Raw genomic sequence first — 288358 nt, 5'->3', positions numbered from 1 at the left:
CAGCCTGGAAACCATGATCAGAGACAATACCAGTTGACACAGTACTAAGATTATTATTTCTTTCTGCATTCGTGATGGGCAGTGTTGGTGAAGATGTCTCGATGGGCGCCAAAGATACTTGGGCTCCTCGACCGCCAGCATCAAGACTTAGAAGTGGCCACAGGCAGGACGGTTAGGACATTGGTACCCAACCTTCAATCATGGATTCTCAAATCTGGAACACTGTTAGAATGCCTTCTTCAGGCCATGTTGCTTAGTCCCAGGAGAACAGAAAATGCTGCAGGGGACTAAAAGAAATCCCTGCTCACATTATCTCACCTGGCCACAGAATTCAGCATGCCTTAAGTTTTGTAGAGTGGGTTGAAAGTCACGTTTCTCAGGCACAGAAAACCCAAGAAGCTTAACCTCACCATATCTGGCCCAGACACCAAACACTCTGAATGGAAGGCAAGGAGAACAACTGCAGAGAACGAGCCCCCAGGAGAGGGGACAGACACAACACAACTCTAGAAGGCAAGTCACACACACCTGAGACTCTCACAAATGCCAGCCTTTGGGCACTCCATGACCTCTTCATCCTACAGAAATTATCTTCAGGGTAGATAACTGAATGTACATTTCGAATTCAGAGAAGACAGAGACATTTGTAGATTCACGTTGTTTTCCTGAAACAGGCCCGAAAGACTTTTCTGATGATTTCCCATGAGGATTGGTTCTCTTACAACATGCTTCGTGCTTGCTTCTGTGAGTTCCAAACAGATTAGTCCATACTAGGCCTAAGAATCTAGGGTGTAGAGTCTGCCTTTTATGTTTGGTCAGCTACGAAAATTGGGAGCTATTTATGGCACGATTTCTGGAGATGCAAGAAGAACTCGTGTTCTCACTGTGGAAGACTCCAGACATGTCTTTGATTTGGTTGCGAGTGTTAACTCTGAGCTTTCCTCAGAGTAGGGGGGTGCTTTTCCTGGTCCGAAGAATCCTGATAGTGTGTTCGGACCATGATTATGTGTATAGGATGGACTTCCCCATGTGAGGCTGCTTATAACCCTGACTCTTTCTTGACCTTACATGGGTAAGATGAAATTGTGGATTCTTGCCATTCTCAGGAGTCCAGAGGGGTGATGGTGACAGTCACGGCCAAAAACTACAAATTCGGCCATGGAGAAGGTGACCCAAATCGCTTCACAAACTCTCTTGGGAAAATACCCAGGCAGCTTAGCAGTTTGTAGTGATTTGATACTCCTGGCTGACCCAGAACTACTCCAGCCAGCTGAAGTCATGAGGCGTGCTTTGGTGAGGAGTGATTGCTAGGACCACAGAGATTTGTGACGTCACAGAAGCTGATTCCACTGAAGCAGCAATCCCAGTCTCATGACATTTGAGTCCTATGGCTTTAGGTAGAAAGAACTGGGGACGAAAAAGGAAGAGCCCTGTTAGCCTGATCATGAACTCACGTGGTCTTTTCAGTTTCTTCCCCACTTCCACTTTCTATAGAAAGAGAAAAGAAAACAATGTTCTATATAACATTCTTTAGACCAACATTTGTCCAGAGAGATCAAGGTGTTCCTATTTCCACTGCAATTTCTAGAGATCTCAATCAACAGCGAGGCCTCTTGACTACCATTAGGTCTCTGGGAGGTTGGATATCTTGGGCTGAGAGGGTCCATTCTTAGCTTCTGTTCCCTATGGTTTCTCGGGTGTAACCAATCTTTGGTGATTGGTCAGCTTGGAAAGTAAGGGAAGGAAGAAGGGAAGTTAAGTCATAATTCCAGGGAAATTGCCAGGGCATGGATGCGCTGTGCTGTCCGTGTCCTTATCTGCTAATGTCCTGAAACAACAGTCCTAAGGTATGAAGGCTCTGTCAACCTGACATTACCTTAAACACCATTGCAAAGGCTTCAGGGAGAATGAAAAGCTGCATGATCCCTACCACTAAAGAAAGAGCCCTGGTCAGCACTCCTTTTCATCATTAGTTAATGCTACATGCCATAATCATGAGGAGAGCCATGTTGAGCAACGCTCTTTATTCAGATGATCACTTTTGTCTGGACAGAGGCAATAAAGCAATGCCTCTCTGCTCTACCCCCCCCCCCAACCACCCATGGAGCAGACTCTGCAGTTTCATTACCAGGTTGAGAATTGAAATAGTTTCTTGCACCAATATTGGCTAAGAAAAAATAAAATAAAATCAGATATACAAAAAAAAAAAAAAAAAAAAAAAAAAAAAATGAACGGCCAACATCGATGGCCTGCCATGTCCACACTAGTATAACTGTGAAGGAGCCGCGATACCCTTTAAGGGCTAGTGGATATAGGTGATTATGAAGATGATGATAATAAAGATGATTTCCAAATGAAAATTCAAGCAGACCAAGGGAAATATCCTATGGTATCACTCATATGTGGCCCATGAGTAATTCCATGGACATGAGTAGTAGTAAGGGAAAACGGAAGGAGAAGAAGCCAGACAGGGAGTCACACCAGGAGAGACTCAGGACTTGGGGACCAAGCTGTGGGTTACAGGAGGATAAGTCCTGCCATAAAGAGGGAACTGGTTAATGGGTATGGAGGTTGTGTGGCATTATATGAGGATGAGTACTTGGTGGTATATGCAATTAAAGAATTAGGGAACACTATGTCAAAAAACATAGGATGGACACCAGCAAGCAACCTGGTACTGACAGCCTGTAAACCACGATCAGAGACAATTCCTTTTCACACCGTGGTAAGATTATTATTTCTCTGTGTGCATTCATGATAGGCAGTGTTGGTGGAGATGCCTTGATGGGCGCCAAAGATACATGGGCTCTATGACCGCCAGTATCAAGACTGAGATGTGGCCACAGGCAGGACGCTGAGGACATTAGCTGCCCAACATGCAATCACGAATTCCCAAACCTGCAACACTGTAGCAACTGCCTTCTTCAGGCCATGATGCTTAGACCCAGGAGAACAGAAAATCATGCAGGGGACTAGAAGATAGCCCTGCCCAAATCCTCTCAAGTGGCCACAGAATTCAGCAGCACTTAAGTTTTGTGGAGTGGGTTTAAGATCACGTTTCACAGGCCCAACACACTCACGAAGCTTAACCTCAACATATTATCCCAGACACCAAACACTCTGAGTGGAAGGCAAGGAGAGCCTTTGCAGAGGACGAGCCCACAGGAGAGTTGACAGCCACAACACAACCCCAGAGGGCATGTCACATGCACGTGAGAATCTCTCAAGTGCCAGACCTTGGGCACTCCATAAGTTCTTCTTCCTAAAGGATTTATCTTCAGGGTAGATAACAGAATGCGCTTTTCGAATACTGAGAAGACAGAGACCTTTTGTAAATTCACGATGTATTCCTGAAACTGGCCCAAAAGCCATCTCCAGAAATCATGCCATAAATGACTCCCAATTTCGCGAGCTGACCAAACATTAATGGCAGACCCTACACCCTAGAAGCTTAGGCCCGGGACGGACTCATCTGTTTGGAGCTCTCAGGAGCAAGCACGGAGCATGTTGGAAGAGGACCAATCCCCATGTGAAGCCATCTGTAAAGGCTTTCAGGCCAGTGTCAGAAATGCAAAGTGAATCTAAAAAAGGTCTCTGTCTTCTCTGAATTCGAAATGCGCATATTGTTATCTACCCTGAAAATAAATTCTTTAGGATGTGGTACCCAATGCCTGACACTTCAGAGTGTCTCGGGTGTTTGGACATACCCCTGGGATTGTGTTGTGACTGTCCACTCTCCTGTGGGCTCGTCCTCTGCAGAGACCCTCCTTGCCTTCCATTGAGAGTGTGAGGTTTCTGGGCCTACTATGTTGTGCCTGTGAAACGTGACTTTCAACCCACTCCACAAAACTTAAGGCCTGCTGAATTCTGTGGCCAGGGGAGAGGATGTGGGCAGGGTTTTCTTCTAGTGCCCTGCAGGATTTTCTGTTCTCCTGGGACGAAGCAACGTGGCCTGAAGAAGGCATTCCCAAGAGTGTTCCAGGTTTGGTAATCCGTGGTTGCAGGTTGGACAGCTAATGTCCTCACTGTCCTGCCTGTGGCCACATCTCAGTCTTGATACTGGCGATTGTAAGCCCATGTACATTTGGTGACCATCGAGGCATCTCGACCAACACTGGCCATCATGAATGCACACAAAGAAATAATAATCTTACCACGGTGTGAAAAGGAATTGTCTCTGATCGTGGTTTATATGCTGTCAGTACCAGGTTGCTTGCTGTTGTCCTCTACAGGAGATACACAGTGTTCTCTGGAGTTTATGTCTGCTAAGCTTGCTGATCTGGAATCCCTGGGACTCAAGACCCTTGTGTTGCAAGAACTTGTGTCCTTCAGAGACTCTCCTTTTCTCCACCAACAGCTCTGGTTCAACATTCAAAGTGTGGGTTCTAAGTGTGCTCCTATCCCCTGGGCATTTGTCTTTGGCCATGGCTCCCTGCCCTCTGAAGCACCAACCATCCAATTCTGACATAAGACCTATCTACACCCTTCTCCCATGGTCTCTGTGACTTCTTCTCTCTTTCGCTGTGGAGTGTGATTTCTAGGCTTCTGGTCCATTTATGCCATGGTTACATTGATGTGGTCATCTTCTGGATGTGCTGATGGCTGAGGACAAGACTGGATCTCCCAGGAACTGCTACCATCTACCTGTCCTCCAAATCCACTGAGGAATCTTATGGAGCCATAAGCAATAAGGTATTCTTGCTCCCTGTGACATGTGGCGGAATGAGAAAAAGCATTGGGCTGTGTCATATCTGTCAGTCCCAGAAAGATTACTCCCATACAATTTCACTCACTAATGGAAGTAAAATAACATGTGAAAGAGCAAGAAAAAGGGAAAGAAAATTAGATTCTAACCAGGCACCCAAATTTGTTGTTTGTTCCAGGCAGGCTAGTCAGAATCTGCCTTTCTAAAAGTGGATCAAAAGGGACATTCCATGCAGGAAATGAGGCCAAACGGGATGTAACGTGAGTTTCCACCATGTTTGAAGTTGAATTGTGGTCTGGAATAGAACAGCTTCATATCTCTTAAAATATCATTATTAGCAAATTGTGAAAGACACACACATGCACACACACACACACACACACACACACACACACACACACTCTTAAAAGAGTCCCACAGAAGTTAGGGAGCAAGAGAGGAAAGCACTCATGGAAGCTAAATAAGAGGAAACACCATGAATAAAAAATCTAAGAGAATCAAAGAAACAAACCGTCCAAAATGGATAATTTAACTACTTAACTATCAAGAATTAATTAATTAAGTAAGTAAGTAATAAAACAACTTACCTGAAAGACCCCTCCACATATGTATGTCAGCAAATCCAATACCGGAGAGAAAAGGATAAATTCCAAGACACATACCCACTACCATGACAAGATCATGAGGCATACATATCTGACGTCTCAGGTAATGACTTTTGAGGCAGCTTTTCAGGCCTTTGAAGTAGTCCTCCAACATCTCCCAAGACACAGAAAGCCTGGATCAAATCAATTCCCTGGTCCACAATTCGAGACATTTAATGGTAATGTCGGTTTTTCTCATCTATTCCCAAAATGTAGCTAGAGGAAAGACTCTAATTTACAATGTCCAAAGACCCAATTCTGATAAGGACCTTATAGGAAACCAATTGCATACAATTTTAATCAGTAAGATAATAAACCTAGAATTCATTTCTTCACTTTCTTTCTTCATCTCCATGTGAAACGGCCTGTTTTGCTTTATATTCACTATTTTTTCTTATATTCAGCAAGCCAGCCTTTCATCCATCCTACGTTTTTTGACATAGTGTTCCCTGATTCTTTAATTGCATATACCACTAAGGGCTGATCTTTATATAATGCCACACCAACTCCATACCCATTAACCAGTACCCTCTTCATGGAAGGTCTTATCCTCCTGTAACCCTCAGTTTGGTGCCCAAAGTCCTGAGTCTCTCCTGGTGCGTCTCCCTGTTTAACTTCTTCTCCTTCCATTTTCCCTCACTACTACTCATGTCCGTGGTATGCCTCATGGGCCACATAGGAGTGAAGCCATAGGATATTTCCCTTGGTCGGCTTGCATTTTCATTTGGAAATCATCTTTATTATCATCTTCATAATCATCTTTATCCACCAGTCCTTAAAAGGGTATCTTGGCTCCTTCCACAGTGAAGCTAGAGTGGCCATGGCAGGCCATCGATGTTGGCCGTTCATTTTCATCTGAATAAAGAGCGTTGCTCAACATGGCTCTCCCCATGACTATCGCATGTAGCATTAACTAATGATGACAAGGAGTGCTGCCCAGGGCTCTTTCTTTAGGGGTAGCGATCATGCAGTTTCACTCTCCATGAAGCCTTTGCAACAGTGTTTAAGGTAATGTCAGGTAGACAGAGCCTTTATCCCTTAGGACTGGTGTTTCCGGACACTAGCAGATAAGAACACGGACAGCACAAAGCATCCATGCCCTTGCAATTTTCCCTGCAATTGTGATTTTTCTTCCCTTCTTCCTTCCATCACCTTCCAAGCTGACCAAGGTGCAAAGGCAGACCTTACATCCGAGAAACCATAGGGAAAATAAGCTAAGAATGGACCCTCTCACCCAAGGATATCAAACATCCCAGAGACATAATGGTAGCCTAGGGGCCTCGATGTTGATTGAGATCTTTAGAAATGGCATTGGAATTAGGAACCCCATGCACTCTGCGGTGAAAGGTTGTCCTAAAAAATGGTATACAGAACATCGTTTTTTTTCTCTTTGTATAGAAATTGAAAGTGGGAAAGAAACAGAAAAGATCACCTTAGTTCATGATCAGGCTAACAGGGCTCTTTCTTGCTCCTTCCCAGGTCTTTCTACTTTAAGCCTTAGGACTCATATGTCATGAGAATGGGATTGCTGTTTCCGTGAAGTCAGCTTCAGTGATGTCACAAAGCTCTGAGGTCCTAGAAACCACTCCTCAACAAAGCACGCCTCAACACTTCACCGGGCTGGAGTAGTTCTGGGTCAACCAGGAGTAACAAAATCAATCCAAACCGCTGGAGCCGTCTGGGTATTTCTCCAAGACTGTTTGTGGAGCGATTTGTGGTCACCTTCTCTGTGGCCGAATTTCAAGTATTTGGCCGTGACTGCCACCACCACTCCTCTGGACTCCTGAGAATGGCAGGAATACACAATTCCATCTTACCCAATTAAGGTCAAGAAAGAGTCAGGAGTACAAGCAACTTCACACCTGGAACTCCACACCATACAGATGTTCATGGTCCTCCCACCCTATCAGGATGCTTCTGACCAAGAAAAGCGCCACCAGCACTCTGAGGAAAGCTCAGAGTTAACACCTGCAAACATACATAAGACATGTCTGGAGTCTTCAACAGTGAGGACACGAGTCCTTCTTGCATCTCCAGAAATCGTGCCATAAATGCCTCCCAAATTTCCCAGCTGACCAAATATTAAAGGCAGACACGACACCCTAGGAGCTTAGACCTAGGACAGACTCATCTGTTTGGAGCTCACAGGAGCAAGTATGGAGCATGTTGAAGAAAACCAATCCCCATGTGAAGCCATGGGATAAGGCTTTCAGGCCAGTTTCAGGAATAAAACGTGAACATACAAAAGGTCTCTGTCTTCTCTATATTCAAAACGCTCATTTTGTTATCTACCATGAAGATAATTTCTTTAAGAAGAAGAGCTGCTTCTTCTTCTTCTTCTTCTTCTTCTTCTTCTTCTTCTTCTTCTTCTTCTTCTTCTTCTTCTTCTTCTCCTTCTTCTTCTTCTTCTTCTTCTTAAAGAAGAAGAGCTCAAGTAGTGCCCAAGGGCTGGCACTTGAGAGAGACTCAGGTGTGTATGATATGCCCTCTTGGGTAGGGTTGTGGCTGTCCACTCTCCTGTGGGCTGGTCCTCTGCAGAGGCTCTCCTTGCCTTCCATTTGGAATGTTTGGTGTCTGGGGGAATTATGGTGAGGTTAAGCTTCGTGGTTCTGGTTTGCCTGTGAAACGTAACCTTCAACCCACTCCACAAAAGTTAAGGCTTGCTGAATTCTGTGGCCAGGTGAGAGGATGAGGGCAGGCCTTTCTTCTTGTCCACTGCAGGATTTCCTCCTCTCCTGGGACTAAGCAACGTGGACTGAAGAAGGCAGTCCCAAGAGTGTTCCAGGTTTGGGAATCCGTGATTGCAGGTTGGTCAAATAATGTCCTCAACGTCCTGCCTGTGGCCACTTCTCAGTCTTGATGCTGGCGGTCATAGAGCCCAAGTATCTGTGGCGCCAACAGATGCATCTCCAATAAAACTACCCATGATGAATGTACACAAAGAAATAATAATCTTACCACGGTGTCAACAGGGATTGTCTCTGATCATGGTTTCCAAGCTGTCTGTACCTGGTTCCTTGGTGTTGCCCTCTCCAGGAGATACATAGTGTTCTCTGGAGTCTATGTCTGCAATGCTTGCTGATCTGGAATCCCTGGGCCTCAAGAACATTGGGTTGCAGGAACTCGTGTCACTCAGACACTCTCCTTTTCTCCACCAACAGCTAGGGGCCAACGTCCAAATTTTGGGTTCTAAGTGTGCTTCTCTCCCCTGGTCCTTTGTCCTTGGCCATGGCTCCCTGCCCTCTGAAGCACCAACTGTCCATTTGTCCCATAAGTCCTATCTACAACCTTCTCCCATGGTCTATGTAACTTATTCTCTCCTTCGCTGTGGAGTGTGATTTCTAGGCTTCAGGTCCATTTATGCCATGTTTGCATTGATGTGGTCAACTTCTGGTTGTGCTGATGGCTGAAGACAAACCTGGAACTCCCAGACACTTCTACCATCTCCCTGTCCTTCAAATGCACTGCGGACTCTTATGGAGCCAGAAGCAAGAAGGCATTCTCGCTCTTTGTGACATGTGGCAGAGGGAGAGAGCCTTATGCTGTGTCATATATATCAGTCACAGCAAGACAACTACCATACAATTTCACTAACTCATGGAAGTAAAGAAACATGTGAAAAAGCAAGAAAAAGGGACAGGCAATGAGATTCTAACAAGCACAGAAAATTTGGTGTTTGTTCCAGGCTGGCTAGTCAGAATCTGCGTTTCTAAAAGTGGATCAAATGGGACGTTCAATGCAGGAAATGCGGCCAAACAGGATGTACCGTGAGTTTCCACTGTGTTTGAAGGTGAATTGTGATCTGGAATAGAGCAGCTTCATATCTCTTAAAATATTATTTTTACTGTTTTTTGGAACACACACACACACACATATTTAAAAGAGTCCCAAAGAGTTAGGGAACAAGTGAGGAATAGCACTCAGGGAAGCAAAATTCAGAGAAAATACCATAAAAAACAGAAGCTTAGAGAATCAAAGTAACAAACAGTCGAAACTGGATAAGTTAACTCCATACCCATCAAGAATTAATTAATTAATTAATTAATTAATTAATTAATTAATTAAAAAACCTTACCTAAAATACTCCTACAAAGAAGTCTGCCAGCAAATCAAATACCAGAGAGAAAAGGATAATTTCCAAGACACATACGCACTACCATTACAAGATCATGAGTCATACATATCTGACGTCTCAGGTAATGACTTTTGAAGCAGATTTTGAGGCTTTTGAAGCAGTTCTCAAACACCTCCCAACGCACAGGAAGCCAAGTTCAAATCAATTCCCTGGTCCAAAATTCAAGACATTTATTGGTAGTGTCGGGATTTCTCATCTATTCCCAAAATGTAGGAAGAGGGAAGACTCTAACTGTCAATGTCCAAAGACCCAATTCATATAAGGACCTTATATGAAACCAATTGCATACCATTTTAATCATTACGATAATAAAACTAGAATTCATTTCTCTTCTTTCTTTCTTCTTCTCCACGTGAAACGACCTGTTTTGCTTTCTATTCACTATTTTTTCTTATATTCAGCAAACCAGCCTTTCACCCATCCTACGTTCTTTGACATATTGTTCCCTGATTCTTTATTTGCATATACCACCAAGAGCTCATCCTCATATAATGTCACAACAACTCCATACCCATTAACTAGTTCCCTCTTTGTGGCATGTCCTATCCTCCTGATACCCTCAATGTGCTCCCCAGAGCCTGAGTCTCATGTGGTGCATCTCCCTGTCTGACTTCTTCTCCTTCTGTTTTCCCTTACTAATACTCATGTCCATCATATTCCTCATTGGCCACATATGAGTGAAGTCATAGGATATTTCCCTTGGTCTGCTTGCATTTTCATTTGGAAATCATCTTTATCATCATCTTCATAATCATCTTTATGCACTAGATCTTAGAAGGGTATCACGGCTCCTTCCACAATGATGCTAGAGTGGGCATGGCAGGCCATCGATGTTGGTCGATCATTTTCATCTGAATAAAGAGAATTGCTCAACATGGCTCTCCCCATGACTATGGTATGTAGCATTAACTAATGATGACAAGGAGTGCTGACCAGGGCTCTTTCTTTAGTGGTAGCGATCATACAGATTTTCACTCTCCATGAAGCCTTTACAATGGTGTTTAAGGTAGTGTCAGGTAGACAGAGCCTTCATCCCTTAGGACTGGTGTTTCAGGACACTAGCAAATAAGGACACGAACAGTACAACGCATCCCTGCCCTGGCAGTTTTCCTAGAAATGTGACTTTCCTTCCCTTCTTCTTTCGCTCATCTTCCAAGCTGACCAAGGTTCAAAGGCAGACCTTACACCTGGGAACCATAGGGAACAGAAGCTCAGAATGGACCCTCTCACCCAAGGATATCCAACCTCCCAGAGATCTAATGGTAGCCAAGAGGCCTCGCTCTTGATTGAGATCTCTAGAAATTGCAGTGGAAATAGGAACGCCTTGCTCTCTCTGGAGATGTCTTGGTCTAAAGAATGGTACACAGAACATCGTTTTCTTTTCTCTTTGTATAGAAAGTGGAAGTGGGAAAGAAACAGAAAAGACCACCTGAGTTCATGATTAGGCCAACAGGGCTCTTTCTTGTTCCTTCCCAGGTCTTTCTATTTAAAGACATAGGACTCATATGTCATGAGAATGAGATTGCTGCTTCAGTGCAGTCAGTTTCTGTGGCGTCTTAAGCTCTGAGGTCCTAGCAACCACACCTCACCAAACCATGCCTCATCACTTCACCTGGCTGCAGTAGTTCTGGGTCAGCCAGGAGTATCGAAATCACTCCAAACTTCTGTAGCCGCCTGTGTATTTCCCCAAGACAGTTTGTGAAGCGATTTGGGGTCACCTTCCACATGGCCGTATTTGTAGTCTTTGGCCTTGTCTATCACCACCACCACTCTGGACTCCTGAGAAGGACAAGAATCCACAATTCCATCTTACCAATATAAGGTCAAGAAAGTGTCAGGAGTACAAAGAGCCTCACATGGGAATCTCCATGCCATACACATATTCATGGTCCTCACTCCCTATAAGGATGCTTCTGACCAGGAAAAGCGGCCCCACCCTCTGAAGAAAGCTCAGAGTTATCACCTGAAACCATAACAAACACATATCTGGAGTCTTCAACAGTGAGGACACGAGTTCTTCTTGCATCTCCAGAAAACGTGCCGTAAATGACTCCCAATGTTCCTAGCTGACCAAACATTAAAGGCAGCCCTACACCCTAGAAGTTTAGGCCCAGGACAGACTCATCTATGTGGATCTCACAGGAGCAAGCACGGAGCATGTTGGAAGTGGTCCAATGCCATTGTGAAGCCATCGGAAAAGGCTTTCGGGCCCATTTTATGAATACAACGTCTTCTCTGTATTCAAAACGTGCATTTTGTTATCTACCCTGAAGATAATTTCTTTAGGTAGATGAGCTCATGGAGTGCCCAAGGGCTGGCCCTTGAGAGAGTCTCAGGTGTGTGTGGCATGCACTCTGGGGTTGTGTTGTGGTTGTCCACTCTCCTGTAGGCTCCTCTTTTGCAGAAGATCTCCTTGCCTTCCATTCAGAGTGTTTGGTGTCTGGGACAAATATGGTGTGCCTGTGTATATGTGCTGCCGAAGCAAGCACTATGGTGTGCCTGTGTATGTGCTGCCAAAGCGAGCACACAATGGTGTGCCTATGAAATGTTACTTTCAACCAGTGCACAAATCGTAAAGCCTGCTGAATTCTGTGACAGGGTGAGAGGATGTGGGCACGGATTTCTTCTAGTCCTCTGCAGGATTTTCTGTTCTCCTGGGACTAAGCATGGTGGCCTGAAGAAGGCAGTCCCAACAGTTTTCCAGGTTTGGGTATCCGTGATTGCAGGTTGGCAGCTAATGTCTTCACCTTCCTGCCTGTGGCCAATTCTAAGTCTTGATGCTGGCGGTCATAGAGCCCAATATCTTTGGCGCCCATCGAGGCATCTCCACCAACACTGCCCATCATGAATACACACAAAGAAAGAATAATCTTATCATGGTGTCAACAGGTATTGTCTCTGATCATGGTTTCCAGGCTCCTGGTTGCTTGCTGGTGTCCTCTCCAGGAGGTACATAGTGATCCCTCGAGTCTATGTCTGCAAAGCATGCTGATCTGGAATCCCCGGTCCTCATGACCCTTGTGTTGCAAGAAGTCGTGTCCTTCAGATTCTCTCCTTTTCTCCGAGAACAGCTATGGTTCAACATTCAAATTGTGGTTTCTATGTGCGCCCCTCTCCCCTGGGGCTTTGCCTTTTTTCCATTTCTCCCTGCCCTCTGAAGCACCAACCGTCCAATTATCCCATAGGCCCTGTGTACACCCTTCTCCCATGGTCTCTGTGACTTCTTCTCTCTTTCACTGTGGAGTGTAATTTCTAAGGTTCAGGTCCATTTATGCCATGTTTACATTGATGTGGACATCTTCTGCTTGTGCTGATGGCTGAAGACTAGCCTGAGATCGCATACACATCTACCATCTCCCTGACTTCCAGATGCACTGCGGACTCTTGTAGAGCCATAAGCAAGAAGGCATTCCTGTTCCTTGTGACGTGGCAGAATGGTAGAGAGCATTGAGCTGTGTCATATCTGTCAGTTACAGAAAGACAACTACCATACGATTTCACTCACTCATGGAAGACACGTGTGAAAAAGCAAGGAAAAGGGACAGGCAATGAGAATCTAACCAGGCACACAAAATTTGGTGTTTGTTCCAGACAGGCTAGTCTGAAACTGCCTTTCTAAAAGTGGATCAAATGGGACATTCAATGCATTATTTGTGGCCAAATGTGTTGTAACTGAGTTTCCACTGTGTTTGAAGGTGAATTGTGATCTGGAATAGAGCAACTTCATATCACATAAAATCACTTTTAGCATTTTCTGAAACACACACTAACGCACACACACACTTAAAAGAGTTTCACAGAATTAGGGAGCAAATGAGGAATAGCACTCATGGAAGCAAAATTCAGAAAAAAATATCATAAAAACAAACAGAGAATAAAATAAAAAAAACCGTCAAACTGGATAAGTGAACCCTTTACCTTCCAAGAATTAATTAATTAAACAACCTTACCTAAAAGACCCCTCCACACAAGTATGCCAGCAATTCTAATACCGGAGATAAAAGGATTAATTCCAAGACACATTCACACTACCATGACAAGATCAAGAATCATACATATCTGACGTCTCAGGTAATGACTTTTGATGCAGCTTTTGAGGCTTTTGAAGCAGTCCTCAAATTTCTCCCAACACACAGAAAGCCAGGTTCAAATCAATTCCCTGGTCCACAATTCGAGACTTTTAATGGTAATGTTGGCTTATCTCATCTAATCCCAAAATGTAGGAAGAGGGAAGACTCTAATTGACAATGTACAAAGACCCAATTCAGATAAAGACCTTATCGGAAACCAATTGCATACCATTTTAATCAGTAAGATACTAAAACTAGAATTCATCTCTCTTCTCTTTCTTTCTTCATCTCCATGTGAAACGGCCTGTTTTGCTTTCTATTCACTATTTTTTCTTATATTTGGCAAGCAAGCCTTTCATGCATCCTACATTTTTTGACGTAGTGTTCCCTGATTCTTTAATTGCATACACCAACATGTGTTCATCCTCATATAATGCCACACCAACTCCATACCCATAAACCAGTTCTCTTTTTATGGCAGGCCTTATCCTCCTGTAACCCTCAGCTTGGTCCCCAAATACCTGAGTCTCTCCTGCTGCGTCTCCCTGTCTGACTTCTTCTCCTTTCGTTTTCCCTTACTACTACTCATGTCCATGGTATTCCTCATGGGGCACATAGGAGTGAAGACATAGGATATTTCCCTTGGTCTGCTTGCATTTTCATTTGTAAGTCATCTTCTTTATCATCATCTTCATAATCATCTTTATCCACTAGCCCTTAAAAGGGTACCTCAGCTCCTTCCACATTTATGCGAGTGGGCATAGCAGGCCATCGCTGTTGGCCGTTCATTTTCCTCTGAATAAAGAGAGTTGCTCAACATGGCTCTCCCATGACAATGGCATGTAACATTAACTAATGATGACAGGAAGTGCTGCCCAGAACTCTTTTTTTTAATAATCATATAATATATTTTTATCCCCAAGGTACAGGTCTGTGAATCGCCAAGTTTACACACTTCACAGAACTCATGATAGTACATTCCTCCCCAATGTCCATAACCCCCTCCCCTCTCCCAACCCCACCTCCCCCACAACCCCCAGTTTGTTTTGTGATATTAAGAGTCATTTATGGTTTGTCTCCCTCCCAATCCCATCTTCTTTCTTTTATTCTTTCCTGTCCTCCTAACCCCCCATGTTGCATCTCCACGTCCTGAAATCAGGGAGATCATATGATAGTTGTCTTTCTCCGATTGACTTATTTCACTAAGCATGATACCCTCTAGTTCCATCCACATCATCGCAAATGGCAAGATTTCATTTTTGATGGCTGCATAGTATTCCATTGTGTATATATACCACTTCTTTATCCATTCATCTGTTGATGGACATCTAGGTTCTTTCCATAGTTTGGCTATTGTAGACATTGCTGCTATAAACATTCGGGTACACGTGCCCCTTCGGATCACTATGTTCGTATCTTTAGGGTAAATACCCAGTAGTGCAATTGCTGCGTCATAGGGTAGTTCTATTTTCAACATTTTGAGGAACCTCCATGCTGTTTTCCAGAGTGGTTGCACCAGCTTGCATTCCCACCAACAGTGGAGGAGGGTTTATCTTTCTCCGCATCCTCGCCAGCATCTGTCATTTCCTGACTTGTTAATTTTAGCCATTCTGATTGGTGTGAGGTGATATCTCATTGTGGTTTTGATTTGAATTTCCCTGATGCCGAGTGACGTGAAGCACGTTTTCATGTGTCTGTTGGTCATCTGGATGTCTTCTTTGCAGAAATGTCTGTTCATGTCCTCTGCCCATTTCTTGATTGGATTGTTTGTTCTTTGGGTGTTGAGTTTGTTAAGTTCCTAATAGATTTTGGACACTAGCCCTTTATCTGATATGTCGTTTGCAAATATCTCCTCCCATTCTGTCAGTTGTATTTTGGTTTTGTTCACTGTTTACTTTGCTGTACAAAAGATTTTGATCTTGATGAAATCCCAATAGTTCATTTTTGCCCTTGCTTCCCTTGCCTGTGCCAATGTTCCTAGGAAGATGTTGCTGTGGCTGAGGTCAAAGGGGTTGCTGCCTGCGTTCTCCTCAAGGATTTTGATGGATTCCTTTCTCACATTGAGGTGTGGTGTAAGGAAGTGGTCCAATTTCATTTTTCTGCATGTGGCTGTCCAATTTTCCCAGCACCATTTATTGAAGAGGCTGTCTTTTTTCCATTGGATATTCTTTCCTGCTTTGTCAAAGATTAGTTGACCATAGAGTTGAGGGTCGATTTCTGAGCTCTCTATTCCGTTCCACTGATCTATGTGTCTGTTCTTATGCCAGTACCATGTTGTCTTGATGATGACAGAATTGTAATAGTGCTTGAAGTCCGGAATTGTGATGCCACCAACTTTGGCTTTCTTTTTCAATATTCCTTTGGTTATTTGAGGTCTTTTCTGGTTCCATATAAATTTTAGGATTATTTGTTCCATTTCTTTGAAAAAAATGGAAGTTATTTTGATAGGGATTGCATTAAATGTGTAGATTGCTTTAGGTAGAATAGACATTTTCACAATATTTATTCTTCCAATCCAGGAGCATGGAACATTTTTCCAATTGTTTGTGTCTTCCTCCATTTCTTTCATGAGTACTTTATAGTTTCCTGCGTATAGATTCTTAGCCTCTTTGGTTAGGTTTATTCCTAGGTATCTTATAGTTTTGGGTGCAATTGTAAATGGGATTCACTCCTTAATTTCTATTTCTTCTGTCTTGTTTTTGGTGTACAGAAATGCCACTGATTTCTGTGCATTGATTTTATATCCTGACACTTTACTGAATTCCTGTACAAGTTCTAGCAGTTTTGGAGTGGAGTCTTTTGGGTTTTCCACATATAGTATCATATCATCTGCAAAGTGTGATAGTTTGACTTCTTCTTTGCCTGTTTGGATGACTTTAATCTCCTTTTGTTGTCTGATTGCTGAGGGTAGGATTTCTAGTACTATGTTGAATAGCAGTGGTGATAACGGACAGCCCTGTCATGTTCCTGACCTTAGCGAAAAAGCTTTCAGTTTTTCTCCATTGAGAATGATATTTTCGGTGGGTTTTACATAGATGGCTTGGATAATATTGAGGTATGTGCCCTCTATCCCTACACTTTGAAGAGTTTTAATCAGGAAGGGATGCTGTACTTTGTCAAATGCTTTTTCAGCACCTATTGAGAGTATCATTTGGTTCTTGTTCTTTCTTTTATTAATGTGTTTTTTCACATTGATTGATTTGTGGATGTTGAACCAATCCTGCAGCTCTGGAATAAACCCCACTTGATCGTGGTGAATAATCCTTTTAAGGTATTGTTGAATCCTATTGGCTAGTATTTTGGCGAGAATTTTTGCATCTGTGTCCATCAAGGATATTGGTCTGTAGTTTTTTTTTTTTGGTGGGATCCTTGTCTGGTTTTGGGATCAAGGTGATCCTGGCCTCATAAAATGAGTTTGGAAGTTTTCCTTCCATTTCTATTTTTTGGAATAGTTTCAGGAGAATAGGAATTAGTTCTTCTTTAATTGTTTGTTAGAATTCCCCTGGGAAGCCGTCTCGCCCTTGGCTTTTATTTGTTTGGAGATTTTTGATGACTGTTTCAATCTCCTTACTGGTTATGGGCCTGTTCAGGGTTTCTATTTCTTCCTGGTTCAGTTGTGATAGTTTATACGTCTCTAGGAATGCATCCATTTCTTCCAGATTGTCATATTTGTTGGCGTAGAGTTGCTCATAGTATGTTCTTATAATTGTCTGTATTTCTTTGGTGTGAGTTGTGATCTCTCCTCTTTCATTCATGATTTTATTGATTTGGGTCCTTTCTCTTTTCTTTTTGATGAGTCTGGCCAGGGGGTTATCAATCTTATTGATTCTTTCAAAGAACCAGCTCTTAGTTTCATTGATTTTTCCTATTTTTTTTTTGTTGTTGTTGTTTCTATTTCATTGATTTCTGCTCTGATCTTTATGATTTCTCTTCTCCTACTGGGTTAGGGTTTCTTTCTTGTTCTTTCTTCAGCTCCTTTACGTGTAGGGTTAGGTTGTGTACTTGAGACCTTTCTTGTTTCTTGAGAAAGGCTTGAACCACTATATATTTTCCTCTCAGGACGGCCTTGGCTGTGTCCCACAGATTTTGAACTGTTGTGTTTTCATTATCATTTGTTTCCATGAATTTTTTTCAATTCTTCTTTAATTTCCTGGTTGACCCTTTCATTCTTTATTAGGATGCTGCTTAGTATTCTATTTGGGTTCTTTCAATCTTTCCTCTTGTGATTGAGTTCTAGCTTCAGAGCATTGTGGTCTGAAAATATGCAGGGAATTATCCTAATCTTTTGATACCGGTTGAGACCTGATTTTTGACCCAGGATGTGATCTATTCTGGAGAGGGTTCCATGTGCACTAGAGAAGACTGTGTATTCTGTTGCTTTGGGATGATATGTTTTGAATATATCTGTGATGTCCATCTGGTCCAGTGTGTCATTTTAGGCCTTTATTTCTTTGTTGATCTTTTGCTTGGATGATCTATCCATTTCAGTGAGGGGAGTGTTAAAGTCCCCTAATATTATTGTATTATTATTGATGTGTTTCTTTGATTTTGTTATTAATTAGTTGATATAGTTAGCTTCTCCCACGTTAGGGGCATAGATATTTAAAATTGTTAGATCTTCTTGTTGGACAGACCCTTTGAGTAGGATATAGTGTCCTTCCTCATCTCTTATTATAGTCTTTGGCTTGAAATCTAATTGATCTGATATAAGGATCACCACCCCAGCTTTCTTCTGATGCCCATTAGCATGGTAAATTGTTTTCCACCCCCTCACTTTAAATCGGGAGGTGTCTTCGTGTCTAAAATGAGTTTCTTGTAGGCAACATACTGATGGGTTTTGTTTTTTTATCCATTCTGATACCCGGTGTCTGTTGATTGGGGCATTTAGCCCATTAACATTCAGGGTAACTATTGAGAGATATGAATTTAGTGCCATTATTAGCCTGTAAGGTGTCTGTTACTGTATATTGTCTCTGACCTTTCTGATCTACTACTTTTTGGCTCTCTCTTTGCTTAGAGGACCCCTTTCAATATTTCCAGTAGAGTTGGCTTGGTGTTTGCGAATTCTTTCAGGTTTTGTTTGTCCTGGAAGCTTTTTATCTCTCCTTCTATTTTCAATGATAGCCTAGCCGGATAGAGTATTCTTGGCTGCATGTTTTTCTCGTTTAGTGCTCTGAATATATCATGCCAGCTCTTTCTGGCCTGCCAGGTTTCTGTGGATAAGTCTGCTGCCAATCTAATATTTTTACCATTGTATGTTACACACTTCTTTTCCCGGGCTGCTTTCAGGAATTTCTCTTTTTCACTAAGACTTGTAAATTTTCCTATTTGGTGACGGGGTGTGGACCTATTCTTGTTGCCTTTGAGGGGGGTTCTCTGCATCTCCTGAATTTTTTTTATATTATTTATTTATTTATTTGACAAAGAGAGGTCACAGTAGGCAGAGAGGCAGACAGAGAGAGAGGGAGAAACAGGCTCCCTAATTAGCAGAGAGCCCGATGCGGGCTCGATCCCAGGACACTGAGAGCATGACCTGAGCTGAAGGCAGAGGCTTAAACCACTGAGACCCCCAGGAGCCCCTCTCCTGGATTTTGATGCTTGTTCCCATTGCCATATTGGGGAAATTCTCTCCAATATGTCTCTCCAATAGACTTTCTGCTCCCCTCTCTCTTTCTTCTTCTTCTGGAATCCCAATATTCTAATGTTGTTTCATCTTAAGGTGTCAATTATCTCTCGAATTCTCCCCTCGTGATCCAGTAGCTGTTTGTCCCTCTTTTGCTCGGCTTCTTTATTCTCTGTCATTTGGTCTTCTATATCACTAATTCTTTATTCTGTCTCATTTATCCTAGCAGTGAGAGCCTCCATATTTGATTGCACCTCATTAATAGCTTTTTTTTTATTTCAACTTGGTTAGATTTTAGTTCTTTAATTTCTCCAGAAAGGGATTTTATATTTCCAGAGAGGGTTACTCTAATATCTTCCATGCCTTTTTCAAGCCCGGCTAGAATGTTCAGAATCGTCATTCTGAACTCTTGATCTGACATATTACCAATGTCTGTGTTGATTAGGTCCCTAGCCTTCAGTATTGCCTATTGTTCTTTTGTTTGTGGTGATTTTTTCCTTCTTATCCTTTTGTCCAGATAAGAGGAAATGAAGGATCAAATAAAATACTAAAAGGGTGGGAAAGACCCCCAAAAAATGCGCTGTAACCAAATCAGAGGAGACCCCAAATTGTGAGGGGTAAAAGGGGATAAAAAGAGGTTCAGAAAAAAAAGAAAAAAAATTAAAATATAAAGCAAATAAAGAAAAAATATAAAAAAGAAAGAATATATATATTTAGATAAACTAGTCAAAAAACGTTAAAAAAAAGAAAGGATAAAAGTTTTTAAAAATTTAGGAGAACAAAGAAAGAAAAAAAATTGAAAAAAAGAAAAAAAAATTGAATTAACCACAAGACTAAGAATCATGGGGAGAAAGCCATGAGTTCCGTACTTTGCTATCTCCTCCTCTGGATTTCTGCTGCTGTCTTAGGATTTGAACCTGCTTTCCTTGATAGATGAACTTCGTCCTGGCTGTATATTTTGTATATCTTCTGGGAGAGGGGCCTGTTGTAGTGACTCTCAAGTGTCTTTGCCCAAGGATGGATTGCACTGCCCTTACTGGGGGCTGGACTAAGTAATCAGTTCGGATTCGCTTTTGGGAGCTTCTGTTCTCTGAACGCTTTCTGTGGAGTTCTGGAGGACGGGAATGAAAATAGACTCCTCCCAGTCTCCAGCCCGGAGGAGCTGAGAGCCCGGGGCCCCACTCCTCAGTGCCCCCCCCCCAGACGACAACACCCAATCACTAACGTATCCCCAGCCTCTAGCTGCACTCCGAGCTCACCCAGCACGCGACCAGTTCAAGGTAACCCGGAGCTAAGAGTTCAGTCCTCGGCTCTGTCTCTGTAGCCGGCTTCTCTGTTCTAATACCTGCGAGCTCTGTGACACTCTGACACCCCCGATCCTTCTGTGACCCTGCGGGACCTGGGGCCAAGCAGACCCCGCGTGGGATTCACCCCAGTTTAGCCCCTGGAGCAATGTCTCTCAGTGAAACAGACTTTTAAAAGTCCTGATTTTGTGCTCCGTTGGTGTGCCGCTTGCTGGCACCTCCCCCTGCGGTCTATCTTCCTGTCATTTTAGATTCACTTCTCCGCCAGTCCTACCTTTCAGAAAGTGGTTGATTTTCTGTTTCTAGAATTGCTGTTCTTCTTTTCTTCAATCCCCCATTGGATTTTTAGGTGTTTGCAATGTTTAGATAAGCTATTGAGCTGATCTCCTGCTAGCCTGCTACTTCTCCACCATCGTGACTCCTCTCCCCAGGGCACTTTCTTTACAGGTAGCGATCATGGAGAGTTTCACTCTCCATGAAGCATTTGCAACGGTGTTTAAGTTAATGTCAGGTAGACCGAGCCTTCATCCCTTAGGACTGGTGTTTCATGACCCTAGCAGATAAGGACACGGACAGCACAATGCATCCCTACCCTGACAATTTTCCTGGAATTGTGACTTTCCTTCCCTTCTTCCTACACTCACCTTCAAAGCTGACCAAGCACAAAAGGCAGACCTTACACCCGAGAAACCATAGAGAACAGAAGCTAAGAAAGGACCTTCTCACCCAAGGATATCAAACCTCCCAGAGACATAACGGTAGCCAAGAGTCCTTGCTGTTGATTGAAATCTCCAGAAATTGCAGTGGAAATAGGAACACCGGCTTTCTCTGGAGAAATGTTGGTCTAAAGAACGGTAGACATACCATCATTTTCTTTTCTCTTTGAATAGAAAGTGGAAGTGGGAAAGAAACAGAAAAGACCACCTGAGTTCATGATCAGGCTAACAGGGCTCTTTCTCGTTCCTTCCCAGGTCTTTCTACTTAAAGGCATAGGACTCATATGTCATGAGAATGGGATTGCTGCCTCTGTGAAGTCAGCTTCTGTTATGTGACAAAGCTCTGAGGTCCTAGCAACCATGCCTCACCAAACCATGCCTCATCACTTCACCTGGCTGCAGTAGTTCTGGGTCAGCCAGGAGTATCAAATTCACTCCAAACCACTGGAGCCGCCTGGGTATTATCCCAAGACTGTTTGTGAAGCATTTGGGGTCACCTTCTCCATGGCCGAATTTGTAGTTTTGGCCGTGACTGTCAACAACACACCTATGGACTCCTGAGAAAGGCAAGAATCCACAATTCCATCTTACCGTCATAAGGTCAAGAAAGAGTCAAGTGCACACAACCTTACACGGGGAACTCCACGCCATACACATGTTCATGGTCCTCACACCATATTAGGATGCTTCTGACCAGGAAATACGACCCCCGCCCTCCAAGGTAAGCTCAGAGTGAACAACCGCAACCATACCAAAGTCATATCTGGAGTCTTCCACAATGAGGACACGAGTCCTTATTGCATCTACAGACATCGTGCCATAAATGCCTCCCAAATTTCCCAGCTGACCAAACATTACAGGATGACCCTAAACCCTAGAAGCTTAGGCCCAGGACGGACTCATCTGTTTGGAGCTCAAAGGAGCAAGCACGGAGCATGTTGGAAGAGAACCAATACCCTTGTGAAGCCATCCCATTGTGAATGCCTTGTGAAGACAATCCCCTTGTGAAGCCAGAGGTGAATCCCCTTGTGAAGCCATTGTGGCCTGAAGAAGGCAGTTCCAACAGTGTTCCAGGTTTGGAAATCCGTGATTGCAGTTTGGGTAGCTTATGTCTTCACCATTGTGCCTGTGGCCACTTCTCATTCTTGATGCTGGCGGTCATAGTGCCCAAGTATCTGGCATGGATTTCCCTGTGTGAGGCTGCTTGTACTCCTCTTTCTTGACCTTACGTGGGCAAGATGGAATTGTGGATTCTTACCTTTCTCCGGAGTCCACCAGGGTGGTGGTGACAGTCCTGGCCAAACACTAGAAATTCGTCCATTGAGAAGGTGACCCCAAATCGCTTCACAAACTGTCTTGGGGAAATACACAGGTGGCTCCAGCGGTTTGGAGTGATTTTGATACTCCTGGCTGACCCAGAACTACTCCTTCCAGGTGAAGTGAGGAGGCATGGTTTGGTGAGACGTGGTTGTTAGGACCTCAGAGCTTTGAACTAATTAATTAATTAATTCTTGATAGGAAAGGAGTTAACTTATCCAAATTGGATGGTTTGTTACTCTAAGCTTTTGTTTTTCATGGTATTTTCTCTAAATTTTGCTTCCATGAGTGCTTTACCACACTTGCTCCATAATTTCTGTGACACTCTTTTGTGTGTGTGTGTGTGTGTGTGTGTGTATATGTTTCACAAAATGCTAAAAATCATATTTTAAGAGATATGAACCTGCTGTATTCCAGATCACAATTCATATTCAAACACAGTGGAAAATCACGTTACAGCACGTTCAGCCAAATCTCCTGCATTGAATGTCCAATTTGATCCACTTTTAGAAACGAAGATTCTGACTAGTCCACATGGAACAAATACCAAATTTTGTGTGCCTGGTTAGAGTCTAATTGCCTCTCCCTTATTCTTGCTTTTCCACATTTTTCTTTACTTCCAAGAGTGAGTGAAATCGTATGTTAGTTGTCTTTCTGTGACTGACAGATCTGATACAGCCCAATGCTCTCTCACTTTCTACCACATGTGACAAGGACAATAATGCCTTCTTGCTTATGGCTCATAAGAGTCCACAGTGCACTTGGAGGACAGGGAGATGGGAGAAGTGTCTCTGAGCTCCAGACTTGTCTCAGCCTTCAGCACAGCCAGAGGAAGACCACATCAATGGAAACATGGCAAAAATGGACCTGAAGCCTAGAAATCACACTCCACAGTGAAAGAGAGAAGAAGTAACAGAGACCATGGAGAAGGGAGTAGAGAGGGCTTATGGGAGAATTGGATGGTTGGTGCTTTAGAGGGCAGGGAGCCATGGCCAAAGACAAAGGCCCAGGGGAGAGGAGCACACTTAGAACCCACAATTTGAATGTTGACCCATAGCTGCTGGTGGAGAAAAGGAGAGTGTCTGAACGACACGCATTCTTGCAACCCAAGGGTCTTGAAGAACGGGAATTCCATATCAGCATGCTTTGCAGACATATACTCCAGAGAACACTGTCTATCTCCTGGAGAGGACACCAGGAAGCAACCAGGTGCAGACAGATTGGAAACCATGATCAGAGATAATACCTGTTGACACCGTGGTAAGATCATTATTTCTTTGTGTTATTGGTGATGGGCAGTGTTGGTGGAGATGCCTCGAAAAGCGCCATACAACCTTGGGCTCTATGACGGCCAGCAACAAGACTGAGAAGTGGCCACAGGCATTACAGTGAGGACATTAGCTGCCCAAACTGCAATCACAGATTCCCAAACCTGCAACACTGTTGGGACTGCCTTCTTCAGGCCATGTTGCTTAGTCCCAGGAGAACAGAAAATCCTGCAGTGGACTAGAAAAAAGCCCTGCCCACATCCTCTCACCTGGTCACCGAATTGAGGATGCCTTAAGTTTTGTGGAGTGGGTAGGAAGTCTCATTTCACAGGCACACCAGACCACAAAGATTATCCTCACCATATTTTGCCCAGACACCACACACTGTGATTGGAAGGCAAGGAGAGCCTCTGAAGAGGACGAGCCCACAAGAAAGTGGACAGCCACAACACAACCTCAGATGTCATATCACACACACGTGAGACTCTCTCAAGTGCCAGCCCTTGGGCACTTCATAAGCTCTTCTTTCTAAAGAAATTATCTTCAGTGTGATAACAGAATGCACATTTGGAATACCGAGAAGACAGCGACCTTTTGTAAATTCACGTTGTATTCCTGAAACTGCGCCGAAAGCCTTTTCCGGTGGCTTCACATGGGGATTGGTTCTCTTCCAACATGCTCCGAGCTTGCTCCTCTGATCTCCAAACAGATGAGTCCGTCCTGGGCCTAAGCTTCTAGGGTGTAGCGTCTGCCTTTAATGTTTGGCCAGCTGGTAAAATTGGGAGGCATTTATAGCACGATTTCTGAAGATTCAAGAAGAACTCGTGTCCTCACTGTTGAAGACACCAGACATGTCTTTGGTATGGTTGCGGGTGTTAACTCGGAGCTTTCCTGAACGGCGGGGGGCGTATTTCCTGGTCAGAAGCATCCTGATAGGGTGTGAGGACCATGAACATGTGTATGGCGTGGAGTTCCCTGTGTGACGCCGCTTGTACTCTTGATTCTCTCTTGACCTTATGTGGGTAAGTTGGAAATGTGGATTCTTGCTCTTCTCAGGTGTCCAGAGGGGTTTTGGTGACAGTCCTGACCAAAGACTACACATTCGGCCATGGAGAAGGTGACCCCAAATCGCTTCCCAAACTGTCTTATGGAAATACCCAGGCAGATCCAGCATTTTGGAGTGATTTTGATACTCCTGGCTGACCTAGAACTACTGCAGCCAGGTGAAGTGATGAGGCATGGTTTTGTGAGGAGCGGTTGCTAGGACCTCAGAACTTCGTGACATCACAGAAGCTGACTTCACTGAAGCAGCAATCCCATTCTCAAGACATATGAGTCCTATGGCTTTAAGTAGAAAGACGTGGGAGGGAACAAGAAATAGCCCTGTTGACCTGATCATGAACTCAGGTGGTCTTTTCTGTTTCTTTCCCATTTACACTTTCTATACAAAGAGAAAAGAAAAGATGTTCTGTATACCATTCCTTAGACCAACATTTCTCCAGAGAGATCAAGGTCTCCCTATTTCCACTACAATTTCTAGAGATCTCCATCAACAGTGAGGCCTCTTGGCTACCATTAGGTATCTGGCAGTTTGGATATTCTCGGGTGAGAGGTTCAATTCTTAGCTTCTGTTCCCTATGGTTTCTTGGGTGTAAGGTCGGCCATTGGTGCTTTTTCAGCTTGGAAGTTGAGGAAAGGAAGAAGGGAAGGAAAGTCATATTCCAGGAAAATTGCCATTGCAGGGATGTGTTGTTCTGTCCGTGTCCTTATCTGCTAGTGTCCTGAAACACCAGTCCAAAGGGATTTAGGCTCTGTCTACCTGACATTATCTTACACACCATTGGAAATGTTTCATGGAAAGTGAAATGCTGCATGATCGCTACCCCTAAAGAAAGAGCCCTAGTCAGCACTCATGGTCATCATTAGTTAATGCTACATGCCATATTCATGGGGAGAGCCATGTTGAGCAACTCTCTTTATTCAGAGGAAAATGAATGGCCAACATCGATGCCCTCCATGCCTACTCTAGTATCACTGTGGAAGGACCCGAGATACCCTTTTAAGGGCTAGTGGATAAAAGTGTTTATGAAGATGGTGATAAAGAAGATGATTTCCAAATGAAAATGCAAGCAGACCAAGGGAAATATCCTATGGCTTCACTCATATGTGGCCCATGAGGAATACCATGGACATGAGTAAGGGAAAACAGAAAGAGAAGAAGTCAGACAGGGAGACGCACCAGGATAGACTGAGGCCTTTGGGAACCAAGCTGAGTGTCACAGGAGGATAAGACATGCCATAAAGTGAGAAATGGTTAATGGGTATGGAGGTGTGTGGCATTATATGAGGATTAGCACTTGGTGGTTTATTCAATTAAAGAATCAGGGAATACTATGTCAACAAACGTAGGATGGATGAAAGGCTGGCTTGCCGAATATCAGAAAAAAATATTGAATAGAAAGCAAAACAGGCCGTTTCACATGGAGTTGAATAAAGACAGTGAAGAGAAATGAATTCCAGTTTTATTATCTTACTGACTAAAATGGTATGCAATTGGTTTCCTATAAGGTCCTTATGTGAATTGTGTCCTTGAACATTGTAAATTAGAACCTTGCCACTGCCTACATTTTGGGAATAGATGAGAAAAGCTGATATAATCATTAAATGTCTCAAATTTTGGACCAGGGGATTGATTTGACCCTCGCTCTCAGTGTGTTGGAAGCTGTTTGAGGACTGCTTCAAAAGCATCAAAAGCTGCTTCAAAAGTCATTACCTGAGACGTCAGATATGTATGATTCATGATCTTGTCATGGTAGTGTGCATGTGTCTTCGAATTTATCCTTTTCTCTCCTGTATTGGATTTGCTGGCATATTTCTTTGTAAGGATTTTTAGGTAAGGTCTTTTAATAAATTAATTCATTAATCAATTAATTAAGTCTTGATAGGTAAGGAGTTAACTTATCCAGTTTGGATGGTTTGTTACTTTGATTTTCCAAGATTTTGTTTTTTAAGTTATTTCTCTGAATTTTGCTCCCATGAGTGATATTCCTCACTTGCTCCCTAATTTCTGTGGGACTCTTTTAAGGGTGTGTGTGTGTGTGTGTTTCACAAAACGCTAAAAATGATATTTTAAGAGATGTGAAGCTGCTCTACTCCAGATCACTCTTCAACTTCAAACACAGTGGAGACTCACGTTACATCCCGTTCGACCTCGCTGCCCTGAACTGTAGCTCCAACACGACCAGCCTCGCCACCCCCAGCTGCAACACCGCTGCCAGTGGCCTCGCCGCTTTGAGCCACGACCAGTGCTGGAGTGGCCTGGTCTGGAGCAGCCTCACCAGAGCGGCATCATTCCAGGGAGTGGCCTCGTTGGCATGCGGCCCCGTCCTTGAGCAGCCTCGTCCAGAGCGGCCTCTTCATCGCTGGAAGCGGCCTCGTCTGGTGTGTGGCCTCGTCCAGGGAGTGGCCTCCTTGGAGTGGCATCATGGGGAGCAGTGTCTGTGTCGTCGGGGTTGTCGTCCTTGTCATCCTCGCCCAGAGTAGCAGCAGCAGCAGTGGCGCCACCTCAAGTGGCACCACCCGGTGCACTGCCCAGAGCAGCAGTGGCAGCGGCGTCACTGCGAGCAGCACAAGGTGACCCCATTTGAAATAATGTTTGGGAGATCCCCCCTCTCTGTCCTTGACTACTAGAGGTTGACCTAGCAGAAATGACTGATCAGTCTGTACTTGAGTCACTGCAGGCATTAGTCTGTCTTTAAAAAAGCCCACACAGGGATCCTGACTGCCCACACTGGGATGGAGATGGAGGTGGAACCACATCCTTAGCAAACTGGGGACTAGGTTTGGGTACGTTGCTATCAAGGGGGAAACTGGGAGCCTCGCTGGAAGGGACCATTTACTGTTATCCTGACCAACTTCTAAAAGTAGAAGGCATCAGTGCCTGGATTCACGCGGGTCACGTCAAACGAGCCGAGGACGAGGACGTCCCCCAGAGATGGAAGCTGCAGTCGACAGACTCTGCTGACCATGGACTAAAGCTAAGACTAAAAAAACTGTGAGTTTATTGTTGCTCCTATTTTACCTGTTTATGTGAAGTATAGGTGGGAAATTAGATGAATGGAATTAGAACAAATGCAAAAGGTTATACAAAGCGTTGAATGGCTAACTCATCAGCCGACTGTGCACTACTGTTACATTTTGTCCCCTGTATTATAAACACCCTAATGTCATTTGTACCAAAGAAAGTTAGAGTTATAAAAATATTAGTCTTACATGCTCAATATAACCCCCTTACAACAGGAGAACATAGAACTGTCTGAAAAGTCAAGGATTTGACTGATTTCCAAAGATAAAGGGGGAATGTAGGGGCCTGATTAGCCAGAGGAACTGTAAACCCTGGATATTGGGGTGGGTCAGGCCAGATAGTTGTATTCAATTAGTGGGTTGCGCATATATTAACTGTGGTGAGTTGAAATCTCATTGGCCACCTGTGTGTGGCCCGGGTTCAACCACCTCTATAAAGGTTAGTCTGTGAGGCTGGGTGGAGGGAGAAGTAGGAGGAGTTAGAATAGCCATTGGAGAAGTAGGAGGAGTTAAAATAGCGGTTGGAGAAGTAGTAAGAGTTAGAATGACAGTTAGAATAGCAGTTAGAATAGCCATTAGGATAGCCTTTGGGAGCCATTAGGGTAGTCATAGGAGTGATAGCATCCGGGTCATCGGGAGCAGCGCTGCCCAAAGCCGTGGCCCCGCCGCCGGTGGCCTCGCCACCCCCAGCTGCAGCCCCGCCACCAGGGACCTCGCCACCCTGAGCTGCATCCCTACCATGACCAGCCTCGCCGCCTCCAGCAGCCTCGCCGCCCCAGCTGCGGCCCCACTGCCAGCGGCCTTGCTGCTCCAAGCCGTGACCAGTGCTGAAGTGGACTGGTCTGGAGTGGCCTCACCAGAGCAGCGTCATTCCAGGGAGCGGCCTCATTGGCATGCAGCCCCTTCTTGAGCAGGCTCGTCAAGAGCGGCCTCTTCATCATCAGAAACGGCCTCATCCGGTGTGTGGCTTCATCTGGGGAGTGGCCTTGTTGGAGTGGCATCATGGGGAGCAGAGTCTGTGTCGTCGGGGTTGTCGTCCTTGCCATCCTCACCTAGAGCACCAGCGGAAGCAGCGCCGCCTCAAGCTGTAACAGGAGCGGCGCCGCCCCGTGCACCACCCAGAGCAGCAGCAGCATCCGCGCCACCGCCAGCAGAACCACCCCATGCACCAGAGCAACAGTGGCAGCAGCGCCGCCTGGAGATGTAACACGAGCGGGACCCCCCCGTGCACCGCCCAGTACAGCAGCGGCAGCGGTGCCGCCATGGGCAGCACCACAAAGGGCAGCAGCAGCAGCGGCGCCACCACCAGCAGAATCACCACCTGCACCAGAGCAGGAGCTGCAGTGGTGCCGCCTTGAGCTGTAATACGAGTGGTGGCGCCCCGTGCAAGGCCCAGAGCAGCAGCGGCCGCAGCACCACCACGACCGGCACCGCCCAGAGTACCAGCGGCAGTAGCGCGCTGCCGAGAGCGATGCCACCCTGAGCCAGAGTATCAGCAGCAGCGCTGCCCCAAGCAGCCACGCCACCTCAGGTAGTGCTGCCATCATGAGCAGCCCCTCAGGAGCCTAAGATGAAGCAATGCCAGGAGTGGGTCTCTGGTACGGTGAGGATGAGGCAGGGTGCCTCCAGGAGGGACCACAACAACTGGGAGGCGGTGGTCCCCAGCAAAACTTGGGCACTTGCCGGTCAGTTTGGTTTCTAATGCAGTTTGGTTTCTGATGCAGTTTGGTTTCTGATGCAGTTTGGTTTCTGATGCATGGCGTGAAATAAAACTTTGCTTGATATTTGTTTGTGTCTGTCTCGTACCTTTGATCATGGACCCTAACACCATGAAGCTTAAATTCACCATATTTGGCACAGACACCACACACTTGGAATGGAAGGCAAGAAGAGCCTCTGCAGAGGACGAGCCCACAGGAGAGTCGACAGCCACAACACAACCCCAGAGGGCATGTCAGACACACCTGAGCCTCTATCAGGCGCCACCCTTTGGGCACTTCATGATTTCTTCTTCCTAAAGAAATTATATTCAGGGTAGATAACAGAATGCATATTTTGAATACCGAGAAGACAGAGACCTTTTGTAGATTCACGTTGTATTACTGAAACAGGACCGAAACCTTTTTAGATGGCTTCACATAGGGATTGGTTCTCTTAAAAATGCTCTGAGCTTGCTCCTGTGAGCTCCAAACAGAAGAGTCCTTCCTGGGCCTAAGATTCTAGAGTGTAGGGTCTGCCTTTTAATGTTTGGTCAGCTGGCAAAATTGGGAAGCATTTATGGCAAGATTTCTGGAGATGCAAGAAGAACTCGTGTCCTCCCTGTGGAAGACTCCAGACATGTCTTTGGTATGGTTACTGGTGTTAACTCTGCGCTTTCCTCGGAGGGCAGGGGGTGCTTTTCCTGGTCAGAAGCATCCTGATAGGATGTGAGGACCATGAACATGTGTATGGCGTGGAGTTCCCCGTGTGAGGCTGCTTTTACTCCTTACTCTTTCTTCACCATACATGGGTAAGATGGAATTCTGGATTCTTGCCATTCTCAGGAGTCCAGAGGGGTGGTTGTGACAGTCCCAGCCAAAGACTACAAATTCGGCCACGGAGAAGTTGACCCCAAATCGTTTGACAAACTGTCTTGGGGAAATACCCAGGCGGCTCCAGCGGTTTGGAGTGATTTTGATACTCCTGGCTGAACCAGAACTCCTGCAGCCAGGTGAAGTGATGAGGCGTAGTTTGGTGAGAAGTGGTTGCTAGGACCTCAGAGCTTTGTGACATCACAGAAGCTGACTTCACAGAAGCAGCAATCCCATTCTCATGACATATAAGTCCTAAGGCTTTAAGTAGAAAGAACTGGGAAGGAGCAAGAAAGAGCCCTGTTAGCCTGATCATGAACGGAGGTGGTCTTTTTGTTTCTTTCCAACTACCACTTTCAATAAAAAGAGAAAAGAAAACGATGTTCTCTATACCATTCTTTAGATCAACATTTCTCCAGAGAGAGCAAGGTGTACCAGTTTCAACTGCAATTTCACGAGATCTCAATCAACAGCGAGGCCTCTTGGCTACCATTAGGTCTCTGGGAGGTTGGATATCCTTGGGTGAGAGGGTCCATTCTTAGCTTCTGTTCCCTATGGTTTCTCATGTGTAAGGTCTGCCTTTGGTGCCTGGTCAGCTTGGAAGGCGAGGGAAGGTAGAAGGGAAGGAAATTCACAATTCCAGAAACACCAGTCCCAAGGGATGAAGGCTCTGTCTACCTGATATTACCTTAAACACCGTTGCAAAGGCTTCATGAGAGTGAAAATCTGCATGATCGCCACCCCGAAAGAAAGAGCCCTGATCAGCACTCCTGGTCATCATTAGTTAATGCTGCATGCCATAGTCATGGGTAGAGCAATGTTGAGCAACTCTCTTTATTCAGATGAAAATGAATGGCCAACGTCCATGGCCTGCCATGCCCCATTTAGCATCACTGTGGACGGAGCGGAGATACCCTTTTAAGGGCTAGTGGATAAAGATGATTAAGAATATGATGATAAAGAAGGTGATTTCCAAACGAAAATGCAAGCAGACCAAGGGAAATATACTATGGTTTCACTCTTATGTGGCCCATGAGGAATACCTTGGACATGAGTAGTAGTTAGGGAAAACGAAAGGAGAAGAAGTCAGACAGGGAGAAGCACCAGGAGAGACTCAGGACTTTGAGGACCAAGCTGAGGGATACAAGAGGAGAAGACCTGCCATAAAGAGGGAACTGGTTAATGGGTATAGAGGTGGTGTGGAATTATATGATGAGCAATTAATGGTATGCAATTAAAGAATCAGGGAACACTATGTCAAAAAACATATGATGGATGAAAAGCTAGCTTGCCGAATATAAGGAAAAATAGTGAATAGAAAACAAAGAGGCCGTTTCACATGGAGGTGAAGAAAGAAAGTGAAGAGAAATGAATTCTAGTTTTATTATCTTACTGATTAAAATTGTATGCCATTGCTTTCCTATAAGGTCCTTATCTGAATTGGGTCTTTGGACATTGTAAATTAGAGTCTTTCCTCTTCCTACTTTTTAGGAATAGAGGAGAAAAGCCGACATTACCATTAAATGTCTCGAATTGTGGACCAAGGAATTAACTTGAACCTTGCTTTCTGTGTGTTGAGAGATGTTGGAGGACTGCTTCTAAAGCCGCAAAAACTGCTTCAAAATCATTACCTGAGACGTCAGATATGTATGACTCATGACCTTGTCATGGTAGTGAGTATGTGTCTTGGAATTTATCCTTTTCTCTCTGGTATTGGATTTGCTGGCATACTTTTGTGGAGGACATTTTTAGGTAAGGTTGCTGAATTCATTCATTCATTCATTCATTCATTCATTCATTCATTCATTCTTGATAGGTAAGGAGTTAACTTATCCAGTTTGGACTGTTTGTTACCTTGATTCTCTAAGCTTCTGTTTTTTATGGTATTTTCTCTGAATTTTGCTTTCATGAGTGCTATTCCTCACTTGCTCTCTAATTTCTGTGGGACTCTTTTAAGTGTGTGTGCATTTGTGTGTGTGTTTCACAAAATGCTAAAAATGATATTTTAAGAGATATGAAGCTGCTCCATTCCAGATCACAATTCACCTTCAAATACGGTCGAAACTCACGTTACATCCCGTTCGGCCACATTTCCTGTATTGAATGTCCCATTTGATCCACTTTTAATTTATTTACTTTTTCAGTGTAACAGTATTCATTGTTTTTGCACAACACCCAGTGATCCATGCAAAACGTGCCCTCCCTATTACCCACCACCTGTTCCCCCAACCTCCCACCTCTGACCCTTCAAAACCCTCAGGTTGTTTTTCAGAGTCCATAGACTCTTATGGTTAGCATCCCCTTCCAAATTTTTTTATAAACATGTAATGTATTTTAATCCCCAGGGTTACAGGTCTGTGAATCCCCATGTTTACACACTTCACAGCACTCACCTACCAAATATCCATAACTCCCTCCCCAAGTCCCAAACCCACATCCCTCCAGCAACCCTCAGTTTGATTTGTGAGGTTAAGAGTCATTTATGGTTTGTATCCCTCCCAATCCCATCTTGTTTCATTTATTCTTCTCCTATCCCCCTAACCCCCCATGTTGTATCTGCACGTCCTCATATCAGAAAGATCATTTGATAATTGTATTTCTCCGATAGACTTATTTCACTAAGCATGATACCCTCTAGTTCCATCCACGTCATCGCAAATGGCAAGATTTCATTTCTTTTGATGGCTGCATAGTATTCCATTGTGTATATATACCACTTCTTCTTTATCCATTCATCTGTTGATGGACATCTATGTTCTTTCCATAGTTTGGCTATTGTAGACATTGCTGCTATAAACATTCGGGTACACGTGCCCCTTCGGATCACTACGTTTGTATCTTTAGGGTAAATACCCAGTAGTGCAATTGCTGGGTTATAGGGTAGTTCTATTTTCAACATTTTGAGGAACCTCCATGCTGTTTTCCAGAGTGGTTGCACCAGCTTGCATTCCCACCAACAGTGGAGGAGGGTTCCCCTTTCTCCACATCCTCTCCAGCATCTGTCATTCCCTGACTTGTTAATTTTAGCCATTCTGACTGGTGTGAGGTGATATCTCATTGTGGTTTTGATTTGTATTTCCCTGATGCCGAGTGACGTGGAGCACTTTTTCATGTGTCTGTTGGCCATCTGGATGTCTTCTTTGCAGAAATGTCTGTTCATGTCCTCTGCCCATTTCTTGATTGGATTGTTTGTTCTTTGGGTGTTGAGTTTGCTAAGATCCTTATAGATTTTGGATACTAGCCCTTTATCTGATATGTCATTTGCAAATATCTACTCCCATTCTGTCAGTTGTCTTTTGGTTTTGTTAACTGTTTCCTTTGCTGTGCAAAAGCTTTTTGATCCACTTTTAGAAATGCAGATTCTGACTAGCTTCCCTGGGACAAACAGCAAATTTTGTTTGCCTGGTTAGAGTCTAATTGCCTGTGCTTTTTCTTGCTTTTTCATATGTTTCTTTACTTCCATGATTGAGTGAAATCGTATGGTAGTTGTCTTTCTGTGACTGACAGATATGACACAGCCCAATGCTCTCTCCCTTTCTGCCACATGTCACAAGGAGCAAGAATGCCTTCTTGCATATGGCTCCATAAGAGTCTGCAGTGCATTTGGAGGACAGGGAGATGGTAGAAGTGTCTGATAGCTCCAGGATTGTCTTCATCCATCAGCACAACCAGAAGATGTCCACATGAATAGAAACATGGCATAAATGGACCTGAAGCCTAGAAATCACACTCCACAGCGAAAGAGAGAAGAAGTAACAGAGACCATGGGAGAAGGGTTTAGACAGGGCTTATTGGTGAATTATAGGGTTGCTGCTTCTGAGAGTAGGGTGCCCTGGCCAAAGACAAAGGCCCAGGGGAGAGGAACACACTTAGAACCCACAATTTGAATGTTGTCCCATAGCTGTTGGCGGAGAAAAGGAGAGAGTGTGAAGGACACGTGTTCTTGAAACCCAAGGTTCTTTATGCCCTGGGATTTCAGATCAGCATGCTTTGCAGACATAGACTCCATAGATCACTGTGTACCTCCTGGAGAGGACACCAGCAAGCAAACAGGGGCAGACAGCATGGAAACCATGATCAGAGACAATACCTGTTGACACCGTGGTAAGATTATTATTTCTTTGTGTGCATTCGTGATGGGCAGTGTGGTGGAGATGCCTCTATGGGCGCCAAAGATACTTGGGCTCTCAACTGTATGGTCAAATAATCTTCGACAAAACAGGAATAAATATACAATGGAAAAAAGACAGTCTCTTCAATAAATGGTGCTGGGAAAACTGGACAGCGATATGTACAAGAATGAAACTCGACCATTCTCTTACACCGTACACAAAGATAAACTCGACATGGATAAAAGACTTCAATGTGAGACAGGAATCCATCAGAATCCTAGAGGAGAACATAGGCAGTAACCTCTTCGGTATCAGCCACAGCAACTTCTTTCAAGATATGTCTCCAAAGGCCAAGGAAACAAAAGCGAAAATGAACTTTTGGGACTTCATCAAGATCAAAAGCTTCTGCACAGCAAAGGAAACAGTGAACAAAACAAAAAAGCAACCCACGGAATGGGAGAAGATATTTGCAAATGACAGTACAGACAAAAGGTTGATATCCAGGATCTATAAAGAACTCCTCCAACTCAAAACACACAAAACAGATAATCATATCAAAAAATGGGCAGAAGATATGAACAGACACTTCTCCAATGAAGACATACAAATGGTTATCAGACACATGAAAAAAATGTTCATCATCACCAGCCATCAGGGATATTCAAATTAAAACCACATTGAGATACCACCTGACACCAGTTTGAATGGCCAAATTTAGCAAGACAGGAAACAACGTGTGTTGGAGAGGTAGTGGAGAAAGGGGAACCCTCTTACACTGTTGGTGGGAACGCAAGTTAGTGCAGCCAATTTGGATAACAGTGTAGAGATTCCTGAAGAAATTAAGAATAGAGTTTCCCTATGACCCTGCAATTGCACTGCTGGGTGTTTACCCCAAAGATACATATGTAGTGAAAAGAAGGGCCATCTGAACCCCAATGTTTATTGCAGCAATGGCTATGGTCGCCAACTGTGGAAAGAACCAAGATGCCCTTCAAAGGATGAATGGATAAGGAAGACGTGGTACATATACACAATGGAATATTATGCCTCATTCAGAAAGTATGAATACCTAACTTTTGTAGCAACATGGACGGGACTGGAATAGATTATGCTGAGCGAAATAAGTCAAGCAGAGAGAGTCAAGTATCATATGGTCTCACTTATTTGTGGAGGATAACAAATAATATGGAGGACATGGGGAGATGGAGAGGAGAGGGAGTTGAGGGAAACTGGAAGGGGAGATGAACCATGAGAGACTATGGGCTCTGAAAAACAAACAGATGGTTTTGAAGGGGCAGGGATGTGGGAGGTTGAGAAAAGTTGGTGGGTAATAGGGAGGGTACGTACTGCATGGAGCACTGGGTGTGATAGCAAAACAAAGAACACTGTTATGCTGTAAATAAACAAATAAAAAAAATTTAAAGCAAAAAAAATAAAGAAAAGATACTTGGGATCTACAACTGCCAGCATAAAGACTGAGAAGTGGCCACAGGCAGGACAGTGAGGACATTAGCTGTCCAACCGGCAATCAGGGATTCCCAAACCTGGAACACAGTTGGGACTGCTTTCTTCAGGCCAGGTTCCTTAGTCGCAGAAGAAGAGAAAATCCTGCATGCGACTAGAAGAAAGCCCGCCCACATCCTCTCACCTGTCCACAGAATTCAGCAGGCCTACAGTTTTCTGGAGTGGGTTGAAAGTCATGTTTCACAGGCACACCAGACACACGAAGCTTAAACTCAGCATATTTGGCCCAGACACCACACACTCTGAATGGAAGGCAAGGAGAGTCTCTGCAGAGGATGAGCCCACAGGAGAGTGGACAGCCACAACACAACACCAGAGGGCATGGCACACACACCTGAGACTCTCTCAAGTGCCAGCCCTTGGGCACTCCATGAGCTCTTATTCCTAAATAAATTATGTTCAGGGTAGATAACAGAATGCGCGTCTTGAATACAGAATAGACAGAGACATTTTGTAGATTCACATTGCGTTCCTGAAACTGGCCCTAAAGACTTTCCCGATGGCTTCACATGGGGAATGGTTCTCTTCCAACATGCTCCGTTCTTGCTCCTGTGAGCTCCAAACAGATGAGTCCTTCCTGGGCCTAAGATTCTAGAGTGTAGGGTCTGCCTTTAATGTTTGGTCAGTTGGCAAAATTAGGAGGCATTTATGGGAGGTTTACTGGAGATGCAAGAGGAACTCCTGTCCTCACTGTTGAAGACTCCAGACATGTCTTTGGTGTGGTTGCGGGTGTTAACTCTGAGCATTCCTCAGAGGGCAGGGGGCCTTTTCCTGGTCAGAAGCATCCTGATAGTGTGTGAGGACCATGAATATGTGTATGGAGTGGAGTGCCCAGTGTGAGGCTGCTTCTACTCCTGACTCTTTCTTGGCCTTATGTTGGTAAGATGGAATTATGGATGCTTGCCCTACTCAGGAGTCCATAGGGGTGGTGGTGGCAGTCAGGACAGAGACTACAAATTCGGCCATGGAGAAGGGGACCCCAAATCGCTTCACAAACTCTCTTGGGGAAATACACAGGAGGCTCCACGGGTTTGGAGTGATTTGGATACTCTTGGCTGACCTAGACCTACTCCAGCCAGGTGAAGTGATGAGACGTGGTTTGGTGAGGAGTGGTTGCTTGGACCTCAGAGCTTTGTGACGTCACAGAAGCTGACTTCACTGAAGCAGCAATCCCATTCTCATGACATAGGAGTCCTATGGCTTTAAGTAGAAAGACCTGGAAAGGAACAAGAAAGAGCTCTGTTAGCCTGAACATGAACTCAGGTGGTCATTTATGTTTCCTTCCCACTTACACTTTCTATACAAAGAGATAAGAAAACGATGTTCTGTCTACCATTCTTTAGACCAACATTTGTCCAGAGAGAGCAAGGTGTTCCTATTTCCACTGCAATTTCTAGAGATCTCAATCAACAGCGAGGCCTCTTGACTACCATTAGGTGTCTGAGAGGATTGATATCCTTGCGTGAGAGGGTCCATTCATCGCTTCTGTTCCCTATGGTTTCTCAGGTGTAAGGTTGGCCTTTGGTGCTTGGTCAGCTTGGAAGGCGAGGGAAGGAAGAAGGGAAGGAATGTCACAATTCCAGGAACATTGCCAGGGCAGGGATGCATTGTGCTGTCTGTGTCCTTATCTGCTAGTGTCCTGAAACACGAGTCCTAATGGATGAAGGCTCTGTCTACCTGACATTACCTTAGAAACAGTTGCAAAGGCTTCATGGAGAGTGAAATGCTGCATGATCTCTACCCCTTAAGAAAGAGCACCATTCAGGACTCCTTGTCATCATTAGTTATTGCAACATACCATAGTCATGGGGAGATCCATGTTGAACAACGCTCTTTATTCAGATGAAAATGAATGGCCAACATCGATGGCCTGACATGCCCACACTAGCATCACTGTGGAAGGAGCTGAGATACCCTTTTATGGGCTAGTGGATAAAGACGATTATGAAGAAGATGATAAAGAAGATGATTTCCAAATGAAAATTCAAGCAGACCAATTGAAATATCTTATGGCTTCACTCATATGTGGCCCACGAGGAATACCGTGGACATCAGTTGTAGTAAGGGGAAATGGAAGGAGTACTAGTCAGACAGGGAAATGGACCAGGAGAGACTCAGGATTTTTGGGACCAAGCTGAAGGTTACAGGAGGGGAAGACATGCCATAAAAAGGGAAATGGTTAATGGGTATGGATGTGGTGTGGCATTATATGAGGATGAGCACTTGGTGGTATATGCAATTAAAGAATCAGGGAACACTATGTCAAAAAACGTATAATGTATGAAAGCCTGGCTTGCCGAATATAAGAAAAAATAGTGAATAGAAAGCAAAAGAGGCCGTTTCACTTGGAGATGAAGAAAGAGAAGAGTAATGAATTCTAGTTTTATTATCTTACTGATTAACATGGTATGCAATGGTTTCCTATAAGGTCCTTATCAGAATTGAGTCTTTGTAAATGGTACATTAGAGTCTTTCCTCTTCATACCTTTTGGGAATAGATGAGAAAAGCCGACATTACCATTAAATGGCTCAAATTGTGGAGCAGAGAATTGATTTGAACGTGGATTTCTGTGTGTTGGGAGATGTTTGAGGACTGCTTCAAAAGCTTTCGTCATTACCTGAGATGTCAGATATATATGACTCATGATCTTGTCATGGTAGTGTGTATGTGTCTAGGAATTTATCCTTTTCTCTCCGGTATTGGATTTGCTGGCATTCTTTTCTGTAGGGGTCTTTTAGGTAAGGTTGCTTAATTAATTAATTAATTAATTAATTAATTCTTGATAGGTAAGGAGATAACTTATCCAGTTTAGACGGTTTGTTTCTTTGATTCAATAAGCTTTTGTTTTTTATGCTGTTTTCTCTGAATTTTGCTTCCATGAGTGCTATTCCTCACTTGCTCTCTAACTTCTGTGGGACTCATTTGACTGTGTGTGTGTGTGTGTGTGTGTGTCTGTGTGTGTGTGTGGTCACAAAATGTTAAAATGATATTTTAAGAGATATGAAGCTGCTCTATTCCAGATCACAATTCAACTTCAAACACAGTGGAAACTAACATTACATCCCGTTCGGCCACATTTCCTGCATTGAATGTCCCATTTGATCCACTTTTAGAAAGGAATATTCTGCCTAGCCTGCCTGGAGCTAACAACAAATTTTGTGTGCCTGATTAGAGTCTAATTGCCTGTCCAATTTTCTTGTTTTCTCACATGTGTCTTTTCTTCCATGAGTGAGTGAAATCGTATGGGAGTTGTCTTTCTGTGACTGACAGATATGACACAGCCCAATGCTCTCTCCCATTCTGCCACATGTCACAAGGAGCTAAATGCCTTCTTACCTATGGCTCCATAAGAGTTTGCAGTGCATTTGGAGGACAGGGAGATGGGAGAAGTGTCTGGGAACTCCAGCTTGTCTTCAGCCATCAGCACAACCAGAAGATGACCACATCAATGACAACATGGCATAAATGCACCTGAAGCCTAGAAAACACACTCCATAACGAAAAAGAGAAGAAGTCACAGAGTCCATGGGAGAAGGGTGTAGACAGGGCTTATGGGAGAATTGGACGGTTGGTGCTTCAGAGGGAAGTGAGCCCTGGCCAAAGACAAAGGGCAAGAATGCACAATTCCATCTTACCGACGTAAGGTCAAGAAAGAGTCAGGGGTACAACCGGCCTCACCTGGGGAACTGCACGCCATACACATGTTCTTGGTCCTCACACCTTATCAGGATGCTTCTGTCCAGGAAAAGCGCCCCCAACGCTAAGAGGAAAGCTCATAGTTAACACCCACAACCATACCACAGACATTTCTGGAGTCTTCAACTGTGAGGACACTAGATCTTGCATCTCCAGAAATCGTGCCATCAATGTCTCCCAAATTCCCCCCTGACCAAATATTAAAGGCAGACCCTACACCCTAGAAGTTTAGGCCCAGATCGCACTCATCTGTTTGGAGCTCACAGGAGCAAGCATGGAGCATGTTGAAAGAGAACCATTCTCCACGTGAAGCCATTGCAACAGGCTTTCGGACCAGTTTCAGGAATACAACCTGAATCTATAAAAGGTCTCTGTCTTCTCTGTATTCGAAACACGCATTCTGTTAAGTACCCTGAATATAATTCCTTTAGAAAGTAGAGCTCATGGATTGCCCAAGGGCTGGCACTTGAGAAAATGTCAGATGTGTGTGGATGTCCTCAGGTGTTGTGTTGTGGCTGTCCACTCTCTTGTCGGCTCGTCCTATGCTCTCCTTGCCTTCCATTCAGAGTGTGTGGTATCTGGGCCAAATATGTTGAGTTTAAGATTCATGGGTCTGGTGTGCCTGTGAAACGTGAACTTAAACCCACTCCACAAAACATAAGGCCTGCTGAACTCTGTGGCCAGGTGAGGGGATGTGGGCCAGGATTTTTCAGGTCCCCTGCAGGATTTTCTGTTCTCCTGGGACTAGCAAGGTGGCCTAAAGAAGGCAGTCCCAACAGTGTTCCAGGATTGGGATTCCATAATTGCAGGTTGGGGAGCTAATATGCTTACCATCCTGCCTGTGGTCACTTCTCAGTCTTGATGCTGGCGGTTGTAGAGCCCAAGTATCTTTTGTGCCCATCGAGGCATCTCCACCAACATTGCCCTTCATGAATGCACACAAAGAATTCATAATCTTACCACGGTGTCAACAGGTATTGTCTCTGATCATGGTTTCCAGGCTGTCTGCACCTGGTTGCCCGCTGGTGTCCTCAACAGGAGATACACAGTATTCTCTGGAGTCTAAGGTTGCAAAGCATGCTGATCTGGAATCCCCCGGCCTCAAGACCCTTAGGTTGCAAGAACTCGTGTCCTTCAGACACTCTCCGTTTCTCTGCCTACTGCTATGGGTCAACATTCAAATTGTGGGTTCTAAGGTGCTCCTCTCCAGTGGGCCTTTGTCTTTCACCAGGGCTCCCTGCCCTCTGAAGCACCAATCGTCCAGTCCTCCCATAATCCCTGTCTCCGCAATTCTCCCATGGTCTCTGTGACTTCTTCTGTCTTTCACTGTGGAGTGTGATTTCTAGGCTTCAGGTCCATTTATACCATGTTTTCACTGATGTGGTCAATTTCTGGTGGTGCTGATGGCAAAAGATAAGCCTAGAGCTCGCAGACAATTCTAGAGTCTCCCTGTCCTCCAGATGCACTGCAGACACTTATGGAGCCATAAGCAAGTAGGCATTCTTGCGTCTTGTGACATATGGTGGAAAGCGAGAGAGGATTGGGCTGTGTCCTATCTGTTAGTCACAGAAAGACAACGACCATACTCATGGCAGTAAAACATGAGAAAATGCAAGAAAAAGGGACAGGCAATTAGACTCCATCAAGGCACACAAAATATGGTGTTTGTTCCAGGCAGGCTAGTCAGAATCTGCCTTTCTAAAAGTGGATCAAATGGGACATTCAATGCAGGAAAGGTGGCCGAACAGGATGTAACGTGAGTTTCCACTGTGTCTTAAGGTGAAGTGTGATCTGGAATAGAGCACCTTCATATCTACTAAAATATCATTTTTTGCGTTTTGTGAAACACACACACACACACACACACACACACTTAAAAGAATCCCACTGAAGTTAGGATTCATGGAAGCAAATTCAGAGAAAGTACCATAAAAAACAAAAAGCTTAGAGAATCAGAGGAGTCAGGATGGCGGAGAAGTAGCAGCCTGAGACTACATCAGGTAGCAGGAGATCAGCTCGATAGCTTATCTAAACTATGCAAACACCTACAAATCCAACGGGAGAGCAAAGAGAAGAAGAACAGCAACTCTAGAAACAGAAAATCAACCACTTTCTGAAAGGTAGGACTGGCGGAGAAGTGAATCTAAAACGACGGGAAGATAGACCCCCGGGGGGAGGGGCCGGCTCCCGGCAAGTGGTGGAGGAACGGCGCACAAAATGAGGACTTTTAAAAGTCTGTTCCACTGAGGGACATTGCTCCAGAGGCTAAACCAGGGTGAAGCCCACGCGGGGTCAGCGTGGCCCCAGTCCCCACAGGGTCACAGAAGGATCGGGGGTGTCAGAGCGTCGGAGAGCTCACAGGTATTAGAATGGAGAAGCCGGCTACAGAGACAGAGCCGAGGACTGAACTCTCAGCTCGGGGTTACCTTGAACTGTTCGCAGGCTGGATGAGCTCGGAGCGCGGCTTGAGGCTGGGGATACGGGAGTGACTGGGTGCTGTCCTCTGGGGGCGCACTGAGGAGTGGGGCCCCAGGCTCTTGGCTCCTCCGGGCCGGAGACTGGGAGGCCGCCATATTCCCCACCTCCAGATTTTACTCACTCATGGGAGTAAAAAACAGGTGAAAAAGCAATGCCATGCCCACTCTAGCATTGCTGTGGAAGGAGCTGAGATATCCTTTTAAGAGCTAGTGGATAAAGATAATTATGAAGATGATGATAAAGAAGATGAATTCCAAATGAAAATGCAAGCCGATCAAGGGAAATATCCTATGGTGTCAGTCATATATGGCCCATGAGGAATATCATGGACATGAGTAGTAGTAAGTGAAAACAGAAGGAGAAGAAGTCAGACAGGGAGACACACCAGGAGAGACTCAGGAGTTTGGGGACAAAGCTGAGGGTTAGGAGGATAAGTCCTGCCATAAGGAGGGAACTGGTTCATGGGTATGGAGGTGGTGTAGCATTATATGAGGATGAGTACTTGATGGTATATGCAATTAAAGAATCAGGGAACACTACGTCAAAAAACGTAGGATGGATGAAAGTCTGGCTTGCTGAATGTCAGGAAAAAATAGTGAATAGAAAGCAAAACACGCTGTTTCACAGGGAGATGAAGAAAGAAAGAGAAGAGAAATGAATTCTAGTTTTATTATCTTACAGATTAAAATGGTATGCAATTGGATTCCTATAAGTTCCTTATCAGAATTGGGTCTTTGGACATTGTCAATTCGAGTTTCCTCTTTCTACATTTTGGGAATCGATGAGAAAAGCCGACATTACCATTAAAGGTCTCGAATTGTGGGCCAGGGAATTGATTTGAACCTGGCTTTCTGTGTGTTGGGAGATATTTGAGGACTGCTTCAAAAGTTTCGTCAACACCTAAGACGTCAGATATGTATGATTCCTGATCTTGTCATAGTAGTGCATATGTGTCTTGGAATTTATCCTTTTCTCTCCGGTCTTGGATTTTCTGGCAGAGTTGTGTGTAGGTGTCTTTAGGTAAGGTTATCTAATTAATTAATAGTTAATTAATTAATTCTTGATAGGTAAGGGGTTAACATATCCAGATTGGACGGATTCATACTTTGATTCTCTAAGCTTTTTGTTTGTTATGGTACTTTCTCTGAATTTGCTTCCATGAGTCCTATTCCTCACTTACTCCCTGACTTCTGTGGGACTCTTTTAAGTGTGTGTGTCTGTGTGTGTGTTTGTGTGTGTCTTTCACAAAACGCAAAACATGAAAATTTAGGAGATATGAAGCTGCTCTATTCCAGATCACCATTCACCTTCAAACACTGTGGAAACTCATGTTACATCCCGTTTGACGACATTTCCTGCATTGAATGTCCCATTTGATCCACTTTTACAAAGGCAGATTCTGACTAGCCTGCCTGGAACAAACATCATATTTTGTGTGCCTTGTTGGAGTCTAATGGCCTGTCCCTTTTTCTTGCGTTCTCACATGTTTTTTACTCCCATGAGTGAGAAAAATCATATGGTTGTTGTCTTTCTGTGACTGACAGATAGGACACAGCTCAATCCTCTCTCACTTTCCGCCACATGTCACAAGGAGCAAGAATGCCTTCTTGCTTATGGCTCCATAAGAGTCCGCAGTGCATCTGGAGGACAGGGAGATTCTAGAAGAATCAGGGAGCTCTAGGCTTATCTTCTGCCATCAGCACCACCAGAAATTGACCACATCAGTGAAAACATGATATAAATGGACCTGAAGCCTAGAAATCACACTCCACAGCGAAAGAGAGAAGAAGTCACAGAGACCATGGGAGAATTGCGTAGACAGGGATTATGGGAGAATTGGACAGTTGGCGCTTCAGAGGGCAGGGAGTCATGGCCAAAGACAAAGGCCCAGGAGAGAGGAGCACCTTAGAACACACAATTTGAATGTTGACCCATAGCTGTAGGCAGAGAAACGGAGAGTGTCTGAAGGACACGAGTTCTTGCACCTAAGGGTCTTGAGGCCGGGGGATTCCAGATCAGCATGCTTTGCAGACATAGACTCCAGAGAACACTGTGTATCTGCTGGAGAGGACATCAGCAAGAAACCAGGTGCAGACAGCCTGGAAACCATGATCAGAGACAATACCTGTTGACACCATGGTAAGATTATGAATTCTTTGTGTGCATTCATGAAGGGCAGTGTTGGTGGAGATGCCTCAATGGGTGTGAAAGATACTTGGGCTCTACAACCGCCAGCATCGAGACTGAGAAGTGACCACAGGAAGGACAGTGAGCACATTAGCTGCCCAACCTGCAATCACGGAATCCCAAACCTGGAACACCATTGGGACTGCCTCCTTCAGGCCACATTGCTTAGTCCAGGAGAAGAGAAAATCCTGCAGGGGACCTGAAAAAGCCCTGCCCACATCCTCTCACCTGGCCACAGAGTTCAGCAGGCCTTATGTTTTGTGGAGTGGGTTTAAGTTCACGTTTCACAGGCACACCAGACCCACGGAGCTTAAACTCAACATGTTTGGCCCAGACACCACACACTCTGAATGGAAGGCAAGGAGAGCCTCTGCAGAGGACGAACTCACAGGAGAGTGGACAGCCACAACACAACACCAGAGGGCATGACACACACACCTGAGACTCTCTCAAGTGCCAGCCTTTGGCACTCCATGAGCTCTCCTTCCCAAGGAAATTATCTTCAGTGTAGATAACACAATGCTCCTTTCGAATACAGAGAAGACAGAGACCTTTTGTAGATTCACGTTGTATTCCTGAAACTGGGCCGAAAGCCTGTTGCGATGGCTTCTCGTGGGGAATGGTTCTCTTCCAACATGCTCCGTGCTTGCTCCTGTGAGCTCCAAACAGATGAGTCCGTCCTGGGCCCAAGCTTCTTGGGTGTAGGGTCTGCCTTTAATATTTGGTCAGGTGGGAAATTTGGGAGGCATTTATGGCACGATTTCTGGAGATGCAAGAAGAACTCATGTCCTCGCAGTTGAAGACTCCAGAAATGGAGTCTTTGGCATGGTTGCGGGTGTTAACTCTGAGCTTTCCTCTTAGGGTTGGGGCGCTTTTCCTGGACAGAAGCATCCTGATAAGGTGTGAGGCCCATGAACATGTGTATGGCGTGGAGTTCCCCGTGTGAGGCTGCTTGTACTCCTGACTCTTTCTTGACCTTCCGTTGGTAAGATGAAAATGTGGATTCTGGCCCCTCTCAGGTGTCCAGAGGGTTGGTGGTGACAGTCCCGGCCAAAGACTACAAATTCGGCCATGGAGAAGGTGACGCCAAATCGCTTCACAAACTGTCTTGGGGAAACACCCAGGTGGCTCCAGCAGTTTGGAGTGATTTGGATGCTCCTGGCTGACCCAGAACTACTCCATCCAGGTGAAGTGATGAGGCGTGGTTTGATGAGGAGTGGTTGCTAGTACCTCAGAGCTTTGTGACATCACAGTAGCTGACTGCACTGAAGCAGCAATCCCATTCTCATGACATATGAGTTCTATGGCTTTAAGTAGAAAGACCTGGGAAGGAACAAGAAAGAGCCCTGTTAGTCTGATCATGAACTCAGGTGGACTGTTATGTTTTTTTTCCCCCCACTTCCACTTTCTATACAAAGAGAAAAGAAAACGATGTTCTGTCTACCATTCTTTAGACCAACATTTCTCCAGAGGGAGCAATGTGTTCCATTTTCCACTGCAATTTCTAGAGATTTCAATCAACAGCAAGGCCTCTTGGCTCCCATTAGGTCTCTGGGAGGTTGGATATCCTTGGATGAGAGGGTCCATTCTTAGCTTCTGTTCTGTATGTTTTTTCGTGTGTAAGGTCTGCCTTTGGTGCTTGGTCAGCTTGGAAGGTGATGGAAGGAAGAAGGGAAGGAAAGTCACCATTTCAGGAAAATTGCCAGGGTAGGGATGCGTTGTGCTCTCTGTGTCCTTATCTGCTGTTGTCCTGAAACATCAGTCCTAAGGGATGAAGGCTTGTCGACCTGACATTCCCTTAAACAGCGTGGCAAAGCTCCATGGAGAGTGAAATTCTGCATGATTGCTACCCGGAATGAAAGAGCCCTGGTCAGCAATCGTTGTCATCATTAGTTAAAGCTACATGCCATAGTAATGGGGAGAGAAATGTTGAGAAACTCTCTTTATTTGGATGAAAATGAATGTCGAACATCAATGGCCTGCCATGCCCACTCTAGCATCACTGTGGAAGGAACCGAGATAACCTTTAAGGGCTAGTGGATAAAGGCGATTATGAAGATGATGATAAAGAAGATGAATTTAAATGTAAATTCAAGCCTACCAAGGGATATATCCTATGGCTTCACCCATATGTGGCCCATGAAGAATATCATGGACATGAGTAGTAGTAAGGAAAAACGGAAGGAGAAGAAGTCAGACAGGGAGACACCACAGGAGAGACTCAGGAGTTTGGGGACCAAGCTGAGGGTTACAGGAGGATAAGTCCTGCCATAAAGAGGGAACTGGTTCATGGGTATGGATGTGGTGTGGCATTATAAGAGGATGAGTACTTCGTGGTATATGCAATTAAAGAATCAGGGAACACTATTTCAAAAAACGTAGGATGGATGAAAGGCTGGCTTGCTGAATATCAGAAAAAAATAGTGAGCAGAAAGCAAAACAGGCTGTTTCACATGGAGATGAAGAAAGAAAGTGAAAAGAAATGAATTCTAGTTTTATTATCTCACTGATTAAAATGGTATGCAATTGGTTTCCTATAAGGTCCATATCTGAATTGGGTCTTTGGACATTGTCAATTAGAGTCTTTCCTCTTCCTACATTTTGTGAATAAATTAGAAAAGCCGACATTACCATTAAAGGTCTCGAATTTTGGACCAGGGAATTGATTTGAACCTGGCTTTCTGTGTGTTGGTAGAAGTTTGAGGACTGCTTCAAAAACTTTCGTCAACACCTAAGACGTGAGATATGTATGACTCATAATCTTGTCATGGTAGTGCGTATGCATCTTGGAATTTATCCTTTTCTCTCCGGTCTTGGATATTCTGGCAGAGTTGTGTGTAGGTGTCTTTAGGTAACGTTAATTAATTAATTCTTGATAGGTAAGGAGTTAATGTATCCTGATTGGATGGTTTGATACTTTGATTCTCTAAGCTTTGTTTTTTATGGTACTTTCTCTGAATTTTGCTTCTTTGAGTCCTATTCCTCACTTGCTCCCTAACTTATGTGGGACCCTTTTAAGTGTGTGTGTGTGTGTGTGTGTGTGTGTGTGTTTCACGAAATGAAAAAAATGATATTTTAGGAGATATGAAGCTGCTCTATTCCAGATCACTATTCACTTTCAAACACTTTGGAAACTCAAGTTACATGCCATTTAGCCACAATTCTCACATTGAATGTTCCATTTTATCCACTTTTAGAAAGGCGGATTCTGAGTAGCCTGCCTGGAACAAACACCAAATTTTGTGTGCCTTGTTGGAGTCTAATTGCCTGTCCCTTTTTCTTGCATTTTCACCTGTTTTTTTACTCCCATGAGTGAGTAAAATCGTATGGTCATTGTCTTTCTGAGACTGACAGATATGATACAGCCCAACCCTCTCTCGCTTTCTGCCACCTGTCACAAGGAGCAAGAATGCCTTCTTGCTTAGGGCTCCATTTGTGTCCGCAGTACATGGCGAGGACAGGGGGTCTCTAGAAGTGTCTGGGAGATCTAGGCTTGTCTTCAGCCATCAGCACAACCAGAAGATGCGCACATCCATGGAAACATGTCATAAATGGTCCTGAAGCCTAGAAATCACACTCCACAGTGAAAGAGAGAATAAGTCACAGAGACCATGGGAGAATTGTGTATAAAGGGCTTATGGGAGAATTGGACAGTTAGTGCTTCAGAGGGCAGGGAGCCCTGGCCAAAGACAAAGGCCCAGGGGAGAGGAGCACACGTAGATCCCACAATTTGAATGTTAACCCATAGGTGTTGGCGGAGAAAAGGAGAGTGTCTGAAGGATACGAGTTCTTGCAACCTAAGGGTCTTGAGGCCGGGGGATTCCAGATCAGCATGCTTTGCAGACATAGACTCCAGGGAACACTCTGTATCTCCTGGAGAGGAAACCAGCAAGCAAACATGTGCAGACTGCCTGGAAACCATGATCAGAGACAATACCTGTTGACTCTGAGGTAAGATTATTATATCTTTTTGTGCATTCTTGATGGGCAGTGTCGGTGGAGATGCCTCGATGTGGGTGAAAGATACTTGGGCTCTACAACCGCCAGCATCAAGACTAATAAGTGGCCACAGGCAGGACGGTGAGCACATTAGCTGCCCAACCAGCAATCACGGAATCCCAAACCTGGAATTCTGTTGGGACTGCCTTCTTCAGGCCACGTTGCTTAGTCCCAGGAGAACAGAAAATCCTGCAGGGGATTAGAAGAAAGCACTGCCCACATCCTCTCACCTGGCCACAGAGTTCAGCAGGCCTTAAGTTTCATGGAGTGGGTTTAAGTTCCAGTTTCACAGGCACACCAGACCGACGAAGCTTACACTCAACATATTTGGCCACTCTGAATGGAAGGAAAGGAGAGCCTCTGTGGAGGACGAGTCCACAGGAGAGTGGACAGCCACAACAAAAACCAGAGGGCATTGCACACACACCTGAGACTCTCTCAAGTGCCCGCCCTTGTGCACTCCATAAGCTCTTCCCCTAAAGAAATTATCTTCAGGGTAGATAACAGAATGCGTGTTTTGAATACAGAGAAGAGAGAGACATTTTGTAGATTGACATTGTATTCCTGAAACTCGCCCGAAAGCCTGTTCTGATGGCTTCACGTGGGGAATGGTTCTCTTCCAACATGCTCCGGGCTTGCCCTGTGAGCTGCAAAGAGATGAGTCCATCCTGGGCCTAAGCTTCTAGGGTGTAGGGTCTGCCTTTAGTATTTGTTCAGGTGGGAATTTTGAGAGGCCTTTATGGTACGATTTCTGGAGATGCAAGAAGAACTCATGTCCTTGCATTTGAAGACTCCAGAAATGTCTTTGGCATGGTTGCAGGTGTTAACTCCGAGCTATCCTCTTAGGGTTTAGGGCGCTTTTCCTGGACAGAAGCATCCTGATAAGGTGTGAGGACCATGAACATGAGTATGGTGTGGAGTTCCCCGTGTGAGGCTGCTTGTACTCCTGAATCCTTCTTGACCTTACATGGGTAAGATGGAATTGTGCATTCTTGCCCTTCCCCGGAGTCCAGAGGGGTGATGCTGACAGTCATGTCCAAAGACTACAAATTCGGCCATGGAGAAGCTGACCCCAATACGATTCAAAAACTTTCTTCGGGAAATACCCAGGCGGCTCCAAGGGTTTGGAGTGATTTTAATACTCCTGGCTGACGCAGAACTACTCCAGCTAGGTGAAGTGATGAGGCATGGTTTGGAGAGGAGTGGTTTCTAGGACCTCAGAGCTTTGTGACATTAGAGAAGCTGACTGCACTGATGCAGCAATCCCATTCTCATGACATACGAATCCTATGGCTTTAAGTAGAAAGACCTGGGAAGGAACAAGAAAGAGCCTTGTTAGCCTGATCATGTACTCAGGTGGTCTTTTCTGTTTCTTTCCCACTTCCACTTTCTATACAAAGAGAAAAGAAAACGATGTTCTGTCTACCATACTTTAGACCAACATTTCTCCAGAGAGAGCAAGGTGTTCCTATTTCCACTGCCATTTCTAGAGATCTCAATCAACAGCGAGGCCTCTTGGCTACCATTAGGTCTCTGGGAGGTTGGATATCCTTGGGTAAGCGGGTCCATTCTTAGCTTCTGTTCTCTATGGTTTCTCGGGTGTAAGGTCTGCCTTTGGTGCTTGGTCAGCCTGGAAGGTGATGGAGGAAGAACGGAAGGAAAGTCACCATTCCAGGAAAATTGCCAGGGCAGGGATGCGTTGTGCTCTCCATGTCCTTATCTGCTATTGTCCTGAAACAGCAGTCCCAAGGGTTGAAGGCTTGTCAACCGGACATTACCTTATACACCATTGCAAAGGTTTCATGGAGAGTGAAATTCTGCATGATCTCTTACCGAAAGAAAGAGCCCTGGTCAGCACTCCTGGTCATCATTAGTTAATGCTACATGCCATAGTCATGGGGAGAGCCATGTTGAGAAACTCTCTTTATTCGGATGAAAATGAACGGCCAACATCAATGGCCTGCCATGCCCACTCTAGCATCACTGTGGAAGGAGCCGAGATACCCTTTTGAGGGCTAGTGGAGAAAGATGATTATGAAGATGATGATAAAGAAGATGATTTATAAATGAAAATGCAAGCCGACCATTGGAAATATCCTATGGCTTCACTCATATGTGGCCCATGAGGAATATCATGGATTTTGGACATTGTCAATAAGAGTCTTTCCATTTCCTACATTTTGGGAATAGATGAGAAAAGCCGACATTACCATAAATGGTCTCGAATTGTGGACCAGGGAATTGATTTGAACCTGGTTTTCTGTGTGTTGGGAGATGCTTGAGGTCTGCTTCAAAAGCTTTCGTCAACACCTAAGAGGTCAGAAATGTATGACTCATGATCTTGTCATGGTAGTGCCTATGTGCCTTCTAATTTATCCTTTTCTCTCAGGTCTTGGATTATCTGGCAGAGTTGTGTGTAGGTGTCTGTAGGTAAGGTTGTTTAATTAATTAATTAATTCTTGATATGTAAGGAGTTAACGTGTCCAGATTGGACGGTTTGATACTTTGCTTCTCTAAGCTTTTTGTTTTTTATGGTACTTTCTCTGAATTTTGCTTCCATGAGTCCTATTCCTCACTTGCTCACTAACTTCTGTGGGACTCTTTTAAGTGTTTGTGTGTGTGTGTGTTTGTGTGTTTCACGAAACGCAAAAAATGATATTTTAGGAGATATGAGGCTGCTCTATTCCAGATCACAATTCACCTTCAAACATTGTGGAAAGTCACGTTACATCCCTTTCGGCCTTATTTCCTGCATTGAATGTCCCATTTGATCCACTTTTAGAAAGGCAGATTCCGACTAGCCTGCCTGCAACAAACACCAAATTTTGTGTGCCTTGTTGGTGTCTAATTGCCTGTCCCTTTTTCTTGCTTTTTCACTTGATTTTTACTCCCATGAGTGAGTAAAATCGTATGGTAGTTGTCTTTCTTTGACTGACAGATATGACACAGCCCAATGCTCTCTCGCTTTCCACCACATGTCACAAGAAGCAAGAATGCCTTCTTGCTTAGGGCTCCATAAGAGTCCGCAGTGCATCTATAGGGCAGGGAGACACTATAAGTGTCTTCTTTCTTTCCACAGTTGGCGACTGTAGCCATTGCTGCAATAAACATTGGGGTACAGTTGGCCCTTCTTTTCACTACATCAGTATCTTTTGGGTAAATACCCAGAAGTGCAATTGCAGGGTCATAGGGAAGCTCTATTCTTAATTTCTTTAGGAATCTCCACACTGTTCTCCAAAGTGGCTGCAATAACTTGCATTCCCACCAACAGTGTAAGAGGGTTCCCCTTTCTCTGCATCCTCTCCAACACACGATGTTTCCTGTCTTGCTAATTTTGGCCATTCGAACGGGTGTCAGGTGGTATCTCAATGTGGTTTTAACTTGAATCTCCCTGATGGCAAGTGATGATGAACGTTTTTTCATGTGTCTGATAACCATTTGTATGTCTTCGTTGGAGAAGTGTCTGTTCATATCTTCTGCCCATTTTTCGATATGATTATCTGTTTTGTGTGTGTTGAGTTTGAGAAGTTCTTTATAGATCCTGGATATCAACCTTTTGTCTGTACTGTCATTTGAAAATTTCTTCTCCCATTCCGTGGGTTGCCTTTTTGTTTTGTTGACTGTTTACTTTGCTCTGCATAAGCTTTTCATCTTGATGAAGTCCCAAATGTTCATTTTCGCTTTTGTTTCCTTGGCCTTTGGAGACATATCTTGAAAGAAGTTGCTGTGGCTGATATCGAAGAGGTTACTGCCTATGTTCTCCTCTAGGATTCTGATGGATTCCTGTCTCACGTTGAAGTCTTTTATCCATTTCGAGTTTATCTTTGTGTATGGTGTAAGAGAATGTTCGAGTTTCATTCTTGTACATATCGCTGTCCAGTTTTCCCAGCACCATTTATTGAAGAGACTGTCTTTTTTCCATTGTATATTTTTCCTGTTTTGTCGAAGATTATTTGACCATAGAGTTGAGGGTCCATATTCGGGCTCTCCACTCTGTTCCACTGGTCTATGTGTCTGTTTTTATGCCTGTACCACACTGCCTTGTTGATCACAGCTTTGTAGTAAAGCTTGAAATCGGGTAATGTGATGCCGCCAGTTTTGTATTTGTTTTTCAACATTTCCTTACCAATTCGGGGTCTCTTCTGATTCCATACAAATTTTAGGATTATTTGCTCCTGCTCTTTGAAAAATACCGGTGGAATTTTGATCTAATGGCATTAAAAGTATAGATTGCTCTAGGCAATATAGCCATTTTAACAATGTTTATTCTTCCAATCCAAGAGCATGGAACAGTCTTCCATCTTTTTGTGTCTTCTTCAATTTCTTTCATGAGTGTTCTGTTGTTCCTTGAGTACAGGTCCTCTTTGGTTAGGTTTATTCCCAGGCATCTTATGGTTCTTGGTGCTATAGTAAATGGAATTGATTCTCTAATTTCCCTTTCTATATTTTCATTGATAGTGTATAAGAAAGCCACTGATTTCTATACATTGACTTTGTATTCTGCCACGTTACTGAATTGTTGCATGAGTTCTAGTAGTTTGGGGGTGGAGTCTTTGGGGTTTTCCATATAAAGAATCATGTCATCTGTGAAGAGAGAGTTTGACTTCTTCCTTACCAATTTGGATACATTTTATTTCTCTTTGTTGTCTGATTGCTGTTGCTAGAACTTCTAATACTATGTTGAACAAGAGTGGTGAGAGTGGGCATCCTTGTGTTCCTGATCTCAATGGGAAGGCTGCAAGCTTTTTCCCATTGAGGATGATATTTGCTGTGGGTCTTTCAAAGATGGATTTTATGAAGTTCATGAATGTTCCCTCCATTCGTATACTTTGAAGCGTTTTCCTCAGAAACGGTTGCTGGATTTTGTCAAATGCTTTTTTCTACATCAATTGAGAGGACCATGTGGTTCTTCTCTCTTCTCTTATTGATTTGTTCTATCACATTGATTGACTTGCGAATGTTGAACCAACCTTGCAACCCAGGGATGAATCCCACATGGTCATGGTGGATAATCTTTTTAATGTGCTGCTGGATCCTGTTTGCTAGGATCTTGTTGAGCATCTTTGCATGCATATTCATCAGTGATATTGGTCTGAAATTTTCCTTTTTGGTAGGGTCTTTGCCTGGTTTGGGGATCAGGGTAATGCTGGCTTCATAAAAAGGGTCTGGAAGTTTTCCTTCCTCTTCAAATTTTTGGAACAGCTTCCGGAGAATTGGGGTTATTTCTTCTTTGAAAGTTTGGTAGAATTCCCCAGGGACTCCGTCAGGTCCTGGGCTCTTGTTTTTTGGGAGGTTTTTGATCACTGCTTCAATCTCGGTACTAGATATTGGTCTATTCAGGTTGTCAATTTCTTCCTGGTTCAGTTTTGGGAGTTTGTAGTTTTCCAGGAATGCATCCATTTCATCTAGGTTGCTTAGCTTATTGGCATATAACTATTGGTAATAATTTCTGATGATTGTTTCTATTTCCTTGGTGTTAGTTGTGATCTCTCCCTTTTCATTCATAATTTTATTAGTTTGGGATTTCTCTCTTTTCTTTTGGATTAGTGTGGCCAATGGTTTGTCGATCATATTGATTCTTTCCAAAAACCAGGTTCTAGTTTCATTGATACATTCTACTGTATCTCTGGTTTCTACCTCATTGATCTGTGCTCTAATCTTGGTTATTTCCCTTCTTGCATGTGGAGTTGGTTTGATTTGTTGTTGATTCTCCATTTCTTTAAGGTGTAGAGACAGCTGGTGTATTCTGGATTTTTCTTTTTTTTTTTTTTTTTTTTTTGAGGGAGGCTTGGATGGCTATGTATTTCCCCTTAGAACCACCTTTGCTGTATCCCATATGTTTTCGACCAAAGTGTATTCATTCTTATTGGTTTCCATGAATTGCTTAAGTTCATCTTTGATCTCCTGGTTGATCCAAGCATTCTTAAGCAAGGTGGCCTTTAGGTTCCAGGTGTTTGAGTTCCTTCTGAACTTTTCCTTGTGATTGAGTTCCAGTTTCAAAGCATTGTCATCTGAGAATATGCAGGGAATGATGTCAGTCTTTTGGTATCGGTTGAGTCCTGCTTTGTGACCCAGTATGTGGTCTATTCTGGAGAAGGTTTCATGTGCACTTGAGAAGATGAGTATTCTGTTGTTTTAGGGTGAAATGTTCTGTATATGTCTATGAGGTCCATCTGGTCCAATGTTTCATTCAATGCTCTTATTTCTTTATTAATTTCTGCTTCGATGGTCTGTCTATTTCTGAGAGAGGCGAATTAAAATTTCCGACTATTATTGTATTCATATCAATATGACTCTTTATCTTGATTAATAGTTTTCTTATGTAATTGGGTGCTCCCATATAGGGGACATAGATATTCACAATTGTTAGATCATCTTGGCGGATAGTCCCTTTAAGAATTATGTAGTGTCCTTCTGTATCTCTAACTACAGTCTTTAGTTTAAAATCTAATTTATCTGATATGAGAATCACTACCCCGGCCTTCTTTTGAGGCCCATTGGCATGAAAGATGCTTCCCCATCCCTTCACTTTTAGTCTGGGTGTATCCTTAGGTTCAAAATGGGTTTCTTGTAGACAATATAAGGATGGGTCCTGTCGTTTTATCCAATCTGCAATCCTGTGTCGTTTTATGGGTGCATTTAGGCCATTCACCTTTAGACTGATTATTGAGAGATAGGTTTTTACTGACATCGTGTTGCCTTTGAAGTCTTTCTGTCTGTAGATTGTTTCTATTTTTCTGTTCAATGATATTCTTGGGATTTTTTCTCTTTTCTAGGACCCCCCTTAATATCTCCTGCAGTGTCGGCTTGGTGGTTGCATAGTCTTTTAAGCCTAGCCGGTCTTGGAAACTCTTTATCTCTCCATCCATTTTAAATGTCAGTCTTGCTGGATAGAGTATTCTTGGTTGCATGCTCTTCTCATTTAGTACTCTGAATATATTTTTCCAGCCCTTCCTGGCTTGCCAGATCTCTGTGGAAAGGTCTGACGTTATTCTAAGGGGCTTTCCTCTGTATGTAAGGAGCTTCTTTGTCCTAGCTGCTTTTAAGAGGGTCTGTCGTGAAACATAATTCCTCATTTTAACTATAAGGTGTCCTGAGGACTTTCAAAAATTTAAAATCTTGGGAGGAAATCTCTCTGCCTCTAGTACATGAACGTTGTTACCATTCGTGAGATTGGGAAAATTTTCATAGGCAACTTCTTGCACTATATCTTCTAGACTTCTTTCTTTTTCCTCCCCTTCGGGGATTACATTAACTCTGACGTTCCAACATTTCATGGCATCATTTATTTCCCGGATTCTGTTTTCGTGGCTTCTGAGCTGTTTGTTCCAGGCTTCCTCCTGATCCTTTCTCTCTATCTGTTTGTCCTCCAGATCACTAATTCTATCTTATGTCTCACCTACCCTAGCTTTTAGAGAATTTAGATTAGATTGGAACTCATTGAGAGCATTTTGAACATCATCCCTGGTGGCTTTCAGTTCTTCCCTAATGTTGTGAACATCATCCCTGGTGGCTTTCAGTTCTGCCCTAATCAATTCTGTTTGGTCATCCATGGCTTTCTCCAACCTAGCTATTGCCTGGATAATTGTTAGTCTCAATTCCTTTTCTGACATATTGTCTATGTCGATAGACATTAGCTCTGTTGCAGGAGGCCCATCCTCTGTATTTTTCTTCTGTTGGGTATTCCTCCTCCTAGTCATTTTGGTAAGAGTTGACTGAACAGATGCAGCTGGACTTATCGATTGTGGTACAGTCAATGTGCACCCTGGAACGCTTCTGTGCAATCAGGATTCCCCACCTAAATGAGAGAAAAAAGAAAAGAAAAAGAAATAGAGAAGAAGAAAGAAAAAAGGAAAAAAAGAGAGAGAGAGATAGGAAAAAAAGGGAAGATCAAAGAGAAGGCTCAGCCCAAATGGGCCACAAGGTAAGATTCGTGAAGTATACAAACAAAAACAGACAAATAAAAAGACTGATAAATGTATATTACAAGAGAAATATATATATATATATATATATATATATATGTATATATATATATATATATATATGCAAAAAAAGGAAAGAACCTCATCAGAAAGAACCCCAAGTATAACATTTATATATTATCAGAACAAACACAAATTCACAGAAACACTGACAGAAGGAAAAATTTGGAGAGTGGTTATAAATTCTCAGTGTGGGTGAGGAAGGTTATTTTGATTCTTCCTGAATGTATCTTGAGGTTTTGTTAAGGGACTCAACTTTCCTAAGTTACAGGGGGATTAGAAACTTGTTTGTCTATAGGGGTAGCATTGATGGGGGAAAGGGGATTACCTTGAAGTTTAACTCTATATGTATAGTAGAAAATAAAATAAAATAAATAGTAAAAAATAAAATAAAATAATATAATATAATATAATATATTATATTATATATATAATTATATATATAAAATATATTATATTATATTATTATATTATATTATTATTATTATTATTATTATATTATTATTATATTATATTATTTATATATATAATATATATATATATATATTATATATATATATATAATATTATATATATATTATATTATATTATTTATATATATAATATATAATTATATAATTATATATATATAATATATAATATATTATATTATATTATTTTATTTTATTTTTTACTATTTATTTTATTTTATTTTCTCCTATATATAATATAATATAATAAAAGAAATAGTAAAAAATAAATTTTTCATATTTTTCATATAGTAGAAAATAAAAGTTAGAAAAGAATAAACTAGACTAAACTAAGTTAAAATTAAAAAAAGAATTAAAAAAATAGAAAAGCAAAAGAAAAACACCGGTGTATGTATCAAAAAGTTCAGGTTAGAAGGTTATTAAAGAATTTGATGTACTGGAAATCTCAGTGTGGTGGTAAATAGGTTAAAAAATTATCTGTATGTATTTAAAAAAAGAACCAGAATATTGGTAAAGAGTTAAAAATAAAAGTTGTATTTATGAAGTAGTGGTGGTTGTTCTCTTGTAGTCTTTTTTTTTTTTTTTTCTTCCTTCCTGGTTGGTTTTCTGGGGAGGAGCCTGCCACGTGGGTTTTCAGAAGATGATGTTCCCTGAGTTAGGTCCTCCCACTCCCCTCAAGAGGGTGGGCTCGGAGGAAACTGTTTTTTTCAGGCTTTTGATCTCTGGGGGGTTTTTATGTTCTTTGATCTGTTTTCTCTAGCCTTGACAGCTTTTGATGGTTTTTGGAGGTTTAGAGGAGAGCAAACTGCACCCTGACCTCCCTCTCAGAGGGAAGCCTCAGAATGTTTTGCAAGAGCTGCTGGCAGAGTCTGTTCTGAGTCACTGTCCCTGGGGATGCAGGAGCTCCTCTTTGTACCCAAAACCAGGGCAGCCGTGGCTCTCTGGGCAGCTCCAGACCACCAGAGAGGCTCCGAGCAGAGATCGCACACTGAGATTTTCCCGCTGTCCCGGGCTGGGAATGTCTGGTTTTTCTGGATGCCAGAGCTCCAGACTAGCACCTATGAGCACCTATCCCAAGGGAGGGTGTGGGACACGCGCATTTCAGGATTGCCATCTGGCCAGGCTCCCAGCCTCTCACGGGAGCCAGACCTCACTCGTTCTTGGCACTCTGCAGGCTCAGGGATGGAGACCTGATTTCTCCGCTGTACTCTCTCTGGCTCAGCGCCAGGAGAGGCTGTCCTGGGTCCAGGAACTTAGGTCCCTGACTCTAACCACCCAGGTTCCCACTATTTCCCCCCGCGATCCTTTGCTCTTTGTTTTTTGAGTGATTTCATCCACACTCCAAGTTAATACTGCTTCCCAGAGGCAGGGCACTCTCATATTGGGGTATTACTTTCCAAACGGTCACCTCTGGAGGCTCCCTCCACCTTTTGTTTATGTTCTGATATCAGTCCGATGCTCCGAGTCTGCTTTACCTGCCACTGGCATCTTCTGCTCCTGTAGAGATCCAGACGTGTATAATTCTGATCTCAGGCTGATTTCATCGGTGGTCGGAGTTCTTTGGTAGGTAATCAGGTCACTTTAGAGTACAGGTTCCAATGGTGCCTCCCCCTACTTCCCAGGCATCTTGACTCCTCTGGAAATCATCTTGTTTATCACCATCTTCATAATCATCTTTAACCACTAGCCCTTACTAGATACTAGGGTATCTCGGCTCCTTCCACAGTGATGCTAGTGTGGGCATGGCAGGCCATCGATGTTGGCCGTCCATTTTCATCTGCATAAAGTGAGTTCCTCAACATGGCTCTCCCCATGACTATGGCATGTAGCATTAACTACTGATGAAAAGGAGTGCTGACCAGGGCTCTTTCTTTAGGGGTAGCGATCATGAGGCATTTCACTCTCCATGAAGCTTTTGCAACGGTGTTTAAGGTAATGTCAGGTAGACAGAGCCTTCATCCCTTAGGACTGGTGTTTCAGGACACTAGCAGATAAGGACACGGACAGCACAATGCATCCCTGCCCTGGCAATGTTCCGGGAATTGTGACTTTCTTTCCCTTCTTGCTTCCCTCGCCTTCAAAGCTGTCCAAGAAACAAAGGAAGTCCTTACACCCGAGAATCCATAGGGAACAGAAGCTAAGAATGGACCCTCTCACCCAAAGATATCCAACCTCCCAGAGACCTAAAGTTAGCCAAGAGGCCTCGGTGTTGATAGAGATCTCTAGAAATTGCAGTGGAATTAGGATCACCTTGCTCTCTCTGGACAAATGTTGGTCTAAAGAAGGGTATACAGAACATCGTTTTATTTTCTCTTTGTATAGAAAGTGTAAGTGGGAAAGAAACATAAATGACCACCTGAGTTCATGTTCAGGCTAACAGGGCTCTTTCTTGTTCCTTCCCAGGTCTTTCTACTTAAAGCCATAGGACTGCTATGTCATGAGAATGGTATTGCTGCTTCAGTGAAATCAGCTTCTGTTATGTCACAAAGCTCTGAGGTCCTAGCAACCACTCCTCACCAAATCACGCCTCATCACTTCACCTAGCTGGAGAAGTTATGGGTCAGGCAGGTTTATCAAAATCACTTCAAAGCTCTTCAGCAGCCGTGGTATTTCTCCAAGACAGTTTGTGAAACGATTTGGGGTCATCTTCTCAATGGCCGACTTTGTAGTCATTGGCCGTGACTGCCACCACCACCCCTCTGGACTCCTGAGAAGGGCAAGAATCCACAATTCCATCTTACCAACAGAAGGCCAAGAACTATTCAGGATTACAAGCAGCCTAACACGGGGAACTCCACGCTAAAAACAAGTTCATTGTCCTCACACCCTATCAGGATGCTTCTGACCAGAAAATGGGCCCCCTGCCTTCCGAGGAAAGCTAAGAGTTAACAACCGCAACCATAACAGAGACATGTCTGGAGTCTTCAACAGAGAGGACACGAGTTCTTCTTGCATCTCCAGAAATCGTGCAATAAATGCCTCCCAAATTTCCCAGCTGACCAAACACTAAAGGCAGACCCTACACCCTAGAAGCTTAGGCCCAGGACGGACTCATCTGTTTGTAGCTCACAGGACCAAGCACGGAGCATGTTGGAAGAGAACCAATCCCCATGGGAAGACATCAGAAAAGGCTTTTGGTCCAAATTCAGGAATATAATGTGAATCTACAAAAGGTCTCTGTCTTCTCTGTATTCGAAACACGCATTCTGTTATCTACCATGAAGATAATTTCTTTAGGAATAAGAGCTCATGGAGAGCCCATGGGCTGGAACTTGAGAGAGTCTCAGGTGTGTGTGCCATGCGCTCTGGTGTTGTGTTGTGGTTGTCTACTCTCCTGTGGGCTCGTCCTCTGCAGAGGCTCTCCTTGCCTTCCATTCAGAGTGTGTGGTGTCTGGGCCAAATATGTTGAGTTTAAGCTTCGTAGGTCTGTTGTGCCTGTGAAGCTTAACTTTCAACCCACTCCACAAAACTTAATGCCTGCTGAATTCTTTGGCCAGGTGAGAGGATGAGGGCAGGGCTTTCCTCTAGGCCCCTGCCAGATTTTCTGTTCTCCTGGGACTAAGCAAAGTGGTCTGAAGAAGGCAGTCCCAAGAGTGTTCCAGGTTTGGGAATCCGTGATTGCAGGTCGGGCAGCTAATGTGCTCACTATACTGCCTGTGGCCACTTCTCAGTCTTGATGCTGGCGGCCGTAGAGCTCAAGTATCTTTGGCGCCCTTCGAGGCATCTCCACCAACACTGCCAATCACGAATGTTCACAAAGAAATAATAATTTTACCAGGGTGTCAACAGGTATTGTCTCTGATCATGGTTTCCAGGCTGTCTGCACCTAGTTGCTTGCTGGTGTCCTCTCCAGGAGATACACAGTGTTCTTTGGAGTCTATGTCTGCAAACCATGCTGATCTGGAATCCCCAGGCCTCAAGTCCCTAGGTTTGCGAGAACTTGTGTCCATCAGACACTCTCCTTTTCTCCGCCAACAGCTGTTGGTTAACATTCAAGTTGTGGGTTCTAAGTGTGCTCCTCTCCCCCTTGGCCTTTGTCTTTGGCCATGGCCCGCTGCCCTCTGAAGCACCAATCGTCCAATTCTCCCATAAGGCCTCTCTACAGACTTCTCCCATTGTCTCTGTGACTTCTTCTCTCTTTTGCTGTGGAGTGTGATTTCTAGGTTTCAGGTCCATTTATGCCATGGTTCCATTGATGTGGTCATCTTCTGGTTGTGCTGTTGGCTGAAGACAAGCCTGCAGCTGCCAGACACTTCTACCATATCCCTCTCCTCCATATGCACTGCAGTCCCTTATGGTGGCATAAGGAAGAAGGCATTCTTGCTCCTTGTGACATGTGGCAGAAAGGGAGAGAGCATTGGGCTGTGTCATATCTGTCAGTCACAGAAAGACAAATACCATACGATTTCACTCACTCATGGAGTAAAGAAACATGGGAAAAAGCAAGAAAAAGGGACAGGCAATTAGACTCTAACCAGGAACACAAAATTTGGTGTTGGTTCCAGGCAGGCTAGTCAGAAACTTCCTTTCTAAAAATGGATCAAATGGGACATTCAATGCAGGAATTGTGGCTGAATGGGTTGTAACGTGAGTTTCCACTGTGTTTGAAGGTGAATTATGATATGGAAGAGAACAGCTTCATATCTCTTAAAATATCAATTTAAGCATTTTGTGAAATTTACAATGTCCAAAGACCCAATTTAGATAAGGAATTTATAAGAAACCAATGGCATACAATTTTAATCAGTAAGTTAGTAAAACTAAAATTCGTTTCTCTTCTCTTTCTTTCTTCATCTCTATGTAATACGGCCTGTTTTGCTTTCTATTCACTATTTTTACTTATAATCGGCAAGCCAGACTCTCATCCATCCTACGTTTTTTGACACAGTGTTCCCTGATCCTTTAATTGCATATACCACCATTGCTCATCCTCATGTAATGCCACACCACCTCCATACCCAATAACCAGTTCCCACTTTATAGAAGGACTTATCCTCCTGAAACCCTCAGCTTGGTCCCCAAAGTCCTGAGTCTCTCCTCGTGCGTCTCCCTGTCTGACTTCTTCTCCTTACGTTTTCCCTTACTACTACTCATGTCCATGGTAGTCCTCATGGGCCACGTAAGAGTGAAGCCATAGGATATTTCCCTTGGTCTGCTTGCATTTTCATTTGGAAATCATCTTTTTTATCATTATCTTCATAATCACGTTTATCCACTAGCCCTTAAAGGGTATCTCAGCTCCTTCTATAGTGATGTTAGATTGGGAATGGCAAGCCATCAATGTTGGCCGTTATTTTCATTTAACAAAGAGAGTTGCTCAACATGGCTCTCCCCGTGAATATGGGATGTAGCATTAACTAATGCTGACCATGAGTGCTGACCAGGGCTCTTTCTTTAAGGGTAGCGATCATGTAGAATTTCACTCTCCATGAGGCCTTTGCAATGGTGTTTATGGTAATGGTAGTGAGACAGAGCCTTCATCCCTTGGGATTGGTGTTTCAGGACACTAGCAGAATTGTGACTTCCCTTACCTTCTTCCTTCCCTCGCCTTCCAAGCTGACCAACTACCAAATTCAGTACTTACACCCGAGAAACCATAGGGAACAGAAGCGATGAATGGACCCTCTCACGCAAGGATATCAAACCTCCCAGAGACCTAAAGGTAGCCAAGAGGCATCGCTATTGATTGAGATCTCTAGAAATTGCAGTGGAAATAGGAACACATTGGTCTCTCTGGAGAATACTTGGTCTAAAGATTGGTATACAGAACATCGTTTTCTTTTCTCTTTGTATAGAAAGTGGAAGTGGGAAAGAACAGAAAAGACCACCAGGGTTAATAATCAGGGTAACAAGGCTCTTTCTTGTTACTTCCCAGGACTTTCTACTTAATGATATAGGACTCATGTCATGAGAATGGTATTTCTGCTTCAGTGAAGTCAGCTTATGTGACGGCACAATGTTCTGAGGTCCTAGCAACCACTCTTCACCAAAAATACCCCTCATCAGTTCACATGGCTGGAGTAGTTCTGGGTCAGCCAGGAGTATCAAAATCACTCAAAACCGCTTTAGCCACCTGGGCATTGTAACAAGACAGTGTAAAGCGAATTGGGGTCCCCTTCTTCATGGCTGAATTTGTTGTCTTTGTCCATGACTGCCCTCACCACCTCTCTGGACTCCAGAGAAGGGCAAGAATCCGCAGTTCCATCTTACCCACTTAAGGTAAAGAAAGAGTCAGGAGTACAAGCAGACTCATACGTGGAAATCCATGCCATACACATGTTCATGGTCCTCACACCCTATTAGGAGGCTTCAGACCAGGAAAAGCGCCCCCCACCATCCGAGTAATGCTCACAGTTTAAACCCGCAACCCTACCAAAGACATGTCTTCAGTCTTCAAAAGTGAGGACAAGAATTCTTCTTGCATCTCCAGAAATCGTGACATAAATGCCTCCCAATTTTCTCAGCTGAACATACATTAAATGCAGACCCTACACCCTAGAAGCTTAGGCCCAGGATGGACTCATCTGTTTGGAGCTCCCAGGAGCATTCACGGAGCATGTTGGAAGAGAAACAATCCCCATGTGGAGCCAACTGAAAAGGCATTTGGGTCAGTTTCAGGAATACACCGTGAATCTACAAAAGGTCTCTTTCTTCTCTGTATTCAAAACGTGCATTCTGTTATCTACCCTGAAGATAATTTCTTTAGGAACAAGAACTTATGGAGTGCCCAAGTGCTGGCACTTGAAAGAGTCTCAGGTGTGTGTGACATGCCTTCTGGGGTTGTGTTGTGGCTGTCCACTCTCTTGTGGGCTCGTCCTCTGAAGAGGCTCTACTTGCCTTCCATTCAGAGTGTATGGGGTCAAATATGATGAGTTTAAGCTTCATGGGTGTGTTGTGCCTGTGAAACGTGATTTTCAACCTACTCCACAAAACTTAAGGCCTGCTGAATACTTTGCCCAGGTGAGAGGATGTGGGCAGGGCTTTCTTCTAGTCCCCTGCAGGATTTTCTATTATTCTAAGCATTGTGTTCAGAAAAAGGCAGTCCCAACAGTGTTCCCGGTTTGGGAATCCGTGGCTGCAGGTTGGGAAGTTAATGTCCTCACCTTTCTGCCTGTGGCCACTTCTCAGTCTTGATACGGGCGGTCACAGAGCCCAAGTATCCTTGGCGCCCATCGAGGCATCTCCACCAACACTGCCCATCACGAATGCACACAAAGAAATAATAATCTTATGACGGTGTCAATAGGTATTGTCTCTGATCATGGTTTCCAGGCTGTCTGCAACTGGTTGCTTGCTGATGTCCTCTCCAAGAGATACAAAGTGTTCTCTGGAGTCTATGTCTAAAAGCATGCTGATGTGGAATCCCCGGGCCTCAAGACCCTTGGGTTGCAAGAACTCATGTCATTCAGACACTCCATTTTCTCCGCCAACACCTAAGGGTCAACATTCATATTGTGGGTTCTAAGTGTGCTCCTCTCCCCTGGGCCTTTGTCTTTGGCCATTTCTCCCAGTCCTCTGAATCACCAACCGGCCATATCTCCCAGGATCCCTGTCTACACTCTTGTCCCATTATCTCTGTGACTTCTTCTGTCTTTCTCAGTGGAGTGTGATTTCTAGGAAGCCTGAGGCTCCCAGACACTTCTACCATCTCCCTGTCCTCAAAATGCACTGAGGACTCTTATGGAGCCATAAGTAAGAAGGCATTCTTGCTCCTTGTGACATGTGACAGAACCGAAGAGAGCATTGTGCTCTGTCATATCTGTCAGTCACAGAAAGACAACAACCATACGTTTTCACTCACTCATGGAATTAAAGAAACATGTGAAAAAGCAAGAAAAGGACAGGAAATGAGAATCTAACCGGCACACAAAATTTGGTATTTTTCTCAGACAGGCTAGTCAGAATCTGCCTTTCTAAAAGTGGATCAAATGGGACATTCAATGCAGGAAATGTGGCCGAACGGGTTGTAACGTGAGTTTCCACTGTGCTTGAAGGTGAATTGTGATCTGGAATCAAGCAGCTTCAGATATCTTAAAATATACTTTTTAGCGTTTTGTGAAACATAGACAAAAACACACACACACATAAACACACACTACATACACACACCTTTAAAAGGGTCCTACAGAAGTTAGGGAGAAAATGGGGAATAGCACTCATGGAAGCAAAATTCAGAGTAAATATCATAAAAAACAAAAGCATAGAGAATCAAAGTAACAAACCATCAAAATTGGATAGGTTAACCCCTTACCTACCAAGAATTAATTAATTTTAATTAATTTATTTAATTAATTTTAATTTAATGTTTAATTAATTAATTGATTAAACAACCTTACCTAAAAGATCCCTACACGCAAGTCTCCCAGCAAATCTAATACTGGAGTGGAAAGGATAAATTCCAAGACACAAACGCACTACCATGACAAGGCCATGAGTCATACACATATGACGTATCAGGTAATGACTTTTGAAGCAGCTTTTGAGGCTTTTGAAGTGGTCCTCAAACATCTCCCAACACACAGAAAGCCAGGTTCAAATCAATTCCCTGATCCACAATTCGAGACATTTAATGGTAATCTCGGCTTTTCTCATCTATTCCCAAAATGTAGGAAGAGGGAAGACTCTAATTGACAATGTCCAAAGACCCAATTCACATAAGGACCTTATAGGAAACGAATTGCATACCATTTTAAACTGTAAGATAATAAAACTAGAAATCATTTCTCTTCTCTTTCTTTCCTCACCTCTATGTGAAAGGGCCTGTTTTTCTTTCTGCTCACTATTTTTTCTTATATTCGGCAAACCAGCCTTTCATTCATCCTACATTTTTTGACATAGTGTTCCCTGATTCTTTAATTGCATATAGCACCTTGTTCTCATCATCATATAATGTCACATCACCTCCTACCCAATACCCAGTTCCCTCTTTATGGCATGTCTATCCTCCTGTAACCCTCAGCTTGGTTCCCAAAGTCCTGAGTCTCTCCTGGTGTGTCTCCCTGTCTGACTTCTTCTCCTTCCGTTTTCACTTACTACTACTCATGTCCATGATACTCCTCATGGGCCACATATGAGTGAAGCCATAGGATATTTGCCTTGGAGGTCTTGCATTTTCATTTGAAAATCATCTTCTTTATCATCATCTTCATAATCATCTTTAGACCTCGAATAGCCAAAGGAATATTGAAAAAGAAAGCTAAAGTTGGTGGCATCACAATTCCGGACTTCAAGCTCTATTACAAAGCTGTCATCATCAAGACAGCATGGTACTGGCACAAAAACAGACACATAGATCAGTGGAACAGAATAGAGAGCCCAGAAATCGACCCTCAACTCTATGGTCAACTAATCTTCGACAAAGCAGGAAAGAATGTCCAATGGAAAAAAGACAGCCTCTTCAATAAATGGTGCTGGGAAAATTGGACAGCCACATGCAGAAAAATGAAATTGGACCACTTCCTTACACCACACACGAAAATAGACTCCAAATGGATGAAGGACCTCAATGTGAGAAAGGAATCCATCAAAATCCTTGAGGAGAATGCAGGCAGCAACCTCTTCGACTTCAGCCGTAGCAACATCTTCCTAGGAACAATGGCAAAGGCAAGGGAAGCAAGGGCAAAAATGAACTATTGGGATTTCATCAAGATCAAAAGCTTTTGCACAGCAAAGGAACCAGTGAACAAAACCAAAAGACAACTGACAGAATGGGAGAAGATATTTGCAAACGACATATCAGATAAAGGGCTAGTATCCAAAATCTATAAGGAACTTAGCAAACTCAACACCCAAAGAACAAATCATCCAATCAAGAAATGGGCAGAGGACATGAACAGACATTTCTGCAAAGAAGACATCCAGATGGCCAACAGACGCATGAAAAAGTGCTCCACGTCACTCGGCATCAGGGAAATACAAATGAAAACCACAATGAGATATCACCTCACACTAGCCAGTAGCCCTTAAAAGATTATCTCGGCTCCTTCCACAGTGATGCTAGATTGGGCATGGCAAACCATCGATTTTGGCCGGTCATTTTCATCTGAATAAAGAGAGTTGTTTTGTGTCTGGGCCAAATAGAGTATGCCTGTGAAACGTGACTTTCAATCCACTCCACAAAACTTAAGGCCTGCTGAATTCTATGGCCAGGTGAGCGGATATGGGCAGGTATTTCTCATAGTCCCCTGCAGGTTTTTCTGTTCTCCTATGACTCAGCAACGTGGCCTGAAGAAGACAGTCCCAACACGGTTTCCAGCTTTGGGAATCCGTGATTGCAGGTTGGGCAGCTAATATCCTCACCTTCCTGCCTGTGGCCACTTTGCAGTCTTATGCTGGCGGTCGTCGAGCCCAAGTACCTTAGGCGCCCATTGAGCCATCTCCACCAACACTGACCATCAGCAATGCACACAAAGAAATAATAATCTTACCACGGTGTCAACAGGTATTGTCTCTGATCATGGTTACCAGGCTGTCTGCACCTGGTTGCTTGCTGGTGTCATCTCCAGGAGATACACAGTGTTCTTTGGATTCTATGACTGCAAAACATGCTGATCTGGGGTCCTTGGGCCTCAAGATACTTATGTTGCAAGAATTGGTGTCTTTCACACACTCTCTACTCCACCAACTTCTATGGGTCAACATTCAAATTGTGGGTTCTAACTGTGCTCCTTTCCAATGGGCCTTTGTCTTTGCCAAGGCTCCCTGCCCTCTGAAGCACCAACCGTCCAATTCTCCCATAAGCCCTGTCTACACCCTCCTCACATGGTCTCTTTGACTTCTTCTTTCTTTCATTATGGAGTGTGTTTTCTAGGCTTCAGGTGCATTTATGCCATGTTGTCATTGATGTGGTCATCTTCTGGTTGTGCTGATGGCTGAAGACAAGCCTGGAGTTCCCAGACACTTCTCCCATCTCCCTGTCCTCCAAATGCACTGCGAAATCCTATGGAGCCATAGGTAAGAAGGCATTTAGCTCCTTGTGACATGTGGCAGAATGGGAGAGAGCATTGGGCTGTGTCATATCTGTCAGTCACAGAAAGACAACTCCCATACGATTTCACTCACTCATGGAAGAAAAGACACATGTGAGAAAACAAGAAAATTGGACAGGCAATTAGACTCTAATCAGGCACACAAAATTTGTTGTTAGCTCCAGGCAGGCTAGGCAGAATATTCCTTTCTAACAGTGGATCAAATGGGACATTCAATGCAGGAAATGTGGCCGAACGGGATGTAATGTTAGTTTCCACTGTGTTTGAAGTTGAATTGTGATCTGGAATAGAGCAGCTTCATATCTCTTAAAATATCATTTTAACATTTTGTGACCCCCCCCCCCACACACACACACACAGACACACACACACACACACACACACACACACACAGTCAAATGAGTCCCACAGAAGTTAGGGAGCAAGTGAGGAATAGCACTCATGGAAGCAAAATTCAGAGAAAACAGCATAAAAAACAAAAGCTTATTGAATCAAAGAAACAAACCGTCTAAACTGGATAAGTTATCTCCTTACCTATCAAGAATTAATTAATTAATTAATTAAGCAACCTTACCTAAAAGACCCCTACAGAAAAGAATGCCAGCAAATCTAATACCGGAGAGAAAAGGATAAATTCCTAGACACATACACACTACCATGACAAGATCATGAGTCATATATATCTGACATCTCAGGTAATGATGAAAGCTTTTGAAGCAGTCCTCAAACATCTCCCAAAACACAGAAATCCATGTTCAAATCTATTCTCTGCTCCACAATTTGAGCCATTTAATGGTAATGTCAGCTTTTCTCATCTATTCCCAAAAGGTATGAAGATGAAAGTCTCTAATGTACCATTTACAAAGCCTCAATTCTGATAAGGACCTTATAGGAAACCATTGCATACCATGTTAATCAGTAAGATAATAAAACTAGAATTCATTACTCTTCTCTTTCTTTCTTCATCTCCAAGTGAAACGGCCTATTTTGCTTTCTAGTCACTATTTTTTCTTATATTCGGCAAGCTAGGCTTTCATCCATTCTACGTTTTTTGACATAGTGTGTCCTGATTCTTTAATTGCATATACCACCAAGTTCTCATCCTCATATAATGCCACACCACATCCATACCCATTAACCGTTTCCCTTTTTTTGGCATGTCTTACCCTCCTGTAACCCTCAGCTTGGTCCCAAAAATCCCGAGTCTCTCCTGGTGCATTTCGCTGTCTGACTACTACTCCTTCCATTTCCCCTTACTACAACTGATGTCCATGGTATTCCTCATGGGCCACATATGAGTGAAGGCATAGGATATTTCAATTGGTCTCCTTGAATTTTCAATTGGAAAACTTCTTCTTTATCATCTTCTTCATAATCATCTTTATCCACTAACCCATAAAATGGTATCTCAGCTCTTCCACAGTGATGCTAATGTGGGCATGGCAGGCCATCGATGTTGGCCATTCATTTTCATCTGAATAAAGAGTGTTATTCAACATGGATCTCCCCATGACTATGGCATGTAACAATAACTAATGATGACAAGTTGTCCTGACTGGTGCTCTTTCTTAAGGGGTAGAGATCATGCAGAATTTCACGCTCCATGAAGCCTTTGCAATGGTGTTTAAGGTAATGCAGGTAGACAGAGCCTTCATCCCTTAGGACTCGTGTTTCAGGACACTAGCAGATAAGGACACGGACAGCACAACACTTCCCTGCCCTGGCAATGTTCCTGGCATTGTGACTTTCCTTCCCTTCTTCCTTCCCTCGCTTTCCAAGCTGACCAAGCACCAAAGGCCGACCTTGCACCTGAGAAACCATAGGGAACAGAGGCGACGAATGGACCCTCTCACGCAAGGATATCAAACCTCCCAGATACCTAATGGTAGCCAAGAGGCCTCGCTGTTGATTGAGATCTCTAGAAATTGCAGTGGAAACAGGAACACCTTGCTCTCTCTGGAGAAATGTTGGTCTAAAGAATGGTAGGCAGAACATCGTTTTCTTATCTCTTTGTATAGAATGTGTAAGTGGGAAAGAAACATAAATGACCAACTGAGTTCGTGTTCAGGTTAACAGGGCTCTTTCTTGTTCCTTCCCAGGTCTTTCTACTTAAAGTCATAGGACTCCTATGTCATGAGAATGGGATTGCTGCTTCAGTGAAGTCAGCTTCTGTGATGTCACAAAGCTCTGAGGTCCAAGAAACCACTCCTCACCAAACCACGCCGCATCACTTCACCTGGCTGGAGTACGTCAAGGTCAGCCAGGAGTATCAAAATCACTCCAATCCCGTGGAGCCTACTGGGTATTTCCCCAAGACAGTTTGTGAAGCTATTTGGGGTCCCCCCGAATTTGTAGTCTCTGTCCTAACTGCCACCACCACCCCTATGGACTCCTGAGTAGGGCAAGAATCCATAATTCCATCTTACCAACATAAGGCCAAGAAAGAGTCAGGAGTAGAAGCAGCCTCACACTGGTCACTCCACTCCATACATATATTCATGGTCCTCACACACTATCAGGATGCTTCTGACCAGGAAAAGGCCCCCCGCCCTCTGAGGAAAGCTAAGAGGTAACACCCACAACCATACCAAATACATATCTCGAGTCTTCAAGAATGAGGACACGAGTTCTTCTTGCATCTCCAGAAATCGTGCCATAAATGCCTCCCCATTTTTCCAGCTGACCAAACATTAAAGTCAGCCCCTACACCCTGGAAGCTTAGGCCCAGGATGGAATCATCTGTTTGGAGCTCACAGGAGCAAGCACGGAGCATGATGGAAGAGAACCACCCCACGGGAAGCCATCGGAAAAGGCTTTGGGGCCATTCTCAGGAATACATTGTGAATCTACAAAAGGTCTGAATCTTCTCTGTATTTAAAACGCGCATTCTCTTACCTAGCCTGAAGCTAATTTCTTAGGAAGAAGAGATCATGGAGTGCACAAGTTCTGACACTTGAGAGAGTCTCGGGTGTGTGTGACAAGCCTTCTGGGGTTGTGTTGTGGCTGTCCACTCTCCTGTGGGCTCGTCCTCTGCAAAGCCTCTCCTTGCCTTCCATTCACAGTGTGTGGTGTCTGTGCCAACTATGGTGAGGTTAAGCTTCGTGGGTCTGGTGTGCCTGGAAACGGGACTTTCAACCCACTCCAAAAATTTAAGGTCTGCTGAATTCTGTGGCTAGGTGAGAGGATGTGGGCAGGGCATTCTTCTTGTCCCCTGCAGGATTTTCTGTTCTCCCGGGATGAAGCAACGTGGCCTGAAGAAGGCCATCCCAACAGTGTTCCAGATTTGGGAACCCGTGATTGCTGGTTGGGCAGCCAATGTCCTCACCTTCCTGCCTATGGCCACTTTTCACTCTTGATGCTGGCGGTCGTAGAGCCCAAGTTACTTTGGCGCCAATCGAGGCATCTCTACCAACACTGCCCATCAGGAATGCACAGAAGGAAATAAGAATCGTACCACGGTGTCAACAGGTATTGACTCTGATCATGGTTTCCAGGCTGTCTGCACCTGGTTGCTTGCTGCTGTCCTCTCCAGGAGATACAGAATGTTATGTGGAGACTATGTCGGTAAAGCATGCTGATCTGGAATCGCCAGGCCTGAAGAACCTTGGGTTGCAAGAACTCGTGCCCTTTAGACACTCTCCATTTCTCCGCCAACAGCTATGGGTCAGCATTCAAATGGTGGGTTCTAAGTGTGCTCCTCTCCAATGGGCCTTTGTCTTTGGCCAGGGCTCCCTGCCCTCTAAAGCACCAACCGTCCAACTCTCCCATAAGCCCTGTCTACACCCTTCTCCCCTGGTCTCTGTGACTTCTTCTCTCTTTCTTTGTGGAGTGTGATATCTAGGCTTCAGATCCATTTATGCCATGTTTGCATTGATGGGGTAATCTTCTGGTGGTGCTGATGGCTAAAGACAAGCCTGGAGTTCCTAGACACTTCTCCAATCTCCCTGTCCTCCGAATGCACTGCAGCCTCTTATGGAGCCATAAGCAAGAAGGCATTCTTGCTCCTTCTGTCATGTGGCAGAAAGGGAAAGAGCATTGGGCTGTGTCATATCTGTCAGTCACAGAAAGACAATTACCATACGATTTCACTCACTCGTGGAGTAAAGAAACATGGGAAAAAGCAAGAAAAAGGGACAGGCAATTAGACTCTAACAAGGCACACAAAATTTGGTGTTTGTTCCAGGCAGGCTAGTCAGAATCTGTGTTTTTAAAAGTGGATCAAATGGGACATACAATGAAGGAATTTTGCCGAATAGGGTGTAACGTGAGTTTCCACTGTGTTTGAAGATGAATTGTGATCTGGAATTGAAAAGCTTAATATCACTTAAAATATCATTTTTAGCGTTTTGAGAAACACACACACACACACACACACACACACACACACACACACACACAGACTTAAAGAGTCCCACAGAAGTTAGGGAGAAAGTGAGGAATGACACTCATGGAAGCAAAATTCAGAGAAAATACCATAAAAAAACAAAAGCTTAGACAATCAAAGTAACAAACTGTCCAAACTGAATAATGTAACTCCTTACATATCAAGAATTAATTAATTAATTAATTAGGAAACAACCTTACCTAAATGATCCCTACAGAGAAGTCTGCCAGCAAATCCAATACTGGAGAGAAAAGGATAAATTCCAGGACACATACACACTTCCATGACAAGATGATGAGTCATACATATACATCTCAGGTAATGACTTTTGAAGCATTTAATGGTAATGTCGGCTTTTCTCATCTATTCCCAATATGTAGGAAGAGGAAGACTCTAATTAACAATGTCAAAAGACCCAATTCACATAAGGACCTTATAGGAAACAAAATTGAATACAATTTTTATCAGTAAGATAATAAAACTAGAATTAATTTCTCTTCACTTTCTTTCCTCTCATGCTTTCTATTCACTATATTTTCTTATATTTGGCAAGCCAGCCTTTCATCCATCCAACGTTTTTTGACATAGTGTTCCCTGATTCTTTAATGGCGTATACCACCAAGTGCTCATCCTCACATAATGCCACACTACCTCCAAACCCATTATCCAGTTCCCTCTTTATGGCATGACTTATCCTCCTGTAACCCTAGGCTTGGTCCACAAAGTCCTGAGTCTCTCCTGATGCATCTCCCTGTCTGACTTCTTCTCCTTCCATTTTCCTTTACTACGACTCATGTCCATGGTATGCCTCATGGGCCACATAGGAGTGAAGCCATAGGATATTTCCCTTGGTCGGCTTGCATTTTCATTTGGAAATCATCTTCTTTATTATCATCTTCATAATCATCTTTATCCACGAGCCCTTAAAAGGGTATCTCGGCTCCTTCCACAGTGAAGCTAGAGTGGCCATGGCAGGCCATCGATGTTGGCCGTTCAATTTCATCTGAATAAAGAGCGTTGCTCAACATGGCTCTCCCCATGACTATCGCATGTTGCATTAACTAATGATGACAAGGAGTGCTGCCCAGGGCTCTTTCTTTAGGGGGAGCGATCATGCAGAGTTTCACTCTCCGTGAAGCGTTTGCAACGGTGTTAAAGGTAACGTCAGGTAGACAGAGCCTTCATCCCTTAGGACTAGTGTTTCAGGACACTGGCTGATAAGGATATGGACAGCACAATGCTTCCCTGCCCTGGCAATTTTCCGGGAATTGTGACTTTCCGTCCCTTCTTCCTTCCCTCCACTTCCAAGCTAACCAAGCACCAAAGGCTGACCTTACACCTGAGACACCATAGGGAAGAGAAGCTAAGAATGGACCCTTCACCCAAGGATATCGAAGCTCCCAGAGTCATAATTGTACCCAAGAGGCCGCGCTGTTGATTGAGATCGCTAGAAATTGCAGTGGAAATAGGAACACCTTGCTCTCTCTGGAGAAATGTGAGTCTAAAGAATGGTATACAGAACATCGTTTTCTTTTCTCTTTGTACAGAAAGCGGAGTGGGAAAGAAACAGAAAAGACCACCTGGGTTCATGACCAGGCTAACAGGGCTCTTTCTTGTTCCTTCCCAAGGCATTCTACTTAAAGCCAGAGGACTCATATGTCATGAGAATGGGATTGCTGCTTCAGTGAAGTCAGCTTCTGTGACGTCACAAATCTCTGAGGTCCTAGAAACCACTCCTCACCAAACCACGCCTCATCACTTCACCTGGCTGGAGTAGTTCTGGGTCAGCCAGGAGTATCAAAATCACTCCAAACCGCTGGAGCTGCCTGGGGATTTCCCCAAGACAGTTTGTGAAGCGATTTGGGGTCACCTTCTCCATGGCTGAATTGGTGGTAGATTTGACCATGACTGTCACCACCACCCCTCTGGACTCCTGAGAAGGGCAAGAATCCACAATTCCATCTTACACACGTAAGGTCAATAAAGAGTCAGGAGTACAAGCAGCCTCACACGGGAACTGCACGCCAAACACATGTTCATGGTCCTCATAGCCTATCAGGATGCTTCTGACCAGGAAAAGTGACCCCCGCCCTGTGAGGAAAGCTAAGAGGTAACACCCACCACCATACCAAATACATATCTCGGGTCTTCAAGAATGAGGACACGAGTTCTTCTTGCATCTCCAGAAATCGTGCCATAAATGCCTCCCCATTTTTCCAGCTGACCAAACATTAAAGGCAGCCCCTACACCCTGGAAGCTTAGTCCCAGGATGGACTCATCTGTTTGGCGCTCACAAGAGCAAGCACGGAGCATGATGGAAGAGAACCAATCCCCATGGGAAGCCATCGGAAAAAGCTTTTGGGCCATTCTCAGGAATACAACGTGAATCTACAAAAGGTCTCTATCTTCTCTGTATTCGAAACGCGCATTCTCTTATCTAGCCTGAAGCTAATTTCTTTAGGAAGAAGAGATCATGGAGTGCACAAGTTCTGACACTTGAGAGAGTCTCAGGTGTGTGTGACATGCCCTCTGGGGTTGTGCTGTGGCTGTCCACTCTCCTGTGGGCTCATCCTCTGCAGAGGCTCTCCTTGCCTTCCATTCACAGTGTGTGGTGTCTGTGCCAACTATGATGAGGTTAAGCTTCCTGGGTCTGGTGTGCCTGGAAATGTGACTTTCAACCCACTCCAAAAAATTTAAGGCCTGCTGAATTCTGTGGCTAGGTGATAGGATGTGGGCAGGGCATTCTTCTTGTCCCCTGCAGGATTTTCTCTTCTCCTAGGACGAAGCAATGTGGCCTGAAGAAGGCCGTCCCAACAGTGTTCCATATTTGGGAATCTGTGATGGCTGGTTGGGCAGCCAATGTCCTCACCTTCCTGCCTGTGGCCACTTCTCAGTCTTGATGCTGGAGGTCTAGAGCCCAACTATCTGTGGCGCCATCAAGGCACCTCCACCAACACTGCCCATCAGGAATGCACAGAAAGAAATAAGAATCGTACCAAGGTGTCAACAGGTATTGTCTCTGAGCATGGTTTCCAGGCTGTCTGCACCTGGTTGCTTGCTGCTGTCCTCTCCAGGAGATACAGAATGTTATGTGGAGACTATGTTGGCAAAGCATGCTGATCTGGAATCGCCAGGCCTCAAGAACCTTGGGTTGCAAGAACTCGTGCCCTTTAGACACTCTCCGTTTCTCCGCCAACAGCTATGGGTCAGCATTCAAATGGTGGGTTCTAAGTGTGCTCCTCTCCAATTGGCCTTTGTCTTTGGCCAGGGCTCCCTACCGTCTAAAGCACCAAACGTCCCACTCTCCCATAAGCCCTGTCTACACCCTTCTCCCCTGGTCTCTGTGACTTCTTCTCTATTTCACTGTGGAGTGTGATTTCTAGGCTTCAGGTCCATTTATGCCATGTTTGCATTGATGTGGTCATCTTCTGGTTGTGCTTTTGGCTGAAGACAAGCCTGCATTTCCTAGACACTTCTACCATCTCCCTTTCCTCCAAAGGCACTGTGGAGCCTTACGGAGCCATAAGCACGAAGGCATTCTAGCTCCTTGTGACAATGGCAGAAAGGAGAGAGCATTCGGCTGTGTCATATCTGTTAGTCATAGAAAGACAACTACCATACGATATCACTCACTCATGGAAGTAAAGAAACGTGGGAAAAAGCAAGAAAAAGGGACAGGCAATGAGACTCGAACCAGGCACACAAAATTTGCTGTTGGTTCCAGGCAGGCCAGTCAGATTCTGCCTTTCCAAAAGTGGATCAAATGGGACATTCAATGCCGGAAATGTGGCTGAATGGGATGTAACGTGAGTTTCCACTTGTTTGTAGGTGAATTGTGATCTGGAATAGAGCAGCTTAATATCTCTTAAAATATCATTTTAACATTTGGTACAAATCACACACACACACACACAGACACACACACACACACACACACACACTTAAAAGGTTCCCAGAGAAGTTAGGGAGTTTGTGAGGAATAGCACTAATGGAAGCAAAATTCAGAGAAAATACCATAAAAAAACAAAAGCTTTGAGAATCAAAGTAACAAACCGTCCAAACTGGATAAGTTAACTCCTTACTTATCAAGAATTAATTAATTAATAAACAACCTTACTTAAAAGACCCCTACACAGAAGTCTGCCAGCAAATCCAATACCGGAGAGAAAAGGATAAATTCCAAGACACATACGAACTACCATGACAAGATCATGAGTCATACATCTCGGACACTCATGTAAAGACTTTTGACTTTGCAGGCTTTTGAAACAGTCCTCCAACATCTCCCAACACACAGAAAGCCAGGTTCAAATCAATTCCCTGGTCAACAATTCGAGACATTTAATGGTAATGTCAGCTTTTCTCATCTATTCCCAAAATATAGGAAGAGGGAAGACTAATTTACAATGCCCAAAGACCCAATTCATATAAGGACCTTACAGGAAACCAATTGCATACAATTTCAATCAGTAAGATAATAAAACTAGAATTCATTTCTATTCTCTTTCTTTCTTGATCTCCACGTGTAACGACCTGTTTTGCTTTCTATTTACTATATTTTCTTATATTCGACAAGCCAGCCTTTCATCCATCCTACGTTTTTTGACATAGTGTTCCCTGATTCTTTAATGGCGTATACCACCAAGTGCTCATCCTCACATAATGCCACACTACCTCCAAACCCATTATCCAGTTCCCTCTTTATGGCATGACTTATCCTCCTGTAACCCTAGGCTTGGTCCCCAAAGTCCAGAGTGTCTCCTGGTGCATCTCCCTGTCTGACTCCTTCTCCTTCCGTTTTCCCTTACTACGACTCATGTCCATGGTATGCATCATGGGCCACATAGGAGTGAAGCCATAGGATATTTCCCTTGGTCGGCTTGCATTTTCATTTGGAAATCATCTTCTTTATTATCACTTCATAATCATCTTTATCCACGAGCCCTTAAAAGGCTATCTCGGCTCCTTCCACAGTGAAGCTAGAGTGGCCATGGCAGGCAATCGATGTTGGCCGTTCAATTTCATCTGAATAAAGAGCGTTGCTCAACATGGCTCTCCCCATGACTATCGCATGTTGCATTAACTAATGATGACAAGGAATGCTGCCCAGGGCTCTTTCTTTAGGGGGAGCGATCATGCAGAGTTTCACTCTCCGTGAAGCGTTTGCAACGGTGTTAATGGTAATGTCAGGTAGACAGAGCCTTCATCCCTTAGAACTGGTGTTTCAGGACACTGGCTGATAAGGATATGGACAGCACAATGCTTCCCTGCCCTGGCAATTTTCCGGGAATTGTGACTTTCCGTCCCTTCTTCCTTCCCTCCACTTCCAAGCTAACCAAGCACCAAAGGCAGACCTTACACCTGAGACACCATAGGGAAGAGAAGCTAAGAATGGACCCTTCACCCAAGGATATCGAAGCTCCCAGAGTCATAATTGTACCCACGAGGCCGCGCTGTTGATTGAGATCGCTAGAAATTGCAGTGGAAATAGGAACACCTTGCTCTCTCTGGAGAAATGTGAGTCTAAAGAATGGTATACAGAACATCGTTTTCTTTTCTCTTTGTACAGAAAGCGGAGTGGGAAAGAAACAGAAAAGACCACCTGGGTTCATGACCAGGCTAACAGGGCTCTTTCTTGTTCCTTCCCAAGGCATTCTACTTAAAGCCAGAGGACTCATATGTCATGAGAATGGGATTGCTGCTTCAGTGAAGTCAGCTTCTGTGACGTCACAAATCTCTGAGGTCCTAGAAACCACTCCTCACCAAACCACGCCTCATCACTTCACCTGGCTGGAGTAGTTCTGGGTCAGCCAGGAGTATCAAAATCACTCCAAACCGCTGGAGCTGCCTGGGGATTTCCCCAAGACAGTTTGTGAAGCGATTTGGGGTCACCTTCTCCATGGCCGAATTGGTGGTAGATTTGACCATGACTGTCACCACCACCCCTCTGGACTCCTGAGAAGGGCAAGAATCCACAATTCCATCTTACACACATAAGGTCAAGAAAGAGTCAGGAGTACAAGCAGCCTCACACGGGGAACTGCACGCCAAACACATGTTCATGGTCCTCATAGCCTATCAGGATGCTTCTGAGCAGGAAAAGTGACCCCCGCCCTGTGAGGAAAGCTAAGAGGTAACACCCACAACCATACCTAATACATATCTCGGGTCTTCAAGAATGAGGACACGAGTTCTTCTTGCATCTCCAGAAATCGTGCCATAAATGCCTCCCCATTTTCCCAGCTGACCAAACATTAAAGGCAGCCCCTACACCCTGGAAGCTTAGGCCCAGGATGGACTCATCTGTTTGGAGCTCACAGGAGCAAGCACGGAGCATGATGGAAGAGAACCAATCCCCATTGGATGCCATCGGAAAAGGCTTTTGGACCAGTTTCAGGAATACAACGTGAATCTACAAAAGGTCTCTATCTTCTCTGTATTTGAAACGTGCATTCTCTTATCTACCCTGAAGCTAGTTTCTTTAGGAAGAAGAGATCATGGAGTGTGCAAGTTCTGACACTTGAGAGAGTCTCAGGTGTGTGTGACATGCCCTCTGGGGTTGTGTTGTCGCTGTCCACTCTCCTGTGGGCTCGTCCTCTGCAGAGGCTCTCCTTGCCTTCCATTCAGAGTGTGTGGTGTCTGGCTTAAATATGGTGTTCCTGTGAAACATGACTTTCAACCCACTCCACAAAACTTAAGGTCTGCTGAATTCTGTGGCCAAGTGAGAGGATGTGGGCAGGGCGTTCTTCTAATCTCCTGCACGACTTTCTCTTCTCCTGGGACCAAGGTACTTGGCCTGAAGAAGGTATTCCCAACAGTTACAGGTTTGGGAATCCGTGATTGCAAGTTGGGCAGCTAATGTCCTCACCGTCCTGCCTGTGTATGCCTCATGGGCCACATAGGAGTGAAGACATAGGATATTTCCCTTGGTCTGCTTGCATTATCATTTGGAAATCATCTTTATCATCATCTTCATAATCATATTATCCTCTAGCCCTTAAAAGGGTATCTCAGCTCCTTCCACATTGATGCCTCTGTGGGCAATGCAGACCTTCGATGTTGGCCGTTCAATATCATCTGAATAAAGTCAGTTGCTCAACATGGCGCTCCCCGTGACTATGGCATGTAGCATTAACTAATGATGACAAGGAGTGCTGATTGGGGCACTTTCTTTAGGGGTAGCGATCATGCAGAATTTCATTCTCCATGAAGCCTTTGAAATGCTGTTTAAGGTAATGTGAGGATGATAGAGCCTTCTTCCCTTAGGACTGGTGTTCCAGGACACTAGTAGATAAGAACACGTACAGCACAACACATCCCTGCCCTGACAATTTTCCTAGAATTGTGACTTTCCTTCCCTTCTTCCTTCCTTCACCTTCCAAGCTGACCAAGCACTAAAGGCAGACCTTACACCCGAGAAACCATAGGGAAAGATGCTAAGAATGTATCCTCTCACTCAAGGATATGCAACCTCCCAGAGACCTAATGGTAGCCAAGAGGCCTCGCTGTAGATTGAGAATTCTAGAAATTGCAGTGGAAAAAGGAACCCCTTGCTCTCTCTGGAGAAATGTTGGTCTATAAATGGTATACAAAACATCGTTTTCTATTCTCTTTGTGTACAAATTGGAAATGGGAAAGGAACAGAAAAAAGCACCTGAGTTCATGATCAGGCTAACAGGGCTCTTTCTTGTTCCTTCTCAGGTCTTTCTACTTAAAGCCATAGGACTCATATGTCATGAGAATGGGATGGCTGCTTCAGTGAAGACAGCTTCTGGACGTCACAGATCTCTGACTTCCTAGCAACCACTCCTCACCAAACCATGCCTCATCACTTCACCAAGCTGGAGTAATTCTGGGTCAGCCAGGAGTATCAAAATCACTCCAAACCACTGGAGCCGCCTGGGTATTTCCCCAAGAGTGTTTGTGAAGCGATTTGGGGTCACCTTCTCCATGCCCAAATTTCTAGTCTCTGGCTGTGACTGTTACCACCACCCCACTGGACTGGTGAGAAGGGCAAGAATCCACATTTCCAGCTTAACCACTTAAGGTCAAGAAAGTGTCAGGAGTACAAGCAGCCTCATATGGGAAACTCCACGCCGTACACATGTTCATGGACCTCACACCCTATCAGGATGCTTCTGATCAGGAAAAGCGCCCCCCGCCCTCCAAGAAAGTTCAGAGTTAACACCCACAACCAAACCAAAGACATGTCTGGAGACTTTAGCTGTGAGGACATGAATTCTTCTTGCAACTCCAGATTCGTGCCATAAATGCCACCAATTTTCCCAGCTGACCAAGCATTAAAGTCAGACACTACAGCCTAGAAACTTAGGCCCAGGGTGGACTCATCTGTTTGGTGTTCACAGGAGCAAGCACAGAGCATGATGGAAGAGAAGCAGTCTCCATGTGATTTCATCCGAAAAGGTTTTCAGGAAAGATTCAGGAATACAACTTGAATCTAGAAAAGGTCTCGGTCTTCTCGGTATTCAAAATCAGCATTCTGTTATCTACACTGAAGATAATTTCTTTAGGAAGAAGAGCTCATGGAAGTGCCAAAGGGCTGGCACTTGAGAGAGTCTCAGGTGTGTGTGACATGCCCTCTGGGGTTGTGTTGTGGCTGTCCACTCTCCTTGGGACTCGTCCTCTGTGGCGGTTCTCCTTGCCTTCCATTCAGAATGTTTGGTGACTGGGCCAAATATTGTGAGGTTAAGCTTCATGCGTCTGGTGTGCCTGTGAAACGTGACTTTCAACACACTCCACAAAACTTAAGGCCTGTTGTATTCTGTGACCAGGTGAGAGGATGTGGGCAGGGCTTTCTTCTAGTCCCCTGCAGGATTTTCTGTTCCTGTGGACCTAAGAAATGTGGCCTGAAGAAGGCAGTCCCAACAGTGTTCCAGGTTTGGGAATCCATGATTGCAGTTTTGGCAGCAATATCCTAACCGTCCGGCCTGTGGCCACTTCTCAGTCTTTATGCTGGCGGTCGTAGAACCCAAGTATCTTTGGCGCCCATCAAGGCATCTCCACCAAAACTGCCCATCATGAATGCACACATAGAAATACTAATCTTAATACGGTGTCAACAGGTATTGTCTCTGATCATGGTTTCCAGGCTGTCTGCCCTTGGTTTCTTGCTGGTGTCCTCTCCAGGGGATATGCAGTGTTCTCTGGAGTCTATGTCTGCAAAGCATGCTGATCTGGAATCCCCGGGCCTCGAGACCCTTGGTTTGGAAGAACTCGTGTCGTTCAGACACTCTCCTTTTCTCTGCCAAAAGCTATGTGTCAAACATTCATATTGTGGGTTCTAAGTGTGCTCCTCTCCCTGGCCCTTTGTCTTTCTCCATGACTCCCTGACCTCTGACACACCAACCATCCAATTCTCCCATAAGCCCTGTCTACACCCTTCTCCCATGGCCTCTGTGACTTCTTCTCTCTTTCGCTGTGGAGTGTGATTTCTAGGCTTTAAGTCCATTTATGCCATGTATACAATGATGTGGTCATCAATGGTTGTGCTGATGTCTGAAGACAAGCCTGGAGCTCGCGGCCACTTCTACCATCTCCCTCTCCTCCAAATGCATTGTGGATTCTTATGGAGCCATAAGCAAGAAGGCATTATTGCTCCTTGTGACATGTGGCAGAAAGGGAGATCGCATTGCTCTGTGTCGTATCTGTCAGTCACAGAAAGATATCTACCATATGATTTCACTCACTCATGGGAGTAAAGAAACATGTGAATAAACAAGAAAATGGGACAGGCAATTAGACTCTCTGGGCACACAAAATTTGGTGTTGGTTCCAGGCAGGCTAGTCAGAATCTGCGTTTCTCAAAGTGGATCAAATGGGACAGTCAATGCAGGAAATGTGGCCGAACGGGATGTAACTTGAGTTTCCTCTGTGTTTAAAGGTGAATTGTGATCTGGAATAGAGCAGCTTCATATCTCTTAAAATATCATTTTTAGTGTTTTGAAACACACACACACAAACACACACACACACACACACACACACACACACACACACACACACACAAAATTAAAAGCGTCCCAGAGAATTTAGGGAGAAAGTGAGGAATAGCACTCACTGAAACAAAATTCAGAGAAAATACCATAAAAAACAAAAGTTTAGAGAATCTAAATAACAAACCGTCCAAACTGGATAAGATAACTCTTTACCTATCAAGAATTAATTAATTAATTAATTAGTTAGTTAATTCAACAACGTTACCTAAGAAACACGTCCACATAAGTATGCCATCATACCCAATACTGGGGAGAAAAGAATGGATTCCAAGACACATACGCACTACCATGAAAAGATCATGAGTCATACATATCTGATGTCTCAGGTAATGACGAAAGCTATTGAAGCAGTCCTCAAACATCTACCAACACATAGAAAGCCAGGTTCAAATCAATTCCGTGGTCCACAATTCGAGACCTTTAATGGTAATGTTGGCTTTTCTCATCTATTCCCAAAATGTAGTAAGAGGGAAGACTCTAATTTACAATGTCCAAAGACCCAATTCACATAAGGACCTTATAGTAAATCAATTGTATACAATTATAATCAGTAAGATAATAAAACTAGAATTCATTTCTCTTGTCTTTCTTTCTTTTTCTCCATGTGAAACAGCCGGTTTTCCTTTTATTCACTATTTTTTCTTATATTCGGCAAGGCAGCCTTTCATCCATCCTACGTTTTTGACATAGTGTTCCCTGATGCTTTAATTGCATATATCATCAAGTGCTCATCCTCATATAATGCCACATCAACTCCATACCCATTAACTTGTTCCCTCTTTAAGGCAAGTCTTATCCTCCTGTAACCTTCAGATTGTTCCCCAAAGTCCTGAGTCTCTCCTGGTGCGGCTCCCTGTCTGACTTCTTCTCCTTCCGTTTTTCCTTACTACTACTCATGTCCATGGTATTCCTCATGGACCACATATCAGTGAAACTATAGGATATTTCCCTTGTTCTGCTTGCATTTTCATTTGGAAATCATCTTCTTTATCATCAACTTCATAATCATCTTTATCCACTAGCCCGTGAAAGGTTATCTTGTCTCCTTCCACAGTGATGCTAGAGTCGGCATGGCAGGCCATCCATGGTGGCCATTCATTTTCATCTGAATAAAGAGCGTTGCTCCACATGGCTCTCTGCATGACTATGGCATGTAGCATTAACTAATGATGACAAGAGGTGCTGACCAGGTCTCTTTCTTTAGGGGTAGCGATCATGCAGCATTTCACTCTCCATGAAGCGTCTGCAACGGTATTTAAGGTAGTGTCAGCTAGACAGAGCCTTCATCCCTTAGGACTGGTGTTTTAGGACACTAGCAGATAATATCAAGGACAGCACAACGCATCCCTGCCCTGGCAATTTTCCTGGCATTGTGACTTTCCTTCCCTTCTTCCTTCCCTCACCTTCCAAGCTGACCAAACACCAAAGGCAGACCTTACACCCGAGAAACCATGGGGACCAGAAGCTAAGAATGGACCCTTCATCCAAGGATATCGAAGCTCCCAGAGACATATTTGTACCCAAGAGGCCACACTGTTGATTGAGATCTCTAGAAATTTCAGTGGAAATAGGAACACCTTGCTCTCTCTGGAGAAATGTTGGTCCAAAGAATGGTATACAAAACATCGTTTTCTATTCTCTTTGTGTAGAAAATGGAACTGGGAAAGATACAGAAAAGACCAACTGAGTTCATGATCAGGCTAACATGGCTCTTTCTTGTTCCTTTCCCGGTCTTTCTACTTAAAGCCATTGGACTCATATGTCATGAGAGTGGGATAGCTGCTTCACTGAAGTCAGCTTCTGGACGTCACAAAGCTCTGAGATCCTAGCAACCTCACCAAAGCATGCCTCATCACTTCACCTGGCTGGAGTAGTTCTGGGTCAGCCAGGAGTATCAAAAACACTCCAAACCGCTGGAGCTGCCTGGGTATTTCACCAAGAGACTTTGTGAAATTATTTGGGGTCACCTTCTCCATGGCCGAATTTGTAGTCTTTGGCCGTGACTGTCACCACCACCCCTCTGGACTCAGGGGAAGGGCAAGAATCCACAATTCCATCGTAGCCACGTAAGGTCATGAAAGAATATGTAGTGTTAGGGTCCGTGATCTAAGGAAAGAGACTGACACAAAGCAAAATCAAGCAACATTTTATTTCACGCTATTCATCAGAATCCAAACTCAATCAGAAACCAAACTGCATCAGTAACCAAACTGCATTAGAAACCAAACTGACCATTAGGTGCCCGATTCTTGCTGGGCACCACCGCCTTCCAGTCGCTGGTGTCCCTCCTGGAGGCTCCCTGCCTTACCCTCACTGTACCACAGACCCACTCCCAGCGTGGCTGCACCTTGGCTCCTGAGAGGGTGCTCCTGATGGCGGCACTGCCCGAGGTGGCCTGGCTGCTTGCGGGGGCGCTGCTGCTGATACTCTGGCTCAGGGTGGTGTTGCTCTTGGCAGTGCCACTGCCGCTGCTGCTCTGGGCAATGCTGCTTGGGGTGCGCTGCTGCCTGCTGCTGGTCTGGGTGGTGCTGCTCTCGGTGGAGCCACTGCTGCTGCTGCTCTGGGTGGTGCATGGGATGGTGCTGTATGTGTTACAGCTCGAGGCAGAGCCGCCGCCGCTGCTGCTCTGGGCGGTGCTGCTTGAGGTGGCGCTGCTGCCTGCTGCTGCTCTGGGTGTTGCTGCTCACGGTGGAGCCACTGCTGCTGCTGCTCTAGGCGGTTCACGGGGTGGTGCTGCACGTGTTACAGCTCGAGGTGGCGCCGCTGCCACTGCTGCTCTGGGCGGTGCACAGGGAAATGACCCTTGAGGTGGCGCCGCTGCCTCTGTTGCTCTGGGTGGTGCCCGGGGCGGCGCTGCTCGTGGAGGCACCGCTGCCGCTGCTGTTCTGGGTGGTGCTGCTTGCGGTGGAGCCCTTGCCCCTGTTGCTCTGGGCGGTGCACGGGGCGGTGCCTCTCGTGTTACAGCCCAAGGCAGCGCCGCCGCTGCTTCTGCTGCTGCTCTGGTGCACAGGGTGGTGCTGCTGGTGGTGGCGCTGCCGACGCTGCTGCTCTGGGTGGTGCACGGGGTGATGCCGATTGAGGTGGCGCCGCTGCTGCTGCTGCTCTGGTCGGTGCACGGGGTGGCGCAGCTTGTGTTACAGCTTGAGGTGGCACTGCTGCCGCTGTTGTTCTGGCTAATCAGGCCCTTACATTCCTCCTTTATCTTTGGAAATCAGTCAAATCCTTGACTTTTCAGCCAGTTCTATGTTCTCCTGTTGTAAGGGGGTTATATTGAGCATGTAAGACTAACATTTTTATCGCACCAATTTTCTTTGTTACAAATGACATTAGGGTGTTTATAATCCAGGGGCCAAAAAGTAACAGTAGTGCACAGTCGGATGATGAGTTAGCAATTCAACGCTTTGTATAACCTTTTCCATTTTTTTTCTAATTCCATTCATCTAATTTCCCACATATACTTTACATAAACAGGTAAAATAGGAGCAACAATAAACTCACAGTTTTTTTAGTCTTAGCTTTAGTCCATGGTCAGCGGGGTCTGTCCACTGCAGCTTCCATCTCTGGGGGCATCCTTGTCCTTGGCTCGTTTGAAGTGACCCACGTGAATCCAGTCCCTGATTCCTTCTACTTTTACTTACATGGGGGTGGTCAGGATAACAGTAAATGGTCCCTTCCAGCGAGGCTCCAAGTTTCCCCCTTGATAGCAACGTATCCATACCTAGCCCCCAAGTTGCTAAGGATGTGGTTCCACCTCCATCTCTATCCCAGTGTGGGCAGTCAGGATCCCTGAGTGGGTTTGTTTTTTTTTTTTTTTAAGACAGACTAATACCTTCAGTGACTCGAGTACAGACTGATCAGTCATTTCTTCTAGCTCAACCTCTAGTAGTCAAGGACAGAGAGGGGGGATCTCCCAAACATTATTTCAAATGGGGTCACCTTGCTTAAATAGGGTGTACATTGTGCCCTGAGGAGGGCGAAAGGAAGGAGATCCACCCATCCACAGCTAGTCACCAGAATTAGATTTGTCAAGATCCCTATAAGAGTCCGATTCATTCTCTCTACTTTCCCAGAACTCTGAGGCCGGTAGGCACAATGTAGTTTCCAATTAGTGCCCACGGCCTTTGCCAATGCCTATGAGACTGAACTCACAAATGCAGGGTCATTGTCTGATCCAATTGCAAGAGGCAGCCCAAACCTAGGAATTATTTCTTCTAGTAGCTTTTTTGGCTACCACTCCTGCCGTCTCATGTTTGGCGGGAAAAGCCTCTATCCAGCCTGAAAATGTATCTACAAAAACTAACATGGAAATGTATCTACAAAAACTAGCATGTATTTGTGCCCATATTTTCCAGGTTTCATTTCTGTAAAATTTATTTCCCAATAAATTCCTGGCTCCTTACCAATTTCTCTTTTCCCTCTTCCCATTTTCGTTCTTCCCACATTAACTGCCTGGCATTGAGCACATCTATCGACTACATCCTGTACCATATGCCCTAATTTAGAAACCTGGAACTGCTTGCCTATAAGTTCCATGAGTTTGCGTATCCCCAAATGAGTACCCTGATGTATTTGGTGTACTAACTTCTTATCTAGTCTTCGAGGAAGAATTATTTTCCCTGCTTCAGTCTTAGCCCAGTTCCCTTCATAGTTCAATTTAACCCATTTCTGTAAATACTTTAAAGCTTCTTCTGAAGAGTTCGGTTTTTCTGGTAGGGCTGGAGCTGGGAGTGTAACAAGTTCTTGCTCTGTTTCTCAGGCTGCTTGTTTTGTGGCTTGATCTGCTAATTCGTTTCCTTTTGACATCAGATCAGTCCCCTTTTGGTGTCCTGGGCAATGCATAATGGCCACCTCTTTTGGGGTCCCAAATAGCCTGGAGGAGAGCCAATATTTCTCCTCTGTTTTTAATTCCTTTTCCTTCTGCTCTTAATAGGCCCCTTTCTTAATAAATAGCCCCATGTATATGAAGAGTAGCAAAGGCATACTTGCTGTCTGTATAGATGTTGGCGGTTTTACCTTTGGCCATCTGCAGTGCCTTAGTGAGAGCAATCAGCGCCGCTTTTTGTGCCATAGTTCCATGTGGCAGGGCAGCTGTCCAGAGTCTCTGCCCGGGAGAAACTACCACAGCCCCCACATACCTCTTTCCATTGACCATGTAGCTACTCCCATCTGTGAACAGAGTCATCTCAGCATCTGGGAGGGCAATGTCTCTGAGATCCAGCTTTATTCCTGCAACTTGGGTTACGACTTCTCCACAATCATGTGAATGGTCAGCCAGCTCCTCTGGCAGCAGTGTGGCTGCATTTAGCACTGCCAGGGCTGGATGGTCACTCTTGGTTTGTTGAAGAGGAGGGCCTGATACCCCATCACTCAGGCGTTTGTCATCCATCGGTCTGGTGGAGTCCGGAGAAGGCCCTCGATGGCGTGTGGTGGTCAAAATGAGATTTTGAACCAGAGTCAATTTACATGCATCCTTTACCAGGAGGGTCATGGCAGCAATTATGCATAGGCAAGAGGGGAACCCAGATGCTACTGGATTTAGTTTCTTGCTAAGATAGGCTAATGGCCTTTGCCAAGGCCCAAGAGTCTGAAAACTCCTTTGGCCACCCCTGCTTTTTCATCGACATACAAGTGGCATCTGGGATGGCCAATGCTTTGGCACTCAGTACAACTGTTTGTAATTCCCAAAATGCTCCTTCTGCCTCAGCTGTCTACTCTATCATACTGAACCCCCCCTTTTTCCAGTTCGTATGGAGGTTGGGCAATCTCCACAAACTGCAGTGTGCATAGCCTACAGTAGCCCACCGTCCAAGAAACTTTCTCAGATGTCGGGACATGATGGGGCAGGTGTATCCAGTGATCACCTGTTTCCTGGACTCAGACAGTGAATGCACTCCCTCATGCAGATCGGAACCTAGATAAGTGGCATGGCTCTGACAGAGCTATGCTTTCTTTGCTGACACCCAATACTCTTTTTCCTGCAGAGTCTGTAAAAGTGCTCTTGGCCCCCACAAACATGACTCATAGTCCTCAGCGGCTACTAGCAAGTCATCAACGTACTGTAGCAGAGTGACTCCTGGGTTGGAGGTTGTGTGCTCACGCAAATCCTCACATAGGGCCTCGTCAAAAAAAAAAAAAAAAAATGGTGGGTGAATTATTGAATCCTTGAGGAAGTCTTGTCCAGGTGAGCTGGCCTTGGAATCCTTCCTGTGGGTCGGACCACTCAAAAGCAAAAAGGGTTGAGATTTCCTTGCTAAAGATATGCAGAAAGATGCATCCTTGAGATCTAAGACAGTATACACAGTTCTTTGGGGGCCCAGGAGGGAGAGTAGGGTATAGGGATTAGGCACCATTGGGTAGATATCTTCAACCTGTTTATTAACTTCCCACAAATCCTGAACGGGTCTGTACTCCCCAGTCTAGGCCTTTTTGACAGGCAGCAAAGGTGTGTTCCATGGAGATTTGCAAGGAACTAGGATCCCTTCTCCTCGGAGGTGGTTAATGTGTTTTCTGATCCCTTCCTTTGCTTCCCGGGGAAGGGTGTGCTGCCGATTGTGAACAGCCATAGCCATCGCCTTTAATTTTACCACCACTGGAGGTTGTCCCCTGACCAGGCCAGGGGTCTTCCCTTCTGCCCAGACCTCGGGAAACTTGACATGGAGGATTTGGAGAAGGCTCCCCGCCTTTGTCTCCTCTGGTTTTGAGACTGGCTTGTAAAGGAGGTATTCATCTACTGCTTCCATACGCACCTGTACAGTGGGTTGTCTCAAGGTTACAGTCATGTCTCCTTCCGAGAACTGAATGCCAGCTCATAACTTGTGGAGGAGATCTCTTCCCATCAAGTTATATGGGGCATTAGGGAGGACCAAAAATCGATGTTTAACTACTCCCGAGGCCAATTTTAAAGTCCTTTCTGTTGTCCATTTATGTCTCTCTGTGCTATTTGCTCCTTGTACCCAAACTTCCTCTCCAGATAGTTTTCCCATAGGTTCAAGTAATGATGAAAACTGGGCCCCCGTGTCCACCAAAAAAATCAATTGATTTCCCCTCCACTTCAATTTTTACTCTGGGGCCAGCACTGTTGTCTTCCTTTTGGGGCATTCCGTGGCCCAGTCTCCTTTTTCCTTACAGTAAGTGCACTGATCTGAACCTAAGTCTTCCCACCTGCCTTCTCTGTGCTTAGGCTTTTCCTTCCACTTACTATCCCATACCTATCTCATGTAATGCCAGAACCTTAACCAGCTTTTTGTCTGTTTTTCATCCTCCTATGCATCCCTGTTGTTAAACATCCTTTCTCCTATTCCCAATAACTCAGATTCTTCCCTTCACATCCTTCAATTTCCTTAAGTTTCCTCCTTGTATCCAGGACTGACTGACTGGCAAAAGCAAGATTCACTGCCCCCTGATTTTCTGGTTCCTCAGGAACGATCAGGCTATACATTTTATAGGCTTTAATAAGCCTTTCTAGTAATGCTCCTGGAGACTCATTCTCACTTTAAGTCACTATACTAATTCTGGTTTAGTCTGATGGTTTAGTCTGAGTGCAACTTTTACTTCTGGAAATTCAGTTCCAGGATTTCAACGTATCAAACACCTGTATTTGTTCTGAAAGACTCCCATATGAATTTCATTTAAGGCGGAATTCATCTTACAAGAGAATTAAAACAATTACAAATGACAAAAATCCTCAGAATAGTTATGGTTAAATATCAAATGATGACCCTTATCAATACATTAAAGCTTTAGGAAATGTATAGAAACTCTGGAGTTGTTACAGCATTTACCCAAATGTAACCCAAGGTTTATCATTGATTTAGCAGTACTTCCTGAGTAACTTAGCACATCAGGGAAAAGCCTTATGAGTCAAAGAGGTCTCATTTACAATTCTCGGTGGGCAAAGAGAAAACCATTCACATTTTAGCCACTTGTGAAGTGTTATGACAGCCGTTAAGCACAAAACTTGTTTACTAACAGCTTTCAAAAGCACAAACCCAGTTCCAGCAACCAGCACCCTAGCACTTCATCCCATTTGTCATCAAGCTAAACTTCAAAGCTTCAGGATGCCAAAGACTCTGAAAGCTACTTTAACAATTACCCATTAAAACCCTGAGACAGACAATTAACCATCAGTTCAGTCATCACTTTGCTAACAGATTTCATGTTCCATCTGGGCCCATTCCACTTCAGACGCCATGTTTGCCGCCAGCAAGGGGGAGGGCCTAGGCAGTCCACGTCGGTCGAGAGAAGGCAAGGAATTCCCTGAAACAAAGGGAGTTTCGGCAGCTGCTTGGGAATATTAATTAAAGTCTCTGTCCTGAGTTAGACTAACCCCATTTGGCTCTAGTGATACCCCTTAACAGACAAAATGAGTGAGGGAGAACCCCACATCTATTATGAGGAACAGAGGGATGAACGTCAGAGTCTCCTTACTCTTTGCTTGTCCCATGCCTTCAAACAAAACAACACAGCAGACAACAAAAAGAGAAGACAAAGACAACCACAGGCCCAGCGGTCCTGCCACCAGTGGGGATTTCCTAGGGGGACTCAAACCCCATGACCGGAAAGGGGGACTCGAACCCCTGATGACCACCCCGGGGACTCGAACCCCCGATGACCACCTTGGAGGACTCGAACCCCTGATGACCGCCTAGGGGGACTCGAACTCCCTGAACATCTAGGGGGATCGAACCCCCCGACCACCCAGGGGGACTCAAACCCCCTGTGGGTCTACCATCAGAGGGATGGGGTATCCTCGCATCCACTCCAGCCCTGGGGAGCATGGCTGCGTCCAGCTTCTCCCGGTGGGCCATACCCTGGAGCTCCAACCAGACAGAGAGATAAAATCATAACACTTCTGGGGGCTTTTCCCATAAGTTCAGATGCTGGCTCAGTTCTTGTTGTTTGATCCCGGACGAACCACCAATGTTAGGATCCGTGATCAAAGGAACGAGACTGACACAAAACAAAAATCAAGCAAAGTTTTATTTCACGCCATGCATCAGAAACCAAATTGCATCAGAAACCAAACTGCATCAGAACTAAACTGCATTAGAAACCAAACTGCATTAGAAACCAAACTGACCGTTAGGTGCCCGAGTCTTGCTGGGGACCACCGCCTCCCAGTCACTGGGGTCCCTCCTGGAGCCTCCCTGACTCACCCTCACCGTACCACAGACCCACTCCCGGCGTGGCTGCACCGTTGGCTCCTGAGAGGCTGCTCCTGATGGCGGCACTGCCTGAGGCGGCATGGATGCTTGCGGCGGAGCTGCTGCTGATACTCTGGCTCAGGGTGGCATCGCTCGCAGCAGCTCCGCTACTGCTTCTGCTCTGGGCAGTGCTGCTTGCGGTGGAGCCGCTGCCGCTGGTGCCCTGGGCAGTGCACGGGTCAATGCCACTCGTGTTACAGCTCCAGGTGGCACCACTTCCACTGCTGCTCTGGGCGAGGAAGAAAAGGACGACAACCCCGATGACACAGACTCTGTTCCCCATGATGCCACTGCAACATGGCCACTCCCCGGACGAGGCCACACACCGGACAAGGCCGCTTCCTCGATGAAGAGGCCTCTCTGGATAAGGACGCTCAAGGACAGGGCTGCAAACCAAGGAGGCCGCACCCTGGAATGATGCCACTCTGGCATGGCCACTCTAGAACAGGCCACTCCAGCCCTTGGCTTGGGGTGGCTCTGCTCCTGATGACCCTGACGCTATCATTCCTATGACTACCCTAATGTCTCCCAAAGGCTATCCTAATGACTATTCTAACTGCCATTCTAACTCCTCCTACTTCTCCAATGGATATTCTAACTCCTCCTATTCCCCAACCGCTATTCTAAGTCCTCTTACTCCTCCAATGGCTATTCTAACATCACCTACTTTTCCAATGGCTATTCTAACTACTCATACTTCTCCCCCCACACAGCCTCACAGACTAACCTTTATAGAGATGGTTGAGAACGGTCAACACACAGGTGGCCAATGAGATTACAACTCACCAAGGTTAATATATGTGCCCCCACTAATTGGAAACGGCTATCTGGCCTGACCCTCCCCTATATCCGGGGTTTACATTTCCTCTGGCTAATCAGGCCCCTACAAGGAGTACAAGCAGCCTCAGACGGGGATTCAAGCCATACACATGTTCGTGGTCCTCACACCCTAACAGGAGGCCTCTGACCAGGAAAAGTGACCCCCGCCTTCCGAGGAAAGCTAAGAATTAACACCCGCAACCATACAATAGACATGTCTGGAGACGTCAACAGTGAGGACAAGAGTTCTTGCATCTTAGAAATCGTGCCATAAATGCTTCCCAATTTTCCCAGCTGACCAAAGATTAAAGGCAGACCCTACACCCTAAAAGCTTAGGCCCAGGACAGACTCATCTGTTTGGAGCTCACAGGAGCAAGCACGGAGCATTTTGGAAGAGAACTAATACCCATGTGAAGCAATCTGAAAAGGCTTTCGGGTGAGTTTCAGAAATACAATGTGAATCTACAAAAGGTCTCTGTCTTCTCTGGATTCGAAATGTGCATTCTGTTATCTACACTGAAGATAATTTCTTTAGGAGGAAGAGCTCATGGAGTGCCCAAAGGCTGGCACTTGAGAGAGTCTCAGATGTGTGTGACATGCCCTCTGGGGTTGTGTTGTGGCTGTCCACTCTCCTGTGGGCTCATCCTCTGCAGAGGCTCTCCTTAGCTTCCATTCAGAATGTTTGGTGTGTGGGCCAAATATGCTGAGGTTAAGCTTCGTGGGTCTGGTGTGCCTGTGAAACTTGATTTTCAAGCCCCTCCAGAAGACTTAAGGCCTGATCAATTCTGTGGCTAGGTGAGAGGATGTGTGCAGGGCTTTTTTCTAGTCCCCTGCAGGATTTTCTGTTCTCCAGGGGCTAAGCAACGTGGCCAGAAGAAGGCAACCCAACGGTGTTCCTGGTTTAAGATTCCGTGATTGCAGGTTGGGAAGCTAATGTCCTCACATCCTACTGTGGCCACTTTTCAGTCTTAATACTGGCAGTAGTATAACCCAAGTATCTTTGACAGCCATCGATCATCTCCCCCAACACTGTCCATCAAAAATGCACACAACAAAATAATAATCTTACCACGGTATCACCAGGTATTGTCTCTGATCATGGTTTCCAGGCTGTCTGCAACGGTTTGCTTCCTGGTGTCCTCTCCAGGAGATACACAGTGTTCTGAGTTCTGGAATGTTTGTCTGCAAAGCATGCTGATCTAGAATCCCTGGGCCTCAAGATTATTGGATTGCAAGAACTCGTGTCATTCAGACACTCTTCTTTTCTACGGCAACAGCTTTGGTCAACATTCAAATTGTGGGTTCTAAGTGTGCTCCGCTCCCCTGGGCCTTTGTTTTTTGCCATGGCTCCCTGCCCTCTGAAGCAACAACCATCCAATTCTCCTATAAGGCCCCTCTACACCCTTCTCCCATGGTCTCTGTGACTTCTTCTCTCTTTCGCTGTGGACTGGGATTTCTAGGCTTCAGGTCCTTTTATGCCATGTTTACATTGACGTGGTCATCTTCTGGTTGTGCTGATGGGTGAAAACAAGCCTAGAGCTCCCAGACACTTCTACCATCTCCCTATCTTCCAATTGCACTGCAGACTCTTATGGAGCCATCAGCAAGAAGGCATTCTTCCTCTTTATGACATGTGGCAGAAAGGGAGAGAGCATTGGGATGTATCGTATCTATCAATCAAAGAAAGACAACTACCATACGATTTCACTCACTCATGGAAGTAAAGAAACATGTGAAAAAGCAAGAAAAAAGGACTGGTCATTAGACTCTAACCAGGCACACAAAATTTGGTGTTTGTTCCAGGAAGGCTAGTCAGAATCTGCGTTTCTCAAAGTGGATCAAATGGGACATTCAATGCAGGAAATGTGGCTGAACGGAATGTAACGTAAGATTCCACTGTGTTTGAATGTGAATTGTGATGTGGAAAGAGCAGCAGAGCAGCTTCATATCTCTTAAAATAACATTTTTAGCATTTTCTGAAACACACACACAGACACACACACACACACACACACACACACACACACACACACACTTAAAAGAGTCCCACAGAATTTAGGGAGCAAGTGAGGAATAGCACTGATGGAAGCAAAATTCAGAGAAAATACCATAAAAAATTTTAGAGAATCAAAATAACAAACCGTCCAAACTGCATAAGTTAAATCCTTACTAATTAAACAACCATAACTAAAAGACCCCTACACAGAAGTCTGCCAGCAAATCCAACACTGGAGTGAAAAGGAAAAATTCCAAGACACATACGCACTACCATGACAGGATCATGAGTCAGACATACCTGACTTTTGAAGCAACTTTGGAGGATATTAAAGCAGTTCTAAAACATTTCTCATCACACAGAAAAGCAGGTTCAAATCAATTCCCTGGGCCACGATTCGAGACATTTAATGGTAATGTCGGCTTTTCTCATCTACTCCCAAAATGTAGGAAGAGGGAAGACTCTAATGTACAATGTCCAAAGACCCAATTCAGATAAGGACCTTATAGGAAACCAATTGCATTCCATTTAATCAGTAAGATAATAAAAAGAGAATTCATTTCTCTTCTCTTTCTTTCTTCATCTCAATGGGAAATGGCCTGTTTTCTTTCTAATCAATATTTTTTCTTATATTCGGCAAGCCAGCCTTTCATCCATCCTATGTTTTTTGACATAGTGTTCCCTAAATCTTTAATTGGATATACCACCAAGAGCGCATCCTCATATAATGCCACACCAGCTCCATACCCATTAACCAGTTCACACTTTATGGCAGGTATTATTCTCCTGTAACACTCAGCTTGGTCCCAAGAGCCTAAGTCTCTCCTGTTGAGTCTCTCTGTCTGATTTTTTCTACTTCCGTTTTCCATTTCTGCTGCTCATGTCCATGTTATTCTTCATGGACCACATATGAGTGACGTCATAGGATATTTCCCATGGTCTGCTTGCATTTACATTTGGAAATCATCTTCTTTATCATCATCTTCATATTCATCTTTATCCACTAGGCCTTAAAATTGTACCTCACCTCCTTCCACTGTGATGCTAGTGCGGCATGGCAAGCCATTGATGTTGGACCTTCATTTTCATCTGAATAAAGAGAGTTGCTCAACATGGATCTCCCCATGACTATGGCAGGTAGCATTAACTAATGAGGACAAGGAGTGCTGACATTGCTCTTTCTTTCGGGGTAGCGATCATGCAGAGATTCACTGTCCATGAAGCCTTTGCAACGGTGTTTAAGGTTATATCAGGTAGACAGAGCCTTCATCCCTTAGGACTTGTGTTGCAGGACACTAGCAGATTAAGACAAGGACAGCACAATGCATTTCTGCCCTGGGAATTTTCCTGGAATGGTGACTTTCCTTCCCTTCTTCCTTCACTCACCTTCCAAGCTGACCAAGCACCAAAGGCAGACCTTACAGCCAAGAAACCATGGAGAAGCGATAATAAAAATGGACCATCTCAGCCAAGGATATCAAACATCCCCAAGACCTAATTGTAGCCAAGAGGCCTCGCCGTTGATTGAGATTTCTAAAAATTGCAGTGGAAATAGGAACACCTTGCTCTCTCTGGAGAAATGTTGGTCTAAAGAATGGAATGCAGAACATCGTTTTCTTTTCTCTTTGTATAGAAAATGGAAGTGGGAAAGGAACTGAAAAGACCCCCTGAGTTCATGATCAGGCTAACAGGGGTCTTTCTTGCTCCTTCCCAGGTCTTTCTATTTAAAGCCATAGGACTCATATGTCATGAGAATGGGATTGCTGCTTCAGTGAAGTCAGCTTCTGTTATGTCACAAAGCTCTGAATTCTTAGCAACCACTCCTCACCAAAGTACGACTCATCACTTCACCTGGCTGGATTAGTTCTGGGTCAGCCAGGAGTATTAAAATCACTCCACACCACTGGAGCCGCCTGGGTATTTCCCCAAGACATTTTGTGGAGCGATTTGAGGTCACTTTCTCCATGACCGAATTTGTAGTCATTTGCAATGACTGTCACCACCAACCCTCTGGACTCCTGAGAAGGGCAAGAAACCACAATTCTCCGTGCTTACTCCTGTGAGATCCAAACAGATGAGTCCGTCTTGGGCCTCAGCTTCTAGGTTATAGGGTCTGCAATTAATGTTTCTACAGCTAGGAAAATTGGACGCATTTATGGCACGATTTCTGGATATGGAAGAAGAACTTGTGTCCTCACTGTTGAAGACTCCATATATGTCTTTTGTATGGTTTCGGGTGTTAATTCGGAGCTTCCCTCGGAGGGCGAGGGTCGCTTCCTGGTCAGAAGCATCCTGATGGTGTGTGAGGACCATGAACATGTGTATGGCATGGAGTTCTCAGTGTGAGGCTGCTTGTACCCTGACCCTTTCTGATGTTACGTCAGTAAGACGGAATTGTGGATTCTTGCAATTCTCAGGAGTCCAGAGGGGTGGTGGTGACAATCACGGCCAAAGACTACAAATTCGGTCATAGAAACGGTGACCGCAAATCTCTTCACAAACTGTCTTGGGGAAGTACCCAGGTGGCTCAAGCGGTTTGGACAGATTTTGATATTCCTGGCTGACCCAGAACTACTCCAGCCAGGTGAAGTGATGAGGCATGGTTTGGTGAGGAGTGGTTGCTAGGACATCAGAGCTCTGTGACAGCACAGAAGCTGACTTCACTGAAGCAGCAATCCCATTCTATTGACATATGATTGCTATGGGTTTAAATAGAAAGACTTGGGAAGGAACAAGAAAGAGCCCTGTTAGCTTGATCATGAACTCAGGTGGTCTTCTCTATTTCTTTCCCACTTCCACTTTCTGTACAAAGAGAAAAGAAAACGATGTTCTGTATATCATTCTTTAGACAAACATTTCTCCAGAGAGACCAAGGTGTTTCTATTTTCACTGCAATTTCTAGAGATCTAAATCAACAGCGAGGCTTCTTGGCTACCATTAGGATAGCCTTGGGTGAGAGTGTCCATTCTGAGCTTTGGTTCAATATTGCTTCTGGGGTATAAGGTCTGCCTTTGGTGCTTGGTCAGCTTGGAAGGTGATGGAAGGAAGAAGGGAAGGAAAGTCACAATTCCAGGAAAATTTCCAGGGCAGGGATGCATTGTGCTGTCCACGTCCTTTTCTGCTAGTGTCCTGAAACACCATTCCTAAGGGATGAAGCCTCTGTCTACCTGACATTACCTTAAACACCGTTGCGAAGGCTTCATGGAGAGTGAAATGCTGCATGATCGCTAAACCTAAAGAAAGAGCCCTGGTCAGCACTCCTTGTCATCAGTAGTTAATGCTACGTGCCATAGTCATGGGGAGAGACATGTTGATCAACTCTCTTTATTCAGATGAAATGAATGGCCAACATCGATGGCTTGCCATGCCCACTCTAGCATCACTGTGTAATGAGGCAAGATATCCTTTTAGGGGCTAGTTGATAAATATGATTATGAAGATGGTGTTAAATAAGATGATTTGCAAATGAAAATGCAAGCAGAACAAGGGAAATATCTGATGGCTTCACTCATATGTGGTCCATGAGGAATACCATGGACATGAGTAGTAGTAAGTTAAAACGGAAGGAGAAGATGTCAGACAGGGAGACGCACCAGGAGAGACTCAGGACTTTGGGGACAAAGCTGAGGGTTACAGGAGGATAAGACCTGCCATAAAGAGGGAACTGGTTAATGGGTATGGATGTGGTGTGGCATTATATGAGGATGAGCCCTTGGTAGTATATGCAATTAAAGAATCAGGGAACATTATGTCAAAAAATGTAGGATGGATGAAAGGCTGGCATGCCGAATATAAGAAAATATAGTGAATAGAAAGAAAAACAGGTCGTTTCACATGGAGATGAAGAAAGAAAGTGAAGAGAAATGAATTCTTGTTTTATTATCTTACTGATTAAAATTGTATGCAATTGGTTTCCTATAGGTTCCTTATCTGAATTGGGTCTGTGGACATTGTAAATCAGAGTCTGCCCTCCTCCTATATTTTGCGAATAGATGAGATAAGCCGACATTACCATTAAATGTCTCAAATTGTGGACCAGGGGATTGATTTGAACCTGGCTTTCTGTGTGTTGGGAGATGTTTGAAGACTCCTTCAAAAGCCTCAAAGCCTGCTTCAAAGTCATTACCTGAGATGACAGATATATATGACTCATGATCTTGTCATGGTAGTGCATAAGTGTCTTGGAATTTTTACTTTTCTCTCCGGTATTGGATTTGCTGGCAGACTTCTGTGTAGTGGTCTTTTAAGTATGGTTGTTTAATTAAGTAAGTAAGTAAGTAAGTAAGTAAGTAATTCTTGATAGGTTAGGAGTTAACTAATCAAGTTTGGGCAGTATGTTATTTTACTCTCTAAGCTTTTGTTTTTTATGGTATTTTCTCTGAATTTTGATTCCTTGAGTGCTATTCCTAACTTGCTCCCTAACTTTTGTGGGACTCTTTTAACTGTGTGTGTGTGTTTGTGTTTTTATGTGTGTGTGTTTCTCAATACGCTAAAAATGATATTTTAATAGATATGAAGCTGCTCTATTCCAAATCACAATTCACCTTAAAACACAGTGGAAACTCACTTTACATCCCATTCGGCCACATTTCCCACATTGAATGTCGAATTTGAACACTTTTAGAAAGGCAGATTCTGACGAACCTGCCTGGAACAAACACCAAATTTTGTGTGCCTGCTTAGAGTTTATATGCTTGTCCCTTTTTCTTGCTTTTTCACATATTTCTTTACTCCCATGACTGAGTGAAATTGTATTGTAGTTTTCTTTCTGTGACTGACTGATATGACATAGCTCAATGCGCTCTCCCATTCTGCCACCTGTCACAAGGAACAGGAACGCCTTCCTGCTTATAGCTCCATAAGAGTCCACAGTGCATTTGGAGAACAGGGAGATGGTAGAAGTGTCTGGGGGCTCCAGGCTTGTCTTCAGCCATCAGCAAAACTAGAAGATGACCATATCAATGGAAATATGGCATAAATGGACCTGAAGCCTAGAAATCACACTCCACAGCGAAAGAGAGAAGAAGTCACAGAGACCATGGGAGAAGGCTGTAGAGAGGGCTTATGGGAGAATTGGACGGTTGGTGCTTCAGAGTGTAGGGAGCCATGATCAAAGTCAAAGGTGCAGGGGTGAGTAGCACACTTAGAACACAAAGTATGAATGTTGACCCATAGCTCTTGGTGGAGAAAAGGAGAGTGTCTGTATGACATTAGATCTTGCAACACAAGGGTCCTGAGGACCAGGGTTTCCAGATCAGCATGCTTTGCAGACAGAGACTCCAGAGAACACTGTGTAACTCCTGGAGAGGTCACCAGCAAGTAACCAGGTGCAGACATCCTGGAAACCATGATCAGAGACAATATCTTTTGACACCGTGGTAAGATTATTATTTCTTTGTGTGCATTGGTGACGGGCAGTGTTGGTGGAGATGTTTCGATGGTCACAAAAGATACTTGCGCTCTACAACCGCCAGCATCAAGACTGAGAAGTGGCCACAGGCAGGAGAGTGAGGACATTAGCTGCACAACTTGCAATCATGGATACACAAACCTGGAACACTGTTGGGACTGCCTTCTTCAGGCCACGTTGCTTAGTCCCAGGAGAACAGAAAATCCTGCAGGGGACTAGAAGAAACACCGACCACATCTTCTCACCTGGCCACAGATAAGTTTTGTGGAGAGGGTTGAAAGTCAGGTTTCACAGGCACACCATATATGGCCCAGACAACAATCACTCTTAATGGAAGGCCAAGGGAGCCTTTACAGACGACAAGCAGGAAGAGAATGGACAGCCAACACACAACCCCAGAGGGCATGTCACACACACCTGAGACTCTCTCAATGGTCAGCCTTTCGGCACTCCATGAGCTCCTCTTCCTAAAGAAATTATCTTCAGGGTAGATAAAAGAAATCGCGTTTTGAATACAGAGAAGACAGAGACTTTTTTAGATTCACGTTGAATTCCTGAAACGGGCATGAAAGCCTTTTCCGATGGCTTCACATGGGGATTGGTTATCTTCCAAAATTCTCCGTGCTTCCTCCTGTGACCTCCAAACAGATGATTCCATCCTGGTCCTAAGCTTCTAGGGTGTAGGGTCTGCCTTTAATGTTTGCTCAGTTGCAAAAATTGGGAGGCATTTATGGCACGATTTCTGGAGACGTAAGACAAACTCGTGTCCTCACTTTAGAAGACTCCAGACAGGTCTTTGGTGTGGTTGCGGGTGTTAACTCGGAGCTTTCCTCCGAGGGCGGGGGGGCGTTTTTCCTGGTCAGAAGCATCCTGATAGGGTGTGAGGAACATGAACATGTGTATGGCGTGGAGTTCCCCGTGTGAGGCTGCTTGTACTCCTGACACTTTCTTGACCGTCCGTGAGTAAGGTGGAATTGTGGATTCTTGCATTTCTCAGGAGTCCAGAGGGGTGGTGGTGACAGTCACGGCCAAAGACTACAAATTCGGCCATGGAGACGGTGACCCCAAATCGCTCCATAAACTGTCTTGGGAAATACCCAGGAGGCTCCAGTGGTTTGGAGTAATTTTGATACCCATGGCTGACCCAGAACTACTCCAGCCAGGTGAAGTGATGAGGCATGGTTTGGTGAGGAGTGGTTTCTAGGACCTCAGAGATTTGTGACGCCACAGAAGCTGACTTCACTGAAGCAGCAATCACATTCTCAAGACATATGAGTCCTGTGGCTTTAAGTAGAAAGACCTGGGAAGGAACAGAAAAGAGCCCTGTTAGCCTGATCATGAACCCTGGTGGCCTTTTCTGTTTCATTCCCACTTCCACGTTCTAGACAAAGAGAAAAGAAAACAATGTTCTCTATACCATTCTTTAGACCAACATTTCTCCAGAGAGAGCAAGGTGTTCTTATTTCCACTGTAATTTCTAGACATCTCAATCAACAGCGAGGCCTCTTGGCTACCATTAGGTCTCGGGTAGGTTGGATATCCTTGGGTGAGAGGGTCCATTCTTAGTTTCTGTTCCCTATGTTTTCTCGGGTGTACGGTCTGTCTTTGGTGCTTGGTCAGCTTGGAAGGGGAGGGAATGAAGAAGGGAAGGAAAGTCGCAATTCCAGGAAAATTTCCAGGGCAGGGATGCATTGTGCTGTCCGTGTCCTTATCTGCTAGTGTCCTGAATCACCAGTCCCAAGGGATGAAGGCTCTCTCTACCTCACATTACATTAACACCATTGCAAAGGTTTAATGGAGAATAAAATTCTGCATGATCGCTACACCTAAAGAGCCCTGGTCAGCACTAGTTGTCATTATTAGTTAATGCTACATGCCATAGTCATGGGGAGAGCCATGTTGAGCAACTCTCTTTATTCAGATGAAATGAATGGCGAACATCGATGGCCTGCTATGACCACTCTAGCATCACTGTGGAAGGAGCCGAGATACCTTTTTAAGGCCTAGTGGTTAAAGATGATTATGGAGATGATGATAAAGAAGATGATTTCCAAATGAAAATTCAAGCAGAACAAGGGAAATATCCTATGGCTTCACTCCTATGTCGCCCATGAGGAATACCATGGACATGAGTAGTAGTAAGGGAAAACAGAAGGAGAGAAAGTCAGACAGGGAGACGCACCAGGACAGACTCAGGACTTTGGGGACCAAGCTGAGGGTTACAGGAGGATAAGTCATGCCATAAAGAGGGAACTGGATAATGGGTATGGATGTGGTGAGGCATTATATGAGGATGAGCACTTGTTGATATACACAATTAAAGAATCAAGGAATACTATGTCAAAAAACGTAGGATGGATGAAAGGCTCACTTGCCGAATATAAGTAAATATATTGAATAGTAAGCAAACAGGTCGTTTCACGTGGAGATGAAGAAAGAAAGAGAAGAGAAATGAATTCTAGTTTTATTATCTTACTGATTAAAATGGTATGCAATTGGTTTCCTATAAGGTCCTTATGTGAATTGGGTCTCTGGACATTGTAAATTAGAGTGTTCCCTCTTCCTACATTTTGGGAATAGATGAGAAAAGCCGACATTACCATTAAATGTCTCACATTGTGGACCAGGGAACCTGGCTTTCTGTGTGTTGGGAGATGTTTTAGGACTACTTCAAAAGCCTCAAAAACTGATTCAAAAGCCATTGCCTGAGACGTCAGACCATTGATCTTGTCATGGTAGTGCGTATGTGTCTTGGAATTTGTCCTTTTCTCTCCGCTATTGTATTTGCTGGCAGACTTCTCTGTAGGGGTCTTTTAGGTAAAGTTGTTTAAATAATTAGTTAAATATTTAACTAATTCGTGATAGGTAAGGAGGTAACTTATCCAATTTAGATGATTTGTTACATTGCTTCTGTAAGCTTTTGTTTTTCATGGTATTTTCTCTTAATTTTGATTCTATGAGTGCTATTCCTCACTTGCACCCTAACTTCTGTGGGATTCCTTTAACAGATAGAGAGAGAGAGAGTGTGTGTGTTTGTGTGTGTGTGTGTGTGTGTGTGTGTGTGTGTGTGCCTGTTTCAGAAAACGCTAACAATGATATTTTAAGAGATATGAAGCTGCACTATTCCAGATCACATTTCACCTACTAAAACAGTGGAAACTCACGTTACATACTGATCGGCCAAATTTCCTGCATTGAATGTCCCATTCGATCCACTTTTTGAAAGGCAGATCCTGACTACCCTGCCTGGAACAAACACCAAATTTTGTGTGCCTGGTTAGAGTCGAATTGCCTGTCCCTTTTTCTTGCTTTTTCCCATGTTTCTTTACTTCCATGAGTGAGTGAAATCGTATGCTAGTTGTCTTTCTATAACTAACAGATATGACACAGCCCAATGCTCTCTCCTTTCTGCGATTGTCACAAGGAGCAAGAAGGCCTTCGTGCTTATGGCTCCATACAGGTCCGCAGTGCATTTGGAGGAAAGGGAGATGGTAGAAGTGTCTAGGAACTCCAGGCTTGACTTCAGCCATCAGCACAACCAGAAGATGACCACATCAATGCAAACATGACATAAATGGACCTGACCCTAGAAATCACACTCCACAGCGAAAGAGAGAAGAAGTCACAGAGAACATGGGAGATGGGTGTAGACAGGGCTTATGGGAGAATTGGACGTTTGGTGTTTCAGAGGGCAGAGAGCCATGGCCAAAGACAAAGGCCCAGGGGAGTGGAGCACACTTAGACCCCACAGTTTGAATGTTGACCCATAGCTGTTGGCGGAGAAAAGTAGAGTTTCTGAAGGACATGATTTCTTGCAATCCAAGTGACTTGGGGCTGGCGGATTCCAGATAAGAATGATTTGCGGACATAGCCTCCAAAGAACACTGTGTATCTCCTGAAGAGGACACCAGCAAGCAACCAGGGGCAGACAGCCTGTAACCATGATCAGAGACAATACCTTTTGACACCGTGGTAAGATTATGATTTCTTTGGGTGCATTGTTGAAGGGCAGTTTTGGTGGAGGTGCCTCGATGGGCGCCAAAGATACTTGGGCACTACCACCGCCAGCATCAAGACTGAGAAGTGGCCACAGGCAGGACGGTGAGGACATTAGCTGCCCAACCTGCAATCACGGATTCCCAAACTTGGAACACTGTTGGGACTGCCTTCTTCAGGCCATGTTGCTTCGTCCCAGGAGAACAGAAATTCCTGCATGGGGCTAGTAGAAAGCCCTGCCACATCTTCTCATCGTGGCCACAGAATTCAGCAGGCCTTAAGTTTTGTGGAGTGGTTGAAAATCACGTTTCACAGGCACAGAAGACCCACAAAGCTTAACCTCAACATTTTTGTCCCAGACACAACACACTCTGAATGGAAGGCAAGGAGAGCCTCCACAGAGGACGAGCCCACAGGAGAGTGGACAGCCAGAAAACAACCCCAGAGCACATGTCACAGCACCAGGGCCTCTCTCAAGTGCCAGCCCTGGGCACTCCATGAGCTCTTCTTCCTAAGAAATTATCTTCAGGGTATATAACAGAAGGCGCATTTCAAATACCGAGAAGACAGAGACCTTTTGTAGATTCACGTTGTATTCCTGAAACTGGCCCAAAATCCTTTTCAGATGGCTTCACATGGGGATTGGTTCTGTTCCAAGATGCTCCGTGCTGCTCCTGTGAGCTCCAAACCGATGAGTCCGTCCTGGGCTTAATCTTCTAGGGTGTAGGTTCTGCCTTTAATGTTTGGTGAGCTGGGAATATTGGGAGATATTTATGGCACGATTTCTGGAGATGCAAGAAGAACTCGTGTCCTTACTGTTGAAGACCCAGACATGTGTTTGGTATGGTTGCCGGTGTTAACTCGGAGCTTTCCTCGGAGGGCTTAGGGCGCTTTTCCTGGTCAGAAGCATCTTGATAGGGTGTGAGGAACATGAACATGTGTATGACGTGGTGTTCCCCGTGTGAGGCTGATTGTACTCCTGACTGTTTCTTGACATTACGTGGGTATGATGGAATTGTAGGTTCTTGCCACTCTAAGGAGTCCAGAGGGGTGGTGGTGACAGTCCCGGCCAAAGACTACAAATTCGACCATGGAGAAGGTGACCCCGAATCGCTTCACACACTGTCTTGGGGAAATACCCAAGTGGCTCCAGCAGATTGGCCTGATTTTGATACTCCTGGCTGACCCAGAACTACTCCAGCCAGGTGAAGTGATGAGGTGTGGTTTGGTGAGGAGTGGTTTCTAGGATCTCAGAACTTTGTGACGTCACAGAAGCTGACTTCACTGAAGCAGCAATCCCATTCTCATGACATATGAGTCCTAAGGCTTTAAATAGAAAGACCTGGGAAGGAGCAAGAACGAGCCCTTTTAGCCTGATCATGAACTCATGTGGACTTTTATGTTTCTTTCCTACTTCCACATTCTATACAAAGAGAAAAGAAAACGATGTTCTGTAAACCATTCTTAGGCCAATATTTCTCCAGGGAGAGCAAGGTATTCCTATTTCCACTGCAATTTCTAAAGATCTCAATCAACCGAGAGGCCTCTTAGCTACCATTAGGTCTCTTGGAGTTTTGATTTCCTTGGGTGAGAGTGTCCATTCTTAGCTTCTGGTCCCTATGGTTTCTCGGGTGTTAGGTCTGCCATTGGTGCTTGGTCAGCTTTTAAGTTGAGGGAAGGAAGAAGGTAAGGAAATTCACAATTCCAGGAAATTTGCCATTGAAGGGATGGTTTGTGCTGTCCGTTTCCTTATCTGCTGGTGTCCTGAAACACCAGTCCCAAGGGATGAGGGCTCTCTCTATCTGACATTACCATAAACACACTTGCAAGTGCTTCATGGAGAGTGAAACTCTGCATGATCGCTATCCCTAAAGAGCGAGCCCTGGGCAGCACTCCTTGTCATCATTAGTTAATGCTACATGCCGTAGACATGGGGAGAGCCATGTAGAGGAACGCTCTTTATTCAGATGAAAATGTACGGTCAACATCGATGGCCTGCCAACCCACTCGAGCATCACTGTGGAAGGATTCAAGATTCCATTTTAAGGGCTAGTCGATAAAATGATTATGAAAATGATGATAAAGAAGATTATTTCCAAATGAAAATGCAAGCAGACCAAAGGATATATCCTATGGCTTCACTCCTATGTGGCCCATGTGGAATACCATGGACATGAGTATTAGTAATGGAAAATGAAAGGAGCAGAATTCAGACAGTGAGACGCACCATAGGAGACTCAGGATCTGGGGACAAAGCTGAGGGTTAGAGGAAGATAGGACATGACGTAAAGAGGTAACTGTTTAATGGATAGTGAGGTGGTGTGGCATTATATGAGCCCGTGGTGGTATATTCAATTAAAGAATCAGGGAATACTCTGCCAAAAAACGTTAGATGGATGAAAGATTGGCTTGCCGAATATAAGAAAAAAAAAAATCAAGGGAAAGCAAAACAGGCCGTTTCACATGTAGGTGAAGAAAGAAAGAGAAGAGAAATGAATTCTAGTTTTATTATCTTACTTATTAAAATGGTATGCAATTGGTTTCCTAAAAGGTCCTTATGTGAATTGGATTCAGACATTGTCAATTAAAGTCTTCCCTCTTCCTACATTTTGGGAATAGATGAGAAAAGTCGACATTACCATTAAATGTCTCGAATTGTGGACCAATGAATTGATTTGAACCTGGCATTCTGTGTGTTGGGAGATGTTGGAGGACTGCTTCAAAAGCCTCTAAAGCTGCTTCAAAAGTTATTACCTGAGACGTCAGATATGTATGACTCATGATCTTGTCATGGTAGTGCGTATGTGTTTTGGATTTTATCCTTTTCTCTCCGGTATTGGATATGCTGGTATACTTATGTGGAGGGGTCTTTTAGGTAAGGTTGTTTAATTCATTAATTAATTCTTGATAGGTAAGGAATTAACTTATCCAGTTTGGACTGTTTGTTTCTTTGATTCTCTAAGCTTTTGTTTTTTTATGGTATTTTCTCTGAATTTTGCTTCCATGATTGCTATTCCTCACTTGCTCCCTATCTTCTCTGGGACTCTTTTAAATGTGTGCGTGTATTATGTGTGTGTGTGTGTGTGTGTGTGTGTGTGTGTGTGTGTGTGTGTTTCACAAAATGCTGAAAATGATATTTTAAGAGATATGAAGCTGCTCTATTCCAGATCACAATTCACCTTCAAACACAGTGGATACTCACGTTACACCCCATTCGGCCACAATTCCTGCATTGAATGTACATTTGATCCCCTTATAGAAATTCAGATTCTGACTAGTCTGCCTGGACCAAACACCAAACTTTGGGTCCCTGGTGGGAGTCTAATTGCCTGTCCCTTTTACTTGCTTTTTCACGTGTTTCTAAAATCCTATGAGTGAGTGTAATCATATGGTAGTTGTCTTTCTGTGACTGACAGATACAATACAGCCCAGTTCTCTCTACCTTTCTGTCACATGTCACAAGGAGCAAGAATGCCTTCTTGTTTATGGCTTCATAATACTCCACAGTGCATTTGGAGCATAGGGAGATCTTAGAATTCCTGGGAGCTCCAGGCTTGTCTTCAGCCATCAGCACAAGTGGAAGATGACCAAATCAATGTAAACATGGCATAAATGGACCTGAAGCCTAGAACTCATACTCCACAGCGAAAGAGAGAAGAAGTCACGAGACCATGGGACAATGTAGACAGGGATTATGGGAGAATTGGATGGTTGGTGCTTCAGAGGGCAGGGATCCATGGCCAAATACAAAGGCCCAGGGGAGAGGAGCACACTTAGAACCCACAATTTGAATGTTGAGCCAGAGCTGTTGGCGGAGAAATGGAGAGTGTCTTAATGACATGAGTACTTGCAACCTAAGGGTTGAGGCCCAGGGATTCCACATCAGCATGATCTGCAGACATAGACTCCAGAACTTCAGAACACTCTTTATCTCGTGGATAGGTCACCAGCCATTAACCAGGTGCAGACAGCCTGGAAACGATGATCAGAGACAATAACTGTTGACACCGTGGTAAGATTATTATTTCTTTGTGTGCATTGGTGATGGGCAGTTTTGGTGGAGGTGCCTCGATGGGCGCCAAAGAACTTGGGCACTATGACTGCCAACATCAAGACTGTGAAGTGGCCAGAGGCAGGACAGTGAGGACATTAGCTGCCCAACCTGCAATCACGGATTCCAATACCTAGAAAACTGTTGGGACTGCCTTTTCAGGCCACGTTGCTTAGTCCCAGGAAAACAGAAAATCCTGCAGTGGACTAGAAGAAAGCCGTACCAACATCCTCTCACCTGGCTACAGAGTTCAGCAGGCCTTAAGTTTTGTGGAGTGGGTTGAAAGTCACGTTCCTAGGCACACCAGACATACGAAGCTTAACATCACCATGTTTGGCCCAGACACCACACACTCTGAATGGAAGGCAAGGAGAGCCTCTGCAGCGGCCGAGCCCACAATAGAGTGGACAGCCACAACACAAACCCAGAGGGCATGTCACAAACACCTGAGACTCTCAAGTGCCAGCCTTTGGGCACTCCATGAGCTATACTTCCTAAGGAAATTATCTTCAGGGTAGATAACAGAAGGCAGGTTTCGAATACAGAATAGACGGAGACCTTTTGTAGATTCATGTTGTATTCCTGAAACTTGACCAAAAGCCTTTTCCGAAGGCTTCCCATGTTAATTGGTTCTCTTCCAACAGGCTCCGTGCTTGCTCCTGAGAGCTCCAATCAGATGAGTCCATCCTGGGCCTAAGCTTCTAGGGTGTAGGGTCTGCCTTTAATGTTTGGTGAGCTGGGAATATTGGGAGGCATTTATGGCCCGATTTCTGGAGATGCAAGAAGAACTCGTGTCCTCACTGTTGAGGACTCCAGACAAGTCTTTGCTATGGTTGCGGGTGTTTACTCTGAGCTTACCTCGGTGGGCGGGGGGCGCTTTTACTGGTCAGAAGCATCCTGAAAAGGTCTGAGGAATGTAGGGGCCTGATTAGGCAGAGGAACTGTAAACCCTGGATATAGGGGCGGGCCAGGCCAGATAGCCATATCTAATCAGTGGGGTACGCATATATTAACTGTGGTGAGTTGAAATCTCATTGGCCACCTGTCTTGGGCCAGGCTCAACCACCTCTATAAAGGTCAGTCTGTGAGGCTGGGGGGGGGGGGGTGGGAGTAGGAGGTGTTAGAATAGCCGTTGGAGAAGTGAGAGGAGTTAGAATGGCAGTTAGAATGGCAGTTTGAATAGCAGTTAGAATAGCAGTTAGAGTAGCCGTTAGGGTAGCCTTTGGGAGCCATTAGGGTAGTCATAGGAGTGATAGCGTCGGGGTCATTGGGAGCAGCGCTGCCCCAAGCCACGGCCCCGTGGCCTGTGGCCTCGCTGTCCCCAGCTGCAGACCCGCGGCCAGGGGCCTCACTGCTCCAAGCCACAGCCCCACTGCCAGGGGGCTCCCTGCCCTGAGCCACAGCCCCACCGCGACCAGCCTCACCACCTCCAGCAGCCTCGCGGCCCCCAGCTGCGGCCCCGCTGCCGGCGGCCTCACCGCTCCGAGCTGTGACCTTGCTGGAGTGGCCTGGTCCAGAGCGGCCTTGCCAGAACAGCGTCATTCCGAAGAGTGGCCTCGTTGACATGCGGCCTCGTCTAGAGCGGCCTCTTCATCGTTGGAAGCGGCCTCGTCCAGTGTGTGGCCTCGTCCGGGGAGTGGCCTTGCTGGAGTGGCATCATGGGGAGCAGAGTCTGTGTCATCAGGGTTGTCATCCTCATCATCCTCCTCATCCTCGCCTCTTTGTCATTGGGAGTGGCATCCTTGTCGTTGTCGCCTCTGCGTAAGAGATGGCCCCGTCCAGTCGGTTTGATTCTCGAGCGGCATCGCCCCGGGCACCGCCCAGAGCAGCAGGGGCTGCGGCACCACCACGAGCGCCACCACCCCGTGCACCAGAGCAGCAGCAGCAGTGGTGCTTTGCGAGTGGCACCGTCCAGAGCAGCAGCAGGCAGCGGCACCACCGCAAGCATCACCGCCCAGAGCAGCAGCGGCAGAGGTGCTGCCGTGAGTGATGTCACCCTGAGCCAGAGTATCAGCTGCAGCGCCGCCACAAGCAGCCACACCGCCTCGGGCAGTGCCACCATCAGGAGCATACTCTCAGGAGCCAACAGTGCAGCCACACCGGGAGTGGGTCTGTGGTACTGTGAGCGTGAGGCAGGGAGCCTCCAGGAACTGGGAGCGAATAGGAGACGGTGGTCCCCAGCAAGACTCAGGCACCTACTGGTCAGTTTGGTTTCTAATGCAGTTTGGTTTCTGAAGCAGTTTGGTTTCTAATGCAGTTTGGTTTCTGATGCAGTTTGGTTTCTAATGCAGTTTGGTTTCTGATGCATGGCGCGAAATAAAACTTTGCTTGATTTTCGCTTTGTGTCAGTCTCATTCCTTTGATCACGGACCCTAACATTGGGGGCTCGTCTGGGATCAAACAACAAGAACTGAGCCAGCATCGGAACTTATGAGAAAAGCCTCCGAAGGTGTTAGGATTTTATCTGTCTTTCTGGTTGGAGCTCCAGGGTATGGCCCACCGGGGAGAAGCTGGATGCAGCCATGCTCCCCAGGGCTGGAGTGGATGCGGGGATGCCCCATCCCTCTGCTGGTAGATCGACAGGGGGTTTGAGTCTCCCTGGATGGTCACCAGGGGGTTCGAGTCCCCCTTGATGGTCAGGGGGTTTGAGTCCCCCTAGGCAGTCATTGGGGGTTCGAGTCCCCCAAGATGGTCAGGGGGTTCGAGTCTCCCTGGATGGTCAGGGGGTTCGAGTCCCCCTAGGCGGTCATCGGGGGTTCGAGTCCCCCAAGATGGTCATCGGGGGTTCGAGTCCCCCGAGGTGGTCATTGGGGTTTGACTCCCCCTGGACGGTCACCAGGGGGTTCGAGTCTCCCTGGATGGTCAGGGGGTTCGAGTCCCCCTAGGCGGTCATCGGGCGTTCGAGTCCCCCAAGATGGTCATCGTGGGTTCGAGTCCCCTGAGGTGGTCATTGGGGGTTTGAGTCTCCCTGGACAGTCACTAAGAGGTTCGAGTATCACTGGATGGTCAGGGGGTTCGAGTCCCCCTAGGCGGTCATCGGAGGTTCGAGTCCCCCAAGATGGTCTTCGGAGGTTCGAGTCCCCCGAGGTGGTGATTGGGGGTTTGAGTCCCCCTGGACGGTCACCAGGGGGTTTGAGTCTCCCTGGATGGTCAGGGGGTTCGAGTCCCCCTAGGCAGTCATCGGGGGTTTGAGTTGCCTGAGGTGGTCATCGGGGGTTTGAGTCCCCCTAGGAAATCCCCACTGGTGGCAGGACCGCTGGGCCTGTGGTTGTCTTTGTCTTCTCTTTTTGTTGTCTGCTGTGTTGTTTTGTTTGAAGGCATGGGACAAGCAAAGAGTAAGGAGACTCTGACGTTCATCCCTCTGTTCCTCATAATAGATGTGGGGTTCTCCCTCACTCATTTTGTCTGTTAAGGGGTATCACTAGAGCCAAATGGGGTTAGTCTAACTCAGGACAGAGACTTTAATTAATATTCCCAAGCAGCTGCCGAAACTCCCTTTGTTTCAGGGAATTCCTTGCCTTCTCTCGACCGACGTGGACTGCCTAGGCCCTCCCCCTTGCTGGCGGCAAACATGGCGTCTGAAGTGGAATGGGCCCAGATGGAACATGAAATCTGTTAGCAAAGTGATGACTGAACTGATGGTTAATTGTCTGTCTCAGGGTTTTAATGGGTAATTGTTAAAGTAGCTTTCAGAGTCTTTGGCAACCTGAAGCTTTGAAGTTTAGCTTGGATGACAAATGGGATGAAGTGCTAGGGTGCTGGTTGCTGGAATTGGGTTTGTGCTTTTGAAATCTGTTAGCAAACAAGTTTTGTGCTTAACGGCTGTCGTAAGAGTTCACAAGTGGCTAAAATGTGAATGGTTTTCTCTTTGCCCACCTAGAATTGTAAATGAGATCTCTTTGACTCATAAGGCTTTTCCCTGATGTGCTAAGTTACTCAGGAAGTACTGCTAAATCAATGATAAACTTTGGGTTACATTTGGGTAAATGCTGTAACAACTCCAGAGTTTCTATACATTTCCTAAAGCTTTAATGTTTTGATAAGGGTCATCATTTGATATTTAACCATAATTATTCTGAGTTTTTTTGTCATTTGTAATTGTTTTAATTCTCTTGTAAGATGAATTCCGCCTTAAAAGAAATACATATGGGAGACTTTCAGAACAAATACAGGTCTTTGATATGTTGAAATCCTGGAACTGAATTTCCAGAAGTAAAAGTTGCGCTCAGACTAAACCATCAGACTAAACCAGAATTAGTACAGTGACTTAAGGTAAGAATGAATCTCCAGGAGCTTTCCTAGAAAGGCTTATTAAAGCCTATAAAATGTATAGCCTGATTGACCCCGAGGAACCCGAAAATCAGGGGGCAGTGAATCTTGATTTTGCCAGTCAGTCAGTCCCGGATACAAGGAGGAAACTTCAGGAAATTGAAGGATTTGAAGGGAAGAATCTGATTGATTTATTGGGAATAGGAGAAAGGATGTTTAACATCAGGGATGCACAGGAGAATGAAAAACAGACAAAAAGCTGGTTAAGGTTTTGGCATTACATGTGATAGGTAGGGGTACTAAATGGAAGGAAAAGCCTAAGCACAGAGAAGGCAGGTGGGAAGACTTAGGTTCAGATCAGTGTGCTTACTGTAAGGAAAAAGGACACTGGGCCAGGGAGTGCCCCAAAAGGAAGACGGCAATGCTGGCCCCCAGAGTAAAAATTGAAGTGGAGGGGAAATCAATTGATTTTTTTGGAGGACACGGGAGCCCAGTTTTCATCATTACTTGAACCTATGGGAAAACTATCTGGAGAGGAAGTTTGGGTACAAGGAGCAAACGGCACAGAGAGACATAAATGGACAATAGAAAGGATTTTAAAATTGGCCTCGGGAGTAGTTAAACATCGATTTTTGGTCCTCCCTAATGCCCCATATAACTTGATGGGAAGAGATCTCCTCCACAAGTTATGAGCTGGCATTCAGTTCTCGGAAGGAGACATGACTGTAACCTTGAGACAACCCACAGTACAGGTGCTTATGGAAGCAGTAGATGAATACCTCCTTTACAAGCCAGTCTCAAAACCAGAGGAGACAAAGGTGGGGAGCCTTCTCCAAATCCTACACGTCAAGTTTCCCAAGGTCTGGGCAGAAGGGAAGACCCCTGGCCTGGTCAGGGGACAACCTCCAGTGGTGGTAAAATTAAAGGCGATGGCTATGGCTGTTCACAATCGGCAGCACACTCTTCCCCGGAAAGCAAAGGAAGGGATCAGAAAACACATTAACCACCTCCGAGGAGAAGGGATCCTAGTTCCTTGCAAATCTCCATGGAACACACCTTTGCTGCCCGTCAAAAAGGCCAAGACTGGGGAGTACAGACCCGTTCAGGACTTGTGGGAAGTTAATAAACAGGTTGAAGATATCTACCCGATGGTGCCTAACCCCTATACCCTACTCTCCCTCCTGGGCCCCCAAAGAACTGTGTATACTGTCTTAGATCTCAAAGATGCATTTTTCTGCATATCTTTAGCAAGGGAATCTCAACCACTTTTTGCTTTTGAGTGGTCCAACCCACAGGAAGGATTCCACGGCCAGCTCACCTGGACAAGACTTCCTCAAGGATTCAATAATTCACCCACATTTTTTTTTTGACGAGGCCCTACGTGAGGATTTGCGTGAGCACACAACCTCCAACCCAGGAGTCACTCTGCTACAGTATGTTGATGACTTGCTAGTAGCCGCTAAGAACTATGAGTCATGTTTGTGGGGGCCAAGAGCTCTTTTACAGACTCTGCAGGGAAAAGGGTATTGGGTGTCAGCAAAGAAAGCATAGCTCTGTCAGAGCCATGCCACTTATCTAGGTTCTGATCTTCATGAGGGAATGCATTCACTGTCTGAGTCCAGGAAACAGGTGATCACCGGATACCCCCGCCCCATCACGTCCCGACAGCTGAGGAAGTTTCTTGGATGGTGGGCTACTGTAGGCTGTGGATACTGCAGGTTGTGGAGATTGCCCAACCTCTGTATGAACTGGTAAAAGGGGGGGGGGCTCACTATGATAGAGTAGACAGCTGAGGCAGAAGGAGCATTTTGGGAATTGCAAACAGTTGTACTGAGTGCTCCAGCACTGGCCATCCCAGATGTTACCAAAGCCCTTCCATTTGTATGTGGATGAAAAGCAGGGGTGGCCAAAGGAGTTTTGACTCAGACTCTGGGGCCTTGGCAAAGGCCAGTAGCCTATCTTAGCAAGAAACTAGATCCAGTAGCGGCTGGGTTCCCCTCTTGCCTCTGCATAATTGCTGCCATGGCCCTCCTGGTCAAGGATGCAAGTAAATTGACTTTGGGTCAAAATCTCATTTTGACCACCACACACGCCATCAAGGGCCTTCTTCGGACTCCACCAGACCGATGGATGACAAACACATGAGTTATGGGGTATCAGGCCCTCCTCTTCAACAAACCAAGAGTGACCATCTGACCCCTGGCAGTGCTAAATCCAACCACGCTGCTGCCAGAGGAGCTGGCTGACCATCCACATGTCTGTGGGGAGGTCCTAACCCAAGTTTCAGGTATAAGGCCGGATCTCAGAGACATTCCCCTGCCGGATGCCGAGATGACTCTGTTCACAGATGGGAGTAGCTACATGGTCAATGGAAAAGGTTATACAAAGCATTGAATGGCTAACTCATCAGCCAACTGTGCACTACTGTTACTTTTTGGCCCCTGGATTATAAACACCCTAATGTCATTTGTACCAAAGAAAATTGGAGCGATAAAAATGTTAGTCTTACATGCTCAATATACCCCCTTACAACAGGAGAACATAGAACTGGCTGAAAAGTCAAGGATTTGACTGAGTTCCAAAGAAAAGGGGGGAATGTAGGGACCTGATTTGTCAGAGGAACTGTAAACCCTGGATATAGGTGTGGGCCAGGACAGATAGCCATATCCATTCAGTGGGGTAAGCATATATTAACTGTGGTGAGTTGAAATCTCATTGGCCACCTGTCTTGGGCCGGGCTCAACCACCTCTATAAAGGTCAGTCTGTGAGGCTGGGTGGGGGGGGAAGCAGGAGGTGTTAGAATAGCCGTTGGATTTGTTAACTGTTTCCTTTGCAACCACTCTGGAAAACAGCATGGAGGTTCCTCAAAATGTTGAAGATAGAACTACCCTATGACCCAGCAATTGCACTACTGGGTATTTACCCTAAAGATACAAACATAGTGATCCGAAGGGGCACGTGTACCCGAATGTTTATAGCAGCAATGTCTACAATAGCCAGACTATGGAAAGAACCTAGATGTCCATCAACAGATGAATGGATAAAGAAGATGTGGTATATATACACAATGGAATACTATGCAGCCATCAAAAGAAATGAAATCTTGCCATTTGCGACGACGTGGATGGAACTAGAGGGTATCATGCTTAGTGAAATAAGTCAATCGGAGAAAGACAACTATCATATGATCTCCCTGATATGAGGACATGGAGAAGCAACATGGGGGGGGTAGGAGATAGGAGAAGAATAAATGAAACAAGATGGGATTGGGAGGGAGACAAACCATAAATGACTCTTAATCTCACAAAACAAACTGGGGGTTGCTGGGGGGAGGCGGGATTGGGGGAGGGGGAGCGGGCTATGGACATTGGGGAGGGGAAGCGAACCATAAGAGACTATGGACTCTGAAAAACAACCTGAGGGTTTTGAAGGGTCAGGGGTGGGAGGTTGGGGCAACCTAAGGGTTTTGAAGGGTCAGGGGTGGGAGGTTGGGGGAACAGGTGGTGGGTAATGGAGAGGGCACGTTTTGCATGGAGCACTGGGTGTTGTGCAAAAAGAACGAATACTGTTACGCTGAAAAAATAAATAAAATGAGAAAAAAAAAAAAGAATAGCCGTTGGAGAAGTGGGAGGAGTTAGAATGGCAGTTAGAATAGCAGTTAGAGTAGCCGTTAGGGTAGCCTTTGGGAGCCATTAGGGTAGTCATAGGAGTGATAGCGTCTGGGTCATCGGGAGCAGCGCCGTCCCGAGCCGCGGCCCCGCGGCCGGCGGCCTCGCCGCCCCCAGCTTCAGCCCCGCTGCCAGGGGCATTGCTGCCCTAAGCCACAGCCCCGCCGCCAGGGGCCTCGCCGTGAGCCGCAGCCCCACCACTACCAGCCTTGCCGCCTCCAGCAGCCTCGCTGCCCCAAGCCACAGCCCCGCCGCCAGGGGCCTCGCTGCCCTGAGCCGAAGCCCCACTGTGACCAGCCTCGCCACCTCCAGCAGCCTCGCTGCGCCCAGCTGCAGCCCCACTGTCAACGGCCTCACCGCTCTGAGCCGTGACCTTGCTGGAGTGGCCTGGTCCAGAGCGGCCTCGCCAGAACGGCGTCATTCCGGGGAGTGGCCTCGTTGGCATGCGGCCCCGTCCTTGAACGGCCTTGTCTAGAGCGGCCTCTTCATCGTCGGAAGCGGCCTCGTCCAGTGTGTGGCCACATCCGGGGAGTGGCCTTGCTGGAGTGGCATCATGGGGAGCCGAGTCTGTGTCATCAGGGTTGTCATCCTCATCGTCCTCCTCATCCTCGCCTCTTTGTCATCGGGAGTGGCATCCTTGTCATTGTTGCCTCTGCATAAGAGATGGCCCCGAACGGTCGGTTTGATTCTCAAGCAGCATTGCCCCGGGCACCGCCCAGAGCAGCAGGGGCAGTGGCGCCACCACGAGCGGCACCACCCCCTGCACCAGAGCAGCAGTGGCAGCAGTGCCATGCGAGTGGTAGTCACACCAGACTCACAAAGCTTAACAGCACCATACTTGGCCCAGACACCACACACTCTGAATGGGAGGCAAGGAGAGGCTCTGCAAACGACGAGCCCACAGCAGATTGGACAGCCACAACACAATGTCAGAAGGCATATCACACACACCTGAGACTCTCTCAAGTGAGAGCATTTGTGCACTCCATGAGCTATTCTTCCTAAAGAAATTAACTGCAGGGTAGATAACAGAAGGCGCGTTTCGAATACAGAGAAGACAGAGACCTTTTGAAGATTCATGTTGTATTCCTGAAACTTGCCTGAAAGCCTTTTCAGATGGCTTCCCATGGGTACTGGTTGTCTTCCAACATGCTCCTTGCTTGCTCCTGTGAGCTCCAAACAGATGAGTCCATCCTGGGCCTAAGCTTCTGGGTGTAGGGTCTGCCTTTAATGTTTGGTCACCTGGGAAAATAGGGAGGCATTTTTGTCACGAATTCTGGAGATGCAAGAAGACTCGTGTCCTCACAGTTGACGACGCCAGCCAGGTTCTGGTAAGGTTGCGGGTGTTAACTTTGAACTTTCTTTGGGGGGCGGGGGGCGCTTTTCCTGGTCAGAAGCATCCTGATAGGGTGTGAGGCCCATGAACATGTGTTTGACGTTGAGTTCCCCGTGTGAGGCTGATTGTACTCCTCTTTCTTGACCTTCCATGGGTAAGATGGAATTGTGGATTCTTGCCCTTCTCAGGAGTCCAGAGGTGTGGTGGTGACAGTCCCGGCCAAAGACTACAAATTCAGACATGGAGAAGATGACCCAAAATCGCTTCACAAACTGTCTTGGGGAAATAACCAGGCGACTCCAGTGGTGGAGTGATTTTTATACTCCTGGCTGACCCAGAACTACTCCAGCCAGGTGAAGTGATGAGGCGTGGTTTGGTGAGGAGTGGTTGCTAGGACCTCAGAGTTTTGTGACGTCACAGAAGCTGACTGCACTGAAGCAGCAATCCCATTCTCATGACATATGAGTCCTATGGCTTTAAGTAGAAAGACCTGGGAAGGAACAAGAAAGAGCCCTGTTAGCCTGATCATGAACTCAGGTGGTCTTTTCTGTTTCTTTCCCACTTCCACGTACTATAAAAAGAGAAAAGAAAATGATGTTCTGTATACCATTTTTTAGACCAATATTTCTCCAGGGAGAGCAAGGTGTTCCTATTTCCACTGCAATTTCTAGAGATCTCAATGAACAGCGGGGCCTCTTCCTACCATTAGGTCTCTCGGGGGTTTTATGTCCTTGGGTGAGATGGTGCATTCTTAGCTTCTGTTCCCTATGGTTTCTGGGTGTAATGTTTGCCTTTGGTGCTTGGTCAGCTTTAAAGTTGAGGGAAGGAAGAAGGGAAGGAAAGTCACAATTCCAGGAAAATTGCCAGGGCAAGGATGCGTTGTGCTGTCCGTGTCCTTATCTGTTAGTGTCCTGAAACACCAGTCCTAGGTATGAAGGATCTGTCTACCTGACATTACCTTAAACACCGTTGCAAAGGCTTCATGGAGAGTGAAATTCTGCATGGTCGCTACCCCTCAAGAAAGAGCCCTGGTCAGCACTCCTTGTCATCATTAGTTAATGCTACATGCCATACTCATGGGGAGAGCCATGTTGAGCAACGCTCATTATTCATATGAAAATGGACGGCCAACATCGATATCCTGCCATGCCCACTCTAGCGTCACTGTGGAAGGAGCCGAGATACCCTTTTAAGGGCTAGTGGATAAAGATGATTATGAATAGGATGATAAAGAAGAGGATATCCAAATGAAAATGCAAGCAGACCAAAAGAAATATCCTATGGCTTCACTGATATGTGTCCCATGAGGTATAGCATGGTCATGAGTAGATGGAAGTGAAAAAAAGTAGAAGAATTCAGACAGGGAGACGCACCAGGAGAGACTCAGGCTCTGGGGACAATCTGAGCGTTATAGGAGGATAGGGCATGCCATAAAGAGGGAACTGGATAATGGGTTTGGAGGTGGTGTGGCATTATATGAGGATGAGCCCTTGGTGGTATATGCAATTAAAGAATCAGGGAACACTATGTCAAAATACATTAGATGAATGAAAGACTGGCTTTCCGAATATAAGAAAAAATAGTGAAGAGAAAGCAAGACACTCCGTTTCACATGTAGGTGAAGAAAGAAATAGAAGAGAAATGAATTCTAGTTTTATTATACTACTGATTAAAATGGAATGCAATTGGTTTCCTATAAGGTCCTTATGTGAATTGGGTCTTTGGACATTGTAATTTAGAGTCTTCCCTCTTCCTACATTTTGGGAATAGATGAGAAAAGCTGACATTACATGTCTCGAATTGTGGACCAGGGGATTGATTTGAAGATGGCTTTCTCTGTGTTGGGAGATCTTTAAGGACTGCTTCTCAAGCCTCAAAATCTGCTTCAAAAGTCATTACCTGAGACGTCAGATATGTACGACTCATGATCTTCTCATGGTAGTGCATATGTGTTTTGGAATTTATACTTTCTCTCCGGTATTGGATTTGCTGGCATACTTCTGTGGAGAGGTCTTTTAGGTAAGGTTGTTTAATATTTAATTAATTAATTCTTGATAGGTAAGGACTTAACATATTCAGTTTTGATGGTTTGTTACTTTGATTCTTGAAGCTTTTGTATTTTATGGTATTTTCTCTGAATTTTGCTTCCATGAGTGCTATACCTCACTTGCTCCCTAACTTCTTGGGAACCTTTTAAGTGTGTGGGGTGCGTGTGTGTGTGTGTGTGTGTTTTTCACAAAATGCTGAAAATGATATTTTAAGAGATATTAAGCTGCTCTATTCCAGATCACAATTCACCTTCAAACACAGTGGAAACTCACGTTACACCCCATTCGGCTATACTTCCTGCATTGAATGTCCCATTTGATCCACTTTTAGAAAGGCAGTTTCTGACTAGCCTGCCTGGAACAAACACCAAATTTTGAGTGTCTTCTTAGTGTCTCATTGCCTGTCCCTTTTTCTTGCTTTTTCACATGTTTCTTTACTTCCATGAGGGAGTGAAATCGTATTGTAGTTGTCTTTCTGTAACTGACAGATATGACACAGCCCAATGCTCTCTCCCCTTCTGTCTCATGTCACATGGAACAAGAATGACTTCTTTTTTTATTTGTTTATTTGTTTATTTGTTTATTTACAGCATAACATTGTTCATTGTTTTCACATCACACCCAGTGCTCCATGCAGTAGGTGCCCTCCCTATTACCCACCACCTGGTTCCTCAACCTCCCAGACCACTCCCCCCCGCCCCTTCAAAACCCTCTAGTTGTTTTTCAGATTCCATAGTCTCTCATGGTTCAACTCCCCTTCCAGTTTCCCTCAATTCCCTCTCCGCTCCATCTCCCCATGTTCTCCATGTTATTTGTTATGCTCCACAATTAAGTAAGACCATATGATACTTGACTCTCTGCTTGACTTATTTCGCTCAGCATAATTTCTTCCAGTCCCTTCCATGTTGCTACAAAAGTTGGGTATTCATCCTTTCTGATGGAGGCATAATACTCCATTGTGTATATGTACCACATCTTCCTTATCTATTCATCCCTTAAAGGGCTACTTGGTTCTTTCCACAGTTTGGTGAACATAGCCATTGCTGCAATAAATATTGGGGTACAGATGACCCTTCTTTTAATTACATCTGTATCTTTACGGTAAATACCCAGCAGTGCAATTGCAGGGTCATAGGGAAGCTCTATTCTTAATTTCTTCAGGAGTCTCCACACTGTTCTCCAAAGTGGCTGCACTAACTTGCATTCCCACCAATAGTGGAAGAGGGTTCCCCTTTCTCCACATCCTCTCCAACACACGTTGTTTCCTGTCAGGCTAATTTTGGCCATTCTAACTGGTGTCAGGTAATATCTCAATGTGGTTTTAATTTGAATCTTCCTGATGGATAGTGATGATGAACATTTTTCATGTGTCTGATAGCCATTTGTATGTCTTTGTTGAAGTGTCTGTTCATATACTCTGCCCATTTTTTGATATGATTATCTGTTTTGTGTGTGTTGAGTTTGAGAAGTTCTTTATAGATCCTGGATATCAACCTTTTGTCTGTACTGTCATTTGCAAATATCTTCTCGAATCCGTGGGTTGCCTTTTAGTTTTGTTGATTGTTTCCTTTCCTGTGCAGAAGTTTTGATCTTGATGAAATCCCAAATGTTCATTTTCGCTTTTGTTTCCTTGGACTTTGGAGACATATCGTGAAAGAAGTTGCTGTGACTGATATCGAAGAGGTTACTGCCTATGTTCTCCTCTAGGATTCTGATGGATTCCTGTCTCACGTTGAGGTCTTTTATCCATTTCAAGTTTATCTTTGTGTACGGTGTAAGAGAATGGTCGAGTTTCATTCTTCCACATATCGCTGTCCAGTTTCCCAGCACCATTTATTGAAGAGACTGTCTTTTTTCCATTGTATATTTTTTCCTGTTTTGTCGAAGATTATTTCACCATAGAGTTGAGGGTCCATATCTGGGCTCTCCACTCTGTTCCACTGGTCTATGTGTCTGTTTTTATGCCAGTACCATGCTGTCTTGGTGATCACAGCTTTGTTGTAAAGCTTGAAATCGGGTAACGTGATGCCGCCAGTTTTGTTTTTGTTTTTCAACATTTCCTTAGCAATTTGGGGTCTCTTCTGATTCCATACAAATTTTAGGATTATTTACTCCAGCTCTTTGCAAAACACTGGTGGAATTTTGATCGGAATGGCATTAAAAGTATAGATTGCTCTAGGCAGTATAGACATTTTAACAATGTTTATTCTTCCAATCCAAGAGCATGGAACAGTCTTCCATCTTTTTGTGTCTTCTTCAATTTCTTTCATGAGTGTTCTGTAGTTCCTCGAGTACAGGTCCTTTTCCTCTTTGGTTAGCTTTATTCCCAGGTCTCTTATGGTTCTTGGTGCTCTAGTAAATGGAATCGATTCTCTAATTTCCCTTTCTGTATTTTCATTGTTAGTGTATAAGAAAGCCACTAATTTCTGTACATTGACTTTGTATCCTGCCACGTTCCTGAATTGCTGTATGAGTTCTAGTAGTTTGGGGGTGGAGTTTTTGGGGTTTTCCATAGAAAGAATCATGTCATCTGTGAAGAGAGAGAGTTTGACTTCTTCCTTACCAATTTGGATACCTTTTATTTCTCTTTGTTGTCTGATTGCCATTGCTAGATCTTCTAATACTATGTTGAACAAGAGTGGTGAGTGTGGGCATCCTTGTCTTGTTCCTGATCTCAACGGGAAGGCTGCAAGCTTTTTCCCATTGCGGATGATATTTGCTGTTTGTCTTTCATAGATAGATTTTACGAAGTTCAGGAATGTTCCCTCTATCCCTATACTTTGAAGCGTTTTCATCAGGAGTGGATGCTGGATTTTGTCAAATGCTTTTTCTGCATCAATTGAGAGGACCATTTTAGATTTTGTTTGCTAGGATCTTGTTGAGAATCTTAGCATCCATATTCATCAGTGATATTGGTCTGAAATTCTCCTTTTTGGTAGGGTCTTTGCCTGGTTTGGGGATCAGGGTAATGCTGGCTCAATAAAAAGAGTCTGGAAGTTTTCCTTCTGCTTCAATTTTTTGGAACAGCTTCAGGAGAATTAGTGTTATTTCTTCTTTGAAAGTTTGGTAGAATTCCCCAGGGAATGCGTCAGGTCCTGGGCTCTTGTTTTTTGGGAGGTTTTTGATCACTGCTTCAGTCTCATTACTAGATATTGGTCTATTCAGGTTGTCAATTTCTTCCTGGTTCAATTTTGGGAGTTTGTAGTTTTTCAGGAATGCATCCATTTCCTCTAATTTGCTTAGCTTATTGGCATATAACTGTTGGTAATAATTTCTGATGATTGTTTCTATTTCCTTGGTGTTAGTTGTGATTGCTTCTTTTCATTCATAATTTTATTAATTTCGGCTTTCTCTCTTTTCTTTTGGATTAGTGTGGCCAATGGTTTATTGATCTTATTGATTCTTTCAAAAAACCAGCTTCTAGTTTCATTGATACGTTCTACTGTATCTCTCGTTTCTACCTCATTGATCTCTGCTCTAATCTTGATTATTTCCCTTCTTGCGTGTGGAGTTGGTTTGACATGTTTTTGATTCTCCAGTCTTTAAGGTGTAGAGACAGCTGGTGTATTCTGGATTTTTCATTTTTTTTTTGAGGGAGGCTTGGATGGCTATGTATTTCCCCCTTAGAACCATCTTTGTTCTATCCCATAGGTTTTGGACTGAAGTGTCTTCATTCTCATTGGTTTCCATGAATTGCTTAGGTTCATCTTTGATCTCCTGGTTGATCCAAGCATTCTTAAGCAAGGTGGTCATTAGCTTCCAGGTGTTTGAGTTCTTTCTGAACTTTTAATTGTGATTGATTTCCAGTTTCAAAGCATTGTGATCTGAGAATATGCAGGGATTAATGTCAGTCTTTTGGTTTCGGTTGAGTCCTGCTTTGTGACACATTATGTGGTCTATTCTGGAGAAGGTTCCTTGTGCACTTGAGAAGAATGAGTATTCTGTTGTTTTAGGGTGGAATGTTCTGTATATGTGAATGTTTTAGGGTGGAATGTCTATGAGGTCCATCTGGTCCAATGTTTCATTCAATGCTCTTATTTCTTTATTAATTTTCTGCTTCGATGATCTGTCTATTTCTGAGAGAGGCGTATTAAGATCTCCTACTATTATTGTGTTCATATCAAAATGACTCTTTATCTTGATGAATAGTTTTCTTATGTAATTTGGTGCTCCCATACGGGGAACATAGATATTCACAATTGTTAGATCATCTTGGCAGATAGTTCCTTTAAGAATTATGTAGTGTCCTTCTGTATCTCTGACTACAGTCTTTAGTTTAAAATCTAATTTATCTGATATGATAATCGTTACCCCGGCCTTCTTTTGAGGCCCATTGGCATGAAAGATGCTTCTCCATCCCTTAACTTTCAGTCTGTGTGTATCCTTAGGTTCAAAATGGGTTTCTTGTAGACAACATATGGATGGGTCCTGTCGTTTTATCCAATCTGCAACCCTGTGTTGTTTTATGGGGGCATTTAGGCCATTCACCTTGAGAGTGATTATTGAGGGATAGGTTTTTATTGACATCGTGTTGCCTTTGAAGTCTTTCTGTCTCTAGATTGTTTCTATTTTTCTGTTCAATGATATTCTTAGGATTTTTTCTCTTTTATAGGACCCCCCCTTAATATTTCCTACAGTGTCGGCGTGGTTGTATAGTCTTTTAAGCCTTGCTGGTCTTGGAAACTTTTTATCTCTCCATCCATTTTAAATGTAAGTCTTGCTGGATAGAGTATTCTTAGTTCCATGTTCTTCTCATTTAGTACTCTGAATATATTTTGCCAGCCCTTCCTGGCTTGCCAGGTCTCTGTGGAAAGTTCTGACTTTATTCTAATGGGCTTTCCTCTGTATGTAAGGAGCTTCTTTGTCCTAGCTGCTTTTAAGAGGGTCTCTCTTGAACCATAATTCCTCATTCTAACTATAAGGTGTCATGAGGATTTTCGAGAATCTAAAATCGTGGGAGGAAATCTCTTTGCCTCTAGCACATGAATGTTGTTTCCATTCGCGAGATTGGGAAAATTTTCATAGACATCTTGTTCCACTATATTTTCTAGACTTCTTTCCTTTTCCTCCCCTTCAGGGATTCCAATAATTCTGACGTTGGAATGTTTCATGGTATCGTTTATTTCCCTGATTCTGTTTTCGTGGCTTCTGAGCTGTTTGTTCCAGGCTTCCTCCTGATCCTTTCTCTCTATCTTTTTGTCCTCCAGATCACTAATTCTATCTTCTGTCTCAGTTACCCTAGGTTTTAGAGAATTTAGATTAGATTGGAACTCATTGAGAGCATTTTGAACATCATCCCTGGTGGCTTTCAGTTCTGCCCTAATAAATTCCATTTGGTCATCCATGGCTTTCTCCAACCTAGCTATTGCCTTGATAATTGTTAGTCTGAGTTCCTTTTCTGACATATTGTCTATGTCGATAGCCATTAACTCTGTGGCAGAAGGCCCATCCTCTGTATTTTTCTTCTGTTGGGTATTCCTCCTCCTCGTCATTTTGGCAAGAGATGACCAAACAGATGCAGCTTGACTTATCGATTGTGGTGCAGTCAATGTGTACCCTGGAATACTTCTGTGCAATCACGATTCCCCACCCAAATGAGAGAAAAAAGAAAAGAAAAAGAAATAGATAAGAAGACAGAAAAAAAGGGGAAAGAAAAAAGGAAAAAAAGAGAGAGAGAGAGAGATAGGAAAAAAAGGGAAGATAAAAAAGAAGGCTCAGCCCAAATGGGCCACAAGGTAAGATTTATGAAGTATACAAACAAAAACAGACAAACAAAAAGACTGATAAAAGTATATGACAGGAGATTATATATATATATCCAGAAAAAAAGGGAAGAACCTCATCAGAAAGAACCCCAAGTATAAGATTTATATATTATCAGGACAAACACAAATTCACAGAAACACTGAGAGAAGGAAAAATTGGGAGGGTGGTTATAAATTCTCAGTATGGGTGAGGAAGTTTATTTTGATTCTTCCTGAAGTATCTTGATGTTTTTGTTAAGGGACTCAACCTTCCTAAGTTACAGGGGGAATAGAAACTGTTTTGCCTATAGGGGTAGCATTGATTGGGGAAATTGGATTACCTCGAAGTTTAACTCTATATGTATAGTAGAAAATAAAAATTAAAAAAGAATAAACTAGACTAAACTAAGTTAAAATTAAAAAAGAATTAAAAAAATAGAAAAGCAAAAGAAAAACACGGGTGTATGTATCAAAAAGTTCAGGTTAGAAGGTTATTAAAGAATTTGATGTACTGGACATCTCAGTGTGGTGTTAAATAGGTTAAAAAATTATATGTATGTATAAAAAAAAGAACCGGAATATTGGTAAAGAGTTAAAAATAAAAGTAGTATTTATGAAGTAGTGGTGGTTGTTCTCTTGTAGTCTTTTTTTTTCTTCCTTCCTGGTTGGTTTTCTGGGGGAGGGGCCTGCCACGTGAGTTTTCAGACAATGATGTTCCCTGAGTTAGGTCCTCCCACTCCCCTCAAGGGGGTGAGCTCTGAGGAAACTGTTTTTTTCAGCCTTTTGTCCTCTGGGGGTTTTTATGTTCTTGCATCTGCTTTCTCTTGCCTTGACAGCTTTTGATGGTTTTTGGAGGTTTAGAGGAGAGTAAACTGCTCCCTGACCCCATCTCAGAGAGAAGCATCAGAATGTTTTGCAAAGGCTGCTGGGAGAGTCGGTTCTGAGTCACTGTCCCTGGGGATGCAGGAGCTCCTCGTTGTACCCAAAACCAGGGCAGCGATGGCTGTCTGAGCAGCTCCAGACCGCCAGGAGGTTCCGAACAGAGATCGCACACTGAGATTTTCCCGCTGTCCCGGGCTGGGAATGTCTAGTTTTTCCGGATGCCAGAGCTCCAGGCTAGCGCCTATGAACACCTATCCCAAGGGAGGGTGTGGGACGCTCACGTTTCAGAATTTCCACTGGCCAGGCTCCCAGCCCTTCATGGGAGCCAGACCCCACTCCTTCTCGGGTGCGCTGGCGTTCAGGCCCACTGGTGGCTCAAGGACAGAGGCCTGATTTCTGTGCCAAAGTCTCTCTGGCTCAGTGCCAGGGGAGGCCATCCTGGGTCCGGGGACTTAGGTCCCTGACCCTAACCACCCAGGTTACCACTATTACCACCCGCAATCCTTTGCTCTTTGTTATTTGAGTGCTTTCAACCAGACTCCAAGTTAATGCTGGTCCCCAGATGCAGAGCACTCTCATGTTGTGATATTACTTTCCAATCAGTCACCTCTGGTGGCTCCCACCCCTTTTGTTTATCTTCGGATATCAATCCGAAGCTCCCAGTCTGCTTTACCTGAGACTGATGTCTTCTGCTCCTGTAGAGATCCAGATGTGTATAATACTGATCACAGGCTGATTTCATGAGTGGTTGGAGTTCTTTGGTAGGTAATCAGTTCACTTTATGGTACAGGTTGAAATGGTGCCTCCTCCTATTTCCCCGCCACCTTGGCTCCTCAAGAATGCCTTCTTAATTATGGCTCCATAAGAGACCGCAGTGCATCTGGAAGAGAGTGAGAGAGTAGAAGTGTTTGCGAGCTCAGGCATGTCTTCAGCCATCAGCACAAACAGAAGATGACCACATCAATGTAAACAAGGCATAAATGGACTGAAGCATAGAAATAACAACCCACAGCAAAAGAGAGAAGAAGTCACAGAGACCATGGGAGAATTGTGTAGACAGGTCTTATGGGAGAATTGGACGGTTGGTGGGTCAGAGGGCAAGAAGCCAGGCCAAAGACAAAGGCCCATTGGAGAGGAGCACATTTAGAACCCACAATTTGAATGTTGACCCATAGCTGTTGTGGGAGAAAAGGAGAGTGTCTGAATGATATTAGTTCCTGCAACCCAAGGGTCTTGAGGCACAGGGATTCCAGATCAGCATGCTTTGCAGACAAAGACTCCAGAACTGCAGAACACTGTGTATCCCCTGGAGAGGACACCAGCAAGCAACAGGTGCAGACATGCAAGAAACCATGATCATAGACAATACCTGTTGACACCGTGGTAAGATTATTTCTTTGTGTGCATTCATGATGGGCAGTGTTGGTGGATATGCCTCGATGAGCACAAAAGAAACTTGGACTCTACAATCCAGGGCATTCAGACTGAGAAGTGGCCACAGGCAGGACGGTGAGGACATTAGCTGCCCACCTTGCAATCACGGATTCCCAAACCTGTAACTGTTGGGAATACCTTCTTCAGGCCAAGTACCTTAGTCCCAGGAGAACAGAAAATCATGCAGGGGATTAGAATAAAGCCCTGCCTACATCTTCTCACTTGGCCACAGAATTCAGCAGACCTTAAGTTTTGTGGAGTGGGTTGAAAGTCATGTTTCACAGACACACCATATTTAGGCCAACACCACACACTCTGAATGGAAGGGAAGGAGAGCCTCTGCAGAGGACGAGCCCACAGGAGAGTGGACAGCCACAAAACAACCGCAGAGGGCATGTCACACACACCTGAGACTCTCTCAAGTGCCAGAACTTGCGCACTCCATGATCTCTTCTTCCTAAAGAAATTAGCTTCAGGCTAGATAAGAGAATGCGCGTTTCGAATACAGAGAAGATAGAGACCTTTTGTAGATTCACGTTGTATTCCTGAAACTGGTCCAAAAGCCTTTTCCGATGGCTTCCAATGGGGATCGGTTCTCTTCCATCATGCTCCGTGCTTGCTCCTGTGAGCTCCAAACAGATGAGTCCATCCTGGGCCTAAGCTTCCAGGGTGTAGGGGCTGCCTTTAATGTTTGGTCAGCTGGGAAAATGGGGAGGCATTTATGGCACGATTTCTGGAGATGCAAGAAGAACTCGTGTCCTCATTCTTGAAGACCCGAGATATGTATTAGGTATGGTTGTGGGTGTTAACTCTTAGTTTTCCTCAGAGGGCGGGGGTCACTTTTCCTAGTCAGAAGCATCCTGATAGGCTATGAGGACCATGAACATGTGTTTGGCGTGCAGATCCCCGTGTGAGGCTGCTTGTACTCCTGACTCTTGACCTTACGTGTGTAAGATGGAATTGTGGATTCTTGCCCTTCTCAGGAGTACTGAGGGGTGGTGGTGACAGTCACGGTCAAAGACTACCACCAATTCAGCCATGGAGAAGGTGACCCCAAATCGCTTCACAAACTGTCTTGGGGAAAACCCCAGGCAGCTCCAGCGGTTTGGAGTGATTTTGATACTCCTGGCTGACCCAAAACTACTCCAGCCAGGTGAAGTGATGAGGCGTGGTTTGGTGAGGAGTAGTTTCTAGGACCTCAGAGATTTGTGACGTCACAGAAGCTGACTTCACTGAAGCAGCAATCCCATTCTCATGACATATGAGTCCTCTGGCTTTAAGTAGAATGCCTTGGGAAGGAACAAGAAAGAGCCCTGTTAGCCTGGTCATGAACCCAGGTGGTCTTTTCTGTTTCTTTCCCACTTCCGCTTTCTGTACAAAGAGAAAAGAAAACGATGTTCTGTGTTTGTATACCATTCTTTAGACTCACATTTCTCCAGAGAGAGCAAGGTGTTCCTATTTCCACTGCAATTTCTAGCGATCTCAATCAACAGCACGGCATCTTGGGTACAATTATGACTCTGGGAGCTTCGATATCCTTGGGTGAAGGGTCCATTCTTAGCTTCTCTTCCCTATGGTGTCTCAGGTGTAAGGTCTGCCTTTGGTGCTTGGTTAGCTTGGAAGTGGAGGGAAAGAAGAAGGGAAGGAAAGTCACAATTCCCGGAAAATTGCCAGGGCAGGGAAGCATTGTGCTGTCCATATCCTTATCTGCCAGTGTCCTGAAACACCAGTCCTAAGGGATGAAGGCTCTGTCTACCTGACATTACCTTTAACACCGTTGCAAAGGCTTCATGGAGAGTGAAACTCTGCATGATCGCTCCCCCTAAAGAAAGAGCCCTGGGCAGCACTCCTTGTCATCATTAGTTAATGCAACATGCGTTAGTCATGGGGAGAGCCATGTTGAGCAACGCTCTTTATTCAGATGAAATTGAACGGCCAACATCGATGGCCTGCCATGGCCACTCTAGCTTCACTGAGGAATGAGCCGAGATACCCTTTTAAGGGCTGGTGGATAAAGATGATTATGAAGATGATAATAAAGAAGATGATTTCCAAATGAAAATGCAAGCCGACCAAGGGAAATATCCTATGGCTTCACTCCTATGTGGCCCATGATGCATACCATGGACATGAGTCATAGTAAGGGAAAACGGAAGGAGAAGGAGTCAGACAGGGAGATGCACCAGGAGACACTCCGGACTTTGGGGACCAAGCTGAGGGTTACAGGAGGATAAATCATGCCATAAAGAGGGAACTGGATAATGGGTTTGGAGGTAGTGTGGCATTATATGAGTATGAGCACTTGGTGGTATACGCCATTAAAGAATCAGGGAACACTATGTCAAAAAACGTAGGATGGATGAAAGGCTGGCTTGTCGAATATAAGCAAATATAGTAAATAGAAAGCAAAACAGGTCGTTACACGTGGAGATCAAGAAAGAAAGAGAAGAGAAATGAATTCTAGTTTTATTATCTTACTGATTGAAATTGTATGCAATTGGTTTCCTGTAAGGTCCTTATATGAATTGGGTCTTTGGGCATTGTAAATTAATCTTCCCTCTTCCTATATTTTGGGAATAGATGAGAAAAGCTGACATTACCATTAAATGTCTCGAATTGTTGACCAGGGAATTGATTTGAACCTGGCTTTCTGTGTGTTGGGAGATGTTGGAGGACTGCTTCAAAAGCCTGCAAAGTCAAAAGTCTTTACATGAGTGTCCGAGATGTATGACTCATGATCTTGTCATGATAGTTCATATGTGTCTTGGAATTTATCCTTTTCTCTCCGGTATTGGATTTGCTGGCAGACTTCTGTGTAGGGGTCTTTTAAGTAAGGTTGTTTATTAATTAATTAATTCTTGATAAGTAAGGAGTTAACTTATCCAGTTTGGACGGTTTGTTACTTTGATTCTCAAAGCTTTTGTTTTTTTTATGGTATTTTCTCTGAATTTTGCTTCCATTAGTGCTATTCCTCACAAACTCCCTAACTTCTCTGGGAACCTTTTAAGTGAGTGTGTGTGTGTGTGTGTGTGTGTGTGTGTGTGTGTGTGTGTGTGTTTTGTACCAAATGGTAAAATGATATTTTAAGAGATATTAAGCTGCTCTATTCCAGATCACAATTCACCTACAAACAAGTGGAAACTCACGTTACATCCCGTTCAGCCACATTTCTGGCATTGAATGTCCCATTTGATCCACTTTTGGAAAGGCAGAATCTGACTGGCCTGCCTTGAACCAACACCAAATTTTGTGTGCCTGGTTCGAGTCTCATTGCCTGTCCCTTTTTCTTGCTTTTTCCCACGTTTCTTTACTTCCATGAGTGAGTGATATCGTATGGTAGTTGTCTTTCTATGACTAACAGATATGACACAGCCGAATGCTCTCTCCTTTCTGCCATTGTCACAAGGAGCTAGAATGCCTCGTGCTTATGGCTCCGTAAGGGTCCACAGTGCCTTTGGAGGAAAGGGAGATGGTAGAAGTGTCTAGGAAATGCAGGCTTGTCTTCAGCCAACAGCACAACCAGAAGATGACCACATCAATGCAAACATGGCATAAATGGACCTGAAGCCTAGAAATCACACTCCACAGTGAAATAGAGAAGAAGTCACAGAGACCAGGGGAGAAGGGTGTAGACAGGGCTTATGGGAGAGTGGGACGTTTGGTGCTTTAGACGGTAGGGAGCCCTGGCCAAAGACAAAGGCCCATTGGAGAGGAGCACACTTAGAACCCACCATTTGAATGCTGACCCATAGCTGTTGGCGGAGAAACGGAGAGTGTCTGAAGGACACGAGTTCTTGCAACCCAAGGTTCTTGAGGCCTGGCGATTCCAGATCAGCATGCTTTGCCGACATAGTCTCCAGATAACATTCTGTATCTCCTGGAGAGGTCACCAGCAAGCAACCAGGTGCAGACAGCCTGGAAACCATGCTCAGAGATAATACCTGTTGACACCTTGGTACGATTCTTATTTCTTTCTGTGCATTCCTGATGGGCAGTGTTGGTGGAGATGCCTCGATGGATGCCAAAGTAACTTGGGCTCTACGAACGCCAGCATCAAGACTGAGAAGTGGCCACAGGCAGGAAGGTGAGGACATTGGCTGCCCAACCAGCCATCACGGATTCCCAAAGATGGAACGCTGCTGGGACGGCCTTCTTAAGGCCACGTTGCTCATCCCAGGAGAACAGAAAATCCTGCAAGGGACAAGAAGAATGCCCTGATTACATCCTCTCACCTAGCCACAGAATTCAGCAGGCCCTCCATTTTTTGGAGTGGGTTGAAAGTCATGTTTCCAGGCATACCAGATCCACGAAGCTTAACCTCACCATAGCTGGCACAGACACCACTCACAGTGAATGGAAGGCAAAGAGAGCCTCTGCAGAGGACGAGCCCACAGGAGAGTGGACAGCCACAACACAACCCCAGAGGGCATGTCACACACACCTGAGACTCTCTCAAGTGCCAGAACTTGCGCACTCCATGATCTCTTCCTCCTAAAGAAATTAGCTTCAGGGTAGATAAGAGAATGCGCGTTTCAAATACAGAGAAGATAGAGACCTTGGTAGATTCACGTTGTATTCCTGAGACTGGCCCAAAAGCCTTTTCCGATGGCTTCCCATGGAGATTGGTTCTCTTCCATCATGCTCCGTGCTTGCTCCTGTGAGCTCCAAACAGATGAGTCCATCCTGGGCCTAAGCTTCCAGGGTTTAGGGACAGCCATTCATGTTTGGTCAGCTGGGAATATTGGAAGGCATTTATGGCACGATTTCTGGAGATGCAAGAAGAACTCGTGCCCTCATTCTTGAAGACTCGAGATATGTATTTGGTTTGGTTGTGGGTGTTACTTCTTAGATTTCCTCGGAGGGCGGGGGGCACTTTTCCTGGTCAGAAGCATCCTAATCGGGTATGAGGAGTATGGACATGTTTTTGGCGTGGAGTTCCCCGTGTGAGGCTGCTTGTACTCCTGACACTTTTTGACCTTACGTGTGTAAGATGGAATTGTGGATTCTTGCTCTTCTCAGGAGTCCAGAGGGGTGGTGGTGACAGTCACGGCCAAAGACTACCAATTCGGCCATGGAGAAGGCGACCCCATATCGCTTCACAAACTGTCTTGGGGAAATCCCCCGGCGGCTCCAGCGGTTTGGAGTGATTTTGATACTGCTGGCTGACCAAGAACTACACCAGCCAGTTGAAGTGATGAGGCGCGGTTTGGTGAGGAGTGGTTTTTATGTCCACAGAGATTTGTGACGTCACAGAAGCTGACTTCACTGAAGCAGCAATCCCATTCTCATGACAAATGAGTCCTATGGCTTTATGTAGAATGACTTGGGAAGGAACATGAAAGAGCCCTGTTAGCCTCATCATGAGCTCAGGTGGTCTTTTCTGTTTCTTTCCCACATCCCCTTTCTGTACAAAGAGAAAAGAAAATGATGTTCTGTATACCATTCTTTAGACGAACATTTCTCCAGAGAGAGCAAGGTGTTCCTATTTCCACTGCAATTTCTAGAGATCTCAATCAACAGCGCCGCCTCTTGGGTAGAATTTTGTCTCTGGGAGCTTCGATATCCTTGGGTGAAGTGTCCATTCTTAGCTTCTCTTCCCTATGGTTTCTCAGGTGAAAGATCTGCCGTTGGTGCTTGGTTAGGTTGGAAGTGTAGGGATGGAAGAAGGGAAGGAAAGTCACAATTCCAGGAAAATTGCCAGGGCAGGGAAGCGTTGTGCTGTCCATGTCCTTATCTACTAGTGTCCTGAAACACCAGTCCTAAGGAATGAAGGCTCTGTCTACCTGACATTACCTTAAACACTGTTGCAAACTCTTCGTGGAGAGTAAAACTCTGCATGATCTCTACCCCTAAAGAAAGAGCCCTGGGCAGCAGTACTTGTCGTCATTAGTTAATACTACATGCCATAGTCATGGGTAGAGCCAAGTTGAGCAACGCTCTTTATTCAGATGAAAAGGAACGGCCAACATCGATGGCCTGCCATGTCCACTGTAGCATCACTGTGGAAGGAGCCTAGATTCTTTTTTAATGGCTAGTGGAGTAAGATGATTATGAAGATGATAAAAAGAAGATGATTTCCAAATGAAAATGCAAGCTGACCAAGGGAAATATCCTATGGCTTCACTCATAAGTGGCCCATGAGGAATACCACAGACATGAGTCGTAGTAAGGGAAAACGGAAGGAGAAGAAGTCAGACAGGGAGATGCACCAGGAGACACTCAGGACTTTGGGGACCAAGCTGAGGGTTACAGGAGGATAAGTCAAGCCATAAAGAGGGAACTGGATAATGGGTTTGGAGGTAGTGTAGCATTATATGAGGATGAGCACTTGGTGGTATATGCAATTAAAGCATCGGGGAACACTATGTCAAAAACGGTAGGATGGATAAAATGCTGGCTTGCCGAATATAAGCAAATATAGTAAATAGAAAGCAAAACAGGTCGTAACACGTGGAGATCAAGAAAGAAAGAGAAGAGAAATGAATTCTAGTTTTATTATCTTACTGATTGAAATTGTATGCAATTGGTTTCCTGTAAGGTCCTTATATGAATTGGGTCTTTGGGCATTGTAAATTACACTTCCCTCTTCCTACATTTTGGGAATAGATGAGAAAAGCTGACATTACCATTAAATGTCTCAAATTATTAACCAGGGAATTGATTTGAACCTGGCTTTCTGTGTGTTGGGAGATGTTGGAGGACTGCTTCAAAAGCCTCCAAAGCTGCGTCAAAAGTCTTTACATGAGATGTCAGAGATGTATGACTCATGATCTTGTCAGAGTAGTGCATATGTGCCTTGGAATTCATCCTTTTCTCTCCGGTATTGGATTTGCTGTCAGACTTTTGTGTAAGGTCTTTTAAGTAAGGTTGTTTATTAATTAATTAATTCTTGGTAGGTAAGGAGTTAACTTATCCAGTTTGGACGGTTTGTTACTTTGATTCTCTAAGCTATTGTTTTTTTATTGTATTTTCTCTGAATTTTGCTTCCATGAGTGCTATTCCTCACAAGCTCCCTAAATTCTGTGGAACCCTTTAAGAGTGTGTGTGTGTGTGTGTGTGTATGTGTGTGTGTGTGTGTGTGTGTGTATGAGTGTGTGTGCTGTACCAAACGCTAAAAATGATATTTTAAGAGATCTGACGCTGCTCTATTCCAGATCACAATTCACCTACAAACACAGTGGAAACTCACGTTACATCCCGTTCAGCCACATTTCCTGCATTGAATGTCTCATATTATCCACTTTAGAAATGCAGATTCTGACTAGCCTGTCTGGCACAAATACCAAATTTTATGTGCCTTGTTGGAGTTTCATTGCCTGTCCCTTTTTCTTGCTTTTTCACATGTTTTTTACTCCAATGTGTGAGTAAAATCGTATGGTAGTTGTCTTTCCCTGACTGACAGATATGACACAGCCCAATCCTCTCTCACTTTCTTCCACATGTCACAAGGAGCTAGAATACCTTCTTGCTTATGGTTCCATAAGAGTCCGCAGAGCATCTGGAGGACAGGGAGACTCTAGAAATGTCTGGGAGCTCTAGGCTTGTCTTCAGCCATCAGCACCACCAGAAGATGACTACATCAATGGAAACATGGCATAAATGGGCCTGAAGCCTATACATCACACTCCACAGCGAAAGAGAGAAGTCACAGAGACCAAGAGCGAAGGGTGTAGAGAGGGCTTATGGGAGAATGGGTGGGTTGGTGTTCAGGAGGCAGGGATCCATGGCCAGAGACAAAGGCCCAGGGGAGAGGAGCCAATTAGAACCCACAATTTGTTTCTTGACCCATAGTTGTCGGCGGAGAAAGGGAGACTGTCTGAATGACACGAGTTCTTGCAACACAAGGGTCTTGAGGTCAGGGGATTCCAGGTCAGCATGCTTTGCAGACATACACTCCAGAACTGCAGAACACTGTGTATCTCCTGGAGAGGACACTAGCAAGCAACCATGTGCAGAGAGCCTGGAAACCAGGATCAGAGACAATACCTGTTGACACCGTGGTACTCTTCTTATTTCTTTCTGTGCATTCCTGATGGGCAGTGTTGGTGGAGATGCCCCGATGGGAGCCAAAGGAACTTGGGTTCTACGAACGCCAGCATCAAGACTGAGAAGTGGCCACAGGCAGGAAGGTGAGGACATTGGCTGCCCAAACAGCAATCACGGATTCCCAAACCTGGAACACTGTTGGGATGGCCTTCTTCAGGCCACGTTGCTTCGTCCCAGGAGAACAGAAAATCCTGCAGGGGACAAGAAGAATGCCCTGCCCACATCCTCTCACCTAGACAGAGAATTCAGCAGGCTTTAAATTTTTTGGAGTGGGTTGAAAGTCACGTTTCCAGGCACACCAGACACAGAAAGATTAACCTCACCATATTTGGCACAGACACCACACACTCTGAATGGAAATTCAGATTAAAATTATATGCAATTTGTTTCCTTCAAGGTCCTTATCTGAATTGGGTCTTTGGACATTGTTAATTAGTTTTCCCTCTTTCTGCATTTTGGGAATAGATGAGAAATGCCGACATTACCTTTAAATGTCTCGAATTGTGTACCAGGGAATTGATTTGATCCTTCCTTTCTGTGTGTTGGGAGATATATGGGGACTGCTTCAAAAGCTTTCATCATTATCTGAGACGTCAGATATGTATGACTCATGATCTTGTCATGGTAGAGTGTATGTGTCTTGGAATTTATCCTTTACACTCGGGTATTGGATTTGATGGCAAACTTGTGTAGAGGAGTCTTTTAGGTAAGGTTGTTTAATTCATTCATTAATTAATTAATTCTTGATAGCTAAGGAGTTAACTTATCCAGTTTGGACGGTTTGTTACCTTGATTCTCTTAGCTTTTGTTTTTTTATGGTATTTTTCTGAATTTTGCTTCCATGATTGATAATCTTCACTTGCTCCCTTACTTCTGTGGTACTCTTTTAAGGGTGTGTGTGTGTGTGTGTGTTTCACAAAATGCTAAAAATTATATTTTAAGAGATATGAAGCTGCTCTATTCCAGATCACAATTCACCTACAAACACAGTGGAAACTCACGTTACATCCCGTTTGGCCCCATTTCCTGCATTGAATGTCTCATATTATCCACTTTAGAAATGCAGATTCTGACTAGCCTGCCTGGCACAAACACCAAATTTTGTGTGCCTGGTTAGAGTCTAATTGCCTGTCCATTTTTCTTGTTTTTTCACCGGTCTTTACGACCATGAATGTGAAATCATATGGTAGTTGCCTTTCTGTGACTGACAGATATGACACAGCACAATGCTCTCTCCCTTTCTGCCACATGTCACAAGGAGCAATAATGCGTTCTTGCATATGGCTCCATAGGAGTCCACAGTGCATGTTGAGAACAGGGAGATGGGAGAAGTGTCTGGGAGCTCCAGCATTGTTTTCAGCCATCAGCACAACCAGAAGATGACCACATCAATGTAAACATGGCATAAATGGACCTGAAGCCTAGAAATCACACTCCACAGTGAAAGAGAGAAGAAGTCACAGAAACCATCTGAGAAGGGCGTAGGCAGGGCTTATGGGAGAATTGGATGGTTGGTGCTTCAGTGGGCACGGGGCCTTGGCTAAAGACAAAGGCTCAGGGGAGAAGAGCACATTTAGAAACCACAATTTGAATGTTGACCCATAGATGTTGGCGGAGAAAAGGAGAGTGTCTGAATGACATGAGTTCTTGCAACCAAAGGGTCTTGTGGCACAGGGATTCCAGATCAGTATGTTTGCAGACATAGACTCCAGACACCACTGCATATGTCCCAGAGAGGACACCAGCAAACAACCAGGTGCAGAGAGCCTGGAAACCATGATCAGTGACAATACCTGTGGACACCGTGGTAAGATGATTATTTCTTTTCTTTTTTTTTTAACTTTTTTTTAAATTTATTTATTAAAAAAATAAGACTAGTTCTGCATCAGCCAGGTGTATCAAAATCACTCCAAAACGCTGGATCCGCCTGGGAATGTCCCCAAGACAGTTTGTGAACCGATTTGGGGTCACCTTCTCCATGGCCAAATTTGTAGTCTTTGTCCATGACTGTCACCACCACCCCTCTGGAATCCTGAGAAGGGCAAGAATGCACAATTCCATCCTACCGACGTAATGTCAAGATATAGTCAGGAGTACAAGCAGCCTCACACGGAGAACTCCACGCCATACACATGTTCATGGTCCTCACATCTTATCCGGATGCTTCTGTCCAGGAAAAGCGCCCCCAACCCTAAGAGGGAAGCTCAGAGTTAACACCCCCAACCCTACCAAAGACATTTCTGGAGTCTTCAACGGTGAGGACACTAGTTCTTCTTGCATCTCCAGAAATCGTGCCATAAATGCCTCCCAAATTTCCCACCTGACCAAATATTAAAGGCAGACCCTACAACCTAGAAGCTTAGGCCCAGGACGGACTCATCTGTTTGGAGCTCACAGGAACAAGCACGTAGCATGATGGAAGAGAACCAATCCCCATGGGAAGTCATCAGAAAAGGCTTTTGGGCCAGTCTCAGGAATACAACGTGAATCTACCAAGGTCTCTCTCTTCTCTGTATTTGAAATGCTCATTCTCTTATCTACACTGAAGCTAATTTCTTTAGGAGGAAGAGATCATAGAGTGCGAAAGTTCTGGCACTTGAGAGAGTCTCAGGTGTGTGTGACATGCCCTCTGGTGTTGTGTTGTGGCTGTCCACTCTCCTGTGGGCTCGTCCTCTGCAGAGGCTCTCCTTGCCTTCCATTCACAGTGTGTGGTGTCTGTGCCAGCTATGGTGAGGTTAAGCTTCGTGGATCTGGTATGCCTGGAAACACGACTTTCAACCCACTGCAAAAAATGTAAGGCCTGCTGAATTCTGTGGCTAGCTGAGAGGATGTGGGCAGGGCATTCTTCTTGTCCCCTGCAGGATTTCTGTTCTCCTGGGATGAAGCAATGTGGCCTGAAGAAGGCCGTACCAACAGTGTTCCATAATTGGGAATCCGTGATTGCTGTTTGAGCAGCCAATGCCCTCACCTTCCTGCCTGTGGCCACTTCTCAGTCTTGATGCTGGCGGTCGTAGAGCCCAAGTTACTTTGGCTCCCATCGAGGCTTCTCCACCAACACTGCCCATCAGGTATGCACAGAAAGAAATAAGAATCATACCATGGTGTCAACAGGTATTGTCTCTGATCATGGTTTCCAGGCTGTCTGCACCTGGTTGCTTGCTGGTGACCTCTCCAGGAGATACAGAATGTTATCTGGAGTCTATGTCTGCAAAGCAAGCTGATCTGGAATTGCCATGCCTCAAGAACCATGGGTTGCAAGAACTCGTGTCCTTCAGACACTCTGTTTCTCCGCCAACAGCTATGGGTCAGCATTCAAATTATGGGTTCTAAGAGTGCTCCTCTCCAAGGGACTTTGTCTTTGGCCAGGGCTCCCTGCCCTCTAAAGCACCAAGCGTCCAACTCTCCCATAAGCCCTGTCTACACCCTTCTTCCATGGTCTCTGTGACTTCTTCTCTCTTTCGCTGTGGAGTGTGATTTCTAGGCTTCAGGTCCATTTATGCCATGTTTGCATTGATGTGGTCATCTTCTGGTTGTGCTGTTGGCTGAAGGCATGCCTGGAGGTCCTAGACACTTCTACAATCTCCCTTTCCTCCAAATGCACTGCGGACCCTTATGGAGCCATAAGCACTAATGCGTTCTTGCTCCTTGTGACAATGGCAGAAAGGAGAGAGCATTGGGCTGTGTCATATCGGTCAGTCACAGAAAGACAACTACCATACGATTTCTCTCACTCATGGAAGTAAAGAAACATGTGAAAAAGTAAGAAAAAGGGACAGGCAATGAGACTCTAACCACGCACACAAAATTTGGTGTTTGTTCCAGGCAGGTTAACATGAGCGGCACCGCCCCGTGCACTGCCCAGAGCAGCAGCAGCAGCAGCAGCAGCGGGCCTCGGCCAGCAACACCACCCGTGCATCAGGGCAGAGGCGGCAGTGGCTTCGGCGCTGCCTTGAGCTGTAACACGAGCGGCGCCACGCCGTGCACTGACCAGAGCAGCAGCAGCAGTTGCGACACCATGACTGGCACCGTCCCGAGCACCAGAGCAGCAGCGGCAGTGGTGCCACCACGAGGGGCACTGCCCAGAGGAGCAGAGTCAGCGGTGCTGCCATGAGCGACACCACCCTGAGCCAGAGTATCAGCAGCAGTGCCGCTGCAAGCAGCCAGGCCACCTCGGGCAGTGCCGCCATCAGGAGCATCCTCTCAGGAGCCAACGGCGCAGCCCGCTGGGAGTGGGTCTGTGGTACAGTGAGAGTGAGGCAGGGAGCCTCCAAGAGGGACCCCAGCAACTGGGAGGCGGTGGTCCCAGTAAGACTCGGGCACCTACCAATCAGTTTGGTTTCTAAAGCAGTTTGGTTTCTAAAGCAGTTTGGTTTCTGATGCAGTTTGGTTTCGATGCATGGTGTGAAATAAAACTTTGCTTGATTTTGCCTTTTGTCAGACTCGTTCCTTTGATCATGGACCCTAACACCACGAAGCTTAAATTCACCATATTTGGCGCAGACACCAAAACCTCTAAATGGAAGGCAAGGAGAGCCTCTGCAGAGGACGAGTTCACAGGAGATTGGACAGACAAAACAAAACCCTAGATGGAATGTCACACACACCTGAGACTCTCTCAAGTGCCAGCCTTCGGGCACTCCATGAGCTCTAAATCCTAAAGATATTATCTTCAGGTTAGATAACAGAATGCGCGTTTCAAATACACAGAAGACAGAGACCTTTTGTAGATTCACTTTGTATTCCTGAAAATGGACTGAAAGCCTTTTCCGATGGATTCACATGGGGATTGGTTCTCTTCCAACATGCTCCCTGCTTGCTGCTGTGAGCACCAAACAGATGAGTCCGTGCTGGGCCTAAGTTTCTAGGGTGTAGGGTCTGCATTTTATGTTTGGTCAGCTGGGAAAATGGGAGGCATTTATGGCACAATTTCTGGAGATGCAAGAGAATTCATGTCCTCACTGTTGAAGACTCCAAACATGTCTTTGGTATGCCTGCAGGTGTTAACTCTGAGCATTCCTCGGAGGGCGGGGGCGCTTTTCCTGGTCAGAAGCATCCTGATAGGGTATGAGGACCATGAACATGTGTTTGGCGTGGAGTTACCCATGTGAGGCTGCTTATACTCCTGAATCTTCCTTGATCTTACATGGGTAAGATGGAATTGTGGATTCTTGCCCTTCCCAGGAGACCAATGGGGAGTCGTGACAGTCACGGCCAAAGACTAGAAATTTGGCCATGGAGAAGGTGACCCAAATCATTTCAAAAACTGTCTTGGTGAAATCCCAAGGCGACTCCAGATGTTGGAGTGATTATGTTACTCCTGGCTGACCCAGAACAAATCAGCCAGGTGAAGTGATGAGGTGTGGATTGGTGAGGAGTGGTTGCTGGGACCTCAGAGCTTTGTGATGTCACAGAAGCTGACTTCACTGAAGCAGCAATCCCATTCTCATGACATAAAGTCCTATGGCTTTAAGTAGAAAGACCTGGGAAGGAACAAGAAAGAGCCCTGTTACTCTGACCATGAACTCAGGTGGTCTTTTCTGTTTCTTTCCCACTTACACTTTCTATACAAAGAGAAAAGTAAATGATGTTCTGTATACCATTCTTTAGACAATCATTTCTCCAGAGAGAGCAAGGTGTTCCTATTTCCACTGCAATTTCTAGAGATCTCAATCAACAGCGAGGCCTCTTGGCTCCCATTAGGTCTCTGGGAGGTTGGATATCTTTGGGTGAGAGGGTCCATTCTAAGCTTCTGTTCCCTATGGTTTCTCAGGTGTAAGGTCTGCCTTTGGTGCTTGTTCAGCTTGGAAGGTGAGGGAAGGAAAAGGGAAGGAAAGTCACAATTCCAGGAAAATAGGAGAGTGATGTATTGTGCTGTCCATGTCATTGTCTGCTAGTGCCTGAAACACCGGTCCTAAGGGATGAGGCTCTGTCTAACTGACATTACCTTAAAAACCGTTGCAAAGACTTCATGGAGAGTGAAATTCTGCCAGATCGCTACCCCGAAAGAAAGAGCCCTGGTCAGCACTCCTTGTCATCTTTAGTTAATGCTGCATGACATAGTCATGGGGAGAGCCATGTTGAGCAATTCTCTTTATTCAGATGAAAATGAATGGCCAACATCGATGGCCTGACATGCCCACTCTAGCATCACTGTGGAAGGAGCCGAGATACACTTTTAAGGGCTAGGGGATAAAGATGATTATGAACATGATGATAAAGAACATGATTTCCAAATGAAAATGCAAGCTGACCAAGGGACATATCCTATGGCTTCACTCTTATATAGTGCAGGAGGTATACCTTGGACATGAGTATTAGTAAGGGAAAACGGATGGAGAAAAGTCAGACTGGGAGATGCACGAAAGAGGCTCAGGACTTTGGGACCAAGCTGAGGGTAGCAGGAAGATAACACCTGTCATAAAGAGGGAACTGGTTAATGGGTATGGAGGAAATTTGGCAGTATATGAGGATGAGCACTTGGTGGTATATGCAATTAAAGAATCAGGGAGCACGATGTAAAAAACGTAGGATGGATGAAAGGCTGGCTTGCCAAATATCAGAAAAAATAGTTAATAGAAAGCAAAAGAGGTCTTTTAACGTGGAGGTGAAGAAAGAAAGAGAGGAGAAATGAATTCAAGCTTTATTATCTTACTGATTAAAATTGTATGCAATTGGTTTCCTATCAGGTCCTTATCTGAATTGGGTCTTTGGACATTGTCAGTTAGAGACTTCCCTCTTCCTACATTTTAAAAATAGATGAGAAAAGCCGACATTATCATTAAATGTTTCGAATTGTGGACTAGGGAATTGATTTGAACCTGGCTTTCTGTGTGTGGGGTATGTTTGTGGATTGCTTCCAAAGCCTCAAAACTGCTTCAAAAGTCATTACCTGAGACGTCAAATATGTATGACTCATGATCTTGTCATTTTATTGCGTACGTTTCTTGGAATTTATCTTTTTCTCTATGGTTTTGGATTTGTGGCATACTTGTGTGGAGGTTTTTTTTAGGTAACATTGCTTAATTAATTAATTAATTAATTAATGAGTTAATTCTTGATAGGTAAGGAGTTACCTTATTCAGTTTGGACGGGTTGATACATTGATTCCCTAAGCTTTTGTTTTTTATGGTATTTTCCCTGAATTTTGCTTCCATGAGTGCTATTCCTCACTTGCTCCCTACCTTCTGTAGGACACTTTTAAGTGTGTGTGTGTGTGTGTGTGTGTGTGTGTGTGTGTGTGTGTGTGTGTGTGTTTGTGTGTGTGTGTATGTGTGATTCACCAAACGCTAAAAATGATATTTGAAGAAGAATGAACCTGCTCTATTCCAGGTCACAATTCACCTTCAAACACAATGGAAACTCACGTTACATCCTGTTTTCCCACATTTTTCATTGAATGTCCCATTGATCCACTTTTAGAAATGCAGATTCTGACTTGCCTGCCTGGAACACACAACAAATTATGTGTGCCTGGTTAGAGTCTAATGGTCTGCCCCTTTTTCTTGCTTCTTCACATGTTTCTTTACTTCCATGATTGAGTGAATTCGTACGGTAGTTGTCTTTCTGTGACTGACAAATATGACAAAACACAATGCTCTCTCCCTTTCTGCAACATGTGCAAGGAGCAAGAATGCCTTCTTGCTTATGGCTCCATAAGAGTCCGCAGTGCCTTTGGACGACAGGGAGATGGTAGATGTGTCTGGGAGCTCCAGGCTAGTCTTAGCCATCAGCACCACCAGAAGATGAGCACATCAAAGGAAACACGGCATAAATGGACCTGAAACCTAGAAATCACACTCCACAGCGAAAGAGAGACGAAGTCACAGAGACCATGGGAGAAGGGTGTAGACAGGGCTTATGGGAGAAAGGACGGTTGGTGCTTCAGAGGGCAGGGAGCCTTTGCAAAACAAAGGCCCGGGTGAGAGGAGCACACTTAGAACCCACAATTTGAATGTTGAACCATAGCTGTTGGCGGAGAAAAGGAGAGAGTGTGAAGGACACGAGTTCTTGCAACACAAGGGTCTTGAGGCCCTGGCATTCCAGATCAGCTTGCTTTGCAGACATAGACTCCAGAGAATACTGTGTATCTCCTGGAGAGGACACCAACAAGCAATCAGGTGGAGACAGCCTGGAAACCATGATCAGAGACAATACCTGTTGACACCGTGGTAAGATTATTATTTCTTTGTGTGCATTCTTGATGGGCAGTGCTGGTGGAGATGCCTCGATGGGAGCCATAGATACTTGGTCTCTCAACTCTATGGTCAAATAATCTTCGATAAATCAGGAAAAAATATACAATGGAAAAAAGACAGTCTCTTCAAAAAATGGTGCTGGGAAAATTGGACATGTATATGTAGAAGAATGAAACTCGGCCATTCTCTTTCCCCATACACAAAGATAAGCTCAACATGGATAAAAGACCTCAACATGAGACAGGAATCCATCAGAATCCTAGAGGAGAACTTAGGCAGTAACCTCTTCGATATCAGCCAGATCAAAAGCTTTTGCACAGCAAAGGAAACAGTTAACAAAACCAAAAGACAGCTGACAGAATGGGAGAAGATATTTGCAAACGACATATCAGATAAAGGGCTAGTATCCAAAATCTATAAGGAACTTAGCAAACTCAACACCCAAAGAACAAACAATCCAATCAAGAAATGGGCAGAGGACATGAACAGACATTTCTGCAAAGAAGACATCCAGATGGCCAACAGACACATGAAAAAGTGCTCCACGTCACTCGGCATCAGGGAAATACAAATCAAAACCACAATGAGATATCACCTCACACCAGTCAGAATGGCTAAAATTAACAAGTCAGGAAATGACAGATGCTGGAGAGGATGTGGAGAAAGGGGAACCCTCCTCCACTGTTGGTGGGAATGCAAGCTGGTGCAACCACTCTGGAAAACAGCATGGAGGTTCCTCAAAATGTTGAAAATAGAACTACCCTATGACCCAGCCATTGCACTACTGGGTATTTACCCTAAAGATACAAACATAGTGATCCGAAGGGGCACGTGTACCCGAATGTTTATAGCAGCAATGTCTACAATAGCCAGACTATGGAAAGAACCTAGATGTCCATCAACAGATGAATGGATCAAGAAGATGTGGTATATATACACAATGGAATACTATGCAGCCATCAAAAGAAATGAAATCTTGCCATTTGCGACGACGTGGATGGAACTAGAGCGTATCATGCTTAGTGAAATAAGTCAATCGGAGAAAGACAACTATCATATGATCTCCCTGATATGAGGACATGGAGAAGCAACATGGGGGGGTAGGGGGATAGGAGAAGAATAAATGAAACAAGATGGGATTGGGAGGGAGACAAACCATAAATGACTCTTAATCTCACAAAACAAACTGGGGGTTGCTGGGGGGAGGTGGGATTGGGGAGGGGGAGCGGGCTATGGACATTGGGGAGGGGAGGCGAACCATAAGAGACTATGGACTCTGAAAAACAACCTGAGGGTTTTGAAGGGTCAGGGGTGGGAGGTTGGGGGAACAGGTGGTGGGTGATGGGGAGGGCACGTTTTGCATGGAGCACTGGGTGTTGTGCAAAAAGAATGAATACTGTTACGCTGAAAAAATTAATAAAAAGGGAAAAAGAAAAAAAAAGATATGTCTCTAAAGGCTGAGGAAATAAAAGCGAAAATGAACTTTTGGGACTTCATCTAGATCAAAAGCTTCTGCACAGCAAAGAAACAGTCAACCATACAAAAAGGCAACCCACGGAATGGGAGAAGATATTTGCAAATGACAGTACAGACAAAAGGTTGATATCCAGGATCTATAAAGAACTTCTAAAACTCAACACACACAAAACAGATAATCATATCAAAAATGGGCAGAAGATATGAACAGACACTTCTCCAACGAAGACATACAAATGGCTGTCAGACACATGAAAAAATATTCATCATCACCAGCTATCAGGCAGATTCAAATTAAAACAAAATTGAGATACCACCTGACACCAGGTAGAATCTCCAAAATTAGCAAGACAGGAAACATCGTGTGTTGGAAAGGATGTGGAGAAAGGGGAACCCTCTTACACTATTGGTGGGAATGCAAGTTAGTGCAGCCACTTTGCAGAACAGTGTGGAGATTCCTGAAGAAATTAAGAATAGAGCTTCCCTATGACCCTGCAATTGCACTGCTGGGTATTTACCCCAAAGATACAGATGTAGTGAAAAGAAGGGTCATCTCTACCCCAATGTTTATTGTAGCAATGGCTACGGTCGCCAAACTGTGGAAAGAACCAAGATGCCCTTCAACGGATGAATGGATAAGGAAGATGTGGTCCATATACACAATGGATTATCATGCCTCCATCAGAAAGGATGAATACCCAACTTTTGTAGCAACATGGACGGGACTGGAAGAAATTATGCTGAGCGAAATAAGTCAAGCAGAGAGACACAAGTATCATATGGTTTCACTTATTTGTGAAGGATAACAAAGAACATGGAGGACATGGAGAGATGGAGAGGAGATGGAGTTGAGGGAAACTGGAAGTGAAGATGAACCATGAGAGACTATGGACTCTGAAAAACAACCAGAGGGTTTTGAAGGGGCGTGGTGTGGGAGGTTGAGAAACCTTGTGGTGGGTAATAGGGAGGGTGCGTACTGCATGGGGCACTGGGTGTGATGTCAAAACAATGAACACTGTTATGCTGTAAAAAAAAAAAAAATTAAGGCAAAAAAAAAAAAGATACTTGGGCTCTACGACCGCTAGCATCAAGACTGAGAAGAGGCCACCGGCAGGATGGTGAGGACATTAGCTGCACAACCTGCAATCACGGAATCCCAAACCTGGAACACTGTTGCGACTGCCTTCTTCAGGGCATGTTGCTTAGTCCCTGGAGAACAGAAAATCCTTCAGGGGACTAGAAGAAAGCCCTGACCACATCATCTCACATGGCTACAGAATTCAGTAGGCTTTAAGTTTTGGGAATTGGGTTGAAAGTCACATTTCACAGGCACACCAGACCCACGAAGATTAACCTCACCGTATTTGGCCCAGACACCAAACACTCTGAATGGAAGGCAAGGAGAGCCTCTGCAGAAGACGAGCCCACAGGAGAGTGGACAGCCACAACACAACACCAGAGGGCATGGCACACACACCTGAGACTCTCTCAAGTGCCAGCACTTGGGCACTCCATGAGCTCTTCTTCCTAAAGAAATTATCTTCAGGGTAGATAACAGAATGCTTGTTTCGAATTCAGAGAAAACAGAGACCTTTTGTAGATTCATTTTGTATTCCTGAAACTGGCCAAAAGCCTTTTCCGATGGCTTCCAAAGGGGATTGGTTCTCTTCCAACATGCTCCGTGCTTGCTCCTGTGTGCTCCAAACAGACGAGTCCATCCTGGGCCTAAGCTTCTAGGGTGTAGGATCTGCCTTTAATGTTTGGTCAGCTGGGAAAATGGGGAGGCATTTATGGCACGATTTCTGGAGATGCAAGAAGAACTCGTGTCCTTACTCTTGAAGACTCCAGACATGTCTTTGGTATGGTTGCGGGTCTTAACTCTTTGCTTTCTTTGGAGGGCAGGGGGCCCATTTCCTGATAGGGTGTAAGGACCATCAACATGTGTATTGCCTGGAGTTCCCCATGTGAGGCTGCTTGTACTCCTGACTCTTTCTTGATGTTACATGGGTAAGATGGAATTGTGGATTCTTGCCCTTCCCAGGAGTCCAGAGGTGTTTGTGGCAGTCTTGACCAAAGACTACAAAGTCGGCCATGGAGAAGGTGACCCCAAATCGTTTCACAAACCGTCTTGGGGAAATACCCAAGTGGCTCCTGCAGTTTGAAATATTTTGATAAACCTGGCTTACCCAGGACTACTCCAGCCAGGTGGAAGTGATGAGTCATGGTTTGGTGAGGAGTGGTTGCTGGGACCTCAGAGCTTTGTGACGTCACAGAAGCTGACTTCACTGAAGCAGCAACCCCATTCTCAAGACATATGAGTCCTATGGCTTTAATTAGAAAGAGCTGGGATGGAACAAGAAAGAGCCCTGTTAGCCTGATCATGAACTCAGGTGGTCTTTTCTGTTTCTTTCCCATTTCCACTTTCTATACAAAGAGAAAATAAAATGATGTTTTGTATACCCATCATTAGGCCAACATTTCTCCAGAGAGAGCAAGGTGTTCCTATTTCCACTGCAATTTCTAGAGATCTCAATCAACAGCGAGGCCTCTTGGCTACCATTAGGGCTCTGGGAGGTTGGATAGCCTTGGTTGAGAGGGTACATTCTTAGCTTCTGTTCCCTATGGATTCTCGGGTGTAAGGCCTTCCATTGTTGCTTGGTCAGCTTGGAAGGTGAGGGAAGGAAGAAGGGAAGGAAAGTCACAATTCCAGGAATATTGCCAGTGCAGGGAAGCATTGTGCTGTCCGTGTCCTTATCTGGTAGTGTAGGACAAAGAAGCTCCTTACATACAGAGGAAAGCCCATTAGACTAACGTCAGACCTTTCCACAGAGACCTGGCAAGCCAGGAAGGGCTGGCAAAATATATTCGGAGTACTAAATGAGAAGAACATGAAACCAAGAATACTCTATCCTGAAAGACTGACATTTAAAATGGATGGAGAGATAAAGAGTTTCCAAGACTGGCAAGGCTTAAAAGACTATGCAACCACCAAGCCGACACTGCAGAAAATATTAAGGGGGGTCCTATAAAAGAGAAAAAAATCCTAAGAATATCATTGAACAGAAATATTGAAACAATCTAAAGACAGAAAGACTTCAAAGGCAACACGATGTCAATAAAAACCTATCTCTCAATAATCACTCTCAATGTGAATGGCCTAAATTTGCCCATAAAACAACACAGGATTGCATATTGGATAAAACGACAGGACGCATCCATATTCTGTCTACAAGAGACCCATTTTGAACCTAAAGATACACCCAGACTGAAAGTGAAGGGATAGAGAAGCATCTTTCATGCCAATGGGCCTCAAAAGAAGGCCAGGGTAGCGATTCTCATATCAGATAAATTAGATTTTAATCTAAAGACTGTAGTCAGAGATACAGAAGGACACTACATAATTCTTAAAGGGACTATCCGCCAAGATGATCTAACAATTGTGAAGATCTATGTCCCCTATATGGGAGAACCCAATGACATAAGAAAACTATTAATCAAGATAATGAGTCTATTGATATGAATACAATAATAGTAGGAGATTAACATGCCTCTCTCAGAAATAGACAGAACATCGAAGCAGAAAATTAATAAAGAAATAAGAGCATTGAATGAAACATTGGACCAGATGGACCTCATAGACATATACAGAACATCCCACCCTAAAACTACAGAATACTCATCTTCTCAAGTGCACATGGAACCTTCTCCAGAATAGACCACAGAATGGGTCACAAAGCAGGACTCAACGGATACCAAAAGAATGACATTATTCTCTGTATATTCTCAGATCACAATGCTTTGAAACTGGAACTCAATCACAAGGAAAATTTCAGAAGAAACTCAAACACCTGGAAGCTAAGGACCACCTTGCTTAAGAATGCTTGGATCAAACAGGAGATCAAAGATGAACTTATGCAATTCCTGGAAACCAATGAGAATGAAGACACTTCGGTCCAAAACCTATGGGATACAGCAAAGGTGGTTCTAAGGGGGAAATACATAGCCATCCAAACCTCCCTCAAAAAAATTGAAAAATCCAGAATACACCAGCTGTCTCTACACCTTAAAGAAATGGAGAATCAACAACAAATCAAACAAACTCCACACGCAAGAAGGGAAATAATCAAGATTAGAGCAAAGATCAATGAGGTAGAAATGAGAGATACAGTAAAATGTATTAAAGAAACTAGAAGCTGTTTTTTTGAAAGAATCAATAAGATCGATAAACCATTGGCCACCCTAATCCAAAAGAAAAGAGAAAAAACCCAAATTAATAAAATTATGAATGAAAAGGGAGAGATCACAACTAACACCAAGGAAATAGAAACAATCATCAGAAATTATTACCAACAGTTATATGCCAATAAGCTAAGAAACCTAGATGAAATGGATGCATTCCTGGAAAACTACAAACTCCCAAAATTGAACCAGGAAGAAATTGACAACCTGAATAGACCGATATCTAGAAACGAGATTGAAGCAGTGATCACAAATCTCCAAAAAACAAGAGCCCAGGACCTGATGGATTGCCTGGGGAATTCTACCAAACTTTCAAAGAAGAAATAACACCAATTCTCCGGAAGCTGTTCCAAAAAACTTAAGCAGAAGGAAAATTTCCAGACTCTTTTTATGAAGCCAGCATAACCCTGATCCCCAAACCAGGCAAAGACCCTACCAAAAAGGAGAATTTCGGACCAATATCACTGATGAATATGGATGCAAAGATTCTCAACAAGATCCTAGCAAACAGGATCCAGCAGCACATTAAAAAGATTATCCACCATGACCATGTGGGATTCATCCCTGGGTTTCAAGGTTGGCTCAACATTCGCAAATAAATCAATGTGATAGGACAAATCAATAAGAGAAGAGAGAAGAACCACATGGTCTTCTCCATTGATGCAGCAAAAGCATTTGACAAAATCCAGCATCCGTTCCTGATGAAAACGCTTCAAAGTATAGGGATAGAGGGAACATTCCTGAACTTCATAAAATCTATCTATGAAAGAACCACAGCAAATACAATCCTAAATGGCAAAAAACTTGCAGCTTTCCCGTTGAGATCAGGAACACGACAAGGATGCCCACTCTCACCAATCTTGTTCAACATAGTATTAGAAGTTCTAGCAATGGCAATCAGGCAACAAAGAGAAAAAAATATATCCAAATTGGCAAGGAAGAAGTCAAACTCTTTCTCTTCGCAGATGACATAATTCTTTATATGGAAAACCACAAAGACTCCACCCCCAAAATACTAGAACTCATACAGCAATTCAGTAAGGTGGCAGGAAACAAAGTCGATGTACAGAAATCAGTGGCTTTCTTATACACTAACAATGAAAATACAGAAAGGGAAATTAGAGAATCACTTCCATTTACTATAGCACCAAGAACCATAAGATACCTGGGCATAAACGTAACTAAAGAGGTAAAGGACCTGTACTCGAGGAACTACAGAACACTCATGAAAGAAATTGAAGAAGACAGAAAAAGATGGAAGACTGTTCCATGCTCTTGGATTGGAAGAATAAACATTGTTAAAATGTCTATACTGCCTAGAGCAATCTATACTTTTAATGCCATTCCGATCAAAATTCCACCGGTAATTTTCAAAGAGCTGGAGCAAATAATCCTATAATTTGTATGGAATCAGAAGAGACTCCAAATTGCTAAGCAAATGCTGAAAACAAAAACAAAACTGGCGGCATCACGTTACCCGATTTCAATCTTTACTACAAAGCTATGATCACCAAGACAGCGTGGTACTAGCATAAAAACAGACACATAGACCAGTGGAACAGAGTGGAGAGCCCAGATATGGACCCTCAACTCTATGGTGAAATAATCTTTGACAAAACAGGAAAAATATTCAATGGAAAAAAGACAGTCTCTTCAATAAATGGTGCTGGGAAAACTGGACAGCGATATGTAGAAGAATGAAACCATTCTCTTACACCGTACACAAAGATAAACTCGAAATGGATAAAAGACCTCAACATGAGACAGGAATCCATCAGAATCATAGAGGAGAACATAGGCAGTAACCTCTTTGATATCAGCCACAGCAACTTATTTCACGATATGTCTCCAAAGGCCAAGGAAACAAAAGCGAAAATGAACTTTTGGGACTTCATCAAGATCAAAAGCTTCTGCACAGCAAAGGAAACAGTCAACCATACAAAAAGGCAAGCCACGGAATGGGAGAAGAAATTGGCAAATCACAGTACAGACAAAAGGTTGATATCAAGGATCTATAAAGAACTTCTCAAATTCAACACACACAAAACAGATAATCATATCGAAAAATGGGCAGAAGATATGAACAGAAACTTCTCCAACAAAGACATACAAATGGCTATCAGACACATGAAAAATGTTCATCATCACTAGCCATCAGGGAGATTCAAATTAAAACCACATTGAGATACCACCTGACACCAGTTAGAAAGGCCAAAATTAGCAAGAAAGGAAACATCTTGTGTTGGAGAGGATGTGGAGAAAGGGGAACCCTCTTACACTGTTGGTGGGAATGCAAGTTAGTGCAGCCACTTTGGAGAACAGTGTAGAGATTCCTAAAGAAATTAAGAATAGATCCTCCCTATGACCCTGCAGTTGCACTGCTGTGTATTTACCCCAAAGATACAGATGTAGTGAAAAGAAGGGCCATCTGTACCCCAATGATTATTGCAGCAATGGCTACGGTAGCCAAACTGTGTAAAGAACCAAGATGCCATTCAATGGATGAATGGATAAGGAAGATGTGGTACATATACACAATGGAGTATTATGCCTGCATTAGAAAGGATGAATACCCAACTTTTGTAGCAACATGGACGGGACTGGATTAGATTATGCTAAGTGAAATAAGTCAAGCAGAGAGAGTCAAGAATCATATGGTCTGACTTATTTGTGGAGGATAACAAATAACATGGAGGACATGGGGAGATGGAGAGGAGAGGAAGTTGACGGAAACTGGAAGGGGAGATGAACCATGAGTGACTATGGACTCTGAAAAACAACCAGAGGGTATTGCAGGAGCGAGGGGTGGGAGGTTGAGGAACGAGGTTATGGGTAATAGAGAGGGCACGTACTGCATTGAGCACTGGATGTGATGCCAAAACAATGAACACTGTTAATGCTGTAAATAAAAAAAATAAAATATAAAAAAAGAAGATAATTTCCAAATGAAAAACAAGCAGACCAAGGGAAATATCTCATGGCTTCACTCGTATGTGGCCCATGAGGAATACCATGGACATTAGTAGTAGTAAGGGAAAACGAAAGGAGTAGAAGTCAGATAGGGAGACACACCAGGAGAGACTCAGGACATTGGGGACCAAGCTGAGGGTTACAGGAGGATAAGACATGCCATAAAGAGTGAAATGGTTAATGGGTATGGAGGTGGTGTGGCATTATATGAGGATGAGCACTTGGTGGTATATGCAATTAAAGATCAGGGCACACTATGTCAAAAAACGTAGGATGGATGAAAGGCTGGCTTGTCGAATATAAAAGAAAAAATAGTGAATAGAAAGCAAAACAGGCCGTTTCTCATGGAGATGAAGAAGGAAAGAAAAGAAATGAATTCTAGTTTTATTATCTTACTGATTAAAATTGTATGCAATTGGTTTCCTATAAGGTTCTTATCTGAATTGGGTCTTTGTAGATTGGAAATTAGAGACTTCCCTCTTCCTACAATTTGGGAATATATGAGAAAAGCCGATATGACCATTAAATGTCTCGAATTGTGGACCAGAGAACTGATTTGAACTTGGCTTTCTGTGTGTTGAGAGATGTTTGAGGACTGTTTTAAAGCTTTCGTCATTACCTGAGATGTCAGATATGTATGACTCATGATCTTGATAGTGCATATCAAGTGATAGATATCAAGTGCATATCAAGTGATAGATATCAAGTGTGTATCATGTGATAGATACATCTTGGTAGTGCATATGTGTCTTGGAATTTATCCTTTCCTCTCCAGTATTGGATTTTCTGGCATACTTGTGTGTAGGCGTCTTTAGGTATGGTTGTTTAATTAATTAATTAATTCTTGAAAGGTAAGTAGTTAATTTATCCAGTTTGGATGATTTGCTACTTTGATTCTCTAAGTATTTTTTTTTTTTGGCATTTTCTCTGAATTTTGCTTCCAAGAGTGCTATTCCTCACTTGGTCCCTAACTTCTGTGGGACTCTTTTAAGTGTGTGTGTGTGTGGGTGTTTCTGTGTGTGTGTGTGTGTGTGTGTGTGTGTTTCACAAAACACTAAAAATGATATTTATTTATTTATTTTCCATTTTATTTATTTTTCTCAGCGTAACAGTGTTCATTGTTTTTGCACAACAACCGGTGCTCCATGCAAAACGTGCCCTCCATATTACCCACCACCTGTTCCCCCAACCTCCCACCCCTGACCCTTCAAAACCCTCAGGTTGTTTTTCAGAGTCCATAGTCTCTTATGGTTCGCCTCCCCTCCCCAATGTCCATAGCCCCCTACCGCCTCCCAATACTACTTCCCAGCAACCCCCAGTTTGTTTTGTGAGATGAAGAGTCATTTATGGTTTGTCTCCCTCCCAATCCCATCTTGTTTCATTTATTCTTCTCCTATCTCCTACCCCCCCCATGTTGCTTCTCCATGTCCTCATATCAGGGAGATCATATGATAATTGTCTTTCTCTGATTGACTTATTTCACTAAGCATGATACGCTCTAGTGCCATCCACGTCGTCGCAAATGGCAAGATTTCATTTCTTTTGATGGCTGCATAGTATTCCATTGTGTATATATACCACTTCTTCTTTATCCATTCATCTGTTGATGGACATCTAGGTTCTTTCCATAGTTTGGCTATTGTAGACATTGCTGCTATAAACATTCGGGTACACGTGCCCCTTCGGATCACTATGTTTGTATCTTTAGGGTAAATACCCAGTAGTGCAATGGCTGGGTCATAGGGTAGTTCTATTTTCAACATTTTGAGGAACCTCCATGCTATTTTCCAGAGTGGTTGCACCAGCTTGCATTCCCACCAACAGTGTAGAAACATTCCCCTTTCTCCGCATCCTCGCCAGCATCTGTCACTTCCTGACTTGTTAATTTTAGCCATTCTGACTGGTGTGAGGTGATATCTCATTGTGGTTTTGATTTGTATTTCCCTGATGCCGAGTGACGTGGAGCACTTTTTCATGTGTCTGTTGGCCATCTGGATGTCTTCTTTGCAGAAATGTCTGTTCATGTCCTCTGCCCATTTCTTGATTGGATTGTTTGTTTTTTGGGTGTTGAGTTTGCTAAGTTCCTTATAGATTTTGGATCCTAGCCCTTTGTCTGATATGTCGTTTGCAAATATCTTCTCCCATTCTGTCAGTTGTCTTTTGGTTTTGTTAACTGTTTCCTTTGCTGTGCAAAAGCTTTTGATCTTGATGAAATCTCAATAGTTCATTTTTGCCCTTGCTTCCCTTGCCTTTGCCGTTGTCCCTAGGAAGATGTTGCTGCGGCTGAGGTCGAAGAGGTTGCTGCCTGCATTCTTCTCAAGGATTTTGATGGATTCCTTTCTCACATTGAGGTCCTTCATCCATTTGGAGTCTATTTTTGTGTGTGGTGTAAGGAAGTGGTCCAATTTCATTTTTATGCATGTGGCTGTCCAATTTTCCCAGCACCATTTATTGAAGAGGCTGTCTTTTTTCCATTGGACATTCTTTCCTGCTTTGTCGAAGATTAGTTGACCATAGAGTTGAGGGTCGATTTCTGGGCTCTCTATTCTGTTCCACTGATCTATGTGTCTGTTTTTGTGCCAGTACCATGCTGTCTTGATGATGACAGCTTTGTAATAGAGCTTGAAGTCCGGAATTGTGATGCCACCAACCTTGGCTTTCTTTTTCAATATTCCTTTGGCTGTTCGAGGTCTTTTCTGGTTCCATATGAATTTGGGGATTATTTGTTCCATTTCTTTGAAAAAAATGGATGGTATTTTGATAGGGGTTGCATTAAATGTGTAGATTGCTTTAGGTAGCATGTACATTTTCACAATATTTATTCTTCCAATCCAGGAGCATGGAACATTTTTCCATTTGTTTGTGTCTTCCTTAATTTATTTCATGAGTACTTTATAATTTTCTGTGTATAGATTCTTAGCCTCTTTGGTTAGGTTTATTCCTAGGTATCTTGTAGTTTGGGGTACAATTGTAAATGGGATTGACTCCTTAAATTCTCTTTCTTCTGTCTTGTTGTTGGTGTACAGAAATGAAACTGATTTCTGTGCATTGATTTCGTATCCTGACACTTTACTGAATTCCTGTAAAAGTTCTAGCAGTTTTGGAGTGGAGTCTTTTGGGTTTTCCACATATAGTATCATATCATCTGCGAAGAGTGATAGTTTGACTTCTTCTTTACCAATTTGGATGCCTTTAATTTCTTTTTGTTTTCTGATTGCTGAGGCTAGGACTTCTAGTACTATGTTGAATAGCAGGGGTGATAATGGGTGATAATGGACATCCCTGCCGTGTTCCTGACCTTAGCGGAAAAGCTTTCAGTTTTTCTCCATTGAGAATGATATTTGCGGTGGGTTATTCATAGATGGCTTTGATAATATTGAGGTATGTGCCCCTATCCCTACACTTTGAAGAGTTTTGATCAGGAAGGGATGCTGTACTTTGTCAAATGCTTTTTCAGCATCTATTGAGAGTATCATATGGTTCTTCTTCTTTCTTTTATTAATGTGTTGTATCACATTGATTGATTTGCGGATGTTGAACCAACCCTGCAGCCCTGGAATAAATCCCACTTGATCGTGGTGAATAATCCTTTTAATGTACTGTTGAATCCTATTGGCTAGTATTTTGGCGAGAATTTTTGCACCTGTGTTGATCAAGGATATTGGTCTGTAGTTCTCTTTTTTGGTGGGATCCTTGTCTGGTTTTGGGATCAAGGTGATGCTGGCCTCATAAAATGAGTTTGGAAGTTTTCCTTCCGTTTCTATTTTTTGGAACAGTTTCAGGAGAATAGGAATGAGTTCTTCTTTAAATGTTTGGTAGAATTCCCCTGGGAAGCCGTCTGGCCCTGGGCTTTTGTTTGTTTGGAGATTTTGGATGACTGTTTCAATCTCCTTACTGGTTATGGGCCTGTTCAGGTTTTCTATTTCTTCCTGGTTCAGTTGTGGTAGTTTATATGTCTCTAGGAATGCATCTATTTCTTCCAGATTGTCAAATTTGTTGGCGTAGAGTTCCTCATAGTATGTTCTTATAATTGTCTGTATTTCTTTGGTGTTAGTTGTGATCTCTCCTCTTTCATTCATGATTTTATTGATTTGGGTCCTTTCTCTTTTCTTTTGGATGAGTCTGGGCAGGGGTTTATCAATCTTATTGATTCTTTCAAAGAACCAGCTCCTAGTTTCATTGATTTTTTCTATTGTTTTTTTGGTTTCTATTTCATTGATTTCTTCTCTGATCTTTATGATTTCTCTTCTCCTGCTGGGTTTAGGGTTTCTTTCTTGTTCTTTCTCCAGCTCCTTTACATGTAGGGTTAAGTTGTGTACTTGAGACCTTTCTTGTTTCTTGAGAAAGGATTGTACCGCTATATATTTTCCTCTCAGGACTGCTAAAAATGATATTTTAAGAGATTTGAAGCTGCTTTATTCCAGATCACAATTCACCTTCAAAAACAGGGGAAACTCACGTTACATCCCGTTCTTCCACATTTCCTGCATTGGTTGTCCCATTTGAACCACATTTAGAAACGCAGATTCGGACTAGTCTGCCTGGCACAAACACCAAATTTTGGGTACCTGTTTAGTGTCTAATTTCCAGTCCCTTTTTCATGCTTTTTCACATGTTTCTTTACTTCCATGAGTGAGTGAAATCGTATGGTAGTTGTCTTTCTGTGACTGACAGATATGACACAGACCAATGTTCTCTCCCTGTCCACCACATGTCACAAGGAGCAAGAATGCCTTCTTCCTTATGGCTCCATACGAATCTGTAGTGCATTTGGAGGACAGAGAGATGGTAGAAATGTCTGGGAGCTCCAGGCTTTTCTTCAGCCATCAGCAAAACCAGAAGATGACCACATCAATGGAAACATGGCATAAATGGACCTGAATTATAGAAATCACACTCTACAACGAAAGAGAGAAGAAGTCACAGAGACCATGGGAGAATTGTGTAGACAGGGCTTATGGGAGAATTGGACGGTTGGTGTTTCAGAGGACAGGGAGCCATGGCCAAAGACAAAGGACCAGGGGAGAGGAGCACACTTAGAAACGACAATTTGTATGTTTACCCATAGCTGTTGGCGGAGAAAAGGAGAGAGTCTCTAGGACATGAGTTCTTTCAACCCAAGGGTCTTGAGGACCAGGGATTCAACATAAATATGCTTTGCTGACATAGACTCCAGAGAACACTGTGTATCTCCTGGAGAGGACACCAGCAAGCAACCAGGTGCAGAAAGCCTGGAAACCATGATTAGAGACAATACCTGTTGACACCGGGGAACGATTATTATTTCTATGTGTGCATTGATGGGCAGTGTTGTTGGAAATGCCTCAATGGGCGCCAAAGATACTTGGGCTCTATGACCGCCTGCATCAAGACTGAGAAGTGGCCACAGGCAGGACGGTGAAGACATTAACTGCCCAACATGCAATCACGGAATCCCAAACCTGAAACACTATTGGGACTGCCTTCTTCAGGCCATGTTGCTTTGTCCCAGGAAAACAGAAAATCCTGCAGGGGACTAGAATAAAGCCCTGCTCACAGTCTCTCACCTGTCCACAGATTTCAGCAGGCCTTAAGTTCTGGGGAGTGGGTTGAAAGTCACGTTACACAGGCACAGCAGACCCACGAAGCTTAACCTCACAATATTTGGCACAGACACCACACACTCGGAATGGAAGGCAAGGAGAGACTGTGCAGAAAACAAGCCCACAGGAGAGTGGACAGCCACCACACAAACCCAGAGGGCATATAACACACCCCTGAGATTCTCACAAGTGCCAGACTTGGGTCTTGAGGCCGGTGGAGTCCATAGCAGATTGCTTTGAAGACATAGACTCCAGAGAACACTGTGTATCTCCTGGAGAGGACACCAGCAAGCAACCAGGTGCAGACATCCTGGAAACCATGATCAGAGACAATACCTGTTGACACCATGGTAAGATTATTATTTCTTTGTGTGCATTTATGATGGGCAGTGTTGGTGCAGTTGCCTCGATGGGCGCGAAAGATACTTGGGTTCCACAACCGCCAGCATCAGGACTGAGAAATGGCCACAGGCAGGACGGTGAGGATATTAGCTGCCCAACCTGCAATCTGGAATCCCAAACCTGAAAGACTGTTGGGACTGCCTTCTTCACGCCACGTTGCTTAGTTCCAGGAGAACAGAAAATCCTGCAGGGGACAAGAAGAATGCCCTGCCCACATCCTCTCACCTGGCCACAGAATTTAGTAGGCCTTAAGTATTGTGGAGTGGATTAAATTTCACGTTTCACAGGCACACCAGACCCACGAAACTTAAGCTCAACATATTTGGCCCAGACACCACACACTCTGAATGGAAGGCAAGGAGAGCCTCTGCAGAGGATGAGCCCACAGGAGAGCAGACAGCCACAACACAACCACAGAAGGCATGTCATACACACCTGAGACTCTCTCAAGTGCCAGCCCTTGGGCACTCCATGAGCTCTACTTCGTAAAGAAATTATCTTCAGGGTAGATAACAGAAGGCTCGTTTCAAATACAGAGAAGACAGAGACCTTTTGTAGATTCACGTTGAATTTCTGAAACTGGCCCCAAAGCCTGTTCCGATGGCTCCACTTGGGGAATGGTTCTCTTCCAACATGCTCCGTGCTTGCTCCTGTGAGCTCCAAACAGATGAGTCAGTCCTGGGCCTAAGCTCTAGGGTGTAGGGTCTGCCTTTCATATTTGGTCAAGTGGGAAATTTGGGAGACATTTATGGCACGATTTCTGGAGATGCAAGAAGAACTCGTGTCCTCACAGTTGAAGACTCCAGAAATATCTTTGGTATGGTTGCGGGTGTTAACTCTGAGCTTTCCTCTTAGGGTTGGGGGCGCCTCTCCTGGACAGAAGCATCATGATAAGGTGTGAGGAATAGGAACATGTGTATGACATGGAGTTCCCAGTGTGAGGGTGCTTGTACTCATGGGTCTTTCTTGACTTTACGTGGGTAAGATGGAATTGTGGATTCTTGCCCTTCCCCAGAGTCCAGAGGCGTGGTGGTGACAGTCACCTCCAAAGACTACAAATTCAGCCATGGAGAAAGTGACCCCAAATCGCTTCACGTACTCTCTTGGTGAAATACCAAGGCGGCTCCAGCGGATTGGAGTGATTATGATACTCCTGGCTGACCCAGAACTACTCCAGCCAGGTGAAGTGATGAGGCGCGGTTTGGTGAGGAGTGGTTTCAAGGACATCAGAGCTTTGTGACATCACAGAATCTGAATTCACTGAAGCAGCAATCCCATTCTCATGACATAGGAGTCCTACAGCTTTAAGTAGAAAGACCTTGGAAGGAACAAGAAAGAGACCTGTTAGCCTGATAATGAACTCCGGTGGTCTTCTCTGTCTCTTTCCCACTTCCACTTTCTATACAAAGAGCACAGAAAACGATGATCTGTATACCATTCTTTAGACCAACATTTCTCCAGAGAGAGCAAAGTGTTCCTATTTCCACTGCCATTTCTAGATCTCAATCAACAGCGAGGCCTCTTGGCTACCATTAGGTCTAGGCAGGATGGATATCCTTAGGTGATAGGGTCCATTCTTAGCTTCTGTTCTCTATGGTTTCTCAGTTGTAAGGTCTGCCTTTGGTGCTTGGTCAGCTTGGAAGTTGATGGAAGGATGAAGGGAAGGAAAGTAACCTTTCCAGGAAAAACCAGGGCAGGGATGTGTTGTTCTCTCCATGTCCTTATCTGCTGTTGTCCTGAAAGAACAGTCCTAAGGGATGAAGACTTGTCGACCTGTCATTACCTTAAATACCGTTGCAAAGTCTTCATGGAGAGTGAAAATCTGCATGATCGCTACCCCGAAAGAAAGAGCCCTGTTCAGCACACCTTGTCATCATTAGTTAATGCTACATGCCATAATCATGGGGAGAGCCATGTTGAGCAACTCTTTTTATTCAGATGAAAATGAACGTCCAACATCGATGGCCTGCCATGCCCACTCTAGTATTACTGTGGAAGGAGCTGAGATACACATTTAAGGGCTAGTGGATAAAGATGATTATGTAGATGATCGTAAAGAAGATGATTTACAAATGAAAATGAAAGCCAACCGAGGGAAATATCCTATGGCTTTACACATATGTGGCCCATGAGCAATATCATGGACATGAGTAGTAGTAAGTGAAAATGGAAGGAGAAGAAGTCAGACAGGGAGTCACACCAGGAGAGACTCAGGACTTTGGGGACCAAGCTGTGGATTACAGGAGGATAAGTTCTTCCATAAAGAGGGAATTGTTTAATGGGTATGGAGGCGGTGTGGCATTATATGAGGATGCACTCTTGGTGGTATATGCAATTAAATAATCAGGGAATACTATGTCAAAAAAGGTAGGATGGATGAAAGGCTGGCTTGCCGAATATCAGAAAAAAATAGGGAATAGAAAGAAAAACAGACCGTTTCATATGGAGATGAAGAAAGAAAGAGAAGAGAAATGAATTCTCATTTTATTATCTTTCTGATTAAAGTGTTATGCAATTGGTTTCTTATAACGTCCTTATGTGAATTGGGTCTTTGGACATTGTCAATTAGAGTCTTGCCTCTTCCTACGTTTTGGGAATAGATGAGAAAAGCCGACATTACCATTAAATGTCTCGAATTGTGGACCAGGGAATTGATTTGAACCTGGTTTTCTGTGTGTTGGAGATGTTTGAGGACTGCTTCAAAAGCTTTCGTCAACATCTAAAACGTCAGATATGTATGACTGATGATCTTGTAATGGTAGTGCGTATGCGTCTTTGAATTTATTCTTTTTTCTCCGGTACTGGATTTTGTGACAGAGTTGTGTGTAGGTGTCTTTAGTTAAGGTTGTTTATTAATTAATTAATTCTTGATAGGTAAGAAGTTAACATATCCAGATTGGACGATTTGATACTTTGAGTCTCTAAGCGTTTGTTTTTTGGTACTTTCTCTGAGTTTTGCTTCCATGAGTCCTATTCCTCACTTGCTCCCTAACTTCTGTGGGACTCTTAAGTGTGTGTGTGTGTGTGTGTGTATGTGTGTGTGTGTGTGTTTCACAAAAGGCAAAAAGTGATATTTTAGGAGATATGAAGCTGCTCTATTCCAGATCACAATTCACCTTCAAACATTGTGGAAACTCACGTTACATCGGGTTCGGCCACATTTCCTGCATTGAATGTCCCATTTGATCCACTTTTAGAAAGGCACATTCTGACTAGCCTGCCTGGGACAAACACCAAATTTTGTGTGCCTTGTTGGAGTCTAATTGCCTGTCTCTTTTTCTTGCCTTTTCAGATGTTTTTTACTCCCATGAGTGAGTAAAATCCTATGGCAGTTGTCTTTCTGTGACTGACAGATATGAGACAGCCCAATCCTCTCTCGCTTTCCACCACATGTCACAAGGAGCAAGAAGGCCTTCTTGCTTATGGCTCCATAAGAGTCCGCATTGCATCTGGAGGACAGGGAGACTCTAGAAGTGTCTGGGAGCTCCAGGCTTTTCTTCAGCCGTCAGCACCAACAGAAGATGACCACATCAATGGAACCATGGCATAAATGGACCTGCAGCCTAGAAATCACACTCCACAGTGAAAGAGAGAAGAAGTCACAGAGACCATGGGAGAATTGTGTAGACAGCGCTTATGGGAGAATTGGACAGTTGGTTGCTTCAGAGGGCAGGGAGCCATGGCCAAAGACAAAAAGGCCCAGGGGAGAGGAGCACCTTAGAACCCACAATTTGAATGTTGACCCATAGGTGTTGTCAGAGAAAAGGACAGTGTCTGAATGACATGAGCTCTTGCAACCTAAGGGTCTTGAGGCCGGGGGATTCCAAATCAGCATGCTTTGCCGACATAGACTCCAGAGAACACTGTGTATCTCCTGGAGAGGACACCAGCAAGCAACCAGGTACAGACAGCCTGGAAACCGTGATCAGAGACAATACCTGTTGACACCATGGTAAGATTATTATTTCTTTGTGTGCATCCATGATGGGCAGTGTTGGTGGAGATGCCTCAATGGGCACCAAAGACACTTGGGCTCTACAACTGCCAGCATCAAGACTGAGAAGTGGCCACAGGCAGGACGGTGAGGACATTAGCTGTCCAACCTGCAATCACGGAATCCCAAACCTGGAAGACTGTTGGGACTTCCTTCTTCAGGCCACGTTGCTTAGTCTCAGGAGAACAGGAAATCCTGCAGGGGACTAGAAGAAAGCCCTGCCAACATCCTCTCACCTGGCCACAGAGTTCAGCAGGCCTTAAGTTTTGTGGAGTGGGTTTAAGTTCACGTTTCACAGGCACACCAGACCCACGAAAGTTAAACTCAACATATTTGGACCAGACACGACACGCTCTGAATGGAAGGCAAGGAGAGCCTCTGCAGAGGACAAGCCCACAGGAGAGTGGACAGTCAAAACACAACACCAGAGGGCATGTCACACACACCTGAGTCTCTCTCAAGTGATAGCTCTTGGGCACTCCAGGAGCACTTCTTCCTAAAGAAATTATCTTCAGGGTACATAACAGAAGGCGTGTTTTGAATACAGAGAAGACAGAGACCTTTTGTAGATTCACGTTGTATTCCAGAAACTGGCCTGAAAGCCAGTTCTGATGGCTTTGCGGGGGGAATGGTTCTCTTCCAACATGCTCCGTGCTTGCGCCTGTGTGCTCCAAACAGTTGATTCCGTCCTGGGCCTTAGCTTCTAGGGTGTAGGGTCTGCCTTTAATATTTGGTCAGGTGGGAAATTTGGGATGCATTTATGGCACGATTTCTGGAGATGCAAGAAGAATTCGTGTCCTCACCGTTGAAGATTCCAGAAATCTTTGTCTTTGGTAGGGTTGGGGGTGCTAACTCTGAGCTTCCCTCTTAGGGTTGGGGGCGCTTTTCCTGGACAGAAGCATCATGATAAGGTGTGAGGACCATGAACATGTGTATGGAGTGGAGTTCCCCGTGTGAGGCTGCTTGTACTCCTGACTCTTTCTTGACCTTCCGTGGGTAAGATGGAATTGTGGATTTTGCCCTTCTCTGGAGTCGAGTTGGGTGGTGGTGACAGTCACGTCCAAACACTACAAATTCGGCCATGGAGAAGATGACCACAAATCGCTTCACAAACTGTCTTGGGGAAATAACCAGACTTCTTCAGCGGTTTGGAGTGATTTTGATACTCCTGGCTGATCCAGAACTACTCCAACACGGTGAAGTGATGAAGCATGGTTTGGTGAGGAGTGGCTGCTAGGACCTCAGAGCTCTGTGACATCACAGAACCTAAGTTCACTGAAGCAGCAATCTCATTCTCATGACATATGAGTCCGATGGCTTTAAGTTGAAAGACCTGGAAAGGAACAAGAAAGTGACCTTTTGCCTGATCATGAACTCAGGTGGTCTTTTCTTTTTCTTTCCCACTTCCACTTTCTATACAAAGAGAAAAGAAAACGATGTTCTGTATACCATTCTTTAGAACAACATTCCTCCAGAGAGAGCAAGGCTTTCCTATTTCCACTGCAATTTCTAGAGATCTCAATCCGCAGCGAGGTCACTTGGCTACCATTAGGTCTCTGGGAGTTTGGATAACCTGGGGTGAGAGGGTCCATTCATAGCTTTTGTTCCCTATGGTTTCTCGGGTGTAAGGTGTGCCTTTGGTGCTTGGTCAGCTTGGAAGTTGAGGAAACGAAGAAGTGAAGGAAAGTCACAATCCAAGAAAATTGCCAGGGCAGGAATGTGTTCTGCTGTCCGTATCATTATCTGCCAGTGTCCTGAATCAACAGTCCCAAGGGGTGAAAGCTCTGTCTAACTGACATTACCTTAAAAACCGTTGCAAAGTCTTCATTTCGCTTGAAACTCTGCATGATCGCTACCCCTAAAGAAAGAACCATGGTCGGCATTCCTTGTCATCATTAGTTAAGGCTACATGCTATAGTCATGGGGAGAGCCATGTTGAACAACTCTCTTTATTCAGATGAAAATGAACGGCCAACATCGATGGCCTGCCATGGCCACTCTAGCATCACTTTGGAAGGAGCCGAGATACCCCTTTAAGGTCTAGTGGATAAATATGATTATGAATATGATGATAAAGAAGATGATATCCAAATGAAAATGCAAGCAGAACAAGGGAAATATCCTATGGCTTAACTCATATGTGGCCCCTGAGGAATACCATGGACCTGAGTAGTAGTAAGGGAAAATGGAAGGAGAAGAAGTCAGACAGGGAGATGCACCAGGAGAGACTCATGACATTGGGACCAAGCTGAGGGCTACAGGAGGATAAGACATGCCATAAAGAGGGTATTGGATAATGAGTATGGAGTTGGTGTGGAATTATATGAGGATGAGCACTTGGTGGTATATGCAATTAAAGAATCAGGGCACACTATGTCTATAAACGAGGGTGGATTAAAGACTGGCTTGCAGAATATAAGAAAAAATAGTGAATAGAAAGCAAAACAGGTCGTTTCACATGGAGATGAAGAAAGAAAGAGAAGAGAAATGAATTCTCCTTTTATTATCTTACTGATAAAAATGGTATGCAATTGGTGTCCTATAAGGTCATATCTGACTTGTGTCTTTGGACATTGTAAATTAGAGATTTCCCTCTTCCAACAATTTGGGAATAGATGACAAACTGTGACATTTCCATTAAATGTATCAAAATGTGGTCCAGGTATTTGATTTGAACCTGGCATTCTGTGTGTTGGGAGATGTTTGAGGACTGCTTCAAAAGCCTCTAAAGCTGCTTCAAAATTCATAACCTGAGACGTCAGATATGTATGACTCTAGATATTGTCATCGTAGAGCGTATGTATCTTGGAATTTATCCTTTTCTCTCCGGTATTGGATATGCTGGCATACTTGTGTGTAGGGTGTTTTAGGTAATTATTTAATTAATTCTTGATAGGTAAGGAGTTAACTTATCTAGTTTGGATGGTTTGTTACTTTGATTCTCTAAGCTTTTGTTTTTTATGGTATTTTCTCTGAATTTTGCTTCCATGAGTTCTATTCCTCACTTGCTCCCTAACCTCTGTGGGACACTTTTAAGTGTGTGTGTGTGTGTGTGTGTGTGTGTGTGTGTGCGTGTGTGTTTCATAAAACGCTGAAAATGATATTTTAAGAGATATGAAGCTGCTCTCTTCCAGAGAGGAAAACGGAAAGAGAAGAAGTGAGACAAGTTGTCACACAAGGAGAGACTCAGTACTTTGGGGACCAAGCTGTGGGTTACAGGATGATAAGTCCTGCCATAAAGAGGGAACTGGTTAATGGGTATGGAGGTGGTGTGGCATTATATGAGGATGTGTACTTGGTGGTATATGCAATTAAATATAAGAACACTATGTCAAAAAAGGTAGGATGGATGAAAGGCTGGCTTGCCGAATACAAGTCAAAATAGTGAATAGAAAGCAATACAGGACGTTTCACATGGAGATGAAGAAAGAAAGAGAAGAGCAATGAATTCTAGTTTTATTATCGTAATGATTACATTGTATGCTATTGGTTTCTATATGGTCCTTATCTGAATTGGGTTTTGGGCATGGTAAATTAGAGTCTTCCCTCTTCCTATATTTTGGGAATAGATGAGAAAAGCCGACATTACCATTAAATATCTCGAATTGTGGACCAGGGAATTGATTTGAACCTGGCTTTCTGAGTGTTGGACATGTTTGAGACAGCTTCAAAAGCTTTTGTCAACACCTGAGATGTCAGATATGTATGACTCTTTATATTGTCATGGTAGTGCATATGTGTCTTGGAATTTATCCTTTTTTCTCCAGTATTGGATTTGCTATAAGACTTGCATGGAGAGGTCTTTTAGGTAAGGTTGTTTAATTAATTATTTATTTACTTATTACTTTCTTACTTACTTAATTAATTCTTGATAGGTAAGTAGTTGCCTTATCCAGTTTGGACGGTTTGTTACTTCAATATTCTAATCTTTTGTTTTTTATGGTATTTTCTCTGAATTTTGCTTCTGTGAGTGTTTTCCTCTCTTGCTCCCTAACTTCTGTGGAGTCTTTTAAGAGTGTGTGTGTGTGTGTGTGTGTGTGTCTGTGAGTGAGTGTGTGTGTGTTTCACAAAACACTAAAAATTATATTTTAAGAGATATGAATCTGCTCTATTTCAGATCACATTTCACCTTCAAACACTTTGGAAACTCACATTACATCCCGTTCAGCCACATTTCCTGTATTGAATGTCCCATTTGATCCACTTTTAGATACGCAGATTCTGACTAGCCTGCCTGGAACAAACACCAAATTTTGTGTGCTTGGTTAGAGTCTATTTGTTTTTTCCTTTTTCTTGCTTTTTCACATGTTTCTTTACTTCCATGAGTGAGTGAAATCGTATGGTAGTTGTCTTTCTGTGACTGACAGTTATGACACAGCCCAATGCTCTCTCCCTTTCTGCATTATGTCACAAGGAGCAATAATACCTTCTTGCCTATGGCTCCATAAGAGTCCACAGTGCATTTGGAAGACAGGGAGATGGTAGAAGTGTCTGGGAGCTCCAGGCATGTCTTCAGCCATCAGCACAACCAGAAATGTCCACATCAATGTAAACATGGCATAAATGGACCTGAAATCAGAGAAGATGTCAGAAAGGCATTGGGATAAGTGTGTAGACAGGGCTTATGGGAGAGTTGGACGGTTGGTGCTTCAGAGGTCAGGGAGCCATGGCCAATGACAAAGGCCCAGAGGAAGGAAGCACACTTAAAACCCACAATTTGAATGTTGATCCATAGATGTTGGCATAGAAATGGAGAATGTCTGAAGGACATGATTTCTTGAAACCGAAGGGTCTTGAGGCCCGCAGATACCAGATCAGCATGCTTTGCAATCATATAGGCCAGAAAACACTGGAGAGGACACCATCAAGCAACCAGGTGCAGATAGCCTGGAAACCATGATCAGAGACTATACCTGTTGGCACCTTGGTAAGATTATTATTTCTGTGGGTGCATTCGTGATGGGCAGTGTTGGTGGTGATGCCTCGATGGGCGCCAAAGATACTCGGGCACTACGACCCCCAACATCAAGACTGAGAAGTGGTCACATTCAGGAAGTTGAGGACATTAGCTGCCCAACTTGCAATAACGATTTCCCAAACCTGGAACACTGTTGGGACTGCCTTCTTCAGGCCAGGTTGCTTAGTCCCAGGAGAACAGAAAATCCTGCAGGGGACTAGAAGAAAGCCCTGCCCACATCCTCTCACCTGGCCACAGAATTCAGCAGGCCCTATGTTTTGTGGAATGGATTGAAAGTTACATTTCACAGGCAAACCAAATTTGGCCCAGACACCAAACACTCTGAATGGAAGGCAAGGAGAGCCTCTGCAGAGGACGAGCCCACAGGAGAGTGGACAGCCACAACACAACACCAGAGGGCATGTCACAAACACCTGAGACTTTCTCAAGTGCCAGCCCATGGGCATCACATGAGCTTTTCTTCCTAAATAAATTAACTTCAGGGTACATAACAGAAGGTGCGTTTTGAATACAGAGAAGACAGAGACCTTTTGTAGATTCACGTTCTATTCTGGAAACTGGCCTGAACGACTTTTCCAATGGCTTCACATGGGGATTGCTTCTCTTGCAACATGCTCAATGCTTGCTCCTGTGAGCTCCAAACAAATGAGTAGGTCCTGGGCCTAAGCTTTTATAGTGTAGGGTCTGAGTTTAATATTTGGTCTGCTGGGAAAAATGGGAGGCTTTTATGGCACCATTTCTGGAGATGCAAGAAGAACTTGTGTCTTCACTGCTGAAGCCTCCACACATGTCATTTGTATGGTTGCGGGTGTTAGCTCAGAGCTTTCCTCGGAGGGCGGGGGGCGCTTTTCCTGGTCTGAAGCCTCCGTATTGGGTGTGAGGTCATGAACATGTGTATTACGTGGAGTTCCCCATGTAAGGCTGTTGTACTCCTGACTCTTTCTTGACCTTATGTCGGTAAGATGGAATTGTGGATTCTTGCCCTTCTCAGGAGTCCAGAGGGGTGGTGGTGACAGTCACGGCCAAAGACTACAAAATTGGCCATGCCGAAGTTGACCCCAAATCGCACACAACTGTCTTGGGGAAATACCCAGACGGCTCCAGCAGATTGGAGTGATTTTGATACTCCTGGCTGACAAAGGACTACTCCAGCCAGGTGAAGTTATGAGGCGTGGTTTGGTGAGGAGTGGCTGCTAGGACGTCAGAGCTTTGTGACGTCACAAAAGCTGCCTTAACTGAAGCAGCAATCCAATTCTCATGACATATGAGTCCTATGGCTTTAAGTAGAAAGATTTGGGAAGGAACAAGAAAGAGCACTGCTAGCATGATCATAAACTCAGCTGTTCCTTTTTGTTTCTTTCCCAATCCCATTTTCTATACAAAGAGAAAAGAAAATGATGTTCTGTATACCATTCTTTATACCAACATTTCTCCAGAGAGAGCAATGTGTTCCTATTTCCACTGCAATTTCTAGAGATCTCAATCAACAGCGAGGCCTCTTGGCTCCCATTAAGTCTCTGGGAGGTTGGATATCCTTGGGTGAGAGGGTCCATTCTGAGCTACTGTTCCCTATGGTTTCTCGGGTGGAAGGTCTGCCTTTGGTGCTTGGTCAGCTTGGAAGGTGATGGAATGAAGAAAGGAAGGAAAGTCACTAATCCAGGAAAATTGCCAGGACAGGGATGCATTGTGCTGTCCGTGTCCTTATCTGCTAGTGTCCTGAAACACCAGTCCTAAGGGATGAAGGCTCTGTCTACCTGACATTACCTTAAACACAGTTGCAAAGACTTCATGGAGAGGGAAACTCTGCATGATCGCTACCCTGAAAGAAAGAGCCCTGAGCACCACTCCTTGTCATCATTAGTAAATGCTACATGCCATAGTCATGGGGAGAGCCATGTTGAGCAACTCTCTTTATTCAGATGAAAATGAATGGCCAACATCGATGGCATTCCATGCACACTCTAGCATCACTGTGGAAGGTGCCGAGATACCCTTTTAAGGGCTAGTGGATAAAGATGATTATGAAGTTGATGATATAGACGATTATTTCCAAATGAAAATGCAAGCTGACCAAGGGAAATATCCTATGGCTTCACTCATAAGTGGCCCATGGAGAATACCATGGACATGAGTAGTTGTAAGGAAAACCGGAAGGAGAAGAAGTCAGACTCAGGACTTTGGGGACCCAGCTGAAGGTTACAGGAGGATAAGACCTCCCATAAAGAGGGAACTGGATAATGGGTATGGAGGTGTTATGGCATTATATGAGGATGAACACTTGGTGGTATATGCAATTAAAGAATCTGGGAACACTATGCCAAAAAACATAGGATGGATGAAAGCCTGGCTAGCCGAATATAAGAAAACATAGTGAATAGAAAACAGAACAGGTCATTTCACATGGAGATGAAGAAAGAAAGAGAAGAGAAATGAATTGTAGTTTTATTATCTTACTGATTAAAATGGTATGCAATTGATTTCCTATAAGGTCCTTATGTGAATTTGGTCTTTGGACATTGTTAATTAGAATATTCCCTCTTCCTACATTTTGGGAATAGATGAGAAAATCTGACTTAGCATTAAATATCTCGAATTGTGGACCAGGGAATTGATTTGAACCTGGATTTCTGTGTTTTGGGAGATGTTTGAGGACTGCTTCAAAAGCCTCAAAACCTGCTTCAAAAGTCATTACCCGAGACATCAGATATGTATGACTCATGATCTTGTCATGGTAGTGCGTATGTGTCTTGGAATTTATCCTTTTTTCTCCGGTTTTGGATTTGCTGGCAGACTTCTGTGTAAGGGTCTCTTAGGTAAAGTTGATTAATATATTAATTAACTACTTAATTACTTAATTAGTTAATTAATTCTTGATAGGTAAGGAGTTAACTTATCCAGTTTGGACGGTTTGTTACTTTGATTCTCTAAGCTTTTTTTTTTTTTTTTTTTTTTTTTTAATATATGCTATTTTCTCTGAATTTTGCTTCCATGATTGCTATTCGTCATTTGCTCCCTAACTTCTATGGGACTCTTTTAAGAGTGTGTGTGTGTTTCTAACCAGGTATCTTATGGTTCTTGGTGCTATAGTAAATGGAAGTGATTCTCTAATTTCCCTTTCTGTGTTTTCATTGTTAGTGTATAAGAAAGCCACTGATTTCTGTACATCGACTTTGTTTCCTGCCATGTTACTGAATTGCTGTATGAGTTCTAGTATTTTGGGGGTGGAGTCTTTGTGGTTTTCCATATAAAGAATTATGTCATCTGCGAAGAGAAAGAGTTTGACTTCTTCCTTGCCAATTTGGACACATTTTATTTCTCTTTGTTGTCTGATTGCCATTGCTAGAACTTCTAATACTATGTTGAACAAGATTGGTGAGAGTGGGCATCCTTGTCGTGTTCCTGATCTCAACGGGAAGGCTGCAAGCTTTTTGCCATTTAGGATTGTATTTGTTGTGGTTCTTTCATAGATAGATTTTATGAAGTTCAGGAATGTTCCCTCTATCCCTATACTTTGAAGCGTTTTCATCAAGAACGGATGCTGGATTTTGTCAAATGCTTTTTCTGCATCAATTGAGAGCACCATATGGTTCTTCTCTCTTCTCTTACTGATTTGTTCTATCACATCGATTGATTTGCAAATGTTGAGCCAACCTTGTAACCCAGGGATGAATCCCACCGGCTCATGGTGGATAATCTTTTTAATGTACTTTTGGATTTTGTTGGCTAGGATTTGTTGAGAATCTTAGCATCCATATTCATCAGTGATATTGGTCTGAAATTTTCCTTTTTGGTAGGGTCTTTGCCTGGTTTGGGGATCAGGGTAATGCTGGCTTCATAAAAAGAGTCTGGAAGTTTTCCTTCTGCTTCAATTTTTTGGAACAGCTTCAGGAGAATCGGTGTTATTTCTTCTTTGAAAGTTTGGTAGAATTCCCCAGGGAATCCGTCAGGTCCTGGGCTCTTGTTTTTTGGAGGTTTTTGATCACTGCTTCAATCTCGTTACTAGATATCGGTCTATTCAGGTTGTCAATTTCTTCCTGGTTCAATTTTGGGAGTTTGTAGATTTCCAGGAATGCATCCATTTCATCTAGGTTTCTTATCTTATTGGCATATAACTGTTGGTAATAATTTCTGATGATTGTTTCTATTTCCTTGGTGTTAGTTGTGATCTCTCCCTTTTCATTCATAATTTTATTAATTTGGGTTTTTTCTCTTTTCTTTTGGATTAGGGTGGCCAATGGTTTATCGATCTTATTGATTCTTTCAAAAAAGCAGATTCTATTTTCATTGATACGTTCTACTGTATCTCTGGTTTCTACCTCATTGATCTCTGCTCTAATCTTGATTATTTCCCTTCTTGCATGTGGAGTTGGTTTGATTTATTGTTGATTCTCCAGTTCTTTAAGGTGTAGAGACAGCTGGTGTATTCTGGATGTTTCAATTTTTTTGATGGAGGCTTGGATGGCTATGTCCCCCTTAGACCTCCCCCCTTAGAACTGCCTTTGCTGTATCCCATAGGTATTGGACCAAAGTGTCTTCATTCTCTTTGGTTTCCATGAATTGTTTAAGTTCATCTCTGATCTCCTGGTTGATCCAAGCATTCTTAAGCAAGGTGTTCTTTAGCTTCCAGGTGTTTGAGTTCCTTCTGAATTTTCCTTGTGATTGAGTTCCAGTTTCAAAGCATTGTAATTGAGAATATGCAGGGATTAATGTCAGTCTTTTGGTATCGGTTGAGTCCTGTTTGTGACCCAGTATGTGGTCTATTCTGGAATAAACCTAACCAAAGTGGTAAAGGACCTGTACTCGAGGAACTACAGAACACTCATGAAAAAAATTGAAGAAGACAGAAAAAGATGGAAGACTGTTCCATGATCTTGGATTGGAAGAATAAACATTGTTAAAATGTCTATACTGCCTAGAGCAATCTATACTTTTAATGACATTCCGATCAAAATTGCACTGGTATTTCTCAAAGAGCTGGAGCAAATAATCCTAAAATTTGTATGGAATCAGAAGAGACCCCAAATTTCTAAGGAAATGTTGAAAAACAAAAACAAAACTGGCGGCATCACTTTACCCGATTTCAAGCTTTACTACAAAGCTGTGATCACCAAGACAGCATGGTACTGGCATAAAAACGGACACTTAGGCAAGTAGAGCAGAGTGGAGATCCCAGATATGGACCCTCAACTCTATGGTGAAATAATCTTCTACAAAACAGGAAAAATATTCAATGGAAAAAAGACAGTCTCTTCAATAAATGGTGCTGGGAAAACTGGACAGCGATATGTATAAGAATGAAACTCAACCATTCTCTTACACCGTACACAAAGATAAACTCGAAATGGATAAAAGACCTCAAAGTGAGACAGGAATCCATCAGAATCCTAGAGGAGAACATAGGCAGTAACCTCTTCGATATCAGCCACAGCAACTTCTTTCAAGATATGTTTCCAAAGGCCAAGGAAACAAAAGCGAAAATGAACTTTTGGGACTTCATCAAGATCAAAAGCTTCTGCACAGCAAAGGAAACAGTCAACCATACAAAAAGGTAACCCACGGAATGGGAGAAGATATTTGCAAATGACAGTACAGACAAAAGGTTGATATCCAGGATCTATAAAGAACTCCTCAAACTCAACACACACAAAACAGATAATCATATCGAAAAATGGGCAGAAGATATGAACAGACACTTCTCCAACGAAGACATACAAATGGCTATCAGACACATGAAAAATGTTCATCCTCACTAGCCATCAGGGAGATTCAAGTTAAAACCACATTGAGATACCACCTGACACCAGTTCGAATGGCCAAAATTAGCAAGACAGGAAACATCGTGTGTTGGAGAGGATGTGGAGAAAGGGGAACCCTCTTACACTGTTGTTGGGAATGCAAGTTAGTGCAGTCACTTTGGAGAACAGTGTGGAGACTCCTGAAGAAATTAAGAATAGCGCTTCCCTATGACTCTGCAATTGCACTGCTGGGTATTTACCCCAAGGATACAGATGTAGTGAAAAGAAGGGCCATCTGTACCCCAATGTTTATTGCAGCAATGGCTATGGTCGCCAAACTGTGGAAAGAACCAAGATACCCTTCAATGGATGAATGGATAGGGAAGATGTGGTACATATACACAATGGAGTATTATGCCTCCATCACAAAGGATGAATACCCAACTTTTGTAGCAACATGGATGGGACTGGACGGAATTATGCTGAGTGAAATAAGTCAAGCAGAGAGAGTCAAGTATCATATGGTCTCACTTATTTGTGGAGCATAACAAATAACATGGAGGACATGGGGAGATGGAGAGGAGAGGGGGTTGAGGGAAACTGGAAGGGGAGAAGAACCATGAGAGACTATGGACTCTGAAAAACAACTCAAGGGTTTTGAAGGGGCGGGGTGGGTGGGAGGATGAGGAACCAGGTGGTGGGTAATAGAGAGGGCCCTTACTGCATGGAGCACTCGGTGTGATGCCAAAACAATGAACACTGTTATGCTGTAAATATACAAATAAAAAAAAGAGTGTGTGTGTGTGTGTGTGTGTGTGTGTGTGTGTGTGTTTCACAAAATGCAAAAAATGATATTTCAAGATATATGAAGCTGCTCTATTCCTGATCACAATTCACCTTCAAACACAGTGGAAACTCACGTTACATCCTGTTCTGCCACATTTCCTGCATTGAATGTCCCATTTGATCCAATTTTACAAAAGCAGAGTCTGACTATCCTGCCTGGAACAAACAACAAAATTTGTGTACCTGGTTAGAGTCTAAGTGCCTGTCCCTTTTTCTTGATTTTTCACAGGTTTCTTTACTCCCATGAGTCAGAGAAATCGTATGGTAGTTGTCTTTCTGTGACTGATGGATATGACGCAGCCCAATGCTCTCTCCCTTTCTGCCACATGTCACAAGGAGCAAGAATGTGTACTTGCTTATGGCTCCATAAGAGGTCGCAGTGCATTTGTACTCCTGCTTCTTTCTTTTTTTTTTTTTATTTATTTTTTCAGCGTAACAGTATTCATTCTTTTTGCACAACACCCAGTGCTCCATGCTCCTGCTTCTTTCTTGACGTTACATCGGTAAGATGGAATTGTGAATTCATGCCCTTCTCAGGAATCCAGAGGGGTAGTGGTGAGAGTCATGGCCGAAGACAACAAATTTGGCTATGGAGAAGGTGACCCCAAATAGCTTCACAAACTGTCTTGGGGAAATACACAGGTGGATCCAGCGGTTTAGAGTGATTTTGATACACCTGGCTGAGCCAGATCTACTCAATCCAGGTGAAGTGATGAGGCGTTGTTCGGTGAGGAGTGGTTGCTAGGACCTCAGAGCTTTGTGACGTCACAGAAGCTGACTTGACTGAAGCAGCAATCTCATTCTCATGATATATGAGTCTATGGCTATAAGTAGAAAGTCCTGGGAAGGAAAAAGAAAGAGCCCTGCTAGCCTGCTCATGAACTCGGGTGGTCTTTTCTGTTTCTTTCCCACTTCCACTTTCTATACAAAGAGAATAGAAAATGATGCTCTTTATACCATTTTATAGACCAATATTTCTCCAGAGAGAGCAAGGGGTTCCTATTTCCACTGCAATATCTAGAGATCTCAATCAACAGCGAGGCCTCTTGGCTACCATTAGGTCTCTGGGAGGTTTGATATCCTTAGGTGAGAGTGTCCATTCTTAGCTTCTGTTCTCTATGGTTTTTCGGGTGTAAGGTCTGTTTTTGGTGCTTGGTAAGCTTGGAAGGTGAGGGGATGAAGAAGGGAAGAAAAGTCACGATTCCAGGAAAATTGCCAGGGCAGTGATAGATTGTGCTGTCGTTGCAATTATGTGTTAGTGTCCTGAAACACCAACCCCAAGGGATGAAGGCTCTGTCAGCCTGACATTACTTTAAACAGTGTTGCAAAGGCTTCATGGAGTGAAATTCTGCATGATTGCTCCCCGTAAAGAAAGATCCCTGGTCAGCACTCCTTGTCATCATTAGTTAATGTTACATGCCATAGTCATGTGAAGAGCAATGTTGAGCAACTCTCTTTATTCAGATGAAAATGAATGGTCAACATCGATGGCTTGCCATGGCCACTCCAGCATCACTGTGGAAGGAGCCAATATACCCTTTAAGGGCTAGTGGATAAAAATTATTATGAAGATGATGATAAAGAAGATTATTTCTAAATGAAAATGCTAACAGACCAGGGGAAATATCCTTTGGATTCACTCATATATGACCCATGAGGAATACCATGGACATTAGTAGTAGTAAGGGAAAATGGAAGGAGAAGATGTCAGACAGGGAGATGCACCGAGACAGTCTCAGGACTTTGGGAACCAAGCTGAGGGTTAAAGGAAGATAAAACATGTCATAAAGAGGGAAATGGACAATGGGTATGGAGGTGGTGTGGCATTATATGAGGAAGAGCAGTTGGTGGTATATGCAGTTAAAGAATCAGGGAACAGCATGTCAAAAAACGTAGGATGGTTGAAAAGTTGGTTTGTCGATTGTAAGAAAATATAGTGAATGGAAAGCAAAACAGGTAGTTCCACGTGGAATGAAGAAAGAAATAGAAGTGAAATGAATTCTAGTTTGATTATCTTACTGATTAAAATTGTATGCAATTTGTTTCCTATTAAAGTCCTTATCTGGGCGCCTGGGTGGCTCAGTGGGTTAAGCCGCTGCCTTTGGCTCAGGTCATGATCTCAGGGTCCTCGAATCCAGTACCGCATTGGGCTTTCTGCTCAGCGGGGAGCCTGCTTCCCTCTCTCTCTCTTTCTCTCTCTATCTTTGCCTGCCTCTCCATCTACTTGTGATCTCTCTCTGTCAAACGAATAAAATAAAAAAATTAAAAAAAAAAAGTCCTTATCTGAATTGGGCCTTTGGACATTGTAAATTAGAGTCTTCCCTCATACTACATTTTGGGAAAAATGAAAAAAAACGACATTACCATTAACTGTCTCGAATTGTGGACCAGGGAGTTGATTTGAACCTGGCTTTCTGTATGTTGGGAGATGTTTGAGGACTGCTTCAATAGCTTTTGTCAACACCTAAGACGTCAGATATGTATGACTCATGATCTTGTCATGGTAGTGCTTATGTGTCTTGGAATTTATCCTTTTCTCTCCGGTATTGGATTTGCTGGCAGACTTCTGTGTAGGGGTCTTTTAGGTAAGGTTGTTTAATTAACTAATTAACTAATTAGTTAATTCTTGATAGGAAAGGAGTTAACTTATCCAGTTAGGATTGTTTGTTACTTTGATTCTCTAAGATTTTGATTTTTCTGGTATTTTCTCTGAATATTGCTTCCATGAGGACTATTCCTCACTTGCTCCATAACTTCAGTCTTTTAAGTCTCTGTATGTGTGTGTGTGTGTGTGTGTGTGTGTATGTGTTTCACAAAATGCTAAAAATGATATTTTAAGAGATATGAAGCTGCTCTATTACAGATCACAATTCACCTTTGAACATAGTTGAAAATCACGTTACATCCCTTTCGGCCACATTTCCTGCTTTGAATGTCCTATTTGATCGACTTTCTGAAGTGCAGATTATGACTAGCCTGTGTGGAACAAACACCAAATTTTGTGTGCCTGTGTAGAGTATAATTGCCTGTCCCTTTATCTTGCTTTTTCACATGTTTTTTACTTCCAGGAATGAGTGAAATCGTATGGAAGTTGTCTTTCTATAACTGACAGATATGACACAGCAAAAGCTGTCTCCCTTTCTGCAACATGTCACAAGGAGCAAGAATGCCTTCTTGCCTATGGCTCCATAAGAGTCCGCAGTGCATTTGGAGGACAGGGAGATGGTAGAAGGGTCTTGGAGCTCCAGGCTTTTCTTCAGCCATCAGAACAACCAGAAGATGACCACATCAATGTAAACATGGCATAAATGAACCTGAAGCCTAGAAATCACTGTCCACAGTGAAAGAGAGAAGAAGTCACAGAGACCATGGGAAAAGGGTGTAGACAGGGCTTATGGGAGAGTTATACACTTGGTTCTTCAGAGGGCAGGGAGCCATGGCCAAAGACAAAGGCCCATGGGAGAGGAGCACAATTAGAACCCACAATTTGAATGTTTAACCATAGATTTTGGCGGAGAAAAGGAGAGTGTCTGAATGACACGAGTTCTTACAACCCTGGGGTCTTGAGGCCCAGGGATTCCAGATCAGCATGCTTTGCAGACATAGACTCCAGAACTGTAGAATACTGTGTATCTCCTGGATAGGACACCAGCAAGCAACCAGGTGCAGACAGCCTGGAAACCATGATCAGAGACAATACCTGTTGACACCGTGGTAAGATTCTTATTTCTTTGGGTGCGTTCTTGATGGGCAGTGATGGTGGAGATACCTCGATTGGCGCCAAGGATACTTGGGCTCTACCACCGCCAGCATCAAGACTGAGAAGTGGCCACTAGCAGGACGATGAGGACATTAGCTGCATAACCTGTAATCACGGATTCCCAAACCTGGAAAACTGTTGGGACTGCCTTCTTCAGGCCACACTGCTTAGTCATAGGGGAAAAGAAAATCCTGCAGGGAACTAGAAGAAAGCCCTGCCCACATCCTCTCACCAGGTCACAGAATTCAGCAGGCTTTACCTTTTGAGGAGTGGGTTTAAGTTCACGTTTCACAGACACAATATTTTAGGCCCAGACACCAATATTCTGAATGGAAGGCAAGGAGAGACTCTGCAGAGGATGAGCCCACAGGAGAGTGGACAGCCACAACACAACCCCAGAGGGCATTCACACACACCTGAGACTCTCAGCTGCAAGTGCTTGGGCACTCCATGAGCTCTTGTTCCTAATGAAATTAACTTCACGGTAGATAACAGAATGCACATTTCGAATACAGGGAAGACAGAGACATTTTGCAGATTCACGTTGTATTCATGAAACTGGCCCGAAAGCCTTTTCCTATGGGTTCACATGGGGATTGGTTCTCTTCCAACATGCTCCGTGATTGCTCCTTTGAGCTGCAAACAGATGAGTTCGTCCTGGGCCTAAGCTTCTAGGGTGCAGGGTGTGCCTTTAATATCTGGTCAGCTGGGGAGGCATTTATGGCACGGTTTCTGGAGATGCAAGAAGAACTCGAGTCCTCACTGTTGAAGACTCCAGACATGTCTTTGGTATGGTTGCGGTTGTTAACTCTGAGCTTTCCTCAGAGGGGGGGGGGGCTTTCCTGGACAGAAGCATCCTGATGGGTTGTGAGGACAAAGAACATATGTATAGGGTGGAGTTCCCCTTTTGAGGCTCCTTGTACTCCTGACTCTTTCTTGACCTTACGTGGGTAAGATGGAATTGTGGATTCTTGCCATTCTCAGGAGTCCACAGGGGTTGTGGTGAAAGTCTCGGCCAAAGATTACAAATTTGCCCATGGAGATGGTGACACCAAATCGCTTCACAAACTCTCTTGATGAAATACCCAGGCAGCTCCAGCGGTTTTGAGTGATTTTGATACTCCTGGCTGACCCAGGACTACTCCAGCCGGGTGAAGTGATGAGGCGTGGTTTGATGAGGAGTGGTTGCTAGGAACTCAGAGCTTTGTGACGTCACAGAAGCTGACTTCACTGACGCAGAAACCCAATTCTCCAGACATATGAGTCCTATGGCTTTAATTAGAAAGATTTGGGAAGGAACACGAAAGAACCCTGTTAGCCTGATCATGAGCTCAGGGGTCTTTTCTGTTTCTTTCCCTCTTCCACTTTCTGTACAAAGAGAAAAGAAAACGATGTTCTGTATACCATTCTTTAGACCAACATTTCTCCAGAGAGAGCAAGGTGTTCCTATTTCGACTGCAATTTCTAGAGATCTCAATCAACAGCGAGGCCTCTTGGCTCCCATTAAGTCTCTAGGAGGTTAGATATTCTTGGGTGAGAGGGTTGATTCTAAGCTTCTGTTCCGCATTTTTTCTCGGGTGGAAGATCTGCCTTTGGTGCTTGGTCAGCTTGTAAGCTGTGGAAAGGAAGAAGGGAAGGACAGTCACAATTACAGGAAAATGGTCAGGGCATGGATGTGTGTCCTTATCTGCTCGTGTCCTGAATCACCAGTCCTAAGGGATGAAGGCTCTCTCTACCTGACATTACCTTAATCTCCATTGCAAGGGCTTCATGGAGAGTGAAATTATGCATGATCGCTACCAAGAAAGAAAGAGCCCTGGTCTGCACTCCTTGTCCTCAGTAGTTAATGCTAAATGCCATAGACATGGGGAGAGGCATGTTGAGCAACTCTCTTTATTCAGATGAAAATGAAAGGCCTACATCGATTGCCTGCCATGCACAATCTAGCATCACTGTGGAAGGAGCAGAGATACCCTATTAAGGACTCGTGAATAAAGATGATTATGAAGATGATGATAAAGATGATGATTTCCAAATGAAAATGCAAGCAGACCAAGGGAAATATCCTATGGGTTCACTCATATGCGGCCCAGGAAGAATTCCATGGACATGAGTAGTAGGGAAAACGGAAAGAGAAGAAGTCAGACAGGGAAACGCACTAGGAGAGACTCAGGACTTTGGGGACCAAGCATTGTTACAGAAGGATAAGACATGCCATAAAGAGAGAACTGGTTATTGGGTATGGAGGTGGTGTGGATATATATGAGGATGAAATTGGTGGTATATGCCATTAAAGAATCAGGGAACACTATGACAAAAAACATAGAATGGATGAAAGCCTGGCTTGCCGAAATTAAGAAAAAATAGTGAATAGAAAGCAAAACAGGCCGTTTCACATGGATATGAAGAAAGAAAGAGAAGAGTAATGAATTCTAGTTTTATTATCTTACTAATTAAAATTGTATGCCATTGGTTTCCTATAAGGTCCTAATGTGAATTGGGTCTTTGGACATTGTAAATTTGAGTCTTCCCTTTTCCTACATTTTGGGAATAGATGAGAAAAGCCGACTTACCATTAAATGTCTCGAATTGTGGACCAGGGAATTGATTTGAACCTGGATTTCTGTGTGTTGGAAGATGTTTGAGGACAGCTTTAAAAGCCCCCAAAGCTGCTTAAAAAGTCATTACCTGGGACGTCAGATGGATGACTCATGATATTGTCATGGTAAAGCATAGGTGTCTTGGAATTTATCCTTTTCTCTAAGGTATTGGATTTGCTGGCATACTTGTGTGGAGGGGTCTTTTCGGTAAGGTTGTTTAATTAACTCATTAATTCTTGATAGGTAAGGAGTTAACTTATGCTGTTTGGACGGGTTGATACTTTGATTCTCTAAGCTTTTGTTTTTTATGGTATTTTCTCTGATTTTTGCTTCCATCAGTGCTATTCCCCACTTCCTCCCTAATTTCTGTGGGACTCTATTAAGTGTGTGTGTGTGTGTGTGTGTGTGTGTGTGTGTGTGTGTGTGTGCGTATGTTTAAGAAAATGCTAAAAATGATATCTTAAGAGATATGAAGCTGCTCTATTCCAGATCACAATTCACCTTCAAACACAGTGGAAACTCACGTTACACCCCATTCGGCCACAATTCCTGCATGGTATATCCCATTTGATCCACTTTTAATTACGCAGATTCTGACTAGCCTGCCTGGAACAAACACCAAATTTTGTGTGCCTGGTTCGAGTCTCATTGTCTGTCCCCTTTTCTTGCTTTTTCCCATGTTTTTTTACTTCCATGAGTGAGTGATATTGTATGATAGTTGTCTTTCTGTGACTGACAGATATGACACAGCCCAATGCTCTCTCCCTTTCTACCACATGTCACAAGGAGCAAGAATGTCTTCTTGCTTATGACTCCATAAAAGGCCGCAGTGCATCTGGAAGACAGGGAGACCATAGAGCTTTCTGCGAGCTGAGGCTTGTCTTAGCCATCATCACAACCAGAGATGACCACATCAATGGAAGCATGGTTAAATTGACCTCAAGCTTAGAACGCACTCCACAGTGAAAGAGAGAAGAAGTCACAGAGACCATGGGAGAAGCGTGTAGACAGGGCTTATGAGAGAATTGGTCGGTTGGGGCTTCAGAGGGCAGGGAGCCACGGACAAAAACAAAGGCCCAGTGGAGAGGAGCACACTTAGAACCCACAATTTGAATGTTGACACATAGCGGTTGGTGGAGAAAGGGAGAGTGTCTGAATGACACAAGTTCTTGCAACTGAAGGATCTTGAGGGTCGGGGATTCCAGATCAGCAAGCTATGCAGACATTGACTCCAGAGAACACTGTGTATCCCGTGGAGAGGACACCATCATGCAACCAGGTGCAGACACCCTGGAAACCATAATCAGAGACAATACCAGATGACACCGTGGTAATATTATTATTCTTTGTGTGCATTGGTGATGGACAGTGTTGGTGGAGATGCCTCGATGGGCGCCAAAGATACTTGGGCTCCACCAACACCAGCATCAAGACTGAGAAGTGGCCACAGGCAGGACGGTGAGGACATTAGCTGCACAACCTGCAATCACGGATTCCCAAACCAGGAACACTGTTGGGATTGCCTTTTTCAGGCAATGTTGCTTAGTCCCAGGAGAACAGAAAATCCTGCAGGGGATTAAAAGAAAGCCCTGCCCACATCCTCTCCCCTGGCCACAGAATTCAGCAGGCCTTAAGTTTTGTGGAGTGGGTAGAAAGTCACCTTTCACAGGCACACCAGACCCACGAAGGTAACCTCACAATATTTGGCCCAGACATTCCACTGAATGGAATGCAATGAGAGCTTCTGCAGAGGATGAGCCGACAGGAGAGTGGACAGCCACAACACAAACCCAGAAGGCATATCCAAAATATCTGAGAGTCTCTCAAGTGCCAGCCCTTGGGCACACCATGAGCTATTCTTCCTAAGAAATTATCTTCAGGATAGATAACAGAAGGCGCGTTTCGAATATTGAGAAGACAGAGACGTCTTGTAGATTCATGTTGTAATAGTGAGATTGGCCCGAAAGCCTTTTCCGATGGCTTCCCATGGGGATTGGTTGTCTTGAAACATGCTCCGTGCTTGCTCCTGTGCCTATGTTTAGGGTGTAGGGTCTGCCTTGCTCCTGTGAGCTCCACATAGATGAGCCCATCCTGAGCCTAAGCTTAGGTTGTAGGGTCTGACTTTCATGTTTGGTCAGCTGGGAAAATGGGGTGGCATTTATGGCACGATTTCTGGAGATGCAAGAAGAACTTGTGTCCTCACTTTTGAAGACTCCAGACAGGTTTTTGGTATGGTTGCTGGTGTTAAGTCTGAGCTTTCCTTGGAGGGCAGGGGCGCATTTCCTCTTCAGAAGCATCCTGATAAGGTGTGAGGATCCTGAATCTGTATATTGCCTGCAGTTACCCGCGAGAGGTTTCTTGTACTACTGACTCTTTCTTGACCTTACGTGGGTAAGATGGAATTGTGGATTCTTGTTCTTCTCCGGAGTCCAGCGGGGTGGTGGTGACAGTCAAGGCAAAGACTAGAAATTCGGCCATGGAGAAAGTGACCCCAAATCGCTCCACAAACTGTCTTGGGGAAAACCACAGGTGGTTCCATCTGTTTGGAGTGATTCTGATACCTCTGGCTGACCCAGGACTACTCCAGCCAGGTGAAGTGAAGAGGAGTGGTTTGGTGAGGAGTGGTTGCTAGGACCTCAGAGCTTTGTGACGTCACAGAAGCTGACTTCACTGAAGCAGCAACCCCATTCTCAAGACATATGAGTCCTATGGCTTTAATAAAAAAGACTTGGGAATGGACAAGAAAGAGCCCTCTTAGCCTGATCATGAGCTCAGGGGGTCTTTTCTGTTTCTTTCCCTCTTCCACTTTCTATACAAAGAAAACAGAAAACGATGTTCTGTATACCATTCTTTAGACCAACATTTCTCCAGAGAGAGCAAGGTGTTCCTATTTCCACTGCAATTTATAGAGATCTCAATCAACAGCGAGGCGTCTTGGCTCCCATTAGGTCTCTGGGAGGTTGGATATCCTTGGGTGAGAGGGTCCATTCTTAGCTTCTGTTCCCTATGGTTTCTCGGGTGGAAGGTCTGCCTTTGGTGCTTGGTCAGCTTGGAAGGTGAGGAAAGGAAGAAGGGAAGGACAGTCACAACTCCAGGAAAATTGTCAGGGCAGGGATGCGTGTCCTTATCTGCTCGTGTCCTGAATCACCAGTCCTAAGGGATGAAGGCTCTGTCTATCTGATATTAAGTTAAACTCCATTGCAAGGGCTTCATGGAGAGTGAAATGCTGCATGATCGCAACCCCGAAGGAAAGAGCCCTGGTCAGCAGTCCTTGTCATCACTAGTTAATGCTACATGCCATAGACATGGGGAGAGCCATGTTGAGCAACTCTCTTTATTCAGATGAAAATGAACAGCCAACATCGATGGCCTGTCATGCGCACTCTAGCATCACTGTGGAAAGTGCAGAGATACCCTTTTAAGGGCTCGTGAATAAAGATGATTATGAAGATGATGATAAAGAAGGTGATTTCCAAATGAAAATGCAAGCAGACCAAGGGACATATCCTATGGCTTCATTCATATGTGGCCCATGAGGAATACCATGGACATGAGTAGTAGTAAGGGAAAAAGGAAGAAAAAGATGTCAGACAGGGAGACACACCAGGAGAGACTCAGGAATTTGGGGACCAAGCTTGGTAACAGGAGGATAAGACATGCCATAAAGAGGGAACTGGTTAATGGGTATGGACGTGGTGTGGCATTATATGAGGATTAAATTGGTGGTATATGCCATTAAAAAATCAGGGAACACTGAAAAATACCTAGGACGGATGAAAGCCTGGCTTGCCGAAATTAAAAAAAAAAAAAAAGTGAATAGAAATAAAAACAGCCCGTTTCATATGGACATGAAGAAAGAAAGAGAAGAGAAATGAATTCTATTTTTATTATCTTACTGATTAAAATTGTATGCCATTTGTTTCCTATAAGGACCTTATGTGAATTGGGTCTTTCGACATTGTAAATTCGAGTCTTCCCTCTTTCTACATTTTGGGAATAGGTGTGAAAACACGACTTACCATTAAATGTCTCGAGTTGTGGGCCAGGGAATTGATTTGAACCTGGATTTCTGTGTGTTGGGAGATGTTTGAGGACAGCTTCAAAAGCCTCCAAAGCTGCTTCAAAAGTCATTACCTGAGACGTCCGATATGGATGACCCATGATCTCGTCATGGTAGTGCGTAGGTGTCTTGGAATTTATCCTTTTCTCTAAGGTATTGGATTTGCTGGCATAATTGTGTGAAGGGGTCTTTTCGGTAAGGTTGTTTAATTAATTCATGAATTCTTTTTTTTTTTTTCAGTCCCCGATAACCAAGGTGTTTATTTTAAAAGCGACGTAGGTAAATGGATGTGGAGGGAGAGCCGGGAGGCTCCCACAGGTGGGATTGTGAAGGGGATTGCCAGATCAAATACAGGAGGCCCAGTTAAAGCTGAATTTCAGATAAACGATGTATTTGTTTTTAGTACATAGATTCCAAATAGTGCATGGACGTAATAGAAAATTATGTATTGTCACCTGAAATTCAAATTTTACTGAGTGTTCTATATTTTTATTTGTGAAATCTGGCAACCCTAAGTGTGAACCCAGGTCAAGGTGATATTCGGGCTTCTCCTGGGGATGTCTATAGATTCCTGAGTCCCTCATGAATTCTTGATAGGTAAGGAGTTAACTTAAACTGTTTGGAGGGGTTGATACTTTGATTCTCTAAGCTTTAGTTTTTTTATGGTATTTTCTCTGAATTTTGCTTCCATGAGTGCTATTCCTCACTTGCTCCCTAAGTTCTGTGGGACTCTTTTAAGTGTGTGTGTGTGTGTGTGTGTGTGTGTGTGTATGTTTCAGAAAATGCTAAAAATGGTATTTTAAGAGATATGAAGGTGCTCTATTCCAGATCACAATTCACCTTCAAACACAGTGGAAACTCACGTTACACTCCATTCGGCCACAATTCCTGCATGGTATATCCCATTTAATCCACTTTTAGAAAAGCAGATTCTGACTAACCTGCCTGGAACAAACACCAAATTTTGTGTGCCTGGTTTGAGTCTCATTGCCTGTCCCTTTTTTTTTTGCTTTTTCCCATGTTTCTTTACTTCCATGTGTGAGTGATATTGTATGGTGGTTGTCTTTCTGTGACTGACAGATATGACACTGCTCAATGCTCTCTCCCTTTCTGCCACATGTCACAGGAAGCAAGAATGTCTTCTTGCTTATGACTCCATAAGAGTCTGCAGTGCATCTGGAAGACAGGGAGATCGTAGCATTGTCTGAGAGCTCAGGCTTGTCTTAGCCATCAGTACAACCAGAATATGACCACATCAATGGAAACATGGCATAAATGGACCTTAGGCCTAGAAATCGCACTCCACAATGAAAGAGAGAAGAAGTTACAGAGAACATGGGAAAAGTGTGTAGGCAGGGCTTATTGGAGAATTGGACTGTTGGTGCTTCAGAGGGCAGGATGCCATGGACAAAAACAAAGGCCCAGGAGAGAGGAGCACACTTAGATCCCACAATTTGAATTTTGACCCATAGCTGTTGGAGGAGAAAAGGAGAGTATCTGAGTGACACAAGTTCTTACAACTCTGGGTTCTTGAGGCCTGGGGATTCCAGATCAGCATGCTTTGCAGACATAGACTCCAGAGAATACTGTGTATCTCCTGGAGAGGACACCATCAAGCAACCAGGTGCAGACACACCGGAAACCATGATCAGAAAAAATACCAGAAGACACCGTGGTAATATTATCATTCATTGTGTGCATTGGTGATGGACAGTGTTGGTGGAGATGCCTCGTTGGGCGCCGAAGATACTTGGGATCCACAACCGCCAGCATCAAGATTTATATGTGACCACAGGCAGGACAGTGAGGACATTAGCTGCACAAACTGCAATCACGGATTCCCAGACCTGGAACACTGTTGGGACTGCCTTCTTCAGGCCACATTGTTTAGTCCCAGGAGAACAGAAAATCGTGCAGGGGACTAAAAGAAAGCACTGCCCACATCCTCTCACCTGGCCACAGAATTCAGCAGGCCTTAAGTTTTGTGGAGTGGGTAGAAAGTCATGTTTCACAGGCACACCAGACACAAAACACAATATTTGGCCCAGACACCAAACACTCTGAATGGAAGGCAACGACAGCCTCTGCAGAGGATGAGCAGATAGGAGAATGGACAGCCACAACACAACCCCAGAAGGCATGCCGAACACAGCTGACTCTCTCAAGTGCCAGCCCTCGGTCACTCCATGAGCTCTTCTCCCTAAAGAAATGATATTCAGGGTAGATAACAGAAGGCGCATTTCCAATACAGAGAAGAGAGAGAATTTAGGTGACTCACGTTGTAATCCTGAGATTGGCCCGAAAGCCTTTTCCGATGGCTTCCATGGGGATTGGTTCTCTTCCAACATGCTCCGTGCTTGCTCCTGTGAGCTCCACATAGATGAGCCCGTCCTGAGCCTAAGCTTGGGGTGTATGGTCTGCCTTTCATGTTTGGTCAGCTGGGAAAATGGGGGGGCATTAATGGCACGATTTCTGGAGATGCAAGAAGAACTTGTTTCCTCACTGTTGAAGACTCCAGAAAGGTGTTAACTCTGAGCTTTCCTTGGAGGGCGGGGGGCGCATTTCCTGGTCAGAAGCATCCTGATAGGGTGTGAGGATCATGAATATGTGTATTGCCTGGATTTCCCCGTGTGAGGCTGCTTGTAGTCCTGACTCTTTCTTGACCTTACGTGGGTAAGATGGAATTGTGGATGCTTGCCTTTCTCCGCAGTCCCGAGGGGTGTTGGTGACAGTCACAGCGAAAGACTAGAAATCGGCCATGGAGAAAGTGACCCCAAATCGCTCCGAAAAAATCTTGGGGAAATTCCCAGGTGGCTCCAGCGGTTCGGAGTGATTTTGATACTCCTGGCTGACCCAGGACTACTCCAGCCAGGTGAAGTGATGAGACATGGTTTCATTAGCAGTGGTTGTTAGGAACTCTGAGCTTTGTGACGTCACAGAAGCTGACTTCACTGAAGCAGCCGCCCCATTCTCAAGACATATGAGTCCAATGGCTTTAATTAGAAAGACTTGGGAATGAACAAGAAAGAGCCCTCTTAGCCTGATCATGAGCTCAGGGCGTCTTTTCTGTTTCTTTCCCTCTTCCACTTTCTATACAAAGAGAAAAGAAAACGATGTTCTGTATACCATACTTTAGACCAAATTTTCTCCACAGAGAGCAAGGTGTTCCTCTTTCCACTGCAATTTCTATAGATCTCAATCAACAGCGAGGCATCTTGGCTCCCATTAAGTCTCTGGGAGGTTGGATATCCTTGGGTGAGAGGGTCCATTCTTAGCTTCTGTTCCCTATGGTTTCTCGGGTGGAAGGTCTGTCTTTGTTGCTTGGTCAGCTTGGAAGGTGAGGAAAGGAAGAAGGGAAGGACAGTCACAATTCCAGGAACATTGTTAGGGCAGGGATGTGTGTGCTTATCTGCTCGTGTCCTGAATCACCAGTCCTAAGGGATGAATGCTCTGTCTACCTGACATTACCTTAAACTCCTTTGCAAGGACTTCATGGAGTGTGAAATGCTGCATGATTGCTACCCCGAAAGAAAGAGCCCTTGTCAGCACTCCGTGTCATCAGTAGTTAATGCTACATGCCATAGATATGGGGAGAGCCATGTTGAGCAACTCTCTTTATTCAGATGAAAATGAACGGCCAACATCGATGGCCTGCTATGCCCACTCTAGCATCACTGTGGAAGGAGCAGGATACCCTTTTAAGGGCTCGTGAATAAAGATGATTATGAAGATGATGATAAAGATGATGATTTCTAGATGAAAATGTAAGCCGACCAAGGGACATATCCTATGTGGCCCATGAGGAATACCATGGACATGAGTCGTAGTAAGGGAAAACGGAAGAAGAAGTCAGACAGGGAGATGCACCAGGAGACATTCAGGACTTTGGGGACCAAGCTTGGTTACATGAGGATAAGACATGCCATAAAGAGGGAACTGGTTAAAGGGTATGGAGGTGGTGTGGCATTATATGAGGATGAAATTGGTGGTATATGCCATTAAAGAATCAGGGAACACTATGAAAAAAACCTAGCATGGATGAAAGCCTGGCTTGCCGAAATTAAGAAAAAATAGTGAATAGAAAGCAAAACAGGCCGTTTCAATGGATATGAAGAAAGAAAGAGAAGAGAAATGAATTCTAGTTTTATTATCTTACTGATTAAAATTGTATGCCTTTGGTTTCCTATAAGGTCCTTATGTGAATTGGGTCTTTGGACATTGTAAATTCGAGTCTTCCCTCTTCCTACATTTTGGGAATAGGTGTGAAAACCCAACTTACCATTAAATGTCTCGAGTTGTGGACCAGGGAATTGATTTGAACCTGGATTTCTGTGTATTGGGAGATGTTTGAAGACAGCTTCAAAAGCCTCCAAAGCTGCTTCAAAAGTCATTACCTGAGACGTCAGATATGGATGAATCATGATGTCATCATGGTAGTGCGTAGGTGTCTTGGAATTTATCCTTTTCTCTAAGGTATTGGATTTGCTGGCATATATGAGTGAAGGGGTCTTCTCGGTAAGGTTTTTTAATTAATTCATGAATTCATGATAGGTAAGGAGTTAACTTATTCTATTTGGACGGGTTGATACATTGATTCTCTAAGCTTTTGTATTTTTATGGTATTTTTTCTGAATTTTGCTTCCATGAGTGCTATTCCTCACTTGCTCCCTAAGTTCTGTGGGACTTTTTTAGTGTGCGTGTGTGTGTGTGTGTGTGTGTGTGTGTGTTTCAGAAAATGCCAAAAATGATATTTTAAGAGATATGAAGCTGCTCTATTGCAGATCACAATTCACCTTCAAACACAGTGGGAACTCACGTTACACCCCATTTGGCCACAATTCGTGCATGGAATATCCCATTTGATATACTTTTAGATACGGAGATTCTGAATAGCCTGCCTCTATCAAACACCAAATGTTGTGTGCCTGGTTCGAGTCTCATTGGCTGTCCCTTTTTCTTGCTTTTTCACATGTTTCTTTTCTTCCATGAGTGAGTGCTATTGTATGGTAGTTGTCTTTCTGTGACTGACAGATATGACACAGCCCAAATGTTCTCTCCCTTTCTGCCACATGTCAAAAGAAGCAAGAATGTCTTCTTGCTTATGGCTCCATCAGAGTCCCCACTGCATCTGGAAGACAGGGAGACCATAGAAGTGTCTGCGAGCTCAGGCTTGTCTTAGCTATCAGCACAACCAGAAGATGACCACATCCAAGTAAACATGGCATAAATGGACCTGAAGCCTATAAATCACACTCCACAATGAAAGAGAGAAGAAGTCACAGAGACCATGGAAGAAGGGTGTAGAGTGGTCTTATGGGAGAATTGGACGGTTGGTGCGTCAGAGGGCAGGGAGCCATGTCCAAAAACAAAGGTCCAGCGGAGAGGAGCACACTTAGAACCCACAATTTGAATGTTGACACATAGCGGTTGGTGGATAAAGGGAGAGTGTCTGAATGACACAAGTTATTGCAACTGAAGGATCTTGAGGGTCGGGGATTCCAGATCAGCATGCGATGCAGACATAGACTCCAGAGAACACTTTGTATCTCCTGGAGAGGACACCATGAAGCAACCCGGTGCAGACACCCTGGAAACATTATCAGAGACAATACCAGATGACACTGTGGTAATATTATTATTCTTGGTGTGCACTGGTGATGGACAGTGTTGTTGGAGATGCCTCAATGGGCGCCAAAGATACGTGGGCTCCACAATTGCCAGCATCAAGTCTGAGAAGTGGCCACAGTCAGGACGGTGAGGACATTAGCTGCACAACCTGCAATCACGGATTCCCAAACCTGGAACACTGTTGGGAATGCATTCTTCAGGCCACGTTGCTTAGTCCCAGGAGAACAGAAAATCCTGCAGGGGACTAAAGAAAGCCCTGCCCACATCCTCTCACCTGGCCACAGAATTCAGCAGGCCTTAAGTTTTGTGGAATGGGTAGAAAGTCACGTTTCACAGGCACACCAGACCGCGAAGGTAACCTGGGGGAAAACACCATATTTGGCCCAGACACCAAACCCTCTGAATGGAAGGCAAGGAGAACCTCTGCAGAGGACGAGCTGACAGGAGAGTGAACAGACACAACACAAACCCAGAGGGCATGCCGAACACAGCTGAGACTCTCAAGTGCAAACCCTTGGGCACTCCAAGAGCTCTTCTTCCTAAGAAATGATCTTCAGGGTAGATAACAGAAATCGCGTTTCGAATACAGAGAAGAATGAGACCTTTTGTAGATTCATTTTGTAATCCTGAGATTGGCCTGAAAGCCTTTTCCGATGGCTTCCCATGGGTACTGGTTTTCTTGCAACATGCTCCATGCTTGGTCCTGTGAGCTCCACATAGATGAGTCCATCCTGAGCCTATGCTTAGGGTGTACGGTCTGCATTTCATATTTGGTCAGCTGGGAAAATGGGGAGGCATGTATGGCATGATTTCTGGAGATGCAAGAACAACTGGTGTCCTCACTGTTGAAGAGTCCAGACAGGTCTTTGGTATGGTTGCGGTTGTTAACTCTGATCTTTACTCGGAGGGCGAGGGGCGCATTTCCTGGTCAGAAGCATCCTGATAGGGTGTGAGGATCGTGAATATGTGTATTGCCTGGAATTCCCCGTGTGAGGCTGCTTGTACTCCTGACTCTTTCTTGACCTTACGTGGGTAAGATGGAATTGTGGACCCTTGTCCTTCTCCGGATTCCAGAGCGGTTATGGTGACAGTCACGGCCAAAGATTAGAAATTCAGCTAGGGAGAAAGTGAGCCCAAATCGCTCCACACACTCCCTTGAGGAAATCCCTAGGCGACTCCAGCGGTTTGGAGTGATTTTGATACTCCTGGCTGACCCAGGACTATTCCTACCTGGTGAAGTGAGGAGGCGTGGTTTGGTGAGGAGTGGTTGCTAGGACCTCAGAGCTTTGTGACATCACAGAAGCTGACTTCACTGAAGCAGCCACCCCATTCTCAAGACATATGAGTCGTATGCCTTTTATTAGAAAGATTGAGAAGGAACAAGAAAGAGCCCTCTTAGCCTGATCATGCGCTCAGGGTGTCTTTTCTGTTTCTTTCCCTCTTCCACTTTTTATACAAAGAGAAAAGAAAATGTTGTTCTGTATACCATTCTTTAGACCAACATTTCTCCAGAGAGAGCAAGGTGTTCCTATTTCCACTGCAACTTCTAGAGATCTCAATCAACAGTGAGGCCTCTTGGCTCCCATTAGGTCTCTGGGAGGTTGGATATCCTTGGATGAGAGGGTCCATTCTTAGCTTCTGTTCCCTATGGTTTCTCGGGTGGAAGGTCTGCCTTTGGTGCTTGGTCAGCTTGGAAGGTGAGGAAAGGAAGAAGGGAAGGACAGTCACAATTCCAGGAAAATTGTCAGGGCAGGGATGCATATCCCTATCTGCTCGTGTCCTGAATCACCAGTCCTAAGGGATGAAGGCTCTGTCTACCTGACATTAGGTTAAACTGCGTGGCAAGGGCTTCATGGATAGGGAAATGTTGCATTATCACTACCCAGAAAGAAAGAGCCCTGGTCAGCACATCTTATGATCAGTAGCTAATGCTACATGCCATAGACATGGGGAGAGCCATATTGAGCAACTCTCTTTATTCGGATGAAAATGAACGGCCAACATCGATGGCCTACCATGCCCACTCTAGCATCACTATTGGATGGAGCAGAGATACCCTTTTAAGGACTCGTGAATAAAGATGATTATGAAGATTATGATAAAGATGATGATTTCCAAATGAAAATGCATGCAGACCAAGGGATATATCCTATGGGTTCACTCCTATGTGGCTCATGAGTAATACCACGGAGATGAGTAGTAGTAAGGGAAAACGGAAGGAGAAGAAGTCAGACAGGAAGATGCACCAGGAGAGACTCAGGACTTTGGGGATCAAGCTTGGATAGAGGAGCATAATACATGCCATAAAGAGGGAACTGGTTAATGTGTATGCAGGTGGTGTGGCATTATATGAAGGTGAAATTGGTGGTATATACCATTAAAGAATCAGGGAACACTATGACAAAAAACGTAGGATGCATGAAAGCCTGGCTTGCCGAAATTAAGAAAAAATAGTGAATAGAAAGCAAAACAGGCCATTTCACATGGATATGAAGAAAGAAAGAGAAGAGAAATGCATTCTAGTTTCATTATCTTCCTGATTAAAATTGTATGCCTTTGGTGTCCTATAAGGTCCTGATGTAAATTGGGTCTTTGGACATTGTAAATTCGAGTCTTCCCTCTCCTACATTTTGGGAATAGGTGAGAAAAGCTGACTTACCATTAAATATCTCGAGTTGTGGACAAGGAAATTGATTTGAACCTGGATTTCTGTGTGTTGGGAGATGTTTGAGGACAGCTTCAAAAGCCTCCAAAGCTGGTTCAAAAGTCATTACCTGAGACGTCCAATATGTATGACCCATGATCTCATAATGGTAGTGCGTAGCTGTCTTGGAATTTATCCTTTTCTAGAAGGTATTGGATTTGCTGGCATACTTGTGTGGAGGGGCCTTTTTGGTAAGGTTTTTTAATTAATTCATGAATTCTTGATAGGTAAGGAGTTAACTTATACTGTTTGGACGGGTTGATACTTTGATTCTCTAAGCTTTTGTTTTTTTTTATGCTATTTTCTCTGAATTTTGCTTCCATGAGTGCAATTCCTCACTTGCTCCCTAACTTCTGTGGGACTCTTTTAAGGGTGTGTGTGTGTGTGTGTTTGTGTGTGTGTGTGTGTGTGTGTATGTTTCACAAAACGGTAAAAATGATACTTTAAGAGATATGAAGCTGCTCTATTCCACATCACAATTCACCTTCAAACACAGTGGAAACTCGCGTTACACCCCATTCAGCCACAATTCCTGCATGGAATATCCCATTTGATCCACTTTTATATACGCAGATTCTGACTAGCCTGCCTGGAACAAACACCAAATTTTGTGTGCCTGGTTCGAGTCTCATTGCCTGTCCATTTTTCTTGCTTTTAATCAGGTTTCTTTATTTCCACGTGTGAGTGATATGGTATGGTAATTGTCTTTCTGTGGCTGACGGATATGACACAGCACAATGCTCTCTCCCTTTCTGCCACATGTCACAAGGAGCAAGAATGATTCTTGCTTATGGCTCCAGAAGAGTCCGCAGTGCATCTGGAAGACAGGGAGACCGTAGAGGTGTCTGCGAGCTCAGGCTTGTCTTAGCCATCAGCACAACCAGAAGATGACCACATCCATGGAAACATGGCATAAATGGACCTAAAGCCTAGAAATCGCATTCCACAGTGAAAGAGAGAAGAAGTCACAGAGTCCATTGGAGAAGGGTGTAGACAGAGCTTTTGGGAGAATTGGACGGTTGGTGCTTCATGGGCAGGGAGACTTGGTCAAAAACAAAGGCCCAGGGGAGAGGAGTACACTTAGAACCCACAATTTGAATGTTGACACATAGCGGTTGGTGGAGAAAGGGAGAGTGTCTGAATGACACAAGTTCTTGCAACTGAAGGATCTTGAGGGTCGGGGATTCCAAACCAGCATGCTATGCAGACATAGACTGCATAGCAGAGAACACTGTGTATCTCCTGGAGAGAACACCATCAAGCAACCAGGTGCAGACACCTTGAAACCATGATCAGAGACAATACCAGATGACACCGTGGTAATATTATTATTCTTTTTGTGCATTGGTGATGGACAGTGTTGGTGGAGATGCCTCGATGGGCACCAAAGATACTTGGGCTCTACCACCGCCAGCATCAAGACTGAGAAATGGTCACAGGCAGGACAGTGAGGACATTAGCTGCACAACCTGCAATCAGGTTGGATTCCCAACCTGGAACACTTTTGGGATTGCCTCCTTCAGGCCACGTTGCTTAGTCCCAAGAGAACAGGAAATCCTGCAGGGGACTAAAAGAAAACCCTGCATACATCATCTCACCTGGCCACAGAATTCAGCAGGCCTTGAGTTTTGTGGAGTGGGTAGAATGTCACGTTTCACAGGCACACCAGACCCACGAAGGTAACCTGGGCAAAACACAATATTTGGCCCAGACTCCAAAACCTCTGAATGGAAAGCAACGAGAGCCTCTGCAGAGGACGAGCCGACAGGAGAGTGGACAGCCACAACACAACGCCAGAAGGCATGCAGAACACAGCTGAGACTCTCTCAAGTGCCAGCCCTTGGTCACTCCATGAGCTCTTCTCCCTAAAGAAATTATCTTCAGGGTAGATAACAGAAGGCGTGTTCCGAATACAGAGAAGACTGAGAATTTTGGTGATTCACGTTGTAATCCTGAGATTGGCCCAAAAGCCTTTTCCGATGGCTTCCCATGGGTACTGATTTCTTGCAACATGCTCCATGCTTGCTCCTGTGAGCTCCACATAGATGAGTCCGTCCTGAGCCTAAGCTTAGGGTGTCAGGTCTGCCTTTCATGTTTGGTCAGCTGGGAAAATGGGGAGACACATATGGCACGATTTCTGGAGATGCAAGAAGAATTTGTGTCCTCACTGTTGAAGACTCCAGACAGGTCTTTGGTATGGTTGCGGGTGTTAACTTTGAGCTTTCATCTGAGCGTCAGGGGCGCTTTTCCTGGACAGAAGCATCCTGATAGGTGTGAGGATAATGAATATATGTATTGCCTTGAGTCCCCCTTGTGAGGCTGCTTGTACTCCTGACTCTTCCTTCCCCTTACGTGGGTAAGATGGAATAGTGGATTCTTGCCCTTCTCCGGAGTCCAGAGGGGTTGTGGTGACAGTCACAGCCAAAGATTAGAAATTCAGCCAGGGAGAAAGTGACCCCAAATCGCTCCACACACTGTCTTGGGGAAATCCCCAGGCAGCTCCAGCTGTTTGGAGTGATTTTGATACTCCTGGCTGACCCAGGACTATTCCAACCTGGTGAAGTGATGAGGCATGCTTTGGTGAGCAGTGGTTGCTAGGACCTCAGAGGTTTGTGACATCACAGAAGCTGACTTAACTGAAGCAGCCACCCTATTCTCAAGACATATGAGTCTTATGGCTTTAATTAGAAAGACTTCAGAAGGAACAAGAAAGAGCCCTGCTAGCCTGATCATGAGCACATGGGGTCTTTTCTGTTTCCTGCCCTCTTCCACTTTCTATAGAAAGAGAAAAGAAAACGATGTTCTGTATATCATTCTTTAGACCAAAATGTCTCCAGACAGAGCAAGGTGTTCCTACTTCCACTGAAATTTCTAGAGATCTCAATCAACAGTGAGGCCTCTTGGCTCCCATTAGGTCTCTGGGAGGTTGGATATCCTTGGATGAGAGGGTCCATTCTTAGCTTCTGTTCCCTATGGTTTCTCGGGTGGAAGGTCTGCCTTTGGTGCTTGGTCACCTTGGAAGGGGAGGAAAGGACGAAGGGAAGGACAGTCACAATTCCAGGAAAATTGTCAGGGCAGGGATGTGTGTCCTTATCTGCTTGTGTCCTGAATCACCAGTCCTAAGGAATGAAGGCTCTTCTACCTGACATTAGGTTAAACTGCATTGCAAGGGCTTCATGGAGAGTGAAATGCTGCATGATAGCTACCCAGAAAGAAAGAGCCCTGGTCAGCACTCCTTATCATCAGTAATTAATGCTACATGCCATAGACATGGGGAGAGCCAAGTAGAGCAACTCTCTTTATTTAGATGAAAATGAACGGCCAACATAAATGGCCTGCCATGCCCACTCTAGCATCACTAAGGAAAGAGCAGAGATAACCTTTTAAGGGCTCGTGAATAAAGATGATTATGAAGGTTTTGATAAAGATGATGATTTCTAAATGAAAATGCAAGCAGACCAAGGGATATATCCTATGGGTTCACTCATATGTGGCCCATGAGGAATACCACGGAGATGAGTAGTAGTAAGGGAAAAACGGAAGGAGAAGAAGTCAGACAGGGAGAAGCACCAGGAGAGACTCAGGACTTTGGGGACCAAGCTTGGTTAGAGGAGGATAAGACATGCCATAAAGAGGGAACTGGTTAATGTGTATGCAGGTGGTGTGGCATTATATGGGGGTGAAATTGGTGTATGCCATTAAAAAATCAGGGAACACTAAGACAAAAAACGTAGGATGGATGAAAGCCTTGCTTGCCGAAATTAAGAAAAAATAGTGAATAGAAACCAAAACAGGCCGTTTCACATGCATATGAAGAAAGAAAGAGAAGAGAAATGAATTCTAGTTTTATTATTTACTGATTAAAATTGTATGCCATTGGTTTCCTATAAGGTCCTGATGTGAATTGGGTCTTTGGACATTGTAAATTCGAGTCTTCCCTCTTCCTACATTTTGGGAATAGGTGTGAAAACCCAACTTACCATTAAATGGCTCGAATTGTGGACCAGGGAGTTGATTTGAACCTGGATTTCTGTGTGTTGGGAGATGTTTGAGGACAGCTTCAAAAGCCTCCAAAGCTGCTTCAAAAGTCATTGCCTGAGACGTCCGATATGGATGACCCATGATCTCGCCATGGTTGTGCGTAGCTGTCTTGGAATTTATCCTTTTCTCTAAGGTATTGGATTGGCTGGCATACTTGTGTGGAGGGGTCTTTTCGGTAAGGTTTTTTAATTAATTCATGAATTCTTGATAGGTAAGGAGTTAATTAATTCTGTTTGGACGGGTTGACTCTTTGATTCTCTAAGCTTTTGTATTTTTATGGTATATTCTCTGAATTTTGCTTCTATGATAGCTATTCATCACTTGCTCCCTAAATTCTGTGGGACTCTTTTAAGTGTGTGTGTGTGTGTGTGTGTGTGTGTGTGTATGTGTGTGTGTGTAAGTTTCAGAAAACGCTAAAAATGATAATTTGAGAGATATGAAGCTGCTCTATTCCAGATCAAAATTCACCTTCAAACACAGTGGAAACTCATGTTACACCCCATTTGGCCACAATTCCTGCATGGAATATCCCATTTGATCCACTTTTAGTTACGACGATTCAGATTGGCCTGCCTGGATCAAACACCAAATTTTGTGTGCCTGGTTCGAGTCTCATTGCCTGTCCGTTTTTCTTGCTTTTTCACATGTTTCTTTACTTCCACGAGTGAATGATATTGTATGGTAGTTGTCTTTCTGTGACTGACAGATATGACTTAGCCCAATGCTCTCTCCCTTTCTGCCACATGCCACAAGGAGAAAGAATGCCTTCTTGCCTATGGCTCCATAAGAGTCCGCAGTGCATCTGGAAGACAGGGAGACCGTAGCGGTGTCTGCGAACTCGGGCTTGTCTTAGCCATCAGCACAACCAGAAGATGACCACATCCATGGAAACATGGCATAAATGGATCTGAAGCCTAGAAATCACACTCCACAGTGAAAGAGAGAAGAAGTCACAGAGACCACGGGAGAAGGGTGTAGACAGGGCTTATGGGAGAATTGGACAGTTGGTGCCTCAGAGGGCAGGGAGCCATGGCCAAAAACAAAGGCCCAGTGGAGAGGAGCACACTTAGAACCCACAATTTGAATGTTGACACATAGCGTTTGGTGGAGAATGGGAGAGTGTCTGAATGACACAAGTTCTTGCAACCGAAGGATCTTGAGGATCGGGGATTCCAGATCAGCATGCTATGCAGACATAGACTCCAGAGAACACTGTGTATCTCCTGGACAGGCACCATCATGCAACCAGTTGCAGACACCCTGGAAACCATGATCAGAGACAATACCAGATGACACCGTGGTAATATTATTATTCTTTGTGTGCATTGGTGATGGACAGTGTTGGTGGAGGTGCCTCAATGGGTGCAAAAGATACTTGGGCTCCACCAACACCAGCATCAAGACTGAGAAGTGGCCATAGGCAGGACGGTGAGGACATTAGCTGCACAACCTGCAATCATGGATTCCCAAACCTGGAACACTTTTGGGATTACATCCTTCAGGCCACGTTGCTTAGTCCCAGGAGAACAGGAAATCCTGCAGGGGACTAAAAGAAAGCCGTGCCCACATCCTCTCACCTGGCCACAGAATTCAGCAGGCCTTAAGTTTTTTGGAGTGAGTAGAAGTCACTTTTCACAGGTACACCAGACCCACGAAGGTAACCTGGGCAAAACACAATATTTGGCCCCAGATACCAAACCCTATGAATGGAAGGCAACGAGAGCCTCTGCAGAGGACGAGCCGACAGGAGAGTGGACAGACACAACACAACCCCAGAGGGCATGTCGAACACTGCGGAGACTCTCTCAAGTGACAGCCCTTGGGCACTCCATGAGCTCCTCTACCTAAGAAATGATCTTCAGGGTAGATAACAGAAGGCACTTTTTGAATACAGAGAAGACAGTGACTTTTGTAGATTCACGTTGTAATCCTGATTGGCCCGAAAGCCATTTCCGAAGGCTTCCAATGGGGACTGGTTCTCTTCCAACATGCTCCGTGCTTGCTCCTCTGAGCTCCACATACATGAGTCCATCCTGAGCCTAAGCTTAGGGTGTAGGGTCTGCCTTTCATGTTTGGTCAGCTGGGAAAATGGGGAGGCATGTATGGCACGATTTCTGGAGATGCAAGAAGAACTCGTGTCCTCACTCTTGAAGATTCCAGACATGTCTTTGGTATTTTTGCGGGTGTTAACTCTGAGCTTTCCTCAGAGGGCTGGGAGCGCTTTTCCTGGTCAGAAGCATCCTGATAGGGTGTGAGGATCATGAATATGTGTATTGCCTGGAGTTCCCCGTGTGAGGCTGCTTGTACTCCTGACTCTTTCTTGACCTTACGTGGGTAAGAAGGAATTGTGGATTCTTGCCCTTATCCGGAGTCCAGAGGGGTTGTGGTGATAGTCACGGCCAAAGACTAGAAATTTGGCCATGAAGAAATTGACCTCAAGTCGCTCCACACACTGTCTTGGGGAAATCCCCAGGCGGTTCCAGCGGTTTGGAGTCATTCTGAGACCCTTGGCTGACCCAGGACTACTCCAGCCAGGTGAAGTGATGAGGTGTGTTTTGGTGAGAAGTGGTTGCTACGATCTCAGAGCTTTGTGAGGTCACAGAAGCGGACTGCACTGAAGCAGCAATCCCATTCTGAAGACATATGAGTCCTATGTCTTTAAGTAGAAAGAACTGAGAAGGAAGAAGAAAGAGCCCTCTTAGTCTGATCATGAGCTCAGGGCGTCTTTTCTGTTTCTTTCCCTCTTCAACTTTCTATACAAAGAGAAAAGAAAACGATGTTCTGTATACCATTCTTAGGACCCACATTTCTCCAGAGAGAGCAAGGGGTTCCATTTTCCCCTGCAATTACTAGAGATCTCAATCAACAGCGAGGCCTCTTGGCTCCCATTAGGTCTCTGGGAGGTTGGATATCCTTGGGTGAGAGGGTCCATTCTTAGCTTCTGTTCCCTATGGTTTCTTGGGTGGAAGGTCTGCCTTTGGTGCTTGGTCAGCGTGGAAGGTGAAGAAAGGAAGAAGGGAAGGACAGTCACAATTCCAGGAAAATTGTCAGGGCAGGGATGCATTGTGAGGTCCATGTCCTTATCTACCTGTGTCCTGAATCACCAGTCCTAAGGGATGAAGGCTCTTCTACCTGACATTAGGTTAAACTGCATTGCAAGGGCCTCATGGAGAGTGAAATGCTGCATGATAGCTACCCCGAAAGAAAGAGCCCTTGTCAGCACTCCTTGTCATCAGTAGTTAATGCTACATGCCATAGACATGAGTAGAGCCATGTTGAGCAACGCTCTTTATTCAGATGAAAAAGAACGGCCAACATCGATGGCCTGCCATGCCCACTCTAGCATCCCTGTGGAAGGAGCAGAGATACCCTTTTAAGGGCTTGTGAATCCTCATGGATTATGAAGATGATGATAAAGATGAAGATTTCCAAATGAAAATGCAAGCAGACCAAGGGTAATATCCTATGGCTTCACTCCTATGTGGCCCATGAGGAATAACATGGACAGGAATAGTAGTAAGGGAAAATGGAAGGAGAAGAAGTCTGACTGGGAGACGCACCATGAGAGACTCAGGATTTTGGGGACCAAGCTTGGTTAGAGGAGGATAAGACATGCCATAAAGAACGAACTGGTTAATGGGTATGGAGGTGGTGTGGCATTATAGGAGGATGAAAATGGTGGTATATGCCATTAAAATATCAGGGAACACTATGAAAAAAACCTAGGACATATGAAAGCCTGGCTTGCCGAAATTACGAAAAATAGTGAATAGAAAGCAAAACAGGCCTTTTCACATGGATATGAAGAAAGAAAGAGAAGAGAAAAGAATTCTAGTTTTATTATCTTACTGATTAAAATTGTATGCCATTGGTTTCCTATAAGGTCCTTATGTGAATTGAGTCTTTGGACATTGTAAATTCGAGTCTTCCCTCTTCCTACATTTTGGGAATAGATGAGAAAATCCTACTTACCATTAAATGTCTCGAATTGTGGACCAGGGAATTGACTTGAAGCTGGATTTCTGTGTGTTGGGAGATGTTTGAGGACAGCTTCAAAAGCCTCCAAAACTGCTTCAAAAGTCAATACCTGAGACGTCAGATATCGATGACTCATGATGTCGTCATGGTAGTGCATAGGTGTCTTGGAATTTATCCTTTTCTCTAAGGTATTGGATTTGCTGGCATACTTCTGTGGAGGGTTCTTTTAGGTAAGGTTGTTTAAGTAATTCATGAATTCTTGATTGGTAAGGACTTAACTTATACTCTTTGGGGGGGTTGATACTTTGATTCTCTAAGCTTTAGTTTTTTTATGGTATTTTCTCTGAATTTTGCTTCCATGAGTGCTATTCCTCACTTGCTCCCTAACTTCTGTGGGACTCTTTTAAGTGTGTGTGTGTGTGTGTGTGTGTGTTTCAGAAAACGCTAAAAATGTTATTTTAAGAGATATGAAGCTGCTGTATTCCAGATCACATTTCACCTTGAAACACAGTGGAAACTCATGTTACACCCCATTGGGCCACAATTCCTGCATGGAATATCCCATTTGTTCAACTTTTAGATACGCAGATTCTGACTAGCCTGCCTGGAACAAACACCAGATTTAGTGTGCCTGGTTCGAGTCTCATTGCCTGTCCCTTGTTCTTGCTTTTTCACATGATTCTTTTCTTCCATGAGTGAGTGCTATTGTATGGTAGATGTCTTTCTGTGACTGACAGATATGACACAGATCAATGCTCTCCCCTTTCTGCCACATGTCACAAGGAGCAAGAATGCCTTCTTTCTTTTGGCTCCATAAGAGTCCGCAGTGCATCTGGAAGACAGAGAGACCATAGAGCTGTCTGTGAGCTCAGGCTTGTGTTAGCCATCAGCACAACCAGAAGATGTCCACATCAATGGAAAGATGGCATAAATGGACCTGAAGCCTAGAAGTCGCACTCCACAGTGAAAGAGAGAAGAAGTCACAGAGACCACGGGAGAAGGGTGTAGACAGGGTTTATGTGTGAATTGGACGGTTGGTGCTTCAGAGGGCAGGGAGCCATGGCCAACAATAAAGGCCCAGGGGACAGGAGCACACTTAGAACCCATAATTTGAATGTTGACACATAGCGTTTGGTGGAGAAAGGGAGAGTGTCTGAATGACACAAGTTCTTGCAACCAAAGTATCTTGAGGTTCGTGGATGTCAGATCAGCATGCTATGCAGACATAGACTCCAGAGAACACTGTGTATCTCCTGGAGAGCACACCATCAAGCAACCAGGTGCAGACACCCTGGAAATCATGATCAGAGACTATACCAGATGACACCGTGGTAATATTATTATTCTTTGTGATTTTTACTTTTCTCTCCAGTATTGGATTTGCTGGCAGTCTTCTTTGTAGGGGTCTTTTAAGTATGGTTGTTTAATTAATTAATTAATTAATTCTTTATTGGTTAGGAGTTAACTTATCCAGTTTGGGCGGTTTGTTACTGTGATTCTCTAAGCTTTTGGGTTTTTTTGTATTTTCTCTAAATTTTGCTTCCTTGAGTGCTATTCCTAACTTGCTCTCTAACTTTTGTGGGACTCTTTTAACTGTGTGTGTGTGTGTGTGTTTGTTGATGTGTGTGTGTGCTTCTCAATACGCTAAAAATGATATTTTAAGAGATATGAAGCTGCTCTATTCCAGATCACAATTCACCTTCAAACACAGTGGAAACTCACGTTCCACCCCATTCGGCCACAATTCCTGCATTGAATATCCCATTTGATCCAATTTTAGAAAGGCAGATTCTGACTAGCCTGCCTGGAACAAACACCAAATTTTGTGTGCCTGGTTAGAGTCTATATGCTTGTCCCTTTTTCTTGTTTTTTCACATATGTCTTTACTCCCATGACTGAGTGAATTTGTATGGTAGTATTCTTTCTGTGACTGACTGATATGACAGAGCTCAAAGCGCTCTCCTATTCTGCCACATGTCACAAGAACAGGAGTGCCTTCTTACTTATGGCTCCATAAGAGTCCGCAGTGCATTTGGATAACAGGGAGATGGTAGAAGTGTCTTGGAGCTCCAGGCTTATCTTTAGCCATCAGCAAAACTAGAAGATGACCACATCAATGGAAACATGGCATAAATGCACCTGAAGCCTAGAAATCACACTCCACATCGAAAGAGAAAAGAAGTCACAGAGACCATGGGCGAAGGGTGTAGATAGGGCTTATGGGAGAATTGGATGGTTGGTGCTTTAGACTGCAGGGAGCCATGGCCAAAAACAAAGGCCCAGGGTGAGGAGCACACTTAGAATCCACAATTTGAATGTTGACCCATAGCTTTTGGCGGAGAAAAAGAGAGTGTCTGAATGATATTAGATCTTACAACCCAAGGATCTTGAAGCCCAGGTATTCCAGATCAGCATGCTTTGCAGACAGAGACTCAAGAACTGTAAAACTCTGTGTGTCTCCTGGAGAGTACACCAGCAAGCAACCAGGTGCAGACATCCAAGAAACCATGATCACAGACAATACCTGTTGACACCGGGACTATATTATTATTTCTTTGTGTGCATTCATGATGGGCAGTGTTGGTGGAGATGCCTCGATGGGCGCAAAAGAAACTTGGACCCTACGACCCCCAGCATTCAGACTGAGAAGTGGCCACAGGCAGGAAGGTTAGGACATTGCTGCCAAAACTGCAATCACTGATTCTCAAACCTGGAACACTGTTGGGATTGCCTTCTTCAGGCCACCTTGCTTAGTCCCAGGAGAAGAGAAAATCCTGCTGGGGACTAGAAGAAAGCCATGCCCACATCTCTCACCTGGCCACAGAATACAGCAGGCCTTAATTTTTGTGGAGTGTGTTGAAAGTCACGTTTCACAGGAGTACCAGACCAACGATGCTTAACCTCACCATATTTGGCCCAGACACCACACACTCTGAAGGGAAGGCAAGGAGAGCCTCGGCATAGGATGAACCCACAGGAGAGAGGCCAGCCACAAATAACCACAGAGGGCATGTCACACACACCTGAGACTCTCTCAAGTGGCAGTCCTTGGGCTCTCCATGAGCTCTTCTTCCTAAAGAAATTGTCTTCAGTGTAGATAACAGAATGCTTTTTTCGAATACCGAGAAGTCAAAGTCCATTTGTAGATTCACGTTATAATCTGGAAACTGGTCCAAAAGCCTTTTCAGATTGCTTAACATGGGGATTGTTTCTCTCACAACATGCTCCGTGCTTGCTCCTGTGAGCTCCATAAGAGTCCGCAGTGCATCTGGAGGACAGGGAGTCTCTAGAAGTGTCTTGGAGCTCAAGGCTTGTCTTCAGCCATCAGCAAAATGAGAAGATGACCACATCAATGGAAACGTGGTATAAATGAACTTGAAGCCTAGAAATCACACTTCACAATGAAAGAGAGAAGAAGTCACAGAGAGCATCTGAGAAGGGTAGACAGGGCTTATGGGAGAATTGTACGGTTGGTGCTTCAGAGGGCAGGGAGCCATAGCCAAAGACAAAGGCCCAGGAGAGAAGAGAACACTTAGAACCCACAATTTGAATGCTGACCCATAGTTGTTGCTAGGGAAAAGGAGAGTGTGTGAACGACACGAGTTCTTGCAACCCAAGGATCTTGACGCCCGGGGACTCCAGATCAGCATGCTTTGCAGACATAGACTCCAGAGAACACTGTGTATCTCCTGGAGAGGACACCAGCAAGCAACCAGGTGAAGACAGCATGGAAACCATGATCACAGACAATACCTATTGACATCATGGTAAGATTATTATTTCCTTGTGTGCATTCATGGTGGGCATTATTGGTCGAGATGCCTCGATGGGCGCCAAAGAGACTTGGACTCTAAGAACGCCAGCATTCAGACTGAGAAGTGGCCACAGGCAGGACGGTGAGGACATTAGCTGCACAACCTGCAATCACGGATTCCCAAACCAGGAACACTGTTGGTACTGCCTTCTTCAGGCCACGTTGCTTAGTCCCAGGAGAACAGGAAATCCTGCAGGGGACTAAAAGAAAGCCCTGCCCACATCCTCTCAGCTGGCCACAGAGTTCAGCAGGCCTTAAGTTTTGTGGATTGGTTTGAAAGTCACGTTTCACATGCATACCAGACCCACGAAGCTTAACCTCAACATATCTGGCCCAGACACGAAGCATTCTGAATGGAAGGAAAGGAGAGCCTCTGCAGAGGACGAGCCCACAGGAGAGTGGACAGCCACAACACCACCCCAGAGGACATGTCACACACACCTGAGACACTCTCAAGTGCAGCCCTTGGGCAATCCATGAGCTGTTCTTCCTAAAGAAATAATCTTCACGGTAGTTAACAGAATGCGTGTTTCGAAAACAGAGAAGACTGTGATCTTTGGAAGATTCACGATTTATTCTGAAACTGGCCTGAATGCTTTTTTCGATGGCTTCACATGGGGTTTGGTTCTCTTCCAACATGCTCCATGCTTGCTCTGGTGAGCTCCAAACAAATGAGTCCGTCCTGGGTCTAAGCTTCTAGGATATAGGGTCTGCAATTAATGTTTGGTCAGCTGGGAAAATTGGACACATTATGGCACGATTTCTGGAGATGCAAGAAGAACTCGTGTCCTCATTCTTGAAGACTCCATACATGACTTTTGTATGGTTGCGGGTGTTAATTAGGAGCTTCCCTCGGAGGACGGGGGTTGCTTTTCCTGATCAGAAGCATCCTGTTGGGGTGTGAGGACCATGAACATGTGTATGGCGTGGAGTTCCCCGTGTTAGGCTGTTTGTACTCCTGACTCTCGAATGTTACGTCGGTAAGAGGGTATTGTGGATTCTTGCCCTCCTCAATAGTCCAGAGGGATGGTGATGACAGTCACGTCCAAAGACTACAAAGTGACCCTAAATCGCTTCTCAAACTGTCTTGGGGAAATACCCCGGCGGCTCCAGAGGTTTGGAGTGATTTTGATACTCCTGGCTGACCCAGAACTATTGCAGCCAGGTGAAGTGATGAGTTGTGGTTTGGAGAGAAGTGGTTGCTAGGACCTCAGAGGTTTGTGACGTCACAGAAGCTGACTTCACTGAAGCAGTAATCCCATTCTCCTGACATATGAGTCCTACGGCTTTATGTAGAAAGACCTGGTAAGGAACAAAAAAGAGCCCTGCTAGCCTGATCATGAACTCAGGTGGTCTTTTCTGTTTCTTTCCAACTTCCACTTTCTGTACAACGAGAAAACAAAACGATGTTCTGTATATCATTATTTAGACAAATATTTCTCCAGAGAGAGCAAGGTGTTTCTATTTCCACTGCAATTTCTAGAGATCTAAATCAACAACGAGGCCTCTTGGCTAACATTAGGTCTCTGGGAGGTTGGATATCCTTGGGTGAGAGTGTGCATTCTTAGCTTCTCTTCCCTATGGTTTCTCTGCCTTTGATGTTTGGTCAGCTTGGAAGGTGAGGGAAGGAAGAAGAAATGGAAAGTCACAATTCCAGGAAAATTGCCAGGGTTGGGATGCGTTGTGCTGTCCCTCTCCTTATCTTCTAGTTTCCTGAAACACCATTGCCAAGGGATGAAATCTCTGTCTACCTGACATTACCTTAAATACCGTTGCAAAGGCTTCATGGAGAGTGAAACGCTGCATGAAAGCTACCCCTAAAGAAAGAACCCTGGTCAGCACTCCATGTCATCATTAGTTAATGCAACATGCTATAGTCTTGAGGAAAGTCATGTTGATCAACTCTTTATTCAGATGAAATGAACCAACAACATCGATTGCCTACCATGCCCACTCTAGCATCACTGTGGAATGAGACAAGGTAAACTTTTAGGGGCTAGTGAATAAATATGATTATGAAGATGATGATAAAAAAGGTGATTTCCAAATGAAAATTCAAGCTGAACAAGGGAAATATCCAATGGCTTCACTAATTTGTGGTCCATGAGGAATACCATGGACATGAGTTGTAGTAAGGTTAAACGGAAGGAGAAGAATTCAGACAGGGAGATGCACCCGGACAGACACAGGAATTTGGGGACCAAGCTGAGGGTTACAGGAGGATAAGTCCTGCCATAAAGAGGGAACTGGTTCATGGGTATGGAGGTAGTGTGGCATTATATGAGGATGAGCACGTGGTGGTATATGCAAATAAAGAATCAGGGAACACTATGTCAAAAAACGTAGGATGGATGAAAGGCTGGCTTGCCGAATACAAGTAAAAATAGTGAATAGAAAGCAAAACAGGCTGTTTCACATGGAGTTGAAGAAAGAAAGAGAAGAGAAATGAATTCTAGTTTTATTATCTTACATATTAGAATTGTATACAATCGGTTTCCTATAAGGTCCTTATATAAATTGTGTCTTTGGATATTGTAAATTAGAGTCTTCCCTCTTCCTACATTTTGGGAATAGATGAGATAATCCCGCATTACTATTAAATGTCTCGAATTGTGGACCTGGGAATTGATTTGAACCTGGCTTTCTGTTTGTTGGGAGATGTTTGAGGACTGCTTCAAAAGCCTCAAAAGCTGCTTCAAAAGGCATTACCTGAGACTTCAGATATGTATGTCTTATGATCTTGTCATGGTAGTGCGTCTGTGTCTTGGAATCTATCTTTTTCTTTCCAGTATTGGATTTGCTGTCATACTAGAGTGGAGGGGTCAACGTGAGACAGGAATCCATCAGAATCCTAGAGGAGAACATATGCAGTAACCTCTTCGATATCAGCCACAGCAACTTCTTTCAAGATATGTCTCCAAAGGCAAAGGAAACAAAAGCAAAAATGAACTTTTGGGACTTCATCAAGATCAAAAGCTTCTGCACAGCAAAGGAAACAGTCAACAAAACAAAAAGGCAACCACGGAATGGGAGAAGATATTTGCAAATGACAGTACAGACAAAAGGTTGATATCCAGAATCTACAAAGAACTTCTCAAACTCAACACACACAAAACAGGTAATCATATCAAAAAATGGGCAGAAGATATGAACAGACACTTCTCCAACGAAGACATACAAATGGCTATCAGACACATGAAAAAATATTCATCATCACTTGCCATCAGGGAGATTCAAATTAAAACAACATTGAGATACCACGTGGCACCAGTTAGAATGGCCAAAATTAGCAAGACAGGAAACAACATGTGTTGGAGAGGTAGTGGAGAAAGGGGAACCCTCTTACACTGTTGGTGGGAATGCAAGTTAGTGCAGCAACTTTGGAGAACAGTTTGGAGATTCCTGAAGAAATTAAGAATAGAGCTTCCCTATGACCCTGCAATTGCACTGCTGGGTATTTACCCCAAAGATACAGATGTAGTGAAGAGAAGGGCCAACTCTTCCCCAATGTTTATTGCAGCAATGGCTACGGTCGCCAAACTGTGGAAAGACCCAAGATGCCCTTCAATGGATGAGTGGATAAGGAATATGTGGTACATATACACAGTGGAGTATTATGCCTCCATCAGAAAGGATGAATACCCAACTTTTGTAGCAACATGGACGGGACTGGAAGAAATTATGCTGAGCGAAATAAGTCAAGCAGAGAGAGTCAAGTATCATATGGTCTCACTTATTTGTGGAGCATAACGAAGAACTTGGAGGACATGGGAAGATGGAGAGGAGAGGGAGTTTAGGGAAACTGGAAAGGGAGATGAACCATGAGAGACTATGGACTCTGAAAAACAACCAGAGGATTTTGAAGGGGCGGGGGGGGGTTGGTGGGAGGTTGAGGAACCAGGTGGTGGTTAACAGGGAGGGCACGAACTGCATGGAGCACTGGGTGTTATGCCAAAAAAATGAACACTGTTATGCTGTAAATAAACAAATAAACGAATAATAAAAAAGCCTCAAAAGCTGCTTCAAAGTCATTACCTGAGACGTCAGATATGTATGACTCATGATCTTGTCATGGTAGTGGATATGTGTCTTGGAATTTATCCTTTTCTCTCCGGTATTGGATTTGCTGGCAAACTTCTGTGTAGGGGTTTTTTAGGTATGGTTGTTTAATTAATTAAAATTAATTCTTGATAGGTTAGGAGTTAACTTATCCTGTTTGGACCGGTTTTTATTTTGATTCTCTAAGCTTTTTTTTTTTTTTTAATGGTATTTTTTCTGAATTTTGCTTGCATGAGTGCTATTCCTAATTTGCTCCCTAACTTCTGTGGGACTCTTTTAAGTGTGTTTGTGAGGGTGTGTGTGTGTTTGTTTATGTGTGTGTGTGTTCCTAAAACGCTAAGAATGATATTTTAAGAGATATGAAGTTGCTCTATTCCAAATCACAATTCACCTTAAAACACAGTGGAAACTCACGTTATACCCCATTTGGCCACAATTCCTACATGAAATATTCCATTTGATCCACATTTAGATATGCAGATTCTGACTCGCCTGCCTGGAACAAACACCAAATTTTGTGTGCCTGGTTCGAGTCTCATTGCCTGTCCCTTTTTTTTTTTTTTTTTTTTTGCTTTTTCCCATGTTTCTTTACTTCCATGAGTGAGTGATATTGTATGGTAGTCATCTTTCTGGGACTGACAGATATGACACAGCACAATGCTCTCTCCCTTTCTGCCACATGTCACAAGGAGCAAGAATGCCTTCTTGCTTATGGCTTCATAAGAGTCCGCAGTGTATTTGCAGGACAGGGAGATGGTAGACGTTTCTGGGAGCTCCAGGCTTGTCTTAGCCATCAGTACAACTGGAAGAAGAGCACATCAATGTAAACAGGGCATAAATAGATCTGAATCCTAGAAATCACAGTCCACAGCGAAAGAGAGAAGTCACAGAGACCATAGGAGAAGGATGTAGACAGGGCTTATGGGAGAATTGGACGTTTGATGCTTCAGAGGCAGGGAGTCATGAACAAAGACATAGGCCCAGGGGTGAGGAGCTCACTTAGAACCCACAATTTGAATGTTGACCCATAGTTGTTGCCTGAGTGAAGGAGAGTGTCTGAAGGACACGAGTTCTTGAAACCCAAGGACTTGAGGCCCAGGGATACCAGATCAGCATGCTTTGAAGACAAAAAATCCAGAGAACACTGAGTCTCCTGGAGAGGTCACCAGCAAGCAACCATGTGCAGACAGCATGGAAACCATGGTCAGAGATAATACCTGTTGACACCATGGTAAGATTATTATTTCTTTGTGTTGCATTTGTGATGGGAAGTGTTGGTGGAGATGCCTCTATGGGCGCCTAAGACACTTGGGCTCTTCAACCGCCAGCATCAAGACTGAGAAGTGGCTATAGCCAGGACAGTGAGGACATTAGCTGCAATCACCGAACACCAAACCTGGAACACTTGTGACTACCTTCTTCAGGCCACTTTGCTTAATCCCTGGAGAACAGAAAATCCTGCAGGGGACTGGAAGAAAGCCATGCTCACAACCTCTCACCTAGCCACAGTATTCAGCAGGCCTTAAATTTTGTGGAATGTGTTTAAGTTCACGTTTCACAGGCACAACACACCCACGAAGCTTAACCTCACCATATTTGGCCCAGACACCACACACTCTGAATGGAAGGCAAGGAGAGCCTCTGCAGAGGACGAGCCCACAGGAGAATGGGCAGCCACAACACAACACCAGAAGGCCTGTCACACACACCTGAGACTCTCTCAAGTGCCAGCCCTTGGACACTCCATGAGCTCTTCTTCCTAAGTAAATTATCTTCAGTTTAGAAAACAGAGTGCGGGTTTCGAATACACAGAAGACAGAGACCTTTTTTAGATTCACGATGTATTCCTAAAACTGGCCTGAAAGCCTTTGAGATGGCTTCACATGGGGATTGGTTCTCTTCCAACATGCTCCGTGCTTGCTCCTGTGAGCTCCAAACAGATGAGTCCGTGCTGGGCCTAAGCTTCTAGGGTGTAAGGTCTGCTTTTAATGTTTGGGTCTGTGGGAGAATTGGGAGGCATTTATGGCACGATTTCTGGAGATGAAAGAAGAACACCTGTCCTCACTATTGAAGACTCCAGACATGTCTTTGGTATGCTTGCCGATGTTAACTCTGAGCTTTCCTGGGAGGGCGTGGGGCGCTTTTCCTGGTCAGAAGCATCCTGACTGTGTGGAGGAGTCAAGATGACGGAGAAGTAGTAGGCTGAGACTACCTCAGGTAGCAGGTAATCAGTTCAATAGCTTTTCTAAACATTGCAAACACCTACAAATCCAATGGGAGTTCGAAGAGAAGAAGAAGAGAAATTCTAGAAACTGAAAATCAACCATTTTCTGAAAGGTAGGACTCACGTAGATGTGAATCTAAAACGAAGGGAAGATAATCCGCAGGGGAGGAGCCAGCTTCCGGCAAGCGCTGGAGCAACGGAGCACACAATCAATACTTTTTAATGTCTGTTGCACTGAGGGACATTGCTCCAGAGACTAAACAGGGGTGAAGCCCACTTGGGGTCAGCATGGACCCAGATCCTGCAAGGGTCACACAAGGATCAGGGGTGTCGGAGTGTTGCAGAGCTCTCAGGTATTAGAACAGTGAAGCCGGTTACAGAGACAGAGCCGAGAACTGAACTCTCAGGTCGGGGTAACCTTGAACTTGTCTCAGGCTGGGTGAGCTCGGAGCACGGCTGGAGGCTGGGGATATGGGAGTGATTTAGTGCTGTCCTCTGGGGGCGCACTGAGGAGTGGGGCTTTTGGATCCCACCAAAAAAGAGAACTAGAGACCAATATCCTTGATGAACACAGATGCAAAAATTCTCACCAAAATATTAACCAATAGGATTCAACAGTACATTAAAAGGATTATTCACCACGATCAAGTGGGATTTATTCCAGCGCTGCAAGGTTGATTCAACATCGACAAAACAATCAATGTGATAGAACACATTAATAAAGAAAGAACAAGAACCATATGATACTCTCAATAGATGCTGAAAAATCATTTGACAAAGTACAGCATCCCTTCCTGATCAAAACTCTTCAAAGTGTAGGGATAGAGGGCACATACCTCAATATTGTCCAAGACATCTATGAAAAACCCACCGCAAATATCATTCTCAATGGAGAAAAACTGAGCTTTTCTGCTAAGGTCAGGAACATGGCAGGGATGTCCATTATCAACACTGCTATTCAACATAATACTAGAAGTACTAGCCTCAGCAATCAGACAACAAAAGGAGATTAAAGGCATCCAAATTGGCAAAGAAGAAGTCAAACTATCACTCTTCGCAGATGATATGATAATATATGTGGAAAACCCAAAAGACTCCACTCCAAAACTGCTAGAACATGTACAGGAATTCAGTAAAGTGTCAGGATATAAAATCAATGCACAGAAATCAGTTGCATTTCTGTACACCAACAACAAGACAGAAGAAAGAGAAATTAAGGAGTCAACCCCATTTACAACTGCACCCAAAACTATAAGATACCTAGGAATAAACCTAACCAAAGATGCTAAGAATCTATACACAGAAAACTATAAAGCACTCATGAAAGAAATTGAGGAAGATACAAACAAATGGAAAAATGTTCCATGCTCCTGGTTGGAGGAATAAATATTGTGAAAATGTTATGCTACGTAAAGCAATCTACACATTTAATGCAATCCCTATCAAAATAACTTCCATTTTTTTCAAAGAAATGGAACAAATAATCCTCAAATTCATATGGAACCAGAAAAGACCTCGAATAGCAAAAGGAATATTGGAAAAGAAAGCCAAAGTTGGTGGCATCACAATTCCGGACTTCAAGCACTATTACAAAGCTGTCATCATCAAGACACCATGGTACTGACACAAAAACAGACACATATATCAATGGAACAGAATAGAGAGCCCAGAAATAGACCCTCAACTCTATGGTCAACTCATCTTCGACAAAGCAGGAAAGAATGTTCAATGGAAAAAAAAGACAACCTCTTCAATAAATGGTGCAGGGAAAATTGGACAGCCACATGCAGAAAAATGAAATTGGACCACTTCCTTACACCACACACAAAAATAGACTCAAAATGGATGAAGGACCTCAATGTGAGAAAGGAATCCATCAAAATCCTTGAGGAGAATACAGGCAGCAACCTCTTTGACCTCAGCCACAGCAACATCTTCCTAGGAACATCGGCAAAGGAAAGGGCAGCAAGGGAAAAAATGAACTATTGGGATTTCATCAAGATCAAAAGCTTTTGCACAGCAAAGGAAACAGTTAACAAAACCAAAAGACAACTGACAGAATGGGAGAAGATATTTGCAAATGACACATCAGATAAATGGGCTAGTATCCAAAATCTATAAGGAACTTAGCAAACTCACCAGCCAAAGAACAAACAATCCAATCAAGAAATGGGCAGAGGACATGAACAGACATTTCTGCAAAGAAGACATCCAGAGGGCCAACAGACACATGAAAAAGTGCTCCACGTCACTCGGCATCAGGGAAATACAAATCAAAACCACAATGAGATATCACCTCACATCAGTCAGAATGACTAAAATGAACAAGTCAGGAAATGACAATTGCTGACGAGGATGCGGAGAAAGGGGAGGCCTCCTCCACTGTTGGTGGGAATGCAAGCTGGTGCAACCACTCTGGAAAACTGCATGGAGGTTCCTCAAAATGTTGAAAATAGTACTACCCTATGACCCAGCAATTGCACTACTGGGTATTTACCCTAAAGATACAAACGCAGTGATCTGAAGGGGCACGTGTACCTGAATGTTTATAGCAACAATGTCTACAATAGCCAAACTATGGAAAGAACCTAGATGTCCATCAAAAGATGCATGTATAAAGAAAAAGTGGTATATATACACAATGGAATACTATGCAGCCATCAAAAGAAATGAAATCTTGCCATTTGCGATGACATGGATGGAACTAGAGGGTATCATACTTAGGGAAATAAGTCAATCAGAGAAAGACAACTATCATATGATAACCCTGATATAAGGACATGGAGATGCGACTTGGGGGGTGAGGGGGACAGGAGAAGAATAAATGAAACAAGATGGGATTGGGAGGGAGACAAATCATAATTGACTCTTAATCTCACAGAACATACTGGGTGATGCTGGGGGGAGGTGGGGTTGGGAGAGGGGGAGGGGGTTATCCACATTGGGGAGGGTATGTGCTATCGTGAGTGCTGTGAAGTGTGTAAACCTGCCGAATCACATACCTGTACCCCTGGGGATAAAAATACATTATATGTTTATTAAAAAAAAATTGGAAGGGGAGGCGAACCATAAGAGATTGTGGAATCTGAAAAACAACCTGAGGGTTTGAAGGGTCAGGGGTGGGAGGTAGGGGGAAGAGGAGGTGAGTAATATGGAGGGAACGTATTGCATGGAGCACTGGGTGTTGTGCAAAAACAATGAATACTTTTATGCTGAAAAAAATAAAATTAATTAAATAAAAAAGATTAAAAACAGAAAAATAAAAAAAAATAAAAAAAAGAAAAGAAGCATCCTGATAGGGTGTGAGGACCATGGACATGTGAATAGGGTGGAGTTCCCAGTGTGAGGCTGCTTGTATTCTTGACTCGTTCTGGGCCTTACATGGGTAAGATGGAATTGTGGACTCTTGCTCTTTAAAGGAGTCCAGAGGGGTGGTGGTGACAGTCACGGAAAAAGACTACTAATTGGCCATGGAGAAGTGACCCCAAATCGCTTCACAAACTGTCGTGGGGAAATCCCCAGGTGGCTCCAGCAGATTGGAGTGATTTTGATACTCCTGGCTGACCCAGAACTACTCGACCCAGGTGAAATGTTGAGGCATGGTGTGGTGAGGAGTGGTTGCTAGGACCTCAGAGCTTTGTGACGTCACAGAAGCTGACTTCACTGAAGCAGCCATCCCATTCTCATGACATATGTGTCCTATGGCTTTAAGTAGAAAGACCTGGGAAGGAACAAGAAAGAGTCCTGTTAGCCTGATCATGAAGACAGTTGGTTTATTCTGTTTCTTTCCCACTTCCAATTTCTATACAAAGAGAAAAGAAAACGATGTTCTGTATACCAAACTTCAGACCAACATTTCTCCAGAGAGAGCAAGGTGTTCCTATTTCCACTGCAATTTCTACAAATCTCAATAAACAGCGAGGCCTCTTAGCTACCACTAGGTCCCTGGGAGGTTGGATGTCCTTGTGTGAGAGGGTCCAATCCTAGATTCTGTTCCCTCTGGTTTCCCATATGTAAGTTCTGCCTTTGTTGCTTGGTCAGCTTGGAAGGTGAGGGAAGGAAGAAGGGAAGGATAGTCACAATTCCAGGAAAATTCCCAGGGCAGAGATGCCCTGTTCGTGTCCTTATCTGATAGTGTCCTGAAACACCAGTCCCAACAGAGTCACAGAAGGCTCTGTCTACCTGACATTACCTTAAACATCGTTGCAAAGGCTTCATGGAGAGTGAAATTCTGCATGATCGCTACCCTTAAAAAAAGAGCCCTGGTCAGCACTCCTTGTCATCATTAGTTAACGCTACATGCCATAGTCATGGCGAGAGCCATGATGAGCAACTCAATTTATTCAGATTAAAATAACGGCCAACATCGATGGCTTGCCTTGTCCACTATAACATACCTGTGGAAGGAGCCGAGATACCTTTTAAGGGCTAGAGGATAAAGATGATTATGAAGATGACCATAAAGAAGATGATTTCCCAATGAAAATGTAAGCAGAGCAAGGGAAATATCCTATGGCTGCACTCATATGTGGCAAGTGAGGGATATCATGGACATGAGTCGTAGTAAGGGAAAACGAAAGGAGAAGAAGGCAGACAGGGAGACACACCAGGACTTTGGGGAACAAGCTGAGGGTGGCAGGATAAGACATGCCATAAAGAGGGAAGTTCTTAATGGGTATGGAGGTGGTGTAGCATTATATGAGGATGAGCACTTTGAGGTTTATGCAATTAAAGAATCAGGGAACACTAAGTCAAAAAACGTAGGATGGATGAAAGGCTGGCTTGCCGAATATAAGAAAATATAGTGAATAGAAAGCAAACAGTTTGTTTCACGTGGAGATGAAGAAAGAAATAGAAGAGAAAAGAATTCTAGTTTCATTATCTTACTGATTAAAATTGTATGCAATTGGGTTCCTCTAAGGTCCTTATGTGAATTGGGTCTTTGGACATTGTAAATTAGAGTCTTACCTCATCCTACATTTTAGGAATAGATGAGAAAAGCCTTCATGACCATTAAATGTCATGAATTGTGGACTAGGGAATTGATATGAACCTGGCTTTCTGTGTGTTGGGAAATGTTTGAGAACTGCTTCAAAAGCCTCAAAAGCTGCTTCACAAGTCATTACCTGAGACATCAGATATGTATGTCTCATGAACTAGTCATGGTAGTGTGTATGTATCTTGGAATTTATCCTTTACACTCCAGTACTGGTTTTGCAGCGATTTCTGTGTAGGGGTCTTTTAGGTAATATTGTTTAAATAATTAGTTAATTATTTAACTAATTCTTGATAGTTAAGGAGTTAACATATCCAGTTTGGAAGGTTTGTTACTTTGATTCTGTAAGCTTTGTTTTTTATGGTATTTTCTCTGAATATTGATTCCATGAGTGCTATTCCTCACTTGCACCCTAACTTCTGAGGGACTCCTTTAAGTGTGTGTGTGTGTGTGTGTGTGTGTGTGTGTGTGTGTGTCTGTTTCACAAAACGCTAAAAATTATATTTTTATCATTTTGATAAATTGATAAAATGATCTATCCCAGATCACATTTCACCTTCCAAAACAGTGGAAACTACGTTACATACCATTCGGCCAAATTTCCTGCATTGAATGTCCCATTTGATCCACATTTAGAAACGCAGATTCTGACTACCTTGCCTGGAACAAACACAATTTTTTGTGTGCCTGGTTAGAGTATAATTGCCTGTCCCTCTTTCTTGATTTTTCATATGTTTCTTTGCTTCCATAAGTGAGTGAAATCATATAGGAGCTGTCTTTTTGTGACTGACAGATATGACACAGCTCAATGCTCTCTCCCGTTCTGCCACATGTCACAAGGAGCAAGAAGGCCTTCTTGCTTATGGCTCCATAAGAGTCGGCAGTGCATTTGGAGTTCAGGGAGATGGTAGAAGTGTCTGGGAGTTCCAGGCCTGTCTTCAGCCTTTAGCACAACAGGAAGATGACCATATCAATGTAAACATGGCATAAATGGACCTGACCCTAGAAATCACACTCCACAGCGAAAGAAAGAAGAAGTCACAGAGACCATGGGAGAAGGGTGTAGACAGGGCTTATGGGAGAATTGGACTGTTGGTATTTTAGAGGGCGGGGAGGCATGTCTGAAGACAAAGGCCCAGGGGAGAGGAGAACACTTAGAACCCACAATTTGAACGTTGACCCATAGCTGTTGGCGGAGAAAAGGAGAGTGTCTGAAAGACAAGAGTTCTTGCAACCCAAGTACTTGAGGCCCAGGTATTCCAGATCAGAATGATTTGTGGAAATAGACTCCAGAGAACACTGTATCTCAAGGAGAAGACACCAGCAAGCAACCAGTTGCAGACATCCTTGGACCATGATCAGAGAAAATATCTGTTGACACCGTGGTAAGTTTATTATTTCTTTGGGTGCATTGGTGATGGGCAGTGTTGGTAGAAGTGTCTCGAAAGGCGCCAAAGATACTTGGGCTCTATGACTGCCAGCATGAAGACTGAGAAGTGGCCACAGGCAGGACAGTGAGGACATTAGCTGCCAAACATGCAATCACGGATTCCCAAACTTGGAACAGTGTTGGGACTGCCTTCTTCAGGCCATGTTGCTTATTCCCAGGAGAACAGAAAATCCTGCAGGGGACTAGAGGAAAGCCCTGCACACATCTTCTCATCTTGGCCACAGAATTCAGCAGGCCTTAAGTTTTGTGGAGTGGGTTGAAAGCCACGTTTCACAGGCACACCAGACCGACGAAGCTTAACCTCACCATTTTTGTCCCAGACACCAAACACACTCTGAATGGAGGCATGGAGAGACTCCACAGAGGACGAGCCCACAGGAGAGTGGACAGCCACAACACAACCGCAGAGGGCATGTCACACACACCTGAGACTCTATCAAGTGCCAGTCCTTGGGCACTCCATGAGCTCTTTTTCCTAAGAAATTAACTTCAGGGTAGAAAACAGAAGGCACGTTTCAAATACAGAGAAGAGAGACCTTTTGTACATTCACGTTGTATTCCTGAATCAGGGCCAAAAGCCTTTTCAGATGGCTTCACATGGGGATGGTTCTCTTCCAACATGCTCCGTGATTCCTCCTGTGAGCTCCAAACAGATGAGTCTGTCCTGGGCTTAAGCTTCTATGGTGTAGGGTCTGCCTTTAATGTTTGCTGAGCTGGGAATAATAGGAGGCATTTATGGCACGATTTCTGGAGATGCAAGAAGAACTCGTGTCCTTACTGTTGAAGACTCCAGACATGTCTTTGGTATGGTTGCGGGTGTTAACTCGGAGCTTTCCTTGGAGGGCGGGGGGCGCTTTTCCTGGTCAGAAGCATCTTGATAGGGTGTGAGTACCATGAGCATGTGTATGGCATGGAGTTCCCCGTGTGAGGCTGCTTGTACTCCTGACTGTTTCCTGACCTTACGTGGGTAAGAAGGAATTGTAGATTCTTACCACTCTCAGGAGTCCAGAGGGGTTTTGGTGACAGTCCCGGCCAAAGACTACAATTCCCACCATGGAGAAGGTGACCCTAAATCGCTTAACACACTCTCTTGGGGAAATAGCCAGGCGTCTCCAGCAGATTGGAGTGATTTTGATACTCCTGGCTGACCCAGAACTACTCCAGACAGGTGAAGTGTTGAGGCATGGTGTGGTGAGTAGTGGTTGCTAGGACCTCAGAGCTTTGTGACGTCACAGAAGCTGACTTCACTGAAGCAGCAATCCCATTCTCATGACATATCAGTCCTATGGCTTTAAGTAGAAAGATCTGCGAAGGAAAAAGAAAGAGCCCTGTTAGCCTCATCATGAACTCAGCTGGTTTTTCTGTTTCTTTCCCATTTCCACATTCTATACAAAGAGAAAAGAAAACGATGTTCTGTACACCATTCTTTAGACCAATATTTCTCCAGGGAGAGCAAGGTGTTCCTATTTCCACTGCAATTTCTAGAGATCTCAATCAACCGTGATGCCTCTTGGCTACCATTAGGTCTCTCAGAAGTTTGATATCCTTGGGTGAGAGGGTCCGTTCTTAGCTTCTGGTCCCTATGGTTTCTTCGGTGTAAGTTCTGCCATTGGTGCTTGGTCAGCTTTTAAGGTGAGGGAAGAAGAAGGGAAGTAAAGTCGCAATTCCAGCAAAATTGCCAGGGCATGGATGTATTTTGCTGTCCGTGTCCTTATCTGCTAGTGTCCTGAAACACCAGTCCCAAGGGATTAAGGCTCTGTCTACCTGACGTTACCTTAAACACCGTTGCAAAGGCTTCATGGAGAGTGAAATTATTCATGATCGCTACCCCAAAAGATAGAGCCCTGGTCAGCATTCCTTGTCATCATTAGTTAATGTTACATGCCATAGTGATGGGGAGAGCCATGTACAGCTCCTCTTTTTATTCAGATGAAAATGAACGGCCAACATAGATGGCTTGCCAAGTCCACTCCAGCATCACTGTGGAGGAGCCGAGATACACTTTTAAGTCCTAGTATATAAAGATGATTATGAAGATGATGATAAAGAAGTTGATTTCCAAATGAACATGCAAGCAGACCAAGGGAAATATACTATGGCTTCACTCCTATGTGGCTCATGAGGAATACCATGGACATGAGTAGTAGTAAGGGAAAATGGAAGGAGAAGTCAGAGAGGGAGATGCACCAGGACAGACTCAGGAATTTGGGGACCAAGCTGAGGGTTACAGGAGGATAAGATGCCATAAAGATGGAATGGGATAATGGGTATGGAGGTGGTTTGGCATTTTATGAGGATGAGCACTTGTTGGTATATGCAATTAAAGAATCAGGGAACACTATGTCAAAAAACGTAGAATGGATGTAAGCCTGGCTTGCCCAATATAAGAAAATATAGTGAATAGTAAGCAAACAGGTCGTTTCATGTGGAGAAGAAGAAAGAAAGAGGAGAGAAATGAATTCTAGTTTTATTATCTTACTGATTAAAATGGTATGCAATTGGTTTCCTATAAGGTCCTTATGTGAATTGGGTCTTTGGACATTGTCAATTAGAGTTTCCCTCTTTGTACATTTTGGGAATAGATGAGAAAAGCCGACATTACCATTAAATGTCTCTAATTGTGGTCCAGGGAATTGATTTGAACCTGGCTTTCTGTGTGTTGGGAGATGTTTGAGGACTGCTTCAAAAGCCTCAAAAGCTGCCTCAAAAGTCATTACCTGAGACATCAGATATGTATGACCATTGAACTTGTCATGGTAGTGTGTATGTGTCTTGGAATTTATCCTTTTCTCTCCGGTATGCGATTTGCTGGCAGATTTCTGTTTAGGGGTCTTTTAGGTAATGTTGTTTAAATAATTAGTTAATTAGTTAATTAATTCTTGATAGGTAAGGAGTTAACTTATCCAGTTTGGACGGTCTGTTACTTTGATTCTGTAAGCTTGTTTTTTATGCTACATTCTCCGAATTTTGATTCCATAAGTGCTATTTCTCACTTGCTCCCTAACTTCTGAGGGACTCCTTTAAGAGAGTGTGGGGGGGGAGTTGGGGGCCGGGGTGTCTGTTTTACAAAAAGCTAAAAATGATATTTTAAGAGACATGAAGCTGCTCTATTCCAGATCACAATTCACCTTCTAAAACAGTGGAAACTCAGGTTACAACCCGTTCGGCCAAATTTCGGGCATTGAATGTCCCATTTGATCCACTTTTAGAAAGGCAGATACTGAACATCCAGCCTGGAACAAACACCAAATTTTTTGTGCCTGGTTAGAGTATAATTGTCTGTCCTTCTTTCTTGATTTTTTCACATGTTTCTTTGCTTCCATGAGTGAGTGAAATCGTATGGGAGTTGTCTTTTTGTGACTGACAGATATGACACAGCCCAATGCTCTCTCCCGTTCTGCCACATGTCACAAGGAGCAAGAAGGCCTTCTTGCTTATATCTCCATAAGTTTCCAGAGTGCATTTGGAGTACAGGGAGATGGTAGAAGTATCTGGGAGCTCCAGGCCTGTCTTCAGCCATTAGCACAACCAGAAGATGCCCATATCAATGTAAACATGGCAAAAATGGACCTGACCCTAGAAATCACACTCCACAGCGAAAGAGAGAAGAAGTCACAGAGACCATGGGAGATGGGTGTAGACAGGGCTGATGGGAGAATTGGACAGTTGGTGCTTCAGAGGGCATGGAGTCATGTCCAAAGCCAAAGGCCCAGGGGAGAGGAGCACACTTAGAACCCACAATTTGAATGTTGAACCATAGCTGTTGGCGGAGTAAAGGAGAGTGTCTGAAGGATACGAGTTCTTGCAACCCAAGCACTTGAAGCCCGGGTATTCCAGATCAGAATGATTTGTGGACATAGACTCCAGAGAACACTGTGTATCTCCTGGAGAGGACACCAGCAAGCAACCAGGGGCAGAAAGCCTGGAACCATGATCAGAGACAATAACTGTTGACACCGTAGTAAGATTATTTATTTCTTTGTGTGCATTGGTGATGGGCAGTGTTGGTGGAGGTGCCTTGAAGGGCGCCAAAAATACTTGGGCTCTATGACCGCCAGCATCAAGAGTGAGAAGTGGCCACAGGCAGTACAGTGAGGACATTAGATGCCCAACCTGTAATCACGGATTCCCAAACTTGGAACACTGTAGGGATTGCCTTCTTCAGGCTATGATGCTTAGTCCCAGGCGAGCAGAAAATCCTGCAGGAGACAAGAAGAAAGCCCTGCCACATCTTCTCATCTTGGCCACAGAATTCAGCAGGCCTTAATTTTTGTGGAGTGGGTTGAAAATCACGTTTCACAGGCACACCAGACCAACGAAGCTTAACCTCACCATTTTTGTCCCAGACACCACACACTCTGAATGGAAGGCAAGGAGAGCATCCACAGGGGACGAGCCCACAGGAGAGTGGACAGCCAGAACACAACCCCAGAGGGCATGTCACACACACATTAGACTCTCTCAAGTGCCAGCCCTGGGCACTCCCTGAGCTCTTATTCCTAAAGAAATTATCTTCAGGTTAGATAACAGAAGGTGCGTTTCAAATACAGAGAAGACATGGACCTTTTGTAGATTCACGTTGTATTCCTGAAACTGGCTCAAAAGCCTTTTCAAATGCCTTCCCATGGGTATTGGTTATCTTCCTACACGTTACTTGCTTGCTCCTTTGAGCTCCAAACAGATGAATCCGTCCTTGGCCTAAGCTTCTAGGGTGTAGGGTCTGCCTTTAATGTTTGGCCAGCTGGGAAATTAGGGAGGCCTTTATGGCACGAATTCTAGAGATGCAAGAAGAACTCGTGTTGTCACTGTTCAAGACTCAAGACAGGACTTTGGTCAGGTTATGGGTGTTAACTCTGAGCTTTCCTCAGAGGGTGGGGGGCGCTTTTCCTGGTTAGAAGCATCCTGATAGGGTTTGAGGACAATGAACATGTGTATGGCGTGGAGTTCCCCGTGTGAGACTGCTTATACTCCTGACTTTCTTGACGTTCCGTGGGTAACATGGAATTGTGGATTCGTGCCTCTCTCAGGAGTCCAGAGGGGTGATGGTGACACTCCCGGCCAAAGACTACAAATTTGGCCACGGAGAAGATACCCCAAATCGCTTCACACACTATCTTGGGGAAATACCCAGGCGACTCCAGTGGTTTGGAATTATTTTGATACTCCAGAACTACTCCAGCCAGGTGAAGAGTTGAGGAATGATTTGGTGAGTAGTGGTTGTTAGGACATCAGAGCTTTGTGACATCACAGAAGATGACTGTACTGAAGCAGCAATCCCATTCTTATGACTTACGAGTCCTACGGCTTTAAGTAGAAAGACCTGAGAAGGAACAAGAAAGAGCCCTATTAGCCTGATCATGAACTCAGGTGTTTTTTTCTGTTTCTTTCCCACTTTCTCGTTCTATACAAAGAGAAAAGAAAACGATGTTCTGTATACCATTCTTTAGACCAACATTTCTCCAGGGAGAGCAAGGCCTTCCTATTCCCACTGCAATTTCTAGAGATCTCAATCAACCGCGAGGCCTCTGGCTACCATTAGGTATCTGGGAGGTTTGATATCCTTGGGTGAGACGGTGCATTCTTAGCTTCTGTTCCATAATGTTTCTGGGTGTAAGATTTGCCTTTGGTGCTTGGTCAGCTTTAGTTTGAGGGAAGGAAGAAGGGAAGGAAAGTCACAATTCAAGGAAAATTGCCATTGAAGGGATGCGTTGTGCTGTCCGTATCCTTATCTGTTAGTGTCCTGAAACACCAGTCGTAGGGATGAAGGCTCTGTCTACCTGACATTACCTTATACACTGTTGCAAAGGCTTCATGGAGAGTGAAAATCTGCATGATCGCTACCCCGAAAGAAAGAGCCCTCGGCAGCATTCCTTGTCATCATTAGTTAATGATACATGCCATATTCATGGGGAGAGCCATGTTGAGCAACGCTCTTTATTCAGATGAAAATGAACGGCCAACATCGATGGCCTGCCCTGCCCACTCTATCATCACTGTGGAAGGAGCCGAGATACCCTTTTAAGGGCTAGTGGATAAAGATGATTATGAAGATGATGATAAAGAAGATGATTTCCAAATGAAAATGCAAGCAGACCAAGGGAAATATCCTATGGCTTCCCTCCTATGAGCAATATCATGGGCATGAGTAGTAGTAAGGGAAAAGGGAAGGAGAAGAAGTCAGACAGGGAGACACAACAGGAGAGACTCAGGACTTTGGGGACCAAGCTGAGGGTTACAAGAGGATAAGTCCTGTCATATAGAGGGACCTGGTTAATGGGTATGGAGGTGGTGTGGCATTATATGAGGATGAGCACTTGGTGGTATATGCAATTAAAGAATCAGGGAACACTATGTCAAAAAACGTAGGATGGATGAAAGGCTGGCTTGCTGAATATCAGAAAAAAAAATAGCGAATAGAAAGCAAAACAGGCCGTTTCACATGGAGATGAAGAAAGAATGAGAAGAGAAATGAATTCTAGTTTTATGATCTTACTGATTCAAATGGTATGTAATTGGTTTCCTATCAGGTCGTTATGTGAATTGGGTCTTTGGACATTTTCAATTAGAGTCTTCCCTCTTCCTACATTTTGGGAATAGATGAGAAAAGCCGACATTATCCTTAAATGTCTCGAATTGTGAACCAGGGTACTGATTTGAACATAGCTTTCTGTGTGTTGGGAGATCTTTAAGGACTGCTTCTAAACCCTCAAAAGCTGCTTCAAAAGTCATTACCTGAGACGGCATATATATATGACTCATGATCTTGTCATGGTAGTGCTTATGTGTTTTGGAATTTATACTTTTCTCTCCGGTATTGGATTTGCTGGCATTCTTTTCTGTAGGGGTCTTTTAGGTAAAGTCATTTAATAATTAATGAATGAATTAATTAATTCTTGATAGGTAAGGAGTTAACTTATCCAGTTTGGGTGGGTTGTTACTTTGATTCTCTAAGCATTGTTTTTTTTATGGTATTGTCCCTGAATTTTCCTTCCATGAGTGCTATACCTCACTTGCTCCCTAACTTCTGTGGGACCCCTTTTAATTGTGTTTGGGGTGTGTGTATGTGTGTGTGTGTGTGTGTGTGTGTGTTTCACAAAACGCTTAAAATGATATTTTAAGACATATTAACCTGCTCTATTCCAGATCACAGTTCACTTTCAAACACAGTGGAAACTCACGTTACACCCCATTTGGCCACAATTCCTGCACTGAATGTTCCATTTGATCCACTTTTAGAAAGGCTATTTCTGAGTAGCCTGCCTGGAACAAACACCAAATTTTGAGTGTCTGGTTAGTTTCTCATTGCCTGTCCCTTTTTCTTGCTTTTTCACATGTTTCTTTACTTCCATGAGTGAGTGAAATTGTATGGTAGTTGTCTTTCTATAAATGACAGATATGATACAGCCCAATGTTCTCTCTGTTTCTGCCACATGTCACAAGGAACAAGAATGCCTTCTTTTTATTATTTTTTATTTGTTTATTTGTTTATTTACAGCATAACAGTGTTCATTGTTTTGGCATCACACCTAGTGCTCCATGCAGTACATGCCCTCCCTGTTAACCACCACCTGGTTCCTCAACCTCCCACTCCCCCCGCCCCTTCAAACCCTCTGGTTGTTTTTCAGAGTCCATAGTCTCTCATGGTTCATCTCCCCTTCTAATTTCCCTCAATTCCATCTCCTCTCCATCTCCCCATATTCTCCATGTTATTTGTTATGCTCCACAAATAAGTGAGACCATATGATACTTGACTCTCTCCTTGACTTATTTCTCTCAGCATAATTCCTTCCAGTCCCGTCCATGTTGCTACAAAAGTTGGGTATTCATCCTTTCTGATGGAGGCATAATACTCCATTGTGTATATGTACCACATCTTCCTTATCCATTCATCCGTTGAAGGGCATCTTGGTTCTTTACACAGTTTGCCGACCGTAGCCATTGGTGCAATAAACATTGGGGTACAGATGGCCCTTCTTTTCACTACATCTGTATCTTTGGGGTAAATACCCAGCAGTGTAATTGCAGGGTCATAGGGAAGCTCTATTCTTAATTTCTTCAGGAATCTCCACACTGTTCTCCAAAGTGGCTGCACTAACTTGCATTCCCACCAACAGTGTAAGAGGGTTCCCCTTTCTCCACATCCTCTCCAACACACGTTGTTTCCTATCTTGCTAATTTTGGCCGTTCTAACTGGTGTCACGTGGTATCTCAATGTTGTTTTAATTTGAATCTCCCTGATGGCTAGTGATGATGAACATTTTTCATGTGTCTGATAGCCATTTGTTTGTCTTCTTTGCAGAAATATCTGTTCATCTTCTGCCCATTTTTCGATATGATTATCTGTTTTGTGTGTGTTGAGTTTGAGAAGTTCTTTATAGATCCTGGATATCAATCTTTTGTCTGTACTGTCATTTGCAAATATCTTCTCCCATTCCGTGGGGTTTCTTTTTTCTTTTTTTTTTTTTTTGACTGTTTCCTTTCTTGTGCAGAAGCTTTTGATCTTGATGAAGTCCCAAAATTTCATTTTCGCTTTTGTTTCCTTGGCCTTTGGAAACATATCTTGAAAGAAGTTGCTGTGGCTGATATCAAAGAGGTTACTGCCTATGTTCTCCTCTAGGATTCTGATAGATTCCTGTCTCACGTTGAGGTCTTTTATCCATTTTGAGGTTATCTTTGTGTTCAGTGTAAGAGAATGGTCGAGTTTCATTCTTCTACATATCACTGTCCAGTTTTCCCAGCACCATTTATTGAAGAGACTGTCTTTTTTCCATTGAATATTTTTCCTGTTTTGTCGAAGATTATTACACCATAGAGTTGAGGGTCCATAACTTGGCTCTCCACTCTATCACTGGTCTATGTTTCTGTTTTTATGCCAGTACCACGCTGTCTTGGTGATAGATTTCAAGCTTTGTAGTAAAGCTTGAAATCAGGTAATATGATGCCGCCAGTTTTGTTTTTGTTTTTCAACATTTCCTTAGCAATTTGGGGTCTCTTCTGATTCCATACAAATTTTAGCATTATTTGCTCCAGCTCTTTGAAAACTACCGGTGGAATTTTGATCGGAATGGCATTAAAAGTATAGATTGCTCTAGGCAGTATAGACATTTTAACAATGTTTATTCTTCCAATCCAAGAGCATGGAACAGTCTTCCACCTTTTTGTGTCTTCTTCAATTTCTTTCGTGAGTGTTCTGTAGTTCCTCGAGTACAGGTCGTTTACCTCTTTGGTTAGCTTTATTCCCAGGTATCTTATGGTTCTTGGTGCTATAGTAAATGGAATCGATTCTCTAATTTCCCTTTCTGTATTTTCATTGTTAGTGTAAAAGAAAGCCACTGATTTCTGTACGTTGAATTTGTGTCCTGCCACGTTATTGGATTGCTTTATGATTTCTAGTAGTTTGGGGGTGGAGTCTGGGTTTTTATATAAAGAATCATGTCATCTGTGAAGAGAGAGAGTTTGACTTCTTCTTTGCCAATTTGGTTACCTTTTATTTCTCTTTGTTGTCTGATTGCCATTGCTAGAACTTCTAATACTATGTTGAACAAGAGTGGTGAGAGGGGGCATCCTTGTCGTGTTCCTGATCTCAATGGGAAGGCTGCAAGCTTTTTCCCATTGAGGATTGTATTTGCTGTGGTTCTTTCATAGATAGATTTTATGAAGTTCAGGAATGTTCCCTCTATCCCTATACTTTGAAGCGTTTTCATCAAGAACGGATGCTGGATTTTGTCAAATTCTTTTTCTGCATCAATTGAGAGGACCTGTGGTTCTTCTCTCTTCTCTTATTGATTTGTTCTATCACATTGATTGATTTGCAAATGTTGAACCAAACTTGCAACCCAGGGATGAATTCCACCTGGTAATGGTGGATAATCTTTTGAATGTGCTGCTAGATCCTGTTTGCTAGGATCTTGTTGAGAATATTTGCAACCATATTCATCAGTGATATTGGTCTGAAATTCTCCTTTTTGGTAGGGTCTTTGCCTGGTTTGGGGATCATAAAAAGAGTCTGGAAGTTTTCCTTCTGCTTCAATTTTTTGGAACAGCTTCAGGATAATTGGTGTTATTTCTTTTTTGAAAGTTTGGTAGAATTCCAAAGGGATTGTTGTTGATTCTCCATTTCTTTAAGGTGTAGAGACAGCTGGTGTAGTCTGGATTTTTCAATTTTTTTTGAGGGAGGCTTGGATGGCTATGTATTTCCCCCTTACAACCGCCTTTGCTGTATCCCATAGGTTTTGGACTGAAGTGTCTTCATTCTCATTGGTTTCCAGGAATTGCTTAGGTTCATCTTTGATCTCCTGGTTGATCCAAGCATTCTTAAACAAGGTAGTCTTTAGCTTCCAGGTGTTTGAGTTCCTTCTGAACTTTTCCTTGTGATTGATTTCCAGTTTCAAAGCATTGTGATCTGAGAATATGCAGGGAATAATATCAGTCTTTTGGTATCGGTTGAGTCCTGGTTTGTGACCCAGTATGTGGTCTATTCTGGAGAAGGTTCAATGTGCACTTGAGAAGAATGAGTATTCTGTTGTTTTAGGGTGGAATGTTCTGTATATGTCTATGAGGTCCATCTGGTCCAATGTTTCATTCAATGCTCTTATTTCTTTATTAATTTTCTGCTTTGATCATCTGTCTATTTCTGAGAGAGGCGTATTAAGATCTCCTACTATTATTGTATTCATGTCAAAATGACTCTTTATCTTGAATAATAGTTTTCTTATGTAACTGGGTGCTCCCATATTGGGGGCATAGATATCCACAATTGTTAGATCATCTTGGCAGATAGTCCCTTTAAGAATTATGTAGTGTCCTTCTGTATCTCTGACTACAGTTTTTAGTTTAAAATCTAATTGATCTGATATGAGAATCGCTACCCCAGCCTTTCTTTTGAGGCCCTTTGGCATGAAAGATGCTTCTCCGTCCCTTCACTTTCAGTCTGTGTGTATCCTTAGGTTCAAAATGGGTCTCTTGTAGACAAAATATGCATGGTCCTGTTGTTTTATCCAATCTGCAACCCTGTGTTGTTTATGGGCGCATTTAGGCCATTCACCTTGAGAGTGATTATTGAGAGATAGGTTTTTATTGACATCGTGTTGCCTTTGAAGTCTTTCTGTCTGTAGATTGTTTCTATATTTCTGTTCAAGTATATTCTTAGGATTTTTTTCTCTTTTATAGGACCCCCCTTAATATTTCCTGCAGTGTTGGCTTGGTGGTTGCATAGTCTTTTAAGCCTAGCCGGTCTTGGAAACTCTTTATCTCTCCATCCATTTTATTTTTTTTTTCACTTTATTTCATTTATTTATTTATTTATTTATTTTTAATTTTTTTTCCCCCTTTTATTAATTTTTTCCGCGTAACAGTATTCATTCTTTTTGCACAACACCCAGTGCTCCATGCAAAACGTGCCCTCCCCATCACCCACCACCTGTTCCCCCAACCTCCCACCCCTGACCCTTCAAAACCCTCAGGTTGTTTTTCAGAGTCCATAGTCTCTTATGGTTCGCCTCCCCTCCCCAATGTCCATAGCCCGCTCCCCCTCTCCCAATCCCACCTCCCCCCAGCAACCCCCAGTTTGTTTTGTGAGATTAAGAGTCATTTATGGTTTGTCTCCCTCCCAATCCCATCTTGTTTCATTTATTCTTCTCCTATCCCCCTCCCCCCCCCATGTTGCTTCTCCATGTCCTCATATCAGGGAGATCATATGATAGTTGTCTTTCTCCGATTGACTTATTTCACTAAGCATGATACGCTCTAGTTCCATCCACGTCGTCGCAAATGGCAAGATTTCATTTCTTTTGATGGCTGCATAGTATTCCATTGTGTATATATACCACATCTTCTTGATCCATTCATCTGTTGATGGACATCTAGGTTCTTTCCATAGTCTGGCTATTGTAGACATTGCTGCTATAAACATTCGGGTACACGTGCCCCTTCGGATCACTATGTTTGTATCTTTAGGGTAAATACCCAGTAGTGCAATGGCTGGGTCATAGGGTAGTTCTATTTTCAACATTTTGAGGAACCTCCATGCTGTTTTCCAGAGTGGTTGGACCAGCTTGCATTCCCACCAACAGTGGAGGAGGGTTCCCCTTTCTCCACATCCTCTCCAGCATCTGTCATTTCCTGACTTGTTAATTTTAGCCATTCTGACTGGTGTGAGGTGATATCTCATTGTGGTTTTGATTTGTATTTCCCTGATGCCGAGTGACGTGGAGCACTTTTTCATGTGTCTGTTGGCCATCTGGATGTCTTCTTTGCAGAAATGTCTGTTCATGTCCTCTGCCCATTTCTTGATTGGATTGTTTGTTCTTTGGGTGTTGAGTTTGCTAAGTTCCTTATAGATTTTGGATACTAGCCCTTTATCTGATATGTCGTTTGCAAATATCTTCTCCCATTCTGTCAGCTGTCTTAAAACCAAAAGACAGCTGACAGAATGGGAGAAGATATTTGCAAACGACATATCAGATAAACAAAACCAAAAGACAGCTGACAGAATGGGAGAAGATATTTGCAAACGACATATCAGATAAAGGGCTAGTAAGACTCCACTCCAAAACTGCTAGAACTTGTACAGGAATTCAGTAAAGTGTCAGGATATAAAATCAATGCACAGAAATCAGTTGCATTTCTGTACACCAACAACAAGACTGAAGAAAGAGAAATTAAGGAGTCAATCCCATTCACAATTGTACCCAAAACTATAAGATACCTAGGAATAAACCTAACCAAAGAGACTAAGAATCTATACACAGAAAATTATAAAGTACTCATGAAAGAAATTGAGGAAGACACAAAAAAATGGAAAAATGTTCCATGCTCCTGGATTGGAAGAATAAATATTGTGAAAATGTCTATGCTACCTAAAGCAATCTACACATTTAATGCAATCCCTATCAAAATACCATCCATTTTTTTCAAAGAAATGGAACAAATAATCCTCAAATTTATATGGAACCAGAAAAGACCTCGAATAGCCAAAGGAATATTGAAGAACAAAGCCAAAGTTGGTGGCATCACAATTCCGGACTTCAAGCTCTATTACAAAGCTGTCATCATCAAGACAGCATGGTACTGGCACAAAAACAGACACATAGACCAGTGGAACAGAATAGAGAGCCCAGAAATCGACCCTCAACTCTATGGTCAACTAATCTTCGACAAAGCAGGAAAGAATGTCCAATGGAAAAAAGACAGCCTCTTCAATAAATGGTGCTGGGAAAATTGGACAGCCACATGCAGAAAAATGAAATTGAACCACTTCCTTACACCACACACGAAAATAGACTCCAAATGGATGAAGGACCTCAATGTGAGAAAGGAATCCATCAAAATCCTTGAGGAGAATGCAGGCAGCAACCTCTTCGACCTCAGCCGCAGCAACATCTTCCTAGGAACAACGGCAAAGGCAAGGGAAGCAAGGGCAAAAATGAACTATTGGGATTTCATCAAGATCTCCATCCATTTTAAATGTCAGTCTTGCTGCATAGAGTATTCTTTGTTGCATGTTCTTCTCATTTAGTATTCTGAATATATTTTGCCAGCCCTTCCTGGCTTGCCAAGTCTCTGTGGAAAGGTCTGACGTTATTCTAATGGGCTTTCCTCTGTATGTAAGGAGATTCTTTGTCCTACACTAATAATACTGCAGGAATTTCTGTTCTCCTGAGACTCAGCAACGTGGCCTGAAGAAGGCAGTCCCAACAGTGTTCCAGGTTTAGGAATCCATGATTGCAGGTTGGGCAGCTAATATGCTCACCGTCCTCTCTGAGGCCACTTCTCAGTCTTGATGCTGGTGGTCGTAGAGCCCAAGTATCTTTTTTTTTTCCTTATTTATTTTTTTTTTTTACAGCATAACAGTGTTCATTGTTTTGGCATCACACCCAGTGCTCCATGCAGTACGTACCCTCCCTATTACCAACCACCTGGTTTCTCAACCTCCCACACCCGCCCCTTCAAAACACTCTGGTTGTTTTTCAGAGTCCATAGTCTCTCATGGTTCATCTCCCCTTCCAGTTTCCCTCAACTCCCTCTCCTGTCCATCTCCCCATGTCCTCCATGTTCTTTGTTATCCTCCACAAATAAGTGAGACCATATGATACTTGACTCTCTCTGCTTGACTTATTTCACTCAGCATAATCTCTTCCAGTCCCGTCCATGTTGCTACAAAAGTTGGGTATTCCTCCTTTCTGAAGGACAGATAATACTCCATTGTGTATATGTATCATATCTTCCTTATCCATTCATCCATTGAAGGGCATCTTGGTTCTTTCCACAGTTTGGCGAACGTAGCCATTGCTGCAATAAACATTGCATCTTTGGGGTAATGAAATAAACATCTTTGGGGTAAATACCTAGCAGAGCAATGCAGGGTCATAGGGAAGCTCTATTCTTAATTTCTTTAGGAATCTCCACACTGTTCTCCAAAGTGTCGGCACTAACTTGAATTACCAACAACAGTTTAAGAGGGTTCCCCTTTCTCCACATCCTTCCAACACTCGTTGTTTCCTGTCTTGCTAATTTTGGCCATTCTATCTGGTGTTGTTTGAACTTGAATCTTCCTGATCGCTAGTGATAATGAATATTTTTTCATATGTCTGATAGCCATTTGTATGTCTTCGTTGGAGAAGTGTCTGTTCATATCTTCTGCCCATTTTTTGATCGGATTATCTATTTTTTGTGTGTTAAGTTTGAGAAGTTCTTTATAGATCCTGGATATCAACCTTTTGCCTGTACTGTCATTTGCAAATATCTTCTCCCATTCCGTGGGTTGCCTTTTTGTATGGTTGACTGTTTCCTTTGCTGTGCAGAAGATTTTGATCTTGATGAAGTCTCAAAAGTTCATTTCTGCTTTTGTTTCCTTGGCCTTTGGAAACATATCTTGAAAGAAGTTGCTGTGGCTGATATCAAAGAGGTTACTGCCTATGTTCTCCTCGAGGATGCTGATGGATTCCTGTCTCACGCTGAGGTCTTTTAACCATTTAGAGTTTATCTTTGTGTACGGTGTAAGAGAACGGTTGAGTTTCATTCTTCTACATATTGCTGTCCAGTTTTCCCAGCACCATTTGTAGAAGAGACTGTCTTTTTTCCATTGTATATTTTTCCTGTTTTGTCAAAGATTATTTGACCATAGAGTTGACAGCCCCAGTATCTTTAGCGCTCATCGAGTCATCTCCACCAACACTGCCCATCACAAATGCACACAAAGAAATAATAATCCTACCAAGGTGTCACCAGGTATTGTCTCTGATCATGGTTTCCACCCTGTCTGCACATGGTTGCTCTCTGGTGTCCTCTCCAGGAGATACACAGTGTTCTCTGGAATCTATGTCTGCAATGCATGCTGATCTGGAATCCCAGGACCTCAATACCCTTGAGTTGCAAGAACTCGTGTCCTTCAGACACTCACCTTTCTCCGCCAACAGCTTTCGGTCAACATTTAAATTGTGGGCTCTAAGTGTGCTCCTCTCCCCTGGGCCTTTGTCTTTGGCCAGGGCTCCTACGCTCAGAAGAAGCAACCGTATAATTCTCCAATAAGCCATGTCTACACCCTTCTCCCATGGTCTCTGTGACTTCTTCTCTCTTTCCCTGTGGAGTGTGATTTCTAGGTTTCTGGTCCATTTATGCCATGTTCACATTGATGTGGTCATCTTTTGATTGTGCTGATGGCTGAAGAAAATCCTGGAGCTTCCAGACACTTCTACCATCTCCCTTTCCTCCAAATGCTCTGCATACTCGTAGGAGCCATAAGCAAGAAATCATTCTTGCTCCTTGAAACATGTGATAGAAAGTGAGAGAGCATTGGGCTGTGTCATCTCTGTCAGTCACAGAAAGACAAATCCCTTACGATTTCACTCATTCATGGAAGTAAGGAAACATATGAAAAAGCAAGAAAAAGGGACAGGCAATTAGAATCTAGCCAGGCACACAAAATTTGGTGTTTGTTCCAGGCAGGCTAGTCAGAATCTGCGTTTCTAATAGTGGATAAAATGTGATATTCAATGCAGGAAATTTTGATGAATGGGATGTAATGTGGGTTTCCACTGTTTGAAGGTGAATTGTGATCTGGAATAGAGCAGCCTCATATCTCTTAAAAAGTCATTTTTCGCGTCTTATGAAACACAGACACACACACAGACACACACAGACAAACACAGACACACACATATACACACACACACTTAAAAGAGTCCCACAGAATTTAGGGAGCAAGTGAGAAATAGCACTCATGGAAGCAAAATTCAGAGAAAATACCATAAAAAAATTAGGAGAGTCAAAGTAACAAACCGTCCAACCTGATAAGTTAAATCCTTATCCATCAATAATTGATTAATTAATTGATTGATTAATTAATTAAACAACCTTACCTAAAACACCCCTCCACAGAAGTTGCCAGCAAATGCAATAGTGGAGAGAAAAGGATAAATTCCAAGACACAAAAGCACTACCATGTTAAGATCATGAGTCAGACATATCTGACGTCTCAGATAATGACGTTTGAAGCAGGTTTTGAGGCTTTTGAAGCAGTCCTCAAACATCTCCCAACACACAGAAAGCCAGGTTCAAATCAATTCAATTCCATGGTCAATCAAATCAATCAATCAAATCAATCAAATCAATTCAATTCCATGCTCAATCAAATCAATCAATCAAATCAATCAAATCAATTCCATGGTCCACAATTTGAGACATTAAAAAGAGAGAGAGAGAGAAAGAGATAGGAAAAAAGGAAAGATGAAAGAGAAGGCTCAGCCCAAATGGGCCACAAGGTAAGATTTATGAAGTATACAAACAAAAACACACAAACAAAAAGACTGATAAAAGTATATGACAAGAGAAAAAAAATGTATATATAAGCAAAAAAAGGGAAGAACCTCATCAGAAAGAACCCCAAGTATAAGATTTATATATTATCAGGATAAACACAAATTCACAGAAACACTGACAGAAGGAAAAATTGGGAGAGTGGTTATAAATTCTCAGTGTGGGTGAGGAAGTTTATTTTGATTCTTCCTGAAGGTATCTTGATGTTTTTGTTAAGGGACTCAACTTTCCTAAGTTACAGGGGGATTAGAAACTGGTTTGCCTATAGTGGTAGCATTGATGGGGAAAGGGGATTACCTTGAAGTTTAACTCTATATGTATAGTAGAAAATAAAAATTAAAAAAAGACTAAACTAAGTTAAAATTTAAAAAGAATTAAAAAAATAGAAAAGCAAAAGAAAAACACGGGTGTATGTATCAAAACGTTCAGGTTAGAAGGTTTTAAAGAATTTGATGTACTGGACATCTCCGTGTGGTGGTAAATAGGTTAAAAAATTATCTGTATGTATTTAAAAAAAGAACCAGAATATTGGTAAAGAGTTAAAAATAAAAGCTGCATTTATGAAGTAGTGGTGGTTGTTCTCTTGTAGTCTTTTTTTTTTTTTTCTTCCTTCCTGTTGGGTTTTCTGGGGAGGGGCCTGCCACGTGGGTTTTCAGAAAATGATGTTCCCTAAGTTAGGTCCTCCCGCTCCCCTCAAGGGGGTGAGCTCTGAGGAAACTCTTTTTTTCAGCCCTTTGTTCTCTGGGGGTTTTTATGTTCTTTCATCTGCTTTCTCTCGCCTTGACAGCTTTTGATGGTTTTTGGAGGTTTAGAGGAGAGTAAACTGCTCCCCGAACTCCCTCTCAGAGAGAAACCTCAGAATGTTTTGAAAACGCTGCTGGGAGAGTCGGTTCTGAGTCACTGTCCCTGGGGATGCGGGAGCTCCTCGTTGTACCCAAAACCAGGGCAGCAGTGGCTGTCTGGGCAGCTCCAGACCGCCAGAGAGTTTCCGAACAGAGATCGCACACTGAGATTTTCCCGCTGTCCCAGGCTGGGAATGTCTGGTTTTTCTGGATGCCAGAACTCCAGGCTAGCACCTATGAGCACCTATCCCAAGGGAGGGTTTCGGACACGTGCGTTTCAGGATTGCCACTGGCCAGGTTCCCAGCCCTTCATGGGAGCCAGACACCACTCCTTTTTGGGTGTGCTGGCATTCAGGCGCACTGGTGGCTCAAGGACAGAGACCTGATTTCTCAGCCGCACTCTCTCCGGCTCAGTGCCAGGGGAGGCCATCCTGGGTCTGGGGACTTAGGTCCCTGTCCCTAACCGCCCAGGTTCCAACTATTACCACCCATGATCCTTTGTTCTTTGTTATTTGAGTGCTTTCAACCAGACTCCAAGTTAATGCTGTTCCTCAGATGCAGAGCACTCTCGTGTTGGGATATTACTTTCCAATCGGTCACCTCTGGTGGCTCCGACCCCCTTTGGTTTATCTTCCGATATCAGTCCAACGCTCCTAGTCTGCTTTACCTGCCACTGACGTCTTCGGCTCCTGTAGAGATCCAGACATGTATAATTCTGATCACAGTCTGATTTCATGGGTGGTCGGAGTTCTTTGGTAGGTAATCAGTTCACTTTAGGGTACAGGTTGAAATGGTGCCTACTCCTACTTCCCCGCCATCTTTACTCCTCAAGAATGGGTTCTTAATTATGGCTCCATAAGAGTCCACAGTGCATCTGGAAGAGAGTGAGACAGTAGAAGTGTCTGCGAGCTCAAGCATGTCTTCAGCCATCAGCACAACCAGAAGATGACCACATAAATGGAAACATGACATAAATGGACCTGAAGAAATCACACTCCAGAGTGAAAGAGAGAAGAAGTCACAGAGACCATAGAAGAAGTGTGTAGACAGGGCTTATGGGAGAATTGGACGATGGGTGCGTCAGAGGGCAGGGATCAATAGGGAGAGGAGCACACTTAAAACCCACAATTTGAATGTTGACCCATAGCTGTTGCGGGAGAAAAGCAGAGTGTCTGAATGACATTAGCTCTTGCAACCCAAGGGTCTTGAAGCCCAGGGATTCCAGATCAGCATGCTTTGCAGAGAAAGACTCCAGAACTGCAGAACACTGTGTATCTCCTGGAGAGGACACCAGCAAGCAACCAGGTGCAGACATCTAAGAAACCATGATCAGAGACAATACCTGTTGACACCGTGATAAGATTATTATTTCTTTGTGTGCATTCATGATGGGCAGTGTTGGTGGAGATGCCTCCATGGGCGTAAAAGAAACTTGGACTATACGACTGCCAGCATTCAGACTGTGAATGGCCACAGGCAGGACGGTGAGGACATTAGCTGCACAACATGCAATCACAGATTCCAAAACCTGGAACACTGTTGGGACTGCCTTCTTCAGGCAAACTTGCTTAGTCCCAGGAGAACAGAAAATCCTGCATGGGGACTAGAAGAAAGCCCTGCCTGCATCCTCTCACCTGGCCACAGAATTCAGCAGGCCTTAAGTTTTGTGGAGTGAGTTGAAAGTAGGTTTCCAGACACACAAGACCAATGAAGCTTAACCTCATACAGTTGGCCCAGACACCAAACACTCTGAATGGAAGGCAAGGAGAGCCTCTGCAGAGGACGAGCCCACAGGAGAGTAGACAGCCACAACACAATCCCAGAGGGCATGGAACACACACCTGAGACTCTCTCAAGTGCCAGCCCTTGGGCACTCCATGAGCTCTTCTTCCTACGGAAATTATCTTCAGTTTAGATAACAGAGTGCAGGTTTCGAATACAGAGAAGATAGAGACCTTTTGTAAATGCCACATTGTATTCCTGAAACTGGCCCAAAAGCCTTTTCCGATGGCTTCACATGGGTATTGGTTCTCTTCCAACAGGCTCCGTGCATGCTCCTGTGAGCTCCAAACAGATGAGTACGTCCTGGGCCTAAGTGTCGAGAGTGTAGGGTCTGCCTTTAATGTTTGGTAGGCTGGGAAAATGGGGAGGCATTTATGGCATTATTTCTGGACATGCAAGAAGAACTCTTGACCTCACTGTTGAAGACTCCATGCATGTCTTTGTTATGGTTGCGGGTGTTAACTCTGAGCTTTCCTCAGAGTTCAGGGGGAGCTTTTCCTGGTCAGAAGCATCCTGATAGTGTGTGAGGACCATGAACATGTGTATGGCGTGGAGTTCTCCGTGTGAGGCTGCTTGTACTCCTGACTCTTTCTTGACCTTACATGGGTAAGATGGAATTGTGGATTCTTGCCTTTCTGAGTAGTCCAGAGTGGTGGTGGTGACAAACACGGGAAAGTCTACAAAATCGGCCATGGGGATGATGGCCCCAATACTCTCCAAAAACTGTATTGGTGAAATACCCAGGCGGCTCCAGCTGTTTGGAGTGGTTTTGATATTCCTGGCTGACCCAGAACTACTCCAGCCAGGTGAAGTGTTGAGGCATTGTTTGGTGAGGAGTGGTTGTTAGGACCTCTCAGTTTTGTGATGTCACAGAAGCTGATTTCTGAAGCAGCAGTGCAATTCTCATGTCATATGAGTCCTATGGCTTTAAGTAGAAAGACATGGGAAGGAATAAGAAAGAGCCCTGTGAGCCTGATCATGAACTCAGATGGCCTTTTCTGTTTCTTTCCCTCTTCCACTTTATATACAAAGAAAAGAAAACAATGTTCTGTATACCATTCTTTAGACCAACATTTCTCCAGAGAGAGCAAGGCATTCCTATTTCCACTGCAATTTCTAGAGATCTCTATCAACAGTGAGGCTCCAATTAGGTCTCTGTGAGGTTTGATATCCTTGGGTGAGAGGGTCTATTCTTAGCTTCTGTTCCTTATGGTATCTCAGGTGTAAGGTCTGCCTTTGGTGCTTGGTCAGCTAGGAAGGTGAGGGAAGGAAGAAGGGAAGGAAAGTCACAATTCCAGGAAAATTGCCAGGGCAGGGATGCGTTGTGCTGTCCGTGTCCTTTTCTGCTAGTGTCCTGAAACATCAGCCCTAAGTGATGAAGGCTCTGTCTACCTGACATTACCTTATATGCCATTCAAAATGTTTCATGGAGAGTGAAACTCTGCATGATCTCTACCCCAAAAGAAGGAGCCCTGGTCAGCACTCCTTGACAGCATTAGTTAATGCTCCATGCCATAGTCATGGGGAGAGCCATGTTGAGCAACGCTCTTTATTCAGATGAAAATGAATGGCCAACATCGATGGCCTGCCATGCCCATTCAAGCATCACTGTGGAAGGAGCCGAGATACCCTTTTAGGGGCTAGTGGATAAAGATGATTAAGAAGATGATGATAAAGAAGATGATTTCCAAATGAAATGCAAGTAGACCAAGGGACATATCCTATGGCTTCACTCATATGTGGCCCATGAGGAATACCATGGACATGAGTAATAGTAAGGGAAAACGGAAGGAGAAGAAGTCAGAAAGGGAGATGCACCAGGAGACACTCAGGACTTTGGGGACCAGGCTGAGAGTTACAGGAGGATAAGAGCTGCCACAAAGTGAGACCTGGTTAATGGGTATGAGGATGAGCACTTGGTGGTATATGCAATTAAAGAATTAGGGCACACTATGTCACAAAACATAGGATGGATGAAAGGCTGGCTTGCCGAATATAAGAAAACATAGTGAATAGGAAGCAAAACAGGCTGTTTCACATGGAGATGAAGAAAGAAAGAGAAGAGAAATGAATTCGAGTTTTATTATCTTACTGACTAAAATGGTATGCAATTGTTTTTCTATAAGGTCCTTATGTGAATTGGGTCTTTAGACATTGTAAATTAGAGTCTTCCCTCTTCCTACATTTTGGGAATAGATGAGGAAACCCGACATTTCCATTAAATGTCTCGAATTGAGGAACAGGGAATTGATTTGAACCTTACTTTCTGTGTTTCGGGAGATGTTTGAGGACTGCTTCAAAAGCTTTCGTCTTTACCAGAGACGTCCGATATATATGACTCACGATCTTGTCATGGTCGTGCGTATGTATCTTGGAATTTATCCTTTTCTCTCCAGTATTGGTTTGCTGGGAGACTTGTGTGTTGGGGTCCTTTAGGTATGTTTGTTTAATTAATTAAGTAATTAATTAATAGGTAAGGAGTTAACTTATCCAGTTTGTAGGTTTTGTTACTTTGAGTCTCTTAGCTTTTGTTTTTTATGTTCTGTATACCATTCCTTAGACCAACATTTCTCCAGAGAGAGCAAGGTTTTCCTATTTCCACTGCAATTTCTAGAGATTTCAATCAACAGCAAGGCCTCTTTACTACCATTAAGTCTCTGGGAGTTTTGATATCCTTGGGTGAGAGGGACCATTCTTAGCTTCTGTTCCCTATGGTTTCTTGGGTGTAAGATCTGTGTTTGGCGCTTGGTTAGCTTGGATGGTGAGGGAAGGAAGAAGGGAAGGAAAGTCACGATTCCAAGAAAATTGCCAGGGCAGGGATGCATTGTGCTATCCGTGTCCTTATCTGCTAGGGTCATGAAACCCCAGTCCTAAGGGATGAAGGCTCGGTCTACCTGACATTAACTTAAACACCGATGCAAAGGCTTTTTGAGAGTGAAACTCTGCATGATCGCTACCCATAAAGGAAGAGCCCTGGGGAGAGGAGTCAAGATGGCCGAGAAGTAGCAGGCTGAGACTACATTAGGTAGCAAGAGATCAGCTCAATAGCTTATCTAAACATTGCAAACTCCTCCAAATCCACAGAAGTTTGAAGAAAAGAAGAACAGCAATTCTAGAAACAGAAAATCAACCACTTTCTGAAAGGTAGGATTGGTGGAGAAGTGAATCTAAATCGATGGGAAGATAGACTGCGTGGGGAGGGGCTCCCTGCAATCGGTGGAACAACGGAGTACAAAATCAGGAATTTAAAAAGTCTGTTCCACTGAGGGACATTGCTCCAGAGGCTAAACAGAGGTGAAACCCACGCAGGGTCAGCGTGGCCCAAGGTCCCCCGGGTCACAGAAGGATCGGGGGTGTCAGAGTGTCGCAGAGCTCACAGGTATTAGAACAGAGAAGCCAGCTACAGAGACAAGGCCAGGACTGAACTCTCAGCTCGGGGTTACCTTGAACTGGTCGCGGGCTGGGTGATCGTGGAGCGCAGCAAGAGGCTGGGGATACGTTAGTGATTGGATGCTGTCCTCTGGGGGCGCACTGAGCAGTGGGGCCCCGGGGTCTCAGCATCTCTGGGCCAGAGAATGGGAGGCCTCCGTTTTCTTTCCCGTCATCCAGATCTCTACAGAAAGCGTTCAAGGAACAGATGCTCCCAAAAGCGAACCCGAGCCGATTACTTAGTCTGGCCCCCGGTAAGGGCGGTGCAATCCCGCCTCGGGCAAAAACACTTGAGGGTCACTACAACAGGACCCTCTCCCAGAAGATCAACAAAATATCCAGTCAGGACGAAGTTCATCTATCAAGGAAAGCAGGTTCAATTCCTAAGACAGCAGCGCAATTCCAGAGGAAGAGAAAGCAAAGCACAGAACTCATGGCTTTCGCCCCATGATTCTTTAGTCTTGTGGTTAATTCAATTTTTTTTCTTTTTTCAATGTTTTTTCTTTCTTTTTTCTTCTTCTGCTAAATTTTTAAAAACTTTTACCCTTTTCTTTTTTAACGTTTTTTGACTAGTTTATCTAAATGTATATATATTTTCTTTCTTTTTTATACTTTTTCTTTATTTGTTTTATTTTTTAAATTTTTTTCTTTGTTTTCTTAACCTCTTTTTATACCCTTCCCCCCCCCCAAAATTTGGGTTCTCTTCTGATTTGGTTACAGCACATTTTTCTGGGGTCTTTGCTACCCTTTTAGTGTTTTATTTGATCCTTCATATCCTCTTATCTGAACAAAATGACAAGGCGGAAAAAATCACCACAAACAAAAGAACAAGAGGCAGAACCAAAGGCTAGGGACCTAATCAACACAGACATTGGTAATATGTCAGATCAAGAGTTCAGAATGACGATTCTGAACGTTCTAGCCGGGCTTGAAAAAGGCATGGAAGATATTAGAGAAACCCTCTCTGGAGATATAAAAGCCCTTTCTGGAGAAATTAAAGAACTAAAATCTAACCAAGTAGAAATCAAAAAAGCTATTAATGAACTGCAATAAAAAAAGGAGGCTCTCACTGCTAGGATAAATGAGGCAGAAAAAGAATTAGTGATATAGAAACAAATGACAGAGAATAAAGAAGCCAATCAAAAGAGGGACAAACATCTACTGGACCATGAGAAGAGAATTCGAGAGATAAGTGACACCATAAGATGAAACAACATTAAAATAATTGGGATTCCAGAAGAAGAAGAAAGAGAGGGGAGAAGAAATTCTATTTGAGAGAATTATTAGAGAGAATTTCCCTAATATGACAATGGAAACAAGCATCAAAATCCAGAAGACGGACCCATGGGTGTCTCAGCGGTTTAAGCCTCTGACTTCGGCTCAGGTCATGATCTCAAGGACCGGGAAACGAGCCCCGCATCGTGCTCTCTGCTCAGTAGGGAGCCTGTTTCTCCCTCTCTCTCTTCCTGCCTCTCTGCCTACTGTGACCTCTCTCTCTGTCAAATAAATAAATAAATAATATATTAAAAATCCAGGAGATGCAGAGAACCCCGCTCAAAGTCAACAAGAATAGGTCCACACCATGTCACCTAATAGTAAAATTTATAAGTCTTAGTGACAAAGAGAAAACCCTGAAAGCAGGCCGGGAAAATAAGTCTATAACATACAATGGTAAAAATATTCGATTGGCAGCAGACTTATAAAACAGTGACCTGGCAGGCCAGAAAGAGCTGGCATGATATATTCAGAGCACTAAACGAGAAAAACATGCAGCCAAGAATACTCTATCCAGCTAGGCTATCATTGAAAATAGAAGGAGAGATAAAAAGCTTCCAGGACAAACAAAAACTGAAAGAATTTGCAAACACCAAACCAGCTCTACAGAAAATATTGAGAGGGGTCCTCTAAGCAAAGAGAGAGCCAAAAAGTAGTAGATCAGAAAGGTACAGAGACAATATACAGTAACAGTCATCTTACAGGCTAATAATGGCATTAAATTCATATCTCTCAATAGTTACCCTGAATGTTAGTGGACTAAAAGCCCCAATCAAAAGACACAGGGTATCAGAATGGATAAAAAAAAACAAAACCCATCAGGATGTTGCCTACAAGAAACTCATTTTAGACACGAAGACACCTCCAGATTTAAAGTGAGAGGTTGGAAAACAATTGACCATGCTAATGGGCATCAGAAGAAAGCTGGGGTGGCGATTCTTATATCAGATCAATTAGATTTTAAGCCAAAGACTACAATAAGTGATGAAGAAGGACACTATATCCTACTCAAAGTGTCTGTCCAACAAGAAGATCTAACAATTTTAAATATATATGCCCCTAACGTGGGAGCAGCCAACTATATCAACCAATTAATAACAAAATCAAAGAAACACATCAATAATAATACAATAATAGTAGGGGACTTGAACACTACCCTCACTGAAATGGACAGATCATCCAAGCCAAAGATCAACAAGGAAATAAAGGCCTTAAATGACACACTGGACCAGATGGACATTACAGATATATTCAGAACATTTCATCCCAAAGCAACAGAATACACATTCTTCTCTAGTGCACATGGAACCATCTCTATGTGAATAGATCACATCCTGGGTCACAAATCAGGTCACATCTGGTATCAAAAGATTAGGATCGTTCCCTGCATATTTTCAGACCACAGTGCTCTGAAGCTAGAACTCAATCACAAGAGGAAAGCTGGAAAGAACCCAAATACATGGAGACTAAACAGCATCCTTCTAAAGAATGAATGGGTCAACCAGAAAATTAAATAAGAATTGAAAAAATTCATGTAAACAAATGATAATGAAAACACAACAGTTCTAAATCTGTGGGACACAGCAAAGGCAGTCCTGAGAGGGAAATATATAGCGGTACAAGCCTTTCTCAAGAAACAAGAAAGGTCTCAAGTACACAACCTAACCCTACACGTAAATGAGCTGGAGAAAGAACAAGAAAGAAATCCTAAACCCAGCAGGAGAAGAGAAATCATAAAGATCAGAGCAGAAATCAATGAAATACAAACCAAAAAAACAATAGAAAAAATCAATGAAACTAGGAGCTGGTTCTTTGAAAGAATCAATAAGATTGATAAACCCCTGGCCAGCCTCATCAAAAAGAAAAGAGAAAGGACCCAAATCAATAAAATCATGAATGAAAGAGGAGAGATCACAACTAACACCAAAGAAATACAGACAATTATAAGAACATAGTATGAGCAGATCTACGCCAACAAATATGACAATCTGGAAGAAATGGATGCATTCCTAGAGACGTATAAACTACCACAACTGAACCAGGAAGAAATAGAAAACCTGAACAGGCCCATAACCAGTAAGGAGATTGAAACAGTCATCAAAAATCTCCAAACAAACAAAATCCCAGCGCCAGATGGCTTCCCAGGGGAATTCTACCAAACATTTAAAGAAGAACGTATTCCTCTTCTCCTGAAACTGTTCCAAAATATAGAAATGGAAGGAAAACTTCCAAACTCATTTTATGAGGCCAGCATCACCTTAATCCCAAAACCAGACAAGGATCCCACCAAAAAAGAGAACTACAGACCAATATCCTTGATGAACACAGATGCAAAAATTCTCGCCAAAATATTAGCCAATAAGATTCAACAGTACATTAAAAGGATTATTCACCACGATCAAGTGGGATATATTCCAGGGCTACAGGGTTGATTCAACATCCGCAAATCAATCAATGTGATACAACACATTAATAAAAGAAAGAACAAGAACCATATGATATTCTCATTAGATGCTGAAAAAGCATTTGACAAAATACAACATCCCTTCCTGATCAAAACTCTTCAAAGTGTAGGGATAGAGGGCACCTACCTCAATATTGTCCAAGACATCTATGAAAAACCCACCGCAAATATCATTCTCAAAGGAGAAAAACTGAAAGCTTTTCCGCTAAGGTCATGAACAGGGCAGGGATGTCCATTATCACCACTGCTATTCAACATAGTACTAGAAGTCCTACCCTCAGCAATCAGACAACAAAAGGAGATTAAAGGCATCCAAATTGGCAAAGAAGAAGTCAAACTATCACTCTTCGCAGATGATATGATAATATATGTGGAAAACCCAAAAGACTCCACTCCAAAACTGCTAGAACTTGTACAGGAATTCAGTAAAGTGTCAGGATATAAAATCAATGCACAGAAATCAGTTGCATTTCTGTACACCAACAAGACAGAAGAAAGAGAAATTAAGGAGTCAATCCCATTTACAATTGCACCCAAAACTATAAGATACCTAGGAATAAACCTAACCAAAGGCACTAAGTATCTATACACAGAAAACTATAAAGTACTCATGAAAGAAATTGAGGAAGACACAAACAAATGGAAAAATGTTCGATGCTCCTGGATTGGAAGAATAAATATTGTGAAAATGTCTATGCTACCTAAAGCAATCTACACATTTAATGCAATCCCTATCAAAATACCATCCATTTTTTCAAAGAAAGGGAACAAATTATCCTACAATTTATATGGAACCAAAAAGACCTCGAATAGCCAAAGGAATTTTGAAAAAGAAAGTCAAAGTTAGTGGCATCACAATTCCGGACTCAAGCTCTATTACAAAGCTGTCATCATCAAGACAGCATGGTACTGGCACAAAAACAGACACATAGATCTATGGAACAGAATAGAGAGCCCAGAAATAGATCCTCAACTCTATGGTCCACTCATATTTGACAAAGCAGGAAATAATGTCCAATGGAAAAAAGACAGCCTCTTCAATAAATGTTGCTGGGAAAATTGGACAGCCACATGCAGAAAAATGAAATTGGACCACTTCCTTACACCACACATGAAAATAGACTCAAAATGGATGAAGGACCTCAATGTGAGAAAGGAATCCATCAAAATCCTTGAGGAGAATGCAGGCAGCAACCTCTTCGACCTCAGCCGCAGCAACATCTTCCTAGGAACATCAGCAAAGGAAAGGGAAACAAGGGCAAAAATGAACTATTGGGATTTCATCAAGATCAAAAGCTTTTGCACAGCAAAGGAAACAGTTAACAAAACCAAAAGACAACTGACAGAATGGGAGAAGATATTTGCAAACGACACATCAGATAAAGGGCTAGTGTCCAAAATCTATAAGGAACATAAAAATCTCAACACCCAAAGAACAAACAATCTAATCAAGAAATGGGCAGAGGACATGAACAGACATTTCTGCAAAGAAGACCTCCAGAGGGCCAACAGACACATGAAAAAGTGTTCCACGTCTCTCGGCATCAGGGAAATACAAATCAAAACCACAATGAGATACCACCTCACACCAGTCAGAACGGCTAAAATGAACAAGTCAGGAAATGACAGATGCTGGGGAGAATGCGGAGAAGGGGAACCCTCCTCCACTGTTGGTGGGATGCAATCTAGTGCAACCACTCTGGAAAACAGCATGGAGGTTCCTCAACATGTTGAAAATAGAACTACGCTATGACCCAACTATTGCACTACTTGGTATTTACCATAAAGATACAAACGCAGTGATCTGAAGGGGCATGTGTACCCGAATGTTTATAGCAGCAATGTCTACAATAGCCAAACTATGGAAAGAACCTAGATGTCCATCAACAGATGAATGGATAAAGAAGAAGTGGTATATATACACAATGGAATACTATGCAGCCATCAAAAGATATGAAATCTTGCCAGTTGTGATGACATGGATGGAACTAGAGTGTATCATGCTTAGGGAAATAAGTCAATCAGAGAAAGACAACTATCATATGATCTCCCTCATATGAGGACATGGAGATGCGAAATGGGGGGTTAGGGGGACAGGAGAAGAATAAATGAAACAAGATGGGATTGGGAGGGAGACAAACCATAAATGACTCTTAACCTCACAAAAAAAAAAACAAAACTGGGGGTTGCTGGTGGGAGTGTGTTTGAGAGAGGGGGAGGCAGTTATGGACATTGGAGAGGGTATGTGCTATAGTGAGTGCGGTGAAATGTGTAAACCTGGTGATTCACAGACCTGTATACCTGGGGATAAAAATACATTTTATGTATATATATATATATATATATATATATATATATATATATATATATATATATATAAAGAGCCGTGGGCAGCACTCCTTGTCATCATTAGATAATGCTACATACCATAGTCATAGGGAGAGCCATGTTGGGCAACTCTCTTTATTCAGATGAAAATGAACGGCCAACATCGATGGCCTGCCATGCCCATTCTAGCATCACTGTGAAAGGAGCTGAGATACCCTTTTAAGGGCTAGAGGATAAAGATAATTATGAAGATGATGATGAAGATTATTTCCAAATGAAAATGCAAGCATAACAAAGAAAATATCCTATGGCTTCACTCCTATGTGGCCCTTGAGGAATACCATGGACATGAGTAGTAGTAAGGGAAACCGGAAGGAGAAGAAGTCAGAAAGGGAGATGCACCAGGAGACACTCAGGACTTTGGGGACCACGCTGTGGGTTACAGAAGCATAAGACCTGCCATAAAGAGGGAACTGGGTAATGGGTATGGAGGTGGTGTGGCATTTATATGAGGATGAGCACTTGGTGGTATATGCAATTAAAGAATCAGGGAACACTATGTCACAAAACGTAGGATGGATGAAAGGCTTTCTTGACGAATATAAGAAAATATAGTGAATAGGAAGCAAAACAGGTCTTTTCACGTGGAGTTGAAGAAAGAATGAGAAGAGAAATGAATTCTAGTTTTATTATCTTACTGATTAAAATGGTATGCAATTGGTTTTCCTATAAGGTCCTTATGTGAATTTGGGTCTTTGGACATTGTAAGTTATAGTGTTCTCTCTTCCTACATTTTGGGAATAGATGAGAAAAGCCGACATTAACATTTAATGTCTCGAATTGTGGACCAGGGAATTGATTTGAAACTGGCTTTCTGTGTGCTGGGAGATGGTTGCTGACTGCTTCAAAAGCCTCAAAATCGGCTTCAAATGTCAGTACCTGAGATGTCAGATATGTATGACTCATGGTCTTGTCATGGTAGTGCATATGTGTCTTGGAATTTATAATTATCTCTCCGGATTGGATTTGCTGGCAGACGTCTCTGTAGGGGTCTTTTGGATAAGGTTGTTTCATTAATTAAGTAATAAGTTAATTAATTAAATAATAAGTTAATTAATTAATTAATTCTTGATAGGTAAGGAGTCATCTTATCCACTTTGGACAGTTTGATACTTCGCTTCTCTAAGCTTTTGTGTTTTATTGTATTTTATCTGAATTTTGCTTACATGAGTGCTATTCTTCATTTTCTCCCTAACTTCTGTGAGACTATTTATGAGTGTGTGTGTGAGTGTGTGTGTGTGTGTGTGTGTTTCACAAAACGCTAAAAATGATATTTTAAGAGATATGAAGCTGCTCTATTCCAGATCACAAGTCACCTTCAAACACAGTGGAAACTCACGTTACACCCCATTCGGCCACAATTCCTGCATGGAATATCCCATTTGATCCACTGTTAGAAAGACAGATTCTGACTAGCCTGCCTGCGACAAACACCAAATTTTGTGTGCCTGGTTAGAGTCTCATTGCCTGTACCTTTTTCATGCTTTTTCACATGTTTCATTACTTCTATGAGTGAGTGAAATCGTATGGTAGTTGTATTTCTCTGACTGACAGATATGACACAGCACAATGCTCTCTCCCTTTCTGCCACGAGGCTCAAGGAGCAAAAATGCCTCCTTGCTTATGGCTCCATAAAAGTGGGCAGTGCATTTGGAGGACAGGGTGATTGTAGAAGTGTCTGGGAACTCCAGGCCTGTCTTCAGCCATCAGCATAACCAGAAGATGACCAATGTAAACATGGCATAAATGGATCTGAAGCCTAGAAATCACACTTCACAGGGAAAAAGAGAAGAAGTCACAGAGACCATGGGAGAAGGGTGTAGACAGAGCTTATGGGAGAATTGGATGGTTGGCTCTTCAGAGGGCAGGGAGCGATGGCCAAAGACAAAGGCCCAGGGGAGAGAAGCACACTTAGAAACCACAGTGTTAATGTTAACCCAAAGCTGTTGGCGGAGAAAAGGAGAGTGTCTGAATGACATGAGTACTTTCAACCCAAGGGTCCTGAGGCCCAGGGATTCCAGATCAGCATTCTTTGCAGACATAGCCTCCAGACAACACTGAGTATCTTCTGTAGAGGAAACCATCAAGAAAGCAGCTGTAGGCAGCTTGGAAACCATGATCAGAAACAATACCTGCTGACACCTTGGTAAGATTAATATTTCTTTGTGTGCATTGGTGATGGGCAGTGTTATTGGAGATGCCTTGATGGGCTCCAAAGATACTTGGGCTCTAAGACCGCCAGCATCAAGACTGAGATGTGGCTGCAGGCAGGATGTTGAGCACATTAGCTGCCCAACCTCCATTACGGATTCCCAAACCTGGAACACTGTTGGAACTGCCTTAGTCAGACCAAGATGCTTAGACCCAGGAGAACAGAAATCCTGCATGTTGACTAGAAGAAAGCCCTGCCCACATCCTCTCACCTGGCCACAGAATTCAGCAGGTCTTTAGTTTTGTGGAGTGGTTTGAAAGTCACGTTTTACAGGAACACAATATTTGGCCCAGACACCAAACACTCTGACTGAAAGCAAGGAGAGCCTCTACAGGGGACGAGACCACAGGAGAGTGGACAGCCACAACACAATCCCAGAGGGCATGTCACACACACCTGAGAATCTCTCAAGAGTTAGACCTTGGAAACTCCATGAGCTCTTCTTCCTAAAGGAATTATCTTCAGGGTAGATAACAGAATGTGCGTTTGGAATACAGAGAAGACAGAGACCTTTTAAGATTCACGTTGTATTCCTGAATCAGGGCCAAAACCTTTTCTGATGGCTTCCCATGGGGATTGGTTCTCTTCCAACATGCTCCGTGCTTGCTCCTGTGAGCTCCAAACAGATAAGTCCATCCTGGGCCTAAGCGTCTATCGTGTAGGGTCTGCCTTTAATGTTTGGTCAGCTGGGAAAATTAGGAGGCACTTATGGCACGATTTCTGGAGATGCAATAAAAATTCGTGTCCTCACTGTTGAAGACTCCAGACAGGTCTTTGGTATCGTTGCGGGTGTTAATTCTGAGCTTTCCACGGAGGGCAGGGGCGCTTTTCCTGGTCAGAAGCACCCTGATAGGTGTGAGGATCATGTACATGTGTACGGCTTGGAGTTCTCCGTGTGAGGATGCTTGTACACCTGACCCTTTCTTGACGTTACGCCTGTAAGATGGAATTGTGAATTCTTGCCCTTCTCAGGAGTCCAGAGGGGTGGTGGTGACATTCATGGATAAAGACTCAAAATTCGGCCATGGAGAAGGTGACCCCAAATCGCTTCACAAACTGTCTTGGGTAAATTCCAAGGTGGCTCCAGCGGTTTGGAGTGATTTTGATACACCTGGCTGATGCAGAACTACTCCAGCCAGGTGAAGTGTTGAGGCATGGTTTGGTGAGGAGTGGTTGCTAGGACCTCAGAGCTTTGTGATGTCACAGAAGCTGACTTCACTGAAGCAGCAATCCCATTCTCCTGACATATGAGTCCTATGGCTTTAAGTAGAAAGTCCTCGGGAGGAACAAGGAAGAGCCCTGTTAGCCTGATCATGAACTCAGGTGCTCTTTTGTGTTTATTTCCCACTTCCACATTCTATACAAAGAGAAAAGAAAATGATGTTCTGTATACCATTCTTTAGACCAACATTTCTGCAGAGAGAGCAAGTTGTTCCTATTTCTTCTGAAATTTCTGGAGATCCCAATCAATATCGAGGCCTCTTGGCTAACAATAGGTATCTGGGAGGTTTGATATCCTTGGGTGTGAGGGTGCATTTTTAGCTTCTGTTCCCTATGGTTTCTCGTGTGTAAGGTCTGCCTTTGGTACTTGGTCAGCTTGGAAGGGGAGGAAAGGAAGAAGGGAAGGAGAGTCACATTCCAGGAAAATGGCCAGGGCAGGGAAGCGTTGTGCTGTCCGTGTCCTTATGTGCTAGTGTCTTGAAACACCAGTCCCAAGGGACGAAGGCTTTTTCTACCTGACATTACCTGAAAGAGAGTGAAATTCTTCATGATCGTTACCCCGAAAGAAAGAGCCTTGTTCAGCACCCTTTGTCATCATTAGTTAATGCTACATGCCATTGTCATGGGGAGAGCCATGTTGAGCAACTGTCCTTACTCAGATGAAAATGAACGGTCAACATCGATGGCCTGTCTTTCCCACTCTAGCATCACTGTGGAAGGAGCCGAGATACCCATTTAAGTGGTAGTGGATAAAGATGATTATGAAGATGATGATAAAGAAGATGATTTCCAAATGAAAATGCAAGCTGACCAAGGGAAATATCCTATGGCTTCACTCCTATGTGGCCCAAGAGGAATACCATGGACATGAGTATTAGTAAGGGAAAATGGAAGGAGAAGTAGTCAGACAGGGAGATGCACCAGGAGAGACTCAGGACTTTGGGGACCACCTGTGTGTTACAGAAGCATAAGACCTGCCATAAAGAGGGAATTGAATAATGGGTATGTAGGTGGTGTGGCATTTATTTGAGGATGAGCACTTGGTGGTATATGCAATTAAAGAATCAGGGAACACTATGTCACAAAACGTAGGATGGATGAAAGGCTGTCTTGACGAATATAAGAAAATATAGTGAATAGGAGGCAAAACATGTCGTTTCACGTGGAGTTGAAGAAAGAAAGAGAAGAGAAATGAATTCTAGTTTTATTATCTTACTGATTAAAATGGTATGCAATTGGTTTTCCTATAAGGTCCTTATGTGAATTTGGGTCTTTGGACATTGTAAGTTATAGTGTCCTCTCTTCCTACATTTTGGGAATAGATGAGAAAAGCCGACATTAACATTTAATGTCTCGAATTGTGGACCAGGGAATTGATTTGAAACTGGCTTTCTGTGTGCTGAGAGATGGTTACTGACTGCTTCAAAAGCCTCAAAATCGGCTTCAAATGTCAGTACCTGAGATGTCAGATATGTATGACTCATGATCTTCTCATGGTAGTGCATATGTGTCTTGGAATTTATAATTTTCTCTCCGGTATTGGATTTGCTGGCAGACTTCTGCGTAGGGGAATTTTGGATAAGGTTTTTTCATTAAATTAATTAATTAATTAATTATTTCCAATTAGGTAAGGAGTTAACTTATACAGTTTGGACGGTTTGGTACTTTGATTCTCTAAGCTTTTGTGTTTTATGGTATTTTTTCTGAATTGTGCTTCCATGAGTGCTATTCCTCCCTTGCTCCCTAACTTCTGTGGGACCCTTTTAAGAGTGTGTGTGTGAGTGTGTGTGTATCACAAAATGCTAAAAATGATTTTTTAAGAGATATGAAGCTGCTCTATTCCAGATCACAATTCACCTTCAAACACTGTGGCAACTCATGTTACATCCTGTTCAGCCACATTTTCTGCATTGAATGTCCTATTTGATCGACTTTCCGAAATGCAGATTCTGACTAGCCTGACTGGAACAAACACCAAATTTTGTGTGCCTGCTTAGAGTCGAATTTCCTGTCCCTTTTTTTTGCTTTTTCACATGTTTCTTTATTTCCATGAGTGAGGGAAATCATATGGTAGTTGTCTTTCTATGACTAACAGATATGACACAGCCCAATGCTCTGTCCTTTCTGCCATTGTCACAAGGAGCAAGAATATCCTCTTGCTTATGGCTCCATAAGAGTGGGCAGTGCATTGGAGGACAGGGAGATGGTAGAAGAGTCTGGGAACTGCAGGCCTGTCTTCAGCCATCAGCACAACCAGATGATGACCACATCAATGTAAACATGTCATAAATGGACCTGAAGCCTAGAAATCACACTACACAGCGAAAAAGAGAAGAAGTCACAGAGACCATAGGAGAAGGGTGTAGACAGGGCTTATGGGAGAATTGGAAGGTTGGTTCTTCAGAGGGCAGGGAGAGATGGCCAAAGACAAAGGCCCAGGTGAGAGGAACACACTTAAAACCCACAATGTGAGGGACGCCTTAGTGTCTCGGTGGGTTAAGCCGCTGCCTTCGGATCAGGTCATCATCTCAGGGTCCAGGGATCAAGTCCCACATCAGGGTCTCTGCTCAGCAGCGAGCCTGCTTCCCTCTCACTCTGCCTGCCTCTGTGTCTACTCGTGATCTCTCTCTGTCATATAAAAAAATAAAATCTTTAAAAAATAAAAAAAAAACCCACAATGTGAATGTAGACCCAAAGCTCTTGTTGGAGAAAACGAGAGTGTCTGAATGACACGAGTACTTGCAACCCAAGGGTCATGAGGCCCGGGGATTCCAGATCAGCATTCTTTGCAGACATAGAATCCAGACAACACTGAGTATCTCCTGGAGAGGACACCAGCAAGAAAGCAGGTGAAGGCAGCCTGGAAACCATGATCAAAGACAATACCTCTTGACACCTTGGTAAGATTATTATTTCTTTGTGTATATTGGTGATGGGCAGTGTTGGTGGAGATGACTCGATGGGCGCCAAAGATACTTGGGCTCTACGACCACCAGCATCAAGTCTGAGAAGTGGCCACAGGCAGGACGGTGAGCACATTAGCTGCCCAACCTCCATCACGGAATCCCACACCTGGAACACTGTTGGAACTGCTTTAGTCAAGTCAAGATGCTTAGTCCCAGGAGAACAGAAAAATCTGCAGGGGACTAGAAGAAAGCCCTGCCCACATCCTCTCACCTGGCCACAGAATTCAGCAGGCCTTTAGTTTTGTGGAGGATTTTGAAAGTCACGTTTCACTGGAACACCATATTTGGCCCAGACACCAAACACCATGAATGAAGGCAAGGAGAGCCTCTGTAGGGGACGAGCCCACAGGAGAGTGGAAAGCCACAACACAACCCCAGAGGGGATGTCACACACACCTGAGACTCTCTCAAAGCCAGCATTTGGACACTCCATGAGCTCCTCTTCCTAACGGAATTATCTTCAGGGTAGATAACAGAATGCGTGTTTCGAATACAGAGAAGACAGAGACCTTTTGTAGATTCACGTTGTATTCCTGAAACAGGCCTGAAAGCCAATTCTGATGGCTTCCCATGGGGATTGTTTCTCTTCCAACATGCTCCGTGCTTGCTCCTGTGAGCTCCAAACAGATAAGTCCGCCCTGGGCCTAAGCTTCTATGGTGTAGGGTCTGCCTTTAATGTTTGGTCAGCAGGGAAAATTGGGAGGCATTTATGGCATGATATCTGGAGATGCAAGAAGAACTCGTGTCCTTACTTTGGAAGACTCCAGACAGGTCCATGGTATGGTGGCGGGTGTTAACACGGAGCTTTCCTCGGAGGGCGGGGGGCACTTTTCCTGGTCAGACGCATCCTGAGAGGGTGTGAGGACCATGAACATGTGTAGGGCGTGGAGATCTCCGTGTGAGGCTGCTTGTACTCCTGACTCTGTCTTGACCTTATGCTGGTAAGATGGAATTGTGCATTCTTGACCTTCTAAGGAGTCCAGAGGGATGGTGGTGACAGTTATGGACAAAGACTCGAAATTTGGCCATTGAGAAGTTAACCCCAATCGGTTCACAAACTGTCTTGGGCAAATTCCCAGGCGGCTCCAGCGTTTTGGAGGGATTTTGATACACCTGGCTGATGCAGAACTACTCCAGCCAGGTGAAGTGATGAGGCATGGTTTGGTGAGGAGTGGTGGCCAGGACCACAGAGCCTTGCAATGCCACAGAAGCTGACTTCACTGAAGCAGCAATCCCATTCTCATGACATATGAGTCCTATGGCTTTAAGTAGAAAGACCTGGGAGGAACAAGAAAGAGCCCTGTTAGCCTAATCATGAACTCAGGTGGTCTTTTCTGTTTCTTTCCCACTTCCACTTTCTATACAATGAGAAAAGAAAACGATATTCTTTATACCATTCTTTAGACCAACATTTCTCCAGGGAGAGCAAGGTGTTCCTATTTCCACTGAAATTTCTAGAGATCTCAATCAACAGCGAGGCCTCTTGACTACCATTAGGTCTATGGGAGGTTTGATATCCTTGGGTCAGAGGGTCCAATCTTTGCTTCTCTTCCCTATGGTTTCTTTCTTTTTTTTTAATTAATTAATTAATTAATTAATTAATTAATTTATTTATTTATTTGACAGAGAGAGATCACAAGTAGGCAGAGAGGCAGGCAGAGAGAGAGAGGGAAGCAGGCTCCCTGCTGAGCAGAGAGCCTGATGCGGGACTCGATCCCAGGACCCTGATCATGACCTGAGCTGAAGGCAGTGGCTTATCCCTCTCTTCCCTATGATTTCAAGGGTGTAAGGTCAGCTTTTGGTGCTGGGTTAGCTTGGAAGGTGAGAGAAGGAAGAAGGGAAAGAAAGTCACAATTCCAGGGAAACTGCCAGGGCAGGGATGCTTTGTGCTGTCATTGTATGTCTTTGGTAGTGTCCTGAAACACCAGTGCCAAGAGATGAAGGTTCTGTCTACCTGACATTACCTTAAACAACGTTGCAAAGGCTTCATGGATAGTGAAACTCTCCATGATCGCCACCTCTAAAAAAGAGCCCTGTTCAGCACTCCTGGTCATCTTTAGTTAATGCTACATGCCATAGTCTTTGGGAGAGTCCTGTTGAGCAACTCTCTTTATTCAGATGAAAATAAATGGCCAACATCGATGGCCGGCCATGCCACTCTAGCATCTCCGTGGAAGGAGCCGAGAGACCCTTTCAAGGGCTACTGGAAAAAGATCATTATGAGGATGATGATAAAGAAGATGATTTTCAAATGAAAATGCAAGCAGACCAAGGGAAATATCCTACGGCTTCACTCATATGTGGCCCATGAATAATACCATGGACATGAGTAGTAGTAATGGAAAACGGAAGCAGAACAAGTCAGACAGGGAAATGCACCATTAGAGACTCAGGACTTTGGGCACCAAGCTGAGGGTTACAGGAGGATAAGACCTGCCATAAAGAGGGAACTGGATAATGGGTATGGAGGTGGTGTGGCATTATATGAAGATGAGCACGTGGTGATATACGCAATTAAAGATTCAGGGAACAGTATGTCAATAAACGTAGGATGGATAAAAGGCTGGCTTGCCGAATATTAGAAAAAAAATAATGAATAGAAAGCAAAACAGGCCGTATCACGTGAAGATGAAGAAAGAAAGTGAAGAGAAATGAATTGTAGTTTTATTATCTTACTGATTAAACTTGTATGCCGTTGGTCTCCTACGAGGTCCCTAGGTGAATTAGGTCTTTGGACATTGTAAATTAGAGTCTTCTCTCTTCGTACATTTTGGGAATAGATGAGAAAAGCCGACATTACCATTAAATGTCTCGAACTGTTGACCAGGGAATTGATTTGAACCTGGCTTTCGGTGAGGGGGGGAGATGTTTGTGGATGGCTTCAAAAGCCTCAAAAGCTGCTTCAATGTCATTACCTGAGACCTCAGATACGTATGACTCATGATCTTATCATGGCAATGCATATGGGTCTTGGAATTTATCCTTTTCTCTCCGGAATTTGATTTGCTGGCATACTTCTGTGGAGGGGTCTTTTAGGTAAGGTTGTTTAATTAATTCTTGATAGGTAAGGAGTTAACTTATCCAGTTTGGACGGTTTGTTACTTTGATTCTCTAAGCTTTTTTTTTTTATGATATTTTCTCTGAATTTTAATTCCATGAGTGCTATTCCTCATTTGCTCCCTAACTTCTGTGAGACCCTTTTAAGTGTGTTGTGTGTGTGTGTGTGTGTGTGTGTGTGTTTCTGTCGTTTCACAAAATGCTAAAAATGATATTTTAAGAGATACGAAGCTGCTCTATTCCAGATCACAAGTCACCTTCAAACACAGTGGAAACTCACGTTACATCCCGTCTGGCCACTTTCCTGCCTTGAATGTCCCATTTGATCCACTTTGAGACACGCAGATTCTGACTAGCCTGCCTGGAACAAACACCAAATTGTATGTGCCTGGTTAGAGTCGAATTGCCTGTCCTTTTTTCTTGCTTTTTCAAATGTTTCTTTACTTCCAGGAGTGAGTGAAATCGTATGGTCGTTGTCTTTCTGTGACTGACAGATATGACGCAGCCCAATGCTCTCTCCCTTTCCGCCACATGTCACAAGGAGCAAGAATTCCCTCTTGCTTATGGCTCCATAAGAGTGGGCAGTGCATTTAGAGGACAGGGAGATGGTAGAAGTTTCTGGAAGCTTCAGGCTTCTCTTCAGCCATCAGCACAACCAGAAGATGACCACATCCAAGTAAACATGGCATAAATGGAACTGAAGCCTAGAAATCACACTCCACAGTGAAAAGAGAAGAAGTCACAGAGACCATGGGAGAAGGGAGTAGACAGGTCTTATGGGAGAATTGGACGGGTGGTGCTTCAGAGGGCAGGGTTCCATGAACAAAGACAAACGCCCAGGTGAGAGGAGCACACTTAGAACCCACAGTTTGAATGTTGACCCATAGCTGTTGGCAGAGAAAAGGAGAGTGTCTGAAGGACACGAGTTCTTGCAACCCAAGTGTCTTGAGGCCCGGGGATTCCAGATCAACATGCTTTTCAGACATAGACTCCAGAGAACACAGTGTATCTCCTGGAGAGGACACCAGCAAGCAACCAGGTGCAGACAGCCTGGAAACCATGATCAGAGACAATACCTGTAGACACCGTGGTAAGACTATTGTTTCTTTGTGTGCATTTTAGATGGGCAGTGTTGGTGGAGATGCCTGGATGGGCGCCAAAGATTTTTGGTCTCTACGACCGCCAGCATCAAGACTGAGAAGTGGCCAGAGGCAGGACGGTGAGCACATTAGCTGCCCAACCTGCATCACGGATTCCCACACCTGGAACACTGTTGGAACTGCCTTAGTCAGGCGAAGATGCTTAGTCCCAGGAGAACAGAAAATCCTGCATGGTGACTAGAAGAAAGCCCTTCCCACATCCTGTCACCTGGCCACAGAATTCAGCAGGCCTTAAGTTTTGTGGAGTGGTTTGAAAGTCACGTTTCACAGGAACACCATATTTGGCCCAACACCAAATACCCTTAATGAAGGCAAGGAGAGCCTCTGCAGGGGACGAGCCCACAGGAGAGTGGACAGCCACAACACAACCCCAGAGGGCATGTCATACACACCTGAGACTCTCTCAAGAGCCAGCCATTGGACACTCCATGAGCTCTTCTTCTTAAAGGAATTATCTTCAGGGTAGATAAAAGAATGCACGTTTCGAATACAGAGAAGAAAGAGACCTTTTGTAGATTGACGTTGTATTCCTGAAACTGGCCTGAAAGCCATTTCTGATGGCTTCCCATGGGGATTGTTTCTCTTCCAACATGCTCCGTGCTTGTTCCTGTGAGCTCCAAACAGATAAGTCCGTCCTGGGCCTAAGCGTCTATGGTGTAGGGTCTGCATTTAATGTTTGGTCAGCGGGGAAAATTGGGAGGCTTTTATGGCACGATATCTGGAGATGCTAGAAGAACTCCTGTCCTCACTGTGGAAGACTCCAGACAGGTCCTTGGTATGGTGGCGGGTGTTAACTCGGAGCTCTCCTCGGAGGGCGGGGGGCGCTTTTCCTGGTCAGAAGCATCCTGAGAGGGTGTGAGGACCATGAACATGTGTAGGGCGTGGAGTTCTCCATGTGAGGCTGCTTGTACTCCTGACTCTGTCTTGACCTTACGTCGATAAGATGGAATTGTGCATTCTTGACCTTCTCAGGAGTCCAGAGGGATGGTGTTGACAGTTACGGACAAAAACTCGAAATTCAGCCATGGAGAAGGTGACCCCAAATCGGTTCACAAACTGTCTTGGGCAAATTCCCAGGCGGCTCCAGCGTTTTGGAATGATTTTGATACACTTGGCTGATGCAGAACTACTCCAGCCAGGTGAAGAGATGAGGCGTGGTTTGGTGAGGAGTGGTGGTTAGGACGTCAGAGCTTTGCGACATCACAGAAGCTGAATGCACTGAAGCAGCAATCCCATTCTCCTGACATATGAGTCCTATGGCTTTAAGTAGAAAGACCTGGGAGGAACAAGAAAGAGCCCTGTTAGCCTAATCATGAACTCAGGAGGTCTTTTCTGTTTCTTTCCCACTTCCACTTTCTGGACAAAGCGAAAAGAAAACGATATTCTCTATATCATTCTTTAGACCAACATTTCTCCAGGGAGAGCAAGGTGTTCCTATTTCCACTGAAATTTCTAGAGATCTCAATCAACAGCGAGGCCTCTTGACTACCATTAGGTCTATGGGAGGTTTGATATCCTTGGGTCAGAGGGTCCAATCTTTGCTTCTCTTCCCTATGGTTTCTCAGGTGTAAGGTCTGCTTTTGGTGCTGGGTTAGCTCGGAAGGAGAGGGAAGGAAGAAGGGAAGGAAAGTCACAATTCCAGGGAAACTGCCAGGGCAGGGATGCTCTGTGCTGTTCTTGTCTGTCCTGCTAGTTTCCTGAAACACCAGTGCGTGAGATGAAGGCTCTGTCTACTTGACATTACCTTAAACAACGTTGCAAAGGCTTCATGGATAGTGAAACTCTCCATGATCGCTACCTCTAAAAAAGAGCCCTGTTCAGCACTCCTGCTCATCTTTAGTTAATGCTACATGCCATAGTCATTGGGAGAGTCCTGTTGAGCAACTCTCTTTATTCAGATGAAAATGAACGGCCAACATCGATGGCCGGCCATGCCACTCTAGCATCTCCGTGGAAGGAGCCGAGAGACCCTTTCAAGGGCTACTGGATAAAGATGATTATGAAGATGACGATAAAGAAGATGATTTTCAAATGAAAATGCAAGCAGACCAAGGGAAATATCCTACGGCTTCACTCATATGTGGCCCATGAATAATACCATGGACATGAGTAGTAGTAATGGAAAACGGAAGCAGAACAAGTCAGACAGGGAAATGCACCATTAGAGACTCAGGACTTTGGGCACCAAGCTGAGGGTTACAGGAGGATAAGACCTGCCATAAAGAGGGAACTGGATAATGGGTATGGAGGTGGTGTGGCATTATATGAAGATGAGCACGTGGTGATATACGCAATTAAAGATTCAGGGAACAGTATGTCAATAAACGTAGGATGGATAAAAGGTTGGCTTGCCGAATATTAGAAAAAAAATAATGAATAGAAAGCAAAACAGGCCGTATCACGTGAAGATGAAGAAAGAAAGTGAAGAGAAATGAATTGTAGTTTTATTATCTTACTGATTAAACTTGTATGCCGTTGGTCTCCTACGAGGTCCCTAGGTGAATTAGGTCTTTGGACATTGTAAATTAGAGTCTTCTCTCTTCGTACATTTTGGGAATAGATGAGAAAAGCCGACATTACCATTAAATGTCTCGAACTGTTGACCAGGGAATTGATTTGAACCTGGCTTTCGGTGAGGGGGGGAGATGTTTGTGGATGGCTTCAAAAGCCTCAAAAGCTGCTTCAATGTCATTACCTGAGACCTCAGATACGTATGACTCATGATCTTATCATGGCAATGCATATGGGTCTTGGAATTTATCCTTTTCTCTCCGGAATTTGATTTGCTGGCATACTTCTGTGGAGGGGTCTTTTAGGTAAGGTTGTTTAATTAATTCTTGATAGGTAAGGAGTTAACTTATCCAGTTTGGACGGTTTGTTACTTTGATTCTCTAAGCTTTTTTTTTTTTATGATATTTTCTCTGAATTTTAATTCCATGAGTGCTATTCCTCATTTGCTCCCTAACTTCTGTGAGACCCTTTTAAGTGTGTTGTGTGTGTGTGTGTGTGTGTGTGTGTGTGTTTCTGTCGTTTCACAAAATGCTAAAAATGATATTTTAAGAGATACGAAGCTGCTCTATTCCAGATCACAAGTCACCTTCAAACACAGTGGAAACTCACGTTACATCCCGTCTGGCCACATTTCCTGCCTCGAATGTCCCATTTAGACCACTTTAGATAGGCAGATTCTGACTAGCCTGCCTGGAACAAACACCAAATTGTATGTGCCTGGTTAGAGTCGAATTGCCTGTCCCTTTTTCTTGCTTTTTCACATGTTTCTTTACTTCCAGGAGTGAGTGAAATCGTATGGTCATTGTCTTTCTGTGACTGACAGATATGACGCAGCCCAATGCTCTCTCCCTTTCCGCCACATGTCACAAGGAGCAAGAATCCCCTCTTGCTTATAGCTCCATAATAGTGGGCAGTGCATTTGGAGGACAGGAAGATGGTACAAGTTTCTGGAAACTTCAGGCTTCTCTTCAGCCATCAGCACAACCAGAAGATGACCACATCCATGTAAACATTGCATAAATGGTCCTGAAGCCTAGAAATCACACTCCACAGTGAAAAGAGAAGAAGTCACGGAGACCGTGGGAGAAGGGAGTAGACAGGTCTTATGGGAGAATTGGACGGGTGGTGCTTCAGAGGGCAGGGGTCCATGAACAAAGACAAAGGCCTAGGTGAGAGTTGCACACTTAGAACCCACAGTTTGAATATTGACCCATAGCTGTTGGCAGAGAAAAGGAGAGTGTCTGAAGGACACGAGTTCTTGCAACCCAAGGACTTGAGGCCCAGGGATTCCAAATCAGCATGCTTTTCAGACATAGACTCCAGAGAACACAGTGTATCTCCAGGAGAGGACACCAACAAGCAACCAGGTGCAGACAGCCTGGAAACCATGATCAGAGACAATACCTGTTGACACCGTAGTAAGACTATTGTTTCTTTGTGTGCATTTTAGATGGGCAGTGTTGGTGGAGATGTTTGGATGGGCGCCCAAGATACTAGGGCTCTACGACCGGCAGCATCGAGACTGAGACGTGGCCAGAGGCAGGACGGTGAGCACATTAGCTGCCCAACCTGCATCACGGATTCCCACACCTGGAACACTATTGGAACTGCCTTAGTCAGGCGAAGATGCTTAGTCCCAGGAGAACAGAAAATCCTGCATGGGGACTAGAAGAAAGCCCTTCCCGCATCCTGTCACCTGGCCACAGAATTCAGCAGGCCTTAAGTTTTGTGGAGTGGTTTGAAAGTCACGTTTCACAGGAATGCCATATTTGGCCCAGACACCAAACACCCTGAATGGAATGCAAGGAGAGCCTCTGCAGGGGACGAGCCCACAGGAGAGTGGACAGCCACAACACAACCCCAGAGGGCATGTCACACACACCTGAGACTCTCTCAAGTGCCAGCACTTGGACACTCCATGAGCTCTTCTTCCTAAAGTAATTATCTTCAGGGTAGATAACAGAATGCGCGTTTCGAATACAGAGAAGAAAGAGACCTTTTGTAGATTGACGTTGTATTCCTGAAACTGGCCCAAAAGCCTTTTCTGATGACTTCCCATGGGGATTGCTTCTCTTGCAACATGCTCCGTGCTTGTTCCTGTGAGCTCCAAACAGATAAGTCCGTCCTGGGCCTAAGCGTCTATGGTGTAGGGTATGCCTTTAATGTTTGGTCAGCTGGGAAAATTGGGAGGCATTTATGGCACAATTTCTGGACATGGAAGGAAAACTCGTGTCCTCACTGTGGAAGACTCCTGACAGTTCTTTGGTATGGTTGCGGTTGTTAACTCTGAGCTTTCCTCAGAGGGCGGGGGCGCTTTTTCCTGGTCAGAAGCATCCTGATAAGGTGTGAGGACCATGAACATGTGTATGGGGTGGAGTTCTCCCTTTGAGGCTACTTGTACTACTGACTCTGTCTTGACCTTTCATTGGTAAGATGGAATTGTGCATTCTTGCCCTTCTCAGGAGTCCAGAGGGTTGGTGGTGACTGTCACGGCCAAAGACTCGAAATTCGGCTATGGAGAATGTGACCCCAAGTCACTTAACAAACTGTCTTGGGGAAATTCCAAGGCGGCTCCAGCGGTTTGGACTGATTTTGATACACCTGGCTGATGCAGAACTCCTCCAGACAGGTGAAGTGATGAGGTGTGGTTTGGTAAGGAGTGGTGGCTAGGAACTCTGAGCTATGTGACGTCACAGAAGCTGACTTCACTGAAGCAGCAATCCTATTCTTATGACATATGTGTCCCATGGTTTTAAGTAGAAAGTCCTGGGGAGGAACAAAGAAGAACCCTCTTAGCCTGATCATGAACTCACGTTGTCTTTTCTGTTTGTTTCCCTCTTCCACATTCTATACAAAGAGAAAAGAAAACGATGTTCTGTATACCATTCTTTAGACCAACATTTCTCCAGAGAGAGCAAATTGTTCATATTTCTTCTGAAATTTCTGGAGATCCCAATCAACATCGAGGCCTCTTGGCTAACAATAGGTATCTGGGATGTTTGATATATTGGGTGTGAGGGTGCATTTTTAGCTTCTGTTCCCTATGGTTTCTCGGGTGTAAGGTCTGCCTTTGGTGCTTGGTCAGCTTGGAAGGGGAGGAAATGAAGAAGGGAAGGAGAGTCACAATTCCAGGAAAATTGTCAGGGCAGGGATGGATATCCCTATCTGCTCGTGTCCTGAATCACCAGTCCTAAGGGATGAAGGCTCTGTCTACCTGACATTACCTGAAACACGGTTGCAAAGGCTTCATTGAGAGTGAAACTCTGCATGATCGCTACCCCTAAAGAGCGAGCCCTGGGCATCACTCCTTGTCATCATTAGTTAATGCTACATGCCATAGTCATGGGGAGAGCCATGTTGAGCAACTCTCTTTACTCAGATGAAAATGTACATTGAACATCGATGGCCTGCCTTGCCACTCTAGCATCACTCTGGAAGGAACCGAGATACCCATTTAAGCGCTAGTGGATAAAGATGGTTATGAAGATGATGATAAAGAAGATGAATTCCAAATGAAAATTCAGAATTTCACACTCCACGAAGCCTTTGCAACGGTGTTTAAGGTAATGTCAGGCAGAAAAGACTTCATACTAAGTCACCAGTACGTAAGGACACGGACAGCACAACGCATCCCTGCCTTGGCCAATTTCCTCAAATTGTGACTTTCCTTCCTTTTTTACTTCCCTCACCTTCCAAGCTGAACAAGCACCAAAGCCAGACTTCACACCCGGGAAACCATATGGAACAGAAGCTAATAATGGACCCTCTCACCCAAGGTTATCAAACCTCTCAGAGAAAAAATGTTAGCCAAGAGGCATCACTGTTCATTGAGATCTCTAGAAATTGCGGTGGAAATAGGAACACCTTGCTCTCTCTGGAGAAATGTGGGTCTAAAGAATGGTAGACAGAACATCGTTTTCTTTTCTCTTTGTATAGAAAGTAGAAGTGGGAAAGAAACAGAAAAGACCCCCTGAGCTCATGATCAGGCTAACAGGGCTCTTTTTGTTCCTTCCCAGATCTTCCTACTTAAAGCCATAGGACTCATATGTCATGAGAATGGGATTGCTGCTTCAGTGAAGTCAGCATCTGTGACGTCACAAAGCTCTGAGGTCCTAGCAACCACTCCTCACCAAACCACGTCTCATCATTTCACCTGGCAGTGAAGTTTAGTGTGTACCAAAATAACTCCAATCCATTAGAGCTGCCTGGGTATTTCACCATGGCAGCGTGTGAAGCAATTTGGGGTCACCTTCTCCATGGCCGAATTTGTAGTCTTTGGCCTTGACTGTCACCACCACCCCTCTGGACTCCTGCGAAGGGCAAGAATCCGCAATTCCATTAACCCACGTAAGTCAAGAAAGAGTCAGGAGTACAAGCAGCCTCACACGGGCTCTCCAAGCCATACACATGTTCATGGTCCTCACACCCTATCAGGATGCTTCTGACCAGGAAATGCACCCCCGCCCTCCAAGAAAAGCTCTGAGTTAACACCCACAACCATACCAAGGACGTGTCTGGGGTCTTCAAAGTGAGGACACGAGTTCTTCTTGCATCTGAAGAAATCGTGCCATAAATGCCTCCCCATTTTCCCAGCTGACCAAACATTAAAGGCAGACCAACACCTTAGAAGCTTAGACCCAGGACGGACTCATATCTTTGGAGCTCAGAGGAGCAAGCACGGAGCATGTTGGAAGAGAACCCATTCCAAAGGGAAGCCCCCTGAAAAGGCTTTCGGGCCAGACAGGAATACAACATGAATCTACAAACGGTCTCTGTCTTCTCTGCATTCGAAACGCACCTTCTCTTATCTACACTGAAGATAATTTCTTTAGGAAGAAGGGCTCATGGAGTGCCCACTGGCTGGCACTTGAGAGAGTCTCAGCTGTGTGGGACATGCCCTATGGGGTTGGGTTGTGGTTGTCCACTCTCCTGTGGTCTCGACTTCTGCAGAGGCTCTCCTTGACTTCCATTCAGAGTGTGTGGTGCCTGTTCCAAATATGGTGAGGTTAAGCTTCGTGGGTCTGGTGTGCCTGGGAAACGTGACTTTCAACCCACTCCAAAAATCTTAAGGCCTGCTGAATTCTGTGGCCAGGTGAGAGGATGCGGGCAGGGCTTTCTTTTAGTCCCCTGTTGGATTTTCTGTTCTCCTGGGACTAAGCAACGTGGCCTGAAGAAGGCAGTCCCAACAGTGTTCCAGTTTTGGAAATCCGTGATTGCAGGTTGGGCAGCTAATGTCCTCAGTGTCCTGCCTGTGGCCATTTCTCAGTCTTGATGCTGGCGGTCATAGAGCCCAGGTATCTTTGGCGCACATCGAGGCATCTCCACCAACACTGCCCATCACCAATGCACACAAAGAAATAATAATCTTACCACGGTGTCAACAGGTATTGTCTCTGATCATGGTTTCCAGGCTGTCTACACCTGGTTGCTTGCTGGGGTCCTTTCCAGGAGATACACAGTGTTCTCTGGAGTCTATGTCCGCAAATCATGATGATCTGCAGTCCCCGGGCCTCAGGTCCTTGGTTTGCAAGAACTCGTGTCATTCAGACACTCTCCATTTCTCCGCCAACAGCTCTTCTTCAACATTCAAATTGTGGGTTCTACGTGTGCTTCACTCCCCTGGGCCTTTGTCTTTGCCATGGCTCCCTGCCCTCTGATGCACCAACCGTCCAGTTCTCCCATAAGCTCGGTCTACACACTTCTCCTATGTATGATCTCTGTGACTTCTTCTCTCTTTCGCTCTGGAATGTGATTTCTAGGCTTCAGGTCCATTTATGCCATGTTTCCATTGAGGTGTTCATCTTCTGGTTGTGCTGATTGATGGCTGAAGACAAGTCTGAGCTCGCAGACAATTCTATCCTCTCACGGTCTTCCAGATGCACTGCATTCCCTTATGGAGCAATAAGTAAGAAAGCATGCTTGTTCCTTGTGACATGTGGCAGAAAGGGAGAGAGCATTGGGCTGTATCTATCTGTCAGTCACAGAAAGTCAAAGAACATATGATTTCACTCCCTCATGGAAGTAAAGAAACATGTGAAAAAGCAAGAAAAATAGAGAGAAAGATAGACTCTAAAGAGGGACACAAAATTTGGTGTTTTTTTCAGGCAGGCTAATCAGAAACTGCCATTCTAAAAGTGGATCAAATGGTACATTCAATGCAGGAAATGTGGCCAAACGGGATGTAATATGAATTTCCACTGTGTTTGATGGTGAATTCTGATCTGGAAAAGATCAGGTTTATATCTCTTAGAATATCATTCTTAGTGTTTTGTGAAACACATACACACAAACACACACACACACACACACACACACACACACACACTCTTAAAAGTGTCCCACAGAAGTAGGGTGCAAGGGAAGAATAGCACTCATGGAAGCAAAATTCATAGAATATTCCATAAAATACAAAAGCTTAGAGAATCAAAGCAACATACTGTCAAATCTGGATAAGTTAACTCCATATCTGTCAAGAAATAATTAATTAAATATTTAATTAATTAATTAAACAACCTTACCTAAAAGACCCCTACAAACAAGTAAGCCAGCAAATCCAATACCGGAGAGAAAAGGATAAATTCCAAGACACATACGTACTACCATGACAAGATCATGAGTCATACATAACGACGTCTCCCGTAATGAATTTTGAAGCAGCTTTTGAGGCTTTAGAAGTAGTCCTCAAACATCTCCCAACAAACAGAATCCCAGTATCTAATCAATTACCTGGTCCACAAATCGAGACATTTAATGGTAATGTCGGCTTTTCTCATCTATTCATAAATGTAGGAAGGGGTAAGACTTTAATTTACAACATCCAAAGACCCAATTCACATAACGAACTTATAGGAAACCAATTGCATACAATTTTTATCAGTAAGATAATAAAGCTAGAATTCATTTCTCTTCTCTTTCTTTCTTCATCTCCACGTGAAATTACCAGTTCTGAGTTTTTTCATTATATTTTCTTATATTCTGCAAGCCAGCCTTTCATCCATCCTACGTTTTTTGACATCGTGTTCCCTGATTCTTTAATTGCATATACCACCAAGTGCTCATCCTCCTATAATGCCACACCACCTCCATACCCATTAACCAGTTCCCACCTTATGGCATGTCTTATCTTCCTGTAACCCTCAGCTTGGTCCCCAAAGTCCTGAGTCTCTCCTGGTGGGGCAACCTGTCTGACATCTTCTCCTTCCATTTTCCCTTACTACTACTCATGTCCATGGTATTCCTCATGGGTCACATATGAGTGAAGACATAGGATATTTCCCTTGGTCCACTTGCATTTTCATTTGGAAATCATCTTCTTTATCATCATCTTCAAAATCATCTTTATTCACTAGCCCTTAAAAGGGTACCATGGCTCCTTCCACAGTGATGCCAGTACGGGCATGGCAGGTCATCGACGTTGGCCTTTCATTTTCATCTGAATAAAGAGAGTTGCTCAACATGGCTCTCCCCATGACTGTGGCATGTAGCCTTAACTAATGATGACAAGGAGTTCTGGCCAGGGCTCTCTCTTTAGGGGTAGCGATCATTAAGAAATTCACTCTCCATGAAGACTTTCCAGCGGTGTATAAGGTAATGTCAGGCAGAGAAAGACTTCATTCCTTGGGACGGGTGTTTCAGCTCACTAGTAGGTAAGGACATGCACAGCACAACGAATCCCTGCCCTGGCCATTTTCCTCAAATTGTGACTTTCCTTCCCTTTTTACTTCCCACAACTTCCAAGCTGATCAAGAACCAAAGGCAGACTTCACACCCGGGAAACCATACGGAACAGAAGCTAAGAATTGACCCTCTCACCCAAGTTTATCAAACCTCTCAGAGAACAAATATTAGCCAAGAGGCATCGCTGTTCATTGAGATCTCTAGAAATTGCAGTGGAAATTGGAACACCTTGCTCTCTCTGGAGAAATGTGGGTCTAAAGAATGGTAGACAGAACATCGTTTTCTTTTCTCTTTGTATAGAAAGTGGAAGTGGGAAAGAAACAGAAAAGACCCCCTGAGCTCATGATCAGGCTAACAGGGCTCTTTCTTGTTCCTTCCCAGGTCTTCCTACTTAAAGCCATAGGACTCATATGTCATGAGAATGGGATTGCTGCTTCAGTGAAGTCACCATCTGTGACGTCACAAAGCTCTGAGGTCCTAGCAACCACTCCTCACTAAACCACGCCTCATCATTTCACCTGGCAGTGACGTTTGGTGTGTATCAAAATCACTCCAAACCATTAGAGCCGCCTGGGTATTTCACCAAGGCAGCGTGTGAAGCAATTTGGGGTCACCTTCTCCATAGCCGAATTTGTAGTCTTTGGCCAGGACTGTCACCACCACCCTTCTGGACTCCTGAGAAGGGCAAGAATCCACAATTCCATCAACCCACATAAGTCAAGAAAGAGTCAGGAGAACAAGCAGCCTCACACGGGCTCTCCAAGCCATACACATGTTCATGGTCCCCACACCCTATCAGGATGTTTCTGACCGGGAAATGCACCCCCGCCCTAAAAGGAAAGCTCCGAGTTAACACACACAATCATAACAAAGACGTGTCTGGGGTCTTCAAAGTGAGGACAAGGTTTCTTCTTGCATCTCCAGAAATCGTGCCATAAATGCCTCCCCATTTTCCCAGCTGACCAAACATTAAAGGCAGACCAACACCTTAGAAGCTTAGACCCAGGACGGACTCATATCTTTGGAGCTCAGAGGAGCAAGCACGGAGCATGTTGGAAGAGAACCAATCCCAAAGGGAAGCCCCCTGAAAAGTCTTTCGGGCCAGACAGGAATACAACATGAATCTAAAAACGGTCTCTGTCTTCTCTGCATTTGAAACGCACCTTCTTTTATCTACACTGAAGATAATTTCTTTAGGAAGAAGGGCTCATGGAGTGCCACAGGCTGGCACTTGAGAGAGTCTCAGCTGTGTGTGACATGCCCTATGGGGTTGTGTTGTGGTTGTCCACTCTCCTGTGGGCTCGTCCTCTGCACAGGCTCTCCTTGCCTTCAAATATGGTGAGGTTAAGCTTCATAGGTCTGGTGTGCCTGGGAAATGTGAATTTCAACCCACTCCACAAAACTTAAGGCCTGCTGAATTCTGTGGCCAGGTGAGAGGATGCGGGCAGGGCTTTCTTTTAGTCCCCTGCAGGATTTTTTGTTCTCCTGGGACTAAGCAACGTGGCCTGAAGAAGGCAGTCCCAACAGTGTTCAACCTGGAATCAGGTTTTGTGATTGCAGGTTGGGCAGCTAATGTCCTCAGTGTCCTGCCTGTGGCCACTTCTCAGTCTTGATGGTGGCGGTCATAGAGCCCAGGTATCTTTGGTGACCATCAAGGCATCTCCACCAACATTGCCCATCACCAATGCACACAAGGGAATAATAATCTTACCACGGTGTCAACAGGTATTGTCTCTGATCATGGTTTCCAGGCTGTCTACACCTGTTTGCTTGCTGGGGTCCTCTCCAGGAGATACAAAGTGTTCTCTGGAGTCTATGTCCGCAAATCATGCTGATCTGGAATCCCTGGGCCTCAAGTCCTTGGGTTGCAAGAACTTGTGTCATTCAGACACTATCCATTTCTCGGCCAACAGCTATGGTTCAACATTCAAATTGTGGGTTCTAAGTGTGCTTCACTCCCCTGGGCCTTTGTCTTTGCCATGGCTCCCTGCCCTCTGACGCACCAACCGTCCAGTTCTCCCATAAGCTCGGTCTACACACTTCTCCTATGGTCTCTGTGACTTCTTCTCTCTTTCGCTCTGGAATGTGATTTCTAGGCTTCAGGTCCATTTATGCCATGTTTCCATTGATGTGGTCATCTTCTGGTTGTGCTGATGGCTGAAGACAAGCCTGAGCTCGCAGTTAATTCTACCATCTCAAGGTCTTCCAGATGCACTGCCTTCACTTAAGGAGCAATAAGTAAGAAGGCATGCTTGTTCCTTGTGACCTGTGGCAGAAAGGGAGAGAGCATTGAACCGTGTCATATCTGTCAGTCACAGAAAGACAAAGACCATACGATTTCACTCACTCATGGAAGTAAACTAACAAGTGAAAAAGCAAGAAAAAGGGACAGGAAGATAGACACTAACCAGGGACACAAAATTTGGTGTTTTTTTCAGGCAGGCTAGTCAGAAACTGCCATTCTAAAAGTGGATCAAATGGTACATTCAATGCAGGAAATGTGGCCGAACGGGATGTAACATGAGTTTCCACTGTGTTTGACGATGAATTGTGATCTGGAAAAGAGCAGGTTCATATCTCCTAGAATATCATTTTTAGCGTTAGGTGAAACACACACACACACACACACACACACACACACACACACTCTTAAAAGTGTCCCACAGAAGTTAGGGTGCAAGGAAAGAATAGCACTCATGGAAGCAAAATTCAAAGAATATTCCATAAAATACAAAAGCTTATAGAATCAAAGCAAGAAACTGTCAAAACTGGATAAGTTAACTCCATATCTATCACGAATTAATTAACTAACTAATTAATTATATTAATTAAACAACCTTACCTAAAAGACCCCTACAAACAAGTACGCCAACAAATCCAATACTGGAGAGAAAAGGATAAATTCCAAGACACATACGCACTACCATGATACGATCATGAGTCATACATAATGACGTCTCCGGTAATGACTTTTGAAGCAGCTTTTGAGGCGTTAGAAACAGTCCTCAAACATCTCCCAACAAACAGAAAGCCAGGATCTAATCAATCACCTGGTCCACAAATCGAGACATTTAATGGTAATGTCGGCTTTTCTTGTCTATTCATAAATGTAGGAAGAGAGAAGTCTTTAATTTACAACGTCCAAAGACCCAATTCACATAAGGAACTTATAGGAAACCAATTGCATACAATTTTTATCAGTAAGATAATAAAGCTAGAATTCATTTCTCTTCTCTTTCGTTCTTCATCTCCACGTGTAACGACCAGTCCTGCTTTGTATTCATTATATTTTCTTATGTTCTGCAAGCCAGCCTTTCATGCATCCTACGTTTTTTGACATCGTGTTCCCTGATTCTTTAATTGTATATACCACCAAGTGCTCATCCTCCTATAATGCCACACCACCTCCATACCCATTAACCAGTTCCCTCTTTATGGCATGTCTTATCCTCTTGTAACCCTCAGCCTGGTCCCCAAATTCCTGAGTCTCTCCTGGTGGGGCTCCCTGTGTGACTTCTTCTCCTTCCGTTTTCCCTTACTATTACTCATGTCCATGGTATTCCTCATGGGCCACATATGAGTGAAGCCATAGGATATTTCCCTTGGTCTGCTTGCATTTTCATGTGGAAATCATCTTCTTTATCATCCTCTTCAAAATCATCTTTATCCACTAGCCCTTAAGGGGTACCATGGCTCCTTCCACAGTGATGCCAGTACGGGCATGGCAGGCCATCGACGTTGGCCATTCATTTTCATCTGAATAAAGAGAGTTGCTCAACATGGCTCTCCCCATGACTGGGGCATGTAGCCTTCACTAATGATGACAAGGAGTGCTGACCAGGGCTCTCTCTTTAGGGGTAGCGATCATTCAGAATTTCACTCTCCATGAAGCCTTTGCAACAGTGTTTAAGGTAATGTCAGGCACAGAAAGACTTCATCCCTTGGGACTGGTGTTTCAGCTCACTAGTAGATAAGGACATGCACAGCACGACGCATCCCTTCCCTGGCCATTTTCCTCAAATTGTGACTTTCCTTCCCTTTTTATTTCCCTCACCTTCCAAGCTGAACAAGCACCAAAGGCAGACTTCACACCCAAGAAACCATACGGAACAGAAGCTAAGAATGGACCCTCTCACCCAAGGTTATCATACCTCTCAGAGAACAAATGTTAGCCAAGAAGCATCACTGTTGATTGAGATCTCTAGAAATTGCAGTGGAAATAGGAACACCTTGCTCTCTCTGGAGAAATGTGGGTCTAAAGAATGGTAGACAGACATCGTTTTCTTTTCTCTTTGTATAGAAAGTGGAAGTGGGAAAGAAACAGAAAAAAACCCCTGAGTTCATGATCAGGCTAACAGGGCTCCTTCTTGTTCCTTCTCAGGTCTTCCTACTTAAAGCTATAGGACTCATATGTCATGAGAATGGGATTGCTGCTTCAGTGAAGTCAGCATCTGTGACGTCACAAAGCTCTGAGGTCCTAGCAATCACTTCTCACCAAACCACGCCTCATCATTTCACCTGGCAGTGACGTTTGGTGTGTATCAAAATCACTCCAAACCATTAGAGCTGTCTGGGTATTTCACCAAGGCAGCGTGTGAAGCAATTTGGGGTCACCTTCTCCATGGCCGAATTTGTAGTCTTTGGCCAGGACTGTTACCACCACCCCTCTGGACTCCGGACTCTGGAGAAGGGCAAGAATCCACAATTCCATCAACCCACGTAAGTCACGAAAGTGTCAAGAGTACAAGTAGCCTCACACGGGCTCTCACACGCTATCAGGATGTGTCTGACAAGGAAATGCACCCCCTCCATCCAAGGAAAGCTCCGAGTTAACACCCACAACCATACCAAGGACGTGTCTGGGGTCTTCAAAGTGAGGACACGAGTTCTTCTTGCATCTGAAGAAATCGTGCCATAAATGCCTCCCCATTTTCCCAGCTGACCAAATATTAAAGGCAGACCAACACCCTAGAAGCTTAGACCCAAGACTGACTCATTTCTTTGGAGCTCAGAGGAGCAAGCACGGAGCATGTTGGAAGAGTACCAATCCCAAAGGATCTCAGATTCTGTGACATCAAAAAGCTCTAAGGTCCTATAAACCACACCTCACCAAACCACGCCTCATAACTTCACCTGGCTGCAGTAGTTCTGGTTCAGCCAGGAGTATCAAAATCATTCCAATCCACTGGAGCCGCCTGGGTATTTCCCCAACACAGTGTCTGAAACAATTTGGGGTCACCTTCTCCATGGCCGAATTTGTAGTCTTTGGCCGTGTTTGTCACCACCACCCCTCTGGACTCCTGAGAAGGGCAAGAATCCACAATTTCAAATTACCCATGTAAGGTCAAGAAAGAGTCAGGAGTACAAGCAGCCTCACACGGGGAACTCCACGCCATACACATGTTCGTGTTCCTCACACCCTATCAGGATGCTTCTGGCCAGGAAAAGCGCCACCGTCCCTCCGAGGGAAGCTCAGAGTTAACACCCGCAACCATACCAAAGACCTGTCTATAGTCTTCAACAGTGAGGAACGAGTTCTTCTTGCATCTCCAATAATAGTGCAATAAATGCCTCCCAATTTTCCCAGCTGACCAAACATGAAAGGCAGACCCTACACCCTGGAAGCTTAGGCCCAGCACGGACTCATCTGTTTGGAGCTCACAGGAGCAAGCACGGTGTATGCTGGATGAGAACCAATCCTCATCTGAAGCCATCGGAAAAGGCTTTCGGGCCAGTTTCAGGAATACATAGTGAATCTACAAAAGGACTCTGTCTTCTCTGTATTCAATACGTGCATTCTGTTATCTACCCTGCAAATCATTTCTTTAGGAGGAAGGGCTCATGGATTGCCCAAAGGCTGAGCATTGAGAGGGTCTCGGGTGTGTGTGACATGCCTTCTGTGGTTGTGTTGTGGCTGTCCATTCTCCTGTAGATTTATACTCTGCAGAGGCTCTCCTTGCCTTCCATTCAGAGTGTTTGGTGTCTGGGGCAAACATGGTGTGCCTGTGAAACGTGACTTTCAACCCTCTCCACAAAACTTAAGGCCTGATGAATTCTGTGGGCAGGTGAGAGAATGTGGGCAGGGCTTTCTTCTAGTCCCCTGCAGGATTTTCTGTTCTCCTGGGACTAAGCAATGTGGCCTGAAGAAGGCAGTCCCAACAGTGTTCCAGGTTTGGGAATCCGTGATTCCAGGTTGGGAAGCTAATATCCTCATCGTCCTGCATGTGGCCACATCTCAGTCTGGATGCTGGAGGTCGTAGAGCCCAAGTATCTTATTTTTTTTTTCATTTTATTTATTTTTTCAGCGTAGCAGTATTCATTGTTTTTGCACAACACCCAGTGCTCCATGCAAAACGTGCCCTACCCATTACCCACCACCTGTTCCCCCAACCTCCCATCCCTGACCCTTCAAAACCCTCAGGTTGTTTTTCAGAGTCCATAGTCTCTTATTGTTCGACTCCCCATCCAAATTATTTTTTTCCTTTTAATAAACATATAATGTATTTTTATCCCCAGGGGAACAGGTCTGTGAATCGCCAAGTTTACACACTTCACAGCACTCATGATAGCACATACCCTCCCCAATGTCCATAGGCCCCTCCCCCTCTCCCAACCCCACCTCCCCCCAGCAACCCCCAGTTTGTTTTGTGAGATTAAGAGTCATTTATGGTTTGTCTCCCTCCCAATCCCATCTTGTTTCATTTATTCTTCTCCTATCCCCCTAACCCCCCATGTTGCTTCTCCATATCCTCATATCAGGGAGATCATATGATAGTTCTCTTTCTCCGATTGACTTATTTCACTAAGCATGATACGCTCTAGTTCCATCCACGTCGTCGCAAATGGCAAGATTTCATTTCTTTTGATGGCTGCATAGTATTCCATTGTGTATATATACCACTTCTTCTTTATCCATTCATCTGTTGATGGACATCTAGGTTCTTTCCATAGTTTGGCTATTGTAGACATTGCTGCTATAAACATTCGGGTACACGTGCCCCTTCGGATCACTATGTTTGTATCTTTAGGGTAAATACCCAGTAGTGCAATGGCTGGGTCATAGGGTAGTTCTATTTTCAACATTTTGAGGAACCTCCATGCTGTTTTCCAGAGTGGTTGCACCAGCTTGCATTCCCACCAACAGTGGAGGAGGGTTCCCCTTTCTCCACATCCTCGCCAGCATCTGTCATTTCCTGACTTGTTCATTTTAGTCATTCTGACTGGTGTGAGGTGATATCTCATTGTGGTTTTGATTTGTATTTCCCTGATGCCGAGTGACGTGGAGCACTTTTTCATGTGTCTGTTGGCCATCTGGATGTCTTCTTTGCAGAAGTGTCTGTTCATGTCCTCTGCCCATTTCTTGATTGGATTGTTTGTTCTTTGGCTGGTGAGTTTGCTAAGTTCCTTATAGATTTTGGATACTAGCCCTTTATCTGATATGTCGTTTGCAAATATCTTCTCCCATTCTGTCAGTTGTCTTTTGGTTTTGTTAACTGTTTCCTTTGCTGTGCAAAAGCTTTTGATCTTGATGAAATCCCAATTGTTCATTTTTGCCCTTGCTTCCCTTGCCTTTGTCGTTGTTCCTAGAAAGATGTTTCTGCAGCTGAGGTCGAAGAGGTTGCTGCCTGCATTCTCCTCAAGGATTTGGATGGATTCCTTTCTCACATTGAGGTCCTTCATCCATTTGGAGTCTATTTTCGTCTGTGGTGTAAGGAGGTGGTCCAATTTCATTTTTCTGCATGTGGCTGTCCAATTTTCCCAGCAACATTTATTGAAGAGTCTGTCTTTTTTCCATTGGACATTCTTTCCTGCTTTGTCGAAGATTAGTTGACCATAGAGTTGAGGGTAGATTTCTGGGCTCTCTATTCTGTTCCACTGATCTATGTGTCTGTTTTTGTGCCAGTACCATGCTGTCTTGATGATGACAGCTTTGTAATAGAGCTTGAAGTCCGGAATTGTGATGCCACCAACTTTGGCTTTCTTTTTCAATATTCCTTTGGCTATTCGAGGTCTTTTCTGGTTCCATATAAATTTTAGGATTATTTGTTCCATTTCTTGGAAAAAAATGGATGGTATTTTGATAGGGATTGCATTTAATGTGTAGATTGCTTTAGGTTGCATGGATATTTTCACAATATTTATTCATCCAATCCAGGAGCATGGAACATTTTTCCATTTTTTTGTGTCTTCCTCAATTTCTTTCATGAGTACTTTATAATATTCTGTGTAAAGATTCTTAGCCTCTTTGGTTAGGTTTATTCCTAGGTATCTTATAGTTTTGGGTGCAACTGTAAATGGGATTGACTCCTTAAATTCTCTTTCTTCTGTCTTTTTGTTGGTGTACAGAAATGCAACTGATTTCTGTGCCTTGATTCTATATCCTGACACTTTACTGAATTCCTGTACAAGTTCTAGCAGTTTTGGAGTGGAGTCTTTTGGATTTTCCATATATAGTATCATATCATCTGCGAAGAGTGATAGTTTGACTTCTTCTTTACCAATTTGGATGCCTTTAATTTCTTTTTGTTGTCTGATTGCTGAGGCTAGGACTTCTAGTACTATGTTGAATAGCAGTGGTGATAATGGACATCCCTGCCGTGTTCCTGACCTTAGCGGAAAAGCTTTCAGTTTTTCTCCATTGAGAATGATATTTGCGGTGGGTTTTTCATAGATGGCTTTAAAAATATTGAGGTATGTGGCCTCTATCCCTACCCTTTGAAGAGTTTTAATCAGGAAGGGATGCTGTACTTTTTCAAATGCTTTTTCAGCATCTATTGAGAGTATCATATGGTTCTTGTTCTTTCTTTTATTAATGTGTTGTATCACATTGATTGATTTGCGGATGTTGAACCAACCCTGCAGCCCTGGAATAAATCCCACTTGATCGTGGTGAATAATCCTTTTAATGTACTGTTGAATCCTATTGGCTAGTATTTTGGCGAGAATTTTTGCGTCTGTGTTCATCAAGGATATTGGTCTGTAGTTCTCTTTTTTGTTGGGATCCTTGTCTGGTTTTGGGTTCAAGGTGATGCGGAAACCAAGTATCTTTGGCGCCCATCGCGGCTTCTCCACCAACACTGCCCATCACGAATGCACACAAAGAAATAATAATCTTACCACGGAGTCAACAGGTATTGTCTCTGATCATGGCTTCTTGTCCGTCTGCACCTGGTTGCTTGCTGGTGTCCTCTCCAGGCGATACAGAATGTTCTATGGAGTCTATGTCTGCAAAGCATGCTGGTATGGAATCCCTGGGCTTCAAGACCCTTGGGTTGCACGTACTCATGTCATTCAGACTCTCTCCTTTTTTCCGCCAAATGCTATAGGTAAACATTCAAATTGTGTGTTCTAAATGTGCTTCTCTCCACTGGGCCTTTGTCTTTGGCCATGGCTCCCTGCCCTCTGAAGCAACAAATGTCCAATTCTCCCATAAGACCTGTCTATACCCTTCTCCAATGGTCTCAGTTTCTTGATCTCTCTTTCACTGTGGAGCGTGATTTCTATGCTTCATGTCCATTTATGCCATGTTTACATTGATGTGGTGGTCCTCTGATTGTGTGATGTCTGAAGACAGGCCTGGAGCTCCCAGACTTTCTACCATCTCCAAGGGCTCCAAATGCACTGCGAACTCTTATAGAGCCATAAGCAAGAATGCATTCTTGCTCCTTGTGACATGTGGCAAAAAGGGAGAGAGCATTGGGCTGTGTCATATTTGTCAGTCACAGAAAGTCAATTACCATACGATTTCACTCACTCAGGGAACTAAAGACACATGTGAAAAAAACAAGAAAAAGGGACAGGCAATAGACTCAAACCGGGCACAGAAAATTAGGTGTTTGTTCCAGGCAGGCTTTTCAGAATCTGCGTTTCTAAAAGTGGATCAAATGGGACATTCAATGCAGGAAATGTGGTGGAAAGGGATGTAACGTTAGTTTCCACTGTTTTTGAAGGTGAATTGTGATCTGGAATAGAGCAGCTTCATATCTCTTTAAATATCATTTTTAGCATTTTGTGAAACACACACACACACACACACACACACTTTAAAGAGTCCCACAGAAGTTACAGACCATGGGAATAATAGCACACATGGAAGCAACATTCAGAGAATATAACATAAAAAAACAAAAGCTGAGAGAATCAAAATAACAAACAGTCCAAACTAGATAAGTTAAATCCTTACCTATCAAGAATTAATTAATTAATTAATTAATTAATTAATTAATTAAACAACCTTATCTAAAATGCCCCTATACAAAACTCACAGCAAATCCAGTACTGGAGAGAAAATGATAATTTCCAAGACATATACACACTACCAGGACAAGATCGTGAATCATACATATCTGACGTCTCAGGGAATGACTTTTGAAGCAGCCTTTGAGGCTTTCGAAGCAGTCCTCAAACATCTCCCAACACACAGAAAGCCAGGCTCAAATCAATTCTTTGGTCCACAATTTGAGGCATTTAAGGGTAATGTCGGCTTTTCTCAATCTATTCCCAAAATGTAGGGAGAGGGAAGACTCTAATGTACAATGTCCAAGACCCAATTCATATAAAGACTTTATCAGAAACAAATTGCATACAATTTTAATCAGTAAGATAATAAAACTAGAATTCATTTCTCATTCTTTCTTCATCTCCACGTGAAACGACATGTTTTGGTTTCTATTCACTATTTTTTCTTATATTCGGCAACTCAGGCTTTCATCCATCCTATGTTTTTTGACATAGTGTTCCATTATTCTTTAATTGCATATACCACCAAGTGCTCATTCTCATATAATGCCACACCACCTCCATACCCATTAACCAGTTCCCTCTTTATGGCAGGTCTTATCCTCCTGTAACCCTCAGATTGGTCCCCTAGTCTTGAGTCTCTCCTCGTTCGTCTCCCTGTCTGAGTTGTTTTCTTTCCATTTTCCCTTACTACTACTCATGTCCATGGTATTCCTCATGGGCCACATATGAGTGAAGCCAAATGATATTTCCCTTGGTCTGCTTGCATTTTCATTTGGAAATCATCTTCTTTATCATCAACTTCATAATCAACTTTATCCACTAGCCCTTAAAATTGCATCTCGGTTTCTTCTAAATTTATAGTAGAGTGGGCATTGTAGGCTATACACGTTGGATGTTCATTTTCATCTAAATAAAGAGAGTTGCTCAACATGCCTCTCCCCATGACTATGGCATGTAGCATTAACTAATGATGACAAGGGGTGCTGACCAGGGCACTTTCTTTAGGGGTAGCCATCATGCAGTTTTTCACTCTCCATGAAGCCTTTGCAATGGTGTTTAAGGTAATATCAGGTAGACAGAGCCTTCATTCCTTAGGACTGGTGTTTCAGGACATTAGCAGATATGGTCACAGACAGCACATCGCATCCCTGCCTTGGCCATTTTCCTGGAATTGTGACTTTCCTTACCTTCTAGCTTACCTCAACTTCCTAGCTGACCAAGCACCAAAAGGTGACCTTACACCTGAGAAACCATAGGGAACAGAAGCTAAGAATGGACGCTCTCACCCAGAGACATCAAACCTCCTAGAGTCCTAATGGTAGCCAAGCGGCCACGCTCTTGATTAAGATCTCTAGAAATTGCAGTGGAAATAGGAACACCTTGCTCTCTCTGGAGAAATGTTCGTCTAAAGAATGGTATACAGAGCATCGTTTTCTTTTCTCTTTGTATAGAAAGTGGAAGTGGGAAAGAAAGAGAAAAGACCACCTGAGTTCATGATCAGGCTAACATGTTTGTTTATTGTTCCTTCCCAGGTCTTTCTACTTAAAGCCATAGGACTCATATGTCGTGAGAATGTGATTGCTGGTTCAGTGAAGTCAGTTTCTGTGACGTCACAAATTTCTGAGTTCCTACCAACCACTCCTAACCAAACCACGCCTCATCATGTCACCTGGTTGGACTAATCTGGGTCAGCCAGGAGTATCAAAATCAGTGCAACCCGCTGGAACCGAACACTCTTTGTGAAGAGATTTGGGGTCACCTTCTCCATGGCTGAATTTGTAGTCTTTGGCCGGGACTGTCACCATCACACTTCTGGACTCCTGAGAAGGGCAAGAGTCCACAATTCCATCCTACCCACGTAAGGACAAAAAGAGTCAGGTGTACAAGCAGCCTCACACAGGGAACTCCATGCCATACACATGTTCATGGTCCTCACACCCTATCCGGATGCATCTGTCCAGGAAAAGCGCCCCCTGCCCTCAGAGGAAAACTCAGAGTTAACATCTGCAACCATACCATCGACCTGTCTGGAGGCTTCAACAGTGAGGACACGAGTTCTTCTTGTATCTCCAGAAATCGTGCCATAAATGCCTCCCAATTTTCCCAGCTGACCAAACATTAAAGGCAGGCCCTACACCCTAGAAATTTAGGCCCAGGACGGACTCTTCTGTTTGGAGCTCACAGGAGCAATCACAGAGTCTGTTGGAAGAGAACCACTCCCCATGGGAAGCCATCGGAAAAGGCTTTCGGGCCAGTTTCAGGAACATAACGTGAATCTACAAAAGGTCTCTGTCTGCTCTGTATTCGAAACGTACATTCTGTATTCTACTCTGAAGACAATTTCTTTACAGTAATGGAGTGCCCAAGGGCTGGCACTTGAGAGAGTCTCAGGAGAGTGTGACATGCTATCTGGGGTTGTGTTGTAGCTCTCTACTCTCCTGTGGGCTCGTCCTCTGCAGAAGGTCTCCTTGCCTTCCATTCAGAGTGTTTGGTGTCTGGGCCAAATATGGTGAGGTTAAGATTTGTGGGTATGGTACGCCTGTGAAACGTGACTTTCCACCTATTCTAAAAAAATAAAGACCTGCTGAATTCTGTGACCAGGTGAGAAGATGTGGGCAGGGCTTTCTTCTAGTCCCCTGCAGGATTTCCTGTTCTCCTGGGAATAAGCATCGTGGCCTGAAGAAGGCCGTCCCAACAGTGTTCCATGTTTAGGAATCCGTGATTGCATGTTAGGCAGCTAATGTCCTCACCGTCCTGCCTGTGGCCACTTCTCAGTCTGGATGCTGGAGGACGTAGAGCCCAAGTATCTTTGTCACCCATCGAGCCATCTCCACCAACACTGCCGATCACAAATGCACACAATGAAATACTAATCTTACCAGGGTGTTAACTGGTATTTTCTCTTATCATGGTTTCCAGGCTGTCTCAACCTGGTTCCTTGCTGGTGTCCTCTCTAGGAGATATACAGTGTTCTCTGGAGTCTATATCTGGAAAGCATGCTGACCTGGGATCCCCGGGCCTCAAGACACTTGGGTTCAAGAACTCCTGTCATTCATACACTCTCCTTTTCTCCGCCAAAAGCTATGGGTCAACATTCAAATTGTGGGTTCTAAGTGTGCTCCTCTCCCCTGGGCCTTTGTCTTTGTCCATGGATCCCTCCCCTCTGAAGCACCCAAGGTCCAATTCTCCTATAAGCCCTGTCTACACCCTTCTACCATAGTCTCTGTGACTTCTTCTCTCTTTTGCTCTAAAGTGTGATTTCCAGGCTTCAGGGCCATTTTTGGCATGTTTCCATTGATGTGGTCATCTTCTGGTTGTGCTGATGGCTGAAGACAAGCCTGGATCTCAAAGAAACTTCTACCCTCTCCCTGTCCTCCAAATGCACTGAGGACAGTGCATTTGCTTATGCACTTATGGAGCCATAAGCAAGAAGGCATTATTGCTCCTTGTGACATGTGGCAGAAAAGGAGAGAGCATTGGGCTGTGTCATATCTGTCAGTCACAGAAAGACAACTACCATATGATTTCTCTCACTCATGGAAGTAAAGAAACATGTGAAAAAGCATGAAAAAGGGAGAGGCAATTAGACTCTAACCAGGCACACAAAATTTGGTGTTTGTTCCAGGCAGGTTAGTCAGAAACTGCCCTTCTTAATGTGGAACAAATGGTACATTCAATGCAGGAAATGTGGCCGAAAGGGATGAAACATGAGTTTCCACTGTGTTTGACGGTGAAATGTGATCTGGAAAAGAGCAGCTTCATATCTCCTAGAATATCATTTTTAGCGTTTTGTGAAACACACACACACACACACACACACACACACACACACACACACTCTCTAAAAATGTCCCACAGAATTTAGGGCGCAATTGAAGAATAGCACTCTTGGAAGCAAAATTCAGAGAATATTCCATAAAATAAAAAGGTTACAGAATCAAAGTAACAAACTGTTCAAACTGGATAAGTTAACTCCTTACCTACGAAGAATTAATTAGGTAATTACTTACTTAATTAATTAAACAACCTCACCTAAAAGACTCCTCCAAAAAAGTATGCCAGCAAATCCAATACCGGAGAGAAAAGAATAAATTCCAAGACACATACGAACTACTATGACAAGATCATGAGTCATACATACCTGACGTCTCAGGTAATGCCTTTTTTGGTAAGGATTTATTTATTTGACAGAGAGAGATCACAAGTAAGCAGAGAGGCAGGAAGGGAGAGAGGAGGAAGCATGCTCCACGCTGAGCAGAGAGCCTGATGTCGGGCTCAATCCAAGGACACTGACATCATGATCTGAGCTGAAGGCATACTCTTAACACACTGAGCCACCCAGGTACCCCTCAGGTAATGACGTTTGAAGCAGCTTTTGAGGCTTTTGAATCAGTCCCCAAACATCTCCCAAAAAACAGAAAGCCTGGTTCTATTCAAAACCCTGCTCCATAAATCGGGATATTTAATAGTAATGTCGGCTTTTCTCATCTATTCATAAATGTAGGAAGGGGAAAGACTCTAATTTACAATGTCCAAAGACCCAATTCACATAAGGACCTTATAGGAAACAAATTGCATACAATTTTAATCAGTAAGATAATAAAACTAGAATTCATTTCGCTCCTCTTTCTTTCTTCATCTCCATGTGAAACGTCCTGTTTGCTCTCTATTCACTATTTTTTCTTATATTCGGCAAACCAGCCTTTCATCCATCCTACGTTTTTTGACATCGTGTTCCCTGATTCTTTAATTGCATATACCACCAAGTGCTCATCCTCATATAATGCCACACCACCTCCATACCCATTAACCAGTTCCCTCTTTATGGTATGTCTTATCTTCCTGTAACCCTCAGCTTGGTCCCCAAATTCCTGAGTCTCTCCTGGTGGGGCTCCCTGTCTGACTTCTTCTATTTCCGTTTTCCCTTACTATTGCTCAAGTCCATGGTATTCCTCATGGACCACATATGAGTGAAGCCATAGGATATTTCCCTTGGTCTGCTTGCATTTTCATTAGGAAATCACCTTCTTTATCATCATCTTCAAAATCATCTTTATCCACTAACCCTTAAAAGGGTACCTCAGCTCCTTCCACAGTGATGTTAGTATGGGCATGGAAGGCCGTTGACGTTGGCCATTCATTTTCATCTGAATAAGAGAGTTGCTCAACATGGTTGTCCCCATGACTGTGGCATGTAGTCTTAACTAATGATGACAAGGAGTGCTGACCAGGGCTCTTTCTTTCGGGGTAGTGATCATGCGGAATTTCACTCTCCATGAAGCCTTTGCAACAGTGTTTAAGGTAATGTCAGGCAGACAGAGCCTTCATCCCTTGGGACTGTTGTTTCAGGACACTCGCAGATAAGGACACGGACAGCACAACGCATCCCTGCCTTGGAAATTTTCCTCGAATTGTGACTTTCCTTCCCTTTTTACTTCCCTCACCTTCCATGCTGAACAAGCACCAAAATCAGACCTTACACCCGAGAAAAATATGGAACAGAAGCTCAGAATGGACCCTCTCACCCAAGGATATCAAACCTCCCACAGACCTAATGTTAGCCAAGAGGCATCGCTGTTGATTGAGATCTCTAGAAATTGCAGTGGAAATAGTAACACCTTGCGCTCTCTGGAGAAATGTTGGTCTAAAGAATGGGATACAGATCATCGTTTTCTTTTCTCTTTGTATAGAAAGTGGACGTGAGAAAGATACAGAAAAGACCACCTGAGTTCATGGTCAGTCTACAGGGCTGTTTCTTGTTCCTTCCCAGGTCTTCCTACTTAAAGCCATAGGACTCATATGTCATGAGAATGGGATTGCTGCTTCAGTGAAGTCAGCTTCTGTGACGTCACAAAGCTTTGAGGTCCTAGAAACCACTCTTCACCAAACCACGCCTCATCATTTCACCTGGCAGTGAAGTTTGGTGTGTATCAAAATCACTCCAAACCACTGGAGCCGCCTGGGTATTTCACCAAGATAGTTTGTGAAGCAATTTGGGATCACCTTCTCCATGGCCGAATTTGTAGTCTTTGGCCATGACTTTCACCACCACCCCTCTGGACTCCTGAGAAGGGCAAGAATCCACAATTCCATCGACCCACGTAATGTCAAGAAAGAGTCCAGAGTACAAGCAGCCTCACACGTGGAACTCCATGCCATACACATGTTCATGGGCCTCACACCCTATCAGGATGCTTCTGACCAAGAAAAGTGCCACCCACCCTCCGAGTAAAGCTCTGAGTTAACACTCACAACCATACCAAGACATGTCTGGATCCTTCAATAGTAAGGACATGAGTTCTTCTTGCATCTCCAGAAATTGTCCCGTAAATGCTTCCCAATTTTCCCAGCTGACCAAACATTAAAGGCAGACCCTACACCCTAGAAGCTTAGGCCCAGGACGGACTTATCTGTTTGGAGCTCACAGGACCAAGCACGGAGCATGTTGGAAGAGAAACAATCCCCATGGGAAGCCATCGAAAAAGGTTTTGGGCCATTCTCAGGAATACAACGTGAATCTACAAAAGGTCTCTGTCTTCTCTGTATTTGATGTGCGCCTTCTGTTATCTACCCTGAAGATAACATCATTAGGAAGAAGAGCTCATGGAGTGCCCAAGAGCTGGCACTTGAGAGAGTCTCAGGTGTGTGTGACATGCAATCTGCTGTTGTGTTATGGCTGTCCACTCTCCTGTGGGCTCATCCTCTGCAGAAGCTCTCCTTGCCTTCCATTCAGAGTGTTTGGTGTCTGGGCCAAATATGGTGTGCCTGTGAAACGTGACTTTCAACCCACTCCACAACACTTAGAGCCTGCTCTATTCTGTGGCCATGTGAGAGGATGTGAGCAGGGCTTTCATCTAGCCTCCTGAAGGATTTTCTTTCTCCTGGGACTAAGCAACGTGGCCTGAAGAAGGCAGTCCCAACAGTGTTCCAGGTTTGGGAATCCGTGATGCAGTTTGGGCAGCTAATGTGCTCACCGTCCTGCCTGTAGCCACTACTCAGTCTTGATGCTGGTGATCATAGAGCCCAAGTATCTTTGGCGCCCATCGAGGCATCTCCACCAACACTGACCATTTCAAATGCACCCAAAGTAAAAATAATCTTACCACGGGTCAACAGCTATTGTCTTTGATCATGGTTTCCAAGCTATCTGCACCTGGTTGCTTGCTGGTGTCCTCTCCAGGAGATACACAGTGTTCTCTGGAATCTATGTCTGCAAAGCATGCTGATCTGGTATCCCTGAGCCTCAAGACCCGTGGGTTGCAAAAACTCATGTCCTTCAGACACTCTCTTTTTCTCCGCCAATGGCTATGGTTCAACATTCAAATTGTGGATTCTAAGTGTGCTCCTCTAACCTGGGCCTTTGTCTTTGTCCTTTGCTCACTGCCCTCTGAAGCACCAACCATCCAATTCTCCTATAAGACCCGTCTAAACCCTTCTCCCATGGGCTCTGCGAATTCTTCCCTCTTTCGCTGTGGAGTGTGATATCTAGGCTTCAAGTCCATTTATGCCATGTTTCCATTGATGTGGTCAACTTCTGGTTGTGCTGAAGGCTGAAGACAAGCCTGAGCTCGCAGAAACATCTACCGACTCTCTTTCTTCCAGACGCACTGCGGACTGTTATGGAGACATAAGCAAGAAGGCATCCCATTTCCTTGTGACATATGTCAGAAATAGAGAGCATTGGGCTGTGTCATATCTGTCAGTCACAGAAAGACATCTACCATACGATTTCATTCACTCATGGAAGTAAACAAACATGTGAAAAAGCAAGAAAAAGGGACAGGCAATGAGACTCTAACGAGGAACACAAAATTTAGTGTTTGTTCAAGGCAGGCTAGTCAGAAACTGCCTTTCTAAAAGTGGATCAAATGCGCATTCAATGCAGGAATTGTGGTCGAATGTGGTGTAATGTGAGTTTCCACTCTGTTTGAAGGTGAATAGTGATCTGGAATAGAGTAGCTTCATATCTCTTAAAATATCATTTTTAGAGTTTTCTGAAACACACACACACACACACACACACACACTTAAAAAGGTCCCACACAAGATAGTGAGCAAGTGAGGGATAGCACTCATGGAAGCAAAATTCAGACAAAAAAAACATAAAAAACAAAAGCTTAGAGAATCAAAATAACAAACTGTCCAAAATGGATATATTAACTCCTTACCTATCAAGAATTAATTAAATAATTAAGTAATTAATTAACATCCTTACCTAAAAAGATACTCCACATAAATATGCCAGCAAATCCAGTACCAGAAAAAAAAAGGATAAATACAAGACACCTACCCATTACCATGACAAGATCATGAGTCATACATATCTGATCTCTCAGGTAATGATATTTGAGGCAGCTTTTGAGGCTTTTGAAGCAGTCCTCAAACATCTCCCAACACACAGAAAGCCAGGTTCAAATCAATTACCTGGTCCACAATTCGAGACATTTAATGGTCATGTCGGCTTTTCTCATCTACTGCCAAAGTGCAGGAGGAGGGAAGACTCTAATTTACAATGTCCAAAGACCCAATTCACATTAGGACCTTATAGGAAACTAATAGCATACAATTTTAATCAGTAAGATAATAAAACTAGAATTCATTGATCTTCTATTTCTTTCTTAATCTCCAAGTTAAACGACCTGTTTTGTTTCTATTCACTATTTTTTCCTATATTCGGCAAGCCAGGCTTTAATCCATCCAACTTTTTTTGACATAGTGCTCCCTGATTATTTAATTACATATACCACCAAGGGCTCATAATCATATAATGCCACACTAGCTCCATACCCATTAACAAGTTCCCATAATATGGCATGACTTATCATCCTGTAACTCAGAGCTTGGGCTCCCAAATCCTGAGTCTGACCTGGTGCGTCTCCCTGTCTGACTTCTTTTCCTTCCGTTTTCCCTTAACACTACTCATGTCACTGGTATTCCTCATGGGACACATATGAGTGAAGCCATAGGATATTTCCCTAGGTCTGTTTGCGTTTTCATTTGGAAATCATCCCTTTATCATATATTCATATTCATCTTTATCCACTAGCCCTTAAATGGGTATCTCGCTCCTTCCACAGTGATGCTAGATTGGGCATGGCAAGACATCAATGTTGGCCATTCATTATCTTCTGAATAAAGGGAGTTGTTCAACATTTCTCTCCCCATGACTATGGCATGTAGCATTAACTAATGATGACAAGTAGTGCTGACCAGGGCTCTTTCTTTATGGGTAGCTCTAATGTAGATTTTCACACTCCATGAAGCCTTGGCAATGGTGTTTAAGGTAATGTCAAGTAGACAGAGCCTTCATCCCTTAGGATTGCTGTTTCAGGACAATAGCAGATAAGCACACGGACAGCACAACGCATCCCTGTCCTGGCAATTTTCATGGAATTGTGACTTTCCTTCCCATCTTACTTCCCTCACCTTCAAATCTGACCAAGCATCAAAGGCAGACCTTACACCTGAGAAACCATAGGGAACAGAGGCTAAGAATGGACCCTCGCACCCAAGGATATCCAACCACCCAGAGACCTAATGGTAGCCAAGAGGCGTCACTGTTGAATGAGATCTCTAGAAATCGCAGTGGAAAGAGGAACACCTTGCTCCCTCTGGAGAAATATGGGCCTAAAGAATGGTATACAGAGCATCATTTACTTTTATCTTTGTTTAGAAAGTGGAAGTGGGAAAGAAACAGAAAAGACCACACGAGTTCATGATCAGGCTAACAGGGTGCTTTCCTGTTCCTTCCCAGGCCTTTCTACTTAAAGCCATAGGACTCCTATGTCATGAAAATGGGATTGCTGCTTCAGTGAAGTCAGCTTCTGTGACGTCACATAGCTCTGAAGTCCTAGCAACCACTCCTCACCAAAGCACGCTTCGTCACTTCACCTGGCTCTAGTAGTTCTGGGTTAGCCAGGAGTATCAAAATCACTCCAATCCGCTGAGCCACCTGGGTATTTCCCCAAGTCAGTGTGTGAAGCGATTTGGGGTCACCTTCTCCATGGCCGAATTTGTAATCTTTGTCCGGGACTCTCACCAACACGCCTCTGGATTCCTGAGAGGGGCAAGAATCTACAATTCCATCTTACACACATAAGGTCAATAACGAGTCAGGAGTACAAGCAGCATCACATGGGGACTCCACGCCATACTCATGTTCATGGCCCTACCTTCAGGATGCTTCTGACCAGGAAAAGCGCCCCCATCCCAACGAGGAAAGCTCAGAGTTAACACCTGCAACAATAACAAAGACCTGTCTAGAGTCTTCAACAGTGAGGACAGGAGTTCTTCTTTCATCTCCAGAAATCGTGCCATAAATTCCTCCTATATTTGCCAGCTGACAAAACATTAAAAGCAGACCCCACACCCTCGAAGCTTAGGCCCAGGACGGACTCATCTGTTTGGAGCTCACAGGAGCAAGCACGGGGCATGTTGGAAGAGAACCAATCTCCAGGGGAAGCCATCTGAAAAGTCTTTCAGGCATATTTCAGGAATACATCATGAATCTACAAAAGGTCTCTGTCTTCTCTGCATTCAAAACGCACCTTCTGTTATCTACCCTGAAGATAACTTCTTTAGGAAGAAGAGCTCATGGAGTGCCCAAATGGTGGCACTTGAGAGAGTCTCAGGTTTGTGTGACATGTCCTCTGTACTTGTGTTGTGGCTGTCCAGTCTCCTGTGGGCTCATCCTCTGCAGATGCTCTCCTTGCCTTCCATTCAGAGGGTTTGGTGTCTGGGCCAAATATGGTGAGGTTAAGCTTCGTATGTCTGTTGAGCCTGTTAAACTTGATTTTCAACCAGCTCCACAAATCCTAAGGCCTGCTGAATTCTATGGCCAGGTGAGAGGATGTGGGCAGGGCTTTCTTCTAGTCCCCTGCAGGATTTTCTATTCTGCTTTGACTAAGCAACGTGGCCTGAAGAAGGCAGTCCCAACAGTGTTCCAGGTTTGGGAATCCGTGATTGCAGGTTGGACAGCTAATGTCCTCACCATCCTGCCTGTGTCCACATCTCAGTCTTCATGCTGACGGTCTTAGGGCCCAAGTTCATTTATGCCCATCGAGGCACCTCCACCAACACTGCCCATCACCAATGCACACAAAGAAATAATAATCTTACCACGGTGTCAACAGGTATTTTCTCTGATCATGTTTTCTAGGCTCTCTGCACCTGGTTAATGGCTGGTGTCCACTCCAGGAGATACACAGTGTTCTGCAGTTCTGGAGTCTATGTCTGCAAATCATGCTGAAGTGGAATCCCCGCCCTCAAGACCCTTGGGTTGCAAGTATTCATGTCATTCAGAGACTCTCTTTTTCTCCACCAACAGCTATGGGTGAACATTCAAATTGTGGGTTCTAAGTGTGCTCCTCTCCCCTGGGCCTTTGTCATTGACCATGGATCCCTGCC

Source organism: Meles meles, chromosome Y, assembly GCF_922984935.1.
Source record: "Meles meles chromosome Y, mMelMel3.1 paternal haplotype, whole genome shotgun sequence".
Lineage (NCBI taxonomy): Eukaryota > Metazoa > Chordata > Mammalia > Carnivora > Mustelidae > Meles > Meles meles.
The sequence above is the reverse complement of the archived record's forward strand: the minus strand, read 5'-3'. Positions refer to the sequence as shown.